This window comes from Oratosquilla oratoria, chromosome 32 (genome assembly GCF_046742065.1).
Source record: "Oratosquilla oratoria isolate Oo_2021 chromosome 32, ASM4674206v1, whole genome shotgun sequence".
In the NCBI taxonomy this organism is placed as follows: Eukaryota; Metazoa; Arthropoda; class Malacostraca; order Stomatopoda; family Squillidae; genus Oratosquilla; species Oratosquilla oratoria.
The window spans coordinates 11,409,606-11,697,963 of record NC_134808.1 but is presented as its reverse complement, the minus strand read 5'-3'; the positions used below and the strand labels follow the sequence as shown (position 1 = coordinate 11,697,963).

Sequence of the window (288,358 nt, the reverse complement as noted above, 5' to 3'; positions counted from 1 at the left end):
TACAATAGCAAAAATTTGTGAAAGAATTGTCAAAAGTAGATGGATAAAATATTTAGAAAAAACATGTGAAAGAATTGTCAAAAGTAGATGGATAAAATATTTAGAAAAAACAATGTGCTAAATCCAAGGCAGTTTGGATTCAGACAAGGACGATCATGCGTCACCAATTTAATATGTTTCTATTCAAGGCTAATAGATATAATACAAGAAAGAGATGGATGAGCTGATTGTGCATTTCTAGACCTAAAAAAAAAAAGCTTTTGACAAAGTACCACATAAGAAGTTGCTTAAGAAATTAGAAACTGAAGGAGGAATATAGGGCAAACTGCTTAAATGGATGGAAGACTTTTTGCAAGAAAGAAAAATGATAGTGATAAGAGACAAACACTCAAATTGGGATGAAGTAATAAGTGGTGTTCCACAAGGAACAGTTCTGGCCCCAATAATGTTTGCTATATATATTAATGCTATGGATGAAGAAATTGAAAGTTATATGAGCTTCTTTGCAGATGATGCAAAACTATTAAAAAAAAAAAGTGAACACGGAAGAAGATTGTGAATCACTACAGAGTGATCTAAATAAAGTCTGGGAATGGAGTAGGAAGTGGGAGATGGAGTTCAATACTAAAAAGTGTAGTATAATGGAATTTGGAAAAAGCAAAAACTGTAGTAATTAACTGATCCAAACTGAGAACGTTAGAGAACTTACCTGTTTGAGTTCTCTAACTAATCGTCGGAAATGAATAGAATTCTTGAGGCTTTGATGTCTGTAGAAATCCTTAGCCGAGGTTTGATTGTCCTTCTGGTGACAGGGTTAAAGCTTGTCTGGCGTTCACTTGACTAAAACTTAGTCTCGTTCGGCTGGAGTTCTAACGAGCCTACAAAACGGCTTCGAAGCCACGGGACAACTGGTACTTCAAGTAAGTTCTCAAGTTCCCGATTTGTTAATCAAATTACAACATAGGCTTAAATAAATGATAAAGAGGGAGGGGAGTTTAATAATATTAATCAAAATTACGATAGCGTGGTACGAAGTTACAGGAAAGATTCCCGATTCGAAAATTAAACAGGCTTTCGGGAAATTGCCGTAGCTCAAGGTAAACAATGCCATTCCCGTAACAACAATTACCACAGCCTCCCCAACAACAAAAAGAAAGTGTTTAAGAAATATAACACTTTCGAACAAAATTTATAACAAGTTTTTGCTTGCTAGAGACCTTACTAGGTCTCTAGAAGCCAGTGCAGTCCCACGAGTTGGCCTCACAGAGGTAGGTTCCAGAGAGACACAATCGTCTTGTAAAGAGTTAACCTCCTCTGCGTCTGAGACCTCTTCAAAGGGTTCAGACTCTCTAGCCTGAACATTAGGATCCCCAGGGGATTCATCCTCAAGACTGGAACTCAACTCAGCATGGAGCTCTAGAGGGATTAAAAGTTTGATGTTCACTTTAATAGAGTTTCCATCAGGCTTAACGACAGAGACTGTACATATCACCTTGTCTTGGTCAGGAAAAGTTTCCACAATACGAACTAAGGGCCAGAAGGGTCTGGTCTTGAAGGGGAATTTCAAAAAGACAATATCTCCCTTTTCCCAGCTTCTAGAACTGTGATATGCAGCTCTATCCCTTTCCCTTAAGTTGACCAAGTACTCTGTCAACCATTGTTTCTTAAACTCTTCATAGAAATAATCCCTACAGTCCATAACCAAGTTGAGAAGAGAAGGGTAGTCTTCTCCTGATTCCCATTCAGGGACTTGTTCCAAGTCTCCAAACATCAAGGAAGGAATGGTCCTTCCAATAAGAAAATGATTTGGGGTAATAGCATCTACCTCATTTTCACAAGAATGATAAGTTAGTGGTCTATTGTTCAAAAAGTTTTGAACATCAGACAAAAGAGTGGTAATCTCTGCCAGGGAGGAACAGACCTACCCAATACCTTATACAAACATTGTTTCACTGTCTGTATTAACCTTTCCCAAGAGGCACCATACCAAGCAGCATAAACAGGGATGGTTCTCTGCTGAACAGGGGAAATTTTGAATTTCTCTTCAAATTCAGAAGATAAAAGCTGTTCAATAACATTTCCCGCTTGAACAAAAGATTTAGCGTTGTCAGAATAAACAGCAGAAGGAATTCCATACCTGTTAGCAAACCTAACGAAAGCCAAAATAAACTCAGGAGTGGACATAGTATCCACAACTTCTAAATGAACTGCTCTAGTATTGAAACATGTGAAGATAAGAATGTATATTTTAACCTTCTCTCCATTCCTGTCTCTAACCTATAAATGTCCTGTGTAGTCTACACCAGTATGGGCAAAGGGCACACTAGAGGCAGGTAAAGAGGAAGGAGAAGGATAATTAACTGCACGGGAATTGTATTTCCTATAAACTATACAATCCTTCAAAATGCTTAAAACAGCTTGTCTGGCCTTAAGTATCCAGAATCCGTGCATACGAAGGAAATTAAGTGTGGCTTGTAGTCCCATGTGCATAACTTGACAATGAGCAAAGAAAATTAGGATCTTAGTTAAATGATGAGATTTGGACAAGAGAAGGGGATTGACAACCTCATATTTGAGGTTAATGTTCTTGTCAATTCTGCCCTTGGACCTAATCAAACCATTCTTGTCCAAGAACAAGTTCATTTGACTTACCAAAGGAGGTACGTCATTAGTGTTGAAATTCTGCAAATAAGCCAATTCAGCAGGAAAGGAATCCCTTTGCATAATACTCATCAAATAATTAGATGCTGCCTTAACAGGGTCAGCATTAGACTTCTTGAACAGAAAGACAGCCTTAAAAATCAAAGAAGTGTGAGGAAGAAGTTTGCTATAGGAAGAAAACTTGGAGACATCTATTAGAGGAGGAGTGTCAACTTGTACAACAGCCGCATTGACAATGTCTCTCTTGAAACAGGAGGGAATACATCCCAAGTGACCCTTTGGCCATGTATGAGGAGGCAACAACAACCATTCAGATCCATAAACCCACCAATTAAATTTTTCCTCGAACACCTTAGCACTACAAGGTTTAGTTACGAAATCAGCCATATTATGTTCAGAAGGAACATAAGTAAAGGAAATGGGTGTGAACTTGGCCTTGAAAATTTCCAAAAGATTGGAAATTTCCTTCAATCTATTATTGACAAATATATTTTTCTTAGGAGCCTTGTTGGTCAGGATCCAAGAAAGGGCAACTTGACTATCAACAAAAAGAACCACTGATTCAACCAGTGGGGCAGCCACCAGTCTTTCCTCAAAAATAGTGTTGAGGCATTTCAAAGATAGAAAAGTTGCCATAAGCTCCAAAGACGGTAAAGTTCTCTAATTAATAGGAGCCATCTTGACCTTGGCAAATAGAAGAGAGGTATTAGACTCCTTTAATTCTCTTCCTTCTTGTCCTACATATATAGCACATCCATAGGCTTCCTTGCAAGCATCAGCAAATACAAAAAAATTAATGGGAAATTCTGTATCCTGTATCCTGTATCCTGTATTCTGTATCCTTTTAAAGGATAGGTTATTAACCTCCCTAAAATTTTCACATAACTTGTTCCATCTAACAAGTAACTCTCTATCCAATTTCCAATCCTAATCCACCATCTTTTGGCACATCTCTCTAATAAGAATTTTTCCATGCAAGAGCACAGGAGAGGAAAACCCTAAAGGATCAAATACAGAAGACAAGGAAGACAAAACTTGTCTTTTGGTCGAGGCATTCTTGTCAAGGGAAACATCCTTGATTCTCAAAGTATCATGATCCTTATTATAAATATAACCCAAGAGTTTAACCTCCTCTTCATTGCAAACTACTTCTTGATCAAGAACAGAGAGAACAGAAGTCGAATTGCATGTCCACTCCCTGAGAGGTAAACCTCCATTCAGCATGATCTCATCAATCTTCTTGACCATTGCAGGGAGGGAACAAAGCTCGTTGGTAGTGTAGACCAAATTGTCTACATAAAATTTATCCTTCATTAAGGAGGCAGTTAGAGAGTCAGGCTCCAAAGAAAGATGGTGTTGGATAATGAAATTTAGAATGAAAGGAGAGAAAATGAAGCCAAAAATGATAGTATTATACCTGAAGGGTATATACATACATACATACATATACCAAGGCTTTTTCCCCCTTACCAGGGGGGTAGCCAAAAAGGACAAGGCACAAAAACATTCCCACCCATTTCATCCCCGAAAACACTCCACACCCCTCCACCCTCCCTCCAATCTCAGCACCTCCTAGATGACGGGTCATCCCTGCACCCTGTCCACTGCCCTGGGTCAGAAGCAGAGTCTCGGGACACAGCACATCCACAGCAAGGCCGCTTCATTAAATCGGCGACCCCCCCTCTCCGTCCCCCCATATAAAGGAGAGGACGGGGAGAAATCCCTTCGGGCTGCGTCAAAAATTTTTGCTCACACACACTACCTCACCCCCATTCCCCCGTCCAATCCACCTCATGCATCACAACATTTTCCATATACAACCATTCTCCATTCACCCCTGTCTTCTGTCCTCTCCCGTCCTTCCTCAACCGACATTCCCCTCTTCCCCAAAGCCCCCTTCACTCCATCCATAAATCTCATCCTAGGACGTCCCCTCATGTTCACTCCCCCCAATTCTGCCTTCCATACCTCTTTTACTAGTCTTTCTTCACTCATTCTTTCCATGTGTCCAAACCATCCTAATACTCTTTCATCCACCCTATCTCCCAGCTCCCTTTCCACCCCTGTTCTCCTCCTCACTTCCTCATTTCTCACTCTATCTAGTCTAGTAACCCCCATCATACTTCTCAGACACTTAATCTCAAACACATTCAAGTTCCTTCTCTCTTCCTCTCTCATGTTCCATGTTTCTGCTCCATACAGTGCTGTTGGCACAATCACTCCTTCATACAGTCTCCTCTTAGCATCCATTCCAAGATTCCTATTCCTCATTACACTTTTTAAACCACCAAGGCATTTACTCGCTTCTCTCAATCTACATTCTACCTCCACCTTCACTCCACCCTTTCCTGCCACATTTGCACCCAAATATCTAAAACTATCCACTTCCTCCAGTTGCTCTCCCTTAATGCTCACTTCCAGATTACTGCCACTTTCACCCCTTGTACATCTCATCACCTTACTTTTACCCACATTTATCTTCAGCTTTCTTCTATCACACACTCTCCCAAACTCTGTCACCAACTTCCTCAGTCCCTCCTCCGATCCTGCCACAAGCGCAGTGTCGTCCGCAAACAACAGCTGCCTCACCTCCCACTTTTCTCCATTTTCCTTAACCATCTCCAATCCCTGACCCACTACCCTTGCATTCACCTCTGGCACCACCCCATCCATGTATAAGTTGAACAGCCAGGGTGACATAACGCATCCCTGACGAAGTCCCACCTTTACCTCAAACCACTCACTCTCTCCATTTCTAATCCTGACACAAGCTCTACTACTCTCATAAAAACTCTTGACAGCTCCCAGAAGCTTTCCTCCTATCCCGTATATCCGCATAACCTCCCACAGTGCCTTTCTGTCTACCCTGTCGTAAGCCTTTTCCAGATCCATAAAGGCCCAGAAAATATCCTTCCCCTTACCTATAGCTTTCTCACATATCTGTCTTACCACAAAAATCTGATCTACACAACCTCTACCTGTCCTAAACCCACACTGTTCCTCACCAATTACTCCCTCTGTTCCTCTCCTAATCCTCTCAATCAAGATCCTCCCATAAGCCTTCCCAACTACACTTAACAAGCTAATCCCTCTAAAACTACTACATTCACGCTTGTCCCCCTTTCCCTTGTAAAGTGGAACTATACACGCACTCCTCCAGTCCTCTGGCACTCTACCTTCTCTCCAGCAAACATTAAATAACCTCACCAACTAGTCCACCATCACTATACCTCCTTTATACTGATCGCTAATCCTCCAGAAAAAACAGAACCTATTACGATCAGCCTCATCCTTCAAACGGATCTGCAAGAAGGCTTTCATAACATCAGCCAAAATGACATGATTATTGGTCCTGAAATACAACAAGAGAGAGAGTAGGTTGTTCATCAAGTCAACTCCCGGGAATGCAGCTTCATTTAAGGAAGGAGCTTTTCCTACTTTGAGAGAACAATTGAAAAGTGGCCTTATTCTAGAAGTGGAAAGATCATCATCCTTCAACACATGTCTATGGGGTATAAAGATTTGTCCAGGGACTCTTTTAGTTACTGGCTCAATAATATCCAAGGCCTCTTGCTGGTCAAACACAGCTTCATAATCCTCTCTAAGCCCCTTTTGCTCAAGTTTGTCATAAACCCTTTGAGCTACAGCTAGAGATATCTTAAGGTTAGAGGGAACAAGATCCACCAAATCCTTTTTCCACGGGATCTTCACATAGTAATGTCCATTCTTGAAGAAAATGGACTGTTTAAATTCATCAATGTGTAAATTATCAATATCCGGGGTCTGTTCCTCTTTAATACCAATGGACTCTAAAGAATAGAAATTGTCAAGACCATACTCAACATTAGAATTAATAAAGACTTCCTGCAAAGGATCAAATTGAGAACTTACAGGTTCTAAACAGAAGTTGATAAGAAACTTTTCTTTGCCTAACCTTTTGGGAGGAAAATATTTAAGTCTTATAAGACTGAGTAAGGAAAGTGCCTTTCTCAGTTTTCTTTAGAGAAACTCCATTGGTCTTGAAAGAAGAATTATAGAAAACAAGTGAATCTCCATGATATTCCTCTAAGCAATTATAAGAATCCACTCCAAGGTCAGAGTCTGGTTTTATCCTCAAAGGCCTCTCCTTGCATTTGAAACTATCAACGTCTTGGATTTCATTAGAGGGCATTTCAGGAATCCCCCTTATCATTCTCTTTAAGTAGAAAGGCTTCTCACTAGGAGGATATATTGAACCCCAGTCCCGTATGGAATGTAACCATTAGCAAGTTTGATAACCTTGCATGACGGGCTACCATACAAGGGGGCACTTTCAATTGAAAAGTTTGAGAAGTTTTGAAGAATATCGTTGCCTAGGATCCCTAAAACGTTCAATTGGTCTCCCTTCACTTTTGGAAAACTTGGCGAGACAAAAAATTGGTGATTATTCATACTAAGTAGTATAGAAGATAAGGAAGGAATTTGTAAGAACAAGTTGAATCCTTCAATGGCAAAGAACAAACTAAAATTCATCCCTGAAGGGAGTTTTAAGTTAGCAGTGTAGTTAAAACCTCTTTTATTCATTAGAGGTAAACCAAAGGAAGAAACTAACTTGTCCATAGGAGGACTTAAACAAGGTCCAACATTGTCATCTACAAATTCCTTATTAATGATAGAAAACTGGGCTCCAGTGTCCAACAAAAAGAAACATTGGGCAGTTCTCTTTCCTCTGCTAATAGGAAGGGAGACCAAAGGAACAATGGAATCTGTTGAATTATGAAAATTAAACACTTTCCCTTCAGAAAGTGGTGTCTTATAAGCCATAGGACACATGGCTTCATGGTGCTCGGGTTTGTTGCAAACAAAACATTTGTAAGGCAGAGCAGCCTTTAACCCAGGGCATTCCAAAGAACCATGTCTATGATTTAGGCATCTATTGCAGTCCTAACTGAGATGCTCTAGCTTTCTTGTGCTCAAAGGATTTATATGAAGTACACTTCGAACTAGCATGGTCGGAAGCGAGGCAAAATATACATCTACTAATAGACTTCCTAATGGGATTAGAATTGTCCTTAAAGGAGCCATCAACTCCCTTACTGGAATCAACTGGGGGTTTTTTCAAGGAAATTTCCTTGAAAGCAAGGGAGCTGGTAGTAAGGCTTCTTTTAGGTTTGACACCAAGATCATCTGATCCCATTTTGAGTCTAACCAAAACTGACTAGTAAACTTCCTTGATTTGGTTAAAATTGGGGTAATTAGAATTAATCACCCGAGACAATTCAATAAGAAAAAATTTAGGCAATGTAATTAAAATTGATTTACTTATTAGGAGGAGGCCCTCGCTTCCTGGCCTAGTGAAATCTACCCCAATTCCAGAGGTGGGCGTTCCGAACAAATGTTCGCGAACCTTTATCAGCGGATTTGTTCGGACCGGCAAAATCCCGGATTTGGGTTCGGAGGTTCGGATTCGGACCGACGTCAAAAAAGATTCGGATTTCCGGGTTCGGAGCGTCTTTTTCGCGAATCCAAACCTCCGTGTCCCGGGGAAAATTCGAAAAAAAGAAGACGACCAAACACTGGTTTTCAACTTTTCCGCGGCATATAGATGTGGTGACGCCTTTGTTTCTGTAACAACTAGAGACGCCTTTGACCATTAACATTGTGTTTTACTTTATCGCTTCTCTCTACTTCTATTTCAGTATGGGCGTGTTAGTGTGTGTGTGTGTGTGTGTGTGTGTGTGTGTGTGTGTGTGTGTGTGTGTGTGTGTGTGTGTGTGTGTGTGTGTCTCAAATGACCACTGGTCGAAATGTGCTCGATATGCAAGCCTGTGTGACTGTGTGTAGTAATGCGAAACAAAGACTAGTAGTACTGCCTGGACTGCCCTTCTTTGAACTTGGAAATATACTCGTGGTGTTTAACTCGTTGCTTTATCTGTACCACACAGACTCGTCATGTTGTGACCGCAGCTGGCTGCCAGCCAATCAGAACGCTTGTTAGTGACGCGCAGCCACCGCGCATGCGCCGGTGACTGCAGCAGCCAATCAGAGCGCTTGTTTAGTGTTTAAAAATCTGCACAGTCTGCAGACTTTCTTGTCACCGCGTCCCGTAAGTTACGATTTAGTTAAACAGTGCTACACTAAATAGTCAGACATTCTTCAACCGTTGCCCTGACAACACTGGAGAGGACACCCAAGGAGGCTAGACTACTCTACTCACATCACACTCACCGCTGACAATGGATAAGTACGTGACATCCACACCGAGATCGAGAAACCCAAGTGCTCAGTCTGACACACCAAGGTCCACGAACCCAAGCGGCCTCGCTGAGAGTGAATCTGACGCCAGCGATATCCAACTGCCAGAGTTTTCGAGTCCGGACCTGATGCCTGGCACAAGTCGAGCCGAGGACATCGACATTGCCGACATCGAGGCCGAGCAAGCCGAGGGAGGTCACGGTTCCAGGAGGGAAAGGGACCTCTACAGAGACTGGGACATTCTCAAGCCCTTCTTCAAGTGTGGTGTCGGCAGGGACGCCGGGTTTGCCCTCTGCGCCAAGAAAAATTGTACTGCGAGGCTGAAGCTTCAGAATGACACCAACAGCAACTTAGAGAAGCATTATGCCACCGAGCACCCTTTAGATAGTCCTGCCTTAAAAGCAGCCTTAGATGGCAGCAGCAAACGTGGCCGCTCTGCTTCTGGTGGTGGTCGGGATGCCAAAAGCCACAGGCAGGGCTGTATTGAGGAGGCTATGGCTGAGAGGTTTGACCAGCAGAAGGCCCTTGACCTGTTTTATGAGGTAAGTTTTACTTTTAAAAGTTCTACTGTTTTAGTATGAAAATAATTTAATAAATCAATTAACTTCAATAAATAAAAATAATTTATAACAAAAATTTAACTTCAAATACTCACATATCTTTTTTATGTTTCAGTGGATTAACCGCGACATGCTGCCCACCATAACAACAGAGTCAGAGGCGCTCAGGGCCTTCCTCAACTACCTGAACCCTCAGTTCAAGCTGCCGTCCAGGAAAAAGCTTGGCGACAACATCAAGCATATGAGCGACAGGGCCAAAAATGAGCTCACCCAGATCATGTCCAAGCAGGACTACCTGGCCACCACTGCCGACAGCTGGTCGAGCCACAACCGGGCCTTCATAGGCTCCACAGTCTCGTGGTTGGACAAGGCCACCCTGGAGAGGACGACTGCAGTCTTGGGCATGAAGGAGGTGAAGGAGAGCCAGACAGCCGAGTACTTGGCGAGGTCCTTGAGCAAGCTGCATGAGGACTTCAGCATCAGCAGCAAGATTCTCTGCACGACCACAGACAATGGCACAAACTATGTAAGTGCATTTGTCAACTTTGCACAAGAGGACGTCGTCATACAACCTGGCGAGGACAAGCCTGACGAAGAGCTGGCTGACGAGCCTCAGGTCATATCTATGGAGGAGGCCCTGGACCAGGCTGACGAAGCCGAGGTTAGCCTGCCTAAACACCAGAGGTGTGGTGCACACACTCTGAACCTCCTGGCGTCTGAGGATGTTTCCAAAGTGAGTATAATAATTTTGTTTTTTTAAATTCAATAAATTAATCATTTATAAATATTAAATAATTTATTGTTCTTTTGGTAAAAACTAAAAAGATGTAAATTATTATTTATTATTTTTTAATTTGTGAATTGTAATAAAATATCAAATAATAAATATTCTTTTTTCAGGTCCCACAATGGAACCATGGTGGCAGGAATATCTTCAGAAGGTCGGCTGCCAAGGCACAGTCTTTGTGGAATGCCCAGGGCCGCCGAACTCTCACAGCCAACGAGATAAAGGATGCTATCGGCAAAAAACTTAAAGTCCCTGGCGCGACGAGGTGGAACTCCAGCTATGACAGCTATAAGATGCTTTCTGGCCTGCTACAGGACCTGGACACCCGTAAAAAGATCAATGATCTCTGTACCAGCATGCGCCCCAACCCGATCCCCGCCTTTGTTGACGAGGACAACGAGGTCATCGCCGAGTACGTCAAAGTTATGGCCCCAGTTACCAATGCTTTGGACAAAATGCAGTCAGACCAGCATGCTTACATGGGGAACTTTCTTCCCAACGTGATGGTGCTCCAGAGGGACTTGAACCTGCTTAGGGACGACAACAGCATCAAGCATGCCAAGCCCCTCGTCACCTACCTCCTGGGGACACAGGAGCACCATGGCAGAGACAAAAAGAGCTTCACTGAAAGGTAGATGAAATAAAAAAAAAAAAAAATCAACACATGTTTGAGGACCAGGAGAAGCTCCTTGCGACTGCCCTCCACCTCAGGTTCCGTCTAAAGATGGTCAAGTACATATGCAGGACAAATCCTGACTTGTACAACCTGGTGAGGGACAAGATGGTGTCGGACCTTGTGGCCCAAATCAGGTCTAAGGAGGGGGATGTGGCCTCCGCCTCCAGCCAGCCCACCTCCAGGCCACAGTCTGTGGCCAGCCACACCAGCGAGCACGACGAGTTTACCTTCCTTCTTGAGGACGAGGAGGAGCCTGTGGTGGTGGCCAACCTGGAGGAGGAGGTCGGCAAGGAAGTAGACACTTGGGGCGCCATTCTCGGCACAAGCATCATGAAGATCTCCCCGACAAACTTCCCCAAGGAGCACAGGCAGCACTGGGTGAACTGTTTCATCAAGTATAACACTCCCCTGCCCTCGTCTGCCTCAGCTGAACGACTCTTCAGCTTCGGCTCGGACATTTTGAGGCCAAAGCGAGCCTCTCTGACCAATCTGAACTTTGAGAACCTGACCTTCATGAAGGGGAACTTGAAGTTGGTTAAGAGGGAGAGAGGGCCGACAAGTTAGAGTGAATCTGTGAAGAGTGAAGAGTAAAGACAGAAGTGCTGTGAATTTTTGTTTTAAATGTTTTTACTGTTTTGTTTTGTGAACTTTTGTTTTTACTTTTTACTGTCTTGTATTAATAATTTGTTTTTCTAGTAATGATTTGTTTAATAAATGATGTAGATCTCTTAAAAAAAAAAACACTTTTTTTAATCGGAAAGCTTTAAATTTAGATTCGGAGATTCGGAATGAGTAAAATTTAGGTTAGAAATTTGGAAATGTTCGGAAGGTATCGGAATTAAGGTTTGCTTTGTTATTTTCTAAAGATTCGGAGGTTTGTGGACAAATGTTCGGAATAAATGTTTGCACCGAAATTTTGAAAATCGGGTTCGCTATTCGGAGGTTCGGAAACCAAAACCGGCGAAGATTCGGGTTCGGATTCGGAACCCAAAAAAGTTTCGCGCGCCCACCTCTGCCCAATTCCCTTAAGGTCTTGTAGCTTGGAATCTATAGACCTAATGTAACTTTCAAGGTCTCTCAAGAGTGAGACCTCCGGTGCATTGATAATGGAAATCAACACCTTATCAAGAATTTCTTCCTTGTTGAAATATAACTCATCAAGAAGATGGAAAGCAGTCAAAACTTGAATCATCCACGGGTAAGTTCTCTACTAAATGGAAAGCCTCCTCTGAGGTATCCCTTCAAATAAATTAACTTCTGACTATTAGTCAGATTGGGGATACCAGCTAAGGCATTCAGAAAACCCTTTTTAAAGTTTAAATAAGCAAAAGGATTGCTAGAATTGTTCTCGAAATGTTGAAGAATAATAGGAGGCAGAGGAAGTTTTACAGAATTATCAGTGGACTTGTCTAGTTTTTCACCTATTTGAGATTCAAAAACTCCCTTTAATTCTTGTCTCCGTTCCTTATACGGAGACAATTCGAGAAGAACGGACAGGTGGTAAGCTCTGTATTTCTCCATATCCTCGTCCTTTTCTTCTTCGGAGAGCAAATCTTGAATTTCTTCGTCGAAATCTTGTATTTTTTAAAGGAAATTCTCAATCTGAATTAACACATCGTCAAGGACGGAAATAGATAAAGAATCAGATTTCTCATTCAGAGCTTTAAAGTCCTTAGAGATAAGCCCCTTTTTATGAGCTCTCTGTCTTCGGAGTCTTTGCAAAACTTCCGAAGCGGACAATGTCTTACCGTGGGTAGCCATAACGACGCCAACCCAACAATTCGTCACAAATACACGAGCAAAATAGTCGTGCCAAAAACCGTCTTATGGACTAAGCACAACGAGGATAGAAATTAAGTAAAAATAATTTTGATTTAAATACTAGCTTAAATCGGATAAAGGCAACAAATCAAAAGAAACCACGACAGTATAACAATAGAGGCCATCAAGAATAGAGAACTTTTCGGAAATTTCCCAATGTTCACGAGAAAAACAATGTACCAAAGCCGGCAAAAATCCCGAAAGTTAACAAGGTCCTCAAACGAGGAAATTAATAAACCCGAACAAACTCGGTATAACGAACAGGAAACCGGACTTCGTACCCACACACTATCGTAACCTTAATGAAATATGTTTACATAGTGGCTTACGACACAAAGGGGGAAATAAGTTAAAGTCGAAATCGACTACTAAAGTTAAATTTAAATTTTACGTAAATTCACGATTTCCGAGTTGAAAAACTAAATCAGAGAATTCAGATTAGTTAGAAAAAATAAACTATAGTATTATAAGACTGATCTGAATTCTCGATTAGTTAGAGAAAAAACCTATGTAGTAATTAATTGATCCAAACTGAGAATGTTAGAGAACTTACCTGTTTGAGTTCTCTAACTAATCGTCGGAAATGAATAGAATTCTTGAGGCTTCGATGTCTGTAGAAATCCTTAGCCGAGGTTTGATTGTCCTTCTGGTGACAGGGTTAAAGCTTGTCTGGCGTTCACTTGACTAAAACTTAGTCTCGTTCGGCTGGAGTTCTAACGAGCCTTCAAAACGGCTTCGAAGCCACGGGACAACTGATACTTCAAGTAAGTTCTCAAGTTCCCGATTTGTTAATCAAATTACAACATAGGCTTTAATAAACAATAAAGAGGGAGGGGAGTTTAATAATATTAATTAAAATTACGATAGTGTGGTACGAAGTTACAGGAAAGATTCCAGATTCGAAAATTAAACAGGCTTTCGGGAAATTGCCGTAGCTCAAGGTAAACAATGCCATTCCCGTAACAACAATTACCACAAAACAGAATAACAGGATCATATAAATTGAGACAAGGAAGTATAGAAAAAAAAAATTAAATGAGAAGGACCTGGTAGTCATTGTTATGAATAATATGTCACCTGAGAACAAAATAAATAAGACTTTTGGTGAAACTTTTTATTTGGTCACCAAATACAAAAAAGATATATAAAAAAAAATTGAAAGAATACAGAGTAATTACAAAATTGGCACCAACACTCTCAAAACTATCATATGAAGAGAGACTAGCAAAACTTGAGCTACGGACACTAGAGCAAAGAAGAGAGAGGAGATTTTATAGCTATTTACAGAATCATGAAAGGCATAGAAATTATTGATAGAGAGGATCTAATAAAATGGGATGATAGAAATACAAGAGGACACGGAAAGAAAATCAAGAAAGACAGCTATAGAAGAGATATGAAAAAGAACAGCTCTCCTCACAGAGTAATAGACAGTTGGAACAAGTTAGATGAGAAAGTAGTGTGTGCAAAAACAATACATGAATTTAAAAATAGTTTAGATAAAATGAGATATGAAGACGGGACACCACGAGCATAGCTCCCCTTCCCGTAAAGTACAACTAGATAAATACACACACTTTCGTCGGATGGACGGCGAGAATTGGAATTCCGAAGAAAAAGCAAAATCTACGTGGATCTCAACGTCAAGAAAGTACCTTATTGTATTTATAGGGAAGGGGAAAGCTCGTGGTGTAGTGGGAGTGATAAAAAAGGAGAAGGGGAGGGATTATTGAGGGAAATGGAAGGAAATGAGGAAGAGGGGGACATGGTCCAGGAGGCCAGGCGTCTTGTAAACAAAAGACGGACCGATGATGACAATGATTTCGGTGATGACGGGATCAACAAAAATGTAAAGATTAGAAATATAGATAAGAGCAGCACAATGGAAGGTGATGATAAGTTTCCAGGGATTTAAAGAGGTTGGGGGGGGGATACCAACCTCCCCCGATTAGCAAGACTAGAGGAGCAACTTGATAAAATGACTGAGCATTGGGAAAATAGGTTCGGTAACGTAGCCAAGATTGCGCAGAGAGTTGAAAGATTGGAAGAACTAGAGAAGGCGAACAAAAACTTAACTAATGAAATAGAAGAATTAAAAAGACAGTTAAAAGAAGTTAAAGAAGAGAATGAGGAATTAAAGAGGAATAATAAAGACAATAAAGAGGCCATAGCAAAGGAAGCACAGGGCTGGAAAAAAAAACAAGAAAACAGTAAAATTGCATTTACTGACATAATTAAGCAACAAATGAAAGAACAAACTGAAGACTCAGTTATTAAAGTGATGAGACAGAAGGAGAATATTGTAAGAGACTTAGCAGATAAAAAGAAATGTATAATTATATTAGGAATGGAAGAGAAATTTAACCAAAATAGAACCACAAGAATTAAAGAGGAAAAAGAAAAAGTAAACAGTTTAGTAGAATTAGTTCAGGAAGATGAACCTGAAATCATGAAAGAAATTGAAGAGGTGTTTAGACTTGGAAAATATAGTACAGATAAGACCAGACCAATTAATATTAAATTCAGGTCACAAACAACAGAAGAGAATATCTTAGCAAAAACAGGGAAGCTAGCAGCAAGTGAACAATATAAAAAGGTATGGATGAAAAGAGAAATGAATAAAGAGGAAAGAGAGGAAGAAAAAAATGAAAAGGCAAGAAGCTAAAGAAAAAAACGAGAACAGAATGGAGTCAGAAAAAGAAGAATTCTATTGGAGAGTAGCGAATATGAAAGTGAGGAAATGGACCATAACAGAGAGAAACAAAAAAGAAACAGAGAATACAATGGAAATAACAGAAAGCTAAGAGTGTCCTACACAAATATAGATGGATTAATAATAGGACTGAATGAACTGAACGAGTATCTGAAGGAAAAAGAACCGGACATAATGGGAATTGTAGAGACAAAATTAAAAGTCCACTACCACCCAACAGCATAGGACACAATGAATATAATTATTGGATTAGAAACAGAGAGATAAAACAAGGGGGTGGAGTTATGTCCCTGACTAAGAAGGATATAAACGTGAAGAGTGTCACATATGGAAAGAATAGAGTAGAGATGATTATGATAGAAGTAGAAGACAGAGATAAGAAGAGCAGAAAGTTTGTAATAAATTACGTGCCCCCAAAAACAGCCTCGTGGGAAAAGAATGAACATAAAAGTATGTTAGAAGACACAAGAATAACATTAAACAAGATAATGGAAGATGGAAGAAGAATAGTTATGATGGGCGACTTTAAGTGCAAAGTCTGCTGGGAAGAGATGACCGTAAAGGGTGGAGAAGACTCATGGGGAAATGTTCTACTTGAGATGATTATTGACCACACAATGACACAATGGATCCAAGAGAACACTAGGTAAAGAAATGAAGAAGAACCATCGAGACTAGACCTTATAATCACATCAGAACCTGAAATTGTGGAAAAGATAGAATACCAGGCACCAATAAGTAAAAGTGACCACATATTGATAGAACTAGAACTAAATGAAGAAAAATACATGAAAAGAAATGAACAATATAGAAAAGGAAGATTGATGTATGAAAAAAAGAAATTTGATAAAATAAGATAATTCTTTCAAAATGAAAATTGGGAAAGAATTCACAAAGAAGATACAACAGTAGAAAAGAAATGGAATATTTTGACAAAAATTTATAGAAAAAAAAAGGAGTGGAAAAGTATGTCTCAAGACAAAAACAAGAAAAAGAATATGTGAAGTGCTGGTACAACAAAAGTTGTAAGGAGATAAAAGACAAAAGAGACAAAGCTTGGACCAAATTGAAGAAAAACAAAAGACCTGAAAAATGGAAAATATACACTAGTTATAGAAATTAATATGTACAAGTGTGCAGAGACGAAAAAAGAAAATATGAAAAAGATGTCATAGAAAAATGTAAAGATCAACCAAATCTATTTTACAGATTTGTAAACAAACTGAAAAACAAACAAGAATTAGAGAAATTACGACAAGTAGGAGTTGAATACACAGAGGAAACAGAAATGGCAGAAATTATGAACAAGCAATTTTAATCAGTGTTTACAAGGGAGAACATACAACCTGGAGAGATTGAATGGGAAGAGAAAGTTCCCCTATGAAAGAAATAGAAGTAACAAAGAACGAAATATTGAAACACTTGAGTAATCTTGATGGCAGAAAATCGCATGGACCAGATGAAATAGCAAACTGGATTTTGAAAGAATGCAGGAATGAACTGGCAAACAAAATACAAAGCATAATAAACAGTTCCTTGAAAGAAGGAAAAGTTCCAGAAGATTGGAAAAGAGCAAATATAGTACCTATATAACAAGGAGGAAATAAAGAGGACCCTACAAACTATAGACCAGTCTCTCTAACAAGTACAATAGCAAAAATTTGTGAAAGAATTATCAAAAGTAGATGGGTAAACTATCTAGAAAAAAACAACGTACTAAATCCAAGGCAGTTTGGATTCAGACAAGGACGATCATGCGTCACCAATTTAATATGCTTCTACTCAAGGCTAATAGATATAATACAAGAAAGAGATGGATGAGCTGATTGTGCATTTCTAGATCTAAAAAAAGCTTTTGACAAAGTACCACATAAGAAGTTACTTAAGAAATTAGAAACTGAAGGAGGAATACAGGGCAAACTGCTTAAATGGATGGAAGACTTTTTGCAAGAAAGAAAAATGAGACTAGTGATAAGAGACAAACACTCTAACTGGGATGAAGTAATAAGCAGTGTTCCCCAAGGAACAGTTCTGGCCCCAATAATGTTTGCTACATATATTAATGATATGGATAAAGAAATTGCAAGTTACATGAGCTTCTTTGCAGATGATGCAAAACTGTTAAAAAAAGTGAACACCGAAGAAGATTGTGAGTCACTACAGAGTGATCTAAATAAAGTATGGGAATGAAGTAGGAAGTGGGAGATGGAGTTAAATACCAAAAAGTGTAGTATAATGGAATTTGGTAGAAGCAAAAAAAGAATAGAAGGAATAAAAAAAAGTAGAAAATGAAAAGGACCTGGGAGTCATCATTATGAATAATATGTCACCTGAGAAACATATAAACAAGATTTTTGGAGAAACTTATCATTTAATTAGAACAATCAATGTGGCATTTACATACCTGGATGAAGAAATGGTGAAGAAAATATTAAGCTCTTTGATAAGGCCAAGATTGGAATATGCAGCAATGATGTGGTCACCAAATACAAAAAAAAAAAAAATGTATAACAAAACTTGAAAGAATACAAAGAGCAATTACAAAATTGGCACCAACACTCAAAACTATCATATGAAGAGAGACTAGCAAAACTTGAGCTTCAGACACTAGAGCAAAGAAGAGAGGAGATTTGATAACTATTTACAGAATCATGAAAGGCATAGAAATTATTGATAGAGAGGATCTGATAAAATGGGATGAAAGAAATACAAAAGGACACAGAAAGAAAATCAAGAAAGACAGCTATAGGAGAGATCTGAAAAATAATAGCTTTCCTCACAGAGTAATAGACATTTGGAACAAGTTAGATGAGAGAGTAGTGTGTGCAAAAACAATACATGAATTTAAAAATAGTTTAGATAAAATGAGATATGAAGACGGGACACCATGAGCATAGCTCCCCTTCCCGTAAAATACAACTAGGTAAATACACACACACACACACACACACCCTTTCACCGAATGGACGGCGAGAACTGGTGTTCCAAAGAAAAAGGAAAAACTGCGTGGATCTCAACATCCAGGAAGTGCCTTTTTGTATTTGTAGGGAAGGGGAGTGCTCCTGGAATAGTGGGGTAGTGATAGGGAAGGAGAAGGGAAGGGATATTGAGGGAAATGGAAGGAAATGAGGAAGGGGAGGACTTGGTCCAAGAGTCCAGGCGGCTTGTAAACAAACGCCGAACGGATGACTTGGATTTCGATGATGGGACTAACAAAATTGTAAAGATCAGAAACATAGATAAGAGCAGTTCAATGGAAGGTGAGGATAATAATTTCCAAGGATTTAATGAGGGGGCGGCGGATACCAACCTCCCCCGACTGGCAAAACTGGAGGAAAAACTTGTACAAATGACTCAGCATTGGGAGATTAGGTTTGGCAAAATGTCAAAAATTGCCGAGAGGTTTGAAAAATTGGAAGAACTAGAGAAGGCGAACAAAAACTTAACTGATGAAATAGAAGACCTAAAAAGACAGTTAAGAGAAGTAAAAGTGGAGAATGAAGAATTAAAAAGGAACAATAGAGACAATAAAGAAACAATAGCAAAAGAGGCAGAGGGGTGGAGGAAGATACAAGAAAATAGTAAAGTTGCATTTTCTGATATAATTAAACAGCAAATGAAAGAACTAACTGAAGACTCAGTTATCAAAGTGATGAGACAGAAGGAGAATATTGTAAGAGACTTAGCAGACAAAAAGAAATGTATAATTATATTAGGAATGGAAGAGAAACATAACCCAGATAGAACCACAAGAATCAAAGAGGAAAATGAAAAAGTCAGAAATTTACTAGAATTAGTTCAGGAAGATGAGCCAGAAATAAAGAAACAAATCGAAGAGAAATTCAGAATCGGGAAATATGGTACAGACAAGACCAGACCAATTAAGATTAAATTCTGGTCACAAACGACGGCAGAGAATATCTTATTCAAAACAGGGAAACTAGCAACAAGTGAACAATATAAAAAGATATGGATAAAAAGGGAAATGAATAAATAGGAAAGAGAGGAGGAAATAAGGAAAAGACATGAAGCTAAGAAAAAAAAAAAAAACGAGACCAGAACAGAGACAGAAAAACAAGAATTCTACTGGAGAGTAGTGAATATGAAATTGAAGAAATGGACCATAACAGAGAGAAACACAAAAGAAACAGAGAATACAATGGAAATAACAGAAAGTTAAAAGTATCCTACACAAATATAGATGGATTAAAAACAGGACTGAATGAATTGAACAAATATCTGAAAGAAAAGGATCCTGACATAATGGGAATTGTTGAGACAAAATTAAAAGGTCCACTACCACCCAACAGCATAGGACACAATGAATATAATTATTGGATTAGAAACAGAGAGATAAAACAAGGGGGTGGAGTTATGTTCCTGACTAAGAAGGATATAAACATGAAGAGTGTCACATATGGGAACAATAGAGTAGAGATGATTATGATAGAAGTAGAAGATAGAGATCAGAAGAGCAGAAAGTTTGTAATAAACTACGTGCCCCCAAAAACAGCCTTGTGGGAAGAGAATGAACATAAAAGCATGTTAGAGGACACAAGAATAACACTAAACAAGATAATGGAAGATGGAAGAAGAATAGTTATGATGGGCAACTATAATTGCAAAGAAATATGCTGGGAAGAGATGATCGTAAAGGGTGGAGAAGACTCATGGGGAAGTGTTCTACTTGAGATGATTACTGACCACACAATGACACAATGGATCCAAGAGAACACTATGTATAGAAATGAAGAACCATCGAGACTAGACCTAATAATCACATCAGAACCTGAAATAGTGGAAAAGATAGAATACCAGGCACCAATAAGCAAAAGTGGCCACATATTGATAGAACTAGAACTAAATGAGAAAAAATACATGAAAAGAAATGAACAATATACAAAAGGAAGATTGATGTATGAAAAAGCAAATTTTGATAAAATAAGATAATTCTTCCAAAATGAAAACTGGGAAAGAATACACAAAGATACAACAGTAGAAGAGAAATGGAATATTTTGACAAAAATCTATAAAAAAAGGAGTAGAAAAGTATGCCCCGAGACAAAAACAAGAAAAAGAATATGTAAAGTGCTGGTATAATAAAAGTTGTAGGGAGATAAAAGACAAAAGAGACAAAGCTTGGGCCAAATGGAAGAAAAACAAAAGACCAGAAAAATGGAAAATATATACTTGTTATAGAAATGAATATGTACAGCTACACAGAAAACTATCGTTAGTAGGGGTGTCGAAACATTCGCTAATGAACATAACCTTATGATACCGAAGGGTTGGTATTTCTGGGGTTCGAATTGTTCGAATTCCTTCTGAATGAATATGAATCGAATAATAGTTCCGGAGTTCATATGGATTCACTATGACATGATAATCTTATTTCCGATGGAGACTTCAACTTGTCTCAAATAGTTTCGTTGTTTTGTGTCAAAATGATTAGCGTGATTTACTAACGATAGTTTTCTGTGCAGCTGTACAAGCGTGCAGAGAGGAAAAGAGAAAATATGAAAAAGATGTCATAGAAAAATGTAAAGATCAACCAAATCTATTCTACAGATTTGTAAACAACAAACTGAAAAACAAACAAGATTTGGAGAAATTAAGACAAGGAGAAGTTGAATACACAGAGGAAATTGAAATGGCGGAAATTATGAACAAACATTTTTAATCGGTGTTTACAAGGGAGAGCATGCAACCTGAAGAGATTGAATGGAAAGAGAAAGTCCCCCCTATGAAAGAAATAGAAGTAACAAAGAATGAAATATTGAAACACTTGAGTAATCTTGATGTCAGAAAATCACATGGACCAGATGAAATAGCAAACTGGATTTTGAAAGAATGCAGGAATGAACTGGCAGACATAATACATAGCATAATAAACAGTTCTTTGAAAGAAGGAAAAGTTCCAGAAGATTGGAAAAGAGCAAATAGAGTACCTATATATAAAGGGGGAAATAAAGAAGACCCTAACAACTATAGGCCAGTCTCTCTAACAAGTACAATAGCAAAAATTTGTGAAAGAATTGTCAAACATAGATGGATAAAATATTTAGAAAAAAACAACGTACTAAATCCAAGGCAATTTGGATTCAGACAAGGATGATCATGCGTCACCAATTTAATATGTTTCTATTCAAGGCTAATAGATATAATACAAGAAAGAGATGGATGGGCTGATTGTGCATTTCTAGACCTAAAAAAAAGCTTTTGACAAAGTACCACATAAGAAGTTGCTTAAGAAATTAGAAACTGAAGGAGGAATACAGGGTAAACTGCTAAATTGGATAGAAGACTTTTTGCAAGAAAGACAAATGAGAGTAGTGATAAGAGACCAACACTCAAAATGGGATGAAGTAATAAGCGGTGTTCCACAAGGAACAGTTCTGGCCCCAATAATGTTTGCTATATATATTAATGATATGGATGAGGGAATTGAAAGCTATATGAGCTTCTTTGCAGATGATACAAAACTATTGAAAAAAGTGAACACGGAAGATGATTGTGAATCACTACAGAGAGATCTAAATAAAGTGCAGGAATGGAGTAGAAAGTGGGAGATGGAGTTCAATACAAAGAAGTGTAGTATAATGGAATTTGAAAAAAGTAAAAACAGAATAACAAGATCATATAAATTGGGAGAAGAAGGAATAAAAGAAGTAGAAAATGAAAAGGACTTGGGAGTCATTGTTATGAATATGTCACATGAGAAACATATAAATAAGATTTTTGGAGAAACCTATAATTTAATAAGAACAATCAAAGTTGCATTTACATACCTGGATGAAGAAATGGTGAAGAAAATATTAATCACTCTGATAAGACCAAGATTGGAATATGCAGCAACGATATGGTCACCAAGTACAAAAAAATGTATAAAAAACTTGAAAGAATACAAAGAGCAATTAAAAAATTGGCACCTACACTGTCAAAACTATCATATGAAGAGAGACTAGCAAAACTTGAACTACAGACACTAGAGCAAAGAAGAGAGAGAGGAGATTTGATAGCTATTCACAGAATCATGAAAGGCATAGAAATTACTGATAGAGAGAATCTGATAAAATGGGATGACAGAAATACAAGAAGACATGGAAAGAAAAAAAAAAAAAAAGACAGCTATAGAAGAGACCTGAAAAAGAACAGCTTTCCTCACAGAGTAATAGACAGTTGGAACAAGTTAGATGAGAAAGTGGTGTGTGCAAAAACAATACATGAATTTAAAAATAGTTTACATAAAACGAGATATGAAAACGGGACACCATGAGCATAGCTCCCCTTCCCGTAAAATACAACTAGGTAAATACATGTATTTATATATATGTACATATATATATATATATATATATATATATATATATATATACATATATATATTTATATATATATATATATATATATATATATATATATATATACTATCCCTTTGTAATTATTTTGCTGAAGAGGACCACAGAGAGTGGTCGAAATATACAGGAACAATCATCTCACTTTTTATCTTTTTCCACCGACAGTGGGTTCTAAGTTTAAATACACACATATATATACATATATGTACATATATATATATATGAATATATACATATATATATATATACATATATATATATATATGTATATATACATATATACACATATATACTGTACATATATGGAAGACAAATGTAACATATTTAAAGAAAAATATAAAGAGGGAGTTAACAAATATGTACCAAAAAAGAAACAAAAAGAAATTTATATAAAATGTTGGTTCAACAAAAGATGTAGTGAGACTAAAGCCAGGAGAGATAAAGCTTGGAAAAATGGAAGATAGGAAAATATCTAAATGGCAAACATATAAAAAACTTAGAAATGAATATGTAAACATATGCAGGAAAGAAAAGAGAGAATATGAAAGGAATATCATAGACAAATGTAAGGATCAACCAAAACTCTTTTACAGATAAATAAACGACAGACTAAAGGATAAGCATGATATAGTAAAATTGCATGAAGGAGATAAAGAGTACATAGACGACACAGAGATGGCAGAAGTTATGATCACACATTTCAGGTCTGTTTTTAAAACTGAGAGATCACAACCCCGGGAGGACAAGAAACTAGAAAGTTCACCCATGATGAAGGAAATAAAAATAACACAAAGGGAAATAAGAGACCAAATAAAAAGCCTAGATGTCAGAAAGTTGCACGGACCAGATGAAATTGCAAATTGGATATTGAAAGTGTATGACGAACTGATAAACTACACATTAAAAGAGGGAAAGGTACCGCAAGATTGGAAAGATGCAAACATAGTGCCAATACACAAAGGAGGGAACAGGGAAGATCCTACAAACTTTAGACCGGTGTCCCTCACAAGCACAGTAGCAAAAATATGCGAAAAGATTATCAGGAACAGATGGACCAAACACGTGGAAGAAAATAAAATAATAAACCCCAAACAATTTGGTTTTAGAAGTGGAAGATCATGCACCACAAGTCTAATCTGCTTTTACTCGAGACTAATTGAGATAATACAAGAAAGATATGGAAGGGTAGACTGCGCCTTCCTGGATTTGCAGAAAGCTTTTGACAAGGTACCACACAAAAAATTAATAAGTAAAATTGAAAAAAATAGGAGGAATTCAAGGTAAACTATTGGAATGGGTAAAGGACTTCTTAACTGGGAGAAAAATGAGAGTGGTACGTAGAGACAAAAGTTTAAAATGGGAAGATATAAAAAGTGGCATCCCACAAGGCTCTGTGTTGGGTCCATTAATGTTTGCCATATACATAAATGATATGGACGAAGGAGTAAATACATAAAAAATTTTGCCGATGATGCCAAATTACTCGAGAGTGAAAATAGAAGAAGATTGCAGATTGCTACAAGATACATGCACATACATATACCAAAGCTTTTTCCCCCTTACAAGGGAGGTAGCCAAAAAGGAAAAGGCATAAAATCATTCCCACCCATTACATCCCTGAATACACTCCACACCCCTCCACCCTCCGTCTCATCTTAGCACCTCCTAGATGACGGGTCATTCCTGGACCTTGTCCACTGCCCTGGTTAAGAAGCAGTGTCGCAAGACACAGCACATCCACAGCAAGGCTGCTTCATTAAATCAGCAACCCCCCTCTCCGTCCCCCCATGCATAAAGGAGAAGACGGGGAGAAATCCCTTCGGGCTGCGTCAAAATTTGCTCACACATACTACCTCATCCCCCATCCCCCCACCCATTCCACCTCATGCATCACATCATCATCCATATACAACCATTCTCCATTCACCCCTGTCTTCTGTCCTCTCCCATCCTTCCTCAACAGACATTCTCCTCTTCCCCAAAGCCCCCTTCACCCCATCCATCCACCTCATCCTAGGACGTCCCTTCATGTTTACTCCCTCCACATCTGCCTTCCATACCTCTTTTACTAGTCTTTCTTCACTCATTCTTTCCATGTGTCCAAACCATCTTAATATTCTTTCATTAACCCTATCTCCCAACTCCCTTTCCACCCCTGTTCTCCTCTTCACCTCCTCATTTCTCACTCTATCTAACCTAGTAACCCCCATCATACTTCTCAGACACCTCATCTCAAACACATTCAAACTCCTTCTCTCTTATGTTCTATGTTTCTGCCCCATACAGTGCTGTTGGCACAATCATTCCTTCATATAGTCTACTCATAGCATCCATTCCCAAATGTCTATTCCTCATTACACTCTTTAATCCTCCGAGGCATTTACTCGCTTCTCTCAATCTACATTCTACCTCCACCTTCACTCCACCTTTTCCTGCCACATTTGCACCCAAGTATCTAAAACTATCCACTTCCTCCAGTCACTCTCCCTTAATGCTCACTTCCAGACTACTGCCCCTTTCACCCCTTGTACATCTCATCAACTTACTTTTATCCACATTCATCTTCAGCTTTCTTCTATCACATACTCTCCCAAACTCTGTCACCAACTTCCTCAGTCCATCCTCCGATCCTGCCACAAGAGCAGTGTCGTCCGCAAAAAACAACTGGCTCACCTCCCACTTTTCTCCATTTTCTTTAACCATCTCCAATCCCTGACCCAACACCCTTGCATTTACCTCTCACACTACCCCATCCATGTATAAGTTGAACAGCCAGGGTGACATAACGCATCCTTGACGAAGTCCCACCTTTACCTCGAACCACTCACTCTCTCCATTTCTAATCCTGACACATGCTCTACTACTCTCATAAAAACTCTTGACAGCTCCTAGAAGCTTTCCTCATATCCCGTATATCCGCATAACCTCCCACAGTGCCTTTCTGTCTACCCTGTCGTAAGCCTTTTCCAGGTCCATAAAAGCAAAAAAAACATCCTTACCCTTTCCTATAACTTTCTCACATATCTGTCTTACCACAAAAATCTGATCTACACAACCTCTACCCGTCCTAAGTCCACACTGTTCCTCACCAATTACTCCCTCTCTTCCTCTCCTAATCCTCTCAATCAAGATCCTCCCATAAGCCTTCCCAACTACACTTAACAAGCTAATCCCTCTGAAACTACTACATTCACACTTGTCCCCTTTTCCCTTGTAAAGTGCAACTATACAGGCACTCCTCCAGTCCTCTGGCACTCTACCCTCTCTCCAGCAAACATTAAATAACCTCACCAGCCAGTCCACCATCACTGTACCTCCTTTTTTTAGACATTCTGCATGGCATCCATCCAGACCAGGTGCCTTACCTGCTTTCATCATCTTAACAACTGCCTTCACTTCACCCTTCCTTATTTCTCCTCCATTTTCCTCACTCATCACGGTCATTTTCTTCACATTTCCCACTGCAGCTATCTTTCCTTCCCTATCCTCTTTTGCATTTAGCAAATCCCTAAAATATTCTGCCCATCTTCCCCTTAATGTCTTCTCTTCCATTATCATCTCTCCATCTGCACCTTTTACCTTTTCTTCTCTATTTGATTCGCCTCCTCTTCCTCTCTTAATTTCTTTCCAAAACATCTTTTTATTACTTTCAAAATTTTCTGTCATACTCTTACCCCACTTCACATCTGCTCTCCTCTTTGCCTCCTTTACATTTTGCTTTATTTCTCTTTTCTTTTCTTTGTACCTTTCATATGACTCCCTCGTCCTATTTTGTAACCAATCTATGAAAGCTCGCTTCTTTTCTTCTACAACCTTCTTTGTTTCCTCATCCCACCATTCACTACCCTTTCTTCTATTTCCTCCTGTTCTTTTTGTTCCACACACCATCTTTGCACACTTTGTGACTCCCTCCTTGAACCATCTCCATTCCTCCTCCACACCTAGCTCTACTCTATCCTTCACTCCCTCCCACTCCTCCTTCAGCTTCTTCTTGTACTCCTTCTCCTTTTCCTTTTCATTTAAAGCGTTCACTCTAAGTACCTCCCTACCTTTTGTCCCTTTTCTCTTCCTCCATCTATCCTCCACTCACAACTTACCTTCCACCAAAAAATGATCTGATATTCCCCCAAGCTCTCCCCTTAGCACATGTACATCCTTAACTCTTCCTATCATAAACCTCTTTACCACTACATAGTCCATTAACGCTCTATCTACCACCCTTCCATCCACCACCCTCTCCAATGTGTACTTATGCTTGACTTTCTTCCGAAACACTGTATTTGCTATCATCAACTCTCTTTCTAGACACATTTTCACCATCAACTCTCCACTACCATTCTTTCCTGCAACTCCACATTTCCCAACCACTCCATCAATTGGATCATTTCCTACCCTAGCATTAAGGTCTCCCAGTACTATTACATTGATATTTCTCCCTAAATCCTCTATGCACTCATTTAAATCTATAAAAAAACTCCCTTTCTTCTACACTCTTTACACTGCCAGGCCCATATGCACTCACAAAAACCCACATCTCCTTTCCCAGTTTCACCTTCATCCACATCATCCTTGAGGAAACCTCCCTCCACTCCACTACACGTTTACCTATCTCTTCACTTACTAGTATAGCCACCCCTTCCCTCCCTCACCTTCTCTTCACTCCTGATAACCTCCCACTTACACTCTCAAACTTACACTCACCCTTCCCTTTCAGCTTAGTTTCACTCAAAGCCAACACATCCATCTTTCTTCTCACAAACATACTACCTATCTCTTCCCTTTTACTCTCATCTGTACCACATCCACACACATTAAAAGACCCAAACCTTAGGGTGCTGGTCGGAAAACTCCCAGACCCTCTTATGCCTTCTCTTTTTCTTTTAGGAATGTCCCCTGTGGGGCTACAAGGAGAAGGATGCCTAGTCCCAATCCCCGTCCCTTTCTTCTCGCCTCGTACGATCCAAGTGGAATGACTTGGTGGCAGTATTCTTTTCCCCCACCACAGGGAAGGTAGGCAAAAAAGGAAATGAATATTCAGAGAAATTGTACAAGACAGTAACAAGGGGTTGGGGGACAGCATAACGGAGGGACAGTCATAGTATAAAAGTGTCATCATTTCTCTATGAACAGAGTTTTCCTCTATCACAGCCAAAATGATGTGTGGCTCTGGTCCGTAGGAGTGCCTCATATAGACCCTAAAGTATCAACTGCATGCCACTTTGTCACAATAACATGCAGCCAATACCCCAGATGACCTGGATAAAGTATGGGAATGGAGCCAGAAATACAAGATGAACTTCAACATCAAGAAATGTAGCATAATGGAATTTGGAAGAGGTAAAAATAGAATTTCGGGAAAATATACAATTGGAAACATAGTAAAGAAAGTAAACTCAGATAGGGATCTAAGAGTAATCATCTCAAGTGACTTGACACCTGACAAACATGTAAATAAATTATTCAGAGAGAGTTACAACTTATAAGATCAATGAAAGTAGCCTTCGACTACATGGATGAAGAGATGGTTAAGAAAATAATTACTGTACTACATTGATAAGACCGAAACTAGAACATGCTATATCAATGTGGGCACCAAGCAAAAAGAAAAACACAAAGAAATTAGAAAGAATCCAAAGAGCAGCAACAAAGATGGCACCCACACTATCAAATTTGATATATGAACAAAGATTGGAGAAATTACAGCTGTCAACATTGGAGCAGAGAAGGGAAAGAGGTGACTTGTTGACCATCTTCAGAATTATGAAAGGGATGGAAGTTCTCAATAGAAATGAACTATTGAAATGGAACAAGAGAGAAACGAGAGGACACAATAAGAAGCTAAAGAAGGACAGTTACAGAAGAGACCTGAAAAAGAACAGTTTCCTGCACAGAGTGATTGATGTCTGGAACAAACTAAACAGTGAAACTAGTGAATGCTAGAACTATACACGAGTTCAAGAATAAACTGGATGTGGAGAGATACAAAAATGGGTCACAACAAGCATAGCTCCCATCCCGTAAAATATAGCTAGGTAAATATATACATATATATACATATACATATATATATATATATATATATATATATATATATATATATATATATATATATACATACATACATATACCAAGGCTTTTTCCCCCTTCCAAGGGAGGTAGCCAAAAAGGGAAAGGCATAAAAACACTCCCACCCATTTCATCCCTAAATACACTCCACACCCCTCCCACCCTCCCTCTCATCTGAGCACCTCCTGGATGACGGGTCATCCCTGCACCCTGCCCACCGCCCTGGGTCAGAAGCAGTGTCGCAAGACACAGCACATCCACAGCAAGGCCGCTTCGTTTAATCGGCGACCCCCCCTCTCCGTCCCCCTCTGCATATAAGGCGAGGACGGGGAGAAATCCCTTCGGGCTGCGTCAAAATTTACTCACACATACTACCCCGGCCCCCACCCCCCCGCCTATTCCTCCTCATGCAGTCACAACATCATCCATATACAACCATTTTCCACTCACCTCTTTCTTCCGTCCTCTCCCATCCTTCCTCAACAGACATTCCCCTCTTCCCCAAAGCCCCCTTCACCCCATCCATCCACCTCATCCTAGGACGTCCCCTCATGTTCACTCCCTCCACATCTGCCTTCCATACCTCTTTTACTAGTCTTTCTTCACTCATTCTTTCCATGTGTCCAAACCATCCTAATATTCTTTCATCAACCCTATCTCCCAAATCCTTTTTCACCCCTGTTCTCCTCCTCACCTCCTCATTTCTCACTCTATCCAGCCTAGTAACCCCCACCATACTTCTCAGACACCTCATCTCAAACACATTCAAACTCCTTCTCTCTTCTTCTCTTATATTCCACGTTTCTGCCCCATACAGTGCTGTTGGCACAATCACTCCTTCATACAGTCTCCTCTTCACATCCATTCCCAAATGTCTATTCCTCATTACACTCTTTAAACCACCAAGGCATTTACTCGCTTCTCTCAATCTACATTCTACCTCCACCTTCACTCCACCTTTTCCTGCTACACTTGCACCCAAGTATCTAAAACTATCCACTTCCTCCAGTCGCTCTCCCTTAATGTTCACTTCCAGTCTACTGCCACTTTCACCCCTTGTACATCTCATCACCTTACTTTTATCCACATTTATCTTTAGCTTTCTTCTATCACATACTCTCCCAAACTCTGCCACCAGCATCCTCAATCCCTCCTCTGACCCTGCCACAAGCGCAGTGTCGTCCGCAAACAACAGCTGGCTCACCTCCCACTTTTCTCCATTTTCTTTAACCATCTCCAATCCCTGACCCACTACCCTAGCATTCACCTCTCGCACCACACACACATATATACAGTAAACACTCAATATAATGGACAATATGGGGACAGGGGTCTGTTGTTATATCCAAAGATCTGTTATAACCGAGGACCTGTTATATCCAATCAAGCAATCAAATCAGCCTTCCTGAGTCCACTGTTGAACAAAGGCCTCCTACATAGCATTCCATGATTCACATGACCGACCGCACCTATCTCTGCCACATCACTCATGCAAACTTCTCAATCTCATCTCTCCACCTTCTGTCTGGTCTCCCTCTTCCATGCCTCCCATCTCATGGCATCCAGTCAGTAACACACTTGCTCCATCACTCATCAGTCGTTCGCACTAACTTACCCAATTCCACTTCCTCTCTTTCACTGCCTCCACAATATTTTTCACTCTAGTTTGCTCTCTCACCCAACCTGCTCTCTTTCATTCTCTCAGCATTATTCCCATCATTGATCTCTCCATTCTCCTCTGTGCAGTCCTTAGCTTTGTTTCCATCGCCTTCGTTAGTTTCCAAGTCTCACACCCATAAATTATTGCTGGCAGAATGCATTGATTGTAAACTTTACATTTCAAACATAAAGGTAGAGAGCCTCTCAGGATTTTATTATACTTACCAAACACTTTCCAACCAATTGTAATATGTCTTTTTATTTCATTATCATGATCTTTGGTTATTCTCACCATCTGCCCTAAATAATTATACTCTTCAACTTCTTCAAGACTCTCATCATCAATTATAATTTCTTTACTTTAAACAGATTGTAAGGGTTTTAGAAATGATTGATACAAAAGGTACTGCTATAATTCAACTACATAAAGATACAGAAAAGATCAAGATTGGGAAATAAGTAGGGCAAGGTGATACCATTTCATCCAAGGTATTTACAGCTTGTTTGGAAGATACTTTCAGAAGGTTGAGTTGGGAAGAGAAAGGTTTGAAGATTAATGGCAAATATTTGAACCACCTAAGATTTGTGGATGACATTATTGTTATTTCAGAAAGAGCAGAAGACTTGCAAGATATGCTGAGTGATCTGAACAAGGAAAATATCAAAGTAGGTTTAGAAATGTATTACATATACTATATATATATATATATATATATATATATATATATATATATATATATATATATATATATACAGTATATACTGTATATATATATATTTCCATTAACTTCACTCTTACACACACATATATATATATATATACCAAAGGCTTTCTCCCCCTACATGGGAGATAGCCAAAGAGAAAATGGCATAGAAACCACTCCCACCCATTCCATTGGTTTCTATGCATTTTCTTTTTGGCTACCTCCCGTGTTGGGGGAAAAAGCTTTTGGTATTTGTATGTATGTAAGAGAGAAGTTAATGGATATATATATATATATATATATATATATATATATATATATATATATATATATATATATATGCATATGTATGTATATATATATATATATATATATATATATATATATATATATATATATATATATATATGTGTGTGTATTTACCTAGTTGTATTTTACGGGAAGGGGAGCTATGCTCGTGGGGTCCCGTCTTCATATCTCATTTTATCTAAACTATTTTTAAATTCATGTATTGTTTTTGCACACACCACTTTCTCATCTAACTTGTTCCAACTGTCTATCACTCTGTGAGGAAAGCTGTTCTTTTTCAAATCTCTTCTATAGCTGTCTTTTTTTTATTTTCTTTCCGTGTCCTCTTGTATTTCTGTCATCCCATTTTATCAGATTCTCTCTATCAGTAATTTCTATGCCTTTCATGATTCTGTAAATAGCTATCAAATCTCCTCTCTCTCTTCTTTGCTCTAGTGTCTGTAGTTTAAGTTTTTGTAGTCTCTCTTCATATGATAGTTTTGAGAGTGTTGGTGCCAGTTTTGTAATTGCTCTTTGTATTCTTTCAAGTTTTTTTATACATTTTTTTGTACTTGGTGACCATATCGTTGCTGCATATTCCAATCTTGGTCTTATCAGGGTGATTAGGATTTTCCTCACCATTTCTTCATCCAGGTATGTAAATGCCACTTTGATTGTTCTTATTAAATTATAAGTTTCTCCAAAAATCTTATTTATATGTTTCTCAGGTGACATATTATTCATAACAATGACTCCCAGGTCCTTCTCATTTTCTACTTTTTTTATTCCTTCTTCTCCCAAATTATATGATCCTGTTATTCTGTTTTTGCTTTTTCCAAATTCCATTATACTACACTTTTTTGTATTGAACTCCATCTCCCACTTCCTACTCCATTCTTGTACTTTATTTAGATCTCTCTGTAGTGATTCACAATCATCTTCAGTTTTCACTCTTTTCAGTAGTTTTGCATCATCTGCAAAGAAGCTCATATAGCTTTCAATTCCTTCATCCATATCATTAATATATATAGCAAACATTATTGGGGCCAGAACTGTTCCCTGCGGGACACCGCTTATTACTTCATTCCATTTTGAGTGCTGGTCTCTTATCACTACTCTCATTTGTCTTTCTTGCAAAAAGTCTTCCATCCAATTTAGCAATTTACCTTGTATTCCTCCTTCATATTCTAATTTCTTAAGCAACTTCTTATGTGGTACTTTGTCAAAAGCTTTTTTTTAGGTCTAGAAATGCACAATCAGCCCATCCATCTCTTTCTTGTATTAAATCTATTAGCCTTGAATAGAAACATATTAAATTGGTGACGCATGATCGTCCTTGTCTGAATCCAAACTGCCTTGGATTTAGTAGGTTGTTTTTTTCCAAGTATTTTACCCATCTACTTTTGATAATTCTTACACAAATTTTTGCTATTGTACTTGTTAGAGAGACTGGTCTATAGTTGGTAGGTTCTTCTTTATTTCCTCTTTTATATATAGGTACTATATTTGCTTTTTTCCAATCTTCTGGAACTTTTCCTTCTTTTAAGGAACTGCTTATTATGCTATGTATTTTGTCTGCCAGTTCATTCCTGCATTCTTTCAGAATCCAGTTTGCTATTTCATCTGGCCCATGCGATTTTCTGACATCAAAATTACCCAAGTGTCAATATTTCATTCTTTGTTACTTCTATTTCTTCCATAGGGGGGACTTTTTCTTTCCACTCAATCTCTTCAGGTTGTATATTTTCCCTTGTAAACACTGATTTAAAATGTTTGTTCATAATTTCTGCCATTTCCATTTCCTCAGTGTATTGAACTCCTCCTTGTCTTAATTTCTCCAAGTCCTGTTTGTTTTTCAGTTTATTGTTTACAAATCTGTAGAATAGTTTTGGTTGATCTTTACACTTTTCTATAACATCTTTTTCATATTTTCTTTTTTCCTCTCTGCACTTTTGTACATATTCATTTCTATAACCAGTATATATTTTCCATTTTTCAGGTCTTCTGTCTTTTTTCCATCTGGTCCAGGCTTTGTCTCTTTTGTCTTTTAACTCCCTACAACTTTTGTTGTACCAGCATTTTACATATTCTTTTTCTTGTTTTTGTCTTGGGACATACTTTTCCACTCCTTTTTTGTAAATTTTTGTCAAAATATTCCATTTCTCTTCCACTGATGTTTCTTCTTTGTATATTTCTTCCCAGTTTTCTTGTTGGAAGAATTCTCTTATTTTATCAAAGTTTGTTTTTTCATACATCATTCTTCCTTTTCTATATTGTTCATTTCTTTTCATATATTTTTCTTCATTAAGTTCCAGTTCAATCAATATGTGGTCACTTTTACCTATTGGTGTTTTATATTCAATCTTGTCCACTATTCTAGGTTCAGATGTAATTATTAAGTCTAGCCTCGATGGTTCTTCTTCATTTCTATACCTAGTGTTCTCTTGTATCCATTGTGTCATTGAATGGTCAGTAATCATCTCAAGTAGAGCATTTCCCCATGAGTCATCACCACTCTTTACTGTCATTTCTTCCCAGCAGATTTCTTTGTAATTAAAGTCGCCCATCATAACTATTCTTCCTCCGTCTTCCATTATTTTAGTTAATGCTATCTTTGTGTCCTCTAACATACTTTTATGTTCACTCTCCTCCCATGAGGCTGTTTTCGGAGGCACATAATTGATCACAAATTTTCTGCTCTTCTTATCTCGGTCTTCCACTTCTATCATAATCATCTCTACTGTATTCTTTCCATATATGACACCTTTCACGTTTATATCCTTCTTAGTCAGGAACATAACTCCACCCCCTTGTTTTTTCTCTCTGTTTCTAATCCAATAATTGTATGCATCATGTCCTACACTGTTGGGTGGTAGTGGGCCTTTTAATTTTGTTTCTACAATTCCCATTATGTCCGGTTCTTTTTCTTTCAAATAATCATTCAGTTCATTCAATCCTGTTATCAATCCATCTATATTTGTGTAAGACGCTCTTAGTTTTCTGCCACTTCCATTGTGTTCTCTGTTTCCCTTATGTTTTTCTTTAGTATGTCGAACTGCTTTATTTTCATGTTCACTACTCTCCAATAGAATCTCTCTTTCTCTGACTCCGTTCTTTCCTCGTTTTTTGCCTTAGCTTCAAGTCTTTTCTGCTTTTCTGCCTCTCTTTCCTCCTTATTCATTTCTCTTTTTATCCATACCTTTTTATATTGATCATTTGTTGCTAGTTTCCCTGTTTTGGATAGAATTTTCTCTGCCGTTGTTTGTGACCTGAATTTAATCTTAATTGGTCTGGACTTATCTGTACTATATTTTCCGAGTCTGAATTTTTCCTCAATTTCCTTTATAATTTCTGGTTCATCTTCCTGGACTAATTTTAATAAACTGCTTACTCTTTCATTTTCCTCCTTGATTCTTGCGGTTCTATCTGGGTTATGTTTCTCTTCCATTCCTAATATAATTATACATTTCTTTTTGTCAGCTAATTCTCTTACTATATTCTCCTTCTGTCTCATCACTTTAATAACTGAGTCTTCATTATGTTCTTTCAATTGCTGTTTGACTATGTCAGTGAGTGAAACCTTATTCCCTTCTTGGGTTGTTCTCCAATTTTTAGCTTCTTTAGCTATTGTCTCTCTGTTTTCATTACTATTCTTCTTCAATTTCTCATTCTCCTCCTTTACATTTCCTAACTGTCTTTTTAGGTCCTCTATTTCTTCAGTTAAGTCTCTGTTAGCCTTCTCTAGTTGTTCCAACCTTTCAATTCTCTGGAAAATGGAGTCAACATTACCTAACTTACGTTCCAAGTCCTCGATCACCTTATCAACTCTCTCCTCTAGTCTTATCAGTCGGGGGGGGGGTTGTGTCCCCCCCACCCTCTTTAAATCCCTGGAACATATTCTCGTCACTTTCTACTGTATTGCTCCTCTCTATACTTCTAATCTTTACATTTTTATTAGACATTTCATCCTCACTCAGTCTTTTGTTTACCTTTCGCTTGTCTGGCTGGGCCAAGTCTACTCCCTCCTCATTTCCTTCCATTTCCCTCAGTAATCCCTCCCCTTTTCCTCTTTCCCTACTTTCCCACTACTCCACGAGCAATTTCCCCCCCACCCTGTAAAAACACTAGGCACTTCTCTTTGCGTTGGGATCCACAGACTTCAGTTTTCTTCAGAACGTCATCCAAGCCGTCCATTCGCTGAAGTGTGTGTGTGTGTGTGTGTGTATAACTTCACTCTTGAAATAGAAAATAACAACAGTTTGCCCTTTTTAGATGTTGAAATAATTAGAGATAATGGTACTCTGAAAACAAAAGTCTATAGAAAACCTACCAATATTCTTTCCTATGTTCAACTTGTACATGGATGGGGTGGTGTGAGAGGTAAATGCAAGGGTGGTGGGTCAGGGATTGGAGATGGTTAAAGAAAATGGAGAAAAGTGGGAGGTGAGCCAGCTGTTGTTCGCGGATGACACTGCACTTGTGGCAGGATCGGAGGAGGGATTGAGGAAGTTGGTGACAGAGTTTGGGAGAGTGTGTGAAAGAAGAAAGCTGAAGATAAATGTGGATAAAAGTAAGGTGATGAGATGTACAAGGGGTGAAAGGGGCAGTAGACTGGAAGTGAGCATTAAGGGACAGCGACTAGAAGAAGTGGATAGTTTTAGATACTTGGGTGCAAATGTGGCAGGAAAAGGTGGAGTGGAGGTGGAGGTAGAATGTAGATTGAGAGAAGCGAGTAAATGCCTTGGTGGATTAAAAAGTGTAATGAGGAATAGACATTTGGGAATGTATGCTATGAGGAGACTGTATGAACGAGCAATTGTGCCAACAGAACTGTATGGGGCAGAAACATGGAACATAAGAGAGGAAGAGAGAAGGAGTTTGAATGTGTTTGAGATGAGGTGTCTGAGAAGTATGATGGGGGTTACTAGGTTAGATAGAGTGAGAAATGAGGAGGTTGAAGAGGAGAACAGGGGTGGAAAGGGAGTTGGGAGATAGGGTTGATGAATGAGTATTAGGATGGTTTGGACACATGGAAAGAATGAGTGAAGAGGTATGGAAGGTAGATGTGGGGGGAGTGAACATGAGGGGACATCCTAGGATGAGATGGATGGATGGGGTGAAGGGGGCTTTGGGGAAGAGGGGAATGTCTGTTGAGGAAGGACGGGAGAGGACAGAAGACAGGGGTGAATGGAAAATGGTTGTATATGAATGATGTTGCGATGCATGAGGTGGAATGGGTGGGGGGGATGGGGAGTGAGGGAGTATGTGTGAGCAAAATTTGACATAGCCAGAAGGGATTTCTCCCCATCTTCTTTTATGCATGGGGGGACGGAGAGGGGGGTTGCCGATTTAATGAAGCGGCCTTGCTGTGGATGTACTGTGCCTTGCAACACTGCTTCTGACCCAGGGCAGTGGACAAGGTGCAGGGATAACCCGTCATCCAGGAGGTGCTAAGATAAGAGGGAGGGTGGAGGGGAGAGGAGTGTATTTAGGGATAGAATGGGTGGGAATTATTTTATGCCTTTTTTTTTGGGGGCTACCTTCCTTGAAAGGGGAAAAAAGCCTTGGTACATGTATGTATGTATGTTCATTTTTATTCCAATCACCATATTAATGTAAAAAGATCACTTTTTATTTCCATGTACTTGAGAGCTTACAGGATTTCAGATCCTGAATTTATTGATGATGAAATTAGAACTATCCGGAATATTGGGGAAAAGTTAAAAATATCCCATTCATATTCTTAATCAATGTCACAATACCGCCAAGAAACGCTTTTACAAAGCTTGCAATCAAGAACAAGGAAACCATAAACAACTTAATACACTTGTTCTTCCTTTTCATGAAAATATTCTTAGTATTGTCGACGTACTCAAGAAATTGGATATGAAAGTAGCTTTTAAATATGACCATACCATTAAGAAAACTTTAATTAAGAACAGCCCTCCTAACAACAATGGTTTGGTCTATGAAATTCCTTGCCAAGATTGTAACAAATTTCATATTGGACAAACTGGGAAAAACTTGGAAACAAGGGTTTCCCGACATAAATATAGTGTGAGATCTACCCAGGAAAATAATGCATTATTTCAACATAAAGCATTATACAACCATCATATTGATTGGTCTAAGGCAACAATTTCAGCCAAAGGAAAAAGCCTACATGAAAGAAATATAGAATCCTGCTTTATATCAGGCACGTTTGATAAAAATATAAACTTAAGCTATGGACATTTTACATGTGATAAATTGGTAACCCAAATGGTCACCAAAATCTTTCCGCCAGATTGAACCGTACGTGTTGATCAGGTCGATAGAGGTAAGCCCATCCCCCCTTCCTGCATTGTATTGTCTCCCCCTCCACCCCCTATGGTTGCTACCTAATACTTACATTTCAACACAACTCTGTAGCTCTGTCATTTAGTCTGAAGATGTAATATACAAAAGTACTTACTGTCTACAAGTTTCCCTTCTCCTGTGGTTATTTTGAATTTTTGTATCACGGTGATGTGATTGCTTGCATACATATATATATATATATATATATATATATATATATATATATATATATATATATACTGTATATATATATATATATATATATATAAACATATATACATATACATATACATATACATATTTTAACAACCACAGTACACTTTAATTCTAAGCCATCAACATCGGGAGACCCAATGGAGGCCACAACCAGAAATTTAAATGTGGTACTGCCGAGGACTCGAACTCAGCTATCACATGACAAGTGATGCAGTGACATACCAACTACGCTAGTTGATATGTCACTGCGTCACTAGTAGTGTGATAGCTGAGCTCGAGTCCTCAGCAGTACCACATTTCAATTTCTGGTTGTGGCCTCCATTGGGTCTCCCGATGTTGATGGCTTAGATCTAAAATGCATTGTGGTTGTTAAAATGTATCTCTAATCACTGGGACCCATTCAGTGTTGTATATATATATATACTGTACATATATATATATATATATATATATATATATATATATATATATATATATATATGAATGAGAAATCACAAAAACTCGTGATTCTATATATGCGGAAAAACAACCAAGGAAAAAGATAAATTGATGACCAAGCGCTTTCGTTTATTCAGACATCCTCAGGATGTCTGAATAGATGAAAGCGCTTGGTCATCAGTTTATCATTTTCCTTGGTGGCTTTTCCGCATATCTATCTCTCTCTCTCTCTCTATATATATATATATACATATATATATATGTATATATATATATATATATATATATATATATATATATACATATACACATATTAGGGATATGCCTTTTTTCAAATTTAAAAGCCTTTAGTGGTAAACTGTGAACATTTGTCTAAAATTCACATAAATACCTATCTTTTTGTGAAACTATGAAAAAAATTACCGCACCTATGGAAATTTTGTCTAAGGCTGTATCAAAAGAAACATCTGCTGTTTACAAAACCATTAATTTGCAAAGGAATATAATATAGAGTAAACTTTAAAAATGTTTTTAAGTTTGTGAGTTACTGTTTATGAAATTGGTTTGAAACAATTTTCAGTTTTGCAAGTGCTGTGAAGCTCCTACATCAGGTTTACAGCTCATTCAGCCACCCACTGGATCATTCCTTTATCCAGTGGGTGGAAAAACATTTTAAAGCCTTAGGAAACCTCAATTCAGAGATAGCAGCATGCCTTCACCAATGTAGCTGCGATGAAGTTAGAAGTAGCTTTCAGCTGATCTCTCCATTTCAGAGAAAAAAAAAAAAAGCAATCAATCCAAAGACTGCCCTTGAATTCCACCTGGCAATATGAGGGCAAGGCAGCTTCTGCCATTTCATATGAGGCCATTTCCCCTCCATGTGGTAGTACTTATATGCTTCACAGAGTTCAAAAAGAAACCTGAAGTCTCTCCATCCAGAGTTTTCTTGTGTTGGCATCATTTCTATACCAGAATAGCTTTTTTTATCAATTCTCATAGCCTGCCAAAACATCATCAATGAAATTGGTTGATGCTGGGTGACTGTGATTTTGTTGAGAAGGAATCCATCACGTGCTGTAGAACCGAGTCAAGAATATGATGTTGGCATCCAATAAGCTGAGGCTCTTCTAGTCCCTTTTGTCCAAACTGTCTCTGAATTCTAACAACAACACCACTTTGGTGGCCTGTATCGACTGCTGTGGTGTCAGAAATAATCATTTTGACAGTGGGATAAAGATGCTCTCAGTTGATTCGCTTTCACAAACCAAAATGCCGAGGTGAAGAGTTCTTGCAGAATTCTTTACACAGACCACTTGATATTCTTTATTGTCAGTTATCTTCCCATCCTGTATAGTTCCCAGCCTATATAGTTCCACTTTACAAGGGAAAAGGGAACAAGTGTGAGTGTAGTAGTTTCAGAGGGATTAGCTTATTAAGTGTAGTTGGGAAGGCTTATGGGAGGATCCTGATTGAGAGGATTATGAGAGGAACAGAGGGAGTAATTGGTGAAGAACAATGTGGTTTTACGACAGGTAGAGGTTGTGGAGATCAGATTTTTGTGGTAAGATAGATATGTGAGAAAGCTATAGGAAAGGGGAAGGATGTTTTTTGGGCTTTTATGGATCTGGAAAAGGCTTAGGACAGGATAGACAGGAAGGCACTTTGGGAGGTTTTGCGGATATACGGGATATGAGGAAAGCTTCTAGGAGCTGTCAAGAGTTTTTATGAGAGTAATAGAGCATGTGTCAGGATTAGAAATGGAGAGAGTGAGTGGATCCAGGTAAAGATGGGACTTCATCAGCGATGCGTTATGTCACCCTGGCTGTTCAACTTATACATGGATGGGATGGTGTGAGAGGTAAATGCAAGGGTGGTGGGTCAGGGATTGGAGATGGTTAAAGAAAATGGAGAAAAGTGGGAGGTGAGCCAGTTGTTGTTTGCTGACGACACTATGCTTGTAGCAGGATCAGAGACGGGATTGAGGAAGTTGGTGACAGAGTTTGGGAGAGTGTGTGAAAGAAGAAAGCTGAAGATAAATGTGGGTAAAAGTAAGGTGATGAGATGTACAAGGGGTGAAAGGGGCAGTAGTCTGGAAGTGAGCATTAAGGGAGAGTGACTGGAGGAAGTGGATAGTTTTAGATACTTGGGTGCAAATGTGGCAGGAAAAGGTGGAGTGAAGGTGGAGGTAGAATGTAGATTGAGAGAAGTAAGTAAATGCCTTGGTGGATTAAAAAGTGTAATGAGGAATAGACATTTGGGAATGTATGCTAAGAGGAGACTGTATGAAGGAGTAATTGAGCCAACAGCACTGTATGGGGCAGAAACATGGAACATAAGAGAGGAAGAGAGAAGGAGTTTGAATGTGTTTGAGATGAGGTGTCTGAGAAGTATGATGGGGGTTACTAGGCTAGATAGAGTGAGAAATGAGAAGGTGAGGAGGAGAACGGGTGGAAAGGGAGTTGGGAGACAGGGTTGATGAAAGAGTATTAGGATGGTTTGGACACATGGAAAGAATGAATGAAGAGGTATGGAAGGCAGATATGGAGGAGGTGAAAATGAGGAGACGTCCTAGGATGAGATTTATGGATGGGGTGAAGGGGGCTTTGTGGAAGAGGGGAATGTCTGTTGAGGAAGGATGGGAGAGGACAGAAGACAGGGGTGAATGGAGAATGGTTATATATGGATGATGTTGTGATGCATGAGGTAGAATGGGTTGGGGGATGGGGGATGAGGTAGTATGTGTTAGCAAAATTTGACGCAGCCCAGAGGGATTTCTCCCCATCTTCTCCTTTTATGCATGGGGGGACGGAGAGGGGGGTCACCGATTTAATGAAGCGACCTTGCTGTGGATATGCTGTGCCTTGCGACACTGCCTCTGACCCAGGGCAGTGGACAGGGTGCAGGGATGACCCGTCATCCAGGAGGTGCTAAGATGAGTGGGAGGGTGGAGGGGAGTGGAGTGTATTTAGGGATGGAATGGGTGGGAATGATTTTATGCCTTTTTCTTTTTGGCTACCTCCCTTAAAAGGGCGAAAAGGCCTTGGTATATGTATGTATGTATCTTCCCATCAAAATGCAAGCAAAATTCCTCTTCACTGATTATTTCTTTCAAACAGTTCTTGACTCTACATCCTTGGTCATTCAATGCCAAATTTCCATTTGTGATGGGGACATCTATTCCTTCTTCAGCCAAGTTTTGAAGAACATTTGATGCTTTCGTTGTTGACAAGGGCACTTTTGATACCAGCTTGGCAGCAGATTTTGTTGTATGATACTTTCATTTCATGAGAGGAAACTCTTCTGCAACATCAGAACCAGTGCTGTTATTTTCTTCTTCACTACTACTACTCAATTTTTGCACTTGAGTTGCTGACGGTTCTGATGAATTTCTTGGCCATTTCAAAGGGTGGATAGTTGACACAGGAGCCATTTTCTCAGTCATGTATCCCACTCGGCATCCTGATTCTATTTGTTTTCTGTAAAGTTCTTTGTCTTCACTGCAAATCCAGTTTCCTTTCAGTTTTGTATTATCGAAAAGATGAGTGACATTTCTTTCAAATCCTTCATTTTACTGGTTTCTATATTTGCCAAACACTTTCACTATTTTGTCAACCTTTGTTGAAACTTGCTGCTAGGAAAGCTTAGTTTCTTCGAGTTCACTGTGCAACCCCAAAAATCTACCAACAATGTCCCTGTTCAAAGGCATTTTGCACATGATCTCATTTCTGTCCACTTTCATTTCTGGTATATTTGGACAGCATTTTCTAGTTGCTGTCAAAACCATGTTCATTTCTTTCCATCTGATTCCATCTCTGATTTGGATTGCTTGCTTTTAAAGACATATTTGAAACTGAAAGCAGAATACACGCAATGAAAAATTAAAATGGAGAATACACTAACTGCTGCAAAGAGTATTTACACCAATTTTGATTTTTCATTATAATGCATGAAAGGTATCTACTATCCAGCAATATGTAAGTATCCATTATCCACCAATTTTATACATGTATTTGAAAATACTACATGGTAAAAAACTTATTCCATAATACTTACAGAACTATTAAGGGGATCGTCCATCAGATAATCACGAAAAAGAAAGAAAAAACTAAATTCTGAAAATATTTCCTCGGTGTTGCTCATTAGCTATCTTGTGGCTGAGTGTGGATGTTGTATCTTGATTTTTACTATCTAAAAAATATATAATACAGTACCCCCCACCCTACTGTGGCTGGGTTGTGTGCGCTGCGTACTGCATATCACGTCTTCTGTTGTTACATATATTTGCTAACAAAAGAAGCTGTGTATTTTGCACAACATTTATGCTTTTGCATGATAAATAATAGCATACGATATGGCAAAGGGACCTGACTGCGTAGCGCACAGTATGAATTGTCCATCACAAATCACGAAAAAAAAAACAAATCTGAAAATGTTTCCTCTAACTGTTGCTCATTAGCTATCTTGTGACCTAATATGGATATTGTATCTTGATTTTTACTATCTAAAAAAATATAATACAGTAACCCCCCCCCCCCCCCTGTTTCCCTTGTCCTCCACCACTGTTCCTGCCCTGTTCCACGTCCCGGAATGTTGATCCTGTACCAGAACCCTGTTACCGGGGAGTAGGAGGGAAAGGCGCCTCGTGCTGGTGTGCTCTTGTAGCACACTTTCGATATGCTCCCCCATCTGCCGTCCACGCCTTCGGAGGGTCCGCCCCCAAAATTTGTCAACCTGCAGACGCCATGCAATAGCTGGTACTCCATCTCGTAACTGGCGGCCTGTCGCCAGTTGTGCCGGGGATTTGTTGATGTCCCGGAGTGGTGTGTTGAGATATTGTAGGAGTGCCAGCGATGCGTTGTCGGTGTCCAGGCTCCCGTCCGCACTGATGTTACCACGCAGCACACGTTTTGCAGTTTTTACAGCTGCCTCTGCTCTCCCGTTTGATTGTGGGTAATGGGCTGACGATATACGCGCGGTCACTCCCCATCTTTTCAAGAATGTGCGCATTTCTTCACTCCCAAGGTTGGTTCCCCCACCCATGGATAGTTGTTCGGGGGCGCCCCAGCGACAGAAATACTGTCGCAGCCGGTCTCGAATTTCACTCGCAGTCGTGCCCGCAGCGAGGTGTGACACTTCCAGCCAGCCCGTGAGCCGGTCTGCGTACACCAGGTAGTGGTGTCCTTCCAGCTGGCATATATCCGTCACCGTCTGTTGAAACGGGTAGCAGGGAGGTGGAGTGAGAATTAGTGGCTCTGGGGGTTGGGATGGTGCGTGCGTGTTGCAGATTACGCAGGAGGAGCGGTGGTGACGTAAATCACCTTCAATGCCTGGCCAGTATACCGTTTGTCGCGCCCTTCTTAGCATCGAATCCATTCCTTGGTGGCCTGCATGGAGGTGTTCTGCCACTTGCTGGCGTAGATTGTCTGGGATTACTAGGCGCGGGTGGTTCTGGTCGTACACGTATGTGACGAGGCCACGTGACACGCCCAGCCTGTCTCTCACACTGTAGTATGGTCTGAGACATGCCAGTTCCTGTGTCCTCTGGGGATGCCAGTCTTCAGCCAGTACCCTGGCTATCAGCAGCTGGTAAACAGGGTCGTCGTGTGATGCCTGTAGTACCATCTCTTCGTCAAGAGTGAGGCTGTCGATGAGGTCCAGTTCTGCCACCACAGACGCTGCTACGGCCGCTGCCAGCTCCTCTTCGTACACTTCATCTTCAGACTCTGGTGGCGTCTTCATGGAGGGATATCTAGAGAGGAAGTCGGCGGCGCAGTTCCTTTTACCAGGAAGATAGCGTATGGTGAAACGATACTGCAGCGTTTGTTCTTTCAGGCGGAACAGGCGCGGATTGATAATGTCTGTGAGAGCCCTGTTGCCCAGTAACCCAACTAGCGGGCGGTGGTCGGTCACTAGTACTAGGTTAGGGCATCCTAGCAGGAAGAGGCGGGCCTTTCGGAAGCACCAGGCCACGGCCAGGGCCTCCCCTTCGATGGGAGCGTAGCCTGTCTCCGCCGTGGTGAGGTGGCGGCTGCCACAGAGGCCCAGACGCCATCCTCCTTTGCAGCAGAATGGTGCATCAGCTGACGCACAGGGGCAGTACTGTTGGAGGATCACAAATCCAATCCCTTCTTTGCTCCAGTCAGTGATGGCCACCGTGGGTCTAGTTTTGTTGTAGTATGCTAGACCGTCACTGGCCAGTTGGCAGATGGTGTTTTTGGCTTGCCGTAGTTTCCCCTGTAATTGCTCGTCCCAGTAAACCTTCTTTCCTGCCGGTTTCTTAAGAAGGTCTCTGAAGGGGGACATCACTGGGGCAGTGGCCAGGAATGGTGCTAGTTGATTCACAAAACCAAACCAAGACCTCACGTCTGTGATTGTGGGTTGTGCTGGCATGGTAAAGTCACGTATGGCTGCCAATTTGTCGTCTGTTGGCCTGTATTCCTCCCAACCAAGGTGGAAGCCCACGAACTCCACTTCACGGCGGCAGAACTTGAATTTCTCAGGCTTCAAGGTGATGCCTTTCCTAGCACAAAGCTCTAGAAATTCGTATGTGTGCCAGAAGGCCCCTTCAACACTGGAGTCATAGAGCAGTGTGTCGTCAACACACTTGTGCTTGCGGGGGAAGTCTGCTACCGCGTCATCGAATCTTCTGGTGTAGGCGTCCGTGGCAGAGCAGTGCCCCATGGGTGTACGGCAGTATTGATACCGCCCCCATGGTGTGATGAATGTTGTGAGACGTCTGCTCTCCTCTTCCAGCTCAACCTGATGAAACCCCCAGTGTGCATCGGCCACCGTCTTATAGGAGTGCGGGGGCACATCAGACACCATGTCGAAGGGAGCAGGGGTGTGGTGCGTTTCCCGCAGGCAGCTAGCGTTCAATTTCTGAAAGTCAACTGTCCTCCTTGGCTTTCCCGATTTCTTTGCAACCACAACCATCCTAGCACACCATTCAGTGGCCTCCCCTGCTGGTACAGGCCGAATCACTCCTCTTCTGACGTCGTCATCGAGCTGCTTTTTGACTTCGCTTGCCCAGTGTTTGGGGATGGAGGCTGGTGTGTGGCACGCATAGGGGCGCGCGTTTTCTTGAAGGTGGATGTGATGTGGCGGGCCCTGCATCACCCGTAGTGGGTACCTCTCCGTGTTGAAGGTTGAGGAAGAGAACTGGCGCAGCAGCCAATCCTCGAGACGAGGTACATTCTCTTCGAGTGGTGGGAGAGGGATTTTAGTAGGTCTTGAGGGGACGTCGTTGCCCATGTCGTCATACACCTGCTCCGCGTTGGCGACAAGCGGCAGTGGCCGGGGAAAATTTGCGTCGATGAGGCCCAGTTCTTTGCAGGTGGTGAATGATAGGTACATACGCTCCACGGACCTGACGAAGTACACATCTTGAACAGTAGAGCGTCCGTGTATGCCGATGCGGCATGGCGTCGCACCCAGGCTGGTGATGAGAATCTTTGCTAGGTCTCTGATGCCTACCCGACGCTGTAGCTGCGCAGGCTTGAGACCCAATGACGTCATCATGGCCGGGCCGGCTACGCACACCTGTGCCCCGGTATCAGCCACAGCAGTCACTTTGATTCCCACCTTGCTCGCCAGTGGCCCCACACATACCTGTAGAACAGGCTCGGGGCTCAGGGTCGCCGAGCCGATAATTATGCCGCTCACCAGTTTACTTGCCTCCTGTGTCCTAGATGATCTGCACACTCTCCTGAAGTGACCTCTTTTTCCGCACGCCCCACACTTGCGACTAAATGCGGGGCATGACGTCTTCTCGTGGCCGTGCTTTTCACCACAGTTGGGGCAATGTTTGGCCCCTGTTTTGGGAGGGGCATCCGCAGGAGAACGGCGGTGGGCAGTTTTTGCCGGATGTGATGGCTGGCGATAGGCGGCAACTAGAGGTTCCTCATCCTCGCTTATGTCACTGGTGGCAATGTCGGTGCCTGCCACCGCATGTTCTCGCGTAAATTTTGCCGCGTCGCGCTGGGCTGCTTCATAGGTCGAGCAATAGCCACGTAGGTCGTCCATGTCCTTGAAAGAATCACACCGTCGGAACACGTCTTGCTTTAGGGCGGGGTCATGCAGACCCACCATCACTTTGCGCAATAGCATGTATTCTGAAAGATCACTATCACAGTCAGGGCATCGGAACCCACACTCACGAGCCTCTTGTGCGCAACGCGTCATGTAGATTCCCACTGACTCACCTGGGGCCTGGCAGGTGCTGAAGAAGTCCGTCCATTTCACAGCCTGGTTCGTCGACTGTAGAACGAGCCTTTCAATGGCGTCCAGGGCGCTTGTAGGGTTCAGGGCCTCCCATTGTTCTGAGCTGAACCTTGCGTCCAGGGCGCACTGGAGGTCGGGAACACAGAGCAGTCGCACGTGGAGCACGGCTTCCTGGTCAGGCCATGCGGCGAGTCGCAGCCATATCTGAACCGAGCGGCGCCATGTCCGGAATCCTGCAGGCGTCATCTCCATTCCACACTTCTCTGGCGTAGCGGCAGTGGGAACTCTGTGGCCCGAGGGGCGGTGTGAGAGTAAGGATGCCATGCTGTTGAGAAGGTCCGCAACTTCTGGCGTAGTAGCGGCACGGTTTGGTCTCCGTGCCGAGCCGGTTCCGCTGGTTCTAACCCTTGGGCGGCGTGGCGTAGCCATTGTGGGTGTAGGTGCGCGTTTAGTCCCGTATCAATGAAACGCCGGATTGATGGTTGGTTTTACTGATCAGCCCGTACACTAGGGGCACAAGTGTATGACTGTGTCCCGTGGGGGTGGGAGGCTAACTGAGGTGTAGCACTGCACTCGGTGCGAGCTCCACTCGCCCAGTTGCCAGATGCCTCCATCCTACATCTATCTTAGCCCATTATAAAGATAAAAAAATAATCAATATCCAGTCAAAGGTCTATCCTCTGAATCAATTTCAAATTTGTCAAAAATTACCCCCCCGAAAATGAAAAAAAAATCACAATAAAAAAAGTATAAGCATAAATGACTTGAAAACTTTGTGGTATCTTCTCTAAGACAAGACAGTTACTTGGAAAAAATCTCAGCCACTTTCACCCCAAACAAAAAAAGTTTTATTTTCTAATGGACGATCCCCTTAAGTTGTAAAGTCACTGTTTCTTTGTCTACACAGCACACACTCAAAACTACAGCTAGCAAAATTGACTTCAGACAGCTGCTACTGATACTGCTGCTGACACCCCCTTAGGCCTTCACTTCCTGTGTAGAGAAAAAATAAAATGATGTTAGGTGTAGGAAGCTTTTACATAACCAAAATAAAATAGCATAAGAAAACTAACATGGAGGCAAAGATTCATCAAATGCAACATCAGGAAAATAAAAAATTTGAAAAAAGTTAAAAAGTCATATCCCTAATACATATATATATATATACATATATACATACATAGTGGTGTATTGCTGCTGGAGCATGATGGAGCTCTGCTCCACCACCTCTACAAGTGAATGATGGATCACTGGGGTTGAGGAAAGGGAACGAGAATGAGGGATATGAGGGATGATGGCTCAATTGTGGGTGACTGATGGTTGGTCGTCATAGAAATTATTAGTATTGCATCACTTACTTTAATAATGTTGTGGTATGTCTTCATTTTTAAGAATCAATAGTTGGCTTATTTTCTTATATATTTGATAGTAAACTATGGAATTGTGTATGTGACTGATGCACTCATATGAATACTTCCTGCCCATTTACAAGACGAACAGTGTGAGGCAAAGTTGCCAGTTGTATCAACATACCATTTTGGTCCTGGAGCTGCAACGTCTACGTCGTGGGACCACCCCCCAACCCCAAGAGTTGGGGGCCAATCAGCAGCAACTACCCCTGGCCATCAGCTCTACGCAGATGGCACCGATCCCCAAGGAGGAGCTACGCCTACCTGGGGGAGTACCACAATCCTTTTTTTCCAACACACAATGTTACGTTTTTTCTGCACTGAGGGGTCATTTTCCGGCGATCACCCCTCTTCTTCTACTTTTAGCCGGAGATGTAGAGAGCAATCCTGGGCCCACCACAAAATACACATGCCCAACATGCTCTAAACCCATTACTTCGAGCAGACAGACAAAGGGCTCAGTTCAGTGCAATATGTGCAAAAACTGGGCCCACCTCACTTGTACAACACTTGCTGACACAAACCAATACACAAACACTTGGACATGTTCTACCTGCCCTCCAGTAACCCCAATCCCACCTCCCCAACCACAGCCAACACCCTTACCCACTCCCAATTTCCCTTTGCCCTTACCCCCGATTAGTACTCCCCTTCCTTTGTCCCCGATCTCTCCTTTCCCCCCCTCTGACCCAGATCCTACACCTTCCCCACTACCACCCCAACCTCAACCCCAAACGGCAACATACAACACATACAAAACACACAACATCAACATATTACAACACAACATTGACGGTATTAACACTAAAAAACATGAACTTGAACACTTTCTTAAACAACACAACATACACATTGCAATTCTACAAGAAACAAAATTAAGACACTCACACAAAACACCATCATTTCATAATTACACCACCATCAGACAAGATCGGACTGACGGCAATGGCGGTGGACTCATCACCCTGATCCACCATTCCATCTGTTTTATGGACACAAGTGCCACAACCAAAATTCTCCTCCCTACCACAGATAACACAACAGAAACCCAATCCATTCGTATCCGCACAGGCAACAATTCAACACTAACAATAGTTAACATGTACATTCCCCCCCAATCATCCCCCACAGTTCCAACCACCTTCAGACCTCAACTCAGCCAACTAACCTCAATCCCCAACCTGATCATGGGTGGTGACTTCAACGCCAAGTCGTCTGCCTGGTTTGTCGACAACCCTGACACAGACAGAGGGCTTGATATACAGACTCAATTCGACTCATTGACTATCATGAACAACACGCATAATCATACACATATCCCATACCAAGCCCTCTACACTCCCTCCTCTCCTGATATCACCTTTTGCTCCCCCTGCCTAACCCCAACAACATCATGGAGAGTGGTCGGAGCCCTTGGTTCTGACCACCTTCCAATCATCATCACCACCAAAACAAGATGCACCCCAGCTGGCCACAGACACACTTACACCAATTACAAGAGAGCTAACTGGGAAGCCTTTAATGAAGAGACAGAACAACATTTTGAAACACTTAACAGTACACCAATCACAAACATAAACAATGCTGTGCACGCGTTTAATACAATCATACAAAACGCAGACAAGAGATACATCCCTAGAGGCAACAGAAAATCACACAACCCCAACTTCACACCAGAAATCCAAGGCCTCATCAGACAACGTGACACACTTAAACACGATACCCCCACACCTATCCCTCAAAACATAGCAGACCAAATACAAACACTAAACACTGTGATTGCCAATAAAATACATGAACAAAAAACACAAAATTGGCAAAACTTTATCAATACACTTGATCACAAAACAAACACCAGCAAATTGTACAAAACACTCAACAGCATCACACTATCCAACACTAACACTACACGCTCTCACGCAGCAATAATCACAACAACAGATATTCTACCCTCAAACAGACAACAAGCAAACGCACTCATACGTCATTTTGCACAGACGAGCCATCTTACATCTCACCCTGACGACCGACGCACCATTCGACGTAAGAAAGACTTTCCCACAGACTCAGACTATACACCCTTCATAGACAGTCAGACAAAACTCATAATGCATAGTCTCAAGCACTCATCTGCCTGTGGCCCTGATAACATAAGCAACATCCACCTAAAACACATTGGACCACAAGGTATACACGCACTCACAAACATTGCAAACTACAGCTATTCACACAACACTATACCCGACATCTGGAAGCATGGTAAAATAATCACCATTCCAAAACCGAACAAAGACCCAACAATCCCAACATCGCACCGCCCAATCACACTTCTCTGCACCCCCTCTAAAGTAATTGAACGCCTAATACTTAAACTTGTCACACCATATATTCCCCTTGCTGACTCACAACACGGTTTTAGGCCACTACACTCCACAAACACTCTTCTGACAAACCTCACACAAAGAATTTTAGATGGCATCAATTCAGATAGGCCCCACCACAGAACACTTCTTATAACATTGGACATTAGTAAAGCTTTTGATGCTATCCCCCGCCACAACCTAACAAATAAAATATATAACACAGACATGCACAATAACACCAAAAGATGGCTGGCCAATTATCTGGCAGGCAGGAATGCTCATGTGTCATATAATGGCCAATCATCGCACATCAGAAACATTAAGAACGGAGTACCACAGGGCTCAGTTCTATCCCCCACATTATTTAATCTATACATGCATGACTTACCCACGCCAGACACCTCAGAAATACAAACCTCTTCCTACGCAGACGACATAACAATCACATGCACACATTGTAACACAGACAAAGCTGCAGAAATAATCCAGCCTTACCTTGACACACTCAACACATGGTTCATCACAAACAGACTCAAAATAGCTCCAACCAAATCTACAGCAACACTTCTCACCAACTGGACAAAAGAACACAAATACATACCTCATCTCTACATCAACAACACTCTAATACCACACACAAACACACCGAAAATTCTTGGTGTAACATACGATACATCCATGTCTTTCAAACAACACATCACAAACATAAAAAACAAATGCACACCTAGACTTAACGCACTTAAGTCAATCACTGGAACAACATTTGGACAAAACAAAGAAACTAATATAACAATATACAAACAATGCATACGCTCAGTGATGAATTATGCGAGTCCTGCATGGGCTCCTAATCTCAGTGAGACACACCACAACACCCTTCAAATCATACAAAACAAAGCCCTAAAAACAATTACAGGCTGCACAAATACATCACCTACAGACCATTTACACCATGAAACAAAAGTCCTCAAAGTCAAGGACCACCTCGACATGAGAGGCACACAAACACTTGCTGCAGCCACCACAAACACATCACACCCGCTACACTACATAGCAGAACACCCACACACACCAAGAAACATTAAAACTACACCCATAGACCTTTATTACACACAGATACTCTCTTCTCTTCCTCCACAACCACCAAATACCAGCCTCCGGAAACATATTCATAATCATATCACTCACCGCTCCATTAACACACTGAAAGACAACACACTGCTGCATGCCAGACCCCCTGATATCCACCCTTCTGAATCCTCTCTCCCACGTAAGGACAGAGTCCACTTGGCCAGACTGCGATGCGGTCACCACCCAGCACTTCTAAGCTACCAGAAGAGGCTGGACGACCGTGTTGTGAACAGCTGCCCAGGATGTAACACTTCACCCCATACCATACAACACATAATGGAAGACTGCATTATACACAATCATGCACGCAAACAACACAACATACACTCTATAAAGGATTTGTGGGAAAACCCAGTTTCGGCTGTGGCCTTCCTTGGGGAGACGGGACTGCTCGGACAGACAGTCTAGGGAACGACAACAACAACAACAACAACAACATACCATTTTGAATACGAATATTCTGCTTTAGCAATAGGCAATTAGACACATATTCTTTATTCATACAATATTACATTTTTGTAGTAAATACTAGGCAAGCAAATATTTATATAATTTAGCATTTTGGGGGATTGGTTTAACACGGCATCCTCAGCAATTGTAATTGTTATTTCGAACTATGTTCTTTTCATTATCTGCACTTCATGTATATTGATTCATTGCCAAATAAACTTATTATTATTATTATCATTATGGTGTAAAATAATGAGTGGCTAACTTTATATGCTCCTGTGTCTCTGTCACGCAGTGCCATATTCATATTGGTGGTTGATGTCCATGGATTTATTGCTAATATGGAAGGTTTTTTTCTCTCTCTCTAACAGCTCCATCATGGCTTCTAGTTCAAAGCAAACAATGTTGACTTCCTTCTTTCATAAACAAAATGAAGAGTGTAGGAAGAGTAATGTACAGGAAACTAACACTGACAGTGATATCACTAGGCCTAACAGTGAAAGTGGAAAAAGCTGTTACGAGTTCAACCGCTTCTAGTTCAAATGTTCAAACTGGATCCATGTGCAATTCAGAAGGCAATAGCAATAGTGCTATGGAGTCTAGCTTGTATCCATGTTCAGGTGTTTGGACAGAAGAAATGTAGAAGAAAAAAATTACACTTATCCATGGTTAGACTTTAGGGATGATAAGCTTGGGTGTAAAGTATGTGGAGACAGGTAATGTGACACTTTTCACTTCTAAAGGTTTAAAACTATAAAATGAATGGCAGATGTACCAAGTATCCTATTATGGAGCAGACTGAAGTACATGTTTGAAGTCTCTCTGAAAAAAAAATTGAACATAAGCTATCAAAAGCTCACACTGCTGCTCTTAAAGTTAAAAATGTAGCTAGAAATTATGCTCTTCGAAAATTGTGTGATGCCATGAATGCTTTGCATCTCAAGACAACTTGTTCTATTTTTCATCCTGCATATCATTTTGCTCAAAATGACAAACCTCTGATCACTTTGGCTTATTAGAACTATGAAAGCAAAATGGTGTTGACATTGGAACTGGATTGCATTCTTCCTTTAGTGCTAATGAGATAATTAATCACATAGCGATTAATATGAAAAAGAAAATCTGTCAGCATGTCAAGCAGCTAAATGGCAAAATATGTTTTCATTGATGAATCAACAAGCCTGAGCATTAAAACTGAATTGACAGTTTACTTGAAATGTGAAAGTGATAAGGAAGGTGATCCTCATCTCATGTTCTTAGATCTCCTTGAATTACCTGATCAGAAAGCAGCAACTATTGCTAAACATCTACTGAAGTGTCTTAATAATCATGGGCCTCATGACTCATATTCAAAACAGAACCTTGTAGCATTTGCTAGTGATGGGGCAAGCATCGTGCTTGGTGTCAAATCTGGAGTCGCAACAATTCTCAAGGAACATTACCCTGATATAATAATCAGGCACTGTCTTAATCACATATTGGAACTTGTAAGAGAAGTTCATAGAATTAATAATTTTCAAACATTCATGGACAAACTGTACTTGGTTTACAGTAGATCCCCTACAAATCAAAAGGAACTATCTGAATGTGCCTCTCAATTTGAGCAACAGATTTGTAAAATAGGTTGTGCTCTGGGCACAGGTGGGTGGCGGCCAGCTCATTTTGAACAGTTTCAGCAGTGTGGCAGAATTATGAAGCATTTTGTGTTCATTTTGAAAAAGCAAATAAAGATGAAACAAGATCTGGAAGTGATTGAAAAACCTATGAAAGTCTATTGAAAAAGCTAACTTCAGAACAGTTTCTATTGGATTTAGCTCTAATGTATGACACATTGCATGAACTTGGTTCACTGTGTGAGTGTCTACAGAAACGCACTACTTCACTTGTGTATGCAGGCAAATTGATTCAAAAGAGCATAAGGTCATGGCATGGACTAAAAGAGAAACCTGGCACTAGAACTTTAGAAGCACACTAGGCAAAAAAGAAGGGGAAGTTTGAAGGAATTACCATAACAAGCAACAACAAATTTGTCTCCATTAATTACCAGCAATTATTACTAGTCTTGTGAACAATTTGTAGCACTGTGTGTTCATGACATCACTGAAAGGTTCTCAAACTTCTGAACCTCAAAGTATGTGTAAATCACTGTAAGTGAAATGTGTGTCCTTGAAAGAGACTACTGGCCAGATGAAATACCACCTAATTATGAAGAATCTGAAATATTACCTCTATGTAAGAGGTTTAAGCTTTTTCCTTACTCTGTAATAAATGTTGAAATATAATTATTTGTCATTGTGCATCTTGTATTGTTTTTGATTGAATGTATAATGCAATGTATAGTAAGAATTTTGTCATTTGATTTATTGTATAATCTATACTTAATTTGCATGTATAAGAAAGTTCAGTTGCTAGGCCTGAGAGATTTCCCGCGCTAAGGGAGACATTACGCTTCTACAAGTCAGTCATAGTGAAGCCACGGTGTGGAGAGGTTGAGGTGTACATTTTTTGTCTGAACATAAACTTAGTTGTGTCATGTGCATTGTGCCTTTGAAGAACAATAAACAGTTAAGTACTTTTCTAAGCGTTTATATAATACCCATAACTTTTAACATAGGTTATGGGCCCAGGACACGTTATTTTGTGTGCTTAGAAATCATACTGCGTCACAGCGAATAGTGATTGAATCGAGCATGGGGGTGTAGGCACGTGAACAAGAGTGAACATAAGTGTTTATTACGTTGCATTTCATTTGTGTGACACAGACTGACAAAATGGATTGTAGCACAATCAACCTCACACTGTTGAATGATAAGAACTATCCTACGTGGAAGTTGCAGATGAAGATGCACTTGATTAAAGAGGATATGTTCGGTATAGTAAATGGCTCAGAAACAGTACCGACAGAGGAAGGGGAACTGGAAAAATACAATAAGAAAAAGGCTAGGGCGTTGGCTTTTATTGTATTGGCTATTGACCAAAACCTTCTTTATTTGGTTGGGGATCCAACTGATCCAGGTGCTGTGTGGAAACTACTGGAGGACACTTTTCAAAAGAAAACCTGGTCAAATAAACTACGGCTCAAGAAACTGTTGTATAACATGAAGTTACGCCAGGAAGACAGTATGCAGGAACATTTGAAGAAGTTCGTAAAACTATTTGATGAACTCGCAGTGGTTGGCGACGCCGTTAACGAGGAAGACAAGGTAATTCTATTATTATCGTCATTGCCTGACAGTTATTCAGTGCTTGTAACGGCACTAGAGGCTTCGGAATGTGTTCCAAAGTGGGAAACTGTGACGGAACGTCTCCTACACCAGGAAAGTAAGTGTAGTGTTATGAAGTCAACAAACAATAACAGTGCACTTGTTGTTAATAAAACAAAGTCATATAGAAAGATACAGTGTTTTGAGTGCAAAAAGATGGGGCACGTCAGGAAAAATTGTTGGGTTTATTTGAAGAAGTGTAAAAATGAAAAAGTGAATTGTGCAGTGGGAAATAAAAAGGATGAAAAAGAAATAGCATTGGTTGCTAGTGCTTTATCTATAAATACTGTAATCAAAGCAGGCAGTTGGGTAATTGATTCAGGTGCTACGCAACATATGTCCCATAAAAAGGAATTTTTTTTCAAGTTATGAGACACTAGAAATGCCTTTGTTTGTTGAAGTAGGAGATGGTAGAGCATTGAAAGCTTATGGAGTAGGTGATGTTTGCATTAAATTGAAACTACCTAATGATGAAATAACTAATTACACTGTTAAAGATGTTTTCTTCATTCCTGATTTAACTTATAATTTCATGTCAGTACCTAAAATGGTCAAAAATCATATAAATGTAAATTTCCATGGAGGTAAATGTGAAATTTTCAACCAAGAAAATGAGTTGTTGGCTGTTGCAAATTTAGTAGGGTATTTGTATTTTCTAGAATGTGTAAGTGATATTGCAGCTGCAACGACACTTGACTCTGTCTCCAATTCTGCACTTGTTGCACAGTCAAAAGAGATGTTATGGCATCGCAGGTTAGGCCACCTTGGCATTGATAATCTTTGTAAATTAGTTAGGAAAGATTTGATAAATGGTGTCAACAGTTCTCTTAGAAGTGACTATTTTTTTATGAAAGCTGTGTTGATGGTAAGAATCATAGACAACCATTTCGATCATCACTGAAGGACGGAAATAAAAAATTGTTTGAATTAATACATACTGATGTATGTGGGAAGCTTAACCCTAGTTCTTTGGGTAATGGTAATTACTTTCTGACCTTCATAGGTATACATGGGTGTGCATTTTGACAAATAAGAGTGATGTTTTCAACAAATTTGTAGAGTGGAAGACATTGGTTGAGAAACAATATGATGCTAAAATCAAAATTGTGAGATCAGATAACGGGGGTGAGTATACCTCCAATGAGTTCCAAAATTATCTTAAGAAGGAGGGAATACGTCATGAAACTATTGTACCTAAAACTCCTGAACAGAATGGTGTTGCAGAAAGGAAAAATCGTACCTTGGTTGAAACCGTAAGAGCACTGCTATCAGATTCAAACTTACCTAAGTCTTTTTGGGCTGAAGCTCTAAGTACAGCAGTCTATATTAGAAATAGGTGTCCAACAGCTGCTCTAACAGACATGACACCTTATGAAGCTCTTAATGGCAGAAAACCCAATGTTGAACATTTAAGAATTTTTGGATGTGTATCATATGTTCATGTACCTAAAGATGAAATATCTAAATTAGATTCTAAATCTAAGCGTTGTGTTATGTTAGGATATGGATCTACTACTAAAGGTTACAGATTGTATGATGTAACTACCGTATTTTCCGGCGTATAGTGCGCGACTTTTTCCCGTTGGAAGGGCCTAAAAATGGGGGGTGCGCGTTATCTGGTGGTGCGCATTATCTACGGCCTACGATAAAAATTCTGCGGCTGTGTGTGTAATTTTTTTCACAACAACGTGACAATGTTGGCCGTCACAAAGTCGGGACGGCACACTTCTCCGTGACGTTCCGTGAGAACAAGAACAGCCATAGTGACATGAAAGAATACGCCAGCATGGGCTATATAAATATTTGGTATAGGTAGGTATCTATCGAATCTTATTTTTCATGACACACAGGAACCCACAGTTGGAGAAAGAATAAACTTCGAATAAAGAATAATCCTATATTTCGGCTATCAACTGTAGCCCGCTTCAGGAAAGTACATAAGATAGAGAACAGAGGGGACTTATAAACTACAGTAAGAAGAGATGTGGACAGTTGACCTCACTCAGGCGCGGGGCAAACTGGGGTGGCGGAGGAGGGAGGGGGTGAGGAGAGGGGAGGATGTAACGTCCACACCAGTTTACTTACTGCTGCGCGTGAGATGATGTCAGGTGTCCACTGCCCTTTAGAAATATTAATATTAGGGCATTCCTCAATTAATGCTGATTCGACTATTTTCCTCATGAAACCACAGTGGGACATGAACACTAATCTGGCCTTACCCCAATCGAAAGAATGATTCTTATTTTTGACATGAAGAAATACAGCCGAATTTTCTTGCCCATACCTAATTTACCTTTTATGTTCTGCCAATCTAGTGTTCAAGTCTCTCCCGGTTTGACCCAAGTAAACCAAATCACAATCTTTGCAGGGCAAACAATAAACACCAGGTGACTCAACTTCGGTTTTTGTTGAACGTTCACAATTTGCTAACGCACGGTGTTAGGATAGTGATAGGCAATATTGATATCCTTATTCTTTCTCCGACTGTGGGTTCCTGTGTGTCATTTACAAATGTGCTACTACATTTCTATTTAGAAATTATTTTTCATGTTTAAATAGGCCTAAACACCATGAAACATGATCAATATTCATGATATTTGCCCATGTTCACAGCATCCTAGTTTGAATTTTTATGTTGGCTTTGTTGCTTCACTTTTGGTACGATACAAATTCCGTTGCGGCCGTTCATAAACTCGTGTCAAACACCTGACTACAACACCCTCTTTCGGGAGTTATATTAACTAAACGTCACCTCGATGAGAGACTGTCCTATTTCACCACTGTCATTGTAGGTTCAAAGCTAAAACGAAACAGTCTGTAGTTTGTTTCAGTATTAAATAAATTAAAAAAAAAATGGTAAAGACGAATTATTTCCTCAAGATATAACATGAAAGTTTTCTGTAAAAATCCCGAAATTTTTCTGTATATTTTACTTCCAATAAACTTTTTTTTAGATCATATTTCCTACAAACTATTTAAGCTACAAAGTAATAAGGGACCAACGCACAACATGAGTCATATACTGGTACATGTAGTTCCGACTTTTTCTTAGTTGTGTCCTGATTGATGCCTAAACTGACACTTAATTTAGTGACAAATCAACAGATTTCCCAGCGGTGGCTCTAGCCAATGAAAAATACTTCTCCATGTAACCTCGTTCACATGATACTAACTAATTAATCGCCGTTATTTCATTGGTTTATTTTTACTAACATTAATTATCGTAGTCTATGCAAATATTTGGGATCCGTAAAACAGCACTGGTACCAACATCATGAACGTTGACCGTTTTAGCTCACCCGGAATACGTGAGATCAGGGCCGAGATTGACAGTTCTATTGCCAATCTAGCCTACACTAAACACCCTCTTGCGAGAGTTTGTTAAACTAAACGTCACTTCAGTAAAGACACTTATGAACCGAAACATAGTTGCTGCATGGCGATAAGATCTTGCATACGGTGATAAAAACTTGAACACGGTGATAAAAACTTGTAAGATGAATTATTCCCTCAGGATAGTAAATTACAATTTTTCTGTAAAAATCCGAAATTTTTCATGTACATATTGTATTCAATAAACTTTTCATGGCTCAAATTTCCCACAAAACAATGGACCAACGCAAGCAGGAGTCGCATACATGCAGTTCACGAGCTTTAGACCAGTGACTTTTCCTGGCATGCGCGTTATACGTCGGTGCGCGCTATCTGTGTACTGAGATAACGAAGTGCATGGGTGCGCATTATAACCCGATGCGCATTTTAAGCCGGAAAATACGGTAAGAAAATAATTTACAGCAAGGATGTAATTTTCAATGAATCTCAAATGTATTTTCTTGAGAAGGAGTGTGCTAATGTGGATTCTGTTTCAGTTGAAAAAGTTGATATTTCCATTCCTGTAGATAAAGATGAGAAAAATGGAAATGAAGCTTCTGAAATGCACGTTAGGCGGTCCAATAGAGACAGACGTCCACCAGAACGTCTTGGTGAATGGGTTAATATTTGTGATGCACCATCACTTGGTGAACCACAAAGTGTTGAGGATGCTTTGAATGGACCTGAAAAATCTCTTTGGAAGGCAGCTATGCAGAGTGAAATAACAGCTCTTTCTTCTAATGATGTTTGGGATTTGACAGAGTTGCCAGAAGGACGAACTCCCGTCAAATCGAAGTGGGTTTTTAAAAGGAAAATTGGACCTGATGGCTCAGTTTCCTATTACAAAGCTCGCTTAGTTGCTCAAGGTTTTTCACAAAGACATGGTATTGACTATGATGAGACCTTCAGTCCCGTGGTTAGATTTGAGTCAATACGTACCATCTTATCATTAGCTGCTCGCGAAGGATTAAAGATCCATCAGATGGATGTATCTTCTGCATTTCTCAATGGAGAACTGCGTGAAGAGATTTACTTAACCCGAATCTTTTCATTAACCTGGAAAAGAAGAGTTAGTATGCAAACTAAACAAGGCCATCTATGGCCTCAAACGAGGTCCTAAATGTTGGAATGATAACTTAGATACATTTATTAGAGACTTGCATTTTGAACAAAGTCCTAGTGATTCATGTGTTTACACTCGCATGTATGATAATGATTTATGTATAATTGCCATATATGTTGATGATGTCATTTTAGCTTCTAAGTCCTTTGATATTATTGCTGAGATTAAGAATTTGTTGAGTGAGCGTTGCTTGATGAAGGACTTAGGAGAACTAAAGTACTTTTTAGGTGTAAAATTGCACAAAATAATGGTAAAATATTCATCAGTCAATCTGGATTTGTTAAAAGTGTTCTTAACAAGTTTGGCTTTGGTGACTGTAAGCCTGTATCTACTCCATGTGATGTAAGCAATGTTCTTTTAAAAGACTATGATGAATCAGATCTTTTTGATACTAATAAGTATCAATCTGCAGTTGGCAGTTTGTTATATTTGTCCACAAAAACCAGACCAGACATTTCATATGCAGTATGTAATGTTGCAAAGTACTGTAATAAACCTTATCAACAGCATTGGTCAGCAGTTAAGAGTATCTTCAGATACCTCAAAGGAACCATTACAGTTGGACTACTCTATACTAATGATGATGTAAATGAATGTGTAGGTTTTGCTGATGCTGACTGGGCTGGTGATAGATCTGACCGTAAATCCACATCAGGTTATTGTTTTAGGCTCGGGACTAGTGGACTGATTTCTTGGCGCTCAAACAAGCAATCGTGCGTTGCACTCTCAACTGCTGAGGCGGAATATGTAGCACTATCTGGTGCAGCACAGGAAGCTGTTTGGCTTAAATCTTTGCTAACGGACTTGAAACATGATTGTCAAAGTCCTATAATTATCTTTGAGGATAATCAGTCTGCTATAGTCCTTGCGAAGAATCAGAAAGATAATTCTCGTACTAAACATATTGATATAAAGTTTCATTTTGTGAGAGAGTTGATCAATAACAAAACCATTGGTGTGAAATATTGTCCAAGTGATAATATGTTGGCTGATATATTAACCAAGGCACTCCCTGTGGATAAGTTTAAAAATTTTAGAAAAGGTATGGGAATGACTGAACAAAAAGTGAATGAATAGAATTTACAAAAACAATACAATCTGAGAAGGAGTGTTGAAATATAAATATTTGTTATTGTGCATCTTGTATTGTTTTTGATTGAATGTATAATGCAATGTATAGTAAGAATTTTGTCATTTGATTTATTGTATAATCTATACTTAATTTGCATGTATAAGAAAGTTCAGTTGCTAGGCCTGAGAGATTTCCCGCGCTAAGGGAGACATTACGCTTCTACAAGTCAGTCATAGTGAAGCCACGGTGTGGAGAGGTTGAGGTGTACATTTTTTGTCTGAACATAAACTTAGTTGTGTCATGTGCATTGTGCCTTTGAGGAACAATAAACAGTTAAGTACTTTTCTAAGCGTTTATATAATACCCATAACTTTTAACAATAAATGCCTTTAGAGATTATGTGGAGAACCATGGATGCCACATCCACCAAGGTTTACACCCATTGCTGAGATGTTCAAAAGTTTCCTATTAGTACTGCTGAATGTGAGAGGGGATTCAGTCACATGAAACCTGATAATTACAACAACACACTCAAGAATTCTCATAAATCATGTATCAATACTAGTGTTTGTTAAACTACATGGAACCTCTTCTAGTACAGTGGAATCCTGAGCCATATATTATATCATGGATCACCACAGATAAGCAAATGACACCAGGAACACAAATTGCTTCTGACCAACGAAAACCTTTCACACCTATTCCTTTATGGAAACTACTGTGAAACTTCTCACTGTGTGGTATTTGGCAAGTACAGTTTATCTTTTAAACTCTTAAGCACTTGATTGTTGTTTTTTTCTATGATGAGTATAATTAATGAGAATCAGTGAGTGTAAACATGAAATAGTTAATCATACGACATACATAGATACAGGACAGAAAATAAATTCTTTTCGTGCCCAGGAGAGCTCCAGCACCTATAAAATTGGCACTACACCTCAGTATATATATATATATATATATATATATATATATATATATATATATATAAACAAAGAAATATATATATACTATATATATATATATATATATATATATATATATATATATGTGTGTGTGTGTACATACATATACCAAAGGCTTTTTCCACCTTACATGGGGGTTAGCCAAAAAGAAAAAGGCATAGAAATCACTCCCACCCATTTCATTTCCCATATATTCCACTCCCCTCCACCCTCCTATTTTGGCACCTCCTGGATAACGGGTCATCCCTGCATCCTGTCCACTGCCCTGGGTCAGAAGCAGTGTCGCAAGACACAGCACATCCACAGCAAGGCTGCTTCATAAATTCGGTGACCCCCCTCTCCATCCCCTCATGCAGGAAAGAAGAAGACTGGGAGAAATCCCTTCGGGCTGCGTCAAAATTTTTTCTCTTACATTCTTCCTCACCCCCCATCCCCCACCCACTCCCTCTCATGCATCACAGCCTCATCTATACACAACCCTTCTCCATTCACCCTATCTTCTGTCCTCTCCCGTCCTTCCTCTTTTGTAAAGCCCCTTTCACCCCATCCATCCATCTCATCCTAGGACGCCCCCTCATATTCACTCCTTCCACACTTCTTTTACTAATCTTTCTTCACTCATTCTTTCCATGTGTCCAAACCATTCTAATACTCTTTCATCAACCCTATCTCCCAACTCCCTTTCCACCCCTGTTCTCCTCCTCATTTCTCACTCTATCTAACCTAGTAACCCCTATCATACTTCTCAGACATTTCATCTCAAACACATTCAAACTTCTTCTCTCTTCCTCTCTCATGTTCCATGTTTCTGCCCCGTACATTGCTATTGGCACAATCACTCCTTCATATAGCCTCCTCTTAGCATCCATTCCCAGATGTCTATTTCTCATTACACTTTTTAATCCACCAAGGCATTTACTCGCTTCTCTCAATCTACATTCTACCTCCACCCCCACTCCTACCTTTCCTGTCACATTCGCACACAAGTATCTGAAACTATCCACTTCCAGTTTCTCACCCTTAATGCTCACTTCCAGCCTACTGTCACTCTCTCCCCTTGTACATCTCATCACCTTACTTTTGCCCACATTTATCTTCAGCTTCCTTCTTTCACACACCTTCTCAAACTCTGTCACCAACTTCCTCAATCCCTCCTCTGATTCTGCTACAAGTGCAGTGTCGTCAGGAAACAACTGGCTCACCTCCCACTTTTCTCCGTTTTCTTTAATCCTCTCTAACCCCTGACCCACCACCCTTGCATTCACCTCTTGCACCATCCCATCCATGTAAAGATTGAACAGCCAGGGGGACATAACACACCCCTGACAAAGTCCCACCTTTATCCTCAAACCAGTCACTCTCTCCATTTCTAATCCTAACGCAAGCTCTACTACTCTCATAAAAACTCTTGACTGCTCTTAACAGCTTTCCTCCTATCCCGTATATCTGCATAACCTCCCACAGTGCCTTCCTGTCTACCCTGTCATAAGCCTTTTCCAGATCCATAAAAGCCCAAAAAACATCCTTACCTTTTCCTATAGCTTTCTCACATATCTATCTTACCACAAAAATCTGATCTACACATCCCCTACCTGTCCTAAAACCACACTGTTCCTCACCAATTACTCCCTCTGTTCCTCTCCCATAAGCCTTCCCAACTACACTTAACAAGCTGATCCTTCTCTAACTACTACACTCACACTTGTCCCCCTTTCCTTTGTAAAGCAGAACTATATAGGCACTCCTCCAGTCCTCTGTCACTCTATCCTCTCTTAAACAAACATTAAATAACCTCACCAGCTAGTCCACCATAACTGTACCTCCTTTCTTCAGAGATTCTGCATGGCATCCATCCAGACCAGGTGCCTTACCTGCTCTCATCATCTTAACAGCTGCTTTCACTTCATCTTTCCCTATTTCTCCTCCATTTTCCTCACTCATCATTCTCATTTTCTTAGTGCTTCCCACTGCAACTACCTTTCCCTCCCTATCCTCCTTCACATTTAGCAGCTCCCTAAAATACTCTGCCCACCTTCCTCTCACTGCCTTCTCTTCCATTATCATCTCTCCATCTGCACCTTTTACCTTTTCTTCTCTACTTGGTTCACCTCCTCTTCCTCTTTTAACTTCCTTCCAAAACATCTTCTTATTACTTTCAAAATTTTCTGTCATACTCTTTCCCCATTTCTCATCTGCTCTCCTCTTTGCTTCCTTTATCTTATGCTTAACTTCCCTTCTCTTTACTTTGTACCTCTCATATGATTCCCTCGTCCTAATTTGTAGCCAATGTATGAATGCCTGCTTCTTCTCTTCTACACCCTTCTTTGCTTCCTCATCCCACCACTCACTACCCTTCCTTCTTTTTCCTCCCGCCCTCCTTGTTCCACACACCTTATGACTCCCTCCTTGAACCATCACCATTCCTCCTCCACTCCTAGTTCTAATCTATCCTTTACTCTCTCCAACTCCTCTCTCAACTTCTTCTTATACTCATTCTCCTTTTTTTCTTCATTTAAGCAGTTCACTCTATGTACCTTCCTACCTTCTGCCCTTTTCCTCTTCTCCACTCTCAATTTACCGTCCACCAGAAAATGATCTGATATTCCCCCACTCTCTCCCCTTAGAACATGTACATCCTTAACTCTTCCTACTATACTCCTGGTCACCACTATATAGTCCATTAACACTCTATCTGCCACCCTTCCATCCACCACCCTCTCCCATGTGTATTTATGCTTGACTTTCTTCTTAAACACTGTATTTGCTATCATCAACTCTCTTTTAAGACACATCTCCACCATCAACTCTCCACTACGATTTTTACCTGGAACTCCATACTTCCCAATCACTCCATACATATATATATACTGGGTGTGTATAGTAATTGTTTAGTTTTTTAGGGTCACACAAAAAAATAATCACAATTTAGTTGAAAATGCATTTATTGCAAAAATGACAACAGAATCAGTATTAGCAACTTCTGGTGTCCCATTACTTGATGAATCCACCCTTGGCATCAATGATGTCCTCAACACGCCCTTGACACCTGGCTCATTCAAAAAAGGAAAACTACCTGGAGACTGGAAAAATGCCAATATAGTGCCAATATATAAAGGAGGAAATAAGGAAGACCCAACAAATTATAGACCAGTGTTCCTAATGAGTACAATGGTTAAAATTTGTGAGAATATCATCAAAGATAGATGGACAAAATATCTGGAGGAGAATAATATACTGAACCCAAGACAATTTGGATTCAGACAAGGAAGATCATGTACCACTAATTTAATTTCTTTCTATTCAAGATAATAGATATATTGCAAGAAAGGAATGGCTGGGCAGACTTTGCCTTCCTGGACCTACAAAAGGCATTTGATAAGGTACCACACAGAAAATTACTATATAAACTGGAAACAATAGGAGGCATACATGGAAAACTATTGAATTGGATGGAGGACTTCCTACATGGAAGAAAAATGAGAGTGGTGTTCAGAGACAAATACTCAAAATGGGAAGAAATGAGTAGTGGCATCCCACAGGGGTCAGTACTAGCTCTGATAATGTTTGCTATATATGTAAATGACATGGATGAAGGCATTGAAAGTTACATGAACTGCTTTGTGGATGACGCAAAATTATCAAAGAGAATAAACTCCAAAATAGACTGTGACTCATAGCAGAGTGATCTGAACAAAGTCTCAGAGTGGAGCAAGAGATGGGAGGTAGAATTCAACATCAAGAAGTGCAGTATACAGTCATCCCTCATTATTCGCGGGTTTTTTATCTGCGGTTTTGACTATTCATGGATTTCAATTGAAAGAAAAGAAAAAAGACCCATTGGAAAGCCACTAATGCATCCCGCGGCCCATGCTGTCTGCGTGGGCCGTGGGCAGCATGACCTGCCACTCAGTTCACACGTGTTCTTCAATGTAAATAATTATAAGGTGAATAATCGCAGAATAATAATTTTTTCTATAGCTGTTCATTCATCAGTTTCCTGTTGATCAGTACCAAATTTTCCCCAATATCAGCAATAGCTTGTCCGAAAATAGCAAAAACTAGACCTATGTTCAATTGTATCACTCAGAGCGCTACTGCATCGACACAGTGGGTGTGGCCTATCAACCAATCGTTGGCCGCGGTTGACTGTCGACTGCGCGCACTGGGCCAGGCGTCACTGCTGACTATTGTGTGTGCATGATACTTTAGAATAAAAATATCAAATTCACCAGAGCTAGAGGATGAGAAGTCAAGAACAACAGCAGTGGTGAAGTAGTCAGCTGGAGTGATGCAATTATTTATTGGTTAATAAATGTTTTGTTATTGATATTTGTCTTTGAAGTATTTTCTTTTAAGCCATGCATTAAAAGTTGGATTTTAGCAATGAAGGAAGGTAAGAAATATGAGATATGAAGTCAGTGAGTGAATGGCCCTATCATGGGCCATATTGTATTATTCTTAGTTTATTAACTCCTTCGATACGATGACGCCTAAGTAGGCATCATGAGGAGCAAGTGAGTATTCGAGGATGCCGTTGTCGGTGTCTTGATTGTAGTTGTACCTGTGTGACCTCCATACTCTGTAAACTGGCTTCATCATATTTTCTATGGTTATCAATATTCACAGGTGAAAGAGAACGAGCAATACAGCGGTAACTTTATTTTTTATAATGCGAGTATTATGACGCAACATCGCACGTCTGGCAGCTAATGCTGCCCGCGAGATTTTGGCCCATATTGAAAGGGTTAAGTGTTATTAAATTATACTTGTTAACCCCTGATATATGAGAAGTGAATTTATTATAAGTGGAAGACATTTAAAGCATGTTTCAGCTGTTAGTAGAGAAGTGTGGCTAGAATGAAGCATGAGAGTGTGAGTTTTGGCAGTGATATTCAATAGATTTTCAATGGTTTTCTCAAAAGAGTATTCGCGGTTTTAGCCATTCACAGGGGTTTTGAGAATGTATCCCCCACGAATAATGAGGGATGACTGTAATTGAATTTGGAAAAGCAAGAAGAGAATATCAGGACAGTATAGAATTGATGGAAAAGAAATAAAGAAAGTAAATTCTGAAAGGGACCTAGGAGTAATCATCACCAAAGACATGTCGCCAGATAAACATATAAATAACATAGTCAGAGAAACATACAATTTGTTGAGATCAATAAAGGTGGCCTTAAATACCTGGATAAGGAAATGATCAAGAAAATATTACAAACACTGATAAGGCCAAAACTGGAATATGCAGTGCTGATATGGTCACCCAGTACAAAAAAGAATATAAGAAAATTAGAAAGAATACAAACAGCAACAACAAAGATGGCCCCAACAATTTCAAACCTGAGATATGAACAAAGACTGGCCGAACTGGATTTGCCAACCCTGGTACAAAGAAGAGAACGAGGGGACCTACTAACCATCTACAGCAGGGGTTCTCAGCCTTGCTTGGCTCATGCACCCCTTTCCCCATTTGCCAGAATGTCATTCCCCCCCCCTTTCCAAGATTGCCTGTTTCAAAAGGTGCATTCTAAATAATATGCAGATATTATCGCACAGCGTAACACTTTTCTAATCCTAAGATTAACCTGGGTCAGCACTGGTATAATTCCAGCCCAGGTGACAGGCCAGATAGGCCAGAGCCTATATTTGCTTTCCTCACTCCGTAAACTTAATGTGGTCACAATTCACCTCCAGAAAACCCAAAATTCCCCCCTGGGGGTGAATTTCACCCCTAATGAGAACCCCTGATCTACAGGATTATGAAAGGAAGAGAATGCCTTGATAGAGAGGACTTATTAAAGTAGGACAGAGGAAAAACAAGAGGACATACAATGAAACTCAAAAAGGATAACTACAGAAGAGACCTGAAAAAGAACAGCTTCCCATACAGAGTGATAGATATATGGAACAAATTGGATGAAGAAATAGTGTATGCAAACACAATACAAGAATTTAAGAGCAAATTTGATCTTGCAAGATATAAAAACAGGTCACCAGGAGTATAGCTCCAATTCCCGTATAATACAACTAGGTAAATACAGGCCTTCACGACATCTTTGGAGAGATTGGCAAGGACAACCTTGATCCAACTGATCAGATCATCCTTACTCTTGCATGGGGTGCAGTTAGTATCTTGTTCAACTGTGCCTCATACAAAATAGTCCATAGGGTTGAGGTCAGGTGAGTTAGGGGGCCACATATCAGGGGCAACAAAGTCAAAGAAACTGTTGGATAGCCATTTCTGAGATTTTCTAGAGGTGTGACATGGTGCCAAATCCTGCTGCCACATACAAAGTCTACCAGCATCTACTTCCTCAATCCACGGATTCACATGGGTCTGTAGGATGTTGATATACACTTCAGTGCTCACCCTGAGCCCCTGGGGAAAGAAGAACAGGGGCATGACTTGGACCTCACTGCAGACTACCCCAAACACCATGACAGTTGCAGGAAACTTGGTTTTCATGACTCTTGGCACATCCTTGGGACAGAAGGCCAACCACCTGTTGTTCTGAGAGTTGTGGGTCTGGTTCTGGCATAAGTTATTTTTGTTTGAAAAGAACCAGAGCATGTTGTTCACCAGAGGGTGCTTCAGTTTGTTGAGCATCTTACTCTTCTTGAAACAGTTCTCCTGCATATTTGCAGAGAGGAGTTGACCCTTATGCATCTTGTATGACTTGTATCTGATATCTTCATGCAAACACTTCCTTACAGTGCCCTCAGACACTTGCAGCTCTCTGGCAATGGACCTCATGGACCAGCTGGGGTCTTCATCAACCATGGTTTGCAATTAAGTAAAGAAGGAGGAAACATAGTAATTATGGGTGACTTCAACTCAAAAGAAATACGTTGGGAAGAAATGACAGTCAAAGGTGGAAAAAACCTTTGGGGAAATACACTACTGGATATGACCATTGAATACACAATGACTTAATGGGTAAAGGAAAATACTAAATATAGAAACAATGAAGAACCACTGAGACTAGATTCAATATTTACATCAGAGCCTGAAATTGTGGATAAAATGGAAAACAAGACACCAATTGGGAAGGGTGACCACATACTAATAGAGTTTAAACTAAAAGAACAAATTGATTTGAGAAGAAATGAGAAACATAAAAAAGGAAGAGTAATTCTTTCAAAATGTGAATTGGGAAAACTTCTTAAATGAAGAAACAAAGATGGAAAAGAAATGGAACATATTAAAAGAAATTTATAAAGAGGGAATAGACAAATACGTACCAAAGCAGAAGCAAGAAAGGGTGTATATTAAGTGCTGGTACAACAAAAAATGTAGTGAGGCTATAGAAGAGACAAAGCTTGGAAAAGACGGGAAAAAAAAGAGTAAGTGGCAAATATACATCAAAATAAGAAATGAATATGTAAAAATATGAAGGGAAGAAAAGAGAAACTATGAAAAAGATATAATACAAAAATGTAAGGACCAACCTAAACTATTTTATAGGTATGTGAGTAGTAAACTAAAAGATAAACAAGAAATAGTGAAACTGCTTGAAGGTAATGATGAATATATAGATGTAGAAATGGCTGAAATATGAACAAACATTTTAAATCTGTATTCACAATTGAAAGTACACAAAATTTGGATGAAGGATAAAGAGATCCCTCCAAATGAAAGAAATAACTGTGACACAAAAGGAAATATGGAACCAAATAATAAACCTTGATGTCAGAAAATCACATGGTCAGGATGGAATTGCAAATTGAATATTAAAAGAATGTATAGATGAACTAACAGACAAAATATATAAGATAACTGATTACTCACTCAAAGAAGGAAAGGTACCACAAGATTGGAAAAATGAAATATTGTACCAATATATAAAGGGGGGGAAAGGAAAACCCAAAAACTATAGACTCCCTTACAAGCACAATAGCAAATATATGTGAAAAAGTTATCAAAAGCAGATGGATTAAACATCTGGAAGAAAATAATATACTGAATCCAAAACAACTTCATGTGCCACTTACTTGATTTGTTTTTACTTGAGGCTAATAGGAATAATACAAGGAAGGGATGGATGGGCTGATTGTGCTTTCCTAGATTTACAGAAATTATTTATTAAGTACCACACAAAAAGCTACTAGGAAAAATCAAAATAATAATTGGAAGATTTCTTGAATGGGAGAGAAGTGAGGGTGGTACTTAGAAGCAAAAACTCAAACTGGGAAGAAATGATAAGTGGATCCCCACAAGGTTCTGTATTAACTCCGATAATGTTTGCCATTTATATAAATGACATGGATGAAGGTGTGGAATGTTATATAAACTTCTTCGCAGATGATGCAAAACTACTAAAGAAAGTAAGTACAGAGGAAGACTGAATCACTTTAGAGAGACCTGGACAAAGTCTAGGAATGGAGTCAAAAGTGGGAAGTGAACTTCAACATCAAGAAATGTAGTATAATGGAGTTTGAAAAAAGTAAAAAGAGAATATCGGGGCAATATAAAATTGGTACAAAGGAAGTTAAAAAAAAAAAGTTAGCTCAGAAAAGACCTAGGAGTAATTATCAGCAAAGACATGTCACCAGACAAGCACTTCACTCAGAGCCAAAATCTCGCGGGCAGCATTAGCTGCCAGACGTACGATGTTGTGTCATAATACTCGCATCATAAAAAATAGTCACCACTTATATCGCTCATTCTCTCTTTCACCCGTGAATTTTGATAACCATAGAAAATGTGATGAAGCCAGTTTACAGAGTATGTCAGTTACGCAGGGACAACTACCATAAATATAATCAAGACGCCGATATGGCAGCCTCGCGTATCCACTTGCTCCTCATGCCGCCTACGTAGGCGGCACCGTATGGAAGAGGTTAACAAAATAATTGGAGAAACCTTCAATTTACTAAGATCAATTAAAATGGACTTTGACAGGGTAGACAGGAAGGCATTGTGGGAGGTATTGCAGATATATGGGATATGAAGAAAGCTGTTAAGAGCAGTCAAGAGTTTTTATGAGAGTAGTAAAGCTTGTGTTAAGATTAGAAATGGAGAGAGTGAGTGCTTTGAAGTAAAGGTGGGACTTTGTCAGGGATGTATTGTGTCACCCTGGCTGTTCAATTTATATATGGATGGGGTGGTGCAAGAGGTGAATGCAAGGGTAAAAGGGTCAGGGATTGGAGATGGTTAAAGAAAATGGAGAAAAGTGGGAGATAAGACAGTTGTTGTTTCCTGATGACACTGCGCTTGTGGCAGGATCAGATGGATTGAGGAAGTTAGTGACAGAGCTTGGAAAGGTGTGTGAAAGAAGGAAGTTGAAGATAAATGTGGGCAAAAGTAAGATGATGAGGTGTACAAGGGGAGAAAGTGGCAGCAGACTGGAAGTGAGCATTAAGGGAAAGAGACTGGGGGAAGTGGATGGTTTTAGATACTTGGGTGCAAATGTGGGGGGAAAGGGAGGTAGAATGTAGATTGAGAGAAGTGAGTAAATGCCTTGGGGGATTAAAAAGTGTAATGAGAAATAGACATTTGGGAATGGATGTTAAGAGGAGTTTGTATGAAGGAGTGATTGTGCCAACAGCACTGTATGGGGCAGAAACATGGAACATAAGAGAGGAAGAGAGAAGTTTGAATGTGTTTGAGATGAGATGCCTGAGAAGTATGATAGGGGGTACTAGGCTGGATAGAGTGAGAAATGTGGAGGTGAGAAGGAGAATGGGGGTGGTAAATGAGTTGGGAGATAGGGTGGATGAAAGAGTATTGGGATGGTTTGGACACATGGAAAGAATGAAGAAAGATTAATAAAAGAGGTGTGGAAGGCAGAGGTGGAAGGAGTCAACATGAGGGGGCAACCTAGAAAGAGATGGATGGATGGGGTAAAAGGGGCACTGGGAAAGAGGGGAATGTGCTGTTGAGGAAGGATAGGAGAGGACAGAAGATAGGAGTGAATGGAGAATGGTTGTGTATGGATGATGCTGTGATGCATGAGGGGGAATGGGTGGGGGATGGGGGGGTGAAGGAATATGTGTGAGAAATAAATTGACACAGCCCAAAGGAATTTCTTCCCGTTTTCTCCATTTCTGCATGAGGGGATGGAGGGGGGAGGGAGGTCACCGATTTAATGAAGTGGCCTTGCTGTGGATGTGCTGTGTCTTGTGACTGTTTCTGCCCCAGGGCAGTGGGCAAGATGCAGGGATGACCCGTCACCCAGGAGGTGCCAAGATGAGAGGGAGGGAGAAGGGTGGAGGGGAGTGGAATATGTAGGGGATGGAATGGGTGGGAGTGATTTTTATGCCTTTGTTTTTTGGTAACCTCCCCTGTAAGGGGGAAAAAAGCCTTTGTATTCATATTCATAAAACAACTTTTTCATAATTTCATGTGGTACTTTTTCCCATGCTTTTCACCTGAAAAAGCCAAAAACCACTTCCATTTTTTCTGGGATGTTTGGAAGCAGTGCCACATGGAGGTTGAAGTTTTTTGGTATCTTACCAAAATTGCCAATTTTGAGGCATTTCTAAGCATATTTTGTGGTATAATTTTTTAGGTATTCAAGATAGAGCAACAAATTAGGTACCAAATGAATGAACAGGCTCTACTCTACATATATCAACCATTAGAATTTATGAATTTTCCCCATGACTTTTAATACATAAGAAATTGTTTAAAATCTTTACTTTTTTACAAACCTCAAGATATGGTTTTTGCATGGAGCAAGTTAAACAACAAAATAGCTATCAAATCAAAGCATTTTTAATGCTCTTTTACATGTGTACAATCTGATTAACATTGTACAATAAATGGCATGTTATTTATCAAATTTACAGAAAAATAACTAAATTCCATACATTTGACATATACAAAGTGGAAAGTGTAATTTTTCAACAAGTCAAACCATCAACTGAAACTACTTGAGGATCGGTGCCACCTGCGTAGAGCCGGTGGCCAGGGGTAGTTGCTGCCGTTTGGCCCCCAACTCTTGGGGTTGGGGGGTGGTCCCACGACGTAGACGCTGCAGCTCCAGACACAAACACTTGCCGCAGCCACCACAAACACATTACACCCGCTACACTACATGGCAGAACACCCACACACACCAAGAAACATTAAAACAACACCCAAAGACCTTTATCACGCACAAATACTCTCTTCTCTTCCTCCACAACCACCAAATACCAGCCTCCAGAAACATATTCATAATTATATCACTCACAGCTCCATTAACACACTGAAAGACAACACACTGCTGCATGCCAGACCCCCTGATATCCACCCTTCTGAATCCTTTCTCCCACGAAAGGACAGAGTCCACTTGGCCAGACTGCGGTGCGGTCATCACCCAGCACTTCTAAGCTACCAGAAGAGGCTGGATGACCGCGTTGTGAACAGCTGCCCAGGATGTAACACTTCACCCCATACCATACAACACATAATGGAAGACTGCATTATACACAATCATGCATGCAAACAACACAACATACGCTCTATAAAGGATTTGTGGGAAAACCCAGTTTCAGCTAAGGCATTCCTTGGGGAGACGGGACTGCTCGGACAGACAGTCTAGGGAACGACAACAACAACAACTGAAACTACTAAAATAATTATGATTATATGTATCAAATTTATGTTACACAGTCATTTGTTAAGTGTTTATTTCTTGAAGCGCTCTGTTGTATTCCACAGCATGGAGGAGACATCCTTCTGCTTGGGATCTGTGGTAATGACAATTGCAAAATCACTCATCATTTTAATTCCACGGTCAGCAATGTCATTCTGTACTATGAGGTTTCTCACGTATTCCAAGGCTTTCTTGCAGTCCTCCTTCTCAGGTCCAATGCTGAGGATGTCTAACAGAAGGTGGGACTCAGGACCAATGAGATCTACTAGTGTGGTCATGACTCTCACAAGCTGCCTGGCTTCTGAGTGGCATGCAGCTGAGCAGCAGTGTCCTGTTTCTGCTTGTCACTCAGCCTGCTGCTGAAAAGCATGAATGGCACAGCCTCCTGTGTCAAGAACCACTTGTGATTCTCAATCTTCTGAAGAACTGCTTCAGCAACCTCTGGGTCTGATCTCTTGTACTTCAACATGTCCTGGATGAGCTGAAGATGTTAACATCATCCACATTGGTGTGTAGAACAGTGCCAGGAAGATGTCAAGTCGTTCCAGCTTTGCAAAAATATCTTCATCATACTCACGCTGGTCACAAAACATCAACATCTTCATGGAATACAAGTTCCTGGCCATCCATCTGGCCTGGTGAATGGCCCTTGGTCAACTCCAGTGAACCCCACAGGGAGGTGTGCCTCCAAGAACAATCGCTGTGAGCTCAGTCATTTCCTTGTACTCAGCTCTTGGTGGCTTCTCAGATGTAAGGATATCATGAAGTATTTCCTCACAATCCCTCTTCTTTTCCCTGAGCCATTTGCTTCTGATCATCAGGGTTTTAGGAGTGTCTGTTGTCAGTTTCCCCCCACACATCCTTGAAGTGTCTGAACCAAGGATTCTCTAGACTCTTCACCTTGCCAAACAGCTTCTCCCAGACTGCTCCAACTAGCACTTCCAGGATGTGGTGTCTCCACATCAGGTAAAACACCTTAGGGCTCAGCTTTTCCTCAAGCAGTTCGGCAGCTTCCCTGTCTACTCCACTGTTACTGGATGTAGTGTCAAAAACAAGGGCAGTTTTGACACCAGTAATCCCCCATGTCTCCAATAAGTCCATTGATGCCTTAGCTTCAGCTGTGCCTGTTGAGCTGTCAATGACACATACTCCCAGTAACTTCCCTTCAGGATAGGCAGGTGGTCCAGACACGAGCACAGCTAAAATCTCTGAGGTGGTCCCAAATTCAATACCCAAGACATCTCTGAGCATCTTCCCATCCCAGTGTAGAGCATCAAGCAGGGGAGGTTCCTCACAGAACTCCACCTTGTAGCTCTGGCTGATGTACCTGGACAGCATTCTGTTACAACATGTTGTTGATCTAGAAATTATTAACTTTTCCAGATCAGCCCCACCAGCTTTCAAGGTGGCAGAAACTAGGGCAGTAACTTGACTGTCAGACAAGCCAAGATGATCAGTTGTATTGCAGATGGCATCACATCCCATGACTCTCCTGGGGAATGTCACAGTCACAGTGTCTTCATGGTAAGAACATCTGGAACGAGGGTACTGGTATTTACCTAGTTGTAACATACGGGAGGGGAGCTATGCTCGTGGTGACCCGTCTTTGTATCTCTCCGCATCAAGTTTTATATATAAAATCTTGTATAGTGGTTGCACATGATGTTTTGTTGTCTAATTTGTTCCATGTATTAATCGCTCAGTGTGGGAAACTGTTCCTTTTCAAGTTTTTTCTACGACTATCTTTTTCAGTTTTTTTCCGTGTCCTCTCGTTTTACCGTTGTCCCACACTAACAGGTAATCCATATCCCCTGTGTTAGTGTCACTGTCACTAGAATCATCCCAGGTAATGTCATCCACATGAGTAAATGCTTCTTGTTCTGCTCCAGCTGTAAAACAATACAATGTGGTAAGCATGTAAAACTGAAAATAATAAAATGTGGTAAGTATGTAAAGCTTCCAACTTGTTGTGATATTCAAAAGTATGATTAGTAAAAATATAAAAGTATGATTACCTTGTTCTTGCCTCTGCAGTTGCCTCTCAGTCTAACCTACTTGTTGCTGAGATCTTGTCTCAAAGATCTTGTCATGACCCGACATGTGACCTTTCCTCTCAGTCTTCTGGTCCTGATAGAACCTGATGTCCTCATCTTTCTTCTCCCTGAATAAGAGTCTGTTGCCCTCTATATCCTGGACAGCATCTGGATCTCCTGTGTTGAACAGGTTGTCCAATTCCAAGACAAATGCACTCCTCTTTCCTCCAAGGTCACTTGCTCTTCCTTTGCTCTTCATCATTGCTGTGTTTATAATGGAGTTTCATGAAGAACTTCATGAAGTTCTGTCTGGTCATCATCTTGGTCCTAGCCATCTGCCAGAATAGGATGATAGCTTCAACCGTTTCATAGGCAAGGTCTTGAACCATGGGTTTCCCTGTATTTTCTGGTAAACTTTGGAGATAAAGGAAGTACTGGAATGCTTGTCTGTTGGTGGGAAGCTAGGAACCACTGATGCAAGCTGAAGGGTATCTGACCAGGAATGTTTCAGTGAGAGATCTGGTGGATAGCTAACTTGACTGTGTGTGGACTGAAGGTGTAGGTTCTGAGACATCACCTGTGTGTCCTTGTAGCTCTTTGCTTAATGCCATTGTGATGTATCTTGTGGATAGTTTTCTGAATTTGGATCAAGTTTCTGTGCTGGCCTTGCTTTTGTACTGTTCAGTATTGCCCAACCAGCATCATTAACAGGTTTCTGTAAGTAAGGAATATAAAATTAAATGCTGAAATTATGCATGAGTTCTGGTCTAAATTCACTTAAAATTCAAACATCCATACAAATAACATGTCTCTAGGTTAGCAAAATAGTCAGGATTTTCAACAATTTCATATCTTTTAAAATATATGGGGAAATTAATCAATTCTAATGGCCGCTATGTGTAGAGTAGATTCAGTTCTTTCATTTGGTACCTAATTTGTAGCTCTATCTTGGATAGATATAAAATCATACAAAATATGCTTAGAAATGACTCAAAATTAGCCCTTTTGGTAAGACAGATAGCAAAAAATTTAGCCTTCATGTGGCAATGCTTCCATAGATCTTAGATAAAAATGGAAGTGATTTTTGGCTTTTTGAGGTCAAAAGCATGGGAAAATAGTAACAGTTGAAAATATGAACAAGTTGTTTTTTGAATAGGTCTACTTGTGCTGGACTTTTTTCCTAAACACTGTATTTACTATCATCAACTCTCTAGACATTTCTTCACCACTGTCTCCACTATGATATTTTTCTGGAACTCCACATTTCCTAACCACTATGTCTACTGGTTCATTTCCTACCCTAGCATTAAGATCTCCCAATAGCACTATATTGACATTTCTCCCTATATAGGTATGTATACAGATTGTCTATATATGTATATATTTGTGTGTATATATATATATATATTATATATAAATATATATATACATATATATATATATATATATATATATATATGTATATACCTGTATATATGCAATTATATTGGGACTAATGACGGGTATCTACATGTGGTGGTTTTGCAAGGTGGACAGCAAAGCTGCTCGGCTTCAAAACCTGGTAATCTTCTCACCTTCATCAAGACCTGCAGCTCTGAGGGTCTGACAATCAGCCTCACGGTGGGACCCAAAATATCTGTCAACTTCAGCTCTATTTATTACACTTTTTCAAACATGGAGAAGTGACAACAGGGAACTGCTCTTCTCTCCCAACAACTTTCAGTCAGTGACATAGAAACAGTCCTACAATGACACCACACACAGTTCAAATTTTCTTCCCAGAGAGATCTGTGAGAAATTCCAAGGACCATTGCCAGCCACTATGAGGCTGTGGGGTTTCCACTTTATAAAGCTTGAGGCAACATTTGACTGATTGATTTGAATTTACATTCCAAGGGCCTTTTTCCCCTTTGTAAGAGAGTGGTCAAGTCAAAGCACACCAGCTTCATACACATCTAAAACATATCTAATGCCCTTCCCATGTCAGCACCTCTTGGATAAAATATCATAAATGTGCAACATATAAAAATCTACTTATCCTAATGACATGTAGAAATTGTGTGTGGTGTCCTTCTCTACAGCTACTTTACTAAAAAAGATTAGCCCATCTCTTTGGGTTTAACCTGAAGTGCAAAATTCAAATTTCACTTATTTTCTTCCATAATTGTCTACACCCATGAGTGGATATAAAAATTAACAAAATAATTTTTCCAACTGAATTATGATTATACAGATGCTAAAAAATGTCCATGGCCTTCAAACAATAGCAGGACTACCACAAATTACATAGTGACTAAATTATTACACTTCTAATGCTTAAATGATACTTCAGTTGGTTCTTCATGAAGTGTTACTGTTCTCAAAGCATCATCCCTGTGGATTTCAAGTGATGCTTGTGTTCCATCATTGAAAGAATATGAGAGGCCACCATCAATCACAAGGGAAGCATCAAAACAGCGAGACCTGATATCAAGTGACTTTGCAAATCCTCTGGGCTTGACACACTCATTACGTGCAGGTGATGTTATAAGTTGATCTCGGATGGTGTATACCATTCTTGGTTCCTCTGCAAAAAGAAGAATTTCAATATATACTCCTATAAATACAAGAATACCTCATACATGCTGAACAGATTTATAACATATCATAATGTGAAAACAGATTATTCCAAATGAAGTCAAACTTTGATTCAATTTCTAAGGAAATAACATGAGTTTATAACATGTGCAACATCTGAAACTAATGACTGATTTCTTATTCTATCTCAATAATTATATTAATCTTTGAGGATGTAATTTTCATTGCTACTCTGATTGTATAAATTTTTCAAACAACTTACCAGGATCTGTTATTAACATCTCATTAAACTTATTGGTTATTCTCTGGACAAAATGTGGTTCAGTATCCTTTACAGGATATCCAGTTTCCTCCCTTATAATTGTCAAAATTTCCTCCATATTTTGTTCAGTTAATTTGTTGACATTGTAGGTCCAAGAGGTAGATCCTGTGCCTGAAGTGATAAGTAATACAGACATTGTCACATAGGTGAAGAACCTTCTATGCCTGACCATCCTGGAGGCTGTAATTATAAAAGACTTAAAACCTGTAATTAAAGTACAAACTAATGATTTCTCTCTCCTTTTCAACATGAGACATACATGTAGGAGACATCTGACCACAAAAAAAAAGAGCCCCAAGTTCTGAGAACACCCACACACAGGCACTCTATGAGCCTCAAACCACGCACAAGCACCCCACAGAGGCCAAAAACTCATGCCTAATATGATCAACTAGGTTGAGGTATCTATGAAATAGCACCAGCCAAGATGAGAAGAGTCATACGTGATCTCTCTAAAATTTGCCTTCCTTCATATGTATTCAGACCACTAGACTACTTGTCTACACTCCAACTGAAGATGCAGAACGATTTATGAAATGTCTTGGGGTTTTTACTACTGTGTTTTGCTTTATTTTCTGTATTGCATATTGTGTTAATATAAGTCCCCAATGTCCACTGGAAATTTACTTCTTCCCCTCTCTTTTCCATAGAAATCTAATTTCCAAAAGCTAGAAAGCCTACAAAAGATATTAATTTCTAATTAACTTTTTACTGTTTTCAACAGAATATGCTTGAAAGAGTCTCCTACTGTGCTTCACGAATATATATATATATATATATATATATATGTACATATATGTATACACACACACATCGGATTGACTGTGAAGATTGGAACTCTGGAAAAAAACGCAATTTTCATGGATTTCAGTGATGAGGGAGTCCCTGTGTTGTATTAGTAGGAAAAGGGAAAGTTTGTGGTGTAGTGGGCAGGTGAAGAAAAAGGAGAAGGGGACGCATTATTGAGGAAAATGGAAGAAAATGAGGAAGGTGAGGAACGGGCCTTGGAAGTCAGAAGGAGTGTAAACAAAAGGTGTGCAGACGACAAAACCGATGTTGAACAGGTGAGCAAAAGTATCAAGAGTAGGAACATAGATAAGAGCAGCTCAATGGAAAGAGGAGATAATTAATTCTATGGATTTAATGAGGGAGATGACAACTTCTCCCAACTAGTAAGTCTAGAGGAGAAACTAACAAAAATAAATGAAGCATGGGAGGTCAAGTTTAGCCAACTTGCACTAGTTACACAAAGAGCTGATAAACTGGAAGAACTAAAGAAGGAAAATCAAAACCTAACCAAAGAAATAGAAGAATTAAAAAGACAGTTAAAAAAAGTAAAGGATGAGAATGAGGAATTAAAGAGGAATATTAAAGAGAATAAAGAGTCTATAGCAAAAGAGGTTGGTTGGAAAAAAGTCCAAGAGAATACCAAAATTGAATTTAGAGATAGAGTGAAACAACAGATGAAAGAACAAACTAAGGACACAGTTATTAAAGTGATGAGAGAGAAGGAGAATATGGTAAGAGACTTAGCAGATAAAAAGAAATGTATAATTATATTAGGAATGGAAGAAAAGCATAATCCAAATAGGACTACAAGAGTAAAGGATGAGAATGAAAAAGTAAACATGGTATTAAAATAGTTCAAAAAGATGAACAAGAAATAGAGAAAGAAATTGAAGAAATATATAGACTGCAGAAATACAATATAGACAAGACCAGACCAATGAAGGTTAAATTCAAGTCACAAACAACAGCAGAGAATGTCTTATCAAAAACAGGGAAACTAGAAGAAAGTGGTCAGTATAAGCAATAAGCAAGTATGGATAAAAAGAGAAATGAATAAAGAGGAAAGAGAGCAAGATAAAACAAAATGAATAGAAGCTAAGAAAAAACAAAACAAGAAGAGAACAGAGTCAGACAATGAGAAATTCTATTGGAAATGGTTCATAGCAGCATAAAACGGAAGGGAAACAGAAAACTGGATAGAGGTAGCAGAAAATTAGAAATGTCCTTCACAAATATAGATGGATTAATAACAGGCTTGAATGAACTGAATGATTACCTGAAAGAAAAAGAACAAGACATAATGGGAATTGTGGAGACAAAATTGAAAGGTCCATTACCACCCAACAGTGTAGGACATGGTGCATATAAATACTTGATTAGAAACAGTGAAGTAAAACAAGGTGGTGGAGTTATGTTCCTTACTAAGAAGAATATATATGTGAGAAATGTTACATATGGAATGAATAGAGTGGAGATGATTATGATGGAAATTGAGGACAGGGACAAGAAGAACAGGATGTTTATGGTAAATTATGTGCCTCCTAAAACAGCTTAGTGGGAAGAGAGAGAACAAAAGAATATGTTAGAAGACACAAAGATAACAGTAAATATAACAGTAAATAAGATAATGGAAGATGGAGGAAGAATAGTTACAATGGGTGACTTACATTGTAAAGAAATCTGCTGATAAGAGATGACAGTGAAAGGAGAAGACGATCTATGGGGAAATGTACTACTTGATATGATTATAGAACATACAATGACACAATGGATATAAAAGAATACTAGGTATATGAGGAAGAACCATCAAGACTGGACCTAATGATCACATCAGAACCTGAAATAGTGGACAAGATTGAATACAAGATGCCAATAAGTATAAAAAAAAAAAAAAAAAAAAACATATCAGTTGAACTGGAACTATATGAAAAATGCATGGGAAAACAAACAATATAGAAAGGGAAATATTGATGTATGAAAAAAAAAATAAGAGAATCAAAAAGAAAAAAAAAGCAGACTGGGAAAGGATACACAAGGAGGAAACAACAGAAGAGAAATGGACAAATTTGACAAAAATTTATAAAGGAGTGGAAAGGTATGTTCCATGACAAAAACAAGAAAAAGGATATATAAATGTTGGTACAACAAAAGATGTAGGGAGTTAAAAGACAAAAACTTGGATCAAATGGAAGGCAAAAGACCTGAAAAATGGAAAATATATACTAGCTATAGAAATGAATATGTACAAGTGCGCAGAGAAGAAAAGAGAAAATACAAATAAGATGTCATAGAAAAATGTAAAGATCAACCAAAAATATTTTATAGATTTGTAAACAACAAACTGAAAAACAAAGAAGAATAAGTGAAACTACAACAAGGAGTAGATTAAACAGAGGAAATAGAAATGGCAGAAATTAAAAACAAGCATTTTAAATCAATGTTTACGAGGGAGAACATACAACTTAGAGATGTTGAGTAGGAGAAAGTCCCCCCTATGAAAGAGATAGAAGTAACAAGTAAAGAAATAATGAATAACTTGAGTAATCTCAATGTCAGAAAATCACATGGACCAGATGAAATGGCAAACTGGAATTTGAGAGAATGCAGGAACGAACTAACGGACAAAACACATAGGCTAATAAGCAGTTCATTGAAAGAAGGAAAAGTTCTAGAGGATTAGAAAAGAGCAAATATAGTACCAATTTATAAAGGGGGAAACAAGGAAGACCATACTAACTATAGACCAGTCTCTCTTACAAGTACGATATCTAAAATTTGTGAATGATCAAAATTAGATGGGTAAGGCATTTGGAAAAAAAAACATTGTACTAAATCCAAGGCAATTTGGATTTAGACAAGTAAGACCATGTGTCACAAACTTGATGTGTTTCTATTCAAGACTAATAGATAAAATACAAGAAAGAGATGGATGGGCTGATTGTGCATTTCTAGAAACTGTAAGAGGACAGGGCAAACTGCTGAAGTGGATGGAAGACTTCTTGCATGAAAGAAAAATGAGAGTGGTGATAAGAGACAAACATTCTAATTGGGATGAAGTGATTAGTGGAGTTCCACAAGGAACAGTACTGGCCTCAATACTGTTTGCTATATATATCAACCACTTCCATACAGTGACGCCTACGTAGGCAGCATGAGGAGCAAGTGGGTACTCGATGATGCCAACGTCGCCATATTGATTATATTTATTGTAGTCATACCTACGTAATTTCCATTCTCTCTAAACTGGCTTCATCAATTTTCTATGGTTATCAAAATACACCAGTGAAAGAGAACGAACGATTGAGCACTGACTTTATTTTTCATAATGCGATTATTATGACGCAACATCGCACGTCGGGCAGCTAATGCTGCCAGACGTGCGATGTGCCCCAGAGTGAAGAGGTTAATGATATGGATAAAGGAATTGAAAGTTATATGAGCTTCTTTACAGACAATGGAAAACTTTTGAAAAAAGTGAACACTGTAGAAGATTGTGAGTCGCTGCAAAGTGAAAGTGATCTCAATAAAGTATGGGAATGGAGTAGGAAGTGGGAGATGGAATTCAATATTAAGAAGTGTAGTATAATGGAATTTGGAAAGAGCAAAAAAAGAATAGTGGGATCATATAAATTTGGAAAGGAAGAAATTAAAAAAGTGGAAAATGAGAAGGACCTAGGAGTCATTATTATGAATAATATGTCCCCTGAAAAACATATAAACAAAATTTTTGAAGAAACTTATACAGTAATTTGATAAGAACAATCAAAGTGGCATTTACATACCTGGATGAAGAAATGGTGAAGAAAATAGTAGTTACTTTGATAAGACCAAGATTGGAGTATGCAGCGATGGCGTGGTCACCAAGTACAAAAAAAGGTATAACAAAACTTGAAAGAATATAAAGAGAAATTACGAATTTGGCACCAACACTCTCAGAACTATCGTGTGAGGAGAGACTGGCAAAACTTGAGCTACAGACATTAGAGCAAAAAAGAGAGAGAGGAGACTGGATAACTATTTATAGAATCATGAAAGGCAAGGAAATTATTGATAGAGAGGATCTAATAAAATGGGATGGTAGAGATACAAGAGGACACAGAAAGAAAATAAAAAAAAACACAATTATAGAAGAGACCTGAAAAAGAACAGCTTTCCCCACAGGATAATAGACGTTTGGAACAAGTTGGATGAAAATGTGCTGTGTTAAAAAATGATACACAGATTTAAAAACAGGCTAGATAAAACAAGATATGAAGACGGGACACCATGAGCATAGCTCCCTTTCCCATAAAATATAGCTAGGTAAATGCACATCATTGTTGGAGAGGAAGTCTAGCGGACCAGCTCCAACTTAGTGCTTTGTCACTTGTCATTTTCAGAATGAAAGGGCTGTGTCTTCGAGTGACCGGTAAGATTTAAAATCCAGTTTAGGAAAAGTATAGTATAGCACAAAATGGAGGAAAGAAAAGAATTAATTAACCAATTAAGAGAGGGGGGACAGAGGGGGTGGGTCGCCGATTTAATGAAGCAGCCTTGCTGTGGATGTGCTGTGTCTTGCGACACTGCTTCTGACCCAGGGCAGTGGACAAGGTGCAGGGATGACCCGTCACTCAGGAGGTGCTAAGATAAGAGGGAGGGTGGAGGGGTGTGGAGTGTATTCAGGGATGGAATGGGTGGGAATGATTTTATGCCTTTTTCTTTTTGGCTACCCCCCTTGTTTGGTATATGTATGTAAGAGAGGATTGGATATGAGTAGAGTGGAATCACCACTAAGTGTGATACCGAAGAGAACATGTCTAAGCGACACTCAGAAGACTACTCAAATGTGGGAAAGCAATGTTTTTTTTGGGATTCCATAAGGAAAGGGGAGCAATAGGAAAATTTATGGATACAGAAAGAGAAACTAAGGTTAGCAGTGTACTAAGGAATTGAGACTTCAATGAATTGATGGAAGAATTGATAGGTCTAAAAATAAATTACAGAGCTTTGCACAAAGAAAATATAAATTTATGTAGAACTAATGAGGAAATAATTAGAGATGAATATCTAAAAAGTGAACTAAGTATGATTAAAAGAGAATACAAAAGAAAGGAAAATGGGGATAGAAACAAAAACGAAGAACTGAAGAAGGTCAAAGAACAAATACAAGCAGTGACCGAAAAAGTGGGAGAATCAAAGAGACAGATCTCCTTGAAATAAAAAATCAGTGGAAACAGGAATGTGAAAATCAAAAAATCTCTTTCAAAGAAATAGCACAACAGGTAGAGAAGAATGTAAAAGAAACAGTAATTAAGGTAATCAAAAAGGAAAATTGGCTGAGAGACACTGGATAAAAAGAAGTGCATTGTGGTTTATGGTATCAAAGAAAAACATGTATACAAATACCAAAGAGAAAAAGAAGAGAAAGAAATTGCATAGGAAATACTGAAAGTGGTTCAGAACAAGGGTCAAGAGTTGGATAAGGAAATCAATGATGTGCATAGAATGGGCACATTCTCTAATGAAAAACACCATTGGCCAATGAAAATCAATTTAAGGACTCAAATGATAGCTGAAGAGATGCTATCAAAAGTGGCAAAACTAGCTAACAGTGAAAATTATAAAAATGTGGATAAAAAAAAGGACATGAATGATGAGGAAATAGAGAAAGATAAGGCACTAAGAAATGAAGCTAAGAAAAAAAAAAAAAAAAAAAAAAAAAAAAAAAAAAAAACAAAAAAAAAAAATTGGAGTACTGGATCCAAGGCTGAGAAAATGGTACATCAGAAAAAGGAAACCTAAAAAACTGGCATACACAAACATGGACAGTATGATTCCTGGAATAAATTAACAAAACAACAATCAGTTAATAGAGAAACCAGACATAATGAGAATTGTGGAGACAAAATTGAAAGGTCCCATATCATCAAGTATGGTGGGACAAAGTCTATATACAACCACTGGGCGAAAAATAGAACAGATAAACAGGGGGGAGGAATCATGTTATTGACTAGAAAGGCCTTAAATATCACAAAGATTACAGAAGGAAAAGATAATGTGGAAATGATTACAATTAAAGATGTAAATAGTTCACTCAAACCTCGATTTAGTGGACCTCGAATTTGTGGACTTTCGATTTAGCGGACAAAAAAGTGTGTCCGGTAGTAACAGTGATATTTCGGACATACATACATACATACATACATACACCAAGGCTTTTTCCCCCTTACAAGGGGGTAGCCAAAAAGGGAAAGGCATAAAATCATTTCCACCCATTCCATCCCTGAATACACTCCACACCCCTCCACCCTCCCTCTTATCTGAGCACCTCCTGGATGACGGGTCATCCCTGCACCTTGTCCACTGCACTGGGTCAGAAGCAGTGTCGCAAGACACAGCACATCCACAGCAAGGCCGCTTCATTAAATCGGCGACCCCCCCCTCTCCGTCCCCCCATTGCATAAAAGGAGAGGACGGGGAGAAATCCCTTCGGGCTGTGTCAAATTTTGCTCACACATACTACCTCACCCCCCATCCCCCTGCCCATTCCACCTCATGCAATCACAACATCATCCATATACAACCATTCTCCATTCACCCCTGTCTTCTGTCCTCTCCTGTCCTTCCTCAACAGACATTCCCCTCTTCCCCAAAGCCCCCTTCACCTCATCCTAGGACATCCCCTCATGTTCACTCCCTCCACATCTGCCTTCCATACCTCTTTTACTAGTCTTTCTTCACTCATTCTTTCCATGTGTCCAAACCATCCTAATACTCTTTCATCAACCCTATCTCCCACCTCCTTTTTCACCCCTGTTCTCCTCCTCACCTCCTCATTTCTCACTCTATCTAGCCTAGTAACCCTCATCATACTTCTCAGACACCTCATCTCAAACACATTCAAACTCCTTCTCTCTTCTTCTCTCATGTTCCATGTTTCTGCCCCATACAGTGCTGTTGGCACAATCACTCCTTCATACAGTCTCCTCTTAGCATCCATTCCCAAATGTCTATTCCTCATTACACTCTTCAATCCACCAAGGCATTTACTCGCTTCTCTCAATCTACAATCTACCTCCACCTTCACTCCACCTTTTCCTGCCACATTTGCACCCAAGTATCTAAAACTATCCACTTCCTCCAGTAGCTCTCCCTTAATGCTCACTTCCAGTCTACTGCCACTTTCACCCCTTGTACATCTCATCACATTACTTTTATCCACATTTATCTTTAGCTTTCTTCTATCACATACTCTCTCAAACTCTATCACCAACTTCCTCAATCCCTCCTCCGATCCTGCCACAAGTGCAGTGTCGTCAGCAAACAACAGATGGCTCACCTCCCACTTTTCTCCATTTTCTTTAACCATCTCCAATCCCTGACCCACTACCCTTGCATTTACCTCTCGCACTACCCCATCCATGTATAAGTTGAACAGCCAGGGCGACATAACGCATCCTTGACAAAGTCCCACCTTTACCTCAAACCACTCACTCTCTCCATTTCCAATCCTGACACAAGCTCTACTACTCTCATAAAAACTCTTGACAGCTCCTAGAAGCTTTCCTCCTATCCCATATATCTGCATAACCTCCCACAGTGCCTTTCTGTCTACCCTATCATAAGCCTTTTCCAGATCCATAAAAGCCCAAAAAACATCCTTCCCCTTTCCTATAGCTTTCTCACATATCTGTTTTATCACAAAGATCTGATCTACACAACCTCTACCTGTTCTAAATCCACACTGTTCCTCACCAATTACTCCCTCTCTTCCTCTCCTAATCCTGCCAATCAAGATCCTCCCATAAGCCTTCCCAACTACACTTAACAAGCTAATCCCTCTGAAACTACTACATTCACACTTGTCCCCTTTCCCCTTGTAAAGAGGAACTATACAGGCACTCCTCCAGTCCTCCAGCACTCTACCCTCTCTCCAGCAAACATTAAATAACCTCACCAGCCAGTCCACCATTACTGTACCTCCCTTTTTCAGACATTCTGCATAGCATCCATCCAGACCAGGTGCCTTACCTGCTTTCATCATCTTAACAACTGCCTTCACTTCATCCTTCCTTATTTCTCCTCCATTCTCCTCACTCATCACAGTCATTTTCTTCGCATTTCCCACTGGAGCTATCTTTCCCTCCCTATCCTCCTTCACATTTAGCAACTCCCTAAAATATTCTGCCCATCTTCCCCTTACTGCCTTCTCTTCCATTATCATCTCTCCATCTGCACCTTTTACCTTTTCTTCTCTACTTGATTCGCCTCCTCTTCCTCTCTTAATTTCTTTCCAAAACATCTTTTTATTACTTTCAAAATTTTCTGTCATACTCCTACCCCACTCACATCTGCTCTCCTCTTTGCCTCCTTTACCTTGTGCTTTACTTCTCTTTTCTTTTCTTTGTACCTCTCATATGACTCCCTCATCCTATTTTGTAACCAAACTGTGAACGCTCGCTTCTTCTCTTCTATAACCTTCTTTGTTTCCTCATCCCACCATTCACTATCCTTTCTTCTATTTCCCCCTGTCCTTCTTGTTCTACACACCATCCTTGCACACTTTATGGCTCCCTCCTTGAACCATCCCCATTCCTCCTCCACACCCAGCTCCACTCTATCCTTTACTCCCTCCCACTCCTCCTTCAGCTTCTTTCGTACTCCTTCTCCTTTCCCTTTTCATTCAAAGAGTTCACTCTAAGAACCTCCCTACCTTTTGTCCATTTCCTCTTTCTCCATCTATCCTCCACTCTCAACTTACCTTCCACCAAAAAATGATCTGATATTCTCCCACCCTCTCCTATTAGCACATTTACATCCTTAACTCTTCCTATCATAATCCTATTTACCACTACATAATCCATCAACGCTCTATCTACCACCCTTCCCTCCACCACCCTCTCCCATGTGTACTTATGCTTGACTTTCTTCCAAAACACTGTATTTGCTATCATCAACTCTCTTTCTAGACACATTTCCACCATCAACTCTCCACCACCATTCTTTCCTGCAACTCCACATTTCCTAACCACTCCATCGATTGGACCATTTCCTACCCTAGCATTAAGGTCTCCCAGTACTATTACATTTATACTTCTTTCTAAATCCTCTATGCACTCATTTAAATCTATCCAAAAGGCCTCCCTTCTACACTCTTCTCACTGCCAGGCCCATATGCACTTACATTTATCTTTAGCTTCCTTCTATCACATACTCTCCCAAACTCTGTCACCAACTTCCTCAGTTCATCCTCCGATCCTGCCACAAGCGCAGTGTCATCAGCAAACAACAGCTGGCTCACCTCCCACTTTTCTCCATTTTCTTTAACCATCTCCAATCCCTGACCCACTACCCTTGCATTTACCTCTCACACTACCCCATCCATGTATAAGTTGAACAGCCAAGGCGACATAACACATCCTTGACGAAGTCCCACCTTTACCTCGAACCACTCACTCTCTCCATTTCCAATCCTGACACAAGCTCTACTACTCTCATAAAAACTCTTGACAGCTCCTAGTAGCTTTCCTCCTATCCCATATATCTGCATAACCTCCCAAAGTGCCTTTCTGTCTACCCTATCGTAAGCCTTTTCAAGATCCATAAAAGCCCAAAAAAACATCCTTCCCCTTTCCTATAGCTTTCTCACATATTTGTCTAACCACTAAGATCTGATCTACACAACCTCTACCCGTTCACTACCCTTCCTTCTATTTCCTCCTGTCCTTCTTGTTCCATACACCATCCTTGCACACTTTGTGACTCCCTCCTTGAACCATCCCCATTCCTCCTCCACACCTAGCTCTACCCTATCCTTCACTCCCTCCCACTCCTCCTTCAGCTTCTTCTTGTACTCCTTCTCCTTTTCCTTTTCATTTAAAGAGTTCACTCTAAGAACCTCCCTACCTTTTGTCCCTTTCCTCTTTCTCCATCTATCCTCCACTCTCAACTTACCTTCCACCATAAAATGATCTGATATTCCCCCACCCTCTCCCCTTAGCACATGTACATCCTTAACTCTTCCTATCATAGTCCTATTAACCACTACAGATAGTCGTTTAATTTGTTTAGTCCAGAATTCATACTATATTTGTATATGTCATTTTTCATTTTTTCTTTTCTTCTTTTTTGGTTTATGTTTCATTTTTTTTTTATGTACCATTATCTCAGCCTCAGATCCAGTGCTCTCCAAAAAAACTCGTTCTTTTCAGTTTCCATTCTTCTCTCATTTTTTTCATTTGCTTCAATTCCAAGTGCCTTTTCTTTCTCTATTTCCTCATCACTCATTTCCTTTTTTATTCATACATTTTTATAATTTTCACTATTTGCTAGCTTTGCCGCATTTGATAGTACCTCATCAGCTATCATTTGAGTCCTTAGTTTGATTTTTAGTGGCCTATAGTGTTTAGACCTATACTGTGCACCTCCTCAATATATTTGTCCAATCCTTGTCCCTCTTCTTGAACCACTTTCAGAATTTCCTTTGCAAATTCTTTCTCTTCTTTTTCTCTTGGGTATTTGTATATGTTTTTCTTTAATACCATAAACTAAAATGCACTTTTTTTTTACCCACTGTGTCTCTTACCCAGTTTTTCTTTTCTTTAATTACTTTAATTATCGTTTCTTTAGCATTTTCCTCTACCTGCTGTTTTACTATTTCTTTAATTGATTCTCCCACTTTTTCGGTCACTGCTTGCATTTGTTCTTTGACCTCTTTTTTCATTCTTCATTTTTGTTTCTGTCTTCATTTTTCTTTCGTTATCACTTCTTTCTGATCATACTTAGTTCACTGTTTGGGTCATTAAGCTCTCTGTTCATTTATTCATTGGCTTTTTGTAGCTTAGTCATTTCTCTGTGCACTACTCTATAATCTATTCTTAATTCTATTAGTTCCTCCATCAAGTTGTTAATGTCGTGATTTCTTAGTACACTGTTATACCTAGTTTCTCTTTCTGTATCTAAGCCTTTACCTAATATTCCTTTTTCTCTTTGAAACTCTGAAAAAACATTGTTTTCTCCCCTTGGAGTTGATTCGGTATCACTCCTCTTGGTGATTCGACTCTACTTATATCCAGCCCTCTCTTCATTGGTTCATTTAATATTTTTTCTTCTTTTTCTTTCTCCATTGTGCCAAACTATACTTTTGTTAAGAACTGGATTAAATCTTGTTGATCACTCGAGAACATAACCTAAACATTCCGCAAAATAACAACTAGGTGTTTCCATCGTATCAGCAACAAAACCACTAGATCAGAGCTAAACTGCTACACTTCCTTTTGCTTCAATGTCTTGTTTACATATGTGGAAGTGTGTATTTACCTAGTTGTATTCTATGGGAAGAGAGCTATGCTCATAGTGACCTGCTTTTTTATCTTTTAGCATCAAGTTTGATCTTAAATTCTTGTACAGTTTCTGCGCTCACTGTTTCCTCATTCAGTTTGTTCAAGATATCCCCTGTGTAGGGGGAAAAAGCCTTTGGTATATGTATGTATGTATGTCAGATCTGGGGTATTGGCTGCATGTTAACCACTTCCATACGGGGATGCCTACGTAGGCGGCATGAGGAGCAAGTGGGTACTCGATGATGCCAACGTCGCCATCTTGATTATATTTATTGTAGTCGTACCTACATAATTTCCATTCTCTCTAAACTGGCTTCATCAATTTTCTATGGTTATCAAAATACACAGGTGAAAGAGAACGAATGATTGAGCACTGACTTTATTTTTTATAATGCGATTATTATGAAGCAACATCTCACATCGGGCAGCTAATGCTGCCAGACGTGCGATGTGCCCCGGAGTGAAGTTAATGTGGCAGAGTAGCATGCAGTTGATACTTTAGGGTTTATATGGGGTGCCCCTATGGACCAGAGCCACACATCATTTTGTCTGTGATAGAGGAAAACTCTGTTCATAGAGAAACGATGGCACTTTTATACTACAACTGTCCCTCCGTTATGTTGTCCCCCAACCCCTTGCTACTGTTCTGTACCATTTCTCTGAATATTCATTTCCCTTTCTTGCCTACCCTGTGGTGGGGGAAGAGAATGCTACCACCTGAGTTGCAGGAAGTGACAAAAAACGGGATGGGGGATGGGATTAGGAGTCCTACTACCTGTAGCCCCAAAAGGGGACATTCCTAAAAAAGTAAAGGCATAAGAGGGTCTGGGAGTTTTCCAAACAGTACCCTTAGGTTTGAGTCTTTTAATGTGTGTGGATGTGGTACAGATGAGAGTAAAAGGGAAGAGATAGGTAGTATGTTTGTGAGAAGAAATATGGATGTGCTGGCTTTGAGTGAAACTAAAATGAAAGGGAAGGCCAACTGTGAGTTTGGGTGTGAAACTGGGAGGTACTCAGGAGTGAAGAGGGGATGAGGAAGAGAAGGGGTGGCTATACTAGTAAGTGAAGAGATAAGTAAGCGGGTAGTGGAGTGGAAGGAGGTTTCATCAAGGTTGATGTGGATGAAGGTGAAGCTGGGAAGGGAGATGTGGGTTTTTGTAAGTGCCTATGGGCCTGGTAGTGAGAACAGCATAGAAGAAAGGGAGGCTTTTTGGGTAGATATAAATGGGTGCATAGAGGGATTAGGGAGAAATGTCAATGTAGTTGTATTGGGAGACCTTAATGCTAGGGTAGGAAACAAACCAATAGACAGAGTGATTGGGAAGTATGGAGTTCTAGGTAAAAATCGTAGTGGAGAATTGATGGTGGAGATGTGTCTTAAAAGAGAGTTGATGATAGCAAATACAGTGTTTAGGAAGAAAGTCAAGCATAAGTACACATGAGAGAGGGTGGTGGATAGAAGAGTGGCAGATAGTGGTGACCAGGAGTATGGTAGGAGAGTTAAGGATGTACATGTTCCAAGGGGAGAGAGTGGGGGAATATCAGATCATTTTCTGGTGGAAGGTAAATTGAGAGTGGAGAATAGGAGGAGAAAGAGGAAAAGGGCAGAAGGTAGGGAGGTACTTAGAGTGAACTGCTTAAATGAGAAAGAAAAGGAGAATCAGTATAAGAAGAAGCTGAGAGAGGAGTGGGAGGGAGTGAAGGATAGAGTAGAACTAGGAGTGGAGGAGGAATGGGGATGGTTCAAGGAGGGAGTCATAAGATGTGCAAAGATGGTGTGTGGAACAAAGAGGGCATGAGGAAATAGAAGGAAGGGCAGTGAGTGGTGGCATAAGGTAGCAAAGAAGGGTGTGGAAGAGAAGAAGCAGGCATTCATAGATTGGCTACAAATTCGGACGAGGGAATCGTATGAGAGGTACAAAGTAAAGAGAAGGGAAGTTAAGCATAAGATAAAGGAAGCAATGAGGAGAGCAGATGTGAAATGGGGTAAGAGTATGAAAGAAAATTTTGAAAGTAATAAAAAGATGTTTTGGAAAGAAATTAAAAGAGGAAGAGGAGACGAATCAAGTAGAGGAAAAAAGGTAAAAGGTGCAGATGGAGAGATGATAATGGAAGAGAAAGCAGTGAGAGGAAAGTGGGCAGAGTATTTTAGGGAGCTTCTAAATGTGAAGGAGGATAGGGTGGGAAAGGTAGTTGCAGTGGGAAGTGCTAAGAAAATGAGTGATGAGTGAGGAAAATGGAGGAGAAATAGGGAAAGATGAAGTGAAAGCAGCTATTAAGATGATGAGAGCAGGTAAGGCACCTGGGTTGGATGGATGCCATGCAGAATGTCTGAAGAAAGGAGGAACAGTTACAGTGGACTGGCTGGTGAGGCTATTTAATGTTTGTTTAAGAGAGGGTAGAGTGCCGGAGGACTGGAGGAGTGCCTATATAGTTCTGCTTTACAAGGGAAAGGGGAACAAAGTCTGAGTGTAGTAGTTTCAGTGATCAGCTTGTTGAGTGTAGTTGGGAAGGCTTATGGGAGGGTCTTGATTGAGAAGATTAGGAGAGGAATAGAGGGAGTAATTGGTGAGGAACAGTGTGGTTTTAGGACAGGTAGGGGTTGTGTAGATCAGATTTTTGTGGTAAGACAGATATGTGAGAAAGCTATAGGAAAAGGTAAGGATGTTTTTTGGGCTTTTATGGATCTGGAAAAGGCTTACAACAGGGTAGATAGGAAGGCACTGTGGGAGGTACTGCAGATATATGGGATAGGAGGAAAGCTGTTAAGAGCAGTCAAGAGTTTTTACGAGAGTAGTAGAGCTTGTGTTAGGATTAGAAATAGAGAGAGTGAATGATTTGAGGTAAAGGTGGGACTTCGTCAGGGATGTGTTATGTTACCCTGGCTGTTCAATCTATACATGGATGGGGTGGTGTGAGAGGTGAATGCAAGGGTAGTGGGTCAGGGGTTGGAAATGGTTAAAGAAAATGGAGAAAAGTGGGAAATAAGCCAGTTGTTGTTTGCTGACGAAACTGCACTTGTAGCAGGATCAGAGTAGGGATTGAGGAAGTTAGTGAGAGAGTTTGAGAAGGTGTGTGAAAGAAGGAAGCTGAAGATAAATGTGGGCAAAAGTAAGGTGATGAGATTTACAAGGGGAGAGAGTGGATTGGATTGGATTTATGAAATTTGTGGCTATTTGCCACGCGCCGGAGCCAAAGGCCATTCAGCGCATATATGTCAACCAGTTATCTATACATTAAAATACTAATATACAATCTATTTTAGTTATAAAATCATAAAATTTATCATATTTAAAATATGTAGATGCTATTTTTCACATTCATAACAAGTAAGGTTTACTTCTCTACTTATCTACAATAAACAGAAATATATCCTAATTATTTACAACAAACATAAACTATATAATTAAATATCATAAAATAAATTCGTCTCTTTTAAAAATTTGCAAACCTTTCCTACAGGGGCATCCATTCCTAAAATACTTGTTAGCGGTTTATTGGCTAAACTGAATTTTCTTCTTTGATCAGAATACAGAGGACATTCGGTAAGTATATGCCTCACTGTGATGTTAATATTACAATTGGAGCACCGGGGGACCTGTCTGCTCCACTAGTTAGGAGGTACTTGTGGGTTAGGTATGTGTGCCCTATATGTAGGCGTGTTAAAACTATGCTGGACCTTCTGTCCTTCCCTGTATAGGTCCAGGGGCTGACAGAAGGTCTGATTGACTTTAGTTTAAAATTGTTGTTCGTGTTGGACCATTGGTCCTGCCACCTGATCCTACAGTATGATCTAATAAAAAAAATTTAGGTCTTCGCAGGGAACCTTTATAGAGCAGGAACCCAGAGTGGAAGCTGCCTGTTTGGCAGCTGTATCAGCTTGCTCATTTCCATGAATTCCCACGTGTGAAGGAACCCAGCAGAACTTTAGGTCAACTTGTTTTCGAGAGTGCAGGAGGACCAGCCAATTCTGCACCTCTTGGATAAGTTGATTAGAGGGTATCAATCCTTGTAGTGCTGTCAATGCACTTTGGGAATCACAATAAATAATATATGAATCCTCATTTCTGCTTGTGTTAAAAATAAGTTTTAGACAGCTATAGATAGCATAAATTTCTGCATTAAAGATTGAGAATTGATTGGGAAGGCTCTTTTTAATTATTTTTTCTCCAAGGATGATAGCACATCCAGTTCCGGTAGCCGTTTTTGACCCATCAGTGTATACAGCAATCGAGTTTTTGTGTTCAGAAATATGGGCTAAGAAGTTACTTTTCAGTTGAGCACTTGAGTTGATCTTTTTGCTTTCTTTCATTTGGCATATGTTTATAGGTGGCCTACACCACGGAGGGTATTTTGCAAAAGTGATTTCCATAACTAGAGGAGGAATAAGGCCTACCTCTCTTGTACTATTGTTTAATCTCACTTCAAGGGGCTTAGGCAAAGTAGGTTTAGTGGGTGCTCTGTCGATAGGTTGTTTTATATACTTGTAGTTTGGATTAGAATAAGTAGTTAGTGCTCTTGACATATATCTGAGACCCTGTTCTTCCCTTCGAATGGAAAGAGGGGGAAAACCAGAGTCCACATAAAGACTTTCAACAGGAGAAGTCTTAAAAGCCCCAGTACAAATACGTAGCGTCATGTTGTGTACTACATCCAGTTTTTTCAATAGTGTCTTACATGCTGAGGCATAAACCTGAGAGCCATAATCAATCTTACTTAGGCATATGGCTTGATATAATCTTAATAGTGTAGTACGGTCATCGTTGTTTGACATTAACTGCTGTCTCATTTATATGGTCAGCAAAAGTTAATTTTTTGTCAAAAACAATTCCTAAATATTTAACTTTGTCTTCATATATTATAATTGAGTCTTCTAAAAATAATGTTGGGATTACTTCCCTTTTTTGTGTTCTACAAAAGCGTATAGCTTTAGTTTTTTCGGTAGAGAATTTAAATCCTGTATTATTTGCCCATTTAGTAGCAGCATTAATTGCATTCTGAACTTTGATGCAGGCTTCAACTGCAGTAGATCTACTACATATAAAAACAATATCATCTGCAAATGCTTGGCCAATTACTCCAACACTAAAGAAGGTTGGGCAAAGGACACTTCCTTGTGGAATACCTTCTTCCTGTAGATATTCTGATGATAGGGTAGAGCCTATCCGCACTTTTAACCCCTTCCATACGGTGCCGCACACGTAGGCGTCATGAGGAGCAAGTGGATTCGCGACGCTGCCATATCGGCGTCTTGATTATATTTATTGTAGTCGCCCCTGTGTTTTTACATTCTCCCAAATGCGCCCTTAATCCCATTCTCTGTGGTTTTCAAAATTCGCGGGTGAAAGAGAGAACGATCGATATAAGCGGCGACTATATTTTATGATGCGAATATTATTTCGTTACGTCGTACGGCTGGCATTGGCTGCTGCCCGCAAGATTTAAGTCCCGTATTGAAGTGGTTAAATATCAATTTGATAAAAAATCTTTGGCAAAGTTAAACATATTGCCACCTATATTCCAATCTGCTAGCTGTTTTAAAATACCGGCTCTCCAGGTAGTGTCAAAAGCTTTTTCCAAATCGAGGAACACTGCAATGGTCTGATTTCGGATTGCAAAAGCATTTTGTATCTCACGTGTGAGATATAATAGGGGATCCAAAGTACTTCTGTTTTTGCGGAAGCCATATTGCCTCTCTGATAATAAATTCTTTGATTCTAGGAGCCACACCAAACGAATATTCACCATTCGTTCATAGATCTTAAAAATACAGCTGGTAAGAGCTATAAGCCTGTAACTTTTGGGATCACTAGGGTCTTTTCCAGGTTTCAAAAATGGAACTATAATAGAGTTTTTCCACAACTTATAAGAGGTTCCTGAACACCAAAATTCATTAAAAACATCAATAAAGAATTTTTTAGACTCCCGAGGTAGATGGGAAATCATTGCATATGTGATATCATCTTCTCCAGGTGCTGTTGGTGAAGATAAAGATAAGGCATGTTCAAATTCGATGATGTTAAATGGAGTGTTATATGCCTCAGAATTAGTGCAAGCAGGCGGAGTAACTACTGTTGTGTTTCTTATACTGTGGAATTCAGGGGAGTAGTGACTGGCACTTGAAATATTTGAGTAGTGCTGTGCAAATGCCTCTGCCACTTCTCTTGTATCTGATATAACAACTGAGTTGATTTTTAGAATGGGCAGGGGGGAGGGGGAAAATTTCCCTGATAGTTTGCGTATTCTGTCCCAAACTAAAATAAGTGGGGAATTATACTTTAATTCTGATATGTATCTTATGCACGTCTCTCTCCTTGCTTCTTTGAAAATTTGTTTTTGTTTAGCAAGGTTTCTCTTGTATATCAACCTGTTTATCAGGATTGGATGTCTTCGATAACGTTTGTAACAGGCTCTAGTAATTTTTCTGCTCAAGGCACAATTACTATTCCACCATGGTATCAGTGGACGTCGAAGTTTCCCTGTTGTTTTGGGAATTGATAGCATAGCTCCTCCAGTCATTATACTAGTTAGATATTCGTATGCAGCTGAAGGACTAGGGAAATCATTAACTTTACGAGTGACTTTGGTGGATCTTTCATAGTGTTGCCAATTTGCTTCCTTTGTCTTCCATTTGGGCAAACATGGGGAAGATATATTTTGGACATACTTAAGATGTATGGGAAAGTGGTCACTTCCATAGGGATTATCATCCACTGACCACTGATAATCTAATCTTAAAGATGATGAGCATATTGTAAGATCAATTGCAGAATTGGAGTTGTGGACTACATCAAACCTTGTGGGGGGAACTATCGTTCATTAAAACTATATCATTATAGTCTAGTAGTTCTTCAATTAAAAGTCCACGATGGTCGCATCTATTTTCTCCCCATAATGTATCCTTTGCATTAAAATCCCCCATTAAAATGAAAGGTTGAGGTAGTTAGTTTAAAAGTGATTGTAAATCGTTAACTTCTAATTGCCTTGGATTACCATCTCTGTCCACTAATCGAGATTCTAAATCAGGTTCTAGATATAGGGAGCACAAAGTGATCCATTTATTAATGAAGATTTGTGTTGCACAAGCTTGTAGTATTGTGTTTAATTGTACAGCTTTTTGTGGTAATGACTTGGTCAAAATAATACTTGTACCATCATGAGCACGTTCACCTACAGGAGGTGAAGATTTGTAGAATGTAAAGTTGTGTCCACAGTTGGGTATAACATTGCCCAGTTTAGTTTCTTGTAGACAAATGGCGGCTAAATTATGTTCTTTAAAAAGAACCCAGATCTGTTCTCTATTTGAATGGAAACCTCGCATGTTCCATTGACATAGGGCCATTATTTGTTATTGGATGGTTTTTTATTTGGTTTTCCAGGTATGGAATGGTTTGTTTTGGGAAGATTCGGTTTATGTTTTGTAGAGGAATATGACAGGTTCTTGAGAGTTCTGCTATTTCCTTTCTTTGGTGACCTACCATGATGTGAAGATTTAGTTGATGGTGAGGGAGTACAGGGTCTCTTTTGTCTTTGAGGCTCCATCTCCACATCTTGCACCTGAGCTGTACGAGTTGCTTTGATCAAGGTGGCATTCTGGGAGTTATCCAGATCAGGTGGTAAAGCTGTCTGAAAGGTCTTTCATGAGGCCTGAGAAGTTCCCTGAAGAGGGGTTTTGGACAAGGGGTTATCTTGGGAATTACCCAGATCAGGCAGCAAAGCTGCCTGGGAGGTCTTTAGTGAGGCCTGAGAAGTTCCCTGGAGAGGGGTTTTGATCAAGGGGTCCTTCTGGGAATTACCCGGATCAGGCGGTAAAGCTGCCTGGGAGGTCTTTAGTAAGGCCTGAGAAGTCCCCTGGAGAGGGGTTTTGATCAAGGTGTCATTCTGGGAATTACCCAGATCAGGCAGTATAGCTGCCTGAGAGGCCTTCTGAGAGGCCTTTGGAGTCCCCTGGAGAATGGACGAAGAAGCTTTCCGAGATGAAGTCTGAGAAGTTGAATGCACTTCAAGCTCAGAGGGGGAAGGCTGAAATTTTGGATTGGGATTGGATTTTATAGATTGATTCTTAATTGAATTTCCATTTTTTAGAACATCACTATATTGAGGTCTACTGAACAGAAGTCTTTTTGCCTGGCCAATGCTTAGATGTTCTGCTTGAGCTTTCTCTATAGCTGCTTTTTCCTTTTTAAATGACTCACATTCTTTATATCTAGCACTATGATTTCCCTTACAATTTATACATAATGTAGGATTAGAACAATCATCTTCATGTTTTTGTAATGAACAGGTTGCACATAGCTGATCTTTTGTGCATACCTTTGATGAGTGACCATAGCCAAAACACTTGAAGCATTGTAGTGGTCTATGCTTAAAAGTTCTGACATGAAATCTTTCTCTGTCAATGTATATGTATTCTGGAATTTGATCATTTTTAAATGTAAAAATAATCATTTTTGACTTTGGTACCTTGAAAAATTTCCAAATTCTATCATCACACATTTCAAGTAGTTCCTCATCAGACAGGTCATATAAATCTCGACTGAAAACTACTCCCTTGGCATAACTAAAATTATAGTGTGGTTTGACCTCTTTTATCATATCTGTGTTTTTAAGTTTAGAAATCATGTGCCCTTGTCTATAAGACCTTGTAGAAACCAAAAATCTGTTCTTTCCAAATCTGGTAATATCAGTTATTAATTGTTCCTACCATTGATCTCAAATGTTTTTTGAAATGGAAGATATTACAAAATTCTGAATTTGTTGAAACAGTTAGCCACCTGGCAGGTAGAGGTGTCCTCTCAGCACTTCTTTCTGTTGTATCCTCATTAACTCTATCTGGATAAAATACGTCCACATTAATATTGTGGGGAACTTTTTGAATTAAATTGCATTTTAAGCTCTCCAAAGATGTATGCTTAACCCCTTCCATACGGTGCCGCACACGTAGGCGTCATGGACTTAGATCTCAGTGGCAGCAGCCAATGCCAGCCGTACGACGTGTCGTAATAATACTCGCATCATAAAATATAGTCACCGCTTATATCGATCGTTCTCTCTTCACCCGTGAATTTTGATAACCATAGAAAATGCGATTACAAAAGAATTAGAAAGAATGTCATTATGGAGGGGCGACTACAATAAATATAATCAAGACGCCGATATGGCAGCCTCGCGAATACACTCGCTCCGCATGACGCCTACGTGTGCGGCACCGTATGGAAGGGGTTAAGAGCATTAACAGCATCCTTATGAGAAGCAAATTCTATCCATATTCTCCAAGATTCAAAATTTCTAGTTTCACAATACTTTATAACTTTAATTTCTCCGAACTTTCCAAACATCTCCAAAACTTTGGAACAATTCAAGTCTGAGGGGAGAGAATTAATATAAAGAATTCTCTCATCTCCATTTGGTACAGTACATGGCAGGTTATCTTCAGGTTTTTTAGGAGCTCCTACTCCTGGGGTGGCAATGTTAGGAGAGGGATCGGGGGGTTTAGGAGGGGAATCAGGTAGTGGTGGGGGTTTAGAATGTGTAGCGTCAACAGCCACCATGATCGTATATATTTATAAGCCACACCATATATTGAGAAGGAAGGATCAGTACATAGAAGAAGATACTGCAGTTGCCTGATGCCTCAAGCAATAAAAGAAAAGTCTCTGTAGAGTCGGGAAGTTCCAGAAACGACTATTTACACATGCAGGGTCTCGGAGGCAAGTTAGAGACTTTGTCAACCCGGGAGTTTGTCCTCTTTTGTTTTGTCCCATTTAGGATGGGTCCGGCATAGTCACTCTGCATGTGTACTGGATAGGGAGAAAGGAAGTCGGCAGCCTAGTACCTACCTCGCAAACATGCATTCCCCACTCGGTGAGCTTTCAGCCCTTGCAGGGAGTAGTGACCTCGCGGTATACATCCCCACTTGACTGGGTTCAGACATGTAGCTTGGGAGGCTTCCTTAACAAGTATTAGAGAAAGATGGTGAAAAAGGAGAGTAGGGTAGCAAATATGAAGGATAGGGATAGGGGAGTTCACATGGAAGCCCCCCCCCAACTACATCAAAGTACTGGGCCTCGGGGGGGGGGGGGAGAGTGGAGAGAGTGACAGCAGGCTGGAAGTGAGCATTAAGGGTGAATGAATGAATAATTGGGATTTATCTAGCGTCGCAACATCAATGGTCATTGACACCGTAGTATTTATGATTAAGAGAAGGAAGTGGTAAAAAGCTCAAGAAATAAATAAAATAAAAAAAGATTGAAATCTAAAGATCATTGAGAAGATCAATAGCACTAAGAAAATCAAAAATAGAATTTATATTGCAGTTATATCCCAGAACATTTCAAAGGGACAGATCTCCATCTCTGTGTTTTGACAAATATTGTTGTCTTTCTTCATCATAACTGGGGCATTCCACCATAATGTGTCTAATGGTCATAGGAACAAGGCAATCATTACAAAATGGAGGAGGACTGCCCTCCATAAGAAAGCCATGGGATAATCTAGAGTGACCAATCCTCAACCGGCAAAGGGTTACTTCCTGTTTTCTGTTCAGCAATGTATAAGACCAAGGATGAATAGTATCAGTAATCTCTCTCATCTTGTTACCAGCCTCAAGATCCCATTGGAACTGCCAGATAGATGAGATCTTGGCTTTGATTAGAGGGATATAATCTTCATAAGGTATAGGCCGTAAGCGAGGTAAGGGTGAGAGGGCGGCTTCCTGAGCCAATTTATCGGCTTGTTCATTTCCTGGTACTCCGACATGTGCTGGAACCCAGCAGAAGTTTATTTCATTACCTCGACTCTCGATTAAAAAAAGCCATTCTAAGATCTTTAAAACTATTGGGTGCCTCGAGTCAAATTGTTCTAGAGACTGCAAGACACTCTTTGAGTCACTAAAAATTGTAAAACATTTGCCTCTCTTTTTCATGGAGGATATAATCTCCACTGCGGACAGTATTCCCGTCAGTTTGGCAGTGAAATTAGATGCTGTATCAGGCAAGGTGCCCTTACGATTAAAATCATTTGAGAATATTCCAAAACCAACGCCAGCGCTAGTTTTGGAGCCATCAGTAAAAACAAACACAGAGGGTTGGTGGCTAAAAGAATGTTCTAAAAAGGCATTGCGTAGTTCGTAATCCTTGAAATCACACTTACAACCGTTAAAATATTTACAGAAAGATACTGTAGGTAGTCTCCATGGCGGAACAACCGAATATTTAAAAGGGAGGATGGGAATCTTGGGAAGATTCATGTCCTCTAAAATCCTTTTCATCCGGTATCCAAAAGGCTTTGGAAGTCTGGGGTGATTGTTGAAACAAGTGCTGTTAAAATCTGTTTGAGCTGTTCTAAAAGCGATAGAGTTGGGAAGCCTCTGCAATCTATGCCAGTATCTAATAGATGAGGTTTGGCGAATAAGATCTAACGACATTTCCCCTGCATCAACTAATAGACTTGGTATTGGGGAAGACTTGAATGCACCTGTGGCCAAACGAACTCCACTGTGGTGTATCGTATCTAAACTTTTTAGTCTGGATGGAGTGGTCGATGAGTAAAACTCGCATCCATACGATAGTTTTGATAAAATAAGGGAATGATGTAACCGTAAAATTGTTCTGTGGTCAGCGCCCCATGAGGTATGTGCTAAAATTTTTAAAATTTGCATTGTCTCTAGACATCATGTCTTCAGGGTTTTCAGGTAGGGTACCCAAGAAAGGTGCTTATCAAAAATAAGTCCTAAAAACCTGGTTTCATCAACACAGGGAATCTGGTCATCCTTTAACCAAATGGTAGGGTCAGGATGCAGGCTTCTTAGTCGGCAGAAATGTACGACAAAAGTTTTGCTGGGTGAAAATCTAAAACCATTATTATCGGCCCATGAAATGATTTTATTGATACAGAGTTGTAGTTTTCTTTCAGCTATTGCCATGTTACTAGCTCTAAAAGAAATGGAGAGGTCATCTACAAAAAGGGTGGCAAGTATATCAGGAGGAATCACAGATGTCACCCCATTTATAGCTATATTAAAGAGAGTGACACTGAGAACACACCCCTGAGGTACACCTTCTTCCTGTTGTCTTATTTCAGATATGATGTTCCCAACTCTTACTCTAAAAACATGATTTGCTTAAAAGTTCTTGATGAAAAAAGGCCATTTCTCCTTGAATGCCAATAGCATGTACAGCCTTAAGAATACCATGCTTCCATGTGGTATCATATGCTTTCTCTAAGTCAAAGAAAACACTGATATGATGTTGCTTAGAGACAAAGGCTTTACAAATTGAAGATTCTAGTCGAAGTAAAGCATCAGCAGTGGAGTGCATGCGACGGAAACCACATTAAATATCAGATATGATGTGGTTTCGTTCAAGATACTAGACTAGTCGTGCATTGACCATTTTTTCTAAAATTTTGCACATGCAGCATGTGAGGGCAATAGAACGGTAATTTGATGGAATTGAACCATCTTTATTAGGCTTAAGAAAAGGTAAAATTATACCCATTTCCCAAATACTGGGAAACGAATGTTCAAACCACATCCAATTAAGAAGTGCAAGAATAAAACCTTTAGTTACTGGAGATATATGTTTCAACATGGCATATGTAATGTCATCAGGACCTGGAGAAGTATCACTGCAGGAGTTCAAAGCTGAATCGTATTCCTTTTCAGTGAAAGGGAGGTTATAGGATTCTTCATGAGGGGCAGTGAAGTCAAGATTACGTTGTTGTTCTCTCATTCGGTATTGATATCCAGGAGAGCTGTTGTTTGGTTTAGATATATTAGCAAAATGATTTGCTAAGGCATTACTGACGTCTTTAGGGTCAAAGACCAAAGAGCCATCTAATTTTAAAACAGGTGGAGGGCTAATGGTGTATTTCCCCGATATTTTTCTCAAGTTTTTCCAAACGATCAATGTCGGTGTTCTATAGTTGAATGATGATACAAATTTAGCCCAAGACTGATGCTTTGCTTCTTTGATGGTACGTTGAAGTAATGCCCTGCTTTTACGATAAGCAACTAAATTCTCATCATTTCTATGGCGATGTAATCTAGTCAGAGCTCTTCGTGTTGCTCTATGTAGATTTCGTATGGTGTCAGACCACCATGGTACAGGGCGTCTCCTAAACCTTCCAAATGACTTTGGGATGGAATTAATGCCAGCAGTGTAGAGTGTGTCATTTAAGTACTCCAGTGCAGCTTCTACTGAAGAAAAACTATCAATACTGTTCTGGACAGTACTCAATTCTTCAAACTTGGTCCAGTCGGCTTTTTCAGTGCACCAGCAAGGAATGCCATCTGTAGGAGCACCTTCCTGTGTATACAATACAGTGGGATAGTGATCACTGCTTCGTAAGTCATCAAGGACTTTCCATTCAAAGTCCAAAGCACAATTTGAGCTGCAGATCGATAAATCTATACATGATGTAGAGCCAGTCTGAATGTGATAATGAGTAGGTTCACCGGTATTTAAAACAGTAATGTTCTCCTGCTCCAAAATAGATGAAATTAGATTTCCTTTCTGATTTGGGGTAACATCACCCCATAATGGGTGATGAGCATTAAAGTCACCCATAATGACGAATGGCTGAGGTAATTGTTGAATAAGATTCAACAGACTATCTTTGGTTATATTAGTACTTGGTGGTAGACAGAGGGAGCAGACTGTATATCTGCGATTCAAGCCGGCTTGTATCGCGACAGCTTGCAATCGAGATTGAAGAGGGATGGGAACATGAGGTATATCTTTACAGATTTGTTGTTGTTGTTGTTGTCGTTCCCTAGACTGTCTGTCCGAGCAGTCCCGTCTCCCCAAGGAAGGCCACAGCCGAAACTGGGTTTTCCCACAAATCCTTTATAGAGTGTATGTTGTGTTGTTTGCGTGCATGATTGTGTATAATGCAGTCTTCCATTATGTGTTGTATGGTATGGGGTGAAGTGTTACATTCTGGGCAGCTGTTCACAACACGGTCGTCCAGCCTCTTCTGGTAGCTTAGAAGTGCTGGGTGGTGACCGCATCGCAGTCTGGCCAAGTGGACTCTGTCCTTACGTGGGAGAGAGGATTCAGAAGGGTGGATATCAGGGGGTCTGGCATGTAGCAGTGTGTTGTCTTTCAGTGTGTTAATGGAGCGGTGAGTGATATGATTATGAATATGTTTCCGGAGGCTGGTATTTGGTGGTTGTGGAGGAAGAGAAGAGAGTATCTGTGTGTAATAAAGGTCTATGGGTGTAGTTTTAATGTTTCTTGGTGTGTGTGGGTGTTCTGCTATGTAGTGTAGTGGGTGTGATGTGTTTGTGGTGGCTGCAGCAAGTGTTTGTGTGCCTCTCATGTCGAGGTGGTCCTTGACTTTGAGGACTTTTGTTTCATGGTGTAAATGGTCTGTAGGTGATGTATTTGTGCAGCCTGTAATTGTTTTTAGGGCTTTGTTTTGTATGATTTGAAGGGTGTTGTGGTGTGTCTCACTGAGATTAGGAGCCCATGCAGGACTCGCATAATTCATCACTGAGCGTATGCATTGTTTGTATATTGTTATATTAGTTTCTTTGTTTTGTCCAAATGTTGTTCCAGTAATTGACTTGAGTGCGTTAAGTCTAGGTGTGCATTTGTTTTTTATGTTTGTGAGGTGTTGTTTGAAAGACATGGATGTATCGTATGTTACACCAAGAATTTTCGGTGTGTTTGTGTGTGGTATTAGAGTGTTGTTGATGTAGAGATGAGGTATGTATTTGTGTTCTTTTGTCCAGTTGGTGAGAAGTGTTGCTGTAGATTTGGTTGGAGCTATTTTGAGTCTGTTTGTGATGAACCATGTGTTGAGTGTGTCAAGGTAAGGCTGGATTATTTCTGCAGCTTTGTCTGTGTTACGATGTGTGCATGTGATTGTTATGTCGTCTGCGTAGGAAGAGATTTGTATTTCTGAGGTGTCTGGCGTGGGTAAGTCATGCATGTATAGATTAAATAATGTGGGGGATAGAACTGAGCCCTGTGGTACTCCGTTCTTAATGTTTCTGATGTGTGATGATTGGCCATTATATGACACATGAGCATTCCTGCCTGCCAGATAATTGGCCAGCCAGCTTTTGGTGTTATTGTGCATGTCTGTATTATATATTTTATTTGTTAGGTTGTGGCGGGGGATAGCATCAAAAGCTTTACTAATGTCCAATGTTATAAGAAGTGTTCTGTGGTGGGGCCTATCCGAATTGATGCCATCTAAAATTCTTTGTGTGAGGTTTGTCAGAAGAGTGTTTGTGGAGTGTAGTGGCCTAAAACCGTGTTGTGAGTTAGCAAGGGGAATATATGGCGTGACAAGTTTAAGTATTAGGCGTTCAATGACTTTAGAGGGGCTGCAGAGAAGTGTGATTAGGCGGTGCGATGTTGGGATTGTTGGGTCTTTGTTCGGTTTTGGAATGGTGATTATTTTACCATGCTTCCAGATGTCGGGTATAGTGTTGTGTGAATAGCTGTAGTTTGCAATGTTTGTGAGTGCGTGTATACCTTGTGGTCCAATGTGTTTTAGGTGGATGTTGCTTATGTTATCAGGGCCACAGGCAGATGAGTGCTTGAGACTATGCATTATGAGTTTTGTCTGACTGTCTATGAAGGGTGTATAGTCTGAGTCTGTGGGAAAGTCTTTCTTACGTCGAATGGTGCGTCGGTCGTCAGGGTGAGATGTAAGATGGCTCGTCTGTGCGAAATGACGTATGAGTGCGTTTGCTTGTTGTCTGTTTGAGGGTAGAATATCTGTTGTTGTGATTATTGCTGCGTGAGAGCGTGTAGTGTTAGTGTTGGATAGTGTGATGCTGTTGAGTGTTTTGTACAATTTGCTGGTGTTTGTTTTGTGATCAAGTGTATTGATAAAGTTTTGCCAATTTTGTGTTTTTTGTTCATGTATTTTATTGGCAATCACAGTGTTTAGTGTTTGTATTTGGTCTGCTATGTTTTGAGGGATAGGTGTGGGGGTATCGTGTTTAAGTGTGTCACGTTGTCTGATGAGGCCTTGGATTTCTGGTGTGAAGTTGGGGTTGTGTGATTTTCTGTTGCCTCTAGGGATGTATCTCTTGTCTGCGTTTTGTATGATTGTATTAAAAGCGTGCACAGCATTGTTTATGTTTGTGATTGGTGTACTGTTAAGTGTTTCAAAATGTTGTTCTGTCTCTTCATTAAAGGCTTCCCAGTTAGCTCTCTTGTAATTGGTGTAAGTGTGTCTGTGGCCAGCTGGGGTGCATCTTGTTTTGGTGGTGATGATGATTGGAAGGTGGTCAGAACCAAGGGCTCCGACCACTCTCCATGATGTTGTTGGGGTTAGGCAGGGGGAGCAAAAGGTGATATCAGGAGAGGAGGGAGTGTAGAGGGCTTGGTATGGGATATGTGTATGATTATGCGTGTTGTTCATGATAGTCAATGAGTCGAATTGAGTTTGTATATCAAGCCCTCTGTCTGTGTCAGGGTTGTCGACAAACCAGGCAGACGACTTGGCGTTGAAGTCACCACCCATGATCAGGTTGGGGATTGAGGTTAGTTGGCTGAGTTGAGGTCTGAAGGTGTTTGGAACTGTGGGGGATGATTGGGGGGGAATGTACATGTTAACTATTGTTAGTGTTGAATTGTTGCCTGTGCGGATACGAATGGATTGGGTTTCAGTTGTGTTATCTGTGGTAGGGAGGAGAATTTTGGTTGTGGCACTTGTGTCCACAAAACAGATGGAATGGTGGATCAGGGTGATGAGTCCACCGCCATTGCCGTCAGTCCGGTCTTGTCTGATGGTGGTGTAATTATGAAATGATGGTGTTTTGTGTGAGTGTCTTAATTTTGTTTCTTGTAGAATTGCAATGTGTATGTTGTGTTGTTTGAGAAAGTGTTCAAGTTCATGTTTTTTAGTGTTAATTCCGTCAATGTTGTGTTGTAATATGTTGATGTTGTGTGTTTTGTATGTGTTGTATGTTGCCGTTTGGGGTTGAGGTTGGGGTGGTAGTGGGGAAGGTGTAGGATCTGGGTCAGAGGGGGGGAAAGGAGAGATCGGGGACAAAGGAAGGGGAGTACTAATCGGGGGTAAGGGCGAAGGGAAATTGGGAGTGGGTAAGGGTGTTGGCTGTGGTTGGGGAGGTGGGATTGGGGTTACTGGAGGGCAGGTAGAACATGTCCAAGTGTTTGTGTATTGGTTTGTGTCAGCAAGTGTTGTACAAGTGAGGTGGGCCCAGTTTTTGCACATATTGCACTGAACTGAGCCCTTTGTCTGTCTGCTCGAAGTAACGGGTTTAGAGCATGTTGGGCATGTGTATTTTGTGGTGGGCCCAGGATTGCTCTCTACATCTCCGGCTAAAAGTAGAAGAAGAGGGGTGATCGCCGGAAAATGACCCCTCAGTGCAGAAAAAACGTAACATTGTGTGTTGGAAAAAAAAGGATTGTGGTACTCCCCCAGGTAGGCGTAGCTCCTCCTTGGGGATCGGTGCCATCTGCGTAGAGCTGATGGCCAGGGGTAGTTGCTGCTGTTTGGCCCCCAACTCTTGGGGTTGGGGGGTGGTCCCACGACGTAGACGTTTACGGATATACAACATGCTTCCCCCATGGATACCAATATCTGGATCATATGTAGTGCGGTATGCTTTGAAGTCTTTAGGGCATGGGGTGAATGAGTCTAACATTATTTCTTGTAAGGAAATAATATTAGGTTCCTGGTCATGGATTAGCAGTTTCAATTCCTCATACTTGGCTCTTAGTCCCTGACAATTCCATTGGAGCAGAGTGAATTTATCTATGGTTCAGGGAATGTCGGGAGGTGTTGTTACCCGACTTCTTGGTCTTAGATTGTGGGATTGAATGGACCTCTGCTTTAACTGGAAGTTTTGGTGGTTTAGATGATTGAATTCCAGGTTTAATTTTAGGAGGACCTTCTTTTGGTCTACCAGAGGTGGTAGAACTTCCCTGTGGCCCTATAGGTACAGGGGGAGGGACTACTTTCTCTATAGGTACAGAAGGATCTCCTGTTGATCCTACTAGGTTGAGGGAAAGGTTTCCCACTCCCCTCTCAGGGGTGGGAAGAGGGCCACTATCTGGGCCCTTGGGTGATGGTGTAGGGCCTCCCATGGCCCCAATATGGGAAGAGTTGTTAGATGGCATTTTGGATACAGCTGTTGTTGAATCTCTATTCTTAATTTTGCCACTTGGGCAATCCAAAGAGTCTGAACTCCGTGTTCGCTTATTGCGAGTTAGTTGGTCAACTGATCGGTTGGTGGATTGTTTGTACTTTATCTGGTGTGACTGATCGGTCTCCATTTTATCCATATCAGGTTGTGTTTTAGTGATGAGGTGGCCTGTAGGCTGAAATTTGTTACCAAGGGCTTCTGAGTATGTCTTGGTATTAAGTTTTAATGGATCAATCACTTTTCTTCTTGCTTCAGAGTAGCTAATATGTTCTCTGACCTTTATATTTAGGATTTGTTTTTCTAGTATATATTTTTCACAAGATCTAGAGGAAGTTGGGTGTTCTTCATGACAATTAAAACATTTTGATGTTTTCGTACATTCTCCATGTTCGCTTTCACTGCAATTGACACAAATCGGTGGTGTTCCAGCTAATTTCTTGCGACATGTGGTGAATGTATGACCAAACATGTGGCAGTGGTAACATCTTCTTGGTGAAGGTATATATGGTCTAACCTTCAGTTTATACCAAGCAGCAGATATTGATGATGGAAGATTAAGTAGGTCAAATGTTAAGATTATAATTATTAGAGGTTGGTCTACAAGAGTGCCATTTTCTTTTCGTTTCATCCGGCAAACACTTGAAACATGCTGGGATTTCAACTCTGTTAAGAGCTTTTCTTCAGAAAACCTCAGCAGTTCCTTGGAGTAGACAACTCCTCTACACTGGTTGAGTGTCTTGTGGGGGGTACAGTCTGCCTCATGCCCAGCAACTTTTCCAATGTTCTGCAATTTTGAGCTCTCTTCTAGAGAATTAACCTCTATCAGAAGTGATCCACTACTTTGGGGGATGATTTTGGGTTCCCTGCCAATACATTGGATAATTTCTCTATGGACATCAAAAATGTCTAAAGAGTCAATGGGGTTGTCATTGGGGATGGATAAAGTTAAATATTTATTATAATGGGACTCAAAAATCCCAGGCAAAACTTCCAATTGTCCTCGTGGATTAGTTAGAGGGGGGAAAGACTTTTCTTTATTTCTAGTTTTCTGCTGTGGTTTAGCGGAATAGGGTTCCAGTGTGATGAAAGACTGTGGACTTTCATCTCTAGAACCAGTAGAGGCCTTGCTCATATCCTTGGTAATGCATAGGTCGTCAGCGTTAGGAGAGTTCTCTCTTAAGGGTTTGTCTTGACCGCAGTGAGGGTGACCTTACTGGGGGCGGTTCCCCAGTCAGGTGGTTATGAGGCAAACTATGTTTGGGGCACCTTTTCTAACCCCCTCCCTATGTGGGGTGAGCAGAGTGGATCCTGAGTAGGGCTGCTCAGTCATGTGGGTAGCTACCGAACCGTGCTGTTGCCTCGATCCCAATACGAGAGCGATTTATCTTGCCCACACTGCCTACGTGTAGTTCATGACTAGAGGCTTCCAAAGATCACCTTCTCATGCCCCCATCGTCACAAGCCATCGCCATAGGGCTTTCTTTTGCCGCTACTGAGAGGGGTGGCTGAAAATAGGTCGGAGGGATGGAACAGCAAGCGGAAGAGAAGAGAGGAGTGGAAAAGTAAGTTTAAGAGGAAGCCCTGTGCAGGGAAACAAGAGCCCCGCCCGGGGATCGGCATTAGTCGCCTCTTACGACACGCAGCCGACGTGGCGGGGGCTATATTCTATACTACACCCCCTAGCCCCAGGGGGGCATTAAGGGTGAGAGACTGGAGGAAGTGGATAGTTTTAGATACTTGGGTGTAAATGTGGTAGGAAAGGGAGGAGTGGGGGTGGAGGTAGAATGTAGATTGAGAGAAGCGAGTAAATACCTTGATGGATTAAAAAGTGTAATGAGAAATAGACATCTGGAAATGGATCTTAAGAGGAGATTATATGAAGGAGTGATTGTGCCAACAGCACTGTACAGGGCAGAAACATGGAACATATGAGAGGAAGAGAGGAATTTGAATGTATTTACCTAGTTATATTTTACGGGACTGGAGCTATGCTCGTGTTGACCTATTTTTGTATCTCTCTACATCTAGTTTGCTTTTGAATTCGTGTATATTTCTGGCATTAACTGTTTCACTGTTCAATTTGTTCCAGACGTCAATTACCCTCTGTGGAAAACTGTTCTTTTTCAGGTCTCTTCTGTAACTGTCTTTCTTTAGTTTCTTTGCGTGTCCTCTTGTTTCTCTTTTTTCCCATTTTAATAGGTCATCTCTATCAAGAACTTCCATTCCTTTCATAATTCTAAAGATGGTCAACAAATCGCCTCTCTCCCTTCTCTGCTCTAGTGTTGTCAGTTGTAATTTCTCCAATCTTTGTTCATATGTCAAATTTGATAGTGTAGGTGCCATCTTGGTCGCCACTCTCTGGATTCTCATTTCTTTGTGTTCTTCTTTGTGCTTGGTGACCATAATGATATAGCATATTCTAGTTTCGGTCTCACCAATGCAACAATTAATTTCTTAACCATCTTTTCATCCATGTAGTCGAAAGCCACTTTCATAGATCTTAACAGATTGTAAGTCTCTCCAAATATCTTGTTTACATGTTTGTCAGGAGTCATGTCACTTGAGATGATTACTCCTAGGTCCCTCTCTGAGTTAACTTTTTTGACTTCTTTATCTCCAATCATATAGTTTCCTGAGACTCTATTTTTGCCTTTTCTGAAATTCATTTCATGTTTCTGACTCCATTCCCATACTCTGTGTAAGTCATCTTGTAACAATCTGCAATCTTCTGTTTTCACTCTCTTGAGCAATTTAGCATCATCAGCAAAGAAGTTTATGTAACAATTCACTCCTTCGTCCATATCATTTATGTATATGGCAAACATTAACCCCTTCCATACGGTGCCGCACACGTAGGCGTCATGGACTTAGATCTCGGTGGCAGCAGCCAATGCCAGCCGTACGACGTGTCGTAATAATACTCGCATCATAAAATATAGTCACCGCTTATATCGATCGTTCTCTCTTCACCCGTGAATTTTGATAACCATAGAAAATGCGATTACAAAAGAATTAGAAAGAATGTCATTATGGAGGGGCGACTACAATAAATATAATCAAGACGCCGATATGGCAGCCTCGCGAATACACTCGCTCCCCATGACGCCTACGTGTGCGGCACCGTATGGAAGGGGTTAAGGGAGCCAAAACAGAGCCTTGGGGGACGCCACTTTTAACTTCTTCCCATTTCGAGTTTTTATCCCTAAGAATCACTCTCATCTTCCTTCCAATTAAAAAGTCCTTCATCCATTCCAACAGCTTGCCTTGAATTCCTATTTCTTCAATTTTGTTTATTAATTTTTTATGTGATACCTTGTCAAAAGCCTTTTGCAAATCTAGGAAGGCACAGACCACCCAACTATCTCTCTCTTGAATTATTTCAATCAGTCTCGAGTAAAAGCATATTAGATTTGTGGTGTACGATCTTCCACTTCTAAAACCAAATTGTTTGGGATTTATTATATTATTCTCCTCCAAATGTTTGATCCATCTGCTTCTAATGATCTTTTCGCATATTTTAGCTACTGTACTTGTGAGGGACACTGGTCTAAAGTTTGTAGGTTCTTCCCTGTTTCCTCCTTTGTGTATTGGCACTATGTTTGCATTTTTCCAATCCTGTGGTACTTTTCCCACTTTTAATGAGAAATCTATTATCTTCTGTATTTTATCTGACAGTTCGTTTATGCACTCTCTTAATATCCAATTTGCGATTTCATCCAGTCCGTGTGACTTTCTGACATCTAGGCTTTTTATTTGTTCTCTTATTTCCTTCTGTGTTATTGTTATTTCCTTCATAATGGGTGAACTTTCTAATTGATCATTCTCCCAGGGTTGAGAGTTCTCGATTGTAAATACAGATTAGAAATGTCTGATCATAATATCTGCCATCTCTGCATCATCTGTGTATTCCTTGTCTCCTTCACGTATTTCTACTATGTCATGCTTGTCCTTTGTTTTGTCATTTACATATCTGTAAAAGAGTTTCAGTTGGTCCTTACATTTGTCTATAATATCCCTTTCATATTCCCTTTTTTCCTTCCTGCGTATGTTTACATATTCGTTTCTAAGTACTTTGTACATTTGCCATTTGGATTATTTTCTATTTTTCTTCCATTTTTCCAAGCTTTATCTCTCCTAGCTAGTATGATAGGGGTTACTAGGCTAGATAGAGTGAGAAATGAGAAGGTGAGGAGGAGAACAGGGGTGGAAAGGGAGCGGGGAGATAGGGTTGATGATAGAGTATTGGGATAGTTTGGACACATGGAAAGAATGAATGAAGAAAGATTAGTAAAAGAGGTGTAGAAGGCAGAGGTGGAAGGAGTGAATATGAGGGGGCGTCCTAGGATGAGATGGATGGATGGGGGTGAAAGAGGCATTACAAAATAGAGGAATGTCTGTTGAGGAAGGACGGGAGAGAACAGAAGATAGGGGTGAATGGAGACGGGTTGTGTACGGATGATGCTGTGATGCATGAGGGGGAGTGGGTGGGGGATGGGGGGTGAGGAAGTATGTATGAGAAAAATTTGACGCAGCCCGAAGGGATTTCTCCTTGTCTTCTCCTTTTCTACATGAGGGAACAGAGAGGGGAAGGTTGCTGAATTTATGAAGCGGCCATGTTGTGGATATGCTGTGTCTTGCGACATTGCTCCTGACCCAGGGCAGTGGACAGGATGCAGGGATGACCCATCATCCAGAAGGTGCCAAGATAAGAGGGAGGGAGAAGGGTGGAGGGGAGTGGAATATGTAGGGAATGGAATGGGTGGGAGTGGTTTCTATGCCTTTTTCTTTTTGGCTACCCCCCATGTAAGGGGGAAAAAGCCTTTGGTATATGTATGTATGTATCTTCTGTAACTATCCTTTTTAAGTTTCTTTTTGTGTCCTCTTGTTTTTCTTCTATCCCACTGTAATAAGTCATCTCTCTCAAGGACTTCTATCCCTTTCATAATTCTATAGATGGTTAGCAGGTCTCCTCTTCCTCTTCTTTGTTCCAGGATTGGTAGTTGGAGTTTGACCAATCTTTGTTCGTATGTCAATTTGGAGAGTGTTGGTGCCATCTTGTCATTGCTCTTTGAATTCTTTCTAATTTCTTTATGTTTTTTTTTAGTACTTGGTGTCCATAGTGTCACAGTGTACTCCAATTTTGGTCTTATCAATGTAACTAGTATTTCCTTTACCATTTCTTCATCCATGTAGTCAAAGGCTACTTTCATTAATCTTAATAAATTGAAAGTTTCTCTAACTAATTTGTTGATATGTTTGTCTGGTGCCATGTCATTGGTGATAGTTACTCCCAGGTGAGAGAGATGATTTGACCCCTATATATAACTGCAAAATGAAAATGGAACTCACACACATATGATAGCTGCAACCAGAAGCCATAAAACAAAAGCAAAATAAAGAAATAATTTTCCCTATCAAATTGAAATGTGTTTCCAATAGAAGTGGTCAATGCTCAGGGCATACATACACATATACATATACTAAAGGCTTTCTCCCCCTTACAAAGGTGGTGAAAGAAGGAAGCTTCTTCTGACCAAGGACAGTGGACAGGATGCAGGGATGACCCGATCCAGGAGGTGCCAAGATAGGAGTGAGGGAGGAGGGTGGAGGGGAGTGGAACATATGGGAAATGAAATGGGTGGGAGTGATTTCTATGCCTTTTTCTTTATGGCTACCCCACCCCGTGTAAGGGGGAAAAAGCCTTTGGTGTATGTATGTATGGTATATGTACAAAGGAGGTAGCCAAAAAGCAAAGGCATAAAATCCACTTCCACCCATAATTCATTCCCATTCCCATTCAACCTCCTCCCTCCCTCTTATCTTGGCTCCTCCTGAATGACGGGTCATCACTACATCTTGCCTACTGCCCTGGGTCAGAATCAGTGTCACAGGACACAGCACATCCACAGCAAGGCTGCTTCATTTAATCAGCGACCCCCCCCCTCTCCATCCCCTCAGAGCATAATACATTTAAAACAAATTATGTATTACCCAATGTGATTAATTATGCAGAGTAAGGAGACTGGGGTTCCACCTTTGATTCAGATACCCCAATTACAAAGTGCATTCAAATATAAATAATTACATAAAAATACCTTAAACATAGGGAAATAAATGAGAATAAAGTACTATGAAATACTATCTCAGCTTTGTAATGATCATCTAATTATGTATAAATTATTAAAAAACATACACAGAGCCAGAATTGTAAAAAAATTATACAGATCCATTTTACCTGTACTTGCTATGAGTCCTGAACACTTCTGTTTGGTGCTGGGCCCCTTGTCAAAGTTGATTTCCAAATATGATACTCGAGCAGAAACACACTCGCCTATAAAGACCTGCAAAATAATTATGTTTATAAGTTATGACATTTAAATTCTAAGTTAACTCAAACTTTCCAAATTTGCAGATTTATTCACCTTAATTATTACTAGAGTAAAAGGTGTATAAAATAACAGAAAACAAAATACACATCAATAAGGAAAATTTTTATTTCCAAAATTTATTAGAAGAGTTCAAAAGATTGTTGAGATCACTCAATCTGTTGTCCAGGTCCTTCTTGCAGGAGATGTATGGATATCAGATAAGTTGAAAAAGATCTAAAGGACCATCATCTGTTAGCCATGTGGCCAGCATGGCTCATCCTATTCTGTGGTAATAACAATCAATCAATCAATCAATCAGTTGACCTTGGTTCTCTATTGCAGGAGACAGACAATATCCACTAGATTGGCCCATAAGTCACTCATGAAAGGGATACTGTGATGTTGTCTGGTCAAAGGCAGAATATATCTATGCAAGATGAGGTGTTCAGTGCCTTCTGGGTGGTGATTGCATCTAGGGCAATTTGCTTCTATGGCTTAACCTATTCTGTGCTGGTGTTGTTTTAAAGGTAAATAGTGACTTTATATGGTATTTTCTTGGTGATTTCCACTGTCAGATCCTTAATAAGTGGGCTAAAGGATATGTATGAAAAGTAAGGCCCAGGACTCTGGTACTCTAATCCAACATGAGTTGGCCAGTCACTTTTGCTGTTGAATGTTCCTGATTTATGGTTGCCTGGATATATGCAATGTAACTGATTATTTCTGAGGGAAAACTCCATCCTATTTTGTCTTGGTTACAGTTAAAATTTGAGTATAAATGGATGTTTTTAGCCATTACTCTGTAGTTACTGTATCTACCTAGTTGTATTATACAGGAAGGGAGCTATGCTTGTAGTGACCTGTCTTTATATCTTTCAGAATATAGTTTGTTCCTAAATTCTTGTATGGTTTTTACACATACTATTTTTTATCCAATTTGTTCCAGGCATCTATCACTATGTGTGGAAATATATTCTTTTTCAGATCTCTTCTATATCCTTTTTGAGTTTCTTTTCATGTAATCTCATTTTTCTTCTGTCCCACTTTAATAAATCTTCTCTATCAAGGACTTCTGGGGTATTGGCTGCATGTTATTGTGGCAGAGTAGCATACAGTTGATACTTTAGGGTCTATATGGGGCACCCCTATGGACCAGAGCCACACATAATTTTGTCTGTGATAGAAGACTCTGTTCATAGAGAAATGATGATATTTTTATACTACAACTGTCCCTACATTATAATGTCCCCCAACCCCTTGCTACTGTCCTGTCCCATTTCTCTGAATATTAATTTCCTTTTTTTTTGGCCTACACTGTGGTGGGGGAAGAGAATGCTACCACCAAGTCTTTCCACCTGAGTTGCAGGAAGTGACAAAAAACAGGATGGGGGATGGGATTAGGAGTCCTACCACCTGTAGCCCCAAAGGGGACATTCCTAAAAAAGTAAAGGCATAAGAGGGTCTGGGAGTTTTCCAAACAGTACCCTTAGGTTTGAGTCTTTTAATGTGTGTGGATGTGGTACAGATGAGAGTTATAGGGAAGAGATAGGCAGTATGTTTGTGAGAAGAAAGATGGATGTACTGGCTTTGAGTGAAACTAAAATGAAAGGGAAGGGCGAGTGTGAGTTTGGAAGTGTAGCTGGGAGGTACTCAGGAGTGAAGAGGGGATGAGGGAGAGAAGGGGTGGCTATACTAGTAAGTAAAGAGATAAGTAAGCATGTAGTGGAGTGGAAGGAGGTTTCATTAAGGTTGGTGTGGATGAAGGTGTAGCTGGGAGGGGAGATGTGAGTTTTCGTAGGTGCGTATTTACCTAGTTGTATTTACCTAGTTGTATTTTGCGGGAAGGGGAGCTATGCTCGTGATGTCCCGCCATTGTATCTCGCAGTGTCTAGTTTGCTTTTAAACTCATGAATGGTTTTTGCGCATACTATTTCATTATCCAGTTTGTTCCAAGTGTCCAAAACTCTATGTGGAAAACTATTTTTCTTCAGTTCTCTTCTATAGCTTTGTTTTTTTATTTTCTTTCCATGTCCTCTTGTGTTTCTTTTGTCCCAGTTAAGTAAGTTCTCTCTATCAAGTATCTCTGTGCCTTTCATGATTCTGTAGATGGTCAATATGTCACCTCTCTCTCTTCTTTGCTCCAGTGTCAGTAGCTCCAGTTTAGCCAATTTCTCCTCGTATGATAGGTTTGCAAGTGCAGGTGCCATTTTTGTAGCTGCTCTTTGGATTCTTTCTATTTTCTTTATATTCTTTTTGGTACTGGGGAACCACAATGTCGCCGCATACTCTAATCTAGGCCTTATCAATGTAACCAATATTTTGTTATCATGTCTTCGTCCAAGTATGTAAATGCCACTTTTATTGATCTTAGCAAGTTGTAAGTCTCCCCGACAATTTTGTTATTCTGTATATCATAGGACAAGTCGTTCGTGATAATTACTCCCAAATCTTTTTCGGATCCTACTTTCTTTACTTCCTTGGTTCCAATTGTATATTTTCCTGATATTCTGTTTTTGCTTTTTCCAAACTCCATTATGCTACACTTCTTAGTATTAAAGTCCACTTCCCATTTCTGACTCCAGTTCCATACCCTATTATGGTCTTCTTGCAGTGCTTCACAGTCCTCATCAGTTTCTACTTTCCTTAACAGTTTGGCGTCATCAGCAAAGAAGCTCATGTAGCAGTTCACGTCCTCGTCCATGTCATTCATATAGATAGCAAACATTATTGGTGCCAGTACAGATCCTTGTGGTACTCCACTGATCACCTCTTTCATAATCTGAATATTTTTCTCTGAGCACTACTCTCATCTTTCTACCAGACAGAAAGTCCTCCATCCATTTTAGTAGGTTTCCTTGTATTCCTCCTATGTGTTCTAGTTTTTAGTAATTTTCTGTGTGGTACTTTGTCAAAGGCTTTTTGCAAGTCTAGGAATGCACAATCAGCCCATCCATTTCTTTCTTGCACTATGTCTATTAGTCTTGAGTAAAAGCATATTAAGTTTGTGGTGCATGATCTTCCTTGTCTGAACCCGAATTGTCTTGGGTTTAATATGTTGTTGTCTTCCAGATGTTTTACCCATCTATTCTTGATTATTTTCTCACAAATTTTGGCTATAGTGCTTGTTAGTGATACTGGCCTATAGTTGGTGGGTTCTTCCTTGTTTCCTCCTTTATGTATTGGTACAATGTTAGCATTTTTCCAGTCCTTGGGTATCTTTCCTTCTTTGAGTGAGCTGTTTATTAAGATGTGTATTTTGTCTGTAAGTTCTTCTTTGCACTCCTTTAGAATCCAATTTGCAATACCATCCGGGCCATGTGATTTTCTGACGTCCAGTCTTGATAGATGTTCTGATATTTCTTTTAGTGATGTTGTAAACTCACTCATGTGGGAAGATTGCTTGTTATTATTATGTCCCAATTTTGTATTTTCTCTCTGGTGAAGACAGATTTAAAGTGATTGTTCATGACTTCGGCCATCTCTAAATCTTCTGTGTATTCTATATTTCCTTGGCATAGTTTCACCATTTCCTGTTTGGTTTTAAGTTTACCATTCACATACTGATAGAATAGCTTGGGTTGATCTTTGCATTTGTCTATAATATCCTTCTCATGGTTCCTTTTTTCCTCTCTTCTCACATTAACATACTCATTTCTAGGGTTTATATAAATTTGCCATTTGCTTTGTTTTTTGTCTTTTCTCCACTTTTTCCAAGCTTTGTCCCTTCTGTCTTTTGCCTCACTGCATCTTTTGTTGAACCAACATTTAATGTACTCACTCTCTTGCTTTTGTCTTGGTACATGCCTGTTTACCCCTTCATTGTAATTATCCATCAATATATTCCATTTCTCTTCCACTTTTGTCTCTTCCCTATAAAATTTTTCCCAGTTTGCATTCCGGAAGAATGTCTTTAGTTTTGCAAAGTCTGTTTTGTTGTACATCAATCTTCCTTTCCTATGCTTTTCCTTCCTCTCCATGTCTACTTCTTCCTTTAGTATAGTTTCGATGAGTACATGGTCACTCTTTCCAATTGGTGTCTCGTACTGGACTTTATCCACTATTTCAGGTTCTGTTGTAAATATTAGATCTAGTTTCGATGGCTCTTCATTGTTTCTGTACCTTGTGTTTTCACAGACCCATTGGGTCATTGTGTACTCCATGGTCATGTCTAGCAGTACATTGCCCCATGAGTCATCTCCTCCTTGCACTGTCATGCTGTCCCAACAAATTTCTTTGCAATTGAAGTCCCCCATAATTACCAGATTACCCTTACCCATTAGTATCTCATTTAGTGACTTTCTTGTATCTTCTAGCATTTTTGTATGTTCGTTCTCTTTCCAAGCATTCGTTTTTGGAGGCACATAGGTCACCACAAACTTTCTGCTTTTCATATTCTTGCCTTCGACTTTTATCATGATCAGTTCAACATTACCTTTGCCTCTGCAATTTTTGTCACCTTTAGGTCTTTCTTGGCCAAGAACATGATTCCCCCTCCCTGTTTCTTGTCCCTGTTTTTTATCCAGTAATTGTATAGACCTTGTCCAATAATGATGGATGGTATTTCACCTCTTAGTTTAGTCTCTACAATTCCCATTATGTCTGGTTTTGCTTCTAACAGATAATCATTGAGTTCGTTCAGTCCTGAAATTAGTCCGTCAATGTTGGTATAGGCCACTTAATTTTCTTCCTTCTCCCTGGATTCTTCTGTCCTTGGTTTTTTCGTTTTGATGCGCCATTGTCTTAATCTCAAGTCTATTACTCTCCACTGGAATTCTTTGCATTCTGTCTCCGTTCTCATCAAGTTTTTTCCTTTGCTTCTTCTCTTAGTGCCCTTTCTTTTTCTAATTCCTCAGTACTCATTTCTCTTTTTATCCATATCTTATTGTACTTTTCACTCTTTGCCAAGTTGCCTACTTTTTCAAATATGTCTTCTACTACCATTTGTGACCTTAGTTTTATCTTTAGAGGTCGATTCCTATCCTTAGTATAGCGACCGATTCTATAAGTCTCTTCCAGGTCTATTCCTGAATCTCTGTCTCCCCCCTGAATTTCATTTAGGATTTCTACTGCTGTCTCTTTTTCTTCTTTTTCCCTCATGTACCTCGCCAATCCTTGTTTTTCCTTTAGTCCATATACCACAATAAATTTTTTCCTATCTACTGTATCCCTGACCCAATTTGCTTTTTCGTTAATCACTTGTATGATTGTGTCTTTTGCATTATCCTGCATTTGCTGATTGACTATTTCTTTGAAAGCAATTTCCTTATTTTCAATGTTTTCCTTCCACTTCTTAATTTCCTGGATACTATCCCCACCTAGGTTCTCTTCGATCTTTTGTGTCAATTCTTGTAATTTATTGTTCACCTCCTGCTTTAGATTTTCGCTATTGTTATTATCATTAGTTTTCTTCTTTTCATTATCATTCTTCAGTTCATTTATATCCCTTTTCATTTCTTTAATCTCGTTTGTAAGACCCAAGTTGGTTTTTCTTAGGTCCGAAATTTCGTGGTTCGCCTGAGCTAAGCAATCTATTAATCCAATAACCTCTTTTCTTAAGTCCATAATTTCATTTTCCCACTGAATCCTATTTTTGCTCATATCTCTCTCTATCTCTAATAATCTACTTAAGTTCTTTCTTTCATACTTACTAAATCCTGGGAAATCATTATCATTATAACACGTGTTGGAGTAGTGTTTGTTTACATCGCGGTTCAACAGACTGACGCCAGATGGCTCTGATTCGTGACTGGCTTTTGAGTCGTTGTTTTCATTCATTTTCGCTAAATCCGAGTTAATACAATTGACTAGCACTGCAGAGATATCATTTTGGGTACTCACGTTCACTCCCCACCCCTACAATACAAACCAGGTTTCCTTTTTCAACGTAAATCCTCTTCTTGGTCACACGATGACGATGATGACGACAATGACGACGACGACAACGGAGATGTTTACGGCGTGAAGGCTCATGTGTGTATGGGCCTGGTAGTGTGAAAGGGAGGCTTTTCTGGGTAGATATAAATGAGTGCATAGAGGGATTAGGGAGAAATGTCAATGTAGTTGTATTGGGAGACCTTAATGCTAGGGTAGGAAACGAACCAATAGACGGAGTGATTGGAAAGTATGGAGTTCCAGGTAAAAATCATAAGGTGATGAGATGTACAAGGGGAGAGAGTGATAGCAGGCTGGAAGTGAGCATTAAGGGAGAGAGACTGGAGGAAGTGGATAGTTTTAGATATTTGCGTGCAAATTTGGCAGGAAAGGGAGGAGTGGGGGTGGAGGTAGAATGTAGATTGAGAGAGGCAAGTAAATGCCTTGGTGGTTTAAAAAGTGTAATGAGAAATATACATCTGGGAATGGATGCTAAGAGGAGGTTATATGAAAGAGTGATTGTGCCAACAGCACTGTATGGGGCAGAAACATGGAACATGGAGTTTGAATGTGTTTGAGATGAAATGTCTGAGTAGTATGATAGGGGTTACTAGGCTAGATAGAGTGAGAAATGAGGTGAGGAGGAGAACAGGGGTGGAAAAGGAGCTGGGCAATAGGGTTGATGAAAGAGTATTAGGACGGTTTGGACACATGGAAAGAATGAGTGAAGAAAGATTAGTAAAAGAGGCGTGGAAGGCAGAGGTCGAAAGAGTGAATATGAGGGGGCGTCCTAGGATGAGATGGATGGATGGGGTGAAAGGGGCATTACAAAATAGAGGAATGTCTGTTGAGGAAGGACAGGAAAGAACAGAAGATAGGGGTGAATGGAGAAGGGTTGTGTATGGATGATGCTGTGATGCATGAGGGGGAGTGGGTGGGGGATGGGGGGGTGAGGAAGTATGTATGAGAAAAATTTGACGCAGCCTGAAGGGATTTCTCCCCGTCTTCTCCTTTCCTGCATGAGGGGACTGAGGGGGGGGGGTCGCTGAATTTATGAAGTGGCCTTGCTGTGGATGTGCTGTGTCTTCCGACGCTGCTTCTGACCAAGGGCAGTGGACAGGATGCAGGGATGACCCGTCATCCAGGAGGTGCCAAGATGAGAGGGAGGGAGGAGAGTGGAGGGGAGAGGAATATGTAGGGAATGTAATGGGTGAGTGTGGTTTCTATGCCTTTTTCTTTTTGGCTACCCCCCATGTAAGGGGGAAAAAGCCTTTGGTATATGTATGTATATGTAAATATCAAGGACTTCCTTTTCTTTCATGATTCTGTAAATTGCCAGTAGATCTCCTCTTTCTATTCTTTGTTCCAGGGTTGGTACTTCCAGTTTAGACAATCTTTGTTCATATGTCAATTTTGAATGCATTGGTGCCATCTTTGTCATTGTTCTTTGGATTCTTTCTAATTTCTTTACATTCTTTTTTGTGTTGGTGTCCATAGTGTCTCAGTGTACTCCAATCTCGGTCTTATCACCATAATTAATATTTTCTTTACAATTTCCTCATCCATGTAGTTAAAAGCCACCTTTATTGTTCTTAGTAAATTGTTGGTTTCTCCAACTATTTTGTTTATATACTTGTCTGGTGACATGTCTTTGTTAATAATTACTCCTAGGTCCTTTTCCGAGCTAGCTTTTTTTTGCTTCTTTTGTACCAACCTTATATTGCCCTGATATTCTATTCTTACTTTTCCCAAACTCCATTATACTGCATTCTTAATGTTGAAGTTCACTTCCCACTTTTGGCTCCATTTCCAGACTTTGTCCAGATCTCTCTGAAGTGATTCACAGTCTTTCTCTGTACTTACTTTCTTTAGTAGTTTTGTGTCATCTGCAAAGAAGTTCATATAACATTTAACACCTTCATCCATGTCATTTATATATATATATGGCAAACATTATTGGAGCTAGTACAGAACCTTGTGGGACTTCACTTATCATTTCTTCCCAGGTTGAGTTTTTGTCTCTAAGTACCACCCTCATTTTTCTCCTGTTCAAGAAATCTTCCATCTAATTCATTAACTTCCCTTGTACATGTGTGGTACTTTGTTGTAGGCTTTTTGTACCGTATTTTTCGGACCATAAGGCACGGGAAAAATCCTTAAAATCGGCCAAAATCTGGTGGTGAGCCTTATCGTGTGGTGCGCCTTATGTGTGGCTTCAGTGCAAAAAAATGCCTCGGATAGTGACGTACTATTTTGACACGTTTCATAGCTAGCCTGCCAATGGCGACAGTGCATGATAGGCCTAGCAAAAGTTAGAACCAAGTTATAACCAAGATGCATGTATCTTGACAAGAAAATTGTGAAAACTTTGACGGTTTTTGGGTCCATGCCACAGCATTCATTCACGCTATCATGGCTATGACATGATAGCGTCCACAACACAGACAGCCATTTTGCATTGGTATAGTCTCGGTCCACTCAGACTGTAGTCATTTGGGTATTTTTTTAGTTTCGATCATGGGCGCAATATAGCAATACAAAATTAATTATTAATTTTGTAAGTTAAAATGTATTAACGTAATATGCAATTTTGTGGGCAGAAATGAAAATAGAAAATACCTTGCTACAAGCAAATATGCTAATGAACGAATTCGGTAGCATAGGATGGGGACGCCAACGTCTCTCACGACGACGACAACAAGGACGGGCCGGATGACATTTAATTTGCAGGTAATGATTTATTAAACACAGGTTAGGTTAGGTTAGACGAATTTATCACCCTTTCATATCTTCGACGTCGGCATCTATCATAAACATGGCGTACCATTCGTCCGACACGACTTCGTTACTTACGAAATCTGTTTCAGCACATTTTTTGTTTTTTATTTCCGCTCACAAAATTGCATATTACGTTGATACATTATAATTTACAAAATTAATAATTAATTTTTTATTGCTATATTGTGCCCATGGTCGAAACTAAAAATTTACCTTCATTTGTAAACTTGTGTTTTTAAGTGAATAGAGAATTCCGGGAATAAAACTTCTAATGTTGGTTTTATTCCCCACAATTCCCGTAACGTGTTTGTTGTTTTTTAGGAATATTGGCAGGGCAGACCGTCCATGGAGGTGGTCTGATTACACTGACCAAAATAAAAATATATATAATTTATTTTTGTAATTTTGCTAAATCCCAACCGATTTTTCTCATTCAACAATGAAAATGTTGTTCTGAATGCACTCACATATGCATGATTATCCGATGACGAGACCAGGTGCGCCTTATGGTCAGGTGCGCCTTATGTAAGGACAGGGAATAGCAAATTACGGGTGCGCCTTATGGTACGAAGCACCTTATGGTCCGAAAAATACGGTAAGTCTAGCAATGCACAATCAACACATCCATTCCTTTCTTGTATTACATCTATAAGTCTCGAGTAGAAACAGATTAAGTTTGTGACACATGATCTTCCCTGTCTAAATCCAAATTGTCTCAAGTTTATTATATTGTTTTCTTCCAGGTGCTTAATCTATCTATTCTTGATCATTTTTTCACAAATTTTGGCTACAGTGCTTGTAAGGGAGACTGGTCTGCAATTTGTTGGTTCTTCTTTGTTTCCTCCTTTATATAGTGGTACAATATTGGCATTTTTCCAGTCCTTTAGTATTTTTCCTTCCTTGAGTGAGCAACTTATTATGTTATATATTTTGTCCCTTAGTTCTTCTTTACATTCTTTTAGTATCCAATTTGCAATCTGTCTGGACTATGTGATTTCCTAACATCAAGGTTCATTAATTGATCCATTATTTCTTTTTGTGCTATTGTTATTTCCCTCATAGGGGGGGGGGGGGACTGCATTTCACTTCCTTCATCCCAATGCTGTACTTTTTCTCTAATGAAAATCGACTTGAAGTGATTGTTCATGACTTCAGCCATTTCTAAATCTTCTGTATATTCTATATTTCTGTGGCATAGTTTCACTATTTCTTGTCTATCTTTAAGTTTACCACTCATATCTATAGAATAGCTTGGGTTGATCTTTACATTTTTCTATAATGTCTTTTTTGTAGTTTCTTTTTTCCTCTCTGCACACTTTTACATATTCATTTCTGTGGTTGCTATATTTGCCACCTTCCAGGTTTTTTAATTTTTTTCCTTCTTTTCCAAGCTTTATCTCTTCTATCTTTCATCTCACTGCATCTTCTGTTGAACCAGCACTTAATGTACACCTTTTCCCATTTCTGTCTTGCTACATATTCACTCCTTTATTATAAATTGCCATCAAAATCATCCATTTCTCTTCTACTTGTGTCGCTTCATTGCAGAATATTTCCCAAGTTGAATTTTGAAAGAATTTCTTCTTAAGTCCGTTTTGTTGTACATCAGTCTTCCTTTTCTGTATTTCTCATTTGTCTCTATATATATTTCCTCCTTTAGTTCAACCTCTATTAGTATGAAGTCCCTCTTTCCAAACGGTGTCCTGTATTCAATTTAATCCACATTTTCAGGTTTTGTTGTAAAAATTAAATCCAGTCTCGACAGTTCTTCATTACTTTTATATCTGATATTTTCTTTTACCCATTGTATGTTCTATAGTCGTGTCAAGTAATACAATTCCCCGTAGGTCCTCTCCACCTTTCACTGTCATCTCTTCCCAACAGATTTCCTTGCAGTTAAAATCTCCCATAAATAAATACCAGGTTACCTCCATCCTTCGGCATTTCATTTGATGAATGCCTTGTATCTTCTAACATTTTTGCATGTTTGCCCTCTTTCCAAGAGCCCGTTTTTGGTGGTACATAAATCACCACAAAGTTTCTACTTTTCATGTCATTGTCTTCAACTTTTATCATGATCATTTCCACACTGTTTACCCTCAGTAACCTTTGTTACATTTAAGCTTTTCTTGGCCAAAAACATGATTCCTCCATCCTGTTTCTCATTTTTGTTTTTAATCCAATTATTATATAACCCATGTCCAACACTATTAGGTGGTAGTAGACCCCTTAATTTTGTCTCCACAATTCCTATTATATCTAGTTTTTCTTATGACAGGTAATCATTTAGTTCACTCAATCTTGAGATTAATCTATGTTAGTATAGGCCACTTTTAATTTTTTTTCCTTCATCTCATTTTCTATTCCTTTCGTTTCGCTTATCTTGGTGTATTATTTTCTCAGCCTCATGTCTAAGACTCTCCAATATAACTCATTGCTTTCGGTCTCCATTCTCTTTGCATTTTTTCTTTAGCTTCACCTTTTAGTGTCTTCTCTCTCTTTCCTCAACATTCATTTCTCTTTATATCCATATATTGTTATAATGTTCACTCTTTGCCAACTTACCTAATTTTGCTAGTATGTCTTCTGCTACCATTTGTGATCTTAATTTTATCTTTAGAGGTTGATTTCTTTCTTTGGAATATTGTCCCAGGTGCTGAGCATATTAAGGTCTAGTTGTAGTATTTCTGTGGCTCTGTTTTACAATGTGTGCATGTAACTGTTGTGTCATCTGTGTTAGAAGAGATTTGTGTTTCTGGAGTGTTGGGTGTATGTATGTTGTGTATGTACAGATTAAAGAATGTGGGGGATAAGACAGAGTCCTGAGGTACTCAGTTCCTAAAATTTCTGGTGTGCCGATCATAATGATGGGCCATTGTATGATTGTATGACACATAGGCATTTCTACCTGCCAAATAATTGGCCAGTCATCTTTTGGTATTATTGTGCATGTCTGTATTGTATATTTTGTTTATTGAATTATAAAAAGTGTTCTGTGTGGAGGCCTATCTGAACTGATGCCATCAAAAACTCTGGGAAAGGTCAATCTGAAGAGTGTTTATGGAGTGTAGTGGTCTACAAATGTGTTGTGATTTGGCAAGGGGGATATGTGGGGTGATGAGTTGTAGTATGAGGCATTCTAAGACTTTGGAGTTTCTTCCTTTCACTAATTCAATTAGTGTATTCGTTATGTCTTCCAGTAATTTGGAATGATCATTATCAGTCCAAGCCTGTGTTTTTGGGGGCACATATACTACTATAAATTTTCTACTTATTATATTTCAGTTTTAACTTTAATCATAATCAATTCTACATTATTTTTTCCTTCTGTTATCTTTGTCACATTTAAACTTTTTTTAGTCAATAACATGATTCCTCCATCCTGTTTTTCTGTTCTATTTTTTGTCCATTGGTTATATAGACCTTGTGTTATAGTATCTGATGGTAGTGGATCTTTTTGATTTTGTTTCCACAATTCCAATTATGTCAGGTTTTTCTGTTAACAGATAGTCGCTTAATTTATTTAGTCCAGAAATCATTCCATCTATGTGTATGTTATTTTCAATTTCTTCAATTTCTTCTCTTTTTTGGTTTATGTTTCCTTTTTTTTTTTCTTCTTCTTTTTTATGTACCATTTTCTAGCCTCAGGTCCAGTACCCTCAAAAAAAAAAAAAAATTCTTTTCAGTGTTAATTCTTTTCTCATTTTTTCATTTGCTTTATTTCTAAGTGCCTTTTCCTTTTCTATTTCCTCATTGCTCATTTCTTTTTTTATCCATACATTTTTATATCTTTAACTGTTTGCTGGTTTTGCTGTTTTCAATAGTACTTCTTCAGCTATCATTTGAGTCCTTGGTTTGATTTTTAGTGGCTGATAGTGTTTTTCTCTAGAGTACTATCCCATCCTATGCACCACATCAATCTTTATCGAATTCCTGTCCTTCTTCCTGAACCACTTTCAGAATTTCCTTTGAAATTTCTTTCTCCTCTTTTTCTGTTTAATATTTGTATACATTATGTTTTTCTTTAATGCCATAAACTACAATGCACTTTTTTATCTATTGTGTCTCTTACCCAATTTTCTTCTATCCCACATTAATAGGTCTTCTCTGTCAAAGACTTTCATGCCTTTCATGATTCTGTAAATGGCCAATAAATTGACTCTTTCTCATCTTTGTTCCAGGCTTGGTAGTTCCAGTTTAGACAATCTTTGCTCGTATGTCAATTTTGAAAGTGTTGGGGCCATCTTTGTTGTTGCTATTTGGATTCTTTCTATCTTCCTTATATTCTACAGTATTTTGTATTGGGTGTCCATAGTGTCGCTGCATACTCCAATCTTAGCCTTATCAGTGTGACTAGTATTTTCTTTACCATTACCTCATCCAAGTAAATACCTCATTGTGTATCTACCTAGTTGTATTATACAGGAAGGGGAGCTATGCTTGTGGTGACCCTTCTTTATATCTCACATCTAGTTTGTTCTTAAATTCTTGTATGGTGTTTGCACACACTATTGTTTCATCCAATTTGTTCCAAACATCCACCACTCTGTGTGGGAAAACCGATTTTTTTTTTTTTTTTTTTTTTAGATCTCTTCTATAACTGTCCTTTTTGAGTTTGTTTTCATGTCCCCTTGTTTTTCTTCTATCCCACTTTATTAGGTCTTCTCTGTCAAAGACTTTCATGCCTTTCATGATTCTGTAAATGGCCAATAAATTGACTCTTTCTCATCTTTGTTCCAGGCTTGGTAGTTCCAGTTTGGACAATCTTTGCTCATATGTCAATTTTGAAAGTGTTGGGGCCATCTTTGTCGTTGCCATTTGGATTCTTTCTATCTTCCTTATATTCTACAGTATTTTGTATTGGGTGTCCATAGTGTCGCTGCATACTCCAATCTTGGTCTTATCAGTGTACATACATACATACATATACCAAGGCTTTTTCCCCCTTCCAAGGGAGGTAGCCACAAAAGGAAAGGCATAAAAACACTCCCACCCATTTCATCCCTAAATACACTCCACACCCCTCCCACCCTTCCTCTCATCTGAGCACCTCCTGGATGACGGGTCATCCCTGAACCCTGCCCACCGCCCTGGGTCAGAAGCAGTGTCGCAAGACACAGTACATCCACAGCAAGGCCGCTTCATTTAATCGGCGACCCCCCCTCTCCGTCCCCCTTTGCATATAAGGAGAGGACGGGGAGAAATCCCTTCGGGCTGCGTCAAAATTTACTCACACATACTACCCCACCCCCCACCCCCCCGCCTATTCCTCCTCATGCAGTCACAACATCATCCATATACAACCATTCTCCACTCACCTCTGTCTTCCGTCCTCTCCCTTCCTTCCTCAACAGACATTCCCCTCTTCCCCAAAGCCCCCTTCACCCCATCCATCCACCTCATCCTAGGACGTCCCCTCATGTTCACTCCCTCCACATCTGCCTTCCATACCTCTTTTACTAGTCTTTCTTCACTCATTCTTTCCATTCTTATCAGTGTGACTAGTATTTTCTTTACCATTACCTCATCTAAGTAATTAAAAGCCACCTGTATTGATTTTAGTGAATAGTAGGTTTCTCTGATTATTTTGTTTATCTGGTTGTCTGGGGACATGTCTTTGGTGATGATTACTCTTAGGTCCTTTTCAGAACCAACTTTCTTTACTTCTTTTCACTGATTTTATATTGTCCTGATATTTTTTTCTTACTTTTTCTGAATTCCATTATACTACATTTCTTAATGTTGAAGTCAACTTCCAACTTCTAACATCATTTCCAGACCTTGTCCAGATCTCTGTAGCAATTCACAATCTTTTTCCGTACTTACTTTCTTTAGCAGTTTTGTGTTGTCTGTAAAGAAGTTCATGTAACATTCTACACCTTTATCCATGTCATTTACATATATAGCAAACATCATCAGAGCCAGTACTGAACCCTGTGGAACTCCACTTTTCATTTCTTCCCAAGTAGAGTTTTTATCTCTGAGCACTACTCTCCTTTTTCTCCTATGCACGATATCTTCCATCCATTTTAATAGTTTTCCATGTATACCTTCCTATTGTCTCAATTTTTCTTAACAATTTTTTGTGTGGTACTTTATCAAATGCCTTTTGTAAGTCCAGGAAAGCATAATCTACCCATCCATTCCTTTCTTCCATTATATTAACCTTGAATAGAAACAGGGCAGTGGACAGGATGCAGGGATGACCCGTCATCCAGGAGGTGCCAAGATAAGAGGGAGGGAGGAGGGCAGAGGGGAGTGGAATATATAGGAAATGGAATGGGTGGGAGTGTTTTCTATGCCTTTTTCTTTTTGGCTACCCCCCCCCGTGTAAGGTGAAAAAGCCTTTAGTATATCTATGTAGAAACAGATCAAATTTGTGGCACATGATTTTTCCTGTCTAAAACCAACTTGTCTCTGATTTAGTATATTGTTCTCCAGTTTAGTCCATCAACTTTTGATAACTTTCTCACAAATTTTAGGTATTGTACTTGTAAGGGAGACCAGTCTATAGTTTGTTGGGTCTACCTTGTTTCCTCCTTTATATATTGGCACAACATTGGCCTTTTTCCAGTCCTGCAGTACCTTTCCTTCGGTCTCCACTAAACATAAAATATCATGCTCATTTATTCTTAAGCAGTCATTTATCTCCAGCTTGGTCAACAGTAAACCATCAACATTAGCATATGTTACTCTAAATTTCCTTATATTTCCTTTGCAATACATTCCTGTTTTTTCAGAAAAACAATTTCCTCACATTCTGATTAATAACTTGGAAGAAAAAACATAAAAATATTCTGTCATCCTATCATTTTTGGCTTTAATTTCCTCTAAGAGCTTTCATGTCTTTGCTTCTTGTAACTGTCACTAACTATTACCAACCACGCACATGATGAACACACATGCAACATCTTTGGCAAGACCTCCAATATTGCAAACATCAATGATTTCCAAATCTCAAACACCTGACTAAACGCTACGTAAGATCATAACAGGATGCTCCCACACTGTCACCTCACGAGATACCTAATGTCACCAGACCGACCCATTGAACCTTTTCTCATACTTACCCCAATTACATTACCATAACGTAATGTATATACACCATGCCTAGCTACACCCACCAACCATACAACTAACCCTTATATAATGGAACTAACACCCATGCCTATATTTGATAACTAACACATCTCACATACAGCAACCCACACACACGCCAGACTCGGTCAGAGCAAGACGTACAGATCGAACACTTCGAACCGCTAACTAGTTAGCGAGACACGAGCGAGCGATTGGAGACAATTGAAAACTGGACATTGTTGTTTACATATACGGTGAAGTATAGTTATTAACTCGGTGTAACCAAATTGTAATTCTCCTTTGTATTTGTATTTTATCTTTTTCTTTTTTTATTATTATTGCTTCTTTCACTAAAATGGAAACACCAAGAGACAAAGAGACAACCAAGAGAAGCATGGAAGAAAGTAGAAGAGAGACTCCACTCGGTGCTGTTAACTTGTAAAGTCCAATAAGCCACCGGAGTGGCTTTACCAAGGAAGACCGATAAGCTACCGGAGTGACACGATGTTCATGGACGTACCACAAATGCGATGTAATTGATATCCCTGTGAAAATTGGTAGTGTTGTAGACCTATCCCTCCCCCCCACCCCTGGCTCTGTAGCCTGCCGCTCAGGCAAGCACAGTCAGTGTGAGCCTCGCTTTATCGAAATTAAAGATTGGCTAAGCTCAATTGTTTCCGCTCCAGTGTTTTCATTATTTACTATTTTTTACTACCGAAGACTGCACTCATACTTATGGATATTATATCACTGGCTTCATTATTAGTTGTAGTAACATAAACAAAAAATCATGAAAAACAACAATATATATATATCAAGTTTTGAACACTGAATGAATTGTCTACAAAGAAAATTTCAACTTGCCTTCTCTTTATCAGTCAATAGCTCACAACTTTGTGAGTCAACATTCAAAGGTTGCATTTATAGTAGCAGAATTTTATGAGGATTCTCACAGTATTATCAGATTTTCAATTGAATAATTAGCACCCTGATTATAAGCGGAAATGTATAAGTTTTCCCGGAAACACATTCAAGTAAAAGGTGGTAACTGCAGATAAAAACAAGATGTCATTGGTTCAGGCTTTATCGAAATTAGTGATTGGCTAAGCTCAACTGTTTCCACTCCAGTATTTTCATTATCTATTATTTTTTACCACCAAAGACTGCACTCATACTTATGGATATTATATCACTGGCTTCATTATTAGTTGTAGTAACATAAACAAAAAAATTATGAAAAACAACAATATATATATCGAGTTTTGAACGCCGAATAAATTGTCTACAAAGAAAATTTCAACTTGCCTTCTCTTTATCAGTCAATAACTCACAACTTTGTGAGTCAACATTCAAAGGTAAATGCATTTATATTGGAAGAATTTTATGAGGATTCTCACAGTATTATCAGATTTTCAATTGAATAATTAGCACCCTGATTATAAGCGGAAACATACAAGTTTTCCCAGAAACACATTCGCTCCGACTCACGCATCACTCACACGTTACAAATCATGTCACGTCCATACCAACCATCCAGGCACACTATGCAACATTCATTCATGCTCTTTCGCCACAATAATAATAAGTTTAGGAAAGACCGATAAGCGTAGTTTTAGTATTGTGCGTAAGTGATGCGTACGTGCGTATATCCAATATTATGGTGTTTCCTACTGCTTCCTGCATTATTGTATGATAAGATTGAAGTATTTATAAGCCATACAAAGTGTTTCCACTGTCATAATCATAATACAGTGCCAATAACTTATGATACTACATGAACTCGCATACCCGACACCAAAAACACATACCCCACGCCTCATCCTCCCTCTCCTCCCCTCCACCATGATTGTCGGCGACCACCACATTTACAACTTCGAAGGATTATTGTGGCCAAACCAAGGTGAGTTGGACCTTACTATTTTATGGGGACCTGCGGGTGGGTAGTATAAGGCATTTAAGCAAGTTTAGGCAAAATCGGTAAGATTGACCAGGATGGCCAGATATTCAGTTTTAAAAGGGGTCTTATGAGACCTAATTGCGTACAGGACAAGTTAAGAAAAGGACCTGCCTCGCACAGACACCAAGGGAATACCAAAGGTTTGAAAGTGGCTTCTTTTCGGGGTTTGAAAGGGAAGGAAATATTATGCATAGTGGATTAGAAATGGATAGAGAACCAAGGTATAGAAATATAATGAGAAATGGAGATTTTAATGACATTTTGGATGAATTATTAGAGCTCAAAAGTGAGTACAAAATAATGTACAAAGAAGTATCCATGCTAAAGAAAATTCCTAAATGAAGAAACAGGGTTGGAAGAAAAATGGAACATACTAAAAGAAATTTATAATGAGGGAGTGAATAAATATATACCACAACAAAAAATGGAAAGAACATTCATAAAAAGCTGGTAAACAAAAGTTGTAGTGAAGCTAAGGATAACAGAGACAAAGGATGGAAGAAATGGAAAAGACACATGAAAACAAGCAAATGGCAATGTACATCAAACTAAGAAATGAGTATGTAAAAATACACAGAGATGAAAAGAGAAACTATGAAAAAAAGATAATTGATAAATGCAAGGAAGAACCCAAACTGTTTTACAGGTATGTAAATGGAAAACTGAAGAACAAATAAGAATTAGAAAAACTGTGCCAAGGTAAAAATTAATATACAGAGGAACTGGAAATGGCTGAAATTATGAACAACCACTTCAAATCAGTATTCACAATAGAAAACTCACCTAACTGTGAGGAAATAGTGAAAGAGTTATCCCCCTCAATGAAAGAAATAATCATAACACAAAAGGAAATCAGCGGCCAAATTAAAACCCTTGATGTTAGAAAATCACATGGTCCGAACGGAATTGCAAATTGGATACTGAAAGAATGCATGGAAGAATTAACAGACAAAATATACAATATAATTAAATTCTCACTTAAAGAAGGAAAAGTACCACAGGACTGGAAGAAGGCAAACATTTTACCAATATATAAGGGAAGAAACAAAGAAGACCCATCTAACTACAGACCGGTCTCACTAACAAGCACAGCAGCAAAAATTTGTGAAAAAGTTGTCAAAAATAGATGGGTTAAGCATTTGGAAGAAAACACTACTGAATCCAAACCAATTTGGATTCAGACAAGGAAGATCATGCACAACAAACTTGATTTGCTTCTACTCAAGACTAATAGACATAATACAAGGGAGAGATGGGTGGGCAGACTGTGCCTTTCTGGACCTACAAAAGGCATTTGATAAGGTACCACATAAAAAACTAATAATGAAGATTGAGACAATAGGTGGCATCAGAGGAAAATTATTGGAATGGATGAAAGACTTCCTGATTGGGAGGAAAATGAGAGTAGTAATTAGAGATAAATTCTCACACTGGAAAGAACTGATAAGCAGTGTCCCACAGGGATCAGTACTGGCCCTGATCATGTTTGCATTATACATTAATGACAAGGATGAAGGTGTAGAGTGTTAGATGAATTTCTTTGCAGATGATGCAAAGATACTATAGAAGATTTGGACAACATCTGGAATTGAACTCAAATGTGGGAAGTAAAATTCAATATAAAGAAATGTAGTATAATGGAATTTGGAAAGAGTAAAAACAGAATATCAAAAGATTACAAAATTGGTGAAGAGGTGAAAAAAGTAAACTCGAAGAAAGATCTTGGAGTGATGATCAGCAAGGACATGACATTCGATAAGTATATTGATAAAATATTCGGAGAAACCTACAATTCATTGAGGTCAATTAAAGTGCGTTGGCTTATTTGGACGAGGAAATAATTAAAAATATTCTAACTGCACTAATAAGAACAAACCTTGAGTATGCAGCAACACTATGGACAATCAGTACAAAAAAGAATATAAAAAAATTAGAAAGAATACAAAGAGCAACAACAAAACTAGCACCAACTCTTTCCGAACTGACATATGAGAAAAGACTGTCCAAACTAGAATTACCAACTTTGGAACAAAGAAGGGAAAGACGAGGCTTGTTGACTATCTATAGAATAATGAAATGAATGGAAGTCTTAGATAAGGATGACTTGTTAATATGGGATAATGGTAAAACAAGAGGACATGAAAAGAAACCAAAAAAGGATAGTTACAGAAGAGATCTGAAAAGGAACAGCTTCCCACACAGAGTGATAGATACTTGAAACAAATTAGAAACGAAACAATGTGTGCAAACACTAATCAAGATTTTAAGAAAAAAATTGATGCTGAGAGATACAAAGATGGGTCACCACGAGCATAGCTCTATTCCCGTATAATACAACTAGGTAAATACAAACCCCCTTTATTATGACGGATGCAGTGCTGAGTCATAAGACTGCCAACATCATTGATCTGGCAGAAGGACTGCCAAGGTCACCAACCTGGCAGAAGGACTGCCCAGATCATGTACCTGGCAGGGGTGTTGAGGTCAAGACCCAGCACAAGGAGTGCCTAGGTCAAGGATCCAGTTGTACATAATCTTCATAGCTAAATAAAGCCAACAAAGTCCACTATAGACTTTACCTCACCCACTAAGCCACCATTACATGTAGCAAAACACATTTGTTACATTCTTCCCTTTCGTTAGTATCTTTCCTAATCCAAATATACTTAAGCTTTTCCTCTTATGCTAATCTCCAAGTTTTGTTGTTGTTGTTGTTGTCGTTCCCTAGACTGTCTGTCCGAGCAGTCCCGTCTCCCCAAGGAATGCCACAGCCGAAACTGGGTTTTCCCACAAATCCTATATAGAGTGTATGTTGTGTTGTTTGTGTGCACGATTGTGCATAAAGCAGTCTTCCATTATGTGGTGTATGGTATGGGGTGAAGTGTTACATCCTGGGCAGCTGTTCACAATGCAGTCATCCAGCCTCTTCTGGTAGCTTAGAAGTGCTGGGTGGTGGCCGCACTGCAGTCTGGCCAGGTGGACTCCGTCCTTTCGTGGGAGAGAGGATTCAGAAGGGTGGATATTAGGGGGTCTGGCATACAGCAGTGTGTTGTCTTTCAGTGTGTTAAGGGGGTTGCCTCTCATTTCGGTGAAAAATATTCGATTTTGTCAAACTTCGTGTGTGGACTGGTGTGGTGTCTCTGAACACCGCAGGACTGGTTTCCAGACGTATAACGCCACCCTTCTCAGGTAATGGCGGGTTTAAAGGGCCAGAGATTTAAAGGTCCACCTGTCAGCCACGCCCCTTTCTTTGCTATGGTTTGTTTTCCTTGTATTTTGTCATTTTTGTTGTTGTTGATTTTGAGAATTTTATACTCTGATATTGTTGTATGATAGGTTAGGCAACAGTCACCACATTCAGTGTGATCGAAAAAGGGTTCAGCGTATGAGTGCGTCATTTCTCCATGTGCTATCCTGTTTCATACATTTCTTGTTTATAAATTCACTACTCCATAACTAAATATGTCAGATGTGATAGTTGCCGAAGTATTTTGCTCCATTCTGAACCTGAGAAGTGCAAGAATACTCACCTTAGCAAAGGGATTGTAATGCATGTGTACCATTCATTATGTGAAGGATATGTGTGCTGTTACGAGAGGTAACGGGGCTTTTTTTATATGTCCATGTATCCCCATGTTTACATATTTTTTGTCGTAAGGCTCGTTTCCCCTCGGAAGAGGTTTTCAATTTTGTTTTTTGTAATGCTTTAATTTTAAGTATATTTCGAGCAGAGGACTCTTCTGTTCGAAAATCCCACCTTGTAAGTTGTCTGCAAGCTGTGTTGCAAGATAACATCTCATTATTTGTACAATGTTCACTTAAAGAATTAGACTTAAGAAGGTGTGTAAGAACTGGTTGCTGTTTTGTGATGTCACGTCACACATCTAGGCCCCAGTCTGGTTCGAAACGCCTAAGGTGTATACCCCCTCCTTTTCGCGGCCAACTCAGTAAGATTTTGAGCCGAATTTAGTTTTAGAAGATCTGGTATATCGCTTCTTGTATGTCATAATGAATTTAGCCTTATGCTGCTCGTATTTCATGTTCAGATTCTTTGTAATTCTGTATAAAAGCTGTTAGTAACGTGCGCCACTCTGTACTGTTTTACAGCTTTTCATCTACTACTTCTACTCTTCCTCCCAGGTCCTGGAGCTGCAACGTCTACGTCGTGGGACCACCCCCCAACCCCAAGATTTGGGGGCCAATCAGCAGCAACTACCCCTGGCCATCAGCTCTACGCAGATGGCACCGATCCCCAAGGAGGAGCTACGCCTACCTGGGGGAGTACCACAATCCTTTTTTTCCAACACACAATGTTACGTTTTTTCTGCACTGAGGGGTCATTTTCCGGCGATCACCCCTCTTCTTCTACTTTTAGCCGGAGATGTAGAGAGCAATCCTGGGCCCACCACAAAATACACATGCCCAACATGCTCTAAACCCATTACTTCGAGCAGACAGACAAAGGGCTCAGTTCAGTGCAATATGTGCAAAAACTGGGCCCACCTCACTTGTACAACACTTGCTGACACAAACCAATACACAAACACTTGGACATGTTCTACCTGCCCTCCAGTAACCCCACTCCCACCTCCCCAACCACAGCCAACACCCTTACCCACTCCCAATTTCCCTTTGCCCTTACCCCCGATTAGTACTCCCCTTCCTTTGTCCCCGATCTCTCCTTTCCCCCCCTCTGACCCAGATCCTACACCTTCCCCACTACCACCCCAACCTCAACCCCAAATGGCAACATACAACACATACAAAACAAATAACATCCACATCTTCCAACACAACATTGACTGCATTAACACTAAAAAACATGAACTTGAACACTTTCTTAAACAGCACAACATACACATTGCAATTCTACAAGAAACAAAATTAAGACACTCACACAAAACACCATCATTTCATAATTACACCACCATCAGACAAGACCGGACTGACGGCAATGGCGGTGGACTCATCACCCTGATCCACCATTCCATCTGTTTTGTGGACACAAGTGCCACAACCAAAATTCTCCTCCCTACCACAGATAACACAACAGAAACCCAATCCATTCGTATCCGCACAGGCAACAATTCAACACTAACAATAGTTAACATGTACATTCCCCCCCAATCATCCCCCACAGTTCCAAACACCTTCAGACCTCAACTCAGCCAACTAACCTCAATCCCCAACCTGATCATGGGTGGTGACTTCAACGCCAAGTCGTCTGCCTGGTTTGTCGACAACCCTGACACAGACAGAGGGCTTGATATACAGACTCAATTCGACTCATTGACTATCATGAACAACACGCATAATCATACACATATCCCATACCAAGCCCTCTACACTCCCTCCTCTCCTGATATCACCTTTTGCTCCCCCTGCCTAACCCCAACAACATCATGGAGAGTGGTCGGAGCCCTTGGTTCTGACCACCTTCCAATCATCATCACCACCAAAACAAGATGCACCCCAGCTGGCCACAGACACACTTACACCAATTACAAGAGAGCTAACTGGGAAGCCTTTAATGAAGAGACAGAACAACATTTTGAAACACTTAACAGTACACCAATCACAAACATAAACAATGCTGTGCACGCTTTTAATACAATCATACAAAACGCAGACAAGAGATACATCCCTAGAGGCAACAGAAAATCACACAACCCCAACTTCACACCAGAAATCCAAGGCCTCATCAGACAACATGACACACTTAAACACGATACCCCCACACCTATCCCTCAAAACATAGCAGACCAAATACAAACACTAAACACTGTGATTGCCAGTACAATACATGAACAAAAAACACAAAATTGGCAAAACTTTATCAATACACTTGATCACAAAACAAACACCAGCAAATTGTACAAAACACTCAACAGCATCACACTATCCAACACTAACACTACACGCTCTCACGCAGCAATAATCACAACAACAGATAATCTACCCTCAAACAGACAACAAGCAAACGCACTCATACGTCATTTTGCACAGACGAGCCATCTTACATCTCACCCTGACGACCGACGCACCATTCGACGTAAGAAAGACTTTCCCACAGACTCAGACTATACACCCTTCATAGACAGTCAGACAAAACTCATAATGCATAGTCTCAAGCACTCATTTGCCTGTGGCCCTGATAACATAAGCAACATCCACCTAAAACACATTGGACCACAAGGTATACACGCACTCACAAACATTGCAAACTACAGCTATTCACACAACACTATACCCGACATCTGGAAGCATGGTAAAATAATCACCATTCCAAAACCGAACAAAGACCCAACAATCCCAACATCGCACCGCCCAATCACACTTCTCTGCACCCCCTCTAAAGTCATTGAACGCCTAATACAGGTAAACGTCGACTTACGATGGCCGCGACTTACGATTGTTCGACTTTACGATGACGACGACGACGACGATATGATAATTTAACCCCTTCCATACGGTGCCGCACACATAGGCGTCATGAGGAGCAAGTAGATTCGCGACGCTGCCATATCGGCGTCTTGATTATATTTATTGTAGTCGCCCCTGTGTTTTTACATTCTCTCAAATGTGCCCTAAATCCCATTCTCTGTGGTTTTCAAAATTCGCGGGTGAAAGAGAGAACGATCGATATAAGCGGTGACTATATTTTATGATGCGAGTATTATTACGTCACGTCGTACGGCTGGCATTGGCTGCTGCCCGCGAGATTTAAGTTCCGTACTGAAAATACATATTATAGTGTTTGAATATGGTAAAAAGGATAAAAATAATTAAATAAACTACTGTACATGTTTAATAGGCTATATTCAGTATCTCTGGTGGTGAATATACAGGTAGGCTAGGTACAGTGACCACGGAACAGAGTGGGGATCGACTTACGATGAGATCGTCTTACGATGGCTCTATCGAAACCTAATGCCATCGTAAGTCGACGTTTACCTGTACTTAAACTTGTCACACCATATATTCCCCTTGCTGACTCACAACACGGTTTTAGGCCACTACACTCCACAAACACTCTTCTGACAAACCTCACACAAAGAATTTTAGATGGCATCAATTCAGATAGACCCCACCACAGAACACTTCTTATAACATTGGACATTAGTAAAGCTTTTGATGCTATCCCCCGCCACAACCTAACAAATAAAATATATAACACAGACATGCACAATAACACCAAAAGATGGCTGGCCAATTATCTGGCAGGCAGGAATGCTCATGTGTCATATAATGGCCAATCATCGCACATCAGAAAAATTAAGAACGGAGTACCACAGGGCTCAGTTCTATCCCCCACATTATTTAATCTATACATGCATGACTTACCCACGCCAGACACCTCAGAAATACAAATCTCTTCCTACGCAGATGACATAACAATCACATGCACACATTGTAACACAGACAAAGCTGCAGAAATAATCCAGCCTTACCTTGACACACTCAACACATGGTTCATCACAAACAGACTCAAAATAGCTCCAACCAAATCTACAGCAACACTTCTCACCAACTGGACAAAAGAACACAAATACATACCTCATCTCTACATCAACAACACTCTAATACCACACACAAACACACCGAAAATTCTTGGTGTAACATACGATACATCCATGTCTTTCAAACAACACCTCACAAACATAAAAAACAAATGCACACCTAGACTTAACGCACTTAAGTCAATCACTGGAACAACATTTGGACAAAACAAAGAAACTAATATAACAATATACAAACAATGCATACGCTCAGTGATGAATTATGCGAGTCCTGCATGGGCTCCTAATCTCAGTGAGACACACCACAACACCCTTCAACAATACGACAACAACAACAACAACTCTTCCTCCCAATTCTGTCTGCCCCTCCATAGTTTCAATGGTAGCACCTGTTGTGTGAAGATGAGAAAGTCGTTTTTCCTATTGCCAATAAACGTAACACCAAGTACTCCGTGGATCCTTACCCTCTCCGCGTTTGTTTACGTTACGTAATGCAGAAAGAGGGCACCCGCTACGTTTTCCCCTATGCGCAGCATAGTAATTCGCTGCGCCACAATATGGAAGGTTAGGATTGTCACAATTCTCAGCTGGCATGGGTAGAAAAGAAATGTAATGAACATCTGCTGCTTACTTCCCAGAAATGGTCAAAGGATTATGTAAGTAGATATGTGCATTTGATACTCTTTGGAGGAACTTTTATGGAGTAGTGAATATATAAACATAAAAATGCTATTTTCTCAAAACTAGTTTTTTCGCACAAAAGTAACTATAACTTCATGTGTAAATAAGCAATTTTTATCATTCTTGTTGGAAAATGATCGTGATACTTATATCTAACAAAACTAGTTAATTCATTCTTAACCTACTTGATATATATTTTTGACAATTTTTTAAAGTTGTGATTTTACGTTGTTGTTTTTTTATAATTTCCTGTAAGGTTGACTTTCTTTCTTTTTCACTTATAATTACAAGTATACTAGTTTAGGTACATCTGGATGTCTACTAACTGTACACCAAGGGAAATCATTATTCTCCTCATACTTTTGGAAAAATAAATGTTATTTCAAAAATAACTCAAAATTGCAATTAAATTGTCTGTTGTGTAAAAATTTCTTCATGGATTTCAATGAAATTTCTGTCATAGATGCATCCCATTTCCCTGCACATTGTGCTAAATTTCCATTGTCTTACATAAAAAAATAAGGTTGGGAGGACCAGAAATGCATAATCCGATCGAGCGAATCATCGAAATGAGAGTTAACCCCCTTAATGGAGCTGTGAGTGATATCATTATGAATATGTTTCCGGAGGCTGGTATTTGGTGGTTGTGGAGGAAGAGAAGAGAGTATCTGTGTGTGATACAGGTCTTTGGGTGTTCTTTTAATGTTTCTTGGTGTGTGTGGGTGTTCTGCTATGTAGTGTAGCAGGTGTGATGTCTTTGTGGTGGCTGCGGCAAGTGTTTGTGTGCCTCTCATGTCGAGGTGGTCCTTGACTTTGAGGACTTTTGCTTCATGGTGTAAATGGTCTGTAGGTGTTGTATTTGTGCAGCCTGTAATTGTTTTTAGGGCTTTGTTTTGTATGATTTGAAGGGTGTTGTGGTGTGTCTCACTGAGATTAGGAGCCCATGCAGGACTCGCATAATTCATCACTGAGCGTATGCATTGTTTGTATATTGTTGTATTAGTTTCTTTGTTTTGTCCAAATGTTGTTCCAGCGATTGATTTAAGTGCGTTAAGTCTAGGTGTGCATTTGTTTTTTATGTTTGTGATGTGTTGTTTGAAAGACATGGATGTTACACCAAGAATTTTCGGTGTGTTTGTGTGTGGTATTAGAGTGTTGTTGATGTAGAGATGAGGTATGCATTTGTGTTCTTTTGTCCAGTTGGTGAGAAGTGTTGCTGTAGATTTGGTTGGAGCTATTTTGAGTGTGTTTGTGATGAACCATGTGTTGAGTGTATCAAGGTATGGCTGGATTATTTCTGCAGCTTTGTCTGTGTTATGATGTGTGCATGTGATTGTTATGTCGTCTGCGTAGGAAGAGATTTGTATTTCTGAGGTGTCTGGTGTGGGTAAGTCATGCATGTATAGATTAAAGAGCGTGGGGGATAGAACAGAGCCCTGTGGTACTCCATTCTTAATTTTTCTGATGTGCGATGATTGGCCATTATATGACATGTAAGCATTCCTACCTGCTAGATAATTGGCCAGCCATCTTTTGGTGTTATTGTGCATGTCTGTGTTATGTATTTTATTTGTTAGGTTGTGGCGGGGGATAGCATCAAAAGCTTTACTAATGTCTAATGTAATAAGAAGTGTTCTGTGGTGGGGCCTATCTGAATTGATGCCATCTAAAATTCTTTGTGTGAGGTTTATCAGAAGAGTGTTTGTGGAATGTAGTGGCCTAAAACCGTGTTGTGAGTCAGCAAGAGGAATATATGGTGTGACAAGTTTAAGTATTTGGCATTCAATGACTTTAGGGGGGGTGCAGAGAAGTGTGATTGGGCGGTGCGATGTTGGGATTGTTGGGTCTTTGTTCGGTTTTGGAATGGTGATTATTTTACCATGCTTCCAGATGTCGGGTATAGTGTTGTGTGAATAGCTGTAGTTTGCAATGTTTGTGAGTGTGTGTATACCTTGTGGTCCAACGTGTTTTAGGTGGATGTTACTTATATTATCGGGGCCACAGGCAGATGAGTGCTTGAGATTATGTATTACGTGTTTTGTCTGACTGTCTATGAAGGGTGTATAGTCTGAGTCTGTGGGAAAGTCTTTCTTACGTCGAATAGTGCGTCGGTCGTCAGGGTGAGAAGTGAGATGGCTTGTCTGTGCAAAATGATTTATGAGTGTGTTTGCTTGTTGTCTGTTTGAGGGTAGATTGTCTGTTGTGATTATTGCTGCGTGAGAGCGTGTTGTGTTACTGTTGGATAGTGTAATGCTGTTGAGTGTTTGTTTTGTGATCAAACGAATTGATATAGTTTTGCCAATTTTGTGTTTTTTGTTCGTGTATTTTATTGGCAATCATAGTGTTTAGTGTTTGTATTTGGTCTGCTATGTTTTGAGGGATTGGTGTGGGGGTATTGTGTTTAAATGTGTCTCGTTGTCTGATGAGGCCTTGGATTTCTGGTGTGAAGTTGGGGTTGTGTGATTTTCTGTTGCCTCTAGGGATGTATCTCTTGTCTGCGTTTTGTATGATTGTATTAAAAGTGTGCACAGCATTGTTTATATTTGTGATTGGTGTACTGTTAAGTGTTTCAAAATGTTGTTCTGTCTCTTCAGTAAAAGCTTCTCAGTTAGCTCTCTTGTAATTGGTGTATGAGTGTCTGTGACCAACTGGGGTGCATCTTGTTCTGGTGGTGATGATGATTGGAAGGTGGTCAGAACCAAGTGTTCTGAACACTCTCCATGATGTTGTTGGGGTTAGGCAGGGGGAGCAGAAGGTGATGTCAGGAGAGGAGGGAGTGTATAGGGCTTGGTGTGGGATATGTGTATGATTATGTGTGTTGTTCATGATAGTCAATGAGTCGAACTGAGTCTGTATATCAAGCCCTCTGTGTCAGGGTTGTCGATATACCAGGCAGACAACTTGGCGTTGAAGTCACCACCCATGATCAGGTTGGGGATTGAGGCTAGTTGGCTAAATTGAGGCCTGAAGGTGTTTGGAACTGTGGGGGATGATTGGGGGGAATGTATATGTTAACTATTGTCAGTGTTGATTTGTTGCCTGTGCGGATATGAATGGATTGGATTTCTGTAGTGTTATCTGTGGTAGGGAGGAGAATTTTGGTTGTGGCACTTATGTCCACAAAATAGATGGAGTGGTGGATCAGGGTGATGAGTCCACCGCCATTGCTGTCAGTCCGGTCTTGTCTGATGGTGGTGTAATTATGAAATGATGGTGTTTTGTGTGAGTGTCTTAGTTTTGTTTCTTGTATAATTGCACTGTGTATGTTGTGTTGTTTAAGAAAGTGTTCGAGTTCATGTTTTTTCGTGTTAATACCGTCAATGTTGTGTTGTAATATGTTGATGTTGTGTGTTCTGTATGTGTTGTATGTTGCCATTTGGGGTTGAGGTTGGGGTGTTAATGGGGAACGTATAGGATCTGGGTAAGAGGGGGGGAAAGAAGAGATTGGGGACAAAGGAAGGGGAGTACTGATTGGGGATAAAGGCAAAGGGAAATTGGGAGTGGGTAAGGGTGCTGGCTGTGGTTGGGGAGGTGGGAGTGGGATTACTGGAGGGCAGGTAGAACATGTCCAAGTGTTTGTGTATTGGTTTGTGTCAGCAAGTGTTGTACAAGTGAGGTGGGCCCAGTTTTTGCACATATTGCACTGAACTGAGCCCTTTGTCTGTCTGCTCGAGGTAATGGGTTTAGAGCATGTTGGGCATGTGTATTTTGTGGTGGGCCCAGGATTGCTCTCTACATCTCCAGCTAAAAGTAGAAGAGGGGTGATCGCTGGAAAATCACCCCTTAGTGCAGAAAAATTTTAACATTGCATGTTGAGAAAAAGGATTGTGGTACTTCCCAAGGCAGTCGTAGCTCCTCTTGGGGATCGGTGCCACCTGCGTAGAGCCGGTGGCGAGGGCTGGTTGCCGCCGTTTGGTCCCCAACTCTTGGGGTTGGGGGGTGGTCCCACGACGTAGACGCTGCGGCTCCAGGACCAAGTTTTGTTGATTTCTATGATTGCCATAGCTTGTGACTTGAACTTTACTTTCATTGTATGCATGCCATTACTCTTAGAGTGGCCTAACCTACAAATGCTATCAATTCAATCAGTTACATCAAAGTCCTTCCCTAGGGTTACTGAGGTAATTTCTATAATTATTTGCATCTCCATTTTCTTTAACCATCTCCAATCCCTGACCCACTACCCTAGCATTCACCTCTCGCACCACCCCATCCATGTATAAGTTGAACAGCCAGACTGTATGAAGGAGTGATTGTGCCAACAGCACTGTATGGGGCAGAAACGTGGAACATAAGAGAAGAAGAGAGAAGGAGTTTGAATGTGTTTGAGATGAGGTGTCTGAGAAGTATGGTGGGGGTTACTAGGCTGGATAGAGTGAGAAATGAGAAGGTGAGGGGGAGAACAGGGGTGAAAAAGGATTTGGGAGATAGGGTTGATGAAAGAATATTAGGATGGTTTGGACACATGGAAAGAATGAGTGAAGAAAGACTAGTAAAAGAGGTATGGAAGGCAGATGTGGAGGGAGTGAACATGAGGGGAGGTCCTAGGATGAGGTGGATGGATGGGGTGAAGGGGGCTTTGGGGAAGAGGGGAATGTCTGTTGAGGAAGGAAGGGAGAGGACGGAAGACAGAGGTGAGTGGAGAATGGTTGTATATGGATGATGTTGTGACTGCATGAGGAGGAATGGGCAGGGGGGTGGGGGGGTGGGGGGGTAGTATGTGTGAGTAAATTTTGACGCAGCCCGAAGGGATTTCTCCCCGTCCTCTCCTTTTATGCAAGGGGGGACGGAGAGGGGGGGGTCGCCGATTAAATGAAGCGGCCTTGCTGTGGATGTGCTGTGTCTTGCGACACTGCTTCTGACCCAAGGCGGTGGGCAGGGTGTAGGGATGACCCGTCATCCAGGAGGTGCTCAGATGAGAGGGAGGGTGGGAGGGGTGTGGAGTGTATTTAGGGATAAAATGGGTGGGAGTGTTTTTATGCCTTTCCCTTTTTGGCTACCTCCCTTGGAAGGGGGAAAAAGCCTTGGTATATGTATGTATGTAAGATACATCTAGTCTTATCAACTACATCTCTGACAAAAGATTCTCTGTTTTTTCTTTTTATAACCTTAACTATCACTTCATCTAGGTTATCTATTCCCTATTGCTCCATGATATCTTTGAAGGTTACTCTATCTCTCCTATCCTCATTTTTTGTTGGTCTATCCTTTTTTTCCTCCATGATGCTGAGAAGATTTTTGTTGCTCTCTCATTTGTCAGTTTCATTTTCCCTTCTCAATTTGTCAATATTTGCTTTTACAGCCAGGTTTATTTCTTTTTTTTGCTCAAGTTTTTGCTTGTGATCATACAATCTAGCCTCATGGGAGGAAATTAAATCCCTAAATATTCTCCACTATGTTAAAATTTCACTTCCCTCCATGGAAAAATACCCAACTTGAAACTTATCTTTTTTTTTTCTAATTCATCCTAGCACTACACTGATCAAGTTTTTCAATGGACTTAGCTTTTTGGGGGTCAAACCTTCAAAGTCTGCCATAATTAATGTAAATACAACAAAAAAGACAGCTTTCTGCAATGTAAACAAACTACAATTAATTTAGATCTTTTGTTTCCTATCATGAATGACTGCAAAGACAAAGACCACTAATTTCCCTCCCTGACTCTCCAAAAATTGGAATCAGCAAGTATTCTCATCTGGCTTTGCCTGTTAAAGACAAATCTAGGAGTGTCACTTCACATCACCATCATCATGTCTTGATGAAAATTACTATTTTCACTCCCTGACCCTCCCAAAGCTGAAACCAGTAATATTTTGCCTCTACTGTGACCCTGAAATAGCTTTGCTTTCCCCATGTCCACTCAATTGGCAAGTAAGTATTACCATCTGACTCTGCTTGTTAACCTCTTCACTCCAGGGCACATCGCACATCTGGCAGCATTAGCTGCCCAACGTGCAATGTTGCATCATAATAATCGCATTATAAAAAATAAAGTCAGTGCTCAATCGTTCGTTCTCTTTCACCCGTGAATTTTGATTACCATAGAAAATATGATGAAGCCAGTTTAGAGAGAATGTAGGTTACGTAGGTACGACTACAATAAACATAATCAAGACACTGAAGTCGGCATCATTGCATACCCACTTGCTCCTCATGACACCTTCATAGGCGTCACCATATGGAAGTGGTTAAAGGAAAATCTAGGAGCATCGCATTGCATTACCACCACTTTCACTATCTGTGATCAATAGCAATCATGCTGAGTGCTGCAGGCTATTTCATATCAAATTTAGGAATTACAAAAATGAAGAAAGAACTACTGAGGAAAGTACATGATCGGGAAGAAACATATAGAACTTGAAAAGTCAGTAGGAGAAAGATTATGATATTTGCCCAGCAACAATGTACAGAACACACACAGAAAGCTAAATGTTGGAGCTAGATTTTCTTACAATAATACTAAATGACCTTTTTTAAAGCATTATGCAAAACAAATGATATGAGATATTGTTTTTGGAAATTTTGATTAAATCTATCAGATAAATAAGCTTAGAAAAATAAAACCAGGAGAAATAATAAGTGAATAACAAAGAAATTACATAAAAAAAAAAAAAAAAAACAGAAGATAAGGCATGCAGTATAGGAATGAAACTTGTAATTTGCTGGAACAGACTGGTATGCTCTTAGCAGTACTTGTTGAGAAGCTTTCATTTTCACACAGTGTGTAAACAATATAAAATAATGTATCTAACTTGTCGTACATACATACATACATATACCAAAGGCTTTTCCCCCCTTACACGGGGGGGGGGGGGGTAGCCAAAAAGAAAAAGGCATAGAAATCACTCCCACCCATTTCATTTCCCATATATTCCACTCCCCTTCACCCTCCTCCATCCCTCCTATCTTGGCACCTCCTGGATGACGGGTCATCCCTGTATCCTGTCCACTGCCCTGGGTCAGAAGCAGTGTCGCAAGACACAGCACATCCACAGCAAGGCCGCTTCATAAATTCGGCAACCCCCCCCCCTCTCCGTCCCCTCATGCAGCAAAGGAGAAGACCGGGAGAAATCCCTTCAGGCTGCGTCAAATTTTTTTTCATACATACAGTTGAACCTCGAAAGCCCGGACCCCAAATGCCCGGACCCTCGTATGACCGGTCGAAATGAACAAAGGGCGGACTTTTCAAGCAAAGTTCCCTATTTGTCCGGTAGGTAACAGCGATGGCCGTACACGTGTACTCAAACCCTGACCAGTCAAGCCGCCACCAGGGCTGCCGTTTCGTAGAATTTTGTACCAAATCGTAGTAAAATAGCAGCATGTGGCAACTGCACAAGGACATGAGAAATTTTTTGCTACATATCAGCAGGCTGTTAAAAACATTAAAAAACTCAAACTTTTGTTTAAAAATCATAGAACTAGTTATCAAATAATAAATGGTACATCAAAATATGACTTTTATTGGTAATTGTGTTACTTATAAAATATTGTACCCCAAAAGATACGTTTTTGCCATGTAGAAAAAAATTCTACACTAAAGTTTCAGCTTTTAGTGATAATAATATATAAGAAAAAATTATATCTTACTGAATATGTTAGGGCATGGGGGCCTTATATACATTCAAGAATAAAAAAAAATAGAACCAACATTTTGTCAAAGTTTGACAAATATATCTTGCTATGAAAGTCTGAACATGCCCGAGAAAAATGTATGCCTCGGTATGGCAACACTCCCATTCTACACAGCAGTGTAGAAAACGTGGCAACCCTGGCCGCCACCACTGTCCCACGTGCATACCTTCCAATATTTACAGTGTACGTAATAAAAAATACAGTACAGTACACTGTATATACAGTACATTCACATGCCTGTATTACAGTTATTATTACAGAATTATTAGTATTATTACAGTATTGTTATTATTACAGTGTTTGAGTATTATTCTTATATGTTTCTATGCCATATCATACATTGCCTATACTTATACCGCTACGAAAATCTACAGGTGTTAGGGCAATATTTTCGATGACCGGACTTTTGGCATGACTGGACCACCCTTCCTCCCAATTAGTCCGGGCTTTCGAGGTTCGACTGTACTTCCTCACCCCCCATCCCCCACCCACTCCCCCTCATGCATCACAGCCTCATCTATACACAACCCTTCTCCATTCACCCCTATCTTCTGTCCTCTCCCGTCCTTCCTCCACAGACATTCCTCTCTTTTGTAAAGCCCCTTTCACCCCATCCATCCATCTCATCCTAGGACGCCCCCTCATATTCACTCCTAGTTGTAACAAATCACTATAATTAACCTTTTTCACTCACACACTTGGGCCAAGATGACAAAATATCTGTATTGTATTGTAGAAAACAGTATTTATAAAGCTTTTGTGGTATCCAGGAGATGTAGTGTGAACATGATGCAGTACAGTATTTTGAGTAGGAGCACACTGCAAAAATATTGAATGTGTTATGTGTTCTACCCTTGCTTTTTTGAGTGCCCAAAGGCAGCATTGCAGAACCAACATGCACACAGGTAAGCACCAATGATGCATCAATATAAAAACTTCTTCAGAGATATTTCAGTTCAAATAGATAGCCCAAACATATGCTGTTTATCTACATATCTTACCTATTGTCAGAGATATTCAGGGAGTGAAGACCACTCTCAAAAGACAATGAAAAACTCAATATCACTTAAGGAATTGCCTGTTTCACTACCGGACACTTGGGCTGGCATACATATTGATGGCATCAGAATTAATACCAAGAGCAGACAATGAATATTATAATAAAAAAATTCCTTAAATATGTAGTACTTTTAAGACAAGATATTTGTTTTAAACATGGTTCTTGTGAAAATAGATTACATAACAAAAGAAAAAATGTGAAGTTGTACCTGGGCTTGGTGATTATCCTTTAGTTTATATACGTACCTCATTGAGAGCCAGAACTGGTAGAACCCTCCTTAGCAAGCCTGAACTGTTGCATTTTTCTGTGCTCTGATGTTGAAGGTCCAGATCCAGGTACCTATGAATTAACAAATAATTCAGAAAAGACTGGTGATTTCTTTAGAATTTGTCTTATAAAAGTGATCATGTGGGATAGAATATTCATAATCACAAATGAATCTATGTTTGAGGAGTCCTATGCAGTTTAGATAAATGCTGACTGAAGTCCCAAGAAACCTTTAACCTCTTCAATATAAGTCAAATATTCATCCATACATCAGGTTGCCTGATGTACAATGATGCATCACAATATGGGCATTACAAAATATAAAGGCACTACAGTTGTACTCATTCCCTTTCACCCTGAATAAATGTAACATCACAGAAAACATGATCAAGCCTGTTCACAGGATACATAGGTCACTAAGCCACAACAAAATAAATACAGGTAAACGTCGACTTACGATGGCCGCGACTTACGATTGTTCGACTTTACGATGACGACGACGACGACGATATGATAATTTAACCCCTTCCATACGGTGCCGCACACGTAGGCGTCATGAGGAGCAAGTGGATTCGCGACGCTGCCATATCGGCGTCTTGATTATATTTATTGTAGTCGCCCCTGTGTTTTTACATTCTCTCAAATGTGCCCTGAATCCCATTCTCTGTGGTTTTCAAAATTCGCGGGTGAAAGAGAGAACGATCGATATAAGCGGTGACTATATTTTATGATGCGAGTATTTTTACGTCACGTCGTACGGCTGGCATTGGCTGCTGCCCGCGAGATTTAGGTCCGTACTGAAAATACATATTATAGTGTTTGAATATGGTAAAAAGGATAAAAATAATTAAATAAACTACTGTACATGTTTAATAGGCTATATTCAGTATCTCTGGTGGTTAATATACAGGTAGGCTAGGTACAGTGACAACGGAACAGAGTGGGGATCGACTTACGATGAGATCGTCTTACGATGGCTCTATCGAAACCTAATGCCATCGTAAGTCGACGTTTACCTGTATAATCAAGAAGCCGACGCCGGCATTCTTGTATACCCCAGTCACTGTTCATGATGCATACATAGGCATCACCGTATTCTAGAAGTTAACTTTAGCAATGTACAAATAGAACAAGAAGAACCAATAAAACAAAATATGAATATAAGAAAACCACGATTGTATATCCAGAGATCAAAAGAGATGAATAAAGAAACTTTGAGGAAAAGGTAAATGACATATGTAGAGATTAAGCAAAACTGTTCTATAGGTCTGTAAATGGTAAATCAATGCATAGGGAAGTAGTAAATAGGCTGGAAATAAATTGATGTCTATGATGGTGCCAAAACATCAGCAGAAATAATGAATACTAGTCTTCAATTGTTGTTTACCAAGGAAAGTTACTTTATGGAAGAGGTGAGAATAAATGAATGAATGGGGCTAAACAATATAAAGTAGATATGTATTGAGTGCAAAGATTAATAATAGCATCTTAAATTAAATACTCAAAGGATGTTGGAAACAGCTGATGGATAGTACCTAGCCACTGAGTATTCCCTAAAGCAGGATTGGGGAACATCCAACCAGTGGGCTGTACAAGGCCTATATAATCATTTAGTCAGGCCAACCATGGAAAGTGCAGGCTCAACTCCAAATTCAATAAATCAGGGTCCAAGGAGTTCCTTTTATAACAATATAAACTGACATGATAATAAATGTATCAATATAATAATGCATAAACATTATGGTCAATGTAAGTTAAATGTTTGACATAGTAATGAAGGAAAGAACAGTTGGCCATCTTTTAAATTAATAGCAAGTGCAGCTCGACTTTATTCAATAAATCTATGTCCTTAGAGTTTTTTCTTCATAACAATATAAACTGGCATGGTAATAACTGCATCATGTGTGAACTTTTTGCTAAAAATAAGTTAATTGTTTCATAAACTAATAAACAAAAGAGCAGTCAACCACCTTTTGAATAACAATTTTGTATGGCCCACAAATGATAATGTAAATATCCAAAGGGCCCTTGATTGATAAAAGGTTCCCCACTCCTGCCCTAAAGGAAGGAAAAACATCAAATAATTTAAGTAGAATTTGGCACATGTAGTATCAATTTAGAATGACGGGAACAAGGAGAACCCTTTCTTTTGCAGACAAGTGTCCTTGACCAGTGTTTCTTTTATTCAGTGCTTATGTGTATTTACCTGAAAGTAGTGTATAGGATATGGAATTATTCTCATAGAGTCCTGTCCCAATATCTCCATTTATCAAACTTCTTAAATTCACTTAAGCAGCTGAACTGCACTATATCTTCATCCAACTTATTCCCCATCTCCACACACCTGCATAGAAAACTGTACTTTTTTTGTCTTTCAGACATCTTGTTTTTTTAATTTTCTCGTGTTCTCAGGTTTCTCTTAAAGTTTGGACTACGGAGACTTCTTATCTATTCTGAAGAGAACATTCATGTCTCCTCTGGTTCTTTCTTCCAATGTGGGTAAATTCATCTCCTGAAATCCTTTCATATGATTTGTCTTTCAAGGTGGGGCTCATTTTCATTACTACCAATTGGATTCTTTCAATTTTCTTTATATTTTTGTTTTTATATGGAGACCACACTACTACCACATACTCCAATTTCGGTCCTATTAGAACTTGGACCAGTTTCTTCATCATAGCCTTGTCAATGTGATGAAAAACAACTTTTATATTTTTCAGCAACCTGAAAGTCTCCTGTAATCTTGTTTATAAGCTTTTCAGGTGACAAACTGTTCATTATTTGAAGGCCTAGATCCTTTTCTTGCTCCATCTTTGTGATAGGTTTGTTTCCCTTGGAATACTGTTCTGACGGCCTTTTTATACCTTTGCCCATCTCTAAAACTTTATACTTTTTTGCACTGAACTTCATATTCCATGTCTGGCTCCAGTCATAAATGTTATTTTCATGTCCTTAGCTTGAGTTGTTGTTGTTGTTGCTGTCGTTCCCTAGACTGTTTGTCTGAGCAGTCCCGTCTCCCCAAGGAATGCTACAGCCGAAACTGGGATTTCCCACAAATCCTTTATAGAGTGTATGTTGTGTTGTTTGCATGCATGATTGTGTATAATGCAGTCTTCCATTATGTGGTGTATGGTATGGGGTGAAGTGTTACATCCTGGACAGCTGTTCACAATGTGGTCATCCAGCCTCTTCTGGCAGCTTAGAAGTGCTGGGTGGTGGCCGCACTGCAGTCTGGCCAGGTGGACTCTGTCCTTTCGTGGGAGAGAGGATTCAGAAAGGTGGATATCAGGGGGTCTGGCATGCAGCAGTGTGTTGTCTTTCAGTGTGTTAATGGAGCGGTGAGTGATATGATTATAAATATGTTTCCGGAGGCTGGTATTTGGTGGTTGTGGAGGAAGAGAAGAGAGTATCTGTGTGTGATAAAGGTCTTTGGGTGTTGTTTTAATGTTTCTTGGTGTGTGTGGGTGTTCTGCTATGTAGTGTAGCGGGTGTGATGTGTTTGTGGTGGCTGTGGCAGGTGTTTGTGTGCCTCTCATGTCGAGGTGGTCCTTGACTTTGAGGACTTTTGTTTCATGGTGTAAATGGTCTGTAGGTGTTGTATTTGTGCAGCCTGTAATTGTTTTTAGGGCTTTGTTTTGTATGATTTGAAGGGTGTTGTGGTGTGTCTCACTGAGATTAGGAGCCCATGCAGGACTCGTATAATTCATCACTGAGCGTATGTTGTATTAGTTTCTTTGTTTTGTCCAAATGTTGTTCCAGTGATTGACTTAAGTGCATTAAGTCTAGGTGTGCATTTGTTTTTTATGTTTGTGATGTGTTGTTTGAAAGACATGGATGTATTGTATGTTACACCAAGAATTTTCGGTGTGTTTGTGTGTGGTATTAGAGTGTTGTTGATGTAGAGATGAGGTATGTATTTGTGTTCTTTTGTCCAGTTGGTGAGAAGTGTTAATGTAGATTTGGTTGGAGCTATTTTGAGTCTGTTTGTGATGAACTATGTGTTGAGTGTATCAAGGTATGGCTGGATTATTTCTGCAGCTTTGTCTGTGTTATGATGTGTGCATGTGATTGTTATGTCGTCTGCGTAGGAAGAGATTTGTATTTCTGAGGTGTCTGGTGTGGGTAAGTCATGCATGTATAGATTAAAGAGCGTGGGGGATAGAACAGAGCCCTGTGGTACTCCATTCTTAATTTTTCTGATGTGCAATGATTGGCCATTATATGACACGTAAGCATTCCTACCTGCCAGATAATTGGCCAGCCATCTTTTGGTGTTATTGTGCATGTCTGTGTTATATATTTTATTTGTTAGGTTGTGGCGGGGGATAGCATCAAAAGCTTTACTAATGTCTAATGTTATAAGAAGTGTTCTGTGGTGGGGCCTATCTGAATTGATGCCATCTAAAATTCTTTGTGTGAGGTTTATCAGAAGAGTGTTTGTGGGGTGTAGTGGCCTAAAACCGTGTTGTGAGTCAGCAAGGGGAATATGTGGTGTGATAAGTTTAAATATTATGCGTTCAATGACTTTAGAGGGGGTGCAGAGAAGTGTGATTGGGCGGTGTGATGTTGGGATTGTTGGGTCTTTGTTCGGTTTTGAAATGGTGATTATTTTACCATGTTTCCAGATGCCGGGTATAGTGTTGTGTGAATAGCTGTAGTTTGCAATGTTTGTGAGTGCATTACCTTGTGGTCAAATGTGTTTTAGGTGGGTTTTACTTATGTTATCAGGGCCACAGGCGGATGAGTGCTTGAGATTATGTATTACATGTTTTGTCTGACTGTCTATGAAGGGTGTATAGTCTGAGTCTGTGGGAAAGTCTTTCTTACGTCGAATAGTGCATCGGTCATCAGGGTGAGAAGTGAGATGGCTTGTCTGTGCAAAATGATTTATGAGTGTGTTTGCTTGTTGTCTGTTTGAGGGTAGATTGTCTGTTGTTGTGATTATTGCTGCATGAGAGTGTGTTGTGTTACTGTTGGATAGTGTAATGCTGTTGAGTGTTTTGTACAATTTGCTGGTGTTTGTTTTGTGATCAAGTGAATTGATAAAGTTTTGCCAATTTTGTGTTTTTTGTTCGTGTATTTTATTGGCAATCAGTGTTTAGTGTTTGTATTTGGTCTGCTATGTTTTGAGGGATAGGTGTGGGGGTACTGTGTTTAAATGTGTCTCGTTGTCTGATGAGGCCTTGGATTTCTGGTGTGAAGTTGGGGTTGTGTGATTTTCTGTTGCCTCTAGAGATGTATCTCTTGTCTGCATTTTGTATGATTGTATCAAAAGTGTGCACAGCAATGTTTATATTTGTGATTGGTGTACTGTTAAGTGTTTCAAAATGTTGTTCTGTCTCTTCAGTAAAAGCTTCCCATTTAGCTCTCTTGTAATTGGTGTATGTGTGTCTGTGGCCAACTGGGGTGCATCTTGTTTTGGTGGTGATGATGAGTGGTCAGAACCAAGGGTTCCAAACACTCTCCATGATGTTGTTGGGGTTAGGCAGGGGGAGCAGAAGGTGATATCAGGAGAGGAGGGAGTGTATAGGGCTTGGTGTGGGATATGTGTAGATTATGTGTGTTGTTCATGATAGTCAACGAGTCAAACTGAGTCTGTATATCAAGCCCTCTGTCTGTGTCAGGGTTGTCGACATACCAGGCAGACGACTTGGCGTTGAAGTCACCACCCATGATCAGGTTGGGGATTGAGGCTAGTTGGCTAAATTGAGGTCTGAAGGTGTTTGGAACTGTGGGGGATGATTGGGGGGAATGTATATGTTAACTATTGTCAGTGTTGAATTGTTGCCTGTGCGGATTCGAATGGATTGGATTTCTGTAGTGTTATCTGTGGTAGGGAGGAGAATTTTGGTTGTGCCTTAGCTTGAGTAGAATCCTGTGGTTGTGCTGTGTCATGTGCTTGTGTAAATAAAGTCTCCTGTTTGTAATTTTTTTTGGCATGCCTTGTGTGAATATGATGTATAGTGTATATTATAATATGTATTTCTTAAAATGTTAAACATTGTGCACTACCCGCCTGATGGGGGCATGCTTCTACTTACTGTCAGATGACGCCAAGCTCAGAAATGTTACATAATTTGGTGTGAAAATTTATTCTGTTTTCCCATTGGTTGGAGGTGTTTAAACTATGTTCTTCAGATACATTTTGGCATCCTGGAAATGTAAGCACCTATTCCCAGGCTATAAAAGGGGAAGTGGAGAGCAACCAAAGAGAGCCAATAGAAGAGAGGCAGAGAGATCCAGAACACAAAAAGAACAGAAAAGCCAAAAAAAGAAGCAGATGCCCATGGTCCATCTGAATTATTACATTTATCAATTACGACAACTCCACTAAACAAGTCCTTTGGACCACATTAGTTGCCCTATCTCCATGTCAAGCGCAAAGCCTTCATGTTTTTCTGAATTGTTTCAGACATCTCCAGACTGCTGCTGGACTAAGTGTTGCAATCAAGACAGACTGCAAGAGAGAGATGTCACAAGGCATGTCACAGCACATTATTCTGCCAGAGACGAGGATAACGTTAGCTACAGCACCATGCACGCAAACACACACACACATGCGGTGGCTCCTCCACAACTTTCATTGGGCCCCCACCCCCTCCAACTGGTCCAATCCACCAAGATCTTGGGCATCACATTCGATCAACAGTTAAATTGGAACCAACATGTCACCAACATAGTCAGGACAGCGTCTTACAAACTGTATATGCTGAGCAGATTAAAATCATTAGGAATACCTACATCTGAGCTACAGGAGGTCTACAAGACTTTCATACTCCCCACCCTCATGTATGCCTCACCAGCCTGGTCCAGCTCACTCACCTTCACACAGAGACAAAAGTTGGAGAGGATACAAAAGAGAGCGTGCAGGATCATCCTGGGAGTGGAGTACAGCAGTTACGACCACGCTCTTACCACCTTCACTCTATCTAGGGTGTCACAACGACACAGTGAGGCACTAAAAAAATTTGAGGAAAGCCTGCTTTCCCACCCTAGACACCGTCACTTCCTCCCTCCCGATGCTCCACCTACTCGCCACGCCACTAGACATAGAAATAGGCTCGAACCAATCAAAGCGCCAAGGACTGACCGCTACAAAAACAGTGCCATCCCATCCATTGTGCACATAATGAACTCCATGTAAACTTGTACCGTGTATATACTCTAAGTTTTACATTTTTAATAAGCTTTTGTAATGTATTATTGTCAGTGTACTACTGCAATCAAAATAAACCTTTTATTATTATTATCATTATATTTTAGGAGTAGTGTGGTACTGGATCACCAGCAAGACCTGACCTTTTCCATGATAATGAGGGAGACCTCACAACCAGGCAAATGCCCCACTGTCAGGTTCGCTGTCAACTTCCACAAGGCGACCGTTAAATACTACCATATACATGACATTTCTTTTGTATATATTTTTCCTCTCTCTTCCATTTTATTCATGCTATGTGTGGAACAAGGAGGGTGGGAGGAAATAGAAGGAACAGTAGTGAGTGGTGGGATGAGGAAGCAAAGAAGAGTGTAAAAGAGAAGAAACAGGCATTCATAGATTATACAAATTATGACATGGGAATCGTATGAGAGGTACAAAGTAAAGAGAAGGGAAGTTAAGCATAAGAAGAAATGGGGTAGGAGTATGACAGAAAATTTTGAAAGTAATAAAAAGATGTTTTGGAAAGAAATTAAAAGAGGAAGAGGAGGCGAATCAAGTAGAGAAAAAAAGGTAAAAGGTGCAGATGGAGAGATGATAATGGAAGAGAAGGCAGTGAGAGGAAGGTGGGCAGAGTATTTTTGGGAGTTCCTAAATGTGAAGGAGGATAGGGAGGGAAAGGTAGTTGCAGTGGGAAGCACTAAGAAAATTAATGTGATGAGTGAGGAAAATGGAGGAGAAATAGGAAAAGATGAAGTGAAAGCAGCTGTTAAGATGATGAGAGCAGGTAAGGCACCTGGGTTGGATGGATGTCATGCAGAATGTCTGAAGAGAGGAGATACAGTTATGGTGGATTCGCTAGTGAGGTTATTTAATGTTTGTTTAAGAGAGGGTAGAGTGCCAGAGGATTGAAAGAGTGCCTGTGTAGTTCCGCTTTACAAGGGAAAGGGGGAAAAGTGTGAGTGTAGTACTTTGAGAGGGATCAGAATTTTGAGTGTAGTTGGGAAGGCTTATGGGAGGGTCTTGATTGAGAGGATTAGGAGAGGAACAGAGGGAGTAATTGGTGAGAAATAATGTGGTGTTAGGACAGGTAGGGGTTGTGTAGATCAGATTTTTGTGATAAGACAGATATGTGAGAAAACTATAGGAAAAGGTAAGGATGTTTTTTGGGCTTTTATGGATCTGCAAAAAGGCTTACGACAGGGTAGACAGGAAGGCACTGTGGGAGGAACTGCAGATATATGGGATAGGAGGAAAGCTGTTAACAGCAGTCAGGAGTTTTTATGAGAGAAGTAGAGCTTGTGTTAGGATTAGAAATGGAGAGAGTGAATGGTTTAAGGTAAAGGTGGGACTTCATTAGGGATGTGTTATGTTGCCCTGGCTGTTCAATCTATACATGGATGGGGTGGTGCGAGAGGTGAATGCAAGGGTAGTGGGTCAGGGGTTGGAGATGGTTAAAGAAAATGGAGAAAAGTGGGAAATAAGCCAGTTGTTGTTTGCTGATGACACTGCGCTTATAGCAGGATCAGAGGAGGGATTGAGGAAGTTAGTGACAGAGTTTGAGAAGGTGTGTGAAAGAAGGAAGCTGAAGATAAATGTGGGCAAAAGTAAGGTGATGAGATGTACAAGGGGAGAGAGTGACAGTAGGCTGGAAGTGAGCATTAAGGGTGAGAGACTGGAGGAAGTGAATAGTTTTAGATACTTGGGTGCGAATGTGGCAGGAATGGGAGGAGTGGGGATGGAGGTAGAATGTAGATTAAGAAAAGCGAATAAATGCCTTGATGGATTAAAAAGTGTAATGAGAAATAGACATCTGGGAATGGATGCTAAGAGGAGGCTATATGAAGGAGTGATTGTGCCAACAGCACTGTACGGGGCAGAAACATGGAACATAAGAGAGGAAGAGAGAAGTTTTAATGTGTGAATGAAATGTCTGAGAAGCATGATAGGGGTTACTACGCTAGATAGTGTGAGAAATGAGGAGGTGAGGAGAACAGGGGTGGAAAGGGAGCTGGGAGATAGGGTTGATGAAAGAGTATTGGGATGGTTTGGACACATGGAAAGAATGAGTGAAGAAAGATTAGTAAAAGATGTGTGGAAGGCAGAGGTGGAAGGAGTGAATATGAGGGGGCGTCCTAGGATGAGATGGATGGAGTAAAAGGGGCACTACAAAAGAGAGGAATGTCTGTTGAGGAAGGATGGGAGAGGACAGAAGATAGGGGTGAATGGAGAAGGATTGTGTATAGATGAGGCTGTGATGCATGAGGGGGAGTGGGTGGGGGATGGGGGGTAAGGAAGTTTGTATGAGAAAAAATTTGACGCAGCCTGAAGGGATTTCTCCCAGTCTTCTTCTTTTCTGCATGAGGGGATAGTGAGAGGGGTCAATGAATTTATGAAGCGGCCTTGCTGTGAATGTGCTGTGTCTTGCAACACTGCTTCTGACCCAGGGCAGTGGACAGAATGCAGGGATGACCTGTCATCCAGGAGGTGCCAAGATAAGAGGGAGGGAGGAGGGTGGGGGGGAGTGGGATATGTTGGGAATGGAATGGGTGGGCATGGTTTCTATGCATTTTTCTTTTTGGCTACCCCCTGTGTAAGAGGGAAAAAGCCTTTGGTATATGTATGTATGTTTTCCTATTGACAGGAAGGCAGGAAGGCACTGTGGGAGGTTATGCAGATATATGAGAGCAGTAGAGCTTGTGTTAGGATTAGAAATGGAGAGAGTGGTTTGAGATAAAGGTGACTTCATCAGGGATGTGTTATGTCACCCTGGCTGTTCAATTTATACATGGATGGGGTGGTGCAAGAGGTGAATGCAAGGGTGGTGGGTCAGGAACTGGAGATGGTTAAAGAAAATGGAGAAAAGTGGGAGATATGATAGTTGTTTACTTACAACACTGCACTTGTGGCAGGATCAGAGGAGGGACTGAGAAAGTTAGTGACAGAGTTTAGGAAGGTGTGTGAAAGAAGGAAGCTGAAGATAAATGTGGGTAAAAGTAGGGTGATGAGATGTACAAGGGGAGAAAGTGGCAGCAGACTGGAAGTGAGTATTAAGGGTGAGAGACTGGAGGAAGTGGATAGTTTTAGATACTTGGGTGTGAATGTGGCAGGAAAGCAAGGAGTGGGGGTGGAGGTAGAATGTAGATTGAGAGAAGCGAGTAAATGCCTTGGGGGATTAAAAAGTGTAATGAGAAATACATATTTGGGAATGGATGCTAAGAGGATATTGTATGAAGGAGTGATTGTGCCGACAGCATTGTATGGGGCAGAAACATGGAACATAAGAGAAGAAGAGAAAAGGAGTTTGAATGTGTTTGAGATGAAATGCCTGATAAGTATTATAGGGGTTACTAGGCTAGATAGAGTGAGAAATGAGGTAAGGAGGAGAACAGGGGTGGAAAGGGAGTTGGGAGGTAGGGTTGATGAAAGAGTATTAATATGGTTTGGACACATGGAAAGAATGAGTGAAGAAAGATTAGTAAAAGAGGTGTGGAAAGCAGAGGTGGAAGGAGTGAACATGAGGAGGCGATCTTGGATAAGATGGATGGAGTAAAAGGGGCACTGGGAAAGAGGGGAATGTCTGTTGATGAAGGATGGGAGAGGACAGAAGACAAGGGTGAATGAAGAAAGGTTGTGCATGGATGCTGTGATGCATGAGGGGGAGTGGGTGGGGAATGGGGGGTGAGGGAGACTGTATGAGAAATAAACTGACGCAGCCTGAAGTTATTTCTCCCCGTCTTCTTCTTTTCTGCATAAGGGGATGGAGAGGGGAGTCAATGAATTAATAAAGTGGCCTTGCTGTGGATGTGCTGTGTCTTGCAACACTGCTTTCTGACCCAGGGCAGTGGACAAGATACAGGGATGACCTGTCATCCAGGAGGTGCCAAGATATGAGGGAGGGAAGAAGGTAGAGGGCAGTGGAGTATGTAGGGGATGGAATGGGAGTGGTTTCTATGCTTTTGTCTTTTGGCTACCTCCAGTGTAAGGGGGAAAAGAGCCTTTGGTATATGCATGTATCTTTTCCTATTGTACTAGATTAGGTATATTTATTGTAATTAGCTAGCAAAATATTGAGTGTATCACTCAATTTGTTTCATGCCAATTTTGGCCTCTTGTATATAAATGCTATCTGTAAATTGATGTAATGTCAACCGACACCAAACCCTTCTTCACCATGAATCAATGTTCAGTGAACAGATTAACCACAGGCTATGAGTGGCTACATTGTCTCCTCTCTGCTTTCCAAGCAGAATAAAGTCCTAAAACTCATCACTGTTTACATTTGACAACCTACTACTCATTGATTGCCTGGTCACCCAACTCTCTACCTCTAAGCCTCTGAAGAACTTATCAATAGTGTGGATAGGAACACAAACCCTACCACATATTCTGGTGAACAACAGCGGGACCAGCAACAACCAATATTCCCAAGTAGTGTGAAAGTGAAACTACAACTCAAATCAACCCTGCACCTACTATAAGACAAGCCCTTGCTCCCGCTATGAGACGAGCTCTTGCTCTCACTACAAGACAAGCCCTCACTCCTACTATGACAAAAGTCCATCCACTTCGCTTCGAATTTAGACCAGCAACACAGTCAAGACTCCAGCGCAGCTGGACAACCCTGCCCACCATCTCATCGAACACTCTAGCGCGGCTGGACAAAACCCCCACCTACCACATTGCCCAACACTCCAGCTACGTCCCAGGACCTTCCCAAGCCTTGACCAATGGATGACATTACCGCCCTACTCAACAGCTACACTCAGCTCAGTCCCAACCCCTCCATGACCACCAACATTCAAAAAGAAGTACTTCTCTTTGCTTTGGGTACACACATATTATCACATCATCATCCTTAACATTCCCTTTCTATACATATATTCATACATTATTTTTGTTTGCAGTATTGCATCATCTGTGTCTTGACACCACAACGACGTGCCATCATATCTTATCATGGCAGGAGCCCAAACCTCACCTCAACCACTGGTAAGTAGATGCAATTCCATGATAGGTTCAATTAGTGGCTTTCTCCATTTCCATTGTGTTCACAGTGCATGACGTAGTCCCAACCATCTTACACATGACACCAGCATTACACTCACTCCTGTTGCAAGATGTCACCCACCACAAATACATCTAACGATTCCACCTCTTCTTGACAATTACCAACCACACAAAACCTCATCCCAGTGATCAAGCATGCAACACATTACCAAAGTTCAATGGCAACAGCAAACAACAGCAAACTCACCATATTTCTAGACACTGGATCTCTTATAAACATCATGTCCATGTTCATCTTTAATAAACTCCATTTGAAACATAAGAAAATCACCATCCTAGAGCCACCTGATATTCACTTAACTAATATCGATGGTGTACCCTTCCCTATTCTAGGAAAATTCTCATTGGATATTTGCCTTCAAGATCACTGCCCACCCTTTCCACTTACTGTCTATGTAGCTGACACACATTTCCCCACTGACATCCTCAGAGGCTTGGCCTTGATGCAGCAACACAATATTGTCATATATCCAGTTCAACATACATACATACAAAGTGCTAAACAAAATCCACTTGACCCAGTTCAAGGAAGCAAACACAAACAACTCAGACATGTGCTCAGCAATGCCAGTACCACCTCAGGATTCCACCTCCCCTTCCTTACCCACAACTGTACACACACATGCAAGATGTAACAGATGCAAGAACACCTCACACATGTCCAAATCGGCAAAATGGAAAACCAAACACTCATTAAATACCAACAGGAAATCATTGTCTGAGACAGGTTCCTTACCCCTCATGGAAGAGTTCAGCCTTCAATCTGCCCCAGTCTCACAAGTGTTATCCACCTTCACACTCACTCATGCAATAATCATCAGCTCAAAAACACTGTTTCCTCATGTGTATTCCAAAGTACATGAATGTGTCTTCCAAGCACCAAACAACACCGATGTAATCTGTATGCCAGACACAAGCTGCGTAAATGGTATCTCCCTATTTTCTGCCATCAGCTCTACATCAAAGGTCACACGTGTATACTGACTAAAAATAATACAAATTACCCCCTCCATCTCACAGTTGGCACAAACATTTGTGGTTTCTTAGTATACCCATCACGTATAAAATTCATAGACAATGACCCTCCCACTTCACAAGTGTGCACCATTACTTCTGACATCCTCGGGGCACAGGAAACATTCAAGTATCACATTTAAACCCCAAAGACTTCCCTGATGCATGAGCTGACTTACCCTTTGCAACAAATTTAGACATGCTATTGTATTGCCAGGTTAACCACTTTATGTTCCCGTATACAGATTACCACACAGTAAACATAAGATTGTAGACAATCTCATTACAAATATGATCAAACAAGACATCATTGAACCTTCAATCTCTGAATGGAATTTCCCTCTCTTTGTTGTTTCCAAACACGATTGTTCCTTCTGCCCAGTTGTTGATTTTAGGGAACTTAACCACTTCAGTATGGGAATAAATCTCACGGGCAGCAGCCAATGCCAACCGTATGACGTGTCGTAATAATACTCGCATCATAAAATATAGTCACCGCTTATATCGATCGTTCTCTCTTTCACCCGTGAATTTTGAAAACCACAGAGAATGGGATTCAGGGCGCATTTGGGAGAATGTAAAAACACAGGGGCGACTACAATAAATATAATCAAGACGCCGATATGGCAGCATCGCGAATCCACTTACTCCTCATGATGCCTACGTGTGCGGCACCGTATGGAAGGGGTTAACAAACTCACTATCCCAGAAAGAAACCCACTCCCTTATCTACATGACATTCTCAACTCCATTGGAATTTAAGAGCAAACTAGAGAGATACAAAGACAGGCACCACGAGCATAGCTCCCCTTCCCATAAGATACAACTAGATAAATACTCAATCTCATGTCAGGATATTTCCAGATTCCCCCTGACACAAAGTCTAGACCTCTAAAAGCATTCAGTACGAACACTACAGTACAGTACAGACATTACCAATTCAAATGCCTTCCTATGGGTCTCGTTTCAGCACCCTCTGTTTTCACACATCTCATGCACACAGTACTTTCAGGACTCATAGGACACTCAGTTTTCATCTATCTCAATGACATTATCATCACTTCCAAACCTGTTAGTGAACACTTAAACATGCTTGACACTGTCCTTTCACAACTAACACAGGCAGGACTCCACTCAGGACAATATAAAATTGGAACCAAGGAGGTAAAGAAGGAGAGATCCAAAAAAGATTTGGGTGTAATTATCTCAAACGACTTGTTCTATGACAAACAGATAAACAAAATTGTCGGAGAATCCTACAAATTGCTAAGATCAATAAAAGTGGCATTTACATATTTGGACGAAAAAATTATTTAAAAAATATTGGTCACACTGATAAGGCCTAGACTATAATATGCGGCGACATTGTGGTCACCCAGTACCAAAAAGAATATAAAGAAAATAGAAAGAATCCAGAGAGCAGCAACAAAAATGGCACCTGCACTTGCAAACTTGTCATATGAGGAGAGATTGGCTAAACTGGAGCAAAGAAGAGAGGTGCCCTACTGACCATCTACAGAATCATGAAAGGCACAGAAATACTTGATAGAGAGGACTTGTTAAACTGGGACAAGAGAAGCACAAGAGGACATTGAAAGAAAATAAAAAAACATAGCTACAGAAGAGATATGAAGAATAACAGTTTTCTACATAGAGTGGTGGACACTTGGAACTAACTGGACACTGTAATAGTGTGCACAAAAACCATTCATGAGTTTAAGAGCAAACTAGACGCTGTGAGACACAAAGGCGGGACACCACAAGCATAGCTCCCCTTCCTGCAAAATACAACTAGGTAAGCACAGCGTAATGTAATAGCACATTGGTAAAATGAAACTTGTTAACCCACTGTCGGAGAAAAGAAATCAGAAATACTAATTATCTGTATATTTCGACCACTGACTGTGGTCCTCTTCTGCTGAAGAGGACCACAGTCAGTGGTCGAAATATACAGATAATTAGTATTTCTGATTTCTTTTCTCCGACAGTGGGTTAACAAGTTTCACAACTATGTAAATACACAGGCAGCGATCGAACCAAGACGTATGGAGAACGCACTCCGGACCGCTAACTAGCGATTTGCTGACGAACGATTTTGAAACCAACCAACCCCTACCTAGTTGTTTACAAAAAAATGAGAAGAGACATACATAGTTTGAGTGACCAACAATGTAACCGTCTTTGTATTTCTTTTTTTTTTCAAGATCAGTTACAAAAAATGGAAGGAAAAAACAAAGGATATAGGGAAAAAGAACAAACAAAAAGATGCCTAGATGTAAATATGATTGAGTCACCGCTAGGAGTTATACCGATAAAGATGTGCCTGAACAAGACCCTAAAGACGTACCAAAGGTTTGATAGAAATATTTTTTCAGGATTCAACAAGTATAATAACAATATGTATAGATACGGAAAGAGAACCCAGGTTTAAAAATATAATAAGAAATAGAGAAATCAATGAATTGTTAGATGGAATAATCGAACTCAAACTGGGGTATTGGCTGCATGTTATTGTGGCAGAGTAGCATGCAGTTGATACTTTAGGGTCTATATGAGGCGCCCCTACGGACCAGAGTCACACATAATTTTGTCTGTGATAGAGGTAAACTCTGTACATAGAGAAATGATGACACTTTCATACTACGACTGTCCCTCCGTTATGCTGTCCCCCAACCCCTTGTTACTGTCCTGTACCATTTCTCTGAATATTCATTTCCTTTTTTCACCTACCTACCCTGTGGTGGGGGCAAAAGAATACTGCCACCAAGTATTTGCACTTGAGTCGTAAAAGGCAACAAAAAAGGGACAGAGGATGGGATTAGGAGTCCTATTACCTGTAGCCCCAAAAGGGGATATTCCTAAAAAAGAAAGTAAAGGCATAAGAGGGTCTGGGAGCTTTCCAACCAGTACCCTAAGGTTTGGGTCTTTTAATGTGCGTGGATGTGGTACAGATGAGAGTAAAAGAAAAGAGATAGGCAGTATGTTTGTGAGAAGAAAGATGGATGTACTGGCTTTGAGTGAAACTAAAATGAAAGGAAAAGGCAACTGTGAGTTTGGGAGTGTAGCTGGGAGGTACTCAGGAGTGAAGAGAAGACGAGGGAGAGAAGGGGTGGCTATACTAATAAGTGAAGAGATAAGCGGGTAGTGGAGTGGAAGGAGGTGTCATCAAGGTTGATGTGGATGAAGGTGAAGCTGGGAAGGGAGATGTGGGTTTTTGTAAGTGCGTATGGGCCTGGTAGTGAAAAGAGTGTAGAGAAAAGGGAGGCCTTTTGGGTAGATATAAATGAGTGCATAGAGGGATTAGGGAGAAATGTCAATGTAGTTGTTTTGGGAGACCTAAATGCTAGGGTAGGAAATGAACCAATTGACGGATGGTTGGGAAATATGGAGTTCCAGGTAAAAATTGTAGTGGAGAATTGAGGGTGGAGATGTGTCTTGAGAGAGTTGATGATAGCAAATACAGTGTTTAAGAAGAAAGTCAAGCATAAATACACATGGGAGAGGGTGGTGGATGGAAGGGTGGCAGATAGAGCGTTAATGGACTATATAGTGGTGACCAGGAGTATGGTAGGAAGAGTTAAGGATGTACATGTTCTAAGAGGAGAGAGTGGGGGAATATCAGATCATTTCCTGGTGGAATGTAAATTGAGAGTGGAGAATAGGTGGAGAAAGGGGAAAAGGGCAGAAGGCAGGGAGGTACTTAGGGTGAACTGCTTAAATGAGAAAGAAAAGGAGGAGTATAAGAAGAAGATGAGAGAGGAATGGGAGGAAGTGAAAGACAGAACTAGGAGTGGAGGAGGAATGGGGATGGTTCAAGGAGGGAGTCATAAGGTGTGCAAGGATGGTGTGTGAAAAAAAGGAGGGCGGGAGGAAATAGAAGGAAGGGTAGTGAGTGGTGGGATGAGGAAGCAAAGAAGGGTGTAAAAGAGAAGAAGCAGCCATTCATAGATTGGCTACAAATTAGGACGAGGGAATCGTATGAGAGGTACAAAGTAAAGAGAAAGGAAGTTAGGCATAAGATAAAGGAAGCAAGGAGGAGAGCAGATGTGAAATGGGGAAAGAGTATGACAGAAAATTTTGAAAGTAATAAAAAGATGTTTTGGAAGGAAATTAAAAGAGGAAGAGGAGGCGAATCAAGTAGAGAAAAAAAGGTAAAAGGTGCAGATGGAGAGATGATAATGGAAGAGAAGGCAGTGAGAGGAAGGTGGGCAGAGTATTTTAGGGAGTTACTAAATGTGAAGGAGGATAGGGAAGGAAAGGTAGTTGCAGTGGGAAGCGATAAGAAAATGAGAGTGATGAGTGAGGAAAATGGAGGAGAGATAGGGAAGGATGAAGTGAAAGCAGCTGATAAGATGATGAGAGCAGGTGAGGCACCTGGGTTGGATGGATGCCATGCAGAATGTCTGAAGAAAGGAGGTACAGTTATGGTGGACTGGCTGGTGAGGTTATTTAATGTTTGTTTAAGAGAGGGTAGAGTGCCAGAGGACTGGAGGAGTGCCTGTATAGTTTCGCTTTACAAAAGAAAGGGGGACAAGTGTGAGTGTAGTAGTTACGGAGGGATCAGCTTGTTGAGTGTAGTTGGGAAGGCTTATGGGAGGATCTTGATTGAGAGGATTAGGAGAGGAACAGAGGGAGTAATTGGTGAGGAACAGTGTGGTTTTAGGACAGGTAGGGGATGTGTACATCAGATTATTGTGGTAAGGTAGATATGTGAGAAAGCTATAGGAAAAGGTAAGGATGTTTTTTGGGCTTTTATGGATCTGGAAAAGGCTTACGACGAGGTAGACAGGAAGGCACTGTAGGAGGAACTGCAGATATATGGGATAGGAGGAAAGCTGTTAACAGCAGTCAAGAGTTTTTATGAGAGTAGTAGAGCTTGCGTTAGGATTAGAAATCGAGAGAGTGAATGGTCTGAGGTAAAGGTGGGACTTTGTCAGGGATGTGTTCTGTCGCCCTGGCTGTTCAATCTTCACATGGATGGGGTGGTACAAGAGGTGAATGCAAGGGTAGTGGGTCAGGGGTTGGAGATGATTAAAGAAAATGGAGAAAAGTGGGAGGTGAGCCAGCTGTTGTTTCCTGATGACACTGCGCTTGTAGCAGGATCAGAGGAGGGATTGAGGAAGTCAGTGACAGAGTTTGAGGTGTGTGAAAGAAGGAAGCTGAAGATAAATGTGGGCAAAAGTAAGGTGATGAGATGTACAAGGGGAGAGAGTGACAGTAGGCTGGAAGTGAGCATTAAGGGTGAGAGACTGGAGGAAGTGGATAGTTTCAGATACTTGGGTGCGAATGTGACAGGAAAGGGAGGAGTGGGGATGGAGGTAGAATGTAGATTGAGAGAAGCGAGTAAACGCCTTGGTGGATTAAAAAGTGTAATGAGAAATAGACATTTGGGAATGGATGCTAAGAGGAGGCTATATGAAGGAGTGATTGTGCCAACAGCAATGTACGGGGCAGAAACATGGAACATGAGAGAGAAAGAGAGGATTTTGAATGTGTTTGAGATGAAATGTCTGAGAAGTATGATAGGGGTTACCAGGCTAGATAGAGTGAGAAATGAGGAGGTGAGAAGGAGAACAGGGGTGGAAAGGGAGCTGGGAGATAGGGTTGATGAAAGAGTATTGGGATGGTTTGGACACATGGAAAGAATGAGTGAAGAAAGATTAGTAAAAGATGTGTGGTGGAAGGAGTGAATATGAGGCGTCCTAGGATGAGATGGATGGATGGGGTGAAAGGGGCTTTACAAAAGAGAGGAATGTCTGTAGAGGAAGGACGGGAGAGGACAGAAGATAGGGGTGAATGGAGAAGGGTTGTATATGGATGAGGCTGTGATGCATGAGGGGGAGTAGGTGGGGGATGGGGGGGTGAGGAAGTATGTATGAAAAAAAATTGATGCAGGCCGAAGGGATTTCTCCGTGTCTTCTCCTTTGCTGCATGAGGGGACGGAGAGGGGGGCTCACCGAATTTATGAAGCGGCCTTGCTGTGGATGTGCTGTGTCTTGCAACACTGCTTCTGACCCAGGGCAGTGGACAGGATGCAGGGATGACCAGTCATCCAGGAGGTGCCAAGATAGGAGGGAGGGAGGACGTGGAGGGGAGTGGAATATATGGGAAATGAAATGGGTGGGAGTGATTTCTATGCCTTTTTCTTTTTGGCTACCACCCGTGTAAGGGTGAAAAAGCCTTTGGTATATGTATGTATATACAAAGAAGTAACCCTATTAAGAAAGGACAATGAAGAAAATAGCAGGGAAATAGACGAGTTGATAAAGGGAGAAAATAAAAGATTGAAAGATGAAGATATGAATAGGAATGAGGCATTAAAGTGATGAAGGATCAAATACAGGCAGTGACCAAGAAAGTGGAAGAAAAGATCAAAGAAAATGACTTCCAAGAAATAAACAGTGGAAGGTAGAACAGGAAAGTAAAAAATTATCTTTTATAGAAATAGTGGAGCAGCAGGTCAAGGAGAATGCTAAAGAAACGGTAATCCAAGTGATTAAAGAGAAAGGTAATTTGGTTAGGGATACAGTGGACAAAAAAAGATGCATTGTAACCTATGGTATTAAAGAAAAGTATGATGTTCCTAGATATCAGAGAGAAAAAGAGGAAAAAAGAGATCACTAAAGAAATTCTGAAAGAGATTCAAGAGGAGGGACAAAGTTTAGATAAAGAAGTTGAAGAAACATATAGAATAGGTAGATAGGATTTTCCATTAAGTAATTAGAGCTTCACTAGAGCTCACTATATCTTCATTAAATATTCACTATGCCTTATATAAACATGGAACACAATACCGTGAGGAAAGAGTGACCATATACTCGTTGAAACTGAACTAAAGGAAGAAATATACATGGAGAGAAATGAAAAGCATAGGAAAGGAAGATTGATGTACAACAAAACGGATTTTGGAAAACTAAAGAAATTCTTCCAGAATGCAAATTGGGAAAAATTTTTAGATACAAGAGACAAAAGTGGAAGAGAAATGGAATATCTTGATGGATAATTACAATGAAGGGGTGAATAGGCATGTACCAAAACAGAAGCTAGAGTGTACATTAAATGCTGGTTCAACAAAACATGCAGTGAGACAAAAGATAGAAGGGACAGAGCTTGGAAAAGATGGAGAAAGGATAAAAAACCTGGAAAATGGCAAGTATATATAAACTATAGAAATGAGTATGTTAAAGTGCGAAGAAAGGAGAAAAGGAACCAAGAAAATGACATTATAGATAAATGCAAAGAGCAACCCAAGCTATTCTATCAATGTGTGAATGGTAAACTTAAAAACAAACAGGAAATGGTCAAACTATGCCAAGGGAATATTGAATACACAGAAGAATTAGAAATGGCTGAAGTCATGAATAATCACTTCAAGTCTGTTTTCACTAGAGAGAAAGCACAATATTGGGATGAAGGAAATGAAAGGAGATCTCCCCCCATGAGCGAGATAACAATAACACAACAAGAAATAATGGAACATCTATCAAACCTTGACATCAGGAAATCACATGGCCCAGATGAAATTGCAAATTGGATTCTAAAAGAAGGCAAAGAAGAACTAACAGAAAAAATACATTGCATAATAAGTTGCTCACTTAAAGAGGGAAAAATACCAATAGACTGGGAAAATGCTAACATTGTACAAATATATAAAGGAGGAAACAAGGAAGAACCAACTACAGGCCAGTCTCACTAACAAGCACTATAGCCAAAATTTGTGAGAAAATCATCAAGAATGGATGGGTAAAACACCTGGAAGACAATAATATAATAAACCCAAGACAATTTGGGTTCAGACAAGGAAGATCATGTACCACAAACTTAATATGTTTCTACTCAAGATTAATAGACATTGTTAAAGATACGACTATCGTCCTTAAGTCGCCTTGCTAGGTGGCCTGTCGTCTGCTTTCCGCCATTTCTATATTTATTTGTTTTGAATTGGTTAGATTTGATTAATACTACCATTATCATTATAATGGTCTGCTATATATTTTTTATATGATTATGTTTGTGCATTTATTTGGATCCAGGGAAAGAGGGTAATTATTTACCATCTTTGAAATATCTTGTTTTCGTAAGCAAATAAACAGAATCGACGCCATATTCTTTATTTGAATCCCGCTCCATTTTTCTGGTAAAGCCGGCAGATATTGTGAGGTTTTTGAACATTACATAGTGCAAGATAGGAATGGATGGGCTGACTGTGCCTTCCTGGACTTACAAAAAGCTTTTGACAGAGTACCACACTAAAAATTATTAAAAGAAACTGGAACATATAGGAGGGATACAAGGGAACCTACTAAAATGGACGGAGGACTTCCTGATTGGTAGAAAGATGAGAGTAGTGCCCAGAGAAAAATATTCAGATTGGAAAGAGGTGATCAGTGGAGTACCGCAAGGATCTGTATTGGCTCCAGTAATGTTTGCTATGTATTTGAATGACATGGATGATAATGTGAAATGTTACATGAGCTTCATTGCAGATGATGCCAAACTGTTAAGGAAAGTAAAAACTGAAAAGGATTGCAAATCACAACAGGAAGACCTGAATAAGGTATGGAATTGGAGCCAGAAATGGGAAGTGGACTTCAATATTAACAAGTGTAGCATAATGGGGTTTGGAAAAAGCAAAAACAGTGTATCAGGACAATATGAAATTGGAACCAAGGAGGTAAAGGAGAGATCCAAAAAAGATTTGGGTGTAATTATCTCAAATGACTTGTCCAATCATTAACAGATAAACAAAATTATTGGAGAATCCTACAACTTGCTAGGAATAAAAGTGGCATTTACACATTTTGATGAGGAAATTATTAAAAAAAATATTGGTCACACTGATAAGACATTGTGGTCACCCAGTACCAAAAAGAATATAAAGAAAATAGAAAGAATCTAGAGAGCAGCAACAGAAATGGCATTTGCACTTGCAAGCTTGTCATACGAGGAGAGATTGGCTAAACTGGATTTATCAACTCTGGAGCAAAGATGAGAGAGAGGTGACCTACTGACCATCTACAGAATCATGAAAGGCACAGAAATACTTGATAGAGAGGACTTGTTAAACTGGGACAAGAGAAGCACAAGAGGACATGGAAAGAAAATAAAAAACATAGTTACAGAAGAGATCTGAAGAAAAACAGTTTTCCACATAGAGTGGTGGACACTTGGAACAAACTGGACAATAAAATAGTGTGTGCAAAAAAACATTCATGAGTTGAAGAGCAAACTAGACACTGTGAGAGACAAAGGTGGGACACCACGAGCATAGCTCCCCTTCCCGCAAAATACAACTAGGTAAACACATGTCGGTCGAAGTGACAGCGAAGATTGGAACTCCAGCAAAAATTTAAGTGTCATTGATCTCAACAATGAAGGAGTATCTTTGTTGTATTATCAGGGAAGGGGAAAGTTTGTGGTGTAGTGGGAAGGAAGAAAAAGGAGAGAGGGATTACTGAGGGAAATGGAAGGAAATGAGGAAGGGGATGAACAGGCCCCGGATGTTAGTAGGGATGTAAACAAAAGGAGTGTAGAACAGACGAGGGAGAACAAGGAAGCAGAGGTGTTAAAAGCAGAAATATAGATTATAGCAGCTTAATGGAAAGAGAAGATAACTCCTTTTATGGATTTAATGAGGGAGGAGGTGTGAGACACAAAGGCGGGACACCACGAGCGTAGCTCCCCTTCCCGCAAAATACAACTAGGTAAATACACTAATGCAAGGGGTATTTATACCTATATTCATTAAACACATATTTGAAGAAAAAAGATCACAATAAAGCAATGCGACACTCCCTTAAATGATGATCAAATGAACCAAGTATATACATAATCTGTATTTTTCAGAAAAAGAAAAATTGCTAAATGAGGATGTGATTTAGCATGTCATGTTAGTGTTAACAATGACTAAATCCTTTATTCAGACATAAGTTTCTACATATCACCAGCATCATAAAGAAAGTGCTTAAGTCATTTTTCCAACTTTTCATGAAAAAAAATCATAAATATATGTAATGTTACTCCTTATATATTTTTGTCCTACTCACCCACTAGATATGACATTGGTAATTGTACCAGTAGAAGCACCACATGAAGAAGTGATTTAGGCAAAAATCCAGAAAGACAAAAAATTACTTAGGTAATTTCTTTATGAGAGGGACAATATGCTGTCGCAACAATTTATCAACAAATTATAACTAGAAACAGAAAAGAGATCCATGTAACAATTATGTGATTTTCAACATTATTGACCCTTTGTAAGTGAATGGGTGCCACAAAGCTAAACAGAATACTTCAGTGGCAGCCAAAATATAATTATGTAACCCAGTATGGATGGGGGTTCACTGAAACAGGTTCAACCCCTTCCCAACCAAAGGGTTGCCACATAGCCTAGAATAACCTGGCAACAGAAAGAACGCAAGGATAAATACTATTTACTATGGGTTAAGAGTTAACTCTTACCTATATTCTGGATAGAGTAATTGCTGGTCATGTAACTCAACTGGAGGTTCATAAATTTTCTCCCCAACAAGAGTGATGCGTATTCTTCTGCGGAATGTCCATCTGAACTTTCCCTGTATTTAAAATAAATCATTATTGATGACATATAGTATATAAGTACAAAAATGATGTCTGAAAAGTGTTATTTGAATCTGGTATATGGTTTATGTAACTATTAGGGGATTCCTTTTCTCTTAAAACTTTTGCTGCAGAGGAGGGTTTCTCTAAGCCAAATAAAATAAGCTACAGGATGCTAAATGTTAGAGTTGTAAGATGCAGTGAAGAGCTTCAGCAAGATTTATCAATAAATCAATCAATCCATTGCCCTAGGTATCACTTGCAGAAGACCTGCAGCCCTAGAGAAACAGGGAACACCCTCTGGTCAGGATCATAAGTCATTCAGGAAAGATGTCTTGGGATTGTTAGTGTGGGACATTGCAGTATGAGGCATTCTGTATTTACCTACTTGTATTTACATAATTGTATTATACAGGAAAGGAGTAACACTCATTGGGTCCTGTTTCCTACTCTCAAATTTATCATACCTAGCCTCAAATTCATGTACAATTACAGCTTAATATATATCCTTAATATATTTAGATTTGAATTCATATATTGTTCCAGCTTGGGCTATATAATTTTCTACACTATTCCATGTATTTGTGCATCTATATGGAAAACTATATTTCTTCACATCCTTAAGACATGTAGTCTTCTTTGATTTGTCCTCATGACCTCTTAAGACCCTCCTGTCCCATATTATGAAATCTGTTCCATCAATGTAGCCTATCCCTTTTAGTGACTTGAATACTATAACCCTTTCTCTTCAATCTTTCAAAATTGGCAGACCCAGTACTTTTCATCTCATCTCATACAGTTTATCTGGTAGCCTGGGAACCAGTTTAGTTGCAGCTCTTTGTATTTACCTAGTTGTATTATACGGGAAGGGAGCTATGCTTGTAGTGACCCATCTTTGTATCTTTCAGCATCAAGTTTGTTCTTAAATTCTTGAATAGTGTTTGCACACACTGTTGCCTTATCTAATTTACTAGCCAAATTATCCGTGCATTGCTGCGAGCTCATGAACAATCCCTAACCTAACCATGCCCCACCTAACTTTAACCCTTAACCCTAACCATTTTTTTTTTTTTTTTTTTTTTTTTATTAAATATAGTTATTCAAGTAACTGAAGTGATACGGTATCAGAATATATAAGGTTATGGGGGTCTATCTCCAAAAGCCTACGAGGAGTTCGTGAACAAACACACAGACAGACAGACAAATGAAAGATAGTAATCCAAGTACCTTGGGTTATAAGGTTTCAGAATATATATGGTTATAGGGTCTATATGCAAAAACCTAGGAGTAGTTCGTGAAAAATCACTCACCTAACCATAATCCACCTAACTTTAACACTTAACCCTAACCAAAATAAAAATAAAAATTATAAATGAAATATAGTTATCCAAGTACCTGGAGGGATAGGGTATCAGAATATATACGGTTATGGGGGTCTATCTCCAAAACCCTAGGAGTTTGTGAACAGACAGACAGAGGCTACTACTTTATCTAATTTATTACAGGTATCAACCACTCTGTGTGGGAAGCTATTCTTTTTCAGATCTCTTCTATAATTATCCTTTTTGAGTTTCTTTCCATGTCCTCTTGTTTTTCTGTTGTCCCACTGTAATAAATCATCTCTATCTAGAATTTCCATTTCTTGCATGATTCTATGGTCAGTAGATCTCCTCTTTCTCTTCTTTGTTCCAGAGTTGGTAGTTCCAATTTGGACAATCTTTGTTTGTAGGTCAATTTGGAGAGTGTTGGTGCCATCTTTGTCATTGCTCTTTGTATTCTTTCTAATTTCTTTTTATTGTTTTTAGTTCTGGGTGTCCATAGTGTTGCAGCATACTTCAATTTTGGTCTTATCAGTGTAACTTATATTTTCTTGTATTTTCTTTATTTTGCTTACATCCTTCACTTTGTGTGGGGGACCACACAACTGATGCATATTCTAGTCTTGGATGGATCAGGGTTTCAATGAGTTTTTTCATCATCTTTTCATCCATAGAATGAAAATCCTCTTTAATCTTCTCAAGCAGTCCATATGTCCTCCACAATCCTGTTGATATATCTGTCAGGTGACAGGTTGTCTTTCATCAGCACTTCCAAATCTTTCTCCTCTTTTGCTATTGTAATTTACTCACTTCACTAGTTGTTGTTGTTGTTGTTGTTATTGTTATTGTTGTTGTTGTTGTTCCCTCAATTGTCTGGCCAAGCAGTCCTGTCTCCCTTAAGAACACTACAGCTGGAATGGGGTTTTCCCAGAAATCTCTTCTAGTGTATATTGTGTTGTTGGCATGCATGATTGTGTACAATACAGTCTTCCATGTGTTGTATAGTAAGGGGTGAAGTGTTACATCCTAGACAGTTATCTGTGATGCAGTCATCCAGCCTCTTCTGGTAACTTAGAAGAGCTGGATAGTGGCTACATTGCAGTCTGGCCAGGTGGACTCTGTCCTCTTGCAGGAGAAAGGATTCAGAGGAATGGATATCAAGGGGTCTGGCATGCAGCAATGAGTTGTCTTTCAATCTGTTGATGGAGCAGTGAGTCATGATTATGGACATGCTTCCAGAACTTCTGTAGTTAGCCACCATGTCATTATAGTGGTCATTAACCCACCAGGGGCACTGCTATAACTGTATTTGTGTACCCATTATTGTAGCTATCATTAATTCACCAGGGACACTGCTGTTGCTGCAGTGTAGAAGTCATGGGAGTTATGGGCACAACACAACTCAGAGTTTTGTCATGGATATCTATCATTAATGTAATCGCTGTGCAGCCAGGATTATAGAGAAGAAAAAATACTGACTTTTTATAAGCTATCTAGGTTGTGACAACGAGAAACATGTTTGATTCATGGATCATCCCTGAGTTTGACAGTTTTTCTTAGCTGGTGGCAGGGTGATTGCTTGAACTTGTGTGTCAACTGAGTGACATTATGGACATCATGACCATGGTGCCCTTATGACTTACTGGTGGAGCATTCTCTGTTTACCAACAATTGAATGAAGACAAGACATCCAAAAAGTAAAACCTGTACTATACAGGAGAACCTGGAAACTACAGAGACTGAAGCAATGGACTTCAGTAACTACGGACAAATTCTGGAAAATTAAGATTTCAACTGAAATTTGATAATTCCCATGGAAATGTGCCAACACCAGACACTTTCAATGTTCTAACTGTTTTAGTCTATCCTACATACTCATATATGCACTTAGGGCTACATTACTGAATATGCTTTTAAATAATAACAATATTATATCAATACAGTACTAAGATTTAGGGTATTGTATGATTATGTGTTTATTTGTGGTCATACTAATTACTGACAGTGGCCGACAACTCCAATGATACTGTTTTTAGTTAATATTGGCATCAATTACTTGTGTCATAGTTTATCATTTCTGTAAATTATAAAGCATTTGCCCTCATCCATATCAAGATAATTAAGATGTAATACACTACCAACAACTCAACAACTTGACACGATCTTTGAGACACCATTAGCTACCTCATATCTCATGTTGTCAGTCAAGTTAGCATATCTAAGGCATATTGGAAATCTTAATCAATATCTTGATAATGACATGGCCACATGCTTTCAATCTTGCAAATATGATAATATATTGTATAATATTAACTAAAAAAAAAAAAAAAAAAAAAAAAGTGGACATGATGGTAGCTAACTGTAGTAACACAGAACTGTCCCATGTCTCAGGTTTTTCTGTCAGGTTAAAATGTACTCGTATAATACTACATAGTTATTCCTAGTCCTACTCCTACTCATCATTCAAGATAGATCCATCCTCAGACTTCCATTAGTTCATCTTCCACAACAGGTCATGCTAACTATTGTTTCAGAGCCATCCAGACACCGTCTGGTACCACCCAGAGATGTCTGGATAATCTCCAAAGCCATCAGGATACTGTCCAGACCTGTCAGGGCATCATCTGGACACCGTATGTTACTATCGCAATAAGGTTATACTAAAGACTGACAAGGAACATATCTGGACTGACAAGTAGCTCAAAATGACCAACAAGCAGCATATAAATTAACATAATGTTTGCTTTTGTGAACATTATTTCTGCTACATCATACAGGGTGTTTGGGATAAATTTGACACTTTCGGAAAGGAAAGAAAAATGTCATATCTTGGCCAAAAATTTACGTATTCTCAAAATTCAAGTGCAACTCTTAGAGGATCTTTTGCCAAATATAGCTCACTCAAAGAAGCCACCCTGAGCTTCCTCCATAGCCTCTAGGCCACACCTGACCCTGCAGCATGCAGCCTACACGATGTCCTTCGAGAGACGTCTGAACACCAGTTTGATCCTGGCAATCAGCTCATCCTTGGTGTTGCAGGCGGTACAATTGGTGTCTTTTTCAACTGTGCCCCAAACATAATAGTCCATGGGGTTGCAATCAGGCGAGTTGGGGAAGCCAGATGTTGGGACTAGTAAAGCTGTAGAAGTTCTCAGACAGCCACTTCTGGGATTTCCCGAAGCTGTGACATGGAGCTGAGTCCTGCTGCCACACATATGGTCTTCCTGCAGCCACCCTCTCCACCCAGAGCTTGACAACAGTGGACAGCAACTCAATATAGCTATCTGAAGTGAGTCCAAGTCCCTCTTCAAAGATGCAGGGCAGCATAACATGGCCTTCACTGGAAACACACCCAAAGACCATCACAGTTTGAGGGAACTTGGTCTTCATGAAGCACAGGACTTTGTGCAGACTGTAGGCTAGCCACCTGTTGTTCTGTGCATTGTGCAACTGGTCCTAGCAGAAGTTCTTCTTGTCTGAGAAGAACCAGAGCATCCCTGGCTTAACTGGGTGTTTGACCTTATTGAGGAGTTTCTTGGGCGTTGGCATTCTCTCAATATCCAGTTTGCCATTTCATCTGGTACATGCAATTTTCTGACATCAAGATTACTCAAGTATTAATTATTTCATTCCTTGTTACTTCTATCTCCTCCCACTCAATATCTCTTGGTTGTATGTTCTCCCTTGTGAACACCAATTTAAAATGCTTGTTCATGATTTCTGTCATTTCTATTTTCTCTGTGTATTCAACTTTTCCTTGTTGTAGTTTCAGTTTGTTGTTTACAAATCTGTAAAATAGTTTTGGTTGATCTTTACATTTTTCTATGACATCTTTTTCATACTTTCTCTTTTCTGCTCTGCACACTTGTGCATATTCATTTCTATTAGTATATATTTTCCCTTTTTCAGGTCTTTTGTCTTTTTTTTTTTCATTTTATCCAAGCTTTAACACTTTTGTCTTTTAACTCCCTACGTCTTTTGTTGTACTAACACTTTACATATCCTTTTTCTTGTTTTTGTCTTGGAACATACTTTTCCACTCAAAAAATTTGTGTCAAAAATTTCCATTTCTCTTCTACTGTTGTTTCCTCCTTGTGTATCCTTTCCCAGTCTGCTTTTTGAAAGAATTCTCTTATTTTATATAAAAAAAAAATTCCATACATCAATCTTCCCTTTCTATATTGTTTGTTTTTTTCCATGTATTTTTCCTCATTTAGTTCCAGTTCAACCAATATGTGGTCACTTTTACTTATTAGCGTCTTATATTCAATCTTGTCCACTATTTCGAGTTCTGATGTGATTATTAGGTCCAGTCTTGATGGTTCTTCCTCATTTCTATACCTAATACTCTCTTGTATCTATTGTTGCATCATTGTATGTTCTATAATCACACCAAGTACTACATTTCCCCATAGGTCGTCTCTACCCTTCACTGTCATCTCTTCCCAGCAGATTTCTTTACAATTAAAGTCACCCACTATAACTATTCTTCCTCCATCTTCCACTATCTTATTTAGTGTTATCCTTGTGTCTTCTAACATATTTTTGTGTTCTTTCTCTTCCCACGAAGCCATTTTAGGAGGCACATAATTTACTACAAACTTCCTGCTCTTCCCATCCTTGTCCTCCACTTCCATCATAATCATCTCTACACTATTCTTTCCATAGGTGACATTCTTTACATTTATATCCTTCTGAGTCAGAAACATAACTCCACCCCCTTGTTTTACCTCTCTGTTTCTAATCCAATAATTATATGCACCATGTCCTACACTGTTGGGTGGTAGTGGACCTTTCAATTTTGTCTCTACAATTCCCATTATGTCTGGATCTTTTTCCTTCAGGTAATCATTCAGTTCATTCAAGCCTGTTATTAATCCATCTATAATTGTGTAAGACACTTTTAATTTTCTGCTACTTCCGTCGTATTTTCTGTTTCCTTTCTGTTTTTCTCTGCTATGAACCATTTCCTCATTTTCATATTCACTACTCTCCAATAGAAATTCGCTTTTCTTACTCAGTTCTTTTCTCATTTTTTTCCTTAGCCTCTAGTCTTTTTGTTTTCTCATCCTCTCTTTCCTCTTTATTCATTTCTCTTTTTATCCATACCCGTTTATATTGGTCACTGTCTGCTAGTTTCCCTGCTTTTGCTAAGATATTCTCTGCTGTAGTTTATGACTTGAATTTAACCTTAATTGGTCTGGTCTTATCTGTATTGTATTTCCCTATACTATATATTTCTTCTATTTGTTTCCCTATTTCTGGTTCATCTTCTTGAACTACTTCTAATATCTTATTTACTTTTCCTTTTCCTCCTTTATTCTTGTAGTCCTATTTTCATTATACTTCTCTTACATCCCTAATATAACTATACAGTACATTTCTTTTTATCCGCTAAGTCTCTTACTATATTCTCTTTCTCCCTCATCACTTTAATAACTGTGTCCTTAGTTTGTTCTTTCATCTGCTCTTTCACTATATCTCTAAATTTAATTTCATTGTTCTCTTGTACTTTTTTCCAACCACTTACCTCTTTTGCTATGTACTTTTTACTCTATTATTATTCTTTAATTCCTCTTTCTCATCCTTTACTTCCCTTAACTGTCTTTATAATTCTTCTATTTCTTTAGTTAGGTTTTGATTCTCCTTCTTTAGTTCTTCCAGTTTATCAACTCTTTGGATAACTAGAGTTAAATGATTAAACCTAACCTCCCATGCTTCCTTGTTCTTCCTCATCTGTGTGTTCTGCACCCCTTTTGTTTACACCCCTTCTAACATCCGGGGCCCATTCGTCCCCTTCCTCATTTCCTTCCATTTTCCTCAGTAATCCCTCTCTTTCACCTTTTTCTTCACCTTCCCACCACACCATGAGCTTTTCCCTTCCCTACTAATACTTCAAAGGTACTCCCTCATTGTTGAGATCGATGAAACTTGAATTTTCCTGGAGTTCCAAACTTCGTTGTCACTTTGACCAACGCTTGTGTGTATATATGCATTTTTATCAACTACAATTCACTTTAATTCTAAGCCATCAACATCAAGAGACTCGAGGAGGCCAACATGCAGAAATTAAAATGTGGTACAGCCAAGGACTCGAACCTGCAATTGGTTAAGTCACTATCACTTGTCATGTGCTAGCACAGGTTTCAGTCCTTGGCTGTACCACATTTCAATTTCTGCATGTTGGCCTCCTCAAGTCTCTTGATGTTGATGGCTTAGAATTGGAAGTGTATTGTGGTTTATAAAAATATATATGTATATATATATATATATATATATATATATGTATATATATATATATATATATATATATATCTGTTCCCTGGGACCCATTCAGTGATATATACATATATATATATACATATACTTATAACATTTATTTACTAGAGCAAAATGTAGTAACACATTTGTAAATCACACAGAGAGCCTGCAGAGTAAAAGAAAACTTGAGAGAATGTTTAACCTCTTGGATATGATGATGCCTATGCATGTGTAATGATCTGCGAGTGGGGTATACATAGTCCAGTCAAATTAGGAAAAATAAATTAATGAAAAAAATTATATCAAGCTGAAAATTGAAGAATGACTTCTTCAGACACTTAGAAATAACATATCAAAAGTCCCCATTGATCCACCCTGAGCTTCATCCATCATCTTGGAAAATAGCCACCAAATTTAATTTTTTGGCTATTTCTGTGAAAATGGTTGATCCGATGAAAAAATTGTTTTACAACTTATTATCTAAAATTAAATTTTCTACAAAACATGCTCTATGCATATTTTTGTTATAGGTGATCATTTTAGAGATATTTACAATTTTCTAACCATATTCAATTCTATGCTAATGCTGACATGATCTTATTCACTTCCTTTAGGTTTGGTATCATTCATATTTGCTTACTTTTTTTTAGCTTTATAGTCTTTTTCTAGAAGGTTAATTTATATATTGTTTATTTATTTCAGAAAATGGTTTAAAAATGGAGGGAACCACAGATCAAAATGAATTATGCAAATTTGTGGTGGGTCAGGGATTGGAGATGGTTAAAGAAAATGGAGAAAAGTGGGAGGTGAGCCAGCTGTTGTTTGCGGACGACACTGCGCTTTTGGCAGGATCGAAGGAGGGATTAAGGAAGTTGGTGACAGAGTTTGGGAGAGTGTGTGAAAGAAGAAAGCTGAAGATAAATGTGGGTAAATGTAAGGTGATGAGATGTACAAGGAGTGAAAGTGGCAGTAGACTGGAAGTGAGCATTAAGGGAGAGCGACTGAAGGAAGTGGACAGTTTTAGATACTTGGGTGCAAATGTGGCAGGAAAAGGTGGAGTGGAGGTAGAGGTAGAATGTAGATTGAGAGAAGTGAGTAAATACCTTGGTGGAATAAAAAGTGTAATGAGGAATAGACATTTGGGAATGGATGATAAGAGGAGACTGTGTGAAGGCGTGATTGTGCCAACAGCACTGTATGGGGCAGAAACATGGAATATAAGAGAGGAAGAGAGGAGCTTGAATGTGTTTGAGATGAGGTGTCTGAGAAGTATGATGGGGATTACTAGGCTGGATAGAGTGAGAAATGAGGAGGTAAGGAGGAGAACAGGGGTGGTAAGGGAGTTGGGAGATAGGGTTGATGAAAGAATATTAGGATGGTTTGGACACATGGAAAGAATGAGTGAAGAAAGATTAGTAAAAGAAGTATGGATGGATAGGGTGAAGGGGGCTTTGGGGGAAGACGGGAATGTCTATTGAGGAAGGACAGGAGAGGACAGAAGACAGGTAAATGGAGAATGGTTGTATATGGATGATGTTGTGATTACATGAGGTGGAATGGGTGAGGGGATGGGGGGTGAGGTAGTATGTGTGAGCAAAATTTGACGCAGCCCGAAGGGATTTCTCCCCGTCTTCTCCTTTTCTGCATGGGGGGACAGAGAGGGGAGGTCACCGATTTAATGAAGCAGCCTTGCTGTGGATGTGCTGTGTCTTGCGACACTACCTCTGACCCAGGGCAGTGGACAAGGTGCAGGAATGACCGGTCATCCAGGAGGTGCTAAGATAAGAGGGAGGGTGGAGGGTAGTGGAGTGTATTTAGGGATGGAATGGGTGGGAATGGTTTTATGCCTTTTTCTTTTGGCTACCTCCCTTGTAAGGGGGAAAAAGCCTTGGTATACTTATGTATGTATTAAGAAAGGTATGTCAACACTTGTTGAAGCAAGTATGAAAAGAGATGATAAATGGCAAAAGTGGGTTCATTCATCAGTTGTTCAAGTACATGTACAGTGCAGAAAAGACTATATTAGAGAAAAGAGTATTACAGCTGCTAATAAAAAACACATAATTGACCAAGGTTACCTATTAAACAGAAACTAAGATCAAAAGACACTGATTTTTGTTTCAAGAAAAAGTACATTTTGTTTTGCAGAGTGCTGTGAATAAGCGGAAAAGAAAAAACCTCTCCATAGATGGCAAGCAGTTAGTAGTGTGATGACCTTAGACTTTGGAAATGTGTTTGATAAAGCTAATGATCGTAATGATGACTGGGGCAAAAAAGTATAAGCGATTGTAGTTGGTGTCCAGTGTTTGGTTGCAGAAGCTAGATAACATAGATCATATAGTGCCAAGTTGTTGTTGTTTTTTTCTGTGAAAAGGCAGCACTTGAATCCATCAGGCAAACATTGACAACCTGATGATGAAGATATTGTAACTGGCTTGGAGAAAGTTTGTTCATACATGGAAGAGAGTGATGACTGTCAACTTATTTTGTAGGAATTGCTAGATGTGATGCATCAGAACCAATCCTGCAAGATATTTGTAAGCTATCTGAAAACCAAATTACATGATAAATATGGAAGTGATGTAATCATAACCACCATCCAAAAAGAGACACCCATATTATGTTTTCAAAAATCAGGAGATAAATTGCTATGTTATTCATGGTATAATAAAATACTGCATAATGAGGAAGTAGAGCAATTGAGGATTGTTATAACTGCAGCAGCTATTATTAAGGAGGACATCAAGTCAGGGTTCCGTTCTTGGGCCACTTCTATTCATAGTATGTATAAATGATATAGACCATGGACTAAAATCTACTGTTTCCAAATTTGCGGATGATTCAAAACTGTGCGAAGTGGCAAATGATCACTCAAACCAATTAGATATTCAACAAGATTTAGATCAATTACAGCAATGGTCTGAAAAGTGGCTAATGAAATTTAACACAAGTAAATGCAAGGTAAGGCACATAGGTAAAAATAACAGTAAGTACGATTACAAGTTAATTGGAAATTCGTTAACAAAAGTGGATAGTGAAAAAGATCTCGGCGTCATTATCAGTAACGACCTCAAATCATCCAAGCAGTGTATTTCAGCCTCTGAGAAAACAAATAAGATTCTAGGATTGATTGTGCGATCTTTTGATTTCAAAAGTCCATCACTCATTAACAAGCTATATAAATCATTAGTTCGTCCACATTTGGAATATGCTGTTTCCGTATGGTCACCGAATCTCATTAAAGACATTGACAGACTGGAAAAAGTACAACGGCGAGCCACAAAACTGATTCCAAATATCAAAAATAAAGCATACAAAAATCGACTAAAACATATGAATCTGTTTTCCCTAAAAAAGCGTAGACTCAGAGGTGACTTGATACAGGTCTTTAAAATTCTAAAGGGAATTGACAACATCAAAAGTGACAAAATTTTCACATTGAATGAGAATCAGACAAGAAACAATGGTCTCAAACTGTCCGGATATAGATTAAATTTGGAAGTAGGTAGAAACAACTTTGCCAACCATGTAGTTAATGAATGGAATAAACTTCCTGCACAGGTAGTGCAATGTAGTTCAGTTCAAAGCTTTAAGAATCATCTAGATAAACACCTAAGCAAGATGCTGTAATGATTATAATTTATTTCATATTATTTGTTTTTGTTTTGTTATCATTTGTCTTTCTGATTTTCATTTATTATTAGTTATATGTCAATTTATTATTATTTACTATTTACCTGTTTGTTTATTATTTAACTATACCTATGCATTTATTTATGTATTTTATTTGTTATTTACATTATTAGTTTTTATTTATTATTTTATTATCATTATGATTTTTTTCCGTATTCGACCTAAATATGGACCAAAAGGTCTCCTGTCAGCATGCTCCCCCTTTGTAATCCTTTGATATACCACTCCTGCAACTATCCTTCTCCTGAAACACTTTAATGACGTTGAAAGCAACGTACCTGATTCTCTTCATGTTTTGCCACATGAATTATTTGAAAAAGGAGGAAAGGGAGATATTGACAACAAACACAGGGTATGCACTGCCACAGTTCATTAAGTCCTACAAGCAGCATGCCCAAGGACATCTGTCTCTCCTATTCTAATTGGAGTAGTTGTTTATGCACACAGGAAATTTGGATCCAGGCTCCTGGTGCATATTTTACATAAACTGGGCTTCTCTAGTGTATAATGAAGCAAAACTGTTTGAAGCTTCTTGCATGAAATCTACCCCTCCTACTATTTTGTCTGATGGTTTCATGCAGTTTGTTTTTGATAATGCAGACTTCAATGTGCACACAATAGATGGATTTCACACCCGCCAAGGGAATATAGACTACACAGAAGAATAAGAAATGGCCGAAGTCAAGAATAATCACTTCAAGTCTGTTTTCACTAGAGAAAGCACAATATTGGAATGAAGGAAATGAAAGGCGATTTCCCCCCATGAGCGAGATAAAAATAACACAAAAAGAAATATTGGAACACCGATCAAACCTTGACATCAGGAAATCACATGGCCCAGATGAAATTGCAAATTAGATTCTAAAAGAATGCAAAGAAGAACTAACGAACAAAATACATAACATAATAAGTTGCTCACTCAGAGGGAAAAATACCAAAAGATTGGAAAAATGCCAACTTTGTACCAATATATATATAGGAGGAAACAAGGAAGAACCAACTAACTATAGGCCAGTCTCACTAACAAGCACTATAGCCAAAATTTGTGAGAAAATCATCAAGAATAGATGGGTAAAACACCTGGAAGACAATAATATAATAAACCCAGGACAATATGGGTTCAGACAAGGAAGATCATGTACCACAAACTTTATGTGTTTCTACATACATACATATACCAAGGCTTTTTCCCCCTTCCAAGGGAGGTAGCCACAAAAGGAAAGGCATAAAAACACTCCCACCCATTTCATCCCTAAATACACTCCACACCCCTCCCACCCTTCCTCTCATCTGAGCACCTCCTGGATGACGGGTCATCCCTGAACCCTGCCCACCGCCCTGGGTCAGAAGCAGTGTCGCAAGACACAGTACATCCACAGCAAGGCCGCTTCATTTAATCGGCGACCCCCCCTCTCCGTCCCCCTTTGCATATAAGGAGAGGACGGGGAGAAATCCCTTCGGGCTGCGTCAAAATTTACTCACACATACTACCCCACCCCCCACCCCCCCGCCTATTCCTCCTCATACAGTCACAACATCATCCATATACAACCATTCTCCACTCACCTCTGTCTTCCGTCCTCTCCCTTCCTTCCTCAACAGACATTCCCCTCTTCCCCAAAGCCCCCTTCACCCCATCCATCCACCTCATCCTAGGACGTCCCCTCATGTTCACTCCCTCCACATCTGCCTTCCATACCTCTTTTACTAGTCTTTCTTCACTCATTCTTTCCATGTGTCCAAACCATCCTAATATTCTTTCATCAACCCTCTCTCCCAAATCCTTTTTCACCCCTGTTCTCCTCCTCACCTCCTCATTTCTCACTCTATCTAGCCTAGTAACCCCCACCATACTTCTCAGACACCTCATCTCAAACACATTCAAACTCCTTCTCTCTTCTTCTCTTATGTTCCACGTTTCTGCCCCATACAGTGCTGTTGGCACAATCACTCCTTCATACAGTCTCCTCTTCGCATCCATTCCCAAATGTCTATTTCTCATTACACTCTTTAAACCACCAAGGCATTTACTCGCTTCTCTCAATCTACATTCTACCTCCACCTTCACTCCACCTTTTCCTGCTACACTTGCACCCAAGTATCTAAAACTATCCACTTCCTCCAGTCGCTCTCCCTTAATGTTCACTTCCAGTCTACTGCCACTTTCACCCCTTGTACATCTCATCACCTTACTTTTACCCACATTTATCTTTAGCTTTCTTCTATCACATACTCTCCCAAACTCTGCCACCAGCTTCCTCAATCCCTCCTCTGACCCTGCCACAAGCGCAGTGTCGTCCACAAACAACAGCTGGCTCACCTCCCACTTTTCTCCATTTTCTTTAACCATCTCCAATCCCTGACTCACTACCCTAGCATTCACCTCTCGCACCACCCCATCCATGTATAAGTTGAACAGCCAGGGCGACATAACGCATCCTTGACGAAGTCCCACCTTTACTTCAAACCACTCACTCTCTCCACTTCCAATCCTTACACATGCTCTACTACTCACATAAAAACTCTTGACAGCTCCCAAAAGCTTTCCTCCTATCCCATAAATCTGCATAACCTCCCACAGTGCCTTTCTGTCTACCCTATCATAAGCCTTTTCCAGATCCATAAAAGCCCAAAAAACATCCTTCCCCTTTCCTATAGCTTTCTCACATATCTGTCTTACCACAAAGATCTGATCTACACAACCTCTACTCGTCCTAAATCCACACTGTTCCTCACCAATTACTCCTTCTGTTCCTCTCCTAATCCTCTCAATTAAGATTCTCCCATAAGCCTTCCCTACTACACTCAACAGGCTAATCCCTCTGAAATTACTACATTCACACTTGTCCCCTTTTCCCTTGTAAAGAGGAACTATACAAGCACTACTCCAGTCCTCCGGTACTTTACCCTCTCTCCAGCAAACATTAAATAATCTCACCAACCAGTCCACCATCACTGAACCTCCCTTTTTCAGACATTCTGCATGACATCCATCCAGACCAGGTGCCTTACCTGCTTTCATCATCTTTACAACTGCCTTCACCTCATCCTTCCTTATTTCTCCTCCGTTCTCCTCACTCATCACTCCGTTCTCCTCACTCTCATTTTCTTCGTATTTCCCACTGCAGCTATCTTTCCTTCCCTATCCTCCTTCACATTTAGCAACTCCCTAAAATATTCTGCCCATCTTCCCCTCACTGCCATCTCTTCCATTATCAACTCTCCATCTGTACCTTTTACCTTTTCTTCCCTACTTGATTCGCCTCCTCTTCCTCTCTTAATTTCTTTCCAAAACATCTTTTTATTACTTTCAAAATTTTCTGTCATACTCCTACCCCATTTCACATCTGCTCTCCTCTTTGCCTCCTTTACCTTTTGCTTTACTTCTCTTTTCTTTTCTTTGTACCTCTCATATGACTCCCCTGTCCTCTTTTGTAACCAATCTGTGAATGCTCGCTTCTTCTCTTCTACAACCTTCTTTGTTTCCTCATCCCACCATTCACTACCCTTTCTTCTATTTCCCCCTGTCCTTCTTGTTCCACACACCATCCTTGCACACTTTAAGACTCCCTCCTTGAACCATCCCCATTCCTCCTCCACACCCATCTCTGCTCTATCCTTTACTCCCTCCCACTCCTCCTTCAGCTTCTTTTCGTACTCCTTCTCCTTTTCCTTTTCATTCAAGGAGTTCACTCTAAGAACCTCCCTACCTTTTGTCCCTTTCCTCCTTCTCCATCTATCCTCCACTCTCAACTTACCTTCCACCAAAAAATGATCTGATATTCCCCCACCTTCTCCCCTTAGCACATGTACATCCTTAACTCTTCCTATCATAATCCTATTTACCACTACATAATCCATTAGCGCTCTATCTACCACCCTTCCCTCCACCACCCTCTCCCATGTGTACTTATGCTTGACTTTCTTCCGAAACACTGTATTTGCTATCATCAACTCTCTTTCTAGACACATTTCCACCATCAACTCTCCACTACGATTCTTTCCTGGAACTCCACACTTCCCAACCACTCCATCGATTGGACCATTTCCCACTCTAGCATTAAGGTCTCCCAGTACTATTACATTGACATTTCTTCCTAAACCCTCTATGCACTCATTTAAATCTATCCAAATTAATAGACATGGTGCAAGAAAGGAATGGATGAGCTGATTGTGCCTTCCTGAACTTACAAAAATCTTTTGACAAAGTACCACACAAAAAACATATAGGAGGGATATACGGGAACCTACTAAAATGGATGGAGGACTTCCTGACTAGTAGAAAGATGAGAGTACTGCTCAGAGAAAAATATTCAGATTGGAAAGAGGTGATCAATGGAGTACCGCAAGGATCTGTATTGGCTCCAATAATGTTTGCTATTTATGTGAATGACATGGATGATGATGTGAAATGTTACATGAGCTTCTTTGCAGACGACGCCAAACTGTTAAGGAAAGTAAAAAGTGAAAAGGATTGCAAATCACTGCAGGAAGATCTGAATAAAGAACTGGAGTCAGAAATGGGAAGAAATGGGAAGTGGACTTTAATAGTAACAAGTGTAGCATAATGGAGTTTGGAAAAACCAAAAATAGAATATCAGGATTATTGGGGCCAGTACTGTTCCCTGCGGAACACTGCTTATTACTTCATCCCATTCTGAGTGCTGGTCTCTTATCACTACTCTCATTCTTCTTTCTTGCAAAAAGTCTTCCATCCAATTTAGTAGTTTTCCTTGTATTCCTCCTTCAGTTTCTAATTTCTTAAGCAACTTCTTATGTGGTACTTTGTCAAACACTTTCTTTAGGTCTAGAAATGCACAGTCCGCCCATCCATCTCTTTCTTGTATTATATCTATTAGCCTTGAATAGAAACATATTAAATTGGTGACGCATGATCGTCCTTGTCTGAATCCAAATTGCCTTGGGTTCACTTTATTTTTTTCTAAATATTTTACCCATCTACTTTTGATCATTCTTTCACAAATTTTTGCTATTGTACTTGTTAGAGAGACTGGTCTATAGTTAGTAGGTTCTTCTTTATTTCCTCCTTTATATATAGGTACTATATTTGCTTTTTTCCAATCTTCTGGAACTTTTCCTTCTTTCAAGGAACTGTTTAGTATGCTGTGTATTTTGTCTGCCAGTTCATTCTTGCATTCTTTCAGAATCCAGTTTGCTATTTCATCTGGCCCATGCGATTTTCTGACATCAAGATTACTCAAGTGTGTCAATATTTCATTCTTTGTTACTTCTATTTCTTCCATAGGGGGGACTTTCTCTTTCCACTCAATCTCTTCAGGTTGTATATTTTCCCTTGTAAACACTGATTTAAAATGTTTGTTCATAATTTCTGACATTTCCATTTCCTCAGTGTATTCAACTCCCCCTTGTCTTAATTTCTCCAAGTCTTGTTTGTTTTTCAGTTTATTGTTTACAAATCTGTAAAATAATTTTGGTTGATCTTTACACTTTTCTATAACATCTTTTTCATATTTTCTTTTTTCCTCTCTGCACTTTTGTACATATTCATTTCTATAACCGGTATATATTTTCCATTTTTCAGGTCTGTCTTTTTTCCATCTGGTCCAGGCTTTGTCTCTTTTGTCTTAACTCCCTACAACTTTTGTTGTACCAGCATTTTACATATTCTTTTTCTTGTTTTTGTCTTGGGACATACTTTTCCACTCCTTTTTTGTAAATTTTTGTCAAAATATTCCATTTCTCTTCCACTGATGTTTCTTCTTTGTATATTTCTTCCCAGTTTTCTTGTTGGAAGAATTCTCTTATTTTATCAAAGTTTGTTTTTTCATACATCATTCTTCCTTTTCTATATTGTTCATTTCTTTTCATATATTTTTCTTCATTAAGTTCCAGTTCAATCAATATGTGGTCACTTTTACCTATTGGTGTTTTATATTCAATCTTGTCCACTATTCTAGGTTCAGATGTAATTATTAAGTCTAGTCTCGATGGTTCTTCTTCATTTCTATACCTAGTGTTCTCCTGTATCCATTGTGTCATTGAATGGTCAGTAATCATCTCAAGTAGAGCATTTCCCCATGAGTCATCACCACTCTTTACTGTCATTTCTTCCCAGCAGATTTCTTTGCAATTAAAGTCGCCCATCATAACTATTCTTCCTCCGTCTTCCATTATTTTAGTTAATGCTATCTTTGTGTCCTCTAACATACTTTTATGTTCACTCTCCTCCCATGAGGCTGTTTTCGGAGGCACATAATTGATCACAAATTTTCTGCTCTTCTTATCTCGGTCTTCCACTTCTATCATAATCATCTCTACTGTATTCTTTCCATATATGACACCTTTCACGTTTATATCCTTCTTAGTCAGGAACATAACTCCACCCCCTTGTTTTTTCTCTCTGTTTCTAATCCAATAATTGTATGCATCATGTCCTACACTGTTGGGTGGTAGTGGGCCTTTTAATTTTGTATCTACAATTCCCATTATGTCCGGTTCTTTTTCCTTCAAATAATCATTCAGTTCATTCAATCCTGTTATTAATCCATCTATATTTGTGTAAGACGCTCTTAGTTTTCTGCCACTTCCATTGTGTTCTCTGTTTCCCTTATGTTTTTCTTTTGTATGTCGAACTGCTTTATTTTCATGTTCACTATTCTCCAATAGAATCTCTCTTTCTCTGACTCCGTTCTTTCCTTGTTTTTTGCCTTAGCTTCAAGTCTTTTCTGCTTTTCTGCCTCTCTTTCCTCCTTATTCATTTCTCTTTTTATCCATACCTTTTTATATTGATCACTTGTTGCTAGTTTCCCTGTTTTGGATAGAATTTTCTCTGCCATTGTTTGTGACCTGAATTTAATCTTAATTGGTCTGGTCTTATCTGTACTATATTTTCCGAGTCTGAATTTTTCTTCAATTTCCTTCATAATTTCTGGTTCATCTTCCTGGACTAATTTTAATAAACTGCTTACTCTTTCATTTTCCTCATTGATTCTTGAGGTTCTATCTGGGTTATGTTTCTCTTCCATTCCTAATATAATTATACATTTCTTTTTGTCAGCTAATTCTCTTACTATATTCTCCTTCTGTCTCATCACTTTAATAACTGAGTCTTTATTATGTTCTTTCAATTGCTGTTTGACTATGTCAGTGAATGAAACCTTATTCCCTTCTTGGGTTGTTCTCCAATTTTTAGCTTCTTTAGCTATTGTCTCTCTGTTTTCATTACTATTCTTCTTCAATTTCTCATTCTCCTCCTTTACATTTCTTAACTGTCTTTTTAGGCCCTCTATTTCATCAGTTAAGTTTCTGTTTGCCTTCTCTAGTTCTTCCAACATTTCAACTCTCTGGAAAATGGAGTCAACATTACCTAACCTACGTTCCAAGTCCTCGATCACCTTATCAACTCTCTCCTCTAGTCTTATCTCTTTAAATCCCTGGAACATATTCTCGTCACTTTCTACTGTATTGCTCCTCTCTACACTTCTAATCTTTACATTTTTATTAGCCATTTCGTCGTCACTGAGTTGGTCCGGTGGTCGTTTCATGTTGACCTTACGCTTGTCTGCTTGGGCCAAGTCCTCCACTTCCTCATTTCCTTCCATTTCCCCAGCAATCCCTCCCCTTCTCCTCTTTTCCTACTTACCCACTGCCTACGAGCAATTTCCCCCCCCCACCCTGTAAATACTAAAAGGCACTTCTCTTTGCGTTGGGATCCACAATCGGCACTTTTCTTCAGAACGTTCTTCAAGCCGTCCGTTCGTTGAAAGTGTGTGTGTGTGTGTGTATTTACCTACCTAGTTGTATTTTACAGGAAGGGGAGCTACGCTCGTGGTGTCCCACCTTTATATCTCGCAGTCTCTAGTTTGCTCTTAAATTCATTAATTATGTGTACCGGTATTTACCTAGTTGTATTCTACGGGAAGGGGAGCTATGCTTATGGTGTCCTGTCTTCATATCTCATTTTATCTAGACTGTTCCAAACATCTATTACTCTATGGGGAAAGCTGTTCTTTTTCAGGTCTCTTCTATAATTGTCTTTCTTGATTTTCTTTCCATGTCCTCTTGTATCTCTATCCCATTTTATTAGATCATATCAATAGTTTCTATGCCTTTCATGATTCTATAGTTATCAATTTTCCTCTCTCTCTTCTTTGCTCTAATGTCTGTACCTCAAGTTTTTCTAATCTCTTCATATGATAGTTCTGAGAGTGTTGGTGTCAATTTCGTAATTGCTCTTTGTATTCTTTCAGGTTTTGTCATACATTTTTTTGTACTTGGTTGCCACGTCGTCGCTGCATACTCTAATCTTGGTCTTATCATAGTGAATAGTATTTTCTTCACCATTTCTTCGTCCAGGTGTAAATGCCACTCTGATTGTTTTTATTAAATTATAAGTTTCTCCAAAAATGTTGTTTATATATTTCTCAGGAGACATATTATTCATAATAATGACTCCCAGGTCCTTCTCATTTTCTAATTTCTTCTCCCAATTTATATGATCCCATTATTCTTTTTTTGCTTCTTCCAAATTCCATTATACTACACTTATTATTGAATTCCATCTCCCACTTCCTACTCCATTCCCATACTTATTGAGATCACTCTGCAGCGACTCACAATCTTCTTCCGTGTTCACTTTTTTTCAACAACTTTGCATCGTCCACAATGAACGATGAACTTCATATAACTTTCAATTCTTTTATCCATATCATTAATATATATATATATATATATATATATATATATATATATATATATATATATATATATATAAGGAAGAAGGATGTATATATTCAATTCCATGTAAAAATTGCGACAAATGCTATATTGGTCAGACTGGAAAAGAATTAAAAGTAAGGTTAAAACAACATCAGTATAGCGTCAAGAGTGGGCAAATGTCTAATGCCTTATTTATTCACCTAAGGGATTTTAATCATTGTATAAATTGGGAGGGTGCTAAAGAAATTGTTAAAGATAAGTCATATTTGACGAGAAATATAATAGAATCCAGTCTGATCAAAGATACATTTGTCAATAACTTAAATTTAAGTCATGGTATGTATAAGTTAGACAATTTTATTGTGAAAAAAGTAGTAGCCCAAACGTCCGCTGCCGCGAACGGGTCAGGTTGACATTAGATCCTCGCAACCTCTCCTGGTTCCTTCCCTGACCTCATACTCTTTGTATATATTCTTGTGTACTTTTTCTTTTCTATGTACCCTGAGGATGTCTGAATAGACGAAAGCGCTTGGTCATCAGTTTTTCTTTTTCCTTGGTGGTTTTTCCGCATATATATATATATATATATATATATAGCAAACATTATTGGGGCCAGTACTGTTCCTTGTGGAACTTCACTAATCACCTAATCCCAACTGGAATGCTTGTCTCTTATTACCACTCTCATTTTCCTTTCATGCAAGAAGTCTTCTATCCACTTCAGCAGTTTGCCCTGTATTCCTCCTGCAGTGTCTAATTTCTTTAGCAATTCTTATGTGGCACCTTATCAAAAGCTTTTTTCAGGTCTAGAAATGTACAATCAGCCCATCAATCTTTTTCTTGTATTACATCTATTAACCTTGAATAGAAACAAATTAAGTTTGTGACACATGATTGTCCTTGTCTAAATCCAAACTGCCTTGGATTTAGTACATTATTTTTTTCCAAATGCTTTACCCATCTAATTTTGATCATTCTTTCACAAATTTTAGCTATTGTACTTGTAAGAGAGACCAGTCTATAGTTAGTTGGGTCTTCCTTGTTTCCCCCTTTATATATTGGTACTATATTTGCTTTTTTCCAATCTTCTGGAACTTTTCCTTCTTTTCAATGAACTGCTTATTAGACTATGTATTTTGTCTGTTAGTTTGTTCCTGCATTCTCTCAAAATCCAGTTTGCCATTTCATCTGGTCCATGCGATTTTCTGACATCGAGATTACTCAAGTGAATAATTATTTCATTCCTTGTTACTTCTATCTCTTTCATAGGGGGGACTTTCTCCTCCCACTCAACATCTCTAAGTTGTATGTTCTCCCTCGTAAACACTGATTTAAAATGCTTGTTCATAATTTCTGCCATTTATATTTCCTTTATGTATTCAACTCCTCCTTGTCGTAGTTTCTCTAATTCTTGTTTGTTTTTCAGTTTGTTGTTTACAAATCTATAAAATAGTTTTGGTTGATCTTTACATTTTTCTATGACATCTTTTTCATATTTTCTCTTTTCTTCTCTGCACATTTGTACATATTCATTTCTATAACTAGTATATATTTTCCCTTTTTCAGGTCTTTCGTCTTTCTTCCATTTTATCCAAGCTTTAACACTTTTGTCTTTTAACTCCCTACATCTTTTGTTGTACCAGCACTTTACATATCCTTTTTCTTGTTTTTGTCTTAGAGCATACTTTTCCACTCCTTTATAAATTTTTGTCAAAATATTCCACTTCTCTTCTACTGTTGTTTCCTCCTTGTGTATCCTTTCCCAGTCTGCTTTTTGAAAGAATTCTTATTAAAAAAAAAAAAAAAAAAAAACATACATCAATCTTCCTTTTCTATATTGTTCATTTTTTTCTATGTATTTTTTTCATTTGGTTCCAGTTCAACTATGTGGTCACTTTTACTTATTGGCATCATATATTCAATCTTGTCCACTATTTCAGGTTCTGATGTGACTATTAGGTCCAGTCATGATGGTTCTTCCTCATTTCTATACCTAGTATTCTCTTGTATCCATTGCGTCATTGTATGTTCTATAATCATATCAAGTAGTACATTTCCCTGTAGGTCATCTCCACCCTTCACCGTCATCTCTTCCCAGCAGATTTTTTTTTACAATTAAAGTCACTCATTATAACTATTCTTCCTCCATCTTCCATTATCTTATTTACTGTTATCCTTGTGTCTTCTGACATACTTTTGTGTTCTCTCTCTTCCCATGAAGCTGTTTTAGGAAGCACATAATTTACCACAAACTTCCTGCTCTTCTTATCCCTGTCTTCTATTTCCATCATAATCATCTCTACTCTATTCTTTCCATATGTAACATTCCTCACATTTATATCCTTCTTAGTCAGGAACATAACTCCACCCCCTTGTTTTACTTCCCTGTTTCTAATCCAATAATCATATACACCATGTCCTACACTGTTGGGTAGTAATGGACCTTCCAATTTTGTCTCTACAATTCCCATTATGTCCAGTTCTTTTCCCTTCAGGTAACCATTCAGTTCATTCAAGCCTGTTATTAAGCCATCTATATTTGTGAAAGACACTTATAATTTTCTGCTACCTCCATCGTGTTTTCTGTTTCCCTTCAGTTTTTCTCTGCTATGAACAATTTCCTCACTTTCATATCCACTACTCTCCAATAGAATTTTTCTTTGTCTGACTCTGTTCTTTTCCTTAGCTTCTATTCTTTTTATTTGCTCTTCCTCTCCTCTTTTTTCATCTCTCTTTTTATCCATACCTGTTTATACACATCACTTTTTACTAGTTTCCCTGTTTCTGCTAAGATATTCTCTGCTGTTGTTTGTGACCTGAATTGGTCTGGTTTTATCTATGTTGTATTTCCCTATTCTATGTATTTCTTCAACTTCTTTCCCTATTTCTTGTTCATCTTCTTGAACTACTTTTAATACCTTGTTTAATTTTTCCTTCTTTACTCTTGTAGTCCTATTTGGATTGTTTCTCTTCCATCCCTAATATAACTATACATTTCTTTTTATCCACTAAGTCTCTTACTATATTTTCCTTCTCTCTCATCACTTTAGTAACTGTGTCCTTAGTTTGTTCTTTCATCTGTTGTGTCACTCTATCTCTAAATTAAATTGTGTTGTTCTCTTGTTCTTTTCTCCAATCCTGTACCTCTTTTGCTATGGACTCTTTATTCTCTTTATTATTTTTCTTTAATTCCTCATTCTCATCCTTTACTTTTTTTAACTGTCTTTTCAATTCTTCTATTTCTTTAGTTAGGTTTTGATTCTCCTTCTTTAGTTTTTCCAGTTTATCAACTCTTTGTGTGACTAGTGTTAAGGGGGTACGCGACACCTGGGGGGGGGTGAATTTGGTCAAGATATGGCATTTTTCAAAACTGTGTTCAAAATGTTCGTATACCACTTAGAAACAAATCCCGACAAATAATTTTTCAGCCGCGCGCAATTTAAAGGTCCTGGGTGAGGATTAAAGGGACAGATTTAAAGGCGCAACCCACACTAGAAGGAGGCGTGCCACTTAGGACCTTCAGGCGAAGCGAATAACGTTGAAATTTGATTGAATTAACACTCGCCCAGTGTATCAACGGCCAATACGATTGTGGAGGGGAAGGGAGGAAGGTGGAGGGAGAATATTTCGCCAACTTTGTGCGAAACTAAGCGTTAGTTACCGGCTAGCTCTGAAAAAGGAACTACGCATGTCTCATGAGCTCTCATTGCAATCTATTACTTTAGCTAGTACATATTACTCTTTAGTATAGTCATCATGGGTAGCAAAAAGAACAAAAGAACATCACAATGACAAAAAACAGCAGTTAAAGATGGCAAGCAGTCAAAGACGACTAAAGATCTCACCACCTCTCACTCCACCACCGCCCTCACCTGCACCTCTGTGACGGTGACAGAGGTAAAGGACAACATTAGACTAAACAATTCAAAGAGGAAGATTAAATCCAAAGAAGAAAGCAAGAGGAAAAAGATCAAGGCTATACAGGAAGAAGAAAGAAGAAGGGACATCATATGATGCTGGAGGGGGTGCCCTACCAACATAGATTGGCGAGGGGAATCTGATGAGGAAAGAGAAGGCGCCCACTACTGGAAAATAAACCTCTTTCCAATGATTTAGATACCCTGAAGACCCCCAGCAGAGAGGTTTCATATGAAGAAACCGCCAAAGGTGCAAAAAAGCAAATTATATGATGTTGTCGTCTGTGCGTCGTCACTACTGTGACATACTTATACTTTAGTTTTTCAGTATTTAAAGTACTTATAATTAAAATATGTTGATAATTTTTACTGTACTTACTTATTATATAATAAGAATTAAGCCATGAAAAAATCAGTCAAATTGGTGAAACTATAAGCAAGTTACAGATATATTCATATTTCAAGTTGCCATATCTCCGTTCGATATTTTTCTACTTTTTTTTAATCATAAAAAATCTAATATACATTAGATTTAGATGAAACTTACAGGAAATATTACTTTTAGTAACTGCTAGGGCCGATCGTTTGAATATTTTGAATAGGATGAAAGAGTTCAGAGTAATAATGGAAACAAGAGCAAAACAATTTTATTTTTCACGATTTTTGCCAGCCATTAAAATTGAAATGCCTGTATACAAAAGTATAAGGGAAATTGTTCAATTACTCAATGACCGGCCCTAGGTGTGCCTACTGACTAATCATAGCCAAAATATAAAACAAATTGGTCCACGTATTATGGTGCTGTGCACTTTTAAATGTCGCTACTGGTATACGTACATGTGTACATGTGTACATGTGTACATACATCATTCTGCTTCACCTAAAATGTAGGCAATATGGATACCTATTTACCTGAGAAGTTTCAGCTCTTTACTCTAAATATTTTAGAAAATGACCTCCAGGTGTCGCGTACCCCCTTAATTGGTTAAACCTAACCTCCCATACTTTGTTCATTTTTTTAGTTTCTCCTCTAGACTTACTAGTCAGGGGTGGTTGTCACCTCCTCCCTTATTAAATCCATAAAAGTAATTATCTTCTCTTTCCATTGAGCTGTTATTATCTATATTTCTACTCTTAATACCTCTGCTCCCCTATTCTACTTTGTGTGATCTGCACACCTTTTGTTGATGCCCCTTCTGACGTCTAGAACCCGTTTGTCCCCTTTCTCATTTTCTTCCATTTTCCTCAATAATGTCTCCCCTTTTCCTTTTTCTTCACCTGGCCACTACAATGCGAGCTTTCCCCTTCCCTACTAATACAACACAGGTACTCAATCGTCGCTGTAATCCACGAAAATTGTGACTTGAGGGAAATAAATTTATTTTGTGCTTTTAGAATTAATTCTGTTAGGTTACTATACATTTCATCCAAATCCCTGACCTGGCTGTTGACCCCACACCCACAAGTGACCTGACCCAAGATACGCATACCCTCTGTGACCTCCCTGACCACCCTAATTAAATCTGGACTGATTGTGTATCTTACTCTATCACAGCCCCCTGGATTGGTCCTGTAAGTGATCAAATGTCTTATATAGACTCTAATCTTGTCAAAATTGGTTCTCCTGAAATCCAGAACTTGAATGTTAATTCTTCCCAAATAATATTAAATCTTATTTCTTAATGATTACTAGAGCCTAAACTATCTCCCATTTTTATGTTCCTTATTAGGTGCTCATTATTAGTTAAAAATAAGTCCAGAATATTCTCTCCCCTCATAGGATTGGTAATCATTTGTTTTAGGAAATTATCCTGCACCACATCTAAGAAATTTTTGCTTCCTGATCTCATACTAAAATTTCCCAATGTTTCTATAATTAAAATCTCCCATAATCACAAAATTTTTGTACATGGACACCCTGCGAATTTCATGTATTAGTCTGCTCAATGCCGAGGTTAGGTCTACGTAGGATGCCAATAATAAGTTTCTTATTCTTGCCTATAATCTCCACCCAAATAGATTCTGTACTGTCCTCTTCCTTAATTGAATTGTTGATAATACAGTTTATTGTGTTTTTAATGAAAAGTGCTACTCTGCCCCAACTCCTGCCAACCCTGTCCTTGTGAAAAAACACATCCTTCTATCTCAATTTTACGGAGGGAAAAATCTATCAGCCATATTGATCCAGGATTCAGTAATAGTTATAAGATCAAATCTCTTTACGGACCCTTCTTTTCTGAAGATGTGAAGGCTCAAGGGCTCTTGCACAAAAGTGCATTCCAATTATTCTCATGTGTTGTTCCAAGGGATCTTGGTCTCTGAATATAAACAGTGTATGAATGTTTTCATACATACATATACCAAAGGCTTTTTTCCCTGTTACACAAGAGGTAGCCAAAAGACAAAGGCATAGAAACCACTTCCACCCATTCCATCCCCTACATACTACACTCTCCTCTACCCTCTTCCCTCCCTCTTATCTTGGCACCTCCTGGATGACAGGTCATCCCTGCATCTTCTCCACTGCCCTGGGTCAGAAGCAGTGTCGCAAAACACAGCACATCCACATCAAAGCCGCTTCATTAATTTGGCGACCCCCCTCTCCGCCTCCTCATGCAGAAAAGGAGAAGTGGGGAGATATCCCTTTGGGCTGTGTCAATTTATTTCTCATACATACTCCCTCACCCCCCATCCCCCACCCACTCCCCCTCATGCATCACAGCATCATCCATACACAACCCTTCTCCATTCACCCTTATCTTCTGTTCTCTCATGTCCTTCCTCAACAGACATTGCCCTCTTTCCCAATGCCCCTTTTACCCCATCCATCCATCTCATCCGAGGATACCCTCATGTTCACTCCTTCCACATCTGCCTTCCATAGCTCTTTTACTAATCTTTCTTTGCTCATTATTTCCATGTGTCCAAACCATCCTAATACTCTTTCAACCCTATCTCCCAACTCCCTTTCCATCCCTGTTCTCCTTCTCACCTCCTCATTTCTCACTCTATCTAGCCTAGTAACCCCTATCATACTTCTCAGGCATTTCATCTCAAACACATTCAAACTCCTTCTTTCTTCCTCTCTTATGTTCCATGTTTCTACTTCATACAGTGCTGTTGGCACAATCACTCATTCATACAATCTCCTCTTACCATCCATTCCATCTACATTCTACCTCCACCTCCACTCCTTCCTTTCCTGCCACATTCGCACCCAAGTACCTAAAACTATCCACTTCCTCCAGTCTCTCTCCCTTAATACTCACTTCCAGCCTGCTGCTATTCTCTCCCCTTGTACATCTCACCACCTTACTTTTACCCACATTTATCTTCACCTTCCTTCTTTAACACACTTTCCCAAACTCTGTCACTAACTTCCTCAATCCCTCCTCTGATCCTGCTACAAGTGCTGTGTCGTCAGCAAACAACAAGTGCCTTATCTCCCACTTTTCTCCATTTTCTTTAACTATCTCCAATCCCTGACCCACTACCCTTGCATTCACCTCTAGCACCAACCCATCCATGTATAAATTGAACAGTCTGGGTGACATAACACATCCCTGATGAAGTCCCACCTTTACCTCAAACCACTCACTCCATTTCTAATCCTAAAACAGGTTCTACTACTCTTGTAAAAACTCTTGACTGCTCTTAACAGCTTTCCTTCTATCCCATATATCTGCAAAACCTCCCACACTGCCTTACTGTCAACCCTATCGTAAGCCTTTTCCAAATCCATAAAAGCCCCCCAAAAATTCTTAACTTTTCCTATAGTTTTCTCATATATCTGTTTTATCACAAAAATCTGATCTACACAACCCCTACCTGTCCTAAGCCCACACTGTTCCTCACCAATTACTCCCTCTGTTCCTATCTTAATCCTCTCAATCAAGGCCCTCCCAACTACACTTAACAAGCTAATCCCTCTCAAACTACTACACTCACACTTGTAAAGTAGAACTATACAGACACTCCCCCAGTCCTCCAGCACTCTACCCTCTCTTATACAAACATTAAACACCAGCCAGTCCATCATAAATGTACCTCCTTTTTTCAGACATTCTACATGGCATCCATCCAACCCAGGTGCCTTACCTGCTCTCATCATCTTAACAGCTGCTTTCATTTCTTCTTTCCTTATTTCTCCTCCTTTTTCCTCACTCACCACATTCATTTTCTTAGCGTTTCCCACTGCAACTACCTTTCCCTCCCTATCCTTCTTCATGTTTAGCAACCCCCTAAAATATTCTGCCCACCTTCCTTTCACTGCCTTCTCTTCCATTATCATCTCTCCTTCTGCACCTTTTACCTTTTCTTCTCTATTTGATTCGCCTCCTCTTCCTCTTTCAATTTCTTTCCAAAACATTTTTTATTACTTTCAAAATTTTCTGTCATACTCTTACCCCATTTCACATCTGCTCTTCTCTTTGCCTCCTTTATCTTATACTTTACTTCTCTTCTCTTTACTTTGTACCTCTCATACAATTTTCTCGTCCTAATTTGTAACCAATCTATGAAAGCCTGCTTCTTCTTTTCTACACCCTTCTTTGCTTCCTCATCTCACCACTCACTACCCTTCCTTATATTTCCTCCTTGTTCCACACACCATCTTTGCACACCTTATGACTCCCTCCTTGAACCATCCCCATTCCTCCTCCACTCCTAGTTCTACTCTATCCTTCACTCCCTCCAACTCCTCTCTCAGCTTCTTCTTATATTTCTTTTCCTTTTCTTTCTCATTTAAGCAGTTCACTCTAAGTACCTCCCTACCTTCTGCCCTTTTCCTCTTTCTCCACCCTCAACTTGCCTTCCACCAAAAAATGATCTGATATTCCCCCACTTAGAACTTGTACATCCTTAACTGTTCCTACTATACTCCTGGTTACCACTATATAGTTCATTAATGCTCTATCTGCCACCCTTCCATCCACCACCCTCTCTCCGGTGTACTTATGCTTGACTTTCTTCCTAAACACTGTATTTGCTATCATCAACTCTCTTTCGAGACACATCTCCACCATCAACTCTCCACTATAATTTTTTTCTGGAACTCCATACAGTCATCCCTTGTTATTCGTGGGTTTTTTATCTGCAGTTTTGACTTCACGGATTTCAATTGAAAAAAAAAAAAATGAAAGAAAAAATTAATTTTGATGCACTGGAAGGCCACTAATGCATCCTGCAGCCCATGCTACCAGCGTGGGCTGTGGGCAGCATGACCCACCACTCAGTTCACATGTGTTCTTCAAGGTAAATAATTATAAGGTGAATAATCACAGAATAATTATTTTTTCTATAGCTGTTTATTCATTAGTTTCCTGGTGATCAGTACCAAATTTTCCCCAAAAGCAGCAATAGCTTGTCCGAAAATAGCAAAAAACTAGACCTATGTTCAAATGTATCACTCGGAGTGCTAGTGTGTCGACACAGTGGGTGTGGCCTATCAACCAATCATTGGTCGTGGTTGACTGCTGACTGCGTGCGCCGGGCCAGGCGTCACTGCTGACTATTGTGTATGATACTTTAGAATAAAAATATTAAATTTGCCAGAAGTGGCCTACACATTCCTACATAGCCATGCACAGAGAAGCTAGAGGACAAGAAGTCGAAAACAACAGCAGTGGTGAAGTAGTCAGCTGGAGTGATGCAATTATTTATTGGTTAATAAATGTTTTGTTGTTGATATTTGTCTCTGAAGTATTTCCTTTTATGCCATGTTTTGTTGTTGATATTTGTCTCTGAAGTATTTCCTTTTATGCCATTCATTAAAACTTGGATTTTAGCAACAAAGAAGGAGGGTAAGAAATACGAGATATGAAGTTGGTGAGTGAATGGCCCTATTATGGGCCATATTGTATTATTCTTAGTTTATTAAATGTTATTAAATCATACTTGTTAATCCCTGATATACGAGAAGTGAATTTATTATAAGTGGAAGACATTTAAAGCATGTTTCAACTGTTAGTAGAGAAGTGTGGCTAGAATGAAGCATGAGAGTGCGAGTTTTGGTAATGACATTCTATAGATTTTCAATGGTTTTCTCAAAAAGAGTATTCGCGGTTTTAGCCATTCACGGGGGTTTTGAGAATGTATCCCCCACAAATACCGAGGGATGACTGTACTTCCTAATCACTCCATCTATTGGTTCATTTCCTACCCTAGCATTTAGGTCTCCCAATACAACTACATTGACATTTCTCCCTAATCCCTCTATGCACTCATTTAAAACCATCCAAAAAGACTCCCTTTCTTCTACGCTCTTCTCACTACCAGGCCCATACGCACTTACAAAAACCCACATCTCCCCAACTTCACCTTCATCCACATTAACCTTGAAGAAACATCCTTCCACTCCACTACATGCTTACATATCTCTTACTAGTATAGCCACCCCTTCTCTCCCTCATCCTCTCTTCACTCCTGAGAACCTCCCAGCTACACTCCCCAACTCACACTCGCCCATCCCTTTCAACTTAGTTTCACTCAATGCCAACACATCCATCTTTCTTCTCACAAACATACTGCCTATCTCTTCCCTTTTACTCTCATCTGTACCACATCCACGCACATTAAAATACCCAAACCTTAGGGTACTGGTTGGAAAACTCCTAGACCCTCTTATGCCTTTACGTTTTTTAGTAACGTCCCCTGTGGGGCTACAGGTAGCAAGATTCCTAGTCCTATCCCCTTTCCCGTTTTTTTGTTGCCTCGTACGACTCAAGTGGGAAGATTTGGTGGCAGCATTCTTTTCCTCCACCACAGAGTAGGCAAAAAAAGAAAATTAATATTCAGAAAAATGTTAAAGGACAGTAACAAGGGATTGGGGGACAGCATAACGGAGGAACAGTCGCAGTATAATAAAAAGTGTCATAATTTCTCTATGAACAGAGTCCTCCTCTATCACAAAATGATGTGTGGCTCTGGTCTGTAGGGGCACCCCATATAGACCCTAAAGTATCAACTGCATGCTACTTTGCCACAATAACATGCAGCCAATACCCCAGACGGGGATGTTTTCATGTAGTACAATATTACTTTTAACTTTTGCCAAACTGGGCACCTCTTAATTCTTTTATTGTGGCTACTGCTAGTCAATATTGCTCAACTGCACATAACCTTTTACATAGAGACGGGGTTAAGATGATCTCAATTAACTCCTGTACCAAGTATTACTTGTTCTTTTATTCTGACTAATGCCATACTGTTTCATTCAGCTGGTAGAAGACAATGCTATGAATAAATTTGGTAAGTAGTTTAGTGTGATATGAATGAAATATGTATACACCATGATGAGTTCCTTCTGCTGACCCTATAACTGTTCTAAACACATTCAGTTTCTTATTCACTTTTCCTGTGATATTTTTTTCATGGGAGGGGAGGTGTTGAAGGGTATATGGACATCAAAAAAGAATCCCAAAATAATGGGGTTTTGTTTAATGGCAGGCCACCACTAAAGTTATTGTTAAGTATAGAATTTACAAGGTAGTATTAATGAATATACACAGATATACTGATGTACATGCATGTTCACACCTTCAAAAGCTTATCAACAGCTTCTTTGACTTCTACAGAATATTTCTGTGGAAGGCACAGATGTCCTTTTGACCTCATTGGATCTGAGTTAAATCCAATGACTGGCTTAAGGCTATTTTTGATCCTGGATGCTGCCAGAAGAAATGTTCCATCCCCTCCTGTAGTAACAACAGCATCTGCCCAACCTATATTTTCATCAGTGTAGTCAAAGCGGTAGACAATTTTGGTTTCTATGCCAGACGCAGTTAACACACTGTTTACAGTATTTTCAACACCCTGAAAGAGATCAAATAAACTATATTAGCACATACTTTATATGAAAAATTAAATTGCTTAAATCTACTAATATCAAGAATTTCTTCTGGCAACTTACTTTATGTATATAATGATGATATAATAACATATTGTAGTCTGAACCTCTATTTTGCAAACATTTCTCAAGCTGCCTTTCTGTCAAGTCTGGATGTCTTCTCTTTTCAAATTCATATCGAGAAAGTTTTGTTAAGATGAGCACCTTCTTGGGACTGTAATCATGAGGCTCCTTAACGGCAGCCTGCAGGGCTGAACTAAGAATAGTTGATCCATGTAAACCTGCATGGGAAATTAAAACAAGTATCATACCACAATTACAGTACCGATAATTCCAACACTTCAATCCCTGGGGCCAACATAGATGAATAGGTAAAGTCATAGAGAAAGGAGGGACAGCAGAAGTTATGAGTAAGCAACTTTTTTTTTCTTTTTTTATTCACTCTCGCTGGCCGAGCAGGTTAGGGCATCGTTACTTGCAGCGAAGGTCGAGGGGATGGCAGTTCGAACCCTGCCACCGACAAAATTGGACCAAGGGCATGGTTCATCAAATTCCATGCTACAAAGTCCTTAGTAAGGGGGCACCATCCTAGCCTCCTGATGGGGGGGAGTTTGTGACGTTAAACCATATCATCATCATATCGCTCTCAAATCATAAAAGAATACTAAGTGACTCCAGTCTTCAGGGATGCCACTACAGTTACACTGACTGCATAAAATTTAAGCAAGATGGGCATGCCTTAGGAAATTCAAAGTGACAGATGCACAAACTTTTTAAATGGGACATTCAAGGGAACTATGGAAGGCTTCAACATATGGAATGTGGTTCCATTAACATTCAACCAACAGAGCCAAGGAACTCTTGAGGGGGTTCACAGAATCCACAAATGGATGATTAGAGCATTGGTTTTTGAGTTTGAGAAGGACTGGGATGAAGGCATGGATTTGTTATTGTATGCCACTAGCATAACTAAGCATGAGGGTTTAGGATTTTCTCCTTTTTACTTAATGTTCAGTAAAGCCCCACAAGAACACCTTGCCTCTTTATATGAGTAAATGCTCTCAACAGGATCTGATGGTGAATCTCCATACTTGAAGTTTGTTGGTACTAACTTTGAAAAACTGAAGAAGATTAGGGAATTAGTCAAGAAGAATTTAGAAAAATCCCATGAAATCACTAAGGATACTATGACAGGAAAAAAGTTAGGAGAGAATTCAACATTGGAGAGTGCATTATAATTTTGTCACCACAGCTTACTTTACTACATCCAAAATAAGAAAGACCATTCAGGGTGCTGGAGAGAAGAGGCAATTACAAAGAAGGTAATCCTAACAGGAGATTGGGAATGCAACAGGTAAACATAAACATCAACATTACACATATTCCAGAAGAAAATTGTGTGATCAAGAAAGGACAAGTTGATGGTAATTTTGATTTAGATATTGTGGATTTTAACTTCTTTCATGATCTAGACAGGTCAGATATGAGTGAGACATTAGAGGGAGCTCTGTCATCACTTGGAGGGGACATGCGTGAAGAGGTTTGAACACTCCTCTGTAGATATGCCAAGATATTCTCCTCATGCCCCACCATTACCCAAGTCATCACTCACGACATTACCTTAGAAGGAGGAACAAGGCGACAGCCCTTGGGCTTTGCCAGCTGTGCTAGTACCCAAGCCCAGAGGTGAGTGGCATTTATGTGTTGACTGTACGAAGGTGAATGTTGTCATGAAGGTGGACCTTTACCCTCTCCCTAGGACAGATGACTCGATTGAAGAAGTTGCAACAGCTAAATTCCTCTCCAAAACTGATATGCAAAAGGGATATCACCATTACACCCACATGGCCACTTTCAGTAAAAAGTTACCCCATTCAGCATGAAAAATAAAACATCTTTCCAGCACCTTGTCGATTGGCTAATCAATGGATTGCCAGGTGTCAAGGTGTACTCAAATGACATCACTGTTTTTGCAGACATATGGGAGGATCATATGACGGTACTGGAAGGTTTACTTTTATCAAGTGCCTAGGACATCAAGTTTGGCAGAACTGCATTACACCATTAGAAGCTACAGTGGACATTGTAAACTATAATGTCCCAAAGACAAGATGAGGTATCAGAAGATTTATGGGTATGTTGGGATTCTATCATAGGTATTGTCCAAATCTAGCAGAGGTAGCTGCTCCCTTAACACACATGCTCTTGTAGTTATTTCGGGTGGGATGAAGGTGGAGATGTAGCCATTGTGGAATGTAAAAACCTCTTGTCTGCCTGTCCTGTCTTGATAGCTCCTAATTATGATAAGACTTTCTTTTTATTTTGATACCAGTAATGTAGCCATAGGTTCCACAATAGCACATGAGAAAGATGGTGTCATAACACCCATCTGCTTTATGTCAAAGATTCTCAAAGAGTATCAAAAATGGTACTCAACAACAGAAAAGAAGGCTCTCAGCCTCATATCATTCACAAATTTAAGATCTTTTTAGATGGTAAGGTAGTAGTTTTGAGTGACCATAATCCACTGAAATTAATCTTAAAATGAGAATGTAAGAATGATAGACTAGCCAGATAGGGCACTAGCACTCCAGGGATATGATTTAAGCACATACCTGGAAAATTAAATGTGGTGGCTGATGCATTGTCACACCCTGACACAAATTGTTTAAGTCTTGCTTCACAGACTTAAAAATAATTCCCGTGGAGGGGGGGGATATGTGAAGATATATGATGTGTGTAGTTTGTGTAGTATAGTTGATATGATTGTAGAAAGAAGAAACAAGTTTAAATCCAGGTCAAAAGAAAAAGGACACAAGTATCTTCCAACCAAAAACAGAGGGACGCATGTGTCTTCATGCCAACACAGGTCAAACATAGGACGTGCAGAAGAACACAGATGGATGGAAGGAAGACATGAAGCAGTGCCAAAATTCAAGACTGCAGAAAACAAGAAGAAAATTTAGATAGGTTTGCAATGACTTTTGTAAGCCATGCTCACACAATAAAACATGAGCTCAGATGTGAGTTCAGGCAAATATGATAATTAGGAAATAGTCACCTTATGGTACCCATGCATGGCACTTGCGTATGCTCTACTTAATTGGTGAAACCCATGCATGCTCTTACTCCTCATTTACCCATTCTTCATGGAGATAGTAAAATAAGTAATAAAGGGTTTATTTTTGTACACAGCCTTTATTTCTTCCTGTCAAAGATGTAAAATCATAAAAAGGATAACTATTAGTCGAATGAGTGAATTCTATAAACCTCCTACATGGCCAAATAGGAGCCCTTGATAAGAACACACCAACATTCATGACACTACTACCCCATTTTATATCTGCTCTCCTTTTTGCCACTTTTATCTTACATATTGCATCTCTCTTTTTCTTGTACCCTTCATATGTTTCCCAAGTCCTCCTTTACAACCAATCTACATGTACTTATTTTTTCTCTTCTACTATTATCTTCACCTCATCATTCCACCACTCACTCCATGTCCTTCCATTCCCTCCAAACCTCTTTGTTCCACATACCAGCTTTGCACACTTTGTCATTTCCTCCTCAAATTAAACCCATTCCTCTTCTACTTCCACCTCTACTCTATCCTTCACCTACATGGCCAAATAGGAGCCCTAGATAAGAACACACCAAGATTCATGACACTCCTACCCCATTTTATATTTGCTCTCCTTTTTGCCACTTTTATCTTACATATTGCTTCTCTCTTTTTCTTATACCTCTCATATGCTTCCCAAGTCCTCCTTTACAACCAATCTACATGTGCTTGTTTACAAAGGATTACAAAGGCGGAGCATGCCAACAGGAGACCTTTTGATCCATATCTAGGTCAGATGCAAAAAAAAAAAATCATATTAATAATAAAACAATAAATAAAAACTATAATAATGTAAATAACAAAATACATAGATAAATGCATAGGTATAGTTAAATAATAAACAAACAGGTAAATAGTAAATAATAATAAATTGACATATAACTAATAATAAATGAAAATCAGACAGACAAATGATGACAAAACAAAAGCAAATAATATAAGATAAATTATAATCATTACAGCATCTTACTTAGGTATTTATCTACCTGATTCTTAAAGCTTCGAACTGAACTACATTGCACTACCTGTGCAGGAAGTTTATTCCATTCATTTACTACACGGTTGGCAAAGTTGTTTCTACCTACTTCCAAATTGAATCTATTTCCGGATAGTTTGAGACCATTGTTTCTTGTCTGATTCTCATTCAATGTGAAAATTTTGTCACTTTTGATGTTGTCAATTCCCTTTAAAATCTTAAAGACCTGTATCAAGTCACCTCTGAGTCTACGCTTTTTTAGGGAAAACAGATTCATGTGTTTTAGTCGATTTTCGTATGATTTATTTTTGATATTTGGAATCAGTTTTGTGGCTCGCCGTTGTACTTTTTCCAGTCTGTCAATGTCTTTAATGAGATTCGGTGACCATAAGGAAACAGCATATTCCAAATGTGGACGAACTAACGATTTATATAGCTTGTTAATGAGTGATGGACTTTTGAAATCAAAAGATCACGCAATCAGTCCCAGAATCTTATTTGCTTTCTCAGAGGCTGAAATACACTGCTTGGATGATTTGAGGTCGTTACTGATAATTATGCCGAGATCTTTTTCACTATCCACTTTTGTTAACAAATTACCAAATAACTTTTAATCGTACTTACTGTTATTTTTACCTATGTGCATTACCTTGCATTTACTTGTGTTAAATTTCATTAGCCACTTTTCAGACCATTGCTGTAATTGATCTAAATCTTCTTGAATATCTAATTGGTTTGAGTGATCATTTGCCACTCCGCACAGTTTTGTATCATCAGCAAATTTGGAAACAGTAGATTTTAGTCCATGGTCTATATCATTTATATATACTATGAATAGAAGTGGCCCAAGAACGGAACCCTGAGGAACTCCACTTGCAACACTTTTCCATCCAGAAGTGTTTCTTCTCTTCTACTATCTTCACCTCATCATTACACCACTCACTCCACATCCTTCCATTCCCTCCCAACCTCTTTGTTCCACATACCATCTTTGCACACTTTGTCACTTCCTCCTCAAAATAAACCCATTTCTCTTCTACTTCCACCTCTACTCTATCCCTCACCACCTCCCACACTTCTTTCTGCTTCTGGTATTCCTTCTCATTCAAATTATTTACTCTAAGCATATTTCTACTTTCCACCCTTTTCTTCTTTCTCCACTTATCCTCCAGTCTCAATTTCCTTTCTTTCAAAAACTGATGTGACACTCCCCCACACTTTCTCCCCTAAGAAAATAGGCATCCAGAACTCTTCCTATCCTCCCTTTTGATACCACTACATAATATATTAATGCTCTATCAAACACTTTTCCATCCACCACCCTTTCCTATATATATTTATACTTGACTCTCTTCTTAAACACTGTGTTTACTATACATTGACTCCCTCCCAAAACTCTCTATACACTCATTTAAATCTATTAAAAACTCTCATTTACCTCTATACTCATCTACCAGGTCCAAATATACACTCACAAAAGCCCACATATCCAATCCAATTTTCACCTTTACTCACATTAACTTGAAGATACTTCCACTCCACCATGTACTTTCCTATCTCATTGCTTACCAGCAGTTACACCTTCCCTCCCATGCCCACTAATCACTCCTGACACTCTCCCCACCTCATTCCTAAACTCAAAATCACTTAATGCTATCATGTCCCTCTTCCTTTTCACAAATGAGGAGTCTAAAATAGAAAGGGGTAAATGCCACACCTCATCAGTATGGAAATATGGTTTTTAGTGCACTTGTTCTAAAGAGGCAAAATGGCTTATATATGATGCTAGCATTTTCCCCTTTCTATTCTACATACATACATATACCAAAGGCTTTTTTCCCTCTTATAAGGGAGGTAGCCAAAAAACAAAGGCATAAAAACCACTCCCACCCATTCCATCCCCATCACACTCCACTCCCCTCCACCCTCTTCCCTCCCTCTTATCTTGGCACCTCCTGGATGATGGGTCATCTCTGCATCTTGTCCACTGCCCTGGGTCAGAAGCAGTGTTGCAAGACACAGCACATCCACAGCAAGGCCACTTCGTTAAATTGGCGATCCCCCCCCCCTGTCCCCTCATGCCGAAAAGGAGAAGACAGGGAGAAATCCCTTCAGGCTGCATCAAATTTTTTCTCACACATACTCTCTCACCCCCAACCCCACCCCCCATTCCATCTCATGGATCACATCATCATCCATATACAACTATTCTCCACTCACCCTATCTTCTGTCCTTTCCCATCCTTCCTCAACAGACATTCCCCTCTTCCCCAAAGCCCCTTTTACCCCATCCATCCATCTCATCCTAGGTCACCTCCTCATGTTCACTCCTTCCACACCTCTTTTAGTCTTTCTTTACTCATTCTTTCCATGTGTCCAAACCATCTCAATACTCTTTCATCCACGCTATCTCCCAACTCCATTTCCACCCTTGTTCTCCTCCTCACCTCCTTATTTCTCACTCTATCCAGCCTAGTAACCCCTATCATACTTCTCATACACCTCATCTCAAACACATTCAAACTCCTTCTCTCTTCCTCAAATATACTGTCTATATCTTCCCTTTTACTATCATTTGTATCACACGGCACACCACACATATTTAACCACTTCAGTATGACTCAAATTCTTGAACTTGTACGGTGGATATTAGCTGTGAGGTAAAGTGTTCTAAAGCTTAGGTCTATATTACCATCCTGCAAGCTGCAAAAACTACCTGGGGGTACAGTATATACCGGTAATGGTAAATTTTTAGTTTCGACCATGGGCGCAATATAGCAATAGAAAATTAATTATTAATTTTGTAAATTATAATGTATCAAAGTAATATGCAATTTTGTGAGCGGAAATAAAAAAAAAAAACGTGCTAAAACAAATTTCGTAAGTAACGAAGTCATGTCGGACGAATGGTACACCATGTTTGTTATGATAGATGCCGATGTCGAAGAAATAAAAGGATGATGAATTCGTCTAACCTAAACTAAACTAACCTGACCTGTGTTTGATAAATCATTACCTGCAAATTAAATGTCATCCGGCTCATCCTCGTTGTCGTCGCCGTGAGAGACGTTGGCAGACGACAAGATGGCGTCCCAATCCTATGCTACCGACTTCGTTCATTAGCATATTTTCTTGTAGCATGATATTTTTTACTTTCATTTCCACCCACAAAATTGCATATTACGTTGATACATTTTAATTTACAAAATTAATAATTAATTTTCTATTGCTATATTGCGCCCATGGTCAAAACTAAAAAAATACCCCGGTATTCAATATGGAATGTCAGCATACGCGGATTTGGTCATATACGGTAATTTCAGGAACCTAACCACCGTAAATAAACAGTAAATAAAGCTTTAATGTACTGTATAAAAGAGGGAAAATACACAAAAATAAAGATACATGTATTGCTGGACATTGTACATACAGTACATGTACGTATGTATACACTTTCGCTTAACAACCAATTCGGTTAACGACGGCGTGCTGGTCCCAATTGTCGTCGTTAAATGAGGAGTGGTTGTACTACATTTTTTAATGTTGAAATTCATCTCACTTTTCCAACTCCATTCCCATATTTTGTCTAGGTCTTCTTGTAACGACATGCAATCTTCTTCTGTTCTTACTCTCATGAGTAATTTGGCATTGTCAGCAAAGTTCATACAACAGTTTACTCCTTCATCCATATCATTTATATATATGGCAAAATTAAAGGAGCCAAAACAGACCCCTGTGGGACGCCACTTTTCACATCCTCCCAGTTCGAATTCTTGTCTCTAAGTACCACTCATTTTTCTTCCAATTAAGAAATATTTCATCCATTCCAGCAGCTTGCCTTGTATTCCTCCTATTATTTCAATTTTTCTTATTAATTTCTTTATGTGGTACCTTATCGAATGCCTTCAGCAAATCCAAGAAGGCGCAATCCACCCAGCCATCTCTTTCTTGTACCAGTATTGTCTCAATTAATCTCGAGTAAAAGGAAATTAGGTTTGTGATACATGATCTTCCACTTCTAAAGCCAGATTGTTTAGGGTTTACTATTTTATTTTCTTCCAAGTGTTTCATCTATTTATTTCTGATGACTTTTTCACATATTTTTTGCTACTGTGCTTGTAAGGGATACCGGTCTAAAATTTGTAGGATCTTCCCTATTTCCTCATTTATATATTGGTACTATGTTTGCATCTTTCTAATCTTGCAGTACCTTTCATTTTTTGAGTGAGGAGTATTATCTTGTATAGTTTGTCTGTCAATTCATCTATACACCCTTTCAGTATCCAATTTGCAATTCTGTCTGGTCCATGCGATTTCCTGACATCTAGGTTTTTTATTTGATCTCTTATTTCTTTTTGTGTTACCTTTATTTCTTTCAATTTGGGTGATCTTTCTTGTTTTCCATCCTCCCAAAATTATGATGCTCTCAATTTAAAAACTGACCTGAAATGTCTGATCATGACTTCTGCCATTTCTGTGTTCATATATATATTCTTTATCTCCTTCACACAATTTCACTATTTCATGTTTATCCTTTAGTTTTTCATTTATATATCTGTAAAAGTTTCGGTTGATCCTTACATTTGTCTATAATATCTTTTTCATAATTTCTTTTTTCTTTCCTGCGTATATTCACATATTCATTCCTAAGTTTTATATGTGTTTGCCATTTGGATGTTTTTTTTTTTTTCCATCTTTTCCAGGCTTTGTCTCTTCTGTCTCTAGCCTCACTGCACGTTTTGTTATACATACATACATACACCAAGGCTTTTTCCCCCTTACAAGGGAGGCAGCCAAAAAGGAAAAGACATAAAATTATTCCCACCTATTCCATCCCTGAATACACTCCACACCCCTCCACCCTCCCTCTTATCTTAGCACCTCCTGGATGACGGGTCATCCCTGCACATTGTCCACTGCCCTGGGTCAGAAGCAGTGTCGCAAGACCTTTTGTTATACCAACACTTTATATTAATCTCTTTTTGTTTCTTTTTTGGTACATATTTGTCAATTCCTTCCTTGTACTTTTCTTTGAATATATTCCATTTGTCTTCCATCTTTGTTTCCTCTTTAGAGAATTTGTCCCAGTGAGTGTTTTGGAAATTTTTTCTTAGTTTTTCAAAATCCGTTTTGTTGTACATTAATCTTCCTTCTCTATGCTTATCATTCCTACCTACATTTTTCTGTTCTTTTAATTCAATCTCTATTAGTATATGGTCACTCTTTCCAATTGGTGTTTTATACTCCATTTTGTTCACAATATCTGGTTCAGAAGTTAATATTAAGTCTAGATTTGACAGTTCCTCATTGTTTCTGTATCTAGTATTTTCCTTAACCCATTGTGTTAGGGTGTATTCAAAGGTCATATCTAGTAGAATATTGCTCCAATGATCCCCCTTTTACTATCATTTCTTCCCAGATTATATCCTTTGCCTGTATAGTTCCACTTTACAAAGGAAAGGGGGACAAGTGTGAATGTAGTAGTTTCAGAGGGATTAGCTTGTTGACTGTAGTTGGGAAGGCTTATGGGAGGGTCTTGATTGAGAGGATTAGGAGAGGAACAGAGGGAGTAATTGATGAGGAACAGTGTGGTTTTAGGACAGGTAGGGGATGTGTAGATCAGACTTTTGTGGTAAGACAGATGTGTGAGAAAGCTATAGGAAAAGGTAAGGATGTTTTTGGGCTTTTATGGAACTGGAAAAGGCTTACAACAGGGTAGACAGGAAGGCATTGTGGGAGGTACTGCAGATATATGGGATAGGAGGAAAGCTGTTAACAGCAGTCAAGAGTTTTTATGAGAGTAGTAGAGCTTGCATTAGGATTAGAAATGGAGAGAGTGAATGGTTCGAGGTAAAGGTGGGACTTCGTCAGGGATGTGTTATGTCGCCCTGGCTGTTCAATCTTTACATGGATGTGGTGGTGCAAGAGGTGAATGCAAGGGTAATGGGTCAGGGGTTGGAGATGATTAAAGAAAATGGAGAAAAGTGGGAGGTGAGCCAGCTGTTGTTTGCTGACGACACTGTGCTTGTAGCAGGATCAGAGGAGAGATTGAGGAAGTTAGTGACAGAGTTTGAGAAGGTGTGTGAAAGAAGGAAGCTGAAGATAAATGTGGGCAAAAGTAAGGTGACAAGATGTACAAGGGGAGAGAGTGACAGTAGGCTGGAAGTGAGTACTAAGGGTGAGAAACTGAAGGAAGTGGATAGTTTCAGATACTTGGGTGCAAATGTGACAGGAAAGGGAGGAGTGGGGGTGGAGGTAGAATGTAGATTGAGAGAAACGAGTAAATGCCTTGGTGGATTAAAAAGTGTAATGAGAAATAGACATCTGGGAATGGATGCTAAGAGGAGGTTATATGGAGTGATTGTGCTAACAGCAATGTATGGGGCAGAAACATGGAACATGAGAGAGGAAGAGAGAAGGAGTTTGAATGTGTTTGAGATGAAATGTCTGAGAAGTATGATAGGGGTTACTAGGCAAGATAGAGTTGGAAATGAGGAAGTGAGGAGGAGAACAGGGGTGGAAAGGGAGCTGGGAGATAGGGTTGATGAAAGAGTATTAGGATGGTTTGGACACATGGAAAGAATGAGTGAAGACAGATTAGTAAAAGAAGTGTGGAAGGCGGAGGTGGAAGGAGTGAATATGAGGGGGCGTCCTAGGATGAGATGGATGGATGGGGTGAGAGGGGCTTTACAAAAGAGAGGAATGTCTGTAGAGGAAGGACGGGAGAGGACAGAAGATAGGGGTGAATGGAGAAGGGTTGTGTATAGATGATGCTGTGATGCATGAGGGGGAGTGGGTGGGAGATGGGGGGTGAGGAAGTATGTATGAGAAAAAATTTGACGCAGCCCGAAGGGATTTCTCCCCCGTCTTCTCCTTTCCTGCATGAGGGGACAGAGAGGTGGGGTAACCGAATCTATGAAGCGGCCTTGCTGTGGATGTGCTGTGTCTTGCGACACTGCTTCTGACCCAGGGCAGTGGACAGGATGCAGGGATGACCCGTCATCCAGGAGGTGCCAAGATAGGGTGGGAGGGAGGACGGTGGAGGGGAGTGGAATATATGGGAAATGAAATGGGTGGGAGTGATTTCTATGCCTTTTTCTTTTTGGCTACCCCACCATGTAAGGGGGAAGAAGCCTTTGGTATGTATGTATGTATGTATTAAAATTGCTCATGATTACTATGTTTCCATCCTCTTTCAGAAACTCATTTAGCACATTCATTGTCTTCCAGTAATTTAGAATGTTCACTATCCGACCAAGCCTGTGTCTTTGGTGGTACATACACTGCTACAAATTTTCTGCTTTTCATGTTTTTGTTTACAATTTTGATCATAATTAATTCTTCATTGCCTTGGCCTTAATTTTTGTCACACTTAGACCCTTTTTGATCAATATCATGACACCTCCTACCTGCTTGTCTGTTCTATTTTTCACCCAGTGGTTGTATAGTTCTTGTCCCACTATACTTGTTGATATAGTTCCTTTCAGTTTCGTCTCCACAATACCCGTGATGTCAGGTTTTTCTATTTCTATATAGTCATTTAGTTAATTGATTCCAGAGATCATGTCATTGATATGTGTGTATGCCACTTTTAGTTTCATATTATCCTTTAATTTTTGGTTTGAGTTTCCATTTTTTTGATGTACCATTTTTTCAGTCTCAAGTCCAGCACTTAAAAAAAACCTGTTCTTTTCTCATTTCTGTCATTGGCTTAAATTCTGAGAGCTTTGTCTTTCTCTTTTTCCTCATCACTCATTTCCTTTTGTTTCCATTTATATTTGAATTTCTTGCTATTTGCCAATTTAACCACTTTCAATATCTCCTCTGCCATCATTTGAGTTCTTAGTTTTATTTTCAGCGGTCTATGTTGTTTTTCTTTTGAATATTTGCCTATCCTATGGATTTCATCAATTTCTTTATTGAAATTTTGTCCTTTATCCTGTATTTTCTTCCTCCTTGTATTTTTCTTTGAACATGTTCCATTTCTCTTCTATCTTTGTTTCTTCATTTGAAAAATTTTCCTAGTAAGAGTTTTGAATTTTTTTTTCTAAGTTTTGCAAAGTCCATTTTGTTGTACATTAATCTTCCTTCTTTGCTTCTCATTTCTTCTCACATAATTTTGTTCTTTAAGCTCAAACTAGTATGTGGTCACTCTTCCCAATTGGTGTCTGTAATTCATTTTATCCACAATTTCAGGCTCAGATGTGAATATTAAGTCTAGTCTCAACAGTTCTTCATTGTTTCTATATCTGATATTTTCCATGACCCATTGAGTCAATGTATAGTCAGTGGTCATATCCAGTAGAGTGGCCCAGAGTTCCTCTCCACCTTTTACTGTCATTTCTTCCCAATTTATTTCCTTTGTGTTATAGTCACCCAAAATTACTGTTTCCTCCATCTATCAGTAACTCAGATAATGCATTACTTATGCCTTCCAGTAATTGGAATGATAACTATCAGACCAAGGCTAAGTTTTTGGGGGCACATATATACATACATACATACATATACCAAGGCTTTTTCCCCCTTACAAGGGAGGTAGCCAAAAAGGGAAAGGCATAAAAACACTCCCACCCATTTCATCCCTAAATACACTCCACACCCCTCCCACCCTCCCTCTCATCTGAGCACCTCCTGGATGACGGGTCATCCATGCACCCTGCCCACCGCCCTGGGTCAGAAGCAGTGTCACAAGACACAGCACATCCACAGCAAGGCCGCTTCATTTAATCGGCGACCCCCCCTCTCCGTCCCCCCTTGCATATAAGGAGAGGACGGGGAGAAATCCCTTCGGGCTGCGTCAAAATTTACTCACACATATACTACTATATGGGGGCTCATATACTACTATAAATTTTCTATTTTCATATTACTTTTTACAACTTCAATCATAATCATTTCCACATTATCTTTTCCTTCTGTTATCTTTGTCACATTTAAGCCTTTTCTAGTCAATAACATGACTCCTCCCCCATTTACCCATTCTATTTTTCGCCAAATGGTTGTATAGACCTTGTCCCACCATACTTGATGATGACCCTTTCAATTTTGTCTCCACAATTCCCATTATGTCTGGTTTCTTTATTAACAAATAGTCCTTTAGTTCATCTATTCCAGAAATCATACCATCCATGTTTGTGTATGCCACTTTTAATTTTCACTTTTCTTCTCTTTTTTGTTTCCTTTTTTTTTTCTGATGTACAATTTTCTCAGCCTCAGATCCAGTACTCTCTCTCAAAAAAAGTCTCTGTTCTTCTCTCATTTTTTTTTATTATCTTCATGTTTAAGTGCCTTATCTTTCTCAATTTCCTCATTGCTCATTTTCTTTTATACCCACACATTTTTGTAATTTTCACTGTTAGCTAGTTTTGCTACTTTCAATCGTATCTCTTCAGCTATCATTTGAGTCCTTAGTTTGATTTTCATTGGCCTATAGTGTTTTTCTTTAGAGTATGTGCCCATTCTATGCACTTTGCTGATTTCCTTATCGAACTCTTGACCCTTGTCCTGAACCGCTCTCAATATTTCCTTCACAATTTCTTTTTCTTCTTTTTCTGTTATTTGTATACATTATGTTTTTCTTTGATACCATAAACCACAATGCATTTCTTTTTATTCACTGTGTCTCTCACCCAGTTTTCCTTTTCTTTGATTACCTTAATTACTGTTTCTTTTGCATTCTCCTCTACCTGTTGTTGTACTATTTCTTTGAAAGAGATTTTTTTTATTTTCACATTCCTGTTTCCACTATTTTTTTTATTTGAAGGAGATCTGTCTCTTTGATTGATTTTCCCACTTTTTCAGTCACTGCTGGTATTTGTTCTTTGACCTCTTTCTTCAGTTCTTCAATTTGTTTCTATCCTCGTTTTCCTTTCTTTCGTTTTCTCTTTTAATCATACTTAGTTCACTTTTTAGATCATTCAACTCTGATTATTTCCTCATTAGTTCTACATAAATTTATTTCTTTGTGCAAAAGTCTATAATTTATTTTTAGATCTATCAATTCTTCCATCAAGTCATTGATGTGTGGTATCATTTGTCCAGTAGCATGCAATCAATACTTTACAGAATATATGGGGCACCCCTACAGACCAGAGCCTAATATCATTTTATCTATGTTAGAGGAAATCTCCATGCAGAGGAAATGCCATGCAGAATGTCTAAAAAAAAAGGAAGTACAGTGATGGTGGACTGGCTGGTGAGGTTTTTTAATGTTTGCTGGAGAGAGGGTAGAGTGGCGGAGGACTGGAGGAGTGCCTCTGTAGTTCCACTTTACATGGGAAAAGGGGACAAGTGTGAATGTAGTAGTTTCAGAGGGATTAGCTTGTTAAGTGTAGTAGGGAAGGCTTCTGGTAGGATCTTGATTGAGAGGATTAAGAGAGGAACAGAGGGAGTGATTGGTAAGGAGCAGTGTGGATTTAGGGCAGGAAGGTCATAATAATCGCATTATAAAAAATAAAGGCACTGTTCAATCGCTCGTTCTCTTTCACCCGTGAATTTTGATAACCATAGAAAATATGATGAAGCCAGTTTAGAGAGAATGAGGGTCACGCAGGTACGACTACAATAAATATAATCAAGACGCCGACGTCAGCATCATCGCGTACCCACTTGCTCCTCATGACACCTATGCAGGCATCACCATATGGAAGTGGTTAAACTTATACATGGATGGAGTGGTGCGAGAGGTAAGTGCAAGGGTGGTGGGTCAGGGATTGGAGATGTCTAAAGAAGATGGAGAAAAGTGGGAGGTGAGCCAGTTGTTGTTTGCAGACGACACTGCACTGGTAGCAGGATAGGAGGAGGGATTGAGGAGGTTGGTGATAGAGTTTGGGAGTGTGTGAAAGAGGAAGGTTGAAGATAAGTGTGGGTAGGAGTGGGGTGATGAGATGTACAGGGGGTGGGGGTGGCAGCGGACTGGAAGTGAGCACTGGGGGAGAGCGACTGGAGGAGGTGGAGAGTTTTGGGCACTTAGGTGCGAATGTGGGAGGAGGGGGTGGAGTGGAGGTGGAGTGTAGATTGGGAGAGGCGAGTAAATGCCTTGGTGGATTGAAAAGTGTAATGAGGAAAAGACATTTGGGAATGGATGCTAAGAGGCGATTGTATGAAGGAGTGATTGTGCCAACAGCACTGTATGGGGCAGAAACATGGAGCATAAGAGAGGAAGAGAGGAGTTTGAATGTGTTTGAGATGAGGTGTCTGAGAAGGATGATGGGGGTTGTTGGGCTGGATGGAGTGAGAAGTGAGGAGGTGAGGAGGAGGACGGGGGGTGGTGGGGGAGGTGGAAGGTGGGGTGGATGGAGGAGTATTGGGGTGGTTTGGACACATGGAAAGAATGAGTGAAGAAAGACTAGTAAAAGAGGTATGGAAGGCAGATGTGGAGGGAGTGAGCATGAGGGGGCAGCCTGGGATGAGGTGGATGGATGGGGTGAGGGGGGCTTTGGGGGGAGAGGGGAGTGTCTGTTGAGGAAGGACGAGAGAGGACAGAAGACAGGGGTGAATGGAGAATGGTTGTATATGGATGATGTTGTGATGCATGAGGTGGAATGAATGGGGGGATGGGGGGTGAGGTGGTATGTGTGAGAAAAATTTGACACAGCCCAAAGGGATTTCTCCCCGTCTTCTCTTTTTCTGCATGAGAGGGCGGAGAGGGAGGGGGGTCGCCGATTTAATGAAGCGGCCTTGCTGTGGATGTACTGTGTCTTGCGACACTGCTTCTGACCCTGCGCGGTGGACAGGATGCGGGGGTGGCCCGTCATCCAGGAGGTGCCAAGATGGGAGGGAGGGTGGAGGGGAGTGGAGTGTATTAGGGATGGAATGGGTGGGAATGGTCTTTATGCCTTTTTCTTTTTGGCTACCTTCCTTATGTAGAGGAAATCTCTACTCATTGAGTAATTATGTTACTTTACTGTACTGCAACTGTCCCTCTGATATGATGTCACACACCCCTCTTAATACTGTCCTGTACCACCTCTTTGAGTATATATTTCTATTTTCACCTCACCCCTGTGGTAGAGGGAAGAAAGAATACTGCCGCCAAGTCTTCCCACTCGGCTCATAAAGGCAGCTAAAATGGGACAGAGTGTGGGACTAGGTATCCTGCTCTCTTTAACCCTGGGTACATTCCTATGAGAAGTCAAGGTATATGAGGGTCTGGGAGGAGTTTTCCAACCAAACCCTAAGGTTTGGGTCTTTTAATATGCATGGATGTGGTACAGATAAGAATAAAAGGAAAGAGATAGGCAGTATGTTCATGAGAAGGAAGATGGATGTGTTGGGATTAAGTGAAACTAAGTTGAAAGGGAGGGATGATTTTGAGTGGGAGTGTATGGGGAGGGTGTTGGGAGTGAGGAGAGGACAAGGAAGGTGAAAGGGTGGCTCTACTAGTGAGGAGATAGGTAAGCATGTGGTGGAGTGGAAGGAGGTTTCAAGGTTACTATAGATGAAGGTGAAACTGAGAGGGGAGATGTGGTCCTTTGTAAGTGCATATGGGCCTGGTAGTGAGAAGATTGTAGAGGAAAGGGAGGATTTTTGGACAGACTTGAATGAGTGCATGGAGTGGAATGTAGTGCTACTGGGAGACCTCAATGCTAAAGTAGGGGATGAACCAGATGAAGCTGTTGGGAGTGTGGAATACCAGGTAAAAATCATAGTGGAGAGCTAATGGTGGAGATGTGTTTAGAGAGTTAATGATAGCTAACACAGTGTTTAGGAAAAAAGTTAAGCATAAGTGCACATGGGTGAGGGTGGTAGATGCAAAGGTGGTTGCTAAGGCATCAACAGATTATGTTGTGGTATCCAGGAAGAGTAGAAAGAGTTCTGGATATCCATGTTCTTAGGTGAGTGGTGGAATATCAGAGTGGTGGTAAATTAAGAGTGGAGGCCAGGTGGTGAGAGAGGAAAAGGGTAGAAGGTAGAGAGATACTTTGAGCAAACTGTTTAACGTCTTCAATATGAGTCAAATATTCATGCACACATCAGATTGCCTGATGTATGATGATGCATCACAATACTAAATTTATAAAATATGTAGAATATTGTGTTCTCTACATTTGAATTGGTGGTGAAGAGAAACTCATACCGAGTTCTTGGTTTTGTTTTTGTTCTGTTCTTTTTCTATCTACTACATACATGGCAAGCCCCCAGGAAAGCTTAGAGGGTAGCCAGAAACATATACATATACAAAATATTTACAAGGGTTGCCAATGAAGAATATTGAGAAATTGGGTCGCTGTCGGTTGAGACGTTAGCTGATGCAGGTGGCTGATCCAAGAGACACAGGTGGGCTATTGTTCAAGATAGAGATTTAACCTGAGATGCCAAGAATCTTTTGTTTTCAAAAGGGTGTAGTCAAGAAACGTTGGTTAGCTTGGTCCAGAAGTCCCTGGGGAGATTCATAGCCTTCACTGAAACCACATCTTGTAGCATATTTGTGTGTGCGCACGTGTGCATGCCAGTATCAAAGGGAGACCCAGCTACGAAGATGTGCAAGTCATCAAAGTGTTGCAAATGTTGACTATAACATGGCTCAGTTCGCTACTATCACTGACCCCAGTGATATCGGTGCTACGGAGATAGAAAACAAAACACAAGGCAAGCCAGGCCTGATTGCAGGACCTGGGCATGAAGACATATTCACAAAATGGTGTAAGAATGGTGGTAACTAAAATATTCATGAATATAAGGAAATATGCTTAATGGTATGAACAATAGTATGAACATGCGGAAAGTAGATATTGTTTCCATTCACCTAGGCAAGAATATACATTATATGAACTTGTTGCTTGATTTCTAAGATTGAGATTATAGCAGGGAAGGGGAACTGGAGGTTTTGGTTGAGAGGATTAAGGAATGGTCTCTGTGTCGAGGCTGCGGGGCACAAGTTTGATATGGTCTTTATGCAAGAGTCTCCGTAAGATTGTGCAAACTGAGTTCTATAACTTTGCTCTTTGATTCATGTCCAATGATATGAGAGGGTCCAGAGAATTTAGGGGAGAACTTCAAGGTTGGGGTGTAGTTAAGAGTGTAAACCATGAGCAGACTATTTTGTCCTTAGTGAGATTAAGAGTATTATGTATTCTTTTGAACAAATTATTGAAATCTGCTACTTTAACCTTTACATAATCATTGAAGTTGTAAATGGGAAGTAATTCTGAATGAAGATCATAAGGGAGCCGTTTGTCTGAGTCAGAGGATAAAATGAGGAGATTCCGATATTGACTTATCAATGGAACTATTTATGCAAGCTTGAATCATGAGGACATATTAATCCCAAGATGGATGAAGATCAGAACCAAATGTTGTCAAACATTGAGAATCTTTCTATTCTGGCATTCAACTTAGCCATCTGAACTAGGGTGATAAGCAGTAGTGTTGTATTTCTTGATTTGAAAGTATTTACACACTTGCGAAAGAATCTCATCGTTGAATTCAGTCCCATTGTCTGAAAGCAGAGTTTTGGGTGTAGTGAAGGGGCATATGACTTTGTCAATGAGTGTTTTTGCTACGGGTTGTGCTGTTTTGTCTGGTAGGGATGAAAGAATACAGAATTGTGAGAAATGGTTGACACAAGGAGATAATGGTTTCCGGTGTGTGTAAGTGGTAACTTGAGAGGATCATGAGTGACTGTGTCAAATGGTTTAGAAGGTGTAGGATAAGTTTGGATAGGAATATGAGTGCTGATATGACCTTTGTGAATTGTGCAAGTGTGGCAAGCGTCAATGTAAATGTGTATATCCTTCCTTATGGTTAACCAGAAATAGTGCAACCTGGCTTGTGAAACACATTTATCCTTGCCAGGGTGTGCAGCAAAAGGTGAATCGTGTATAAGCTTTAAAACTTCTGGGATGAGGTCTGTGGGGACTATACTAGTTGAAACACTGATCTGTTAGGTTCATGTTTGTTAGTGTTGCTTTGTGATACAGAATGTCATCCACTAATGTGTAATTGTTGATATCAGGAGGAAAGTTTTCAGTGTCAGTTGTGTCTGCAGATTTGAGGATGTATATGACACATTTCCAAAGAGGGTCTGATTTCTGCACTGCAGCAATGCACACTTCTGTAAGGTTTACTGAAAGAGGATTCTGAGTGATAGTCACAATGTGACTGAGAGCATCTGCAACTAGATTCGCTTTTCCTTGAATAAAGTGAAAGGTGAGCATGAACTCTTGTATGGTATGGAACCAGTGGGCAAGTTTTCCAGATAAGTTTTTGCCTTTGAAGAGGTGTAAGATTGGTTGATGATCTGTGTATATGTGTATCTCGTAACTGAGGATGATCTCTTTGAAATGTTTGAATGCGTAGAAGAATGCTAATGCTTCAATGTCTGTGACAGAGTAATTTCGCTTGTGTTTGTTGAGTGTGCGACTCGCATAGGCAATTGGTCTGAATTTTCTGCCTTGGTGTTGCATGAGGATTGTCCAAAGTCCTGTGTAGGATGCATCAGTGTAAATTGTGAAAGGAAGCTTGTGGTTTGGGAAGTCAAGGACATGTACCATGGTTAAGGCTTTAAGTCATTAAAGGCTTTCTCTTGGTCAATAGTCCAAATGAAGGGTGTGTCCTTCTTAATGAGGTTAAAGGTGCTGCTATGCTAGTATAACCTTGAATGTAATGTCTGTAAAAATCTGACAGACCAAGAAATGAACATATATGTTCTACAGAAGTAGGGCATGGAAAATCTATGACTGCCTTGTTCTTGTCCTGTGAAGTTAAAATTCCTTGTGAATTAAGGACATGCACCAGGAAGCGTATTTCTTTCTGAAGGAAAAAACACTTCTTAAGCTTCAGTTTGAGACCTGCCTGTTCTAGTCATGAGAAGACAGTGTGTATAGTGTGTAGATGTTCGGTAATTGATTTAGAAGCGATGATAACATCATCGAGGTAAATAAACACTGAATGACCTAGGAGGCCTGCAAATACTGTGTGCACGAGTCATGTAAACACTGACGGGGTTGATACGAGACCCATGGCAAGTCGTTTGAAGTGATAGTGTCCTGTAGGTGTGTTAAAAGATATCAGGGGCCTAGACTCTTGGACAAGAGGGATCTGGAAATATCCTGACATAAGGTCTAAGGTCATGAACACTAGGTTGTTTTCACCAACGGAGTGGAGGAGCTCTTGTAAGATAGGAATTGGATGCCTTTCTAGTTGATTAACTTATTTAACTCTCTGAAGTCTACTAAAGAGTGGAAGGAACCATCGCGTTTGGGGACAACAGAGATGGGAGAGTTCCATTCATTGATGGATGGTTTAATGATATCTTGAGCAATCATGTCTTGGATAAGGTTATCTACAATATACGTGTGGTAATCTGTATGCAGGAATGGAACATGGTTTTGAGTTTTCATGATGCTGAATAAAATTAGTGACTCCATGGGGTTCACCTTGAGTTGCAGTGGTATGTCTGAACTTGTTGCAAAGTACAAGCAAGTCTGCTTGTGCATCAGGTAAGTCAATATAGGTTCCTGTGCTGTTTGCACATTGGAAAATGAGGCACAAACTTGAGAAGTTGGGAAATGATCATCCATAACTTTAATGAATGAAGGATATACTTCAAAATCACAAATGTTTGTACCAACTGTGAGATGGAGGGGTGCGTTAAAGTCATTGGCAATCAAAATGCAAGTATGACCTACAAAAGATTACAAAGGCGGAGCATGCAGACAGGAGACCTTTTGGTCGATAACTAGGTTGGATGCGGAAAAAACATAATGATAAATAAAAAAAAAAAAAAAAAATTATAATACAATAATAATGAAATAAATGCATAGATATAATTAAATAATAATCAAACAAGTAAATAGTAAATAATAATGTACTGACAGATAAATAATAATAAATGAAAATCATCAAGCAAATAATAAACAAGCAGACAAATAATAACAAACAAATAAATATAAAATAAATGCCAGTCATTACAGCATCTTGCTTAGGTGTTTATCTAAACAAATCTTAAAGCTTTGAATTGAACTACATCGCACTGCCTCTGTAGGAAGTTTATTCCATTCATTAACTACACAGTTGGGGAAGTTGTTTCTACCCACTTCCAAATTAAATCTATTTCCTGTCAGATTCTCATTCAGTGTAAAAAGTTTGTTACTTTTGATGTTGTCAATCCCCTTTAGAATCTTAAAGACCTGTATTAAGTCACCCCTGAGCCTACACTTTTTAGGGAAAACATATTCATATGTTTTAGTAAATTTTTGTATGATTTAATTTCTATATTTGGAATCAGTTTTGTGGCTCACTGTTGCACTTTTTCCAATCTGCCAATGTCTTTATTGAGATTCAGTGACCATACAGAAACAGCATATTCCAAATGTGGATGAACTAATGATTTATATATAGCTTATTAATGAGAGATGGACTTTTGATGTCAAAAGATCACATAATCAATCCTAGAAACTTATCTGCTTTCTCTAAGGCTGAAATACACTGTTTAGATGATTTGAGATCATTATTGATAATTATGCAGAGATCCTTTTCACTATCCACTTTTGTTAACAAATTTCCAAATAACTTGTAATTGTACTTACCGTTATTTTTACCTATGTGCACAACCTTGCATTTACTTGTGTTAAATTTCATTAGCCACTTTTCAGACCATTGCTGTAATTCATCTAAAATTTCTAGAATATAGAATTGATTTAAGTGATCATTTGCCATTCCCCACAATTCTGTATCATCGTAAATTTGGAGACAATAGATTTTTGTCTGTGGTCTATATCATTTATATATACTGTGAATAGTAGTGGCTCAAGAACAGAAACCTGAGGAACTCCACTCATAACATTTTTCCATCTAAAAGTTTTGCCATTTAATACAACTCTTTGCTTTTTATCATTTAACCAATTTCTAGTCCAACTTAATAGGCTACCACTTACTCCATGTGAAGCTAATTTAGTAAGTAGTCTTTCATGGGGGACGGTATCAAAACCCTTGGCAAAGTCTAAATATATTAAATCTATATTGTTTCTTTTGTCATAATTCGAGATGACTGTGTTGTAGAATTCAAGTAAGTTAGTCACGCAAGAACATTTCCGTCTGAAACCATGCTGGCTATCATTTATCAAACAGTTACTTTCTAAATGATGTTCGATAGCATCTCTGATGATAGTTTCCATCATTTTCCTGCGATTGGAGTCAAACTTAAAGGTATGTAGTTAGATGGTTTCTTTTTGTCACCCTTTTTGAATATGGGAGTTGTTGTTGTTGTTGTCGTTCCCTAGACTGTCTGTCCGAGCAGTCCCGTCTCCCCAAGGAAGGCCACAGCCGAAACTGGGTTTTCCCACAAATCCTTTATAGAGTGTATGTTGTGTTGTTTGCGTGCATGATTGTGTATAATGCAGTCTTCCATTATGTGTTGTATGGTATGGGGTGAAGTGTTACATCCTGGGCAGCTGTTCACAACACGGTCGTCCAGCCTCCTCTGGTAGCTTAGAAGTGCTGGGTGGTGACCGCATCGCAGTCTGGCCAAGTGGACTCTGTCCTTACGTGGGAGAGAGGATTCAGAAGGGTGGATATCAGGGGGTCTGGCATGCAGCAGTGTGTTGTCTTTCAGTGTGTTAATGGAGCGGTGAGTGATATGATTATGAATATGTTTCCGGAGGCTGGTATTTGGTGGTTGTGGAGGAAGAGAAGAGAGTATCTTTGTGTAATAAAGGTCTTTGGGTGTAGTTTTAATGTTTCTTGGTGTGTGTGGGTGTTCTGCTATGTAGTGTAACGGGTGTGATGTGTTTGTGGTGGCTGCAGCAAGTGTTTGTGTGCCTCTCATGTCGAGGTGTTCCTTGACTTTGAGGACTTTTGTTTCATGGTGTAAATGGTCTGTAGGTGATGTATTTGTGCAGCCTGTAATTGTTTTTAGGGCTTTGTTTTGTATGATTTGAAGGGTGTTGTGGTGTGTCTCACTGAGATTAGGAGCCCATGCAGGACTCGCATAATTCATCACTGAGCGTATACATTGTTTGTATATTGTTATATTAGTTTCTTTGTTTTGTCCAAATGTTGTTCCAGTGATTGACTTAAGTGCGTTAAGTCTAGGTGTGCATTTGTTTTTTATGTTTGTGAGGTGTTGTTTGAAAGACATGGATGTATCGTATGTTACACCAAGAATTTTCGGTGTGTTTGTGTGTGGTATTAGAGTGTTGTTGATGTAGAGATGAGGTATGTATTTGTGTTCTTTTGTCCAGTTGGTGAGAAGTGTTGCTGTAGATTTGGTTGGAGCTATTTTGAGTCTGTTTGTGATGAACCATGTGTTGAGTGTGTCAAGGTAAGGCTGGATTATTTCTGCAGCTTTGTCTGTGTTACGATGTGTGCATGTGATTGTTATGTCGTCTGCGTAAGAAGAGATTTGTATTTCTGAGGTGTCTGGCGTGGGTAAGTCATGCATGTATAGATTAAATAATGTGGGGGATAGAACTGAGCCCTGCGGTACTCCGTTCTTAATGTTTCTGATGTGCGATGATTGGCCATTATATGACACATGAGCATTCCTGCCTGCCAGATAATTGGCCAGCCATCTTTTGGTGTTATTGTGCATGTCTGTGTTATATATTTTATTTGTTAGGTTGTGGCGGGGGATAGCATCAAAAGCTTTACTAATGTCCAATGTTATAAGAAGTGTTCTGTGGTGGGGCCTATCTGAATTGATGCCATCAAAAATTCTTTGTGTGAGGTTTGTCAGAAGAGTGTTTGTGGAGTGTAGTGGCCTAAAACCGTGTTGTGAGTCAGCGAGGGGAATATATGGTGTGACAAGTTTAAGTATTAGGCGTTCAATGACTTTAGAGGGGGTGCAGAGAAGTGTGATTGGGCGGTGCGATGATGGGATTGTTGGGTCTTTGTTCGGTTTTGGGATGGTGATTATTTTACCATGCTTCCAGATGTCGGGTATAGTGTTGTGTGAATAGCTGTAGTTTGCAATGTTTGTGAGTGCGTGTATACCTTGTGGTCCAATGTGTTTTAGGTGGATGTTGCTTATGTTATCAGGGCCACAGGCAGATGAGTGCTTGAGACTATGCATTATGAGTTTTGTCTGACTGTCTATGAAGGGTGTATAGTCTGAGTCTGTGGGAAAGTCTTTCTTACGTCGAATGGTGCGTCGGTCGTCAGGGTGAGATGTAAGATGGCTCGTCTGTGCAAAATGACGTATGAGTGCGTTTGCTTGTTGTCTGTTTGAGGGTAGATTATCTGTTGTTGTGATTATTGCTGCGTGAGAGCGTGTAGTGTTAGTGTTGGATAGTGTGATGCTGTTGAGTGTTTTGTACAATTTGCTGGTGTTTGTTTTGTGATCAAGTGTATTGATAAAGTTTTGCCAATTTTGTGTTTTTTGTTCATGTATTTTATTGGCAATCACAGTGTTTAGTGTTTGTATTTGGTCTGCTATGTTTTGAGGGATAGGTGTGGGGGTATCGTGTTTAAGTGTGTCACGTTGTCTGATGAGGCCTTGGATTTCTGGTGTGAAGTTGGGGTTGTGTGATTTTCTGTTGCCTCTAGGGATGTATCTCTTGTCTGCGTTTTGTATGATTGTATTAAAAGCGTGCACAGCATTGTTTATGTTTGTGATTGGTGTACTGTTAAGTGTTTCAAAATGTTGTTCTGTCTCTTCATTAAAGGCTTCCCAGTTAGCTCTCTTGTAATTGGTGTAAGTGTGTCTGTGGCCAGCTGGGGTGCATCTTGTTTTGGTGGTGATGATGATTGGAAGGTGGTCAGAACCAAGGGCTCCGACCACTCTCCATGATGTTGTTGGGGTTAGGCAGGGGGAGCAAAAGGTGATATCAGGAGAGGAGGGAGTGTAGAGGGCTTGGTATGGGATATGTGTATGATTATGCGTGTTGTTCATGATAGTCAATGAGTCGAGTTGAGTCTGTATATCAAGCCCTCTGTCTGTGTCGGGGTTGTCGACAAACCAGGCAGACGACTTGGCGTTGAAGTCACCACCCATGATCAGGTTGGGGATTGAGGTTAGTTGGCTGAGCTGAGGTCTGAAGGTGTTTGGAACTGTGGGGGATGATTGGGGGGGAATGTACATGTTAACTATTGTTAGTGTTGAATTGTTGCCTGTGCGGATACGAATGGATTGGGTTTCTGTTGTGTTATCTGTGGTAGGGAGGAGAATTTTGGTTGTGGCACTTGTGTCCACAAAACAGATGGAATGGTGGATCAGGGTGACGAGTCCACCGCCATTGCCGTCAGTCCGGTCTTGTCTGATGGTGGTGTAATTATGAAATGATGGTGTTTTGTGTGAGTGTCTTAATTTTGTTTCTTGTAGAATTGCAATGTGTATGTTGTGTTGTTTAAGAAAGTGTTCAAGTTCATGTTTTTTAGTGTTAATACCGTCAATGTTGTGTTGTAATATGTTGATGTTGTGTGTTTTGTATGTGTTGTATGTTGCCGTTTGGGTTGAGGTTGGGGTGGTAGTGGGGAAGGTGTAGGATCTGGGTCAGAGGGGGGGAAAGGAGAGATCGGGGACAAAGGAAGGGGAGTACTAATCGGGGGTAAGGGCAAGGGGAAATTGGGAGTGGGTAAGGGTGTTGGCTGTGGTTGGGGAGGTGGGATTGGGGTTACTGGAGGGCAGGTAGAACATGTCCAAGTGTTTGTGTATTGGTTTGTGTCAGCAAGTGTTGTACAAGTGAGGTGGGCCCAGTTTTTGCACATATTGCACTGAACTGAGCCCTTTGTCTGTTTGCTCGAAGTAATGGGTTTAGAGCATGTTGGGCATGTGTATTTTGTGGTGGGCCCAGGATTGCTCTCTACATCTCCGCCGGAGATGTAGTGAATATGGGAGTAACGTTAGCTAGCTTCCATTCTCTTGGGACATCTCCAGATATGATGGATTTCTTGAAAATAATTTCTAATGGAACAACAATCTCATTTTTCATTTCCTTTAAGATTCTTGGATGCCAACTGTCAGGCCCTGGTGTTTTATTAGTTTTGAATTTCTCTATACCTTTTAATTTTTTCTTTTGTTATATTTACCATAGTAAGTTCAACCCAGATCTTTCACAGGTTTCAGTTTGTAGTTCACTTTGATGGCTGAAAGTAGGGAAATGCCATTGACATGGCAAGGTTCTGGCATACAGAGTACATCGGTATCATATGCTTGGGAAACTTGTCTGTGTATCTTTGTATATTCACGAGGGAACAGCGTCTTTGGGGACCTCTTTGGTTTCTTTTAATGATTTATATTTTCTCTTTGCCATTTGTATTGCTAAAGGAGGAGCAAAATGGCTTGTGAAGGTTATGTGAACCTGGAGGATCGTCTCAGGATGTGTGAGGAGAAAATTCATCTTCTCAAGAGTGCGCTCTGTGAGAAGAGTGAATCATCCCCAAAACCCAAAGAACATTCCACTTCTTCCCATTCTGTCACTGCCATGAGCGAGTTGCACTCCATGGGGTCCCATTTGTCGAGCCCGCGTTAGGCAAGCAGGTGCGCTGCGGAGCAACCGCTAGCTTTAGCCAATCATTGTGCTCTGCTGGAGGATGAAGTGGCTCAAAATCAGAAGTTCTTGGTGGTGGGGGACTCCATGGTACGAGGCTATGACAACATCCTGCAGTGGAAGACCAAACAATGTTGCAAGCTTGTATGTCAACTGGGCTGTGGGATCGCTGATTGTACCCAGACCATCAGGGAGTAAAGATGGACGAACACGGTTACAATTGTTCATACGGGAAGTAATGATGTAGGTAGGGTGAGATCAGAGGAACTTGTTCAGAATTACAAGGTCCTCCTTCAGGAGATGAAGGAACATGGGAGCCGTCACGTAATTTGTGGGATCCTCCCAAGGATCTATACAGGCTCGTGTTGGAACAGTAGAGCCGTAGGGATCAATGAGAGGATATCACGTTTGTGCACGCAACTGGGATACCACTTTCTTGATCCTTAGTATGTCTTTTCCAGGCGTCATGACCTTTAAGCTTCTGATGGGATCCACCTTACCCGCAGGGGCAAAGATGTTCTTACAAACCTCATTGTGGGGGTTTGTAATGAACTGGTTACTTTTTTGGAGTATAAACCGAAAGGGAAGGGGAAATAGAGTGTACTGGGGAAAACAGAGTAGAGTATAGCATTTATGTTGTCGTTCCCTAGACTGTCTGTCCGAGCAGTCCCGTCTCCCCAAGGAAGGCCACAGCCGAAACTGGGTTTTCCCACAAATCCTTTATAGAGTGTATGTCGTGTTGTTTGCGTGCATGATTGTGTATAATGCAGTCTTCCATTATGTGTTGTATGGTATGGGGTGAAGTGTTACATCCTGGGCAGCTGTTCACAACACGGTCGTCCAGCCTCTTCTGGTAGCTTAGAAGTGCTGGGTGGTGACCGCATCGCAGTCTGGCCAAGTGGACTCTGTCCTTTCGTGGGAGAGAGGATTCAGAAGGGTGGATATCAGGGGGTCTGGCATGCAGCAGTGTGTTGTCTTTCAGTGTGTTAATGGAGCGGTGAGTGATATGATTATGAATATGTTTCCGGAGGCTGGTATTTGGTGGTTGTGGAGGAAGAGAAGAGAGTATCTGTGCGTAATAAAGGTCTTTGGGTGTAGTTTTAATGTTTCTTGGTGTGTGTGGGTGTTCTGCTATGTAGTGTAGCGGGTGTGATGTCTTTGTGGTGGCTGCAGCAAGTGTTTGTGTGCCTCTCATGTCGAGGTGGTCCTTGACTTTGAGGACTTTTGTTTCATGGTGTAAATGGTCTGTAGGTGTTGTATTTGTGCAGCCTGTAATTGTTTTTAGGGCTTTGTTTTGTATGATTTGAAGGGTGTTGTGGTGTGTCTCACTGAGATTAGGAGCCCATGCAGGACTCGCATAATTCATCACTGAGCGTATGCATTGTTTGTATATTGTTATATTAGTTTCTTTGTTTTGTCCAAATGTTGTTCCAGTGATTGACTTAAGTGCGTTAAGTCTAGGTGTGCATTTGTTTTTTATGTTTGTGAGGTGTTGTTTGAAAGACATGGATGTATCGTATGTTACACCAAGAATTTTCGGTGTGTTTGTGTGTGGTATTAGAGTGTTGTTGATGTAGAGATGAGGTATGTATTTGTGTTCTTTTGTCCAGTTGGTGAGAAGTGTTGCTGTAGATTTGGTTGGAGCTATTTTGAGTCTGTTTGTGATGAACTATGTGTTGAGTGTGTCAAGGTAAGGCTGGATTATTTCTGCAGCTTTGTCTGTGTTACGATGTGTGCATGTGATTGTTATGTCGTCTGCGTAGGAAGAGATTTGTATTTCTGAGGTGTCTGGTGTGGGTAAGTCATGCATGTATAGATTAAATAATGTGGGGGATAGAACTGAGCCCTGTGGTACTCCGTTCTTAATGTTTCTGATGTGCGATGATTGGCCATTATATGACACATGAGCATTCCTGCCTGCCAGATAATTGGCCAGCCATCTTTTGGTGTTATTGTGCATGTCTGTGTTATATATTTTATTTGTTAGGTTGTGGCGGGGGATAGCATCAAAAGCTTTACTAATGTCCAATGTTATAAGAAGTGTTCTGTGGTGGGGCCTATCTGAATTGATGCCATCTAAAATTCTTTGTGTGAGGTTTGTCAGAAGAGTGTTTGTGGTGTGTAGTGGCCTAAAACCGTGTTGTGAGTCAGCAAGGGGAATATATGGTGTGACAAGTTTAAGTATTAGGCGTTCAATGACTTTAGAGGGGGTGCAGAGAAGTGTGATTGGGCGGTGCGATGTTGGGATTGTTGGGTCTTTGTTCGGTTTTGGAATGGTGATTATTTTACCATGCTTCCAGATGTCAGGTATAGTGTTGTGTGAATAGCTGTAGTTTGCAATGTTTGTGAGTGCGTGTATACCTTGTGGTCCAATGTGTTTTAGGTGGATGTTGCTTATGTTATCAGGGCCACAGGCATTTATGTAGAACAATATGCCAGTTTAGGTCAAAATATAATTTTAGGATATAATGTCAGTAGAGGACGAAATGTTACCTTAGGATGTAATGTCAAAGGACAAAATGTCATGATGGGACATAATGTCAAAGGACAAAATGTCACGATGGGATGTAAGGACAATGGAGGACAAAAGATCATGATGGGATGTAAGGACAGTGGAGGACAAAATATCACGATGAGATGTAATGATAATGGACAAAATATCATGGTAGGATATATCAGTGGAGGACAAAATATAATTTCAGGAAGGGATGCCAGACAGAATGTCAATGAAGGACAAAATATCATGATGGGATATAATGACAGTGGGGGACAAAAGATCACGATGGGATGTAATGATAATGGAGGACAAAAGATCACGGTAGGATATAATATCACTGGGGGACAAAATATAATTTTAGGAAAGGATGCCAGACAGAATGTCAATGAATGACGGGAGGCCGGTGTGAACTGCGGTGACGTAGGGGGACCAGGTGTACAAAGGAGATCAGATTACCGTGAGCAACCAGATGTCCGTGATGGGGAAAATGTTAATGAGGCATTGAATGTCAATGAAGGACCAAATATCAATATAGAGCAAGGTGTCTGGGGTATTGACTGCTTGTTATTGTGGCAAAGTAGCATGGTGTTGATACTTTAGGGTCTATATAGGGCTATGATAGAGGAAAATTCTTCATAGAGATTTGATGACACTTTTATACTACAACTGTCCCTCTGTTATGCTGTCCCCAAACCCCTTGCTGCTATCCTGTACCATTTCTCTGAGTATTCATTTTCTGCTGTGGGGGAATTCCCTGTGGTGGGGGAAAAGAATACTGCCACCAAGAAACCTCGAAAGCCCGGACTAATTGGGGGGAAGGGTGGTCCGGTCATGCCAAAAGTCCGGTCATCGAAAATATCGCCCTAACAACCGTAGATTTTCGTAGCGGTATACGTATACGTAATGTATATGGCATAGAAACATATAAGAATAATACTCGAACACTGTAATAATAACAATACTGTAATAATAATACTATAATACTAATAATTCTGTAATAACTGTAATACAGGCACATAAATGTACTGTATATACGGTGTACTGTACTGTATTTTTTATTATGTACACTGTAAATATCGGAAGGTATACACGTGGAACAGTGGTGGCAGCCAGGGTTGCCACGTTTTCTACACTACCGTGTAGAATGGGAGTGTTGCCATACCGGGGTATACATTTTTCTCGGGCATGTGCAGACTTTCATAGCAAGATATACTTGTCAAACTGACAAAATGTTGGTTCTAGTTTTTTTATTCTTGAATGAACAAAAGGCCCCCATGCCCTAACATATTCAGTAAGATATAATTTTTTTTTATCGCTAAAAGAAAGCTGAAACTTTAGTGTAGAATTTTTTCCACACGGTAAAAACGTATCTTTTGGGGTATATTTTATAAGTAACACAATTACCGATAAAAGTCATATTTTGATGTACCATTTATTATTTGATAACTAGTTCTATGATATTTAAACAAAAGTTTGAGTTTTTTAATGTTTTTAACAGCCCGCTGATATGTAGAAAAAATTTCATCATGTCCTTGTGCAGTTGCCACATGCCCCTATTTTACTACGTTTTGGTACAAAATTCTACGAAACGGCAGCCCTGGTGGCGGCTTGACTGGGCCCGGTTTGAGTACACGTGTACGGCCGTCGCTGCCACCTACCGGACAAATAGGGAACTTTGCTTGAAAAGTCCGCCCTTTGTTCATTTCGACTGGTCATACGAGGGTCCGGGCATTCGGGGTCCGGGCTTTCGAGGTTCGACTGTATTTCCACTTGGATTGTAAGAGGCGAGAAGAAAGGGATGGGGAGTGGGACTAGGCATCCTTCTCCTTGTAGCCCCACAGGGGACATTCCTAAACGAAAAAGTAAAGGCATAAGAGGGTCTGGGAGTTTTCGAACCAGCACCCTAAGGTTTGGGTCTTTTAATGTGCGTGGATGTGGTACAGATGAGAGTAAAAGGGAAGAGATAGGTAGTATGTTTGTGAGAAAATGGATGTGTTGGCTTTGAGTGAAACTAAGTTGAAAGGGAAGGGTGAGTGTAAGTTTGGGAGTGTAAGTGGGAGGTTATCAGGAGTGAAGAGAGGGCGAGGGAGGGAAGGGGTGGCTATTCTAGTAAGTGAAGAGATAGGTAAACGTGTAGTGGAGTGGAAGGAGGTTTCCTCAAGGATAATGTGGATGAAGGTGAAACTGGGAAAGGAGATGTGGGTCTTTGTGAGTGCATATGGGCCTGGCAGTGAGAAGAGTGTAGAAGAAAGGGAGGCCTTTTGGATAGATTTAAATGAGTGCATAGAGGATTTAGGGAGAAATGTCAATGTAGTAGTACTGGGAAACCTTAATGCTAGGGTAGGAAATGGTCCAATTGATGGAGTGGTTGGGAAATGTGGAGTTCCAGGAAAGAATCGTAGTGGAGAGTTGATGGTGGAAATGTGTCTAGAGAGTTGATGATAGCAAATACAGTGTTTCGGAAGAAAGTCAAGCATAAGAACACATGGGAGAGGGTGGTGGATGGAAGGGTGGTAGATAGAGCGTTAATGGATTATGTAGTGGTAAATAGGACTATGATAGGAAGAGTTAAGGATGTACATGTGCTAAGGGGAGAGGGTGGGGGAATATCAGATCATTTTTTAGTGGAAGGTAAGTTGAGAGTGGAGGATAGATGGAGAAAGAGGAAAGGGACAAAAGGTAGGGAGGTGCTAAGAGTGAACTCTTTAAAGGAAAAGGAAAAGGAGAAGGAGTACAAGAAGAAGCTGAAGGAGGAGTGGGAGGGAGTGAAGGATAGAGTAGAGCTAGGTGTGGAGGAGGAATGGGGATGGTTCAAGGAGGGAGTCACAAAGTGTGTAAGGATGGTGTGTGGAACAAGAAGGACAGGAGGAAATAGAAGGAAGGGTAGTGAATGGTGGGATGAGGAAGTCATATGAGAGGTACAAAGAAAAGAAAAGAGAAGTAAAGCAAAAGGTAAAGGAGGCAAAGAGGAGAGCAGATGTGAAGTGGGGTAAGAGTATGACAGAAAATTTTGAAAGTAATAAAAAGATATTTTGGAAAGAAATTAAGAGAGGAAGAGGGGCGAATCAAGTAGAGAAGAAAAGGTAAAAGGTGCAGATGGAGAGATGATAATGGAAGAGAAGGCAGTAAGGGGAAGATGGGCAGAATATTTTAGGGAGTTGCTAAATGTGAAGAAGGATAGGGAGGGAAAGATATTTGCAGTGGGAAATGCTAAGAAAATGAGAAATATGAGTGAGGAAAATGGAGGAGAAATAAGGAAGGATGAAGTGAAGGCAGTTGTTAAGATGATGAAAGCAGGTAAGGCACCTGGTCTGGATGGATGCCATGCAGAATGTCTAAAAAAAGGAGGTACAGTGATGGTGGACTGGCTGGTGAGGTTATTTAATGTTTGCTGGAGAGAGGGTAGAGTGCCAGAGGACTGGAGGAGTGCCTGTATATTTCCACTTTACAAGGGAAAAGGGGACAAGTGTGAATGTAGTAGTTTCAGAGGAATTAGCTTGTTAAGTGTAGTTGGGAAGGCTTATGGGAGGATCTTGAATGTGAGGATTAGGAGAGGAACAGAGGGAGTAATTGGTGAGGAACAGTGTGGATTTAGGACGAGTAGAGGTTGTGTAGATCAGATCTTTGTGGTAAGACAGATATGTGAGAAAGCTATAGGAAAATGGAAGGATGTTTTTTGGGCTTCTATGGATCTGGAAAGGCTTACGATAGGGTAGACAGAAAGGCACTGTGGGAGGTTATGCAGATATATTGGATAGGAGGAAAGCTTCTAGGAGCTGTCAAGAGTTTTTATGAGAGTAGAGCTTGTGTCAGGATTAGAAATGGAGAGAGTGAGTGGTTTGTGGTAAAGGTGGGACTTCGTCAAGGATGCGTTATGTCGCCCTGGCTGTTCAACTTATACATGGATGGGGTAGTGTGAGAGGTAAATGTAAGGTTAGTGGGTCAGGGATTGGAGATGGTTAGAGAAAATGGAGAAAAGTGGGAGGTGAGCCAGCTGTTGTTTGTGGATGACACTGCGCTTGTGGCAGGATCAGAGGAGGGACTGAGGAAGTTGGTGACAGAGTTTGGGAGAGTATGTGATAGAAGAAAGCTAAAGATAAATGTGGTTAAATGTAAGGTAATGAGATGTACAAGGGGTGAAAGGGGCAGTAGACTGGAAGTGAGCATTAAGGGTGAGCGACTGGAGGAAGTGGATAGTTTTAGATACTTGGGTGCAAATGTGGCACGAATAGGTGAAGTGAAGGTGGAGGTAGAATGTAGATTGAGAGAAGCGAGTAAATGCCTTGGTGGATTAAAAAGTGTAATGAGGAATAGACATTTGGGAATGGATGCTAAGAGGAGACTGTATGAAGGAGTGATTGTGCCAACAGCACTGTATGGGGCAGAAACATGGAACATAAGAGAGGAAGAGAGAAGGAGTTTAAATGTGTTTGAGATGAGGTGTCTGAGAAGTATGATAGGGGTTACTAGGCTAGATAGAGTGCGAAATGAGGAGGTGAGGAGAAGAGCGGGGGTGGAAAGGGAGGTGGGAGATAGGGTTGATGAAAGAGTATTAGGATGGTTTGGACACATGGAAAGAATGAGGGAAGAAAGACTAGTAAAAGAGGTATGGAAGGCAGATGTGGAGGGAGTGAACATGAGGGGACATCCTAGGATGAGGTGGATGGATGGGGTGAAGGGGGCTTTGGGGAAGAGGGGAATGTCTGTTGAGGAAGGATGGGAAAGGACAGAAGACAGGGGTGAATGGAGAATGGTTGTATATGGATGATGTTGTGATGTATGAGGTGGAATGGGCAGGGGGATGGGGGGTGAGTTAGTATGTGTGAGCAAAATTTGACGCAGCCTGAAGGGATTTCTCCCCGTCTTCTCCTTCTATGCAGGGGGGGACGGAGAAGGGGGGGTTGTTGATTTAATGAAGCGGCCTTGCTGTGGATGTGCTGTGTCTTGCGACACTGCTTCTGACCCAGGGCAGTGGACAAGGTGCAGGGATGACCCATCATCTAGGAGGTGCTAAGATAAGAGGGAGGGCGGAGGGGTGTGGAGTGTATTCAGGGATGTAATGGGTGGGAATAATTTTATGCCTTTTCCATTTTGGCTACCTCCCTTGTAAGGGGGAAAAAGCCTTGGTATATGTATGTATGTATGTATGAAAAGGATCTCGGCATAATTATCAGTAACAATCTCAAATCATCCAAGCAGTGTATTTCAGCCTCTGAGAAAGCAAATAAAATTCTAGGACTGATTGCACGATCTTTTGACTTCAAAAGTCCATTTCTCATTAACAAGCTATATAAATCATTAGTTCATCCACATTTGGAATATGCTATTTCCATATGGTCACCAAATCTCATTAAAGACATTGACAGATTGGAAAAAGTACAATGGCAAGCTACAAAACTGATTCCAAATATCAAAAGTAAATCATACGAAAATCGACTAAAACATATGAATCTGTTTTCCTTAAAAAAGCGTAGACCCAGAGGTGATTTGATACAGGTCTTTAAGATTCTAAAGGGAATTGACAACATCAAAAGTGACAAAATTTTCACACTGAATGAGAATCTGACAAGAAACAATGGTCTCAAACTGTCCGGAAATAGATTTAATTTGGAAGTGGGTAGAAACAACTTTGCCAACCATGTAGTTAATGAATGGAATAACCTTCCTGCAGAGGCAGTGCAATGTAGTTCAGTTCGAATCTTTAAGAATAATTTAGATAAACACCTAAGGAAGATGCTGTAATGACTATAATCTATTTGATATCATTTGTTTATTTGTTTTGTTATCATTTGTCTGTTTGTTTATTATTATTTGTTTGATTCTCATTTATTATTAGTTATGTCAATTTATTATTATTTACTATTTACCTGTTCATTATGTAACTATACCTATGCATTTATTTATTTTATTTATTATTCATATTATTAAAGTTTTTATTTATTCATTTATTTGTTTATCATCATTATGATTTTTTTCACATCCAACCTAGATATGGACCAAAAGGTCTCCTGTCTGCATGCTCCACCTTCGTAATCCTTTGTAATGAGTGTGTTTGAAGGTAGACAACACTTCTGAGACTGGGGCAGATTGTGTGTTGAAATCTTCTAGGAGGGGCAGGAAATGGTCCTCAGGCATTGAAGGATCAATGTTATTTACAGGGAATTTTGTCCCAGGTTTTGCAGATTTTGACATATGTGAAGAGTTTGCATGTCTGTTATTCTTGGAATGTATGTCTACAGCTGGTAGTGAAATGGAAGAGTTAGAGTTATTGAAATGTGTATGTGTGTCAGTGCCATCTGAGTTAAGAGCTGGTGCATCCTTGTGTGATGAAGTAGAGTTAGTTTGAGCAGTTGTGCTAAAATTACTTGGCATTAAATCAGGTTTTGCCTGCTTGGCCACATTGATGTAGTTGACTTTAAGGGAATTTGCTGATGGCAATGCAGGGAGGAAGTGATTAGCATAAATGATGCCATGTTGAGCAGGGTAAATGATATTATATTGCTTCATCAGTGTTAAGCCTATGAGGATATTAGCAAGGAAATGGACATCAGCTATGTAGGTAGTAACTGGAATGGCTGGGCACTTATCTTTGAAGCTAATTTCCAGAAAAAATTTACCAATGATTGGGAAGGGTACACCATCTACATTGCAAAGGTTGACGTTGGGGGTTCCAAAATGGTGACACGTTTTGCTTCAGTGCAGAATCTGTGGAAACTGTGTAGTGTCATGATGTTAACTGGGGAGCCCGTGTTGAGAAATATTTTCACTTTGGTATTACTAGACTTAGCATTGAAGGTTAAGGAACCTGAAGACATGTCTGGGATATCCAGGGTGTGTACCGGTAAGGTTGCAAATAGAATATCTTTGTATGGAGTGGCTGTCCTGGGTGTGCCCCAAGTCTTTGTACCCTGTAGTCACAAGGAAGATGTTTCGTGAATACCTTGCAGGAGATGGGTTACATGAATGTTTAGCAGGAGATGTGTTACATGACTGTAACATTAGCATGAGATGTGTTATGTGAATGTCTAGCACGAGAGCTATCTGGGGATTCTTGTCTGTGATATCTCATGGCAAAGATCAGTCATGTGAAAACAAGTGCCATGATGCTCGCAGTATCGGTTCGGTTGTGACGGATATCTGTGATAACACGTATTAACAAGGTGTCCTGGTTTGTGATAGTGTGTACTAAACATTCGTGTTCTTGAAGGAGAGCGCTGTCGTGAGTGATGTCGCATACGCAATGTATGTCGTGCTCTTGTGTGATGTGAGGGGGACTGTGTGACCTGTGCTATCGTATGTGTTGGTGCTATGGGTACTGACTGACTTTGTACCTGTTCTGTGTCAGAGAATTTCCATGAAAATTCACCTAATGTGATACCTGGTGTGAATGTAATGGCGCTGGCTTTCTGGAGTGTGTCTGGGTGTAGTTGTGAGAGCAGGCAAAAGTATGCAATGAGGGAGACTAGATTATCCAATGAAATTGTGTTGTTTGAGACCCAGTCTGAGTTTTTGAGACTTTCTCAGAGTTTGCTCTTAAATGCTGAAGCTATTATTGACTGTCTTTTCTTTAGTGGTGTGTGGGCCATGATTGTTTGTTTTTGGAAGAGAGTATATGGAGGGAAAGTGCTCCAAGTGGCTCAAAAGCCACAAATGACCTTTTAAAACATTCTACAAATGTATCAAATGAATGTGTTTCCTCAATATTGGATGTTAGAATGGATATCTTTGTTTTGTTGTCTGTGACATTCATGTATTAAGAAAAATATGTGTGGAGACTGTGTTGCTCCTAGGTGGCACCAAAAAATGGAAAAAAATATCCACTTACCCAATGTGATGTTCGAGTGTGGTGGTGATGGGGCTGCAGAGGGGGCACTGTGGGGGGCAAGAAGAGATGGAAGGATTCACTGATGGAAACAGGGGAATCAATTAATAAGTGGTTGTGGGAAAGGAAAGTTAGAATTTATGAAATCAAGATGTGATTGGATTATATGAGAATGAGATAAAAGGTGAGAGATTCTTGTGCAGCTTAGATGCGCATAGTGGTGGAGCTTTGGCTTGGAGATGTTGCAACGATCTCTGGCACGGAGATGATTGAATGGAGTGTGATACAATGTTGGAGGAGGGGGAGATGATCCAACTCGTGCAGTGGTGGAAAAGGGTAAGCCAACGTTTCTGTGTTGTGGTGGAGGCAGCAGGCATCGTGGGTGGTGGAGAATGGTCTCTGATGGGAGATTTTCTTATAGATGGAGAATGCATCTCTATGTTGACATGGTGGAGCGGCAGGCATCATGGTGGTGGAGAAAGCCTCTGGTGGAGAATTGCCATCGGGCTGAAGAATACGTCTGTATGTTGACGTGATGGAGCAGTGGGCGTGGTGGTGGTGAAGAATGCAGCTGAGAGGGATCGGCGTAGAACTAGGGCTTCGTTTTGTGGTTGTGGGTGGTGCAGCTATGAGGGGTTGCCTTGGATGTAAGATGCTTCAGCAAAGATCAAAGCTGTCACTGAATTGTTTGCTTCAGAGTGGCATGGGTTGTGGGCAATGGCATGAAGAGCGTCATTACTTTTGGCTCGTAAGTGGAATATTGGAAGGTACTTCGAAGGAATTTGTGTTGCACTGCTGCTTCAATGTCCACAGCTGTAGAGTTAGTATTGCTTTGCAATCCCATATGTGCCACCACAATGTAGAATGTTGTGTTCTCTACATTTGAATTGGTGGTGAAGAGAAACTCAGGCCAAGTTCTTCATTTTAATCGGTTCCGTTCTGTTCTTGTTCTATCTACTATATACATGGCAAGCCCCCAGGAAAGCTTGGAGGGTTGCCAGAAACATATACAAAATATTTACAAGGGTTGCCAATGAGGAATATTGAGAAGTTGGGTCACTGTCAGCTGAGACATCAGCCAATGCAAGTGGCTGATCCGAGAGACACAGCTGGGCTATTGTTCAAGACAGAGGTTTGACCTGAGACGCAAAGAATCTTTTGTTTTCAAAAGGGTGTAATCAAAAAACGTTGGTTAGCTTGGTCCAGAAGCCCCTATGAAGATTCATAGCCTTCGTTGAAACCACATCTTGTAGCATATTTGTGCATGTACGCACGTGCACACCAGTATCAATGGGAGACCCAGCTACGAAGATGCTCAGCTACAAAGATGTGCAAGTCATCAAAGTGTTGCAAATGTTGACTATAACAAATATAAAGTTACTGCTATTATACTCAGTCTCTTTCTCCCTGAATAAAAATGTCACAGAAAATGTGATGAAGCCTGTTCACAGAATATGGGAGTCACTCAGCTACAACTACAAAATAAATATAATTAGGAAGCCGACACCAGCATCCTCATATTCCCCACTTGCGGCTCACGATGCACACATAGGCATCATCATATTCAAGAGGATAAATGAGAAGGAAAAGGAGCAGGAATACAAGGAGAAACTGAGAGAAGTGTGGGAGGTGGTGGTGAAGGATAGAGTACAAGTAGGAGTGGAGGAGTGAGGGTGTTTCAAGGAGGAAGTGACAAGGTGTGCAAAGATGGTATGTGGAACAAGGAAGATGGAAGGGAATAGAGGGAAGGGTAGTGAGTGGTGGGATGATGAAGTGATGAAGCTAGTAGAAGAGAAGAATTGTAAGATACAAAAAACCCAAAGTGAATCACTCAGTTGGTGACTCCTGCTGTCCTGTCCTGGCGATGGAGATAGAGAGGATAAGGAGCATTACTGATCATGGCTATTGATGGATATCGTTCAGAGATAAAATGTGGATTACTGAATATACAGTCAGTAGGTAATAAAACTTTTGATATTCGGAATCTAATTACTGATGAAAGCTATGAAGCTATGACATTCTAGCACTAATTGAAACTTGGCTCAATGAATATGATAACGCTAAAATCAAAGAAATGTCTCCGGTGACGCATACTTTCTTACATAAACCTAGAACAGAAAAACGGGGTGGAGGAGTAGGGATTTTTCTCTCTAATGTATTTAAAAAACTGAAGGTTTACTCCACAAATAACTTTGAAAGTTTTGAACACATGCAAGTTGGTTGTGAAATGGATGGAGTAAAGTGTACTTTTATTATTGTTTATAGACCCCCAAGTGCGAGTAAAAGTTTATTCACGGATCAATTTACTACATACTTAGAAACACTTGATATGGTTAGTGTAAATACATTTATTTGTGGTGACTTTAATCTGTGGATAGATGATTTAAGTGTGCGAAGTACTATGGATTTTATTGAAGTGATGGATTCTTTTAATTTAATGAACATGGTTAATGACATAACATCAATGGGTGGCCACATATTACATTTGGTAATTGCAGATAAAAATAATGACTTAGTTAATGGTCTCCATGTAGACGAAATTTGTCATTTGTCGCCTTTTCATTATCTAGTGACATTTTTCATACCCCATAGACAGAGTAAAAAGCAATCAAAATTAATAAAGTGTAAATCAATGAGAAATTTTATGCCGGATCTATCTATAACTTCTGTTGTAAACACCCTAAATGTGGAGAAACTTGAGTCACATAATCATATTCATAGAAAATAAGAAGAGTGTGTGATGTGTCTCTCGATATTATTTAATGACATTGCTAAAGGAAAATATGAAGATATGTGCCCGTTAATAGAGAAAGAAATTGTTATTGTAGATAGTGCACCATGGTTCAATGATGAAGTGGGACGTGTGAAGAAAGAGAAAAAGAAAAAAGAGAGGCTTTGGAGGAGACAGAAAACTGAGGAAGCCAGGAGAGACTATCAAAAAGCAAGGAATTATGAAAAACACCTTATAATAAAGAGAAAGAAGGAGTATCATAGAAAAAAGACACTAGATGCGGGTACAAACACTAACAAGTTGTATGGAATATTGGATAATTTGACAGGAAATAAAAAGAAAAACAAGTTACCAGAAGGTTTTTCTGACAGAGAGCTAGCGAATAAATTCTTGGACTTTTTTGACAATAACATTAGAAATATTGTGTCTGGTTTTGATATGGTCATGAACCATAAAGTAATCCTTACTGCTCATGTACCGGAAATGAAATTACTGTTGTTTACTTCAGGTGTTGTTGTTGTTGTTGTTCCCTAGACTGTCTGTCCGAGCAGTCCCGTCTCCCCAAGGAAGGCCACAGCCGAAACTGGGTTTTCCCACAAATCCTTTATAGAGTGTATGTTGTGTTGTTTGCGTGCATGATTGTGTATAATGCAGTCTTCCATTATGTGTTGTATGGTATGGGGTGAAGTGTTACATCCTGGGCAGCTGTTCACAACACGGTCGTCCAGCCTCATCTAGTAGCTTAGAAGTGCTGGGTGGTGACCGCATCGCAGTCTGGCCAAGTGGACTCTGTCCTTTTGTGGGAGAGAGGATTCAGAAGGGTGGATATCAGGGGGTCTGGCATGCAGCAGTGTGTTGTCTTTCAGTGTGTTAATGGAGCGGTGAGTGATATGATTATGAATATGTTTCCGGAGGCTGGTATTTGGTGGTTGTGGAGGAAGAGAAGAGAGTATCTGTGCGTAATAAAGGTCTTTGGGTGTTGTTTTAATGTTTCTTGGTGTGTGTGGGTGTTCTGCTATGTAGTGTAGCGGGTGTGATGTCTTTGTGGTGGCTGCAGCAAGTGTTTGTGTGCCTCTCATGTCGAGGTGGTCCTTGACTTTGAGGACTTTTGTTTCATGGTGTAAATGGTCTGTAGGTGATGTATTTGTGCAGCCTGTAATTGTTTTTAGGGCTTTGTTTTGTATGATTTGAAGGGTGTTGTGGTGTGTCTCACTGAGATTAGGAGCCCATGCAGGACTCGCATAATTCATCACTGAGCGTATGCATTGTTTGTATATCGTTATATTAGTTTCTTTGTTTTGTCCAAATGTTGTTCCAGTGATTGACTTAAGTGCGTTAAGTCTGGGTGTGCATTTGTTTTTTATGTTTGTGAGGTGTTGTTTGAAAGACATGGATGTATCGTATGTTACACCAAGAATTTTCGGTGTGTTTGTGTGTGGTATTAGAGTGTTGTTGATGTAGAGATGAGGTATGTATTTGTGTTCTTTTGTCCAGTTGGTGAGAAGTGTTGCTGTAGATTTGGTTGGAGCTATTTTGAGTCTGTTTGTGATGAACTATGTGTTGAGTGTGTCAAGGTAAGGCTGGATTATTTCTGCAGCTTTGTCTGTGTTACGATGTGTGCATGTGATTGTTATGTCATCTGCGTAGGAAGAGATTTGTATTTCTGAGGTGTCTGGTGTGGGTAAGTCATGCATGTATAGATTAAATAATGTGGGGGATAGAACTGAGCCCTGTGGTACTCCATTCTTAATGTTTCTGATGTGCGATGATTGGCCATTATATGACACATGAGCATTCCTGCCTGCCAGATAATTGGCCAGCCATCTTTTGGTGTTATTGTGCATGTCTGTGTTATATATTTTATTTGTTAGGTTGTGGCGGGGGATAGCATCAAAAGCTTTACTAATGTCCAATGTTATAAGAAGTGTTCTGTGGTGGGGCCTATCTGAATTGATGCCATCTAAAATTCTTTGTGTGAGGTTTGTCAGAAGAGTGTTTGTGGAGTGTAGTGGCCTAAAACCGTGTTGTGAGTCAGCAAGGGGAATATATGGTGTGACAAGTTTAAGTATTAGGCGTTCAATGACTTTAGAAGGGGTGCAGAGAAGTGTGATTGGGTGGTGCCATGTTGGGATTGTTGGGTCTTTGTTCGGTTTTGGAATGGTGATTATTTTACCATGCTTCCAGATGTCGGGTATAGTGTTGTGTGAATAGCTGTAGTTTGCAATGTTTGTGAGTGCGTGTATACCTTGTGGTCCAATGTGTTTTAGGTGGATGTTGCTTATGTTATCAGGGCCACAGGCAGATGAGTGCTTGAGATTATGCATTATGAGTTTTGTCTGACTGTCTATGAAGGGTGTATAGTCTGAGTCTGTGGGGAAGTCTTTCTTACATTGAATGGTGCGTCGGTCATCAGGGTGAGAAGTAAGATGGCTCATCTGTGCAAAATGACGTATGAGTGCGTTTGCTTGTTGTCTGTTTGAGGGTAGATTATCTGTTGTTGTGATTATTGCTGCATGAGAGCGTGTAGTGTTAGTGTTGGATAGTGTGATGCTGTTGAGTGTTTTGTACAATTTGCTGGTGTTTGTTTTGTGATCAAGTGTATTGATAAAGTTTTGCCAATTTTGAGTTTTTTGTTCATGTATTTTATTGGCAATCATAGTGTTTAGTGTTTGTATTTGGTCTGCTATGTTTTGAGGGATAGGTGTGGGGGTATCGTGTTTAAGTGTGTCACGTTGTCTGATGAGGCCTTGGATTTCTGGTGTGAAGTTGGGGTTGTGTGATTTTCTGTTGCCTCTAGGGATGTATCTCTTGTCTGCGTTTTGTATGATTGTATTAAAAGCGTGCACAGCATTGTTTATGTTTGTGATTGGTGTACTGTTAAGTGTTTCAAAATGTTGTTCTGTCTCTTCAGTAAAAGCTTCCCAGTTAGCTCTCTTGTAATTGGTGTAAGTGTGTCTGTGGCCAGCTGGGGTGCATCTTGTTTTGGTGGTGATGATGATTGGAAGGTGGTCAGAGCCAAGGGCTCCGAACACTCTCCATGATGTTGTTGGGGTTAGGCAGGGGGAGCAAAAGGTGATATCAGGAGAGGAGGGAGTGTAGAGGGCTTGGTATGGGATATGTGTATGATTATGCGTGTTGTTCATGATAGTCAATGAGTCGAACTGAGTCTGTATATCAAGCCCTCTGTCTGTGTCAGGGTTGTCGACATACCAGGCAGACGACTTGGCGTTGAAGTCACCACCCATGATCAGGTTGGGGATTGAGGTTAGTTGGCTAAGTTGAGGTCTGAAGGTGTTTGGAACTGTGGGGGATGATTGGGGGGGAATGTACATGTTAACTATTGTCAGTGTTGAATTGTTGCCTGTGCGGATATGAATGGATTGGGTTTCTGTTGTGTTATCTGTGGTAGGGAGGAGAATTTTGGTTGTGGCACTTGTGTCCACACAACAGATGGAGTGGTGGATCAGGGTGATGAGTCCACCGCCATTGCCGTCAGTCCGGTCTTGTCTGATGGTGGTGTAATTATGAAATGATGGTGTTTTGTGTGAGTGTCTTAGTTTTGTTTCTTGTAAAATCGCAATGTGTATGTTCAAGTTCATGTTTTTTAGTGTTAATACCGTCAATGTTGTGTTGTAATATGTTGATGTTATGTGTTTTGTATGTGTTGTATGTTGCCATTTGGGGTAGAGGTTGGGGTGGTAGTGGGGAAGGTGTAGGATCTGGGTCAGAGGGGGGGAAAGGAGAGATCGGGGACAAAGGAAGGGGAGTACTAATCGGGGGTAGGGCAAAGGGAAATTGGGAGTGGGTAAGGGTGTTGGCTGTGGTTGGGGAGGTGGGAGTGGGGTTACTGGAGGGCAGGTAGAACATGTCCAAGTGTTTGTGTATTGGTTTGTGTCAGCAAGTGTTGTACAAGTGAGGTGGGCCCAGTTTTTGCACATATTGCACTGAACTGAGCCCTTTGTCTGTCTGCTCGAAGTAATGGGTTTAGAGCATGTTGGGCATGTGTATTTTGTGGTGGGCCCAGGATTGCTCTCTACATCTCCGGCTAAAAGTAGAAGAAGAGGGGTGATCGCCGGAAAATCACCCCTTAGTGCAGAAAATGTTTACTTCAGTAAACAGAACTACTGTTGGTTTAATAGTACAGAGAGTGAAACTTACAAATTGTGACAATGATCCTGTTCCAATAAGAGACATTATTCATAGTGAGAACTTTGATCAATTTCTGGACATTTATATGGACATAGTGAATAAAAGTATTGAAAGTAATATATTTCCAATGTCTGAGAAGAGAGCGATCATGAAGCCAATAATTAAAGGAAATCTTGATGCACAGTGTTTGAATTCTTTTAGACCAGTCTCTAATTTGACATTTTTATCTAAAGTGATGGAAAATGTTATTTTGAGTCAACTGCTCGAGCATATGCAACAAGTGAATGTGTTACCTGATAACCAGTCTGCCTATAGGAGACTTTACTCTCCTGAAACGGCAATGTGCTCAGTGATCAATGATTTACTTGTGGTAATGGATGAGGGAAAGTGTGGTATTCTGATTTTATTAGATTTGAGTGCTGCGTTTGACACTGTTGTGCATAAATTGCTATTGAGAGACTGCAGATCGATTGGTGTAGATGGGGATGCATTGGAATACTTAAGGAATTAACTGAGTGATAGGATATACTGTGTTCAAATAGGTAAATCTTACTCAGAGGAAAAAACCTTAGAAAGAGGTGTTCCCCAGGGAAGTGCGCTGGGTCCTGTTTTGTTCTGCATATATACAATTGAACTATCTCATATACTTGAGAAACATAGCGCGAGTTTCAAGTTGTTTGCAGATGACACTCAATTTTATATGACAGTGACAAATATTGATATTGAAGAAAAGTTGAGTGTAAATAGATGGATGAAGTCCAAACAACTGAAACTAAATGAAAATAAGACAGATTGTGTAATTGTTGGAAAACATGATATCATGAGACTGAACATTCCTCATTTGACAATTAATGATACTGTATTGGAAGTAAAAGATGTGAAGGACCTAGGAGTGATGGTGGATTGCAACTTAAGTTTTAAGTGTCAGATAAATCAGATGGTGAGAGTAGCAGGCTATCACTTACGAAATATAGCCTTTGTAAGAAAGTATCTTGACAAGAATATCATCAAAATGCTCATTCATAACTATGTAATTAGTGAACTCGACTATTGTAATTGTTTGTACTATGGCCTCCCTAACTATCTACTGAGAAAGCTGCAACTTGTCATGAATAGAGCCGCAAGGTTAATTAAAGGGTTATCTTCATGTGAGAGAATAACACCAACTTTAATTGACCTGCATTGGTTACCAATTAAGGCCAGACTTGTGTATAAAATAGGTGTGATGGCCTATCAGGCATTAAATTCTGGTAGACCCAAATATATACATGATCTCCTTGAGGACTTTCATATAGACTCAGATATGTTGTTAAGACACAGTGTGATGCCACATAGATTACATGAGCCACGGTACAATCTGGAAATTTGATTTAGAGCCTTTGAAAATTGTGCTCCAAGACTCTATAACAAATTACCTTTAAATCTTAAGATGGCCAAAAATGTTGAAATATTCAAGAAAAGACTGAAGACATACTTGTTTACTGAGTGTTATGATCTGGATGATATGACTATGAAGCAAGAATACAAGTGTTAGTTTGTACGAGGGCGGCTGTAATGAGCGCCATGTAAGCGGCGGAATACGGCCGAGAAACTCCAACTACGTAAGAACGTAAGGATTGGTTCCAAAGTAGGATGAAAGAGACATATGAGGTATAGAAAAAAAGAGAAGCAACACAAAAATAAAGGAGGCAAAATGGTAAGCAGATCTAAAATGGGGGAGAAGTATAACAGAAACTTTTCAGAACAATAAAAAAAAAATAATGGGAGGAAATGAAGAGAGGAAGGAGAAGCGAGTTAAATAGAGAAGAAAAGGTAAAAGGTGCAGATGGACAGATCTTAACAGAAGTGTCAGGTGAATGATACGCGTGGGAAGCTCGTACACACTGTTTATTATTATGTAAGATCAGTCAACATAGGCGTGAACGCCGACATGCGCAATAGTAATGGAATAGCAATGGTAATAAGAATGTTATGCAAAGCAATAATACAACATCCCCCTTCAAGTTTACAAAATCTCAAAATAAACTTATCAGTAAGTAACAGTTAGTCACTTTCCTATCTATTGTCACATCAACTGACCAAAAATTCTCACTAGCAGATTTGACTTCCCTAACATAAAAGAATTATCTACTTCATCACAATCATCCTCTTCTATTTCGTAAATATGTTTTGACTTTAGGCAAGCCGAAGCATAATGGCCGACACGTGCACATATGTGACATTTGGAATTTCTGGCTGGGCAGTTTTTTCTGAAATGTCCATCTGTGTTCCCACACCATCTACACCTTGGTGGGCTAAACCCAGATGCTTTGAAAGGAGATTCACCTCTCTTCTTTCCTGTCTGTTTCGGTTTCAGTGGTTTCCTTACATCTTCATTGAGGTGTCTTTGGTGCACAAGTTTCCTCGTTGAAGATGTACTGGCACCTTTCCGCTTGTTTGTGTACTCAACTGCAGCTTGCACTTTACCTGTAATTACTTGCTTATGTGTTCTGGAGATTTCTGCTGCTTTGAGGCTTTCGATCACTTTGTTGAGGTCTGGGACAGGCCATTCACGGAGTAGTCGTTCTCTCCCTGCTTCATCCGTCGTACCTACGACAATTCTGTCATGAAGGAGAGAGTCTTTCAAGTTTGCAAACTCACAGGATTCACTGAGCTGACGAAGACGGAGCACATACTCGTCTACGGATTCGTTGCTCCTCTGAGCGGCTGAGAAGAGAAACCGTTCATACAAAACATTCCGCTGGGGTATGAACTGCTTCTGCAGCTCGGCGAGTATTCTAGCAGGATTCTTCTTGTCTTGCTCTGTCAGCGTAGGAAGAGAATTCATAACTTTTTGGCACTCAGTTCCCATGACAGTACATAGAGTGGCAGCCACTTTATTCATTCCCTCAGTGTTATCTGATCCATCGGCGTTCTTCAATTCTAAGTTCAGATCAGTGGCAATTGTGTAGTAGTGCCACGAGTTTTCAAAAACCTTCCAGTTCTCCACCACGTCTCCTTTCAAAGACATGGGTGGGGGTGCTGGAATCTGGTATGCAGACATCGTAGACTATCCTTCCACTGTCGTCACTGCTGTGGATGTCGTCTGCGTTGTCAAACACCAGTGCACAACCACAACGTTTTCGGAGGTTTATTTGAGAAGATACGTCGTTTACCGTCGCCAGTAGGGAATAATTACACTGAATTACACTGTTCACGAATAGCCTAGGGTAGCGTAACACTGTCAGCAGTACCGATATAAACAATTTGCGATCATCCGTCGTGGGCGTTTACGTAAGCAAGAGGGGAAACTTATGCAACACTGAGGGAAGGGCGCGCTCCTTCACCGAACTCGGTAGTCTGGTACAAGTTACACACACACTTCTAGTCCACTATGGTAGTTTTTCTTCGTGATTTTCCCAATTGAGGATGTTCACTGAAGTTTATAGCGTATCTCTCGAGACGTGGTTTCTCGGTATTCGACTATTAATTGCGTAGTCGAAAAACCACTAGCTCGCACTTGCTCCGAACTCGGCAGTCTGGCACGATTTTCACACGCGTTTCGTATCCACTACAGCTATTGTTTTCGTGATTTTCCCAATTGAGGATGTTCACTGAAGTTTATAGCGTGTCTTATGAGACGTGGTTTCTCGGTATTCGACTATTAATTGCGTAAATAGTCGAAAAACCACCCGCTGCCACCATGTCGGGTGAATGATACGCGTGGGAAGCTCGAACACACTGTTTATTATTATGTAAGATCAGTCAACATAGGCGTGAACGCCGACATGCGCAATAGTAATGGAATAGCAATGGTAATAAGAATGTTATGCAAAGCAATAATACAACAAGAAGATGAAACAATAAGGGGAAGATGGGCAGATTATTTCAGAGAGCTGTTGAATGTGGAGGAGGATAGAGAGGGAATGGTGGTAGTGGTGGTAGACACTAAGAAAATGACAGTGATGGAGGAGGAAAAAGGAGGAGAAAATCAACTAAAACATATGAATCTGTTTTCCTTAAAAAAGCGTAGACTTAGAGGTGACTTGATACAGGTCTTTAACCCCTTCCATACGGTGCCGCACACGTAGGCGTCATGAGGAGCAAGTGGATTCGCGACGCTGCCATATCGGCATCTTGATTATATTTATTGTAGTCGCCCCTGTGTTTTTACATTCTCCCAAATGCGCCCTGAATCCCATTCTCTGTGTTTTTCAAAATTCACGGGTGAAAGAGAGAACGATCGATATAAGCGGCGACTATATTTTATGATGTGAATATTATTTCGTTACGTCATACGGCTGGCATTGGCTGCTGCCCGCGAGATTTAAGTCCCGTACTGAAGTGGTTAAAATTCTAAAGGGAATTGATAACATCAAAAGTGACAAAATTTTCACACTGAATGAGAATCCGACAAGAAACAATGGTCTCAAACTGTCCGGAAATAGATTCACTTTGGAAGTGGGTAGAAACAACTTCGCCAACCATGTAGTTAATGAATGGAATCAACTTCCTGCAGAGGCGGTGCAATGTAGTTCAGTTCGAAGTTTTAAGAGTCATTTAGATAAACACCTAAGCAAGATGCTGTAATGATTATCATTTATTCTATATTATTTGTTTTTGTTTTATCATTTGTCTGTTTGATTCTCATTAATTATTAGTTATATGTCAATTTATCATTTACTATTTATGTTTGTTTATTATTTAACTATACCTATGCATTTATCTATTTTATTTGTTATTTACATTATTATAGTTTTTAATTCATCTATTATCATTTTGATTTTTTTTTGCATCCGACCTAGATATGGACCAAAAGGTGTCCTGTTGATATGCTCCACCTTTGTAATCCTTTGTAAAATAAGAAAAGATGAGGTGCAAGTAGCTCTGAAAATGATGAGAGCAGGTAAGGTACTCAAATTAGATGGGTGTCATGTGGTGTCTGATGAAGGGAGGTATAGTAGTAGACTGGCTAGTGAGGTTGTTTAATTTGTGTCTAAAAGACCCATGCAGGGCTTGCACAGTTCATCACTGACCATATTTATTGTTTATATACTGGAGTGGTAGTTTCTTTGTTGTGTCTGAATGTTGTACTTATAAATTATTTAAGTGCATTATGTCTGGGTGTGCATTTTGACTTCATGTTTTGTGTTGTTTAAATGAGATGGATGTATTATATGTTATACCAATAATCTTGGTGAGTGAGTGTGTGGTATGAGGGTCTTGGTGATAAAGAGGTGTGGTATGTATTTCTGTTTTATTGTCCAGTTGGTAAGAAGTAGGGCTGTGGATTTGGTTGGGGCTATTTTGAGTCTGTAGTGAACCAAGTGTTGATAGCAGGGTGTGTATGTGTGTGTAGCTTTGTCCCCTAGCTCCCCCAGTGGGGTGCACATTACCTAGCCAGTGGGACAAGAGCCTCCTAGACTTCACCCAGAATAGTGTATATTACCTAGCCAATGGGGGCAAAAGCCTTTCTAACCCCCCCAACCCCTTCCCCAGTGGGATACACATTACCTAGACAGGGGAAATAAATGACATTTTACCTTCTTAACTATTGTTCTATTTTTACAAATGGGCTCTTCAGTTTGGAAAATAAAAACACCTAAGAGCTGTCAACTGATAGTATTTCCTGGCATTTCAATTCCTTACAAATTCTATTACTGTTATATTTATTCTTTAAAGCAAGGCAGGGGACAGGGATTGCCTTCATCCACAAGATATTTAGATTAAAAGGGAAATAATTGGATGACATATGGGACTGGGATGAGTGGGCATGGGAGCATGCCTTAGCTGGCTTAATCTTATATGGGAGAAGAGGCCTCTTTGTATTTAGATAGCTATTTCTTTATGTGAGAAAGCTATAGGAAAGGGGAAGGATGTTTTTTGGGCTTTTATGGATCTGGAAAAGGCTTACGATAGGGTAGACAGAAAGGCACTGTGGGAGGTTATGCAGATATACGGGATAGGTGGAAAGCTTCTAGGAGCTGTCAAGAGTTTTTATGAGAGTAGTAGAGCTTGTGTCAGGATTAGAAATGGAGAGAGTGAGTGGTTCGAGGTAAAGGTGGGACTTCGTCAAGGATGCGTTATGTCGCCCTGGCTGTTCAACTTATACATGGATGGGGTGGTGTGAGAGGTAAATGCAAGGGTAGTGGGTCAGGGATTGGAGATGGTTAAAGAAAATGGAGAAAAACGGGAGGTGAGGCAGCTGTTGTTTGCGGACGACACTGCACTTGTGGCAGGATCAGAGGAGGGATTGAGGAGGTTGGTGGCAGAGTTTGGGAGAGTATGTGATAGAAGAAAGCTAAAGATAAATGTGGGTAAAAGTAAGGTGATGAGATGTACAAGGGGTGAAAGTGGCAGTAGACTGGAAGTGAGCATTAAGGGTGAGCGACTGGAGGAAGTGGATAGTTTTAGATACTTGGGTGCAAATGTGGCAGGGAAAGGTAGAGTGAAAGTGGAGGTAGAATGTAGATTGAGAGAAGCGAGTAAATGCCTTGGTGGAATAAAAAGTGTAATGAGGAATAGACATTTGGGAATGGATGCTAAGAGGAGACTGTATGAAGGAGTGATTGTGCCAACAGCACTGTATGGGGAAGAAACATGGAACATAAGAGAAGAAGAGAGAAGGAGTTTGAATGTGTTTGAGATGAGGTGTCTGAGAAGTATGATGGGGGTTACTAGGCTAGATAGAGTGAGAAATGAGGAGGTGAGAAGGAGAACAGGGGTGGAAAAGGAGCTGGGAGATAGGGTTGATGAAAGAGTATTAGGATGGTTTGGACACATGGAAAGAATGAGTGAAGAAAGACTAGTAAAAGAGGTGTGGAAGGCAGATGTGGAGGGAGTGAACATGAGGGGACGTCCTAGGATGAGGTGGATGGATGGGGTGAAGGGGGCTTTGGGGAAGAGGGGAATGTCTGTTGAGGAAGGACGGGAGAGGACAGAAGACGGGTGAATGGAGAATGGTTGTATATGGATGATGTTGTGATTGCATGAGGTGGAATGGGCGGGTGGATGGGGGGTGAGGTAGTATGTGTGAGCAAAATTTGACGCAGCCCGATGGGATTTCTCCCCGTCCTCTCATTTTATGCAATGGGGGGATGGAGAGGGGGGGTCGACGATTTAAGGAAGCAGCCTTGCTGTGGATGTGCTGTGTCTTGCGACACTGCTTCTGACCCAGGGCAGTGGACAAGGTGCAGGGATGACCCGTCATTCAGGAGGTGCTAAGATAAGAGGGAGGGTGGAGGGGTATGGAGTGTATTCATGGATGGAATGGGTGGGAATGATTTTATGCCTTTTTCTTTTTGGCTACCCCCCTTGTAAGGGAGAAAAAGCCTTGGTATATGTATGTATGTACTGTATGTGTATTTCTTTATCAATCAAATGTTCACATACATGAATAATTTCAATGGTTCATACTGGCAGCATTTGAGAAAGTATTTTTATAATCACCTGTGTACATACCTACACATAACCCATAAATGCAGAGATTTATACAAATGCTGAAGTCCTCTATCAAGACTATCTCATATTCTACTAATGTTATTGGAGGAATCAATAATATTTTATTTGAAATATATCAATATATAGTTAGGTACAGGCAAAAAAATAAATAAATAAAAATAACCCTTAAATTCTTGTTGCATATGAAAGACAATTTCATTAGAAATAGAATACTTTTTAAATTCTTTAAATAGCTTGAAAAATAAGGGAGATATATATATTTTTATTATTATTTTTCTATTCTAATTTTTTGGTTAGACTTTACCATAACAAAGTGTGAGAATTAAGGGTGGTAATTTGTAAAGATTTTGGTCAAGAATTACATATAAACTCCAAACCACTGATCCAATTTTATTGAAACTTGGAATACTTGGGTTTTGTGGGTCACCAAATCACCTGAGTATGTCAAAAACAATGTAGAACATCTCCATCATACCAACTTTGCCTTTTCATGACAACTATCAAATTGTCAATTTAAATATGATCATCAGTAAAACCCAAACCACTTCCCCAGTTGACATGCAACTTGGCACGTGAAGGTTTTATGGGTCAAAAAAATCACCTGAGCATGTCAAAAACAATGTAGGACCTTCCTTTTATACTATTCTTACTGATGTCTATCACGTTGACATGGCAACTATTGTCAATTTAAAGATAATCATCCATAAAATCCAAACCACTGACCCAATTGACATGCAACTTGGCATATGAAGGTTTTGTGGGTAAAAAAAAAATCACCTGAACATGTCAAAAACAAAGCAGGACCTTCCTTTTATACTACTGTTACTAACACCTTTCATGTTGCCAAGGCAACTATTGTCAATTTAGAGATAATCACCCATAAAATCCAAACCACTGGCCCAATTGACATGCAACTTGGCATGTGAAGGTTTAATGGGCCAATAAATCACCTAAGCATGTAAAAACCAATGTAGGACCTTCCTTTTATACTATTCTTACTAACACCTTTCATGTTGTCATGGCAATTATTGTAAATTTAGAGATAATCATCCATAAAATCCAAACCAGTGGCCCAACTGACATGTGAAGGTTTTATGGGTCAACAAATCACCTGAGCATGTCAAAAACAATGCAGGACCTTCCTTTTATACTATTCTTACTAACACCTTTCATGTTGCCATGGCAACTATTGTCAATTTAGAGATAATCATCCATAAAATCCAAACCGCTGCCCCAATTGACATGCAACTTGGCATGTGAAGGTTTTATGGGTCAACAAATCACCTGAGCATGTCAAAAACAATGTAGGACCTTCCTTTTATACTATTCTTACTAACACCTTTCATGTTGCCATGGCAACTATTGTCAATTTAGAGATAATCATCCATAAAATCCAAACTGCTGCCCCAATTGACAAATCAACAAATCGCCTGGGCATGTAAAAAAACAATGTGAGACACCTGCATCATACTAAATTTGCATTTTCATGGGAACAATTAAGTTGTCAATTTAGAGATAATCATCAATAAAATCCAAACCGCTACCCCAATTGACATGCAACTTGGCTATTTGCCGTGACAAATTAGTTTTCCGATTGGAAATCTAAAGATAATGCACCTATATATGAATATTTTAATGTGATATTCATGTTTTTAGCCTATTTCTTCCGGAAATGAGCAACTTTAAGATAGTTGGTAATGCAACAGCTGTGTCTTTAAGCGGAACATGGAGGCATATTCTCTGATACTTAGTCATGTTTGTTTACACATGACATGTCGGAGATACTACTAGTGGTAGTCGTAGTGGGTGTTGTTCACAAATAATACTTACATTATTATGGTATGAATTTTAAAATGTTGGACAGGCAATGCTATGCCTATTACATAGCCAACTATGGCTATGATAGCAAGTATATGAAATAACTATTAATAATATGGTCAGTATTCCATGTCATGGACCATGTCCATGACCATGAGAAATCTCAAGACTAGTAGAGGTCTAGGACAAGACTTAATTTTCTTCTGGGTTTTTTGATAATAGATATGAGCTGTTGAAATAAGGCTGTTTATTTAGATTGTCATGATTATAGATAACATACATACATATACCAAGGCTTTTTCCCCCTTCCAAGGGAGGTAGCCAAAAAGGGAAAGGCATAAAAACACTCCCACCCATTTCATCCCTAAATACACTCCACACCCGTCCCACCCTCCCTCTCATCTGAGCACCTCCTGGATGGGCGGGGGGGTGGGGTAGTATGTGTGAGTAAATTTTGACGCAGCCCGAAGGGATTTCTCCCCGTCCTCTCCTTATATGCAAGGGGGGACGGAGAGGGGGGGTCGCCAATTAAATGAAGCGGCCTTGCTGTGGATAGATAACATGATTAAACAAAATAACTCCTTTGAAAGTAAAAAGACTTTATTCATTTTTCTATTTCAGCAAATTGGTGTAAAAAATGATTCACTAATTTCAATGTAAATTTAAGTTAGGTCTTGGGATTGTTGCAGTACTGACTGGTCAGTGTACTGACAGGCAATCTAAGGGTAAGGGCTAAAGCACCTATATATGTACTTTTGAATGTGATAGTAGAATTCTTTCAGCTGTGCGTACATTACATTGATAGAACATGTAACATGATAGGTGTTAGTAAGAATAGTATAAAAGGAAGGTCCTACATTGTTTTTGACATACTCAGGTGATTTGTTGACCCATAAAACTTTCACATGCCAAATTGCATGTCAATTGGGCCAGGGGTCTGGATTTGACAGATAATTGTCTCTAAATTGACAACAGTTGCCATGGCAACATGAAAGATGTTAGTAAGAATAGTATAAAAGGAAGGTCCTACATTGTTTTTGACATGCTCACGTGATTTGTTGGCCCATAAAACCTTCACATGCCAAGTTGCATGTCAATTGGGGCAGCGGTTTCGATTTTATTGATGATTATCTCTAAATTGACAATAGTTGCCATGGCAACATGATAGGTGTTAGTAAGAATAGTATAAAAGGAAGGTCCTACATTGTTTTTTACATGCTTAAGTGATTTGTTGGCCCATAAAACCTTCACATGCCAAGTTGCATGTCAACTGGGCCAGTGGTTTGGATTTTATGGATGATTATCTCTAAATTGACAATAGCTGCCTTGGTAACATGAAAGGTGTTAGTAACAGTAGTATAAAAGGAAGGTCCTGCTTTGTTTTTGACATGTTCAGGTGATTTTTTTGACCCATAAAAGCTTCATATGCCAAGTTGCATGTCAATTGGGTCAGTGGTTTGGATTTTATGGTTGATTATCTCTAAATTGACAATAGTTGCCATGGCAACATGACAGGCATTAGTAAGAATAGTATAAAAGGAAGGTCCTACATTGTTTTTGACATGCTCAGGTGATTTTTTTTACCCATAAAACCTTTACGAGCCAAGTTGCATGTCAACTGGGCAGTGGTTTGGGTTTTACTGATGATCATCTTTAAATTGACAACTTGATAGTTGCCATGAAAAGGCAAAGTTGGTATGATGGAGATGTTCTACATTGTTTTTGACATACTCAGGTGATTTGTTGACCCATGAAACCCACATATTCCAAGTTTCAATAAAATTGGACCAGTGGTTTAGAGTTTACGTGTATTTCTTGACCAAAATCTTTACAAATTACCACCCTTAATTCTCACACTTTGTTATGGTAAAGTCTTCCCAAAAAATTAGAATAGAAAAATAATTTTAAAAAATTGTATCTCCCTTATTTCTAAACTATTTCAAAAATTTAAAAAGGATTTTGTTTCTAATGAAATTGTCTTTCGTATGCAACAAGAACTTAAGGGTTAAATTTCTTTTTTTTTTTTAATTTTGTGCCCGTACCTACCCTTACCCATAGATTGCCTCTCAGTACACTAACCAGTCAGTACTGCAACCTATCTTAAATTTACGTTGAAATCAGTGAATCATTTTTTACACCAACTTACTGAAATAGAGAAATGAATACAGGTAAACGTCGACTTACGATGGCCGCGACTTACGATTGTTCGACTTTACGATGACGATATGATATATTTAACCCCTTCCATACGGTGCCGCACACATAGGCGTCATGAGGAGCAAGTGGATTCACAACGCTGCTATATCGGCGTCTTGATTATATTTATTGTAGTCGCCCCTGTGTTTTTACATTCTCTCAAATGTGCCCTGAATCTCATTCTCTGTGGTTTTCAAAATTCGCGGGTGAAAGAGAGAACGATCGATATAAGCGGTGACTATATTTTATGATGCGAGTATTATTACGTCACGTCGTACGGCTGGCATTGGCTGCTGCCCGCGAGATTTAAGTCCCGTACTGAAAATACATATTATAGTGTTTGAATATGGTAAAAAGGATAAAAATAATTAAATAAACTACTGTACATGTTTAATAGGCTATATTCAGTATCTCTGGTGGTTAATATACAGGTAGGCTAGGTACAGTGACCACGGAACAGAGTGATACACAAATTGGGGATCGACTTACGATGAAATCGTCTTACGATGGCTCTATCGAAACCTAATGCCATCGTAAGTCGACGTTTACCTGTAGTCTTTTTACTTTCAAAGGAGTTATTTTCTTTAATCATGTTATCTATAATCATGACAATCTAAATAAACAGCCTTATTTTAACAGCTCATATCTATTATCATCATGAAACCCATAAGAAAATTTAAGTCAAGTCTCTAGACCTCTACTAGTCTTGAGACTTCTCATGGTCATGGACATGGTCCATGACATGGAATACTGACCATATTATTAATAGTTATTTCATATACTTGCTATCATAGCCATAGCTGGCTATGTAATTGCCATAGCTGGCTATGTAATTGCCATAGCATTGCCTGTCCAACATCTCAAAATTCATACTATAACAATGTAAGTATTATTTGTGAACAACACCCTCTACGACTACTGCGTGTAGTATCTCCGACATGTCATGCATTACTAAACACAATTAAGTATCAGAGAACATTCTTACATGTTCTCCATTAAGGCACAGCTGTTGCATTACCAACGATTTTAAAGTTGCTTGTTTACGGGAGAAAATAGGCTAAAAAATATGAATATTACATTAAAATATTCATATATAGATGCCTTATCTTTAGATTTTTACTTGGAAAACTAATTTACAATGGCTAATAGCCAAATTTATGTTTAAATTGGATTTTTTTGTTTTTGAAGAACTGGGCATACACTTGCTGAACAGCAAGACAATTTGATAATCCTCCGCATGCACTGAATGCTACAAGCATTCAAACTAAGGCATACCCATTCAAACGGGCAGCAAAAGATGGCGGTGTAAACATTACATCCACGATGGTAGTGCCGCCCACAGATTCGCATATACCAAATAAAGTGTATGCAATAAACTGTCACCTAGGAATAGCTGTGTATACTAATGATAGTTTCTTGTAAGAATTTCTTCTAACAAATTTTACTATTACCATGTTTCATTATCAACCAAATGTTCACAAATATGAGCAGTTTCCAAAGCTCAAACTAGCAGCATGTAAGAAAAGTATCTTTAAAATCACATGCGCAATATCCACATGTACCTGATGATTGCACAGATGCATATGATTATGAGTTTTCCCATCTAGACTATCTTATATTCCACTCATCATAGTGTAGCAATCAAAAATATTTTATTTGAAATATGTATGAGAGTACAAATGTGACCAATTGAAATGAAGGAGACAATGAATGGTAAATATTCAGTTGTGCACAACTACACAATATAGCAATAGAAAATTAATCATTAATTTTGTAAATTATAATATATCAATGTAGTATGCAATCTTGGCAGAAATGAAAAACAAAAAAGATGCTAAAACAGATTTCGTACGTAACAAAGTTGCGCCGGACATATGGTGCTCCATATTTGTTTTGATAGATGCTGATGTTGAAGAAATGAAAGGATGATAAATTTGTCTGTTCTAACCTAACCTAACATGTATTTAGTAAGTCGGTACCTGTAATTTAAGTTCATTCGGATCGTCGTTGTCACAGATGTTGGCAGCCTGTTCAATCACTCTTTCTGATTGTGGGGTATACAGGTTTCTCATATCTTGAAGGAATGCATGAATTTCAGCTCCATGGCATTCCTTCAAGAATATATACCTCACAAGGTACTGGCAGAAGTACCGAGGACGTACACCAGGCCTCAACTGGACCGGACAGACAACAAACACTTGACAAATGACAAGATGGCATCCCAATCCTATGATAGCGACTTCGTTCGTTAGTATATTTGCTTGTAGCAAGACATTTTTTATTTTTATTTCTGCCAAGAAAATTGGGTCAAAATTGCATATTACATGCATTTATTATAATTTACAAAATTAATATTTTTCTAATGCTATACTGTGTAGTTGTGCACAACTGAATGTATACCCAATGAACAATTAATATAACTGGTTTAATCAAAATAAGTGTCACCTTGTCACAAGGCTTGTGCCAGGATGAAGATCATCATCATAGGATGTCATGCAAAGTAACAATCTGTTGCTGGCAAATAATTATTCTGTGTTTAATGTGGGAGAGCTTGGGGAGCAACTCATGATGCTGGATGAATGTTACCAGGATGGTGGGGGTAAAGCCCCCAATACTCAATAGTGTGTTACCCTCTTGAGATGAACCCCACACAACCACCACCACTAACCAATAAACTTCAATGATAAAAATGTGGAACATACTAAAGAAAATTACACAAAAATCAGCCAAGATCCTTACATTTTATAAATTATACACCATGTAAATAATATTTCTAAATTGCAAAAATATTACAATTGAAGCTTTTAACTTCATTATCAAATTGTATGTTTATTATACCAAATTATACTTATCATTTATTCTTCCTACAAGGTATGGTATAGAATTACACATTGCCCTTTACCTGATTTGAAGGGAAGAGAGAAACGATTGGTGAGCAAATTTCGTATCACGTTCATTATTCCACTTAGCTTACAACGACGGTCATAAAAATTATCTGATATACATGTATCTTTATTTTTTCGGTGTCGTCTGCGATTTTCTCACTTCGACGTCCGAATCGAAGAAACAAGGGTCACGATTCTTTCTTTTTATTAGTATAGTGAGGGCGAGAAAAAAATAAAGACTAATAAGATAGGAAAAATAACAATAGAGATAATAAATAGATATGATCAAGTCAGAACTGCTTCTGATGGGCTTGTAAATTTTATGTTTACAAAGACGAAAGTAACACAATCGAACGACAACATTTTGTAAACAACAATAAAAAATGCAAAATAACTTGAAGAAATGTCATTGTATAAAAGACATCTATCTGTAATAATGAACAAATTTGTCCTATACAAATACTGTAGGAAGAGAAGAAGCAATAACACAAAATAAACTGACAAACAAACTAAAAGTGACTATACGAATATTCGCACGGAGTAAGAAAGCAGTTTGAAATAGGTAGCCTATAGTGGATAAATAAAAAGATCATAAATTGTTTTACAGGGTTATAAACTATAAATTGAGAACAGTGAAATAAACACCAAGTTAAAAAGTGGGTGTTGAGGTCTTCGAACAGACCTCAAGTCAAGTATAGTGAATTATTATTATTATCATCATCATCATCATCATCATCATCATGATTATTATTATAATCCTTACTATTATTATTATTATTATTATTATTATTATTATTATTATTATTATTATTATTATTATTATTGTTATTATCATTATTATTATTATTATTATTATTATTATTATTATTATTATTATTATTATTATTATTATTATTATTATTATCATTATTATCATTATTATTATTACTATTATTATTATTGTTATTATTATTATTATTATTATTATTATTATTATTATTATTATTATTATTATTTTTATTATTGTTGTTGTTATTATTATTATTATTATTATTATTATTATTATCATTATCATTATCATTATTATTAATAATAATATTTAGGACAGGTGGAGGTTGTGTAGATCGGATTTTTGTGGTAAGACAGATATGTGAGAGAGCTATATGAAAGGGGAAGGATGTTTTTTGGGCTTTTATGGATCTGGAAAAGGCTTACGATAGGGTAGACAGAAAGGCACTGTGGGAGGTTATGCGGATATACGGGATAGGAGGAAAGCTTCTCAGAGCTGTCAAGAGTTTTTATGAGAGTAGTAGAGCTTGTGTCAGGATTAGAAATGGAGAGAGTGAGTGGTTCGAGGTAAAGGTGGGACTTCGTCAAGGATGCGTTATGTCACCCTGGCTGTTCAACTTATACATGGATGGGGTGGTGCGAGAGGTAAATGCAAGGGTAGTGGGTCAGGGATTGGAGATGGTTAAAGAAAATGGAGAAAAGTGGGAGGTGAGCCAGCTGTTGTTTGCGGACGACACTGCGCTTGTGGCAGGATCGGGGGAGGGATTGAGGAAGTTGGTGACAGAGTTTGGGAGAGTATGTGATAGAAGAAAGCTAAAGATAAATGTGGGTAAATGTAAGGTGGTGAGATGTACAATGGGTGAAAGTAGCAGTAATCTGGAAGTGAGCATTAAGGGTGAGCGACTGGAGGAAGTGGATAGTTTTAGATACTTGGGTGCAAATGTGGCAGGAAAAGGTGGAGGTAGAATGTAGATTGAGAGAAGCAAGTAAATGCCTTGGTGGATTAAAAAGTGTAATGAGGAATAGACATTTGGGAATGGATGCTAAGAGGAGACTGTATGAAGGAGTAATTGTGCCAACAGCACTGTATGGAGCAGAAACATGGAACATAAGAGAGGAAAAGAGAAGGAGGTTGAATGTGTTTGAGATGAAGTGTCTGAGAAGTATGATGGGGGTTACAAGGCTAGATAGAGTGAGAAATGAGGAGGTGAGGAGGAGAACAGGGGTGGAAAGGGAGCTGGGAGATAGGGTTGATGAGAGAGTGTTAGGATAGTTTGGACACATGGAAAGCATGAGTGAAGAAAGACTAGTAAAAGAGGTGTGGAAGGCAGATGTGGAGGGAGTGAACATGAGGGGACGTCCTAGGACGAGATGGATGGATGGGGTGAAGGGGGCTTTGGGGAAGAGGGGAATGTCTGTTGGGGAAGGACGGGAGAGGACAGAAGACAGGGGTGAATGGAGAATGGTTCTATATGGAAGATGTTGTGATGCATGAGGTGGAATGGACGGGTGGATGGGGGGTGAGGTAGTGTGTGTGAGCAAAATTTTGACGCAGCCCAAAGGGATTTCTCCCCGTCCTCTCCTTTATATGGGGGGACGGAGAGGGGGGGTCGACGATTTAAGGAAGCAGCCTTGCTGTGGATGTGCTGTGTCTTGCGACACTGCTTCTGACCCAGGGCAGTGGGCAGGGTGCAGGGATGACCCGTCATTCAGGAGGTGCTAAGATGGGAGGGAGGGTGGAGGGGTGTGGAGTGTTTTCAGGGATGGAATGGGTGGGAATGATTTTATGCCTTTTCCTTTTTGGCTACCTCCCTAGTAAGGGGGAAAAAGCCTTGGTATATGTATGTGTATGTATGTATTATTACTATTATTAATAATAATAATAATAATAATAACAATAATAATAATAATAATAATAATAATAATAATAATAATAATAATAATAATAATAATAATAATAATATTAATAATAATGATAGTAATGATAATAATAATGATAATAATAATAATAATAATAATAATGATAATAATAATAATAATAATAATAGTAATGATAATAATAATGATAATAATAATGATAATAATAATAATAATAATAATAATAATAATAATAATAATAATAATAATAATAATAATAATAATAATAATAATAATAATAATGATAATAATAATAATTATAATAATAATAATAATAATAATAATAATAATAATAATAATAATAATAATAATAATAATAATAATAATAATTGTCACAAATCCCTGGACAGTGGAAGGAGAAGGTGGTGGTTGTGGGGGCGTGGGAAATACCTACCTTGAGTGAGGGATGAAGGGGGAAGGATAGCCGCAGTGAGAAGCCGAAGTCCAGGAGATTTGAGTCACCGACCGGGACCACGCGCACTCCCTTCTCGGCGCGCGTGCATATGACTCAAAGGGGGGGGGGGGCAACTCATTAAATAGACCGTCCTAGGCTAATCAAACAGATCATCCTATTGTGAAATTTAATTATTAAGATTATTTCTACAATCAAACACAGTAACCATACACCAATACTTAGTAGGATATTTTAACAGATAACCTAATTTCACTTATGTATCCTAACTAATCCCCTGCGGTAAGCCTAAGACATCTAACTACTACTTTTCCACTAGGTCGACATTTTCTCTACTTCTGTTAGCGTCTTCTGCTGTTTGCGAGGATGTCTTCCAATAGGCGCGGGTCCCTCGTTCCAGCAGGATGCGTCTGGGGTGCGGATGCCTTTGTGGTTGAGCTCGGCGGGAACTAACTGACCTCGTGAGGTAGCACTTCACGGCGGGAGTTGGGATCGGTACGCAGGCGTCTCTCCGTAATTATGCCAGTTCCTTTCCGGGCAGGATGTCCCGAAAGGGGGCGTTTCTGCACCTTCTAGTGGCGATACGGCAGAACGATTAGGTTGGGCAATCACGGTAGGCGACATTCTTCACCGAGATGTTCCTGGTCACGGTGGCGCTGAATGTCGTAGCACTGATATTCACGAGTTCCCAGGGCACTAGTCACTTATAACTAATCAGGCGTGTATGATTGACGGTGATTAAACAGTTCGTATTAATGAGTGGAATTCGCAGTGACCACTCTACGAGAGAATGATGTACATTTGGACCTTCCGAGGACACGTGTGTCCCACTGTGGTGGTTTGGTTCGAACAAGCCAGGAAAAATGAAATTCACTTTGGTCTCTTATTCTAATCTCTTTGGTAAAACAACCACAAGTAATAGCCACTGTTTAGTGGATCTGATCAGTCGTAGCTGGACGGTGAGCCTAACGTCAGAGGCGGTGGCGGCTGATGACGGCGAGGCTCGATGGGACTGCTACAAGACTGGACGAGACGTTGTTGCTGCTGCCGTGGCTACTACTATTCTGCTCTGACTGGCCGCCGCTGCCCTATTTAAGGGTTGCTCGCGGCTCAGCGTAGTTGGCAAGAGAGGTCGCTAGCCGCTCGAGAACCATTTGCTGGCTCCTGATTGGCTAGCTCATATTCACCTCTTGCCAACTATGGGAAGTGTGTGACCGCCTGTGGCTGCGTCACTACACCACTCCCCCTCTCTTCGAGAGCGGGCGTCGAGGGAGATAGGGACCGACGCGCGCGACGTGGTTGAATCGGTGTGGCCTTCGTATCACTCGCCCAAAACGTGTGGTCATTCCATCAGGGGGCATGTCTGGCGAGGAGGGCCTTGATGGAGGGGGGCTCGAATGCAGGGTGGTGTGGTCGAAGTCAGATGCCTGGCGAGGTGGGGTCGGTTGAGTATGGAGCTGTGGAGACATAAGGTTGGATGAGAATTGTTGCATTGCATGGTAGAGTGGGGGCGTAGGGTGGGGAGGATCTTGCGGGGTGCCGGGAACAGTTGTAGAAGGATGTGGTTGCGGGGTGGGAGAAGGAGAAGGGTTCGCTGTTGTGTGCGTGTGATCTGTGTATGGTGAAGAGTCAGGGGCAGGAGGGGAGTGTTGGTTTGGAAGGGAGAGTGTTTCGGGGGGTGAGGAATGACTTGGTTCGGTGGTGAGGATGGGGTTAGGACCATGTTGTAAGATGTATTGTAGTGGCCCTGGAGGTTTGGTAGGGGGATTGATGGGGAGATGGGCCGGCTTGAGCCTGTCGATGGAGACGCTATCCGGTTTGGCACCTCGGTTGATCACGAAGTACTTTGGTGATCTGCTGAGGACTCGGAAGGGGCCGTCGTATGGGCGCTGAAGAGGAGCTCGTGTGGAGTCTTTCCTGACGAAGACGTAGTCACTTGTAGACAGGGCCGGGGGAAGGTGCTCCGGCTGTGGTTGTGGTGGACGAGGGGGTGTTGGACGGGTGTTGGCGAATGTGTCCTTGATGAGTTGGAGGAGGGCGTGACGATCTGGATCGCCGACGGCAGGCGTGGCAATTTCCCCAGGGAGGCGAAGGTTCTCAGCGTAAAGTAGCTGCGATGGGGAAATGTCATTGTCGACCTTAGGTGTGACGCGGATCGTGAGAAGCACCAGGGGAAGGGCGTCGACCCAGTCGCATGAGGGTTGTGCCTTCAGCGACTCCTTCAGTTGGCGGTGGAACCGTTCCACTAGTCCATTGGCTTGGGGGTGGTAAGCGGTGGTCCGGTTACGTTTGGTGCCAAGGAACTTGAGGAGGCTGGACCATAGGTCAGATTCGAACTGGGGGCCCCTATCGGTGACAATGATGTGAGGTGCGCCGAATCTGGATACCCATCCAGAGAGGAAAGCACGGGCGGTGGATATATCCGGAAGGGGGATCGCTTCTGGCCACCTGGTGTATCTGTCGATACACGTAAGGAGGTAACGCATGCCGCGAGAAGGCGGAAGGGGGCCCGCAATATCCACATGAACTGACTGGAAACGTGCCGTTGGTGCAGGAAAACGCTGGGGTGGTGCGTGGATGTGGCGCGTAACCTTGGCCGTCTGGCAGGGGAGGCAGGTCCGGGTCCATTGTCTGACATCCTTGTTGATGCCTGGCCAGACGACTCGATCCGTGATGAGGCGTTGTGTCGCGCGGATGCCCGGATGACTGTGGTCATGGAAGGAGGAGAAGACGTCCTTACGGTGACAGGCGGGGATGTACGGACGGGGTTTGCCTGTGGAGATGTCACACTACAATGGTACGGGGTTGTTGGGAAGCTGTCTTAGCTGTAGGGATGAGGTGTCGTGCATACGTAGGAGGCGGATTTCACCGTCGTTGTTCTGAGATGCGGCGATGCGTGCGTAGTCTATGTTGTGGTTAGGGAGGATGCTGGAGGTGATTCTAGACAAGGCATCGGCTACCTGGTTATCCTCTCCCTTGATGTATTCAATGCGAGTATCAAATTGGGAGAGGAAGGACAGCTGCCGGGAGACTCTTGGGGAGTGATGGTCGGAGACTCTGTCTAGGGCATGGGCGAGTGGCTTGTGGTCTGTAAGGATAACGAAAGGCCGGCCTTCCAGGAAGTAAAGGAAGTGCTTGACAGCCGAGACTATGGCTAGCAGTTCCATGTCAAAGGCGCTGTAGCGAATTTGAGGAGGGTCCAGACGTTTGGAGAAAAAGGCGATAGGCTGGAGCTGGCCGTTGATCTTCTGTTGGAGGACGGCGCCAATTGCTGTGGAGGAGGCAGCAGTGGTAAGGAATGTGGGTGCGTGAGCTACTGGGTAGGACAAGCGGGCGGCTTCAGCGATTGCCGCCTTGGCTTGCCCTAATGCCTGGGTCGCTTCGGAAGACCATCTCACAGGTTTGAGCGACCGCTTGGAATGGTTCTTGGTGAGGTCGTTCAAGGGAGCGAGTTTTGCAGCTGCGTTGGGGATGAATCTGTGGTAATAATTGACGATTCCTAGGAATCGTCGGAGCATCTTGATGGTTGTTGGCTGTGGGAAATCTTGGATTGTGTCTACTTTCTGAGGGAGAGGATACAGACCTGCTGTTGAGATGCGGTGTCCGAGGAAGTCGAGAGATGAAACTCCGAGGAGACACTTGGACGGATGTACCCGGAGGCCATAATCTTGGAGGCGGCGGAAGAGGAGGCGGAGGTGTTGGCGGTGTTGGTCGTGGGTATCGGAGGCTACGAGGATGTCGTCGATGTAAACGGTGATGAAGTCGAAGTCTCTGAGGGCATGGTCTATGAACCTCTGGAACGTCTGGGCGGCATTCCGGAGGCCAAAGGCCATCATCTTCCACTCAAAGAGGCCGAACGGAGTGGCTATGGCTGTCTTCTGGACGTCTTCCGGCGCTACAGGGATTTGATGAAACGCCCTGACCAGGTCAATTTTGGAGAAGACCTGCTTCCCGTGAAGCTTGAAGTGGAAGTCTTGAGCGTGAGGGATGGGGTAGCGTGAGGGATGGGGTAGCGGTCGGGCTTCGTGATGCGGTTAAGTTGACGGTAGTCACCGCAAGCCCGCCATTGGTTGGGCGGTGGGGGTGGCTTGGGAACCATGTGGAGTGGTGATGCCCAAGCACTCTCCGATGGTTGGATGATGTCCTGGTCTAGGAGTTCTTGGAACTCCTGTTTGGCAGCGGCCAACTTCTCTGGGGAAAGTCGTCGAGGCTTGCTGTATACTGGCGGTCCAGATGTCTGGATGTGGTGCATGATGTTGTGAGGGGTGGTGGTGGTGTTGGTCTTGTCTGGCGATGTTAGCTGGGGAAACTCCTGCAGGATGCGTACATAATCGCCAGCGGACTGGAGGGACGATATCTGGTGGGATTTGGCGTTAGTGGTGGTTCCCGGTATGCTTGTCGTGCCGTGGTACAACAACCACAAGTAATAGCCACTGCTTAGTGGATCTGATCAGTCGTAGCTGGACGGTGAGCCTAACGTCAGAGGCGGTGGCGGCTGATGACGGCGAGGCTCGATGGGACTGCTACAAGACTGGACGAGACGTTGTTGCTGCTGCCGTGGCTACTACTATTCTGCTCTGACTGGCCGCCGCTGCCCTATTTAAGGGTCGCTCGCGGCTCAGTGTAGTTGGCAAGAGAGGTCGCTAGCCGCTCGAGAACCATTTGCTGGCTCCTGATTGGCTAGCTCATATTCACCTCTTGCCAACTATGGGAAGTGTGTGACCGCCTGTGGCTGCGTCACTACACCACCTCACTCTGTGTGGACCCAAGCCGCACTGCCGGTCAAGCACTGACCTCTCAACTGCCTCCCATACTGCATGGCATACACTTTGAATTGAATTGAATTTTATTCGGATACAATCATACATACAATAAGTACAATACATACAACACTCAATATTATACACAGTATATATAATTGTACATCCGAGGATGGCACAGAAAGTCAAAAGACTTATTTCCACTGTGGTCCTCATATTACAATTAGGAAAGGATTATCATAGAAAAGCTAGGTTATACGAAGTGTAAATTAGGATTATAAGAAGTGTAAATTAAACATATAAACTATTTTCTTCAGAGAGAACAGTGTCTAAAAGATAACATTTAACTGATTTTTTAAAACTACTTTTAGATACAATTGATTGAATGTTGGTCGGTAAAGAGTTCCAAGCAATAGCACCAGTGTATTTGAAAGTACTTTTCCCTAACGAACTATTAAACCTAGGTACAATGACAGATGACCTACTAGAACGAGTTCTCAGGGAACGAGCATTTCTGACAAGTGTAAACGTATCTGACAAATAACTGGGACAAGACTCGTTCACAATTTGTTGAACATGATTAAGCTTTAACTGAGCAACACGTTTCTCAACAGGTAACCAATTTAACAGTTTAAAATGCGTATAATCTAGATGAGTACGTGGATGAATTTTCAAAACGGTCCTGATTAGTTTGTTTTGACATATTTGAAGATTACTCTTAGATTTTTTAGATAGGTTGCTATACCAGGAAGAACAAGCATAGTCAATATGACACTGAACCAGGGCTGAAGCTAGTAACTTCATTGTCTCTACATCTAGGTATTTTTGTATTCTTGACAAAAATTTTGTTCTGGAGCTGACCCTTTTAATTATATTTTGTGCCATAACTTCTCCCGACACATTTTGACCAATTTCTGTTCCAAGATATTTGACAACAGACCTAGGTTAAATACTAGTATCATTACATTGGATATTGAAGTTGGGAGCATTTTTGAGTTTTTGATTGGAGCCAAAAAGAATGGATTCTGTTTTACCTGGATGTAGAGACAATTTGTTATCCAACAACCACTTGCTGACATTCAATAACTCTTCACTGAGTAACGTCTCAATCCTATTTACATCTTTGCCAGAAACTAGTAAGGCTGAATCATCGGCATACAACAGCAGCTTTCATGTCATTCACATACAAAAGAAACAACAGCGGACTTAAAATGCTACCCTGTGGGACACCACATGTTATTTTTGCTGCTTTTGATGTTGAACCATTTACATTCACAATCTGTTCTCGACCTGTTAGATAAGACCTCATCCAATTAACAACATCTGATTTGAAGCCTAACGCTTGTAGTTTGAATAATAGAATATCATGATTTACAGTATCAAAGGCTTTCTGGAGATCTAGCATAACCATTCCACAGTAATTACCTCTGTCAATTTCACCTTTGATGTAATCAGTCAAATTGATCAAACATGCATCAGTAGAATATGATTTTCGAAAGCCTGATTGTAAATCATAGAACAAGTTATTGCTTTGAATGTATTCATAAACCTGGTTATAAACAACTCTTTCCAAGACCTTCGATATAATACCGAGCACTGAGACTGGCCTATAGTTACCGGAATCTGTTTTGCTACCCTTCTTGTACAAGGGAGTAACTTTTGCTAATTTAAAATCTTTGGGAACTTTGCCCTGTTGAATCGAAGTATTGATTATGTGAGTGATACAGGGAGTAATCTGCTCAGCTGAGTCATTCACAAATCTGGCTGGAATATTATCTAGTCCGGTAGCCTTAGACCTGTTAACAGTCTTCAACATTTTATACACATCTAGATTAGCAACCGTAGACAGAGCAAAGGTGTCATAGGATACACCCTGATTCCAATAATAATTATTAATGTGTTCTTGGCCAAAATGACCTGAAGGTACTGGTAAATTATTTACGAGGGTGGTAGCAATGGTGGTGAAAAAGGAGTTGATTTTTTGAGCCACCGCTACTTTGTCGAAAGTAACGATCCCATTAACATTAAGACCAATGTTACTACTTTTGGATTTTAGATTTTTGGAAGAACCTAACTGTTTGATTGTTTGCCATAGTTTTTTGGGATTGTTTTTGTTGGTTTGGAGAGAATCTTTGTAATATCCTACCTTAGCTCTGTCTACCATAACCTGAACCTCGTTCCGTAACTTCTTATACATAGCGAGAACAGATTGATCTTTTGTTTTCTTATACTCTTTTAAAGCCTTATCTCTCCTGTTGATCATTTTCAAGATGTCACCAGAAAACCACGGCTCGGAACGTTGTTTTATTCTGATTGGTTTTACTGGAGCTAATTTGTCTAATACCCCCATGAACAGTGCTTTAAAATTATTCCAAGCTTGATCAACATCTGTACAATTGACGACTGAAAACCAGTTAACCTCGGACAACCTTTCGCAGAACAATTCCTTGCTGTAATGCTTAAGAGAACGAACTTTTATGGTTTTATGCTGATTGATTTGTTGTTTGGAAACTTTCCTGATACAATACGTTGCTCTATGGTCACTCAAACCAATATCAATTACTCCACTAGAACATATTTTCTGAACATCTGATACCAAAATAAGATCAAAAACAGAATTAGCAGTGGCACATACTCTGGTGGGTTCTGTGATAATTTGTTTCAGATCATTCATTGAACAGAATGACTTTAGCGCATTATGCAGAGTATTCGAGGTTGATTCTACATGAGTATTCAAGTCGCCAGTTATAATCACTTCTTTGTTCAGAAAGTCTGTGGAATTGGAACACAAATCCTCAAGCTTACTATAGAAGTCATGTTGCCAGGGCGGTCTATAGCAGGCACCTACGAGGATAGGCTTAGATTTTGGCAAGATAATGTTTATCCACAAAGCCTCTAACTCACTGTTCATGTCTGTCCGTTGCTCAAACGCGATGTCGTTGCGTATGTAGACAGCCACGCCGCCTCCAGCCCGGTTACGATCTCTCCTCACGATGGCGTAGTTGTTGATCTCTACCTCCGGATCCGCTATCGTATCGTCCAGCTTGGTCTCGGTGAAGCATAATACTGCAGGGGTAGTCCTCCGGGTAATCTCTCTTACCTCGTCCAATCTTGACGTCAGGCTGCAAATGTTCAAGTGAACAATTTGTAGGCCCTTGCCCGACAAACAGGACAGCTTGGCATCCATCTCATCGGCCGTTTTTCGGAATGTCAACTCAATAGTTCCGTAGGGGGCGCCGTGCAATGTTTATGAGGACGTTGAAACAGTTCTAATTGCTCCTTGAGGGTAGTCACTATTCACGAGAGTGGAAGATATGATCCTAACTAGTCTAATCAAAACTAGCCTAAACAATAAATGGCAAGCGCGCAGGGGTGGTGGTGAAACCGTTAGAACTAATTCGAACGGTAACTCTTGAATGAAATACACTAATTCTGTTCATAAAGTAGCAACTTACAACTGCAGGAAGGAACAGTAAACTTGAGAGGATGGAATCCCACACTTAATATCAAACATTCGTGGTTTTGCTCGCAGGCATATGTAGACACCTGGAACTAAAGGGAGGGGGGAGGGTTTTCTTGAGCAATTAAAAGTCTCTCTCAAATTCGTTAAGGCACTGTAATTGATTGTCAAATTGGCACAATAGTTAATGAGGAGAAGAAGGGAAAATATCAAGAAGTAGCTGCTAGAGGCCTTAAGAGTTCCGGTGATTCCAAGGAGTAGAGGGAATTGATAGTCGAAAAGGGCTGAAAGGAGACGAAAAAATATGGAGCTTGCGTCGGCTAGGCCCTTGAGCGAAAGTAATTGGTAACTGGTTTGAGAGCAGACGTAAGAAAATGAGAAGAAATAGTAGGCCGTGTGTCACAACCGAAAGTTGTGACAATGATAATAATAATAATGATAATAATAATAATAATAATAATAATAATAATAATAATAATAATAATAATAATAGTAATGATAATAATAATAATAATAATAATAATAGTAATGATAATAATAATAATAATAATAATAATAATAATAATAATAATAACAATAATTATTATCATTATTATTATTATTAATAATAATAACAATAATAGTAATGATAATAATAATGATAATAATAATAATAATAATAATAATAATAATAATGATAATAATAATGATAATAATAGTAATAATAATAATAATAATAATAATAATAATAATAGTAATAATCATAATAATAATAATAATAATAATAATAATAATAATAATAATAATAATGATGATAATAATAATAATAATGATAATGATGATAATAATAATAATAATAATAATGATGATAATAATAATAATAATAATAACAATAATAATAATAATAACATCATTGTTGTTGTTGAAAAGTGAGTGTGTCGTGGTTTGGTTCGGTATGGACAAGCCGGCCTTTTTACCACCCGACCGGAACGGGTGATTGTGCCGTCAGATGGTATCTCTGGAGATGACGGCCTGGATGATGGAGAAGGCGGCGGCAGCCTGCTGGAGGCGTGGTCGCTGTGTTGGCGAGGGGGGTCTGGCTGGGCATGGAACTGTGGAGATATACGGTTAGGTGAGAATGGTTGCAGTGAAGGGAAGTGAGTTCGGAGGGAAATTAGGGTCTTGGGGGCTGGGGGGAACATTGGTGGTGGAATGCAGGGTTGGCCTGGGGGATGGAGGGGACGGGTGCGGCGAGGATCCTGACTGAGCCCGGTGGTGTGGGTTTGGGGAACCAGGTCGAAAGGGGTGGCCTGAAGAGACGAGTGGTCCTGGGGGAGGGACCACTCGATATGGGGCGCAGAGGTTGCAGGGATTGACGTTGCCCAGTGGTGGGGATGGGGTCAGGACCATGTTGTAAGAGGAATTGGAGGGGGTGAGGAGGGTTGGTAGGGGAAGGTAAGCTGGTCGATGGAGATGCGATCTGGCTTGGCATCTCGGTCGATGAGAAAGTGTTTCGCCGATCTACTGATGACTTTGAAGGGTCCATCGTACGGGCGTTGGAGAGAGCTTCGTCTGACGAAAACGTAGTTACTAGCAGCAAGGGCCGGGGGAACATGTACTGGCTTTGATTGTGGAGTCCGAGGTGGCCCGGGCGGGGGGTTGGGGGGGTTGGCGAAGGTCCCCTTCATGAGCTGAAGGAGGGCGTAACAGTCGGGATCGCCAACGGCAGGGGTGGCAATCTCCCCAGGAAGGCGAAGGTTTTCAGCGTAAACTAGCTGAGATGGAGACACGTCACTGTCGACCTTGGGGGTGTTGCGAATGGAAAGAAGCACCAGGGCGAGGTCATCAGCCCAGTTACAGTACATGAGGGATGCTGTGCCTTGAGTGACTGGTTTAGTTCGGTATCGACAAGCCAGGGAAACGAGAATCCCAGTACCACTAACTCTAAGATTTAATGGTTACTATGCTCGGAGGTCACGGACGAGGGCTCATAGAGGGAAGGTCCAGAGTGAGGGCGAAGGGGAACTTGCAGCTTTGAGAGGACTGCTGCTTGAAGATATCGTGCCTTGGAGTGAACTGCTCGTCTCGGCTAGGCGCCGACCTTTTAAAGGAGGCTGATGGGAACCCGGGCAGTTTTCCAAGTTCCTGATTGACTGGCTACTGGCTGGCTGGGACGTCTTTGCTAACTGCGCTTGCCAACTACAGCAAGTATAAAGGCCTAGCTCGAGTTGTGTGACGGCCAGTCTGGTTTTGACCAGCGGCGCTCCACTACAAGGGGAGCAAAAATTCAGGTTGAAAAGATAAGATGTAGAAGTAAAGGAAGTGCTCCATCTTATGGGATCATTAACTATGACAAAAACTTAAGGACATGATTGGATCTCAAACTGGATACTTAAAGAATGTAGGGGACAACTAGCAGACAATATTCAGTTTTACTCGTTGAAAGAAAGAAATCATAGCGCAGCTTGATTGTAAAAAAGCAAAAGAAGTGCCAATTCACAAAGGTAGTGTTGTGGTTAGGTTCGGCCGGACAAGCCAGGGAATTGAAACTAATGCATAGGGCCGAACACCACTCTGACGCGACAAACAGACCCATTACACGAAGCCACTCTGCGCGAATGTCAGAGACACAGGATATGACCAATCAGCACTCTGGCAACTCTTTACCAGTTGCAAGCACGTTGCAAAACAACATGACCACCCAAAATCTAATTACAGTTATAAAGGATGAGACGACTTTGCCCCTTTTCAATGGTAGGAACATCCCTGTACATAATTTCCTCGCGGAGGTTGACGCAAAGATAATACGTAGAAGTGCCACTGATGACAAAACTTAATATCCATTTCAACATCTAGGATAGACAAACACGACACCTTGGCTGAAGATATCATTCAGTCTGACGTCTTCTTGGAAACTGATATGCGGATTTCGTCACAGAATTAAAAAAAAGAAGAAGCCTTTGCTACTTTTGAGCCACTTGGAGCACTATCCCCTATATACTCTCTTGCCAAGATCTTAAATCACGGGCCATACACCACTAAGAACAGAGCAGTTAAAATAGCGTCCACATTCAAAACCAAATTAAGAGAGAGCCTTAAGCAGTCAAAGTGGGTTGTAGACGAAAAGATTGCACTGGAACATGTAGTGTCTATAATGGTGTATCTCCGATTCCTCTCTCAGTTGCAGCCAGAAACATTACAAAAGGCTAGCACTCTTGCGTTTACACCAGATGACAAGGTAGCCAGATTCGCTAGGAAGCTGCAGGACTCTCACAAAGCGATCGCTCAAATACAGAGCCAGTCCATACTCATCACACTCAAACACACCTTAGCGCAGGTCTCACAGGCATCTCCACATAACACGAGATCGAGAAATACATCTCGCACCCGCTACCATTCACGTCATACACACCCCTCGAGAACACGTAAGTTTTGCACCTATTGCCAAAAACCAGGGCAAATAGAAAGCATGTGCTACCACAAATACCCAACACAGCCAAACCAACACTGAAATTTCACGGGACTTGCTTTCATACTTCCGACAAATGTCGCGTATTGCGATCACAAACACAACACAAACTAGGATCAACATTCCCTGCAAGGTATTCACGTAACCCATCTCCTACATATTCACGTCCCACATCTCCTGTGAGATATGCATGTAACACATCCCCCGCAGGTCAGTCACGTGACACCTTTCCCGCATGACTCTATACTACGAAGCCTCAGTGCCATTCAAGGACAATGAACCCTTACACAGACATACAGACGTTAACGTTACCAGTATACACACTGGGCATCCCAGACACATCTTCCCATACATAACCTTCAACGCCACATCTGGAAACACCAAACTGATAGTTTTTCTCGACACGGGTTCACTAGTAAACATTATGTCAGTGAACAGTTTTCATAAAATCCGCACCCAAACAAAGCGAGTAGCCATTTTGGAACCCCCAGACGTAAATTTGTGCAGTGTGGATGGAGTCCCTTTCCCTATCATTGGAACATTCTCTCTTGACATTAGCTACAAACATGAGTGCCCATCCATTTCAGTTTCCACTTACGTAGCTGATGTTCACTTCCCTGCTGATATCTTCATAGGCTTAACATTGATGAAGCCATGTAATATCCTGCTTTACATGGCATCATTTATGCAAATCATTTCATCCCTGCTTTACCATCAGTAAATTCTCCTAGAGTCAACCACCTCAATGTGGCAAAGCAGGCAAACCCTGATCTAACGTCAAGTCATTCTAGCACAACTGCTCAAACTAACTCTGCTTCATCACTCGAGGATGCACCAGCTCTTGATGGCACCGACGCACACACACATGCACACGACTCTAACCCTTCCACTTCAATACCAGCTGTAGGAAGACATTCCAAGCGAAACAGGTGCGCAAACTCTTCTCGAAGGTCAAAATCTGCTAAACGAAAGACAAAGCACCCAGTGAATAACGTTGATCTTTCACCACCGGAGGACCATTTCTTGCCCCTCTTAGAGGATTTCAACACACAATCCGCTCCAGTTTCGGAAGTGTTATCTACTCCCCAACACACTCACGCAGTGTTTATCAGCACAAAGACGCTGTTCCCTCGTGAATACACACGGATACATATACGAGTTTTCCAAACACAAGATACCGACTGTTACTGTTGGACTGTCGGTGGTTGAGAATTTAAACAGGAAGCAAGATTGCTCCTTTATTGAAAGCTTGAACCAAAAGTAAACAAAAAAGTTGACGTCATAGTATAAGTACTTGAACAAAACAAAAGACGTCTACATAGGCTGGAGACATAGGCACAAAAGGTTCACTGCTACATGAGTTATCTTTTGGTACAGTCATTACTGGGAACAATTGGTGTATATCTAGGCATTAGTTGATCAGAATGTCTTTTCCAAACAATGTTACCAAAATCCTTTAACATATCCTTGTAATTCCTCACACCTAGAACTTCAATTACTTTCCCTTCCAACCATGAATGACCTTTGCCACAATTCTTTACAAAAACAGCATCATCAATCTTATATTCAGACTTCTCAAACTTACACTCTTTTTCCAAAACCCTTTCCTTCTTATTTTGTGGTTCAATTTTCTCAATAATACCTCTGAAGTTTCTGTTAAACATTAGCTCAGCTGGAGCTTTACCTGTGGAACAATGGATTGAACGTCTGTAATTGTATAAAAATCTGCAGACTCTGGTTCGTATATCACCTTCCTTAAATTTACTTAATCCTTCCTTGAAAGTTTTTACAGCTCTCTCAGCTAAACCATTAGATGATGGGTTATAAGGGGCAGGAGTCATATGTTTAATTCCATTCTTTTTAAAGAAAGTCTCCATTTCCTCAGATACAAAAGATGAAGCATTATCTGAAACCACAATGTCAGGTAACCCAAAATTACAAAAAGTTTTTCTCAGCATAGAATTTGTTACTGTAGATGTTGTAGACTTTGTTACATGAACATCCATAAATTTAGAGTGTGAATCTACAATCACTAAGAAATAATTTTCATTGATTTGACCTGCATAGTCCATATGGAGTCTACACCAAGACTTACCCGTCTCAGGCCAAGATAAGGTAACTTCCTGAGAACCTTGAAAATTTTTAAAACAAATTGAACAGGCTTTAGTAACCTCAGATATATCTTGGTCTAACTTAGGCCACCATATCCAATTCCTGGCTTCAGCCTTCATAGCGCTGATACCATTATGGCCTACATGCAGCTGTGAAAGTACACTACCTCTTAACTCAGCTGGTATAACTACTCTATTCCTAAATAGCAACACATTCATATATACTTAAATCTGCTTTAACTTCTGCATATTCAGAAATAACAGGATCAGATACCCAACCAAATTTAACACATTGAAAAACTTTACTCAAAACAGGGTCACTCTTTGTCATAACCTTAACCCTTTCATAGGAAATATTTTGATCTTCCAAATTTTCAACTAAATTCACATTTTTAGCAGGTGTATGTGAGTCTAAAACAGAATCTGACACAGGCAAATGACTCAGGGCATCTGTCACAATATTATCTTTTCCAAACTTGAAACATAAATTGTAATCATACTGGGATAACAATAATGCCCAACGCTGTACTCTTGCATTTACATTGACGGGAATCTGTTTATCTTTACCAAATAAACCAAGTAGAGGTTTGTGTTCTGTACGGAGCACAAACTTACGACCAAGCAAAAAATACTTAAACTTAGTTACAGCGTACACTAACGCTAGAGCTTCCTTGTCCAACTGAGAATAATTTAGCTCAGCAGCAGACAGCTTTTTACTTGCAAAGTAAACTGGTCGTGAACAACCATTAATTTCTTGTATTAACACACATCCTACTCCTACTGGTGAAGCATCTACTTCAACAATAACATAATGTTCACCATCAAAATTGGCTAGTAAATCAGAGTTGGCTAACTCTTCCTTAACAGTAATAAATGCTTTTGCTTCAACAGAAGACCACTTAAATTTTGCATCTTTCTTCAATAAATCATACAGAGGTGCTAATACACTTGAAAATTTTCTCACAAACCTACAATAATAAGTTACTAGACCCAAAAATGATTGAACTTCATCTACAGACCTTGGTATAGGTGCTTTTAAAATAGCAGAAGTTTCTTTGGTGAAGGTTTTATGCCATCACCTGAAATGACATATCCTAAGTATTCTAAGGAGCTGGTATTCAGAACAGTTTTCTTTTTGTTAATAGGAACATTATGTTTCTAAAATACCTTCAACACTTTATCTAATCTCTTATCATGCTCCTCTTTAGTTTCACCACCAACAAATATATCATCTAAGAAGGCAACTACTCCATCTATATTCATCAATAACTGGGATATCAATCTTTGGAAGATGGCAGGAGATGATGCAAGTCCAAAGGGTAATCTTTTATATTTAAACAGACCTTTATGAGTATTAATTACTAGCAATTCTTGACTCTCATCATCTACTGGCACCTGTAAATAAGCATCCTTTAAATCAATCTTTGAAAATATCTTGCTTTTCCCAACAACAGCAAGGATTTCATCAACTTTAGGCAGAGGGTACTGGTCACACGAAATACTTTTGTTTAATTCCTTGAAATCTACACAGATACGCATTGACTTTTTGTCAGCTTTTAACACTGGTACAATTGGAGCTGCCCAAGTACTAGAATGTACTGGTTCAATGATATTGTTATCAACTAACTCATCTAAAGCATCTTCTACCAATTTTCTGTAGTTGTAGGGCACAGGCCTTGCATTTTTCCAACTAGGCACAGCACCGCTCTTTATGTGTACCTTTGCTACAACACATGAAATTGGCAATCTAGAATCAGCTGAAAAATTATCTAATTGTACCTTGGAATCCAAAACATGAACTCCTTCCTCTATATCTGTGAGTGCAATACCAATTTTAGGCATTAAATCTCTTCCACATAAGTTAGAGTTATTAGATTCCACTACATACAAACTTTGAATTACATTGTGACCATTATAAAATATATTTGCATAAACCTTACCCAAAACATGCAAATCATTATTACCATAAGCCTTTAAAATTTTATCACTAGGCTCTAAAGTTAAATTCAATTTCTTAACCCAATGTATGGTTAGGGTAGACACACTGGCACCACAGTCAACTTCATAAGGCACATTATGACCTTCGATCATAATATCAACCTTATTTCTCACTTACGAAACATTACCTACAACACTGTACAGGTTCATGAGAAATATCAACACTAACCACTTCTGGAAGAATAGGTCTATCCATTAAATGTAACAACTGGTTATCATCACTACCAGTATCTCTCTCTTCCTGAGAAATTCCCTCGAAAACCATATTAGTTTTCTTTTTTCAAACCTCTTATTGTTTGTAAATTTTCCAAAAGATCCTTTCTGGGCACTGTGGGGCTTACCTTGATAACCTGTGTATTTACCAGACACATTCTTATCAAAACGGCATACTCTTTTGAGGAGTCCCTTCGTGAACAAGTTAGGTGCTTAAACCTACAGTTCTTACTTTTGTGTGGATACCCGCAATGCTTACAAATTTATTTTTTCTGACTATTAAAAAATTCAGTACTAACCCCCACTTTCCTCACTTCAGTAGTCGGGAGCTTTTCTCCAACAAAAGCTTTTTCCAAATTTAAAAATTTCTCTAAAGTGTCCATGGAAGACATGGTTTGTAAATCCAAATTCTCAGCAACTAAGTTCGGGAAATACACTTCAGTATCAACCGCCATAACTAATTGGTCTCTCACTCGTGCATCAAATAAAGTACCAAAACTACAATCCTTGGCTAGATTTTTCAAGTCAGCATACAAATCTCTTAAACTTTCATCAGATTTTTTCTTTCTATTCTGAAATCTGATTAAACTCCGATGATAGCTCGGTTTAACCTTGTAATGTGATTCTAAAAGCTTCACTGAATCACTATAGTTTTTCACATGAGGTAAATCAGGTGCATTCAGGTAGGCTAAGGTACTATAATTTTCACTTCCTAACGAAATTAATAAATAATTTTTCTTCTTGTCGTCATCAGTGATTCTATTATGTGCAAAATGAGCCTACAACATACTTAGCCAAATCTCCCATCTTATTTTATTGGGGTCAAAACAGTCAATCTTACCTGAGGTATTCGCCATAGTATCTGAAGTGTAGAAAAAACTTTTGAAACAAATGACTAGTAGCCTACTAAACCAAGGCTATCTGTAAATCAGTAGTAGTGGCATGGGTGCACATGATAGCGGGGTCGGCGAGAAAAAAATTCTTCATCCTTGTATATTTCCACCATCAGTCAATAAGACAGCTATTTCCGTCTTTCAAAACAAAACTGGTCCATCCAAAAACAAATCCTCACATCCTCGTCGCCACTGTTACTGTTGGGCTGTCGGTGGTTGAGAATTTAAACAGGAAGCAAGATTGCTCCTTTATTGAAAGCTTGAACCAAAAGTAAACAAAGATGTTGACGTCATAGTATAAGTACCTGAACAAAACAAAAGACGTCTACATAGGATCCAAACATATAAACAATACCAATAGATGCTATAGAGCATCTGAACACATTTCAGAGTATTAAACATCTGAGAATCACATGGTATGTAAGGAACCTACAGCACAAGTATACAATTATTATATATCAACACAAAGTCTATTGCAAAGCAAGAACAATGCAACAATACAATTAATCTCAATTTACCACACCGACGTACTCTGTATACCAGAAACTTGTCGCGTAAATGGCATTTCCCTGATTTCTGCCATCAGCTCTACGTCAAAGAAAGGTCATACTTGCATTTTAATTGCCAATGACACTAACGCATCCCTCCATCTCACAGTTGGTACAAACATTTCCGATTTTGAAGTATATCCTTCACTTATTAAAGTCATGGATGACAAATTCTCAATTTCTCAAGTTTGTGCCACAGTTTCCGATGTGCAAGCAGTACAGGAACCCATTGATACATCTCATCTTAACCATATTGATTTCCCCAATGCACAAGCAGACTTGCTTGCACTTTTCAACAAGTTCAAACAGACCATTGCTACGGAAGGTGAGCCCCTCGGAGCCACTAATCTTATTCAGCATCATATACCCCTTCGTGAGAACTCAAAACCATGTTACTTTCCCGCATACAGATTACCACACAGCAAACGCATGATTGTAGATAACCTTATCCAAGACATGATTGCTCAAGATATCATCGAATCATTAGCGAATGGAATTTTCCACTCTTCATTGTGCCAAAACAAGACGGGTCCTTCCAACCTGTAGTAGACTTCAGAGAGTTAAATAAACTGATTGTACCCGACCGACGCCCGATTCCACTTCTTCACGAGCTCTTCCACTCTGTCGGTGAAAACAACATAATTTACATGACCTTGGACCTTATATCGGGATATTTCCAGATCCCCCTTGCCCCAGAGTCTAGGCCTTTAACAGTTTTAGCACACCCACAGGATACTATCAATTCAAACGACTCACCATTGGTCTCGTTTCAGCTCCTTCAGTGTTCACACGACTTATGCACAAGGTACTCGCAGGTCTCATTGGTCACTCTGTGTTCATGTACCTCGATGATGTCATCATAGCTTCCAAATCAATTAGCGAACATCTACACACTCTACACACTGTTTTCTCGCGATTAGAACAGGCAGGTCTGAAACTGAAGTTTAAGAAGTGTTCTTTCCTTCAGAAAGAAATATGCTTCCTAGGGCATGTTCTTAATTCATAAGGAATTTTAACTTCGCAGGACAAGCTCAAGGCAGTCATAGATTTTCCACGCCCTACTTCTGTAGAACACATACGTTCATTCCTAGGTCTGTCCGGTTTTTACAGACGTTACATTCAAGGTTACGCTAGTATAGCAGCACCTTTTACGTCACTACTTAAGAAGGACACACCCTTCAATTGGACACCTGGCCAAAAGAAAGCCTTTAGTGATTTAAAGAAAACCTTAACCACGGCACCTGTCCTTGCCTTCCCAAACCATAAGTTTCACTTTACAATTTACATTGATGCGTCATATACAGGACTAGGCATTGTTCTCATGCAACACCACGACACAAAACTCAGACCAATTGCCTATGCGAGCCGCACACTCAGCAAGCACGAGCGGAATTACTCAGTCACAGAGATAGAAACCTTAGCAGTGATATATGCACTTAAATATTTCAAAGACATCATCCTCAGTTACGAAATATACAAATACATAGACCATCAACCAATCTTACATCTATTCAAAGGAAAGAACCCTTCCGTGAAACTTGCCCGCTGGTTCCTCACCATACAAGATTTCATGCCTACCTTCCATTTTGTTCAGGTGAAAGGAAATGTACTTGCAGATGCTCTTAGTCTTCATATTGCGACCATCATTCAAGACCCAATTTCAGTCAATGTTACTCAAGCGCGCATAGCCGCAGCGCAGAGATAAGATCCTCTTTGGAAACGAGTCATATATTTCCTCGAATCTGCAGACACATCTGACCAGTGGCGGATCCAGGATAAAAATGGGGGGGGGGCTAACCTGAATTCCTTCCTCTGAGTAGTCTGATGTATCAGAAGTCTGAGGTATACTTAACTTAATAATGTTTTTCAGATTTTACTGTATTTTAGACATATATAATAGAATGTATATTCGTTTTATATTGTTACACGCTTGTGCTAGTCAGTGATAAGGCACTGGCACGCGTATACTCACGCATAGAGAGAAATTATTGCAGGATCCGTATGTAGTGTTAGTGCACATGGACTCATGGAAGTAATAAAAAATAAAAGTGGCTTTAAAAACAGAAATACAAACAAAAACGTTTATGAACTTCTGAACCTGTTAATAAAAGTATCTAAATTACATTAATAACACACAGCATTGTTCATGGGATCTCACACAAACAGCAACCTCCTGTTTTTTTTGTTTTTTTTTGGGGACAAATACATTGATTACACTGTCTATTTCTGTAGTAAATTGAGATTAATTGTCTTATTATTATTTTTATATACATGTAAATGGTGTTAAAGAATTGTATACTGGTGCTGTAGATTCCTTATATATGTGATTCTCATATGTTTTATACTTTGTAATAGGTTTAGATCCTATACAGCACTTTTAGTCGTATGTATCTAATTGAATCCTATGTAGACATCTTTTGTTTATGTCAAGTTATTGATACGAAGACGTTCTAGACGTCGCTTGTTTGTTTACATTGGCTTGCTAATAAATCAAGAAAGCAAAACCCCGTTTTTCAACTTTCCTCACCGACACACCACTACAGTGGCGACGAGGATTTGTGGATTTGTGTGCTAAAGGACTGATTTAAGTTTTAGAAGACAGAAATAGCTGCCTTTCCAACTGATGGTGGAGAAATCTAAGGATGAAGATATTCTCGCCTATTCACCCCATCGGAACCGTCCTGGCCACTCTGGATTCGAAAATAGCCTTGGTTTAGCAGGCTACGAGTCATTAGTTTCACAAGGAAACAGGATTTAATGCAAGTAGATTTACAATGGCAAATAACTCAGGTAAGATTGACTGTTTTGACCCCAATAAGATTAGATGGGAGATATGGCTTAGTATGCTGCAAGCTCATTTTACATACAATGGAATCACTGATGATAACAAGAAGAAAAATTCTTTATTAGTATCATTAGGAAGTGATACGTATAGCACGCTTGCCTCCCTGACTTCACCTGATTTGCCACATGTGAAAACCTATAATGATTTAGTGAAGCTTTTAGAAGCACATTACAAGGTAAAACCGAGCTATCATCGGAGTTTAATCAAATTTCAGAATAGAAAGAAAAAATCTGATGAAAGTTTAAGAGACTTGTATGCTGACTTGAAAAGTCTACCCAAGGATTGTAGTTTTGATACCTTATTTGATGGTCGAGTGAGAGACCAACTATTCATGGCAATAGAAACTGAAGTGTATTTCCCGAACTTAGTTGCTGAGAATTTGGATTTACAAACTATGTCTTCAACAGACATTTTAGAGAAAATTCTAAAATTGGAAAAAACTTTAGTTGGAGAAAAGCTCCCGACTACCGAAGTGAGGAAAGTGGGGGTTAGTTCTGAATATGTTAATAGTCAGAAAAAAGAAAGTTGTAAGCATTGCGGGTATCCACACAAAAGTGAGAACTGTAGGTTTAAGCACCTAACTTGTTCAGTTTGTAACATGAGAGGACACCTCAAACGAGTGTGCCGTTTTGATAAGACTGTGTCTGGTAAGCCACACAGTGCCCAGAAAGGATCTTTTGGAAAATTTACCAACAAGAAAACGTTTGGAAAAAAGAAAACTAATATGGTTTTCGAGGGAATTTCTCAGGAAGAAAGAGATACTGGTAGTGATGATAACCAATTGTTACATTTAGTGGATCGACCTAGCCTTCCAGAAGTGGTTAGTGTTGATATTTCACATGAACCTGTACACAGTGTTGTAGGTAAGGTTTTGCCAGTGAGAAATAAGGTGTATTAATATTGAAGGTCATAATGTGCCGTATGAAATTGACTGTGGTGCCAGTGTGTCTACCCTAACATTGCATTGGGTTAAGAAATTAGATTTATCTTTGGAGCCTAGTGATAAAATTTTAAAGGCTTATGGTAATAATGATTTGCATGTTTTGGGTAAGGTTTATGCAAATATATTTTATAATGGTCACAATGTAATGTAGTGGAATCTAATAACTCTAACTTATGTGGAAGAGATTTAATGCCTAAAATTGGTATTGCACTCACAGGTATAGAGGAAGGAGTTAATGTTTTGGATTCCAAGGTACAATTAGATAATTTTTCAGCTGATTCTAGATTGCCAATTTCATGTGTTGTAGCAAAGGTACACATAAAGAGCGGTGCTGTGCCTAGTTGGAAAAAAGCAAGGCCTGTGCCCTACCACTAGGAGAAAATTGGTAGAAGATGCTTTAGAAGAGTTAGTTGATAACAATATCATTGAACCAGTACATTCTAGTACTTGGGCAGCTCCAATTGTACCAGTGTTAAAAGCTGACAAAAAGTCAATGCGTATCTGTGTAGATTTCAAGGAGTTAAACAAAAGTATTTCATGTGACCAGTACCCTTTGCC

At 39.9% G+C, this 288,358-nt stretch overlaps 2 protein-coding genes across 3 annotated transcripts; one reads left to right on the top strand and one right to left on the bottom strand.

The window, feature by feature from the left end:
* The first annotated feature begins 8,428 nt into the window (after positions 1–8,428).
* On the top strand, positions 8,429–10,877 carry LOC143017620 (uncharacterized). The gene is made up of 3 exons (XM_076172406.1): positions 8,429–9,437; positions 9,571–10,188; positions 10,356–10,877. The coding sequence occupies exons 1-3, from the start codon at positions 8,877–8,879 to the stop codon at positions 10,875–10,877; spliced, it is 1,701 nt and encodes a 566-aa protein (XP_076028521.1). The 5' UTR covers positions 8,429–8,876.
* A 66,118-nt stretch (positions 10,878–76,995) lies between these two features.
* On the bottom strand, positions 76,996–263,665 carry Nadk2 (NAD kinase 2, mitochondrial). Of its 2 annotated transcripts, XM_076213806.1 has the most exons (9): positions 263,502–263,599; positions 242,269–242,315; positions 205,480–205,697; positions 205,107–205,382; positions 173,564–173,676; positions 149,841–149,934; positions 114,884–114,989; positions 78,343–78,513; positions 76,996–78,069 (listed from the first exon to the last, which is right to left on the bottom strand). In XM_076213806.1, the coding sequence occupies exons 3-9, from the start codon at positions 205,507–205,509 to the stop codon at positions 77,813–77,815; spliced, it is 1,047 nt and encodes a 348-aa protein (XP_076069921.1). In that variant the 5' UTR covers positions 205,510–205,697; positions 242,269–242,315; positions 263,502–263,599; the 3' UTR covers positions 76,996–77,812. The 2 variants fall into 2 exon arrangements, with proteins under 2 accessions (XP_076069921.1, XP_076069920.1); XM_076213805.1 differs by lacking the exon at positions 242,269–242,315 and having other exon boundaries at positions 263,502–263,665.
* Positions 263,666–288,358: the final 24,693 nt, after the last annotated feature.

Excerpts from the sequence above, each read along its gene's own strand:
- LOC143017620 (XM_076172406.1), top strand. The coding sequence starts at position 8,877 with ATGGATAAGTACGTGACATCCACACCGAGATCGAGAAACCCAAGTGCT. Across the intron at positions 9,438-9,570 it reads CCCTTGACCTGTTTTATGAG|TGGATTAACCGCGACATGCT; the intron begins GTAAGTTTTACT and ends TTTATGTTTCAG. Across the intron at positions 10,189-10,355 it reads CGTCTGAGGATGTTTCCAAA|GTCCCACAATGGAACCATGG; the intron begins GTGAGTATAATA and ends TTCTTTTTTCAG.
- Nadk2 (XM_076213805.1), bottom strand. The coding sequence starts at position 263,556 with ATGAACGTGATACGAAATTTGCTCACCAATCGTTTCTCTCTTCCCTTC. Across the intron at positions 205,383-205,479 it reads ATCATCATTATATACATAAA|GGTGTTGAAAATACTGTAAA; the intron begins GTAAGTTGCCAG and ends GATCTCTTTCAG. Across the intron at positions 78,514-114,883 it reads AGGACTCATAGCAAGTACAG|GCACAGGATCTACCTCTTGG; the intron begins GTAAAATGGATC and ends TTATCACTTCAG.